Source organism: Anomaloglossus baeobatrachus, chromosome 3 (genome assembly GCF_048569485.1).
Source record: "Anomaloglossus baeobatrachus isolate aAnoBae1 chromosome 3, aAnoBae1.hap1, whole genome shotgun sequence".
In the NCBI taxonomy this organism is placed as follows: domain Eukaryota; kingdom Metazoa; phylum Chordata; class Amphibia; order Anura; family Aromobatidae; genus Anomaloglossus; species Anomaloglossus baeobatrachus.
Window position 1 is genome coordinate 389,827,903 of NC_134355.1, and position 288,358 is coordinate 390,116,260.

General features: G+C 47.0%; 1 long non-coding RNA gene across 1 annotated transcript; it reads right to left on the bottom strand.

The window, feature by feature from the left end:
* Nucleotides 1-39,729: 39,729 nt before the first annotated feature.
* LOC142295332 (uncharacterized) lies at nt 39,730-180,734 on the bottom strand. Its single transcript, XR_012751426.1, has 3 exons — nt 180,677-180,734; nt 161,621-161,738; nt 39,730-39,822 (listed from the first exon to the last, which is right to left on the bottom strand). It is a non-coding gene; the product is annotated as an uncharacterized LOC142295332 (long non-coding RNA).
* Nucleotides 180,735-288,358: the final 107,624 nt, after the last annotated feature.

Consider the following 288,358-nt stretch of genomic DNA (forward strand, 5'->3'; position numbering starts at 1 on the left):
TAGTTTGGGGGAGGTCCTGCTGACAAATTCCCTTTAATTAATTCAAGGCCTCTAACAGCTTTTTTTTCCACAATAAATAGATCCACACTCTCTGCTCATTATTACTAAAAATGGCAGCAGATAGGGCTTTTATCATATATGTAGATTATTTTTATATAATACTCATGTTTATATAGTGCCAACATATTCCGCAGCGCTTTATAATTAGGTGGGGACATATACAGACGATAAAGACATTACTGAGTAACACTTAGTTCAACAGTTATAGGAGGAGTTAGGGCCTTCCTCACAAACTTACAATCTATAAGGAAATAGGGGGTAAACAGCTGCAAAACGGAGAGCACAGGTAGGGTAATAGGGATGAGGGAGATGTTGGGTGGTGCAGAACTGTGGAGATTTTTGTGGGTAAGATAAGTTTCTATTGTACTCTGTAGCGTATGGGTAACTAGTGTAATAACTGGCACAGGGTGGAGGTATCAGTGTAGCAGCTGAACAGAAATATGACCCCAGCTGCTGCAGTCAGAATGTATTGGAGAGGAGAAAGTTTAGTAACAGAGTCAGATTAGTAGAGAGGTTCAGTAGTCCAGATGAGAATGAGTAAGAGCAACAGTAAACTATTTACAGTTTCAAAGATGAGAAAAGATTGGATTCTGCTTTTACTGTGCAGATAGCATGAGCAAGTGATTGAATATAGGGAATAAAGGAAGGTTGTGTGTAAATATGACTCCAAAACAGCAAGCGTGCTGCTTGAGAGTAATGGTTGAACCACCCAAGATAATTGCAATTTCAGGTATATGTAGGTTTGTAGGAGGCACTAGATGTTCAGTTTTTGAGAGATTCAGTTTCAGATAGAGGGAAGACAGGATGTTAGAGAGAGACAGGCAATCTCTAGTGCTTTGTATTAATTTTGGGGCATGTCAGGAGTAGAGATGAGTGACGTTCGAGTCGAATGGTTCGCCAATTTAATGTTCGAGTGATTTTGGGGGGTGTTCGAGTCGAACGTTTTGCTAAAAGTTCGGTAGTTCGAGTTACGTTTGAGAACGGTTCGATCACCAAAAAGCATAGCTAGTTACTAGCTGGCTTTTCACTGTACTAGTGTGAGTCAGGCCTAAAACACACGTCCTTGAAAACCACGTACATGTAAAACGGGCTGTTTTTCAGGTCCGTTTTCCGTTTTTTAGGTCCGTTTTTATGGTATGTGTGGCCTGCGTGTGTATCCCGTATGCTAGCCGTATGTGCATGTGGAATGTCCGTGTGTGCGTGAATGAAATAACTGACATGTGTGTGTGTTGTCCGTGTGAAATGTACGTGTGTGATGCAAAATGTCGTTACTACATGTCGGAAGACAGAGTAGCGGGATGAGAATGAACTCGGGTGAACTTCACCCGACTTCATTGTCATGCTGCGGCTCTGTCTGTGTGCCGTGTACTGATTAGCGGTCACCTGTGAAGGATTCACCGGTGACCGCTAATCCCCCGAGTGACTGAAGTGTCCCCCCCCTCTCTCATACGCACCGATCCCCGGCGCGGCGCTGCACGGCGTTCACACTGCTCCGGCGGCTTTTTCTAATTTGAAAAAGCCGGCCGCTCATTAAATAATCTCGTATTCCCTGCTTTCTCCCCCCACCGGCGCCTATGATTGGTTGCAGTAAGACACGCCCCCACGCTGAGTGACAGGTGTCTCACTGTACCCAATCACAGCAGCCGGTGGGCGTGTCACTATGGAGTATAGAAATAAATAAATAAATAATTAAAAAAACCGGCATGCGGTCCCCCCCCATTTTAATACCAGCCAGATAAAGCCATACGGCTGAAGGCTGGTATTCTCAGGATGGGGAGCTCCACGTTATGGGGAGTCCCCCAGCCTAAAAATATCAGTCAGCAGCCGCCCAGAATTGCCGCATACATTAGATGCGACAGTTCTGGAACTGTACCCGGCTCTTCCCGATTTGCCCTGGTGCGTTGGCAAATCGGGGTAATAAGGAGTGATTGGCAGCCCATAGCTGCCAATAAGTCCTAGATTAATCATGTCAGGCGTCTCCCCGAGAAACCTTCCATGATTAATCTGTAAGTAACAGTTAAAAAACACACACCCGAAAAAATAATTTATTAGAAATAAAAAACACTAACAAAGTCCCTCATCACCAATTTATTAACCCCGACAAAGCCCTCCATGCCCGGCGTAATCCACGGACCTCCAGCGTCGCATCCAGCTCTGCTGCATGCAGGTGACAGGAGCAGCAGAATACACAGCTGCTCCTGTCACCTCCACGCAACAAATGAGGTGAGTAGCGCGATCAGCTGAGCTATCACTGAGGGTACCCGCGGCCACCGCTGGATCCAGCGGTGGCCACGGGTTACCTGACTGACAGCAGCTGATCGCGCTACTCACCTCATTAGCTGCGTGGAGGTGACAGGAGCGGCGGTGTATTCTGCTGCTCCTGTCACCTGCATGCAGCAGAGCTGGAAGCGACGCTGGAGGTCCGTGGATTACACCGGACATGGAGGGCTTTGTCGGGGTTAATAAATTGGTGATGAGAGACTTTGTTAGTGTTTTTATTTCTAATAAATTATTTTTTCGGGTGCGTGTGTGTTTTTCAACTGTCACTTACAGATTAATCATGGAAGGTATCTCATAGACGCCTGACATGATTAATCTAGGACTTATTGACAGCTATGGGCTGCCAATAACTCCTTATTACCCCGATTTGCCAATGCACCAGGGCAAATCGGGAAGAGCCGGGTACAGTTCCAGAACTGTCGCATCTAATGTATGCGGCAATTCTGGATGGCTGCTGACTGATATTGTTAGGCTGGGGGGCTCCCCATAACGTGAAGCTCCCCATCCTGAGAATACCAGCCTTCAGCCGTATGGCTGTATCTGGCTGGTATTAAAATGGGGGGGGACCGCACGCCGTTTTTTTAAATTATTTATTTATTTATTTTACTGCACAGTATAGACACGCCCACCGGCTGCTGTGATTGGGTGCAGTGAGACACCTGTCACTCAGCGTGGTGGGCGTGTCTCACTGCAACCAATCACAGGCGCCGGTGGGCGGGTAAAGCAGGGAATACGAGATTGATTAATGGGCGGCCGGCTATTCAAAATAGTAAAAGCCGCCGGAGTTTTTATAACAGCCGTGCAGCGCCGCGCCGGAGATCGGGGAATGGTAAGTATGAGAGAGGGGGGGAAGTGACCGACAGACAGCGAGAGGGACAGATAAGACAGAGAGACCGAAAAGACAGACATAGAGACCGACCGACGGACTGAGGGAGAGAATGAAACAGAAAAAGAAAAAATACCGACATCACATGAAAAAAGCACAAAACGTACAGGGAGCAAACAGAGATGCGTCCGTGTCACTCGGACGTGCGCACAGACCCATTGACTTTCATTGGGTCCGTGCTGCGTGTTGCGTGCAGAAAACGGACATGCTTCCGTGCAAAACGCACACAGGTACGGATCACGGACACGGACAAACGGACATGCATCAAAAACGCACGTGGAGCTTTTATCATACAATAACATTGGTGCACGTTTGGCCGTGTCTCCTGTATACACGGAAACGGACCAAACACGCACGTGTTTCACGGATGTGTGTTTCAGGCCTCACTGTGAGTCACGCTATTATCAAAATTCATCGTATAGTGTGCAGGGGGGACAGGGTTTAGATCAGTGCTGCTGCTGAGTGCTGAAAGAATGGCGATCGCCATTTTTTTTTTCTTTTTCCTAACTGCGCGTACAGTGGGGCGGGCCAGGCTGTCAGCAAATCACAGACACACACACAGCAAAGTGGATTTTTGCCAGACAAGCAAGGGCATGTGTCATAGGCTGTGCATGTCACATGTCTTTGCTCTATAAGATCCGGCGATTTTCCCTGTCGCCATCATTATCTCTCTGCTGCGGGTGGGTGACAGTCACCGCTCCCGCTCCCGCTGCTGCTGCTGTGTGCACTATAGACATACAGTGCAATCTACACAGCGCTTTAGGGATTAGGGACTACTTGTAATTTCAGCCCTTTTCAGGGCAGCATTACAGCCATTCATAGCCATTGTTGCTGGGCAGGTCCGTGCCAATGCTGTGCAGAGGTTTATATCATAGCGTCTGACTACCTCAGCTCAAGCAATTCCTTGGTGCATTTTTTCATTGGCAGGGATAGAAAGTGAGGCTTCCTTTGCTGTCCAGCTACCTACAGCACCTGTGCATTCTACACACCTGCCCATTTTTGCTACGCAATTTTAATTGCAAACAGTGCTGACACTTTTAGTGGCATACTAAAATTGTCTGGGATACTAAGTTAGTGTTCCTTTGCTGTCCAGCTACCTACAGCACCTGTGCATTCCACACACCTGCCCATTTTTGCTACGCAATTTTAATTGCAAACAGTGCTGACACTTTTAGTGGCATACTAAAATTGTCTGGGATACTAACTTAGGGGCCCTTTGCACACTACGACATCACAGGTGCGATGTCGGTGGGGTCAAATCGAAAGTGACGCACTTCCGGAGTCGCTCTCGACATCGTAATGTGTAAATCGTTTTAACTACGATTACCGAGCGCAAAAGCGTCGGTATCGTATGATCAGTGTAGTGTCGGTCATTTTCATTATTTTGGCTGCTGCGACTGTACGATGTACTAAAATTGTCTGGGATACTAACTTAGTGTTCCTTTGCTGCCCAGCTACCTACAGCACCTGTGCATTCTACACACCTGCCTATTTTTGCTACACAATTTTAATTGCAAACAGTGCTGACACTTTTAGTGGCATACTAAAATTGTCTGGGATACTACGTTGGGGTTCCTCTGCTGACAATTTAGCTATACCACCTCTGCATTGTACAGCACCTGTCCATTTGTGCTACGCAATTTTAATTGCCAAAAGTGCTGCCATTTTTAGGGGCATACTTTCATTGTCTGGGATACTACGTTGGCGTTCCTCTGCTGACAATTTAGCTATACCACCTCTGCATTGAAAAGCACCTGTCCATTTGTGCGTCGCAATTTTAATTGCCAAAAGTGCTGACAGTTTTAGGGCCATAGTTGCATTGTCAGGGATAGTCAGTGTTGGTTTTTCAGCTGTCAATAAAGCTAGACCACCTCTGCATTGTACACCACCTCTCCATTTTTGCTACGACATTTTAAGTGTAAAATCTGGTCACAAACAAAATGAGTGGCAAAAGCACAGATGCTGGTGGAAAGGGGAACAGGTGTGTTGGAAAGGGAAAAAAAGTTTGTGTCCGTGGCTTAGGTGGTAAAGCTACAGTAACATCTGCTGAAGAAAGGCCATCTTCCAGAAAAAGTAAGATGTCTACTACTTTCCGTGGACAATCTGATGTGCTCCCTTTTTTACCTGTGCATTCTACACACCTGCGCATTTTTGCTACACAATTTTAATTGCAAACAGTGCTGACACTTTTAGTGGCATACTAAAATTGTCTGGGATACTACGTTGGGGTTCCTCTATTGACAATTTAGCTATACCATGTCTGCATTGTACAGCACCTGTCTATTTGTGCTACGCAATTTTAATTGCCAAAAGTGCTGCCATTTTTTGGGTCATACTTTCATTGTCTGAGATACTACGTTGGGGTTCCTCTGCTGACAATTTAGCTATACCACCTCTACATTGTACAGCACCTGTCCATTTATGCTACGCAATTTTAATTGCCAAAAGTGCTGCCATTTTTAGGGGCATACTTTCATTGTCTGGGATACTACGTTAGGGTTCCTCTGCTGACATTTTAGCTATACCACCTCTGCATTGAAAGGCACCTGTCCATTTGTGCTACGCAATTTTAATTGCCAAAAGTGCTGCCATTTTTAGGGGCATACTTTCATTGTCTGGGATACTACGTTAGGGTTCCTCTGCTGACAATTTAGCTATACCACCTCTGCATTGAAAAGCACCTGTCCATTTGTGCGTCGCAATTTTAATTGCCAAAAGTGTTGACAGTTTTAGGGCCATAGTTGCATTGTCAGGGATAGTCAGTGTTGGTTCTTCAGCTGTCAATAAAGCTAGACCACCTCTGCATTGTACACCACCTCTCCATTTTTGCTACGACGTTTTAAGTGTAAAATCTGGTCACAAACAAAATGAGTGGCAAAAGCACAGATGCTGGTGGAAAGGGGAACAGATGTGTTGGAAAGGGAAAAAAAGTTTGTGTCCGTGGGGTAGGTGGTAAAGCTACAGTAACATCTGCTGGAGAAAGGCCATCTTCCAGAAAAAGTAAGATGTCTACTACTTTCCGTGGACAATCTGATGTGCTCCCTTTTTTACGGAACCGAACAACTCTATCAAAGGTAGATGATGCACAAAAAAAGAACATGCTTGTATGGATCTCAAATGCTCCAACAATTGGCCTCTCCTCCACCTCAACTTCAACATCCAAAAAACAACAGTCCTCTGAGTTGTCACCCCTATCGCACTTGCTTTCTACCAGCTCTCAAGTCCCCACCCACCCTGCAGAGTATGTTGTAACAGAGATGGGTGAGTCTGCAGAGCTGTTCAGTCACGCTATAGCCTGTGAATCAGAGGTCTGCTCCCAAGCTACAGTGAGTACAGACCAGGAAATGATGCCCAGAAGCTTTGCGAGTCAGATTCAGGCCCTGATAACCAAGTTTCTGAGCATAATGTAGAACCTCATTCCCAAACTGTAACACCTCTTGGTGGAGACAATGAGGAACATACTGATGATGATGAGACTCAGATACCTGATTGGAATGACAATTTAACTATTCAGTCAGGTCAGGAAGAGGTTAGGTCTGAGGGCGAGGGGAGTGCAAACACACAGGATGATGATGAGGTTGTAGATCCCACTTACTGTCAACCCACAGTCAGGCACTCGAGGAGGTCAGCAGAGGTGGTGGAGGAAAATGCGACTAACGATGAGGTTAGCTCGCGCCTTCCTGGACAAAGACGGAGTACTGGAAGCACGTCAACAACTGCATCCTCAGCCACAACTCTGCCTATGAGCACAAGTCGGGGTGGCTCTGCAGGTCTCATGGGCTCTAATAGTTGCCTAGCCTGATCCTTTTTTGACATCGCAAAGGATCACCCAACTCATGTGATCTATAAGATTTGTCACCAATCTGTAAGTAGAGGCCAAAAACTCACTAGTTTGACTACTTCGTCCATGAACCGTCACATGAATAACAAGCATAAGTCCCAGTGGGAAGCTCACTGTGCTACAATGTGGCCTAGCGGAACGGGCCAACCACCGTCTGCCGCTTCAAGTGCATCCGCGCACTCTTCATCCTCTGACTGTGGGGACAGCTGTCACACATGTTTTTCGACACAGACCTTCCACCTCTTTCACCGCAACAGGCAGTTTGATTGGCAGGTCGTCAGTTGTTTTGGAAGGGGAAACAGGTGCTGGTGTAGAGCTCCCTCAGACATCGAGAGCACCAACTTTGGATGAAGGCAACATCATGTCTCCGCCTGCACTTTCCTCACAGACCAGCAGTTTTCCAGGGACATGCTACTCAATGCCGTCTCCGCACAGGAGCCAGATCTCGGTCCCTCAGATGTGGACAATTAAAAGACCATTTCCTCCTAGCCATGACAAAGCAAAGAGGTTTACTTTCACCCTCTGCAAGCTGTTGTCTTCTGCCTAGTAGACACAGAGGATTTTCAAGACCTTATGTCCATCGCTGTGCCTCAGTACCAGATGCCCAGTCGCCATTACTTCTCCAAGAAAGGCGTGCCTGCGCTACACCAGCATGTCGCACACAACATCACCGCTTCCTTGAGAAACTCTGTGTGTGACAGGGTGCATTTCACCACTGATACTTGGACCAGTAAGCATGGACAAGGGCGTTACATGTCGCTGACTGGGCACTGGGTAACTATGGTGAGAGATGGAGAAGGGTCTGCTGTATAAGTCTTGCCGTCCCCATGAGTTGTGCGTCAATCCTCTGTATGTCGAAGTTCCTCCACTGCTTCTGCCTCCTCAACCTTGTCTGGGTTCTCCACCTCAAAGCCTGTCTGGTCAGGCCACCCGCATTGTAACTGCGCACAAGGAATCCTGCACACCTCCTTACTATGCTGACAGCAGAGCTCAATGGCATCAGGCGGTCTTTACATTGAAATATCTGGGAAATAAGAGTCACACAGCTGAGAAGTTGTGGTCAGCTCTGGAGAGCGAGTTTAGTAAATGGTTGTCTCCACTCAATCTGCAGCCAGGGAAGGCCGTGTTCGACAATGCTGCAAACCTGGGTGCGGCCCTTCGCAAGGGCAAGGTGACACACGTGCCTTGTATGGCTCACGTGTTGAACCTTGTTGTCCAGTAATTTTTAACCCACTATCCCGGCCTAGATGGGCTTCTGCACAGGGCACAGTCACTCTCTGCTCACTTCCGCCGTTCAACCGGCGCAGCTGACCGACTTGCATCTCTCCAGAAGTCTTTCGGCCTGCCGGTTCACCGCCTGAAATGTGATGTGGCGACACGCTGGAATTCGACTCTCCACATGTTGCAGCGACTGTGGCAGCACCGCCGAGCCCTGGTGCAATACGTTATGACTTATAGCCTGGGCCAACGAGATGCAGAGGTGGGGAAGATTACCCTGCTGGAGTGGTCTCAGATCAAGGAGCTATGCACCCTTCTGCACAGTTTCGACATATCGACGAATATGTTTAGCGCTGACAATGCCATTATCAGCATGACAATTCCAGTCATTTACATGCTGGAGCACACTCTAAACACTATTTGGAGTCAGGGGGTGGGACAAGAGGAAGGGAATGAAGTACAGGAGGATTCATATGCGGAAGGGATACTAAGATCTACAAGGTCCAGACGTTTAGCATCACCAAGGCGGCAGGCATGGGACGGTGGGGGAGATGGATTAACAAGGGCGCATGGTAGCAGCCAAACTGTTGAGGAAGGTGCAGGAGCCCAGGAAGAAATGGAGGACAAACTGGCGATGGGCATGGAAGACTCAGCAGATGAGGGAGACCTTGGTCAAATTTCAGTTGTTCGAGGTTGGGGGGAGATGTCAGAGGAAGGAAGCACGGTTATCATCTCGCCGTTACAAACACAGCAAGGACTTGGTTCGCATGGATGTGCAAGGCACATGAGCGCCTTCTTTCTGCACTACCTACAACATGACCCTCGGATTCTCAGAATTAAAAGTAATGATGACTACTGGGTTACCACACTCTAAGGGGTACTTTGCACACTACGACATCGCAAGCCGACGCTTGCGATACCGAGCGCAATAGTCCCCGCCCCATCGCAGCTGCGATCACTTGTGATAGCTGCTGTAGCAAACATTATGGCTACGGCAGCTTCACATGGACTTACCTGCTCTGCGACGTCGCTCTGGCCGGTGACCCGCCTCCTTCCTAAGGGGGCGGGTCGTGCGGCGTCACAGCGACGTCACACGGCAGGCGGACAATAGAAGCGAAGGGGTGGAGATGAGCAGGACGTAAACATCTCACCCACCTCCTTCCTTCCACATAGCTGGCGTGAGCCGCAGGACGCAAGTAGGAGATGTTCCTCGCTCCTGGGGCTTCACACACAGCGATGTGTGCTGCCGCAGGAACTAGGAACAACATCGTAACATCTGTCCTTCCGAAATTATGGAAATGACCGATGCTACACCGATGATATGATTTCGACGCTTTTGCGCTCGTTAATCGCTTCAAAAACGATTTACACACTCCGATATCGACAGCGATGCCGGATGTGCGTCACTTTCGATTTGACCCCACCGACATCGCACCTGCGATGTCGTAGTGTGCAAAGTACCCCTTAGGGGTACTTTGCACGTTGCGACATCACTACTGCGATATCGTCGGGGTCAAATCGAAAGTGACGCACATCCGGTGCCCCTAACAACGTCGCAATGTGTAAAGCCTAGATGTGCCGATAAACGATCGCAAAAGCGTCGAAAATCGGTGATCTGTGTAGCATCGGTCATTTTCATAATGTCGCACCAATAGGAGATACGATGTTGTTCCTCGTTCCTGCGGCAGCAGACATCGCTGTGTGTGAAGCCGCAGGAGCGAGGAACATCTCCTTACCTGCCTCCACCGGCTATGCGGAAGGAAAGAGGTGGGCGGGATGTTTACGTCCCGCTCATCTCCGCCCCTCCGCTTCTATTGGCCGCCTGCCGTGTGACGTCGCTGTGACGCTGCACGACCCGCCTCCTTAGGAAGGAGGCGGGTCGCCGGCCAGAGTGACGTTGCAGGGAAGGTAAGTGCGTGTGAAGCTGCCGTAGCGATAAAGTTTGCTACGGCAGCTATCACAAGATATCGCATGTGCGACGGGGGCGGGTAATATTGCGCTCGGCATCACTAGCCGATGCTAGCGATGTCGCAATGTGCAACGTACCCCTTAGATCACCGGTACAAGTCCAAATTTGGCGAAATAATTCCAGCCATAGAAAGGGACGCCTATATGCAGGAGTATAAGCAGAAGCTGTTATGCAATCTTAGCTCGGCTTTTCCACCAAACACCAGTGGTGCACGGAGTGAATCTCCCAGTTGTAACTTGCCAAGCATGGGACTGTCTCATCATCATCAGTTAAACCATACCTGCAACACCGTATCTGGTGGTAACAGCAATTTTATGGAATCGCTTCATAATTTTTTTAGACCATCCTTTGCAAGGCCACAAGAGACAGGAAGTCTGACACATAGTCAACAGCTGGATAGGATGATGCAGGAGTATCTCCAAATGAACATCGATGCCATGACTTTGCAACTGGAGCCTTGCTCATTTTGGGCTTCCAATCTTGAAAAATTGCCTGAGCTTGCCACTTACGCCTTGAAGATCTTGTCGTGCCCCGCAGCCAGCGTTGTCTCTGAACGTGTCTTCAGTGCTGCTGGGTGTGTGCTGACAGATAAGTGCATGCATCTGTCCAGTGACAGACTAACATTCATCAAGATGAATAAGTCATGGATCAGCAAGGACTTTGCTACCCCGGTGTCATCCTGGGGACAGTTAAGGCTGGCGTATTTTTGAATGTGCTTGATGCAAATCAACATGTCCAGTTTGCAACTGTGGCACAAGTTATGCCACTGAAGTGGTGTGTGTGGCCCAATTTTTGGAAAAAAGGGAGACTCTGCTTGGAGTCCCCTTGCTGTATTTTACATGTTTTTAGAAGGGCATGGCATGCCTATATCTGTGTCTCCTCCTCTTTTTACTCGTCCAGCTCTTTTGTTTTCACATGAGTATATGTCCTTGTCACTTTCCCATGTGTTTGTGGTGTCTTGGGAGTTGTTTATCACCTTTTGGACACTGTTTGTCACCTTTTGGACACCTTTGAAGGTGTTTGCCTGCCATTGTTTTCAATGGGGTTCAAGTTGGTTCGTCGAACGTTCGTTGAACGTTCGACGAACTTATCCTCCATTCGATGAACCAAACCGAACTCGAACTCTAGGGGGATGGCTCATCTCTCAGGAGAAGAGTTGTATAATTGGGTGTCATCAGCATATAGAAACCCCAACATATATAGAAACCCCAACAGTAAAGGGAAGAGGAGTGGAAGAAGAGCTGGTACACTGAAGAAGCAGTCTGAAAGGCAGGAGGAGAACCAGGAGAGATCAGTATCTTTCTGGCAGAGAGAATGGAGCATAGTGAGGAGAAAATGGTCATCCACAGTGTCAAAAGCAGCAGCGGGATCCAGAAGAATCAGCAGGCAGTATTTTCCGATCTACTACATTTAGCTGTTAAGAGAAAGAGGAAAGAAAACACGATTAAATGTCCAAGTATGAAATGAGTTTTTATTGAACCAAAAAAGAAGAGGGAAAATGGTGACAAAATGTGGCGGATATAGCAAAGAACACCTGGGTTAAAAAGGTACATATAGGTGTGCCGCCCCCGTGCCAGCAGCCTGGCTGCTGCTGCTCGGATCCGGATCCGCGGTGGCTCGAGGGGTCTCCGAACCCGGGCGTTGCGTGGCAACTCGAACGGAAAAGGGGGGCTATATACAGGGGGGAATTTGGAAAGTTTGTGACGCTACCCACGGTGCGTGGTAAGTTGGTGTACCACCGCTGCTGTTGGTGGGAGGAAGGCCGGTGGCGGTGTTATAGCAGCAAGGTGTTTAACCCCTCCGTGGGTAGGATGGTTGTGCCCCGGGGCCCGTTGATGGTGAGATGGTAGTTGGGTGCCTTTGGTGATAGGAACAGGGCTTTTCAAGGCAATCATTCAGTCCTTGAATAACTACACCGACAGCTTGTAAACCAGAATTCTGAGCGTCACTGCAGCTTGTAGGGAGCATGCTTGGGTCCGTGCCCTTGGTGTTGCTGTTACCCTGTGGCCCTGTCCTTGGCACCTTTTTCTCTATTGGATCCGTTGGTATAAAACTCTTCGGGTCCCGCTCCCCCGTATGGCTAACGGAGTGAGCTTGCTCTCAGGTTCACGCGTAGGATTTCTTTGGACTGTAGTGGGAAAGTCCTATCCCATCGGTGCGCTAGTACCCCAATTTCGGCGCGGGTTGGGGATGACACTTGAAGTATTCAACCCCCGTCGGGTAAATTATCAGAACGCGTTAAGCTACTTTCCGGCCTGGGGTCCACATACCCCGTCGTGCCGTGGCCCCTGCCCGGTGATAGCTCAAGGCCGCTGGCCGCCCTCCTCGGCAATCCGTGCCCCTTGACACTGTCCCCTACGACCGGGGTTCCAGCTCCTACCAGGCTCAGACCAACATTTGCCACCTAGTACACAGGAGCTCTCCTCCGTGGCCTCTCCATACGAGAGTCACCACTACCTCCTTTTACTCCCACTGCTCGACTCAACTCAACTCAACTGTCACTTTCCTCACTTTCCACTCACCAACCCCCCATTGGGCGGCCCTATTCCCTTCAGGCCCCCCAATGGTGTGTCTGGTAGGTTAAAGTGGGACGTGTTCCTAGGATTTTGATTGGCTAAGCTGTTAGCAACACCAAAGGACCAGGATCCGTAACCAAGGAGGGTGGATACTGTGCAGAAGGGCAGATTGCACAATACCCTGTGACGACCTGATAGGCCAGGGCATCACATAGGCAATCCAAATACACAAATATGTGCAATAAATGGAAAAACATTAATATATTGCCAGACAAATATACAAAAAGAGGATGTATGCCTAGAGATGACTACCAAAAATAGCAAAATATAGCCAAAAGACTACCACAGAGCAAGGTAATGATTGATTACAAAATCAATAATAGACCAAAAATGTCCAAATAAGAAAAAATAGGCATACAAAGGTCCTACGGTAGATGGAAGATATAAACAGTACCTGCAGGATAAATTAGACCCAGGAGTGAGCATCTACCCAGGCATAGCAAGATGGAGAGCGGAGTTATATGTTTTGAGCAAGAAATTATAGTAGTTGAAATTATTTTCTCCACTGATGCTTGGCAGACCTAGAGCACCGCTGGAGAAAATGTATTTGCAGTGTGGGCCAGGGTTGCCATCATCTGTATTGGGTTGTTCTGCATATAGCAGGTGCTGCTTAGTCCAGGGCACCTTCCATTGTCTGATAATGCTGAGTCTGAAAAATAAAGGGGGGAGCTTGCAGCTCAAGATGACTGAAGATTGTTCATAAGCTGTTGGGTATTGATGACACATAGATTTTTGATCGTATGATAAGTAGGGGTGTCCAGAGTGTGGCGAAAGTTCTTGACAGAGAACGAAAGAAGGTTGTGGTCAGAAAGTGTAAGAGGGGAGCTAGTAAAGTTGTGCAATTGGGAAAATTAGAAGAAAACCAGGTCCAGTGTATTCCTGTCATCGTGTGTCAAGTACAATCAAAGCTATAAGTGGATTCAGCAGAAAGGAGAACTATAAATTAGAAATGGGAGAATCGATTTGCAAGTCCATCGGCCAGGTCAGTATTCTGTGGCCACTGGATGGGAGTCCTGAGATTCTATTTACTTCTCCAACATCATCATTGTGGACAAATCACGTCCTATGAACCTGGCTAATTAAAAGAGCTGGGAATGCCAGGAGATAAGGAGATTTGCAGGCCTCCCATTCAGTGGTCAGCGATTACTGACTCGGCCAATGGCCCTGTAAAACAATTCTCCCATCTCTAATATATGCCATTGACTTTGGCTTAAAAATACTTCATCAAAACTGACACAGTAACTACATGTGTGATTTCAGCCTATGGCTTGTATTGATGTTAGTTATGGAGCAACTACAGTAATTATAACTATATTGCGTTGTTGTTATTAGGGTGTTTCAATGTGTTGGTTGCTCCAGCATTTATTTTCGGTGGCTAGATAAAGTTTGTAGCAAACGCAAACATTAGAAAGAAAATCCACTTAAAACAACTATACCACTTAAGAAAAATCCACCTTTTTGGAATTCTAGAACAGTATTACCCAGCATGGGGCATGCATACACCAGAGGTTAAATTTCACACTTCTGTCTGAGCTGAATCAATCTGTTCCTGCTTACTTCTCCAGGTCATAGCGCTCTGAAATACTGAACTCTTGGGGAAGAATAAGGAGTTATCAGTGACTGCCCATAGGTAACGTCCTACTGGTAGCAGTGAACGACAGTTAACAGTGCTGACTGTTTGTATTAAGTCTCTTTGGAACTTAAAAAAGTGAATAATACAGATGTAAAAATCTCTGCCAATTTATCTGTGGCCACAGTCATTTTCAAAAGTTCAATAGCAGTACAAAGTACAGAGTGATGTGATGTCCATTAAGCAGTCTAATAGAAAAGCCTATCTAATTGGCCAGATCAACCTTTTAAGTAGGGTTAAACATTTATTAGAAAAGCTGAGTAGTAGTGATCTAGAACAATTTACTTTAATATTGGACTTGTATATTACACTAATACATGTGGAGTTTGGTAGTGTTCCTTCGTGCAATGAAAGGTCCAGACAACCCTTATGCAAGGTGTGGACCTTGACCTAGTGTACCAGAAGAAGGCCAGCAACTAATATTAGTATATACTATTGTTGAAAAACTAAAGCGGTGCAACTGACATTGGAATGGTTACTACAGTGCGTTGGTTCTTGGTCCAAAGTTGAATAGTTGTTTTATAGTTTGCTTCATTTTTAAGGGGTTATCCACTACTTGGATAGCCCCTCCTCAATTGCGATTTTCCACCATGTTCAATAACAACCTATACTCTCCTCCGATGCTGGCGTTTTCTGGGGCTCAGTGCTGTTGCTCGCTGACTTCCTCCAAATGTCAATTATGTCCAAAAGAAGTGGCCGCTGATTGGCTGCTGGGCTTCCATGACCTAACAACATCATAGGAGACCTGCCGCACCCTCACTAGGAAATTAAAGGAAAAATAAAGAAAACAAGAATTAAGCGAGCATTTCATACTTACGGAGACTCGGTGTCATGGTGGCAAACTGCTTCCGGGTCGCGCATTCACTTCCTATACTGTGCAATAAACTTATTGCAAACACACAGCTTTCCGTGCTTTCCCCGCCCACCGGCCGTCCTGTCGTCTGTTATTGGTTGCAGTCAGATGCGCCCCCAGCCTGTGACAGTGCCTGCCTGCAGTCATCGCTCATCGCGGCTCAGTCATTGTCTGCACTCCCAGCCGGCGGTCGTTCTCTATGGCCGCTCACTGTGAGATGTAGCAGAGCTGGAAGCGGCGTGGGACCTCATGTGGATTGAGCCGGACCTGGAGGGGTGTGTTGGGGTTAATAAAGTGGTGAAAGAGGGTGTGTTTTTCTATTTTATTCAAAATAAAGGATTTTTTCTCTATTTGTACTTATTTACTTTCATTTACAGGTTGTGATGCAGGTATCTCATAGACGCCTGTGCCATCACTAAAATGGGGTTTAGTAGCAGCTGTGCGCTGTTGTTAACCCCTTGCTATTACACCGATTGCCACTGCACCAGGGAAATTTGGGAAGAGCCGGTAAAGTACTGGGATTGTCACATCTAATGGATGCAGGAATTCTGGGCGGCTGAGAGCTGAGAATACCAGCCCCCAGCTGGCTTTATCTTAGCTGGATATCAAAATTGAAGGAGACGGCACGTCATTTTTTTTTAAGGTGCTTTTATGCGTATTTTTCACCTTATGGATCCCTTTGTAGATTCAAGATTTTAGATGTCCAATAAAGTTTTTTGAATTTTAAGATTTTGGATTTTCAGTACTGGGTCTATCTTCCTCAAATCCTTTTCAGCTTGATGGCTGAGAATACCAGCCCCCAGCTGGCTTTATCTTGGCTGAGTATCAAAATTGGGGTGGACCGCACGTCATTTTTAAAAAAATTTATTTATTTAAATTAAAAAAAAAGAAAAAAAGCCGCATGTGGTTTATCTTAAGGGTGCTTTACACACTGTGACATCGCTAACGATATATCGTCGGGGTCACGTCGTTAGTGACGCACATCCGGTGCCACTAGCGACATCGCAGCGTGTGACACAAAGGAGCAACGATCAACGAGCGCAAAAACGTGAAAAATCGTTGCTCGTTGACACGTCGCTCCTTTCCCAAATATCGTTGCTGCTGCAGGTACGATGTTGTTCGTCGTTCCTGCGGCAGCACACATTGCTGTGTGTGACACCGCAGGAACGACGAACATCTCCTTACCTGCCGTCCACCGGCAATGAGGAAGGAAGGAGGTGGGCGGCATGTTCCAGCTGATCATCTCCGCCCCTCCTCTGCTATTGGACGGCTGCCGTGTGACGCCGCACGAACCGCCCCCTTAGAAAGGAGGCGGTTCGCCGGCCAGAGCGAAGTCGCAGGGAAGTAAGTCCGTGTGACGAGTGTTAGCAATGTCGTGCACCACGGGCAGCGATTTGCTCGTGACGCACAACCGACGGGGGTGGGTACGCTCGCTAGCGATATCGGTACCAATATCGCAGCGTGTAAAGTACCCTTTAAGCCGGAGTCACACTTGTGAGGGACTCACACAAGTGTCGCATCGCATTACCCGGCACAGCCGCACACTCTCCTACCAGGAGTGAGCCGCATGTGTTTCTATGTACAGTACAGACCAAAAGTTTTGACACACCTTATTCAAAGAGTTTTCTTTATTTTCATGACTCTAAAAATTGTAGATTCACATTGAAGACATCAAAACTATGAATGAAAACACGTGGAATGAAATACCTAAAAAAGTGTGAAACAACTGAAAATATGTCATATTCTAGGTTCTTCAAAGTAGCCACCTTTTGCTTTGATTACTGCTTTGCACACTCTTGGCATTCTCTTGATCAACTTCAAGAGGTAGTCACCGGAAATGGTTTTCCAACAGTCTTGAAGGAGTTCCCAGAAATGCTTAGCACTTGTTGGCCCTTTTGCCTTCACTCTGCGGTCCAGCTCACCCCAAACCATCTCAATTGGGTTCAGGTCTGGTGACTGTGGAGGCCAGATCATCTGGCGTAGCATCCCATTACTCTCCTTCTTAGTCAAATAGACCTTACACAGCCTGGAGGTGTGTTTGGGGTCATTGTCCTGTTAAAAAATAAATGATGGTCCAACTAAACGCAAACCGGATGGAATAGCATGCCGCTGCAAGATGCTGTGGTAGCCATGCTGGTTTAGTATGCCTTCAATTTTGAATAAATCCCCAACAGTGTTGTGGCGCCCTGGACAAGCCAGGTCATCACAGAACGACACCAACACACCCCACACCCCGGTTAGGCACATCTAGGTCAAACACAAAATCCTTGTTGCCTTCCTCCAGGGGCTGATGTCCACACCAGGGGGTGGGCCAGGCGGTTGGTCCCGCCCACCGAGGACTTCACAGTCCTGGAGGCGGGAAAAGCAGAGCAGTTAGTGGGCAGTTGAGTTTTGAAGTGGAGGAGGGAAGTGGTAGTGGAGGAACAGTCTGAAGGCGTCCAGGTGTGTGGCCCGGACGGTACAGCAAGGTTGGCAGATGGTGGTGACCGTCTGCAGGAGAGGCTAATTTGAGCAAACCGTATGGACCGTGGACGGGCGGTGGCTCGGCGGTACCGGATCGGAGAGTAAAGAGAAGCCAGCACCATCTGGCAGGGCTTACGGACCCCGACCAGTCTAGGAGTCGCCGTTAAATTGGTCAAATCCGTTAGCGAAGGGAACCTCCGGGGTTTCCCAGCAGTCACGACCCGATTGAAGGCAACAGCTCACACTGTAGAGGGAAACACAGTCACCGCCAAGGCTACAGTTCCCAGGGCCAGAGCCTGCGGGCAAAAGGGGCTCCTTCGGCATCCATCCAAGCTGGGGAGCGGGTTACCGGTGGGAAGCTATTGCAACCGTAACACAACACAGGTGCAGGGAAAGGCAGTCACCATCAACCTACCGGGAGCAGAAACAACCGCAGCCGCCTGTGGGACCCGTCCATCCAGCCGTTTGTTTGACCAGAGACTCCGTGTGAATTACTGGCTGAGTGAGTACCACCGTGCTGTGCGGCACAGCGCTGCCCCCGCGACCCTGCACCTCACCAGGCCCCGTAGCCCGCCTGCCATCCCATCCATCCCCTACTCCTCACTGGGCCCTGGGACAACCAACCCCCCTACCCACGGAGGGGAGAACCAACATCCAAGCTGCTCCCTGTCATCGCTCCCGGGATCCCCGTCCAGAGCAGCGGTGGTGTCACAACCTCACCACAACCATGGGTGGCGTCACGGACAATATCCCTAAACCCAAACCACCCCCTTTCACTCACGGGCGAGGAACGCCGCTCGAGTCCCCGGGATCTGGCCCACCGCTCGAGCCACCACCGAGCAGCAGCAGCAGCCGGACCCGAGCAGTGGGTGAGCGCAGCGTCCCCTCCTCCGCCCGCGACAGTGTCACCAACAAAGCACCCCCACACCGTCACACCTCCTCCTCCATGCTTCATGGTGGGAACCAGGCTTGTAGAGTCCATCCGTTCACCTTTTCTACAAAGACACGGTGGTTGGATCCAAAGATCTCAAATTTGGACTCATCAGACCAAAGCACAGATTTCCATTGGTCTAATGTCCATTCATTCTGTTCTTTAGCCCAAACAAGTTTCTTCTGCTTGTTGCCTGGTCCTTAGCATTGGTTTCCTAGCAGCTATTTTACCATGAAGGCCTGCTGCACAAAGTCTCCTCTTAATAGTTGTTCTACAGATGAGAAGGTGTGTCCAAACTTTTGGTCTGTACTGTACATGCACGCTCATGTTCAGAGAGCGGCAGGCTGTGCCGGGTGCTGTCATGCTAGACTTGCACGAGTCTCGCATCGCATCACCCAGCACAGCCACACATTCTTCTGAGAGGAGTTAACCGCATGTGTTTGTATGTACATGCATGTTCATGTTCAGAGAACGGCAGGCCGTACCGGGTGATATTATGCCAGACTCGCACAAGTCCGACATTGCATCACCCGGCACAGCTGCACACTCTTCTGACAGGAGCGGGCAACATGTGTTTCTATGTACATGCACGCTCACCATACTAACCTGTAGACATTTGCACTGCTTTCCCCACGTACCGGCCGTCCTGGCGCCTGTGATTGGTAGCAGTCAGGTGACATGCTGCCACTCAGGGTGGGGGCGCGTCTAATTGCAACCAATTACATGCGCCAGTGGGCGGGCAAAGCAGGGCATGTTTAATTGTCGGCTCCGGAAGTGAAAGCGTGATCCGGAAGAGTGTGCCGCCATTACACAGCCTCGGTGAGTAGACCGCGCGCGATCCTACCAGCCTATCCCTTCCTCCAGTGTTTTTAATCTCCGGATTCTGGTCCCCATAGACTTATATGGGTACAAGATTCTAGAGTGTATTGTTTTTTTTTTTTTAGTTGAGCAGGGACCCACCGGAACCGTTTTTTTGCGAGTTTGACCAGCTCTAGTAGTTAGGAAAGCCAGGGTCTGGTAATAGAAGGTCACGTATAATCATAAGCGGTAATCAGTGGCATAGTTGGAGCATCCCACGGGGTCTTGAGAATACTTGTCACCGGGCCGGTGAGGGTCAGGGGATGTCACGGGTGGCACTGCCAAGTTTCGTGAACCCTAGGTGTCCACAAAAGGGGAATGGGTGAATGGGATGAAGGATGGATGGTGGGATGATGAGGATGAAGAGGTTGAGGATGTTGGAAGTAATAGTTATCTCGTGAAGCCACCTGCGGTATGCGGCCAGGGATTATCCAGCACTACGGACACTGTCCTCTGGGGCGGATGGTGTCGCAAATAGTATAGTTCAGTTTCCCGCAGGTGAATCTAGGCCCCAGGGAGGATAATAGAAGTGGTAGTGATGGCCGTTGGCGTCGAAGCGCGGGGCGCCGGCGCCAGCAATGATGGCCTAACACAGTGGTTGCGGTTCAAGGTCTTTACTCACTTCCTGTGGGTTGCCCGGAGGTGTCGGTCTCCGCCGCGATGGTAGTCTGTAGGCCCTTCCCCTTTGCACTTTTAGTGATGGATCCCCGTGTCCTGAAGCTACTTGGGGATCCCAGTTCTTTTAATTCGGCTCCCGTCCCATGTGCAGGTGGCGCAGATACACTGTGGGGCCTGACTGTAATCACGACTCCGGACCCTATGTGCCACTGTGCTCCGGCATCTTGTGGTGGCCAGAGGGACATGGAATCCTCCTGTCCGGCAGATTCTGGTGGTCCAATGTAGAGCATATTCCAGTCTAGGGCTCTGCACCCTGCACTGCACCGGTTCTGAGGGAGCAATGAAGCTCTCCCCTCAGCAACCATGTTTTCTCCTTCGTCCTACAGGAGCTACCAGTGATGAGTTCCTGTCCTGTCTTCTCCCAGAACTTGACTCCTCTCTCTCCCTCTGGTGGCTGCTCCTCCCTTGAGTCCCTGTCGCTAGCGGGTGGAAGCCCCAGTGTTTGGATAGCAACCTTAAGACCCGACCCTAGCCCGGTCCCCAGTGGGGAGGGCAAACTACGGTGTGTATCAAATGAAATGGATGTGAACCCTGCACTGACCTCCTCTGGACCCGGGATAAGTACCACACCCTACATGAGGTGCAGTACCCTGTGGTGAATGAAGCCTCAGGGGCGCCACATAGTCAGGTCACAATCCAAGGGTCAAAATACCAGGAAAGCACATAGTAAATAAATTGAACAAGCAAAGAAGTGATCAAGTAATGGTCCAGGTCAAAGGCAGGAGAACACTACAGGAATAGGGAGCGGGCAGAGAGAAGTCCAATAACAGTCCGAGGTCAGAATACTAAAATTAGAACAAAATCAGATGCACAAGCTACAGCAGCACAGCAGAGCCAGTCAATACTAGTGGCATAGAAGCCTGACCAGTTACGTGGAAGGTGGAACAGCTGAGTAACCAGCACCTCCCAGAACCAACTTGGACTACTGTGTAGTAACGCAGCTGCCAGTTTAGTATCAGGGGCTGCGCCACAGAGTATTTCCAAAGGAGAGATGCTCTGCACAAAGGAATAGAGACACTGCTATATCTGTAAGTGTTGCAGCGCATCTCCAAGTCTGTGAGATGCTCTGCACAGAGAATCATGATATTTACATTGGGGAAAATAGCAATTGAGAAGGGATTGTCTGAGAAATTGATAACCCTTTTAAAGCTTCAGTGTCTATGAAGTAAAGGGCACAAAGCTGTATAGTTGGTGTGCGGTGTCCTAAATAGAGTATTGGTATACGTAACTAAACAAACCTGTACGGTATAAAGCTCAGCTGTACTGGTGTTTCTCCTTGCTGTACATCCTTTATTACACTTTATCACCATGTCTGAGAATCCTCGGCACATGAATACAGGTCTACAACCCTATCTTCTTTGGCAGTAAACATCATTATATTAACAAGATTATGATCTATGGAAAAATTGATGCCATATGGCCTGACACTAGGAACAGATTTAATAGCATATGGAAAGCTTTGATATCATCCCTGGTAGAACTTAATTTACATTATTATATGACCCTATAAAACAAGATTATGTAGGAAGTCTAGTAAATAGAATAAGTACATGTGAGATCTGCTGCAGATATGATTGAGCACATGGATTGTGTTTTTTAACCAACCAAAGTTCTGTTAGGTCAGGTTCACAATGCATTTTGCTGCTTTTCTTTGCAGCATTTGGATTCCACAAACACTGAAATATGATCAGTAAAAATCTTCAAATTTTACATTTATTTGACTTTATTTTACTATTTTTTTAAGACGATGGGGCTAGTCACTACAATTTGTAATTTTTATTTTATTTATTTTTTACTTGTCAATTTTTACTTACATTTTTTTTTAAACATTAATGCCCCAATAGGGTTATGAAAGACTTTTTGGGGGCATTTCAATATTTAAATATTTGTATTTGTATCTGATTTCCATTGTAACTGGGGCTTGGTATATTAGCCCTAGTTACAAGGGAAATACAGCCTGCTGACTGCATAGTCTCTTGTGACCCTGCAGCTCCCGCTCCCTACATGACATGACCCCTGTTTATTGAGTAGGAATCTCATTCAGCGCTTCTTATTACTACATACAGAGCTTGCTTAGCATTGTGTGTACAGCAATAGAGAATGTCGAGAAGATAATAAAGAGTCTGTGCCTTCTCTATGCCGACTCCAGCTGTCTGTATCTGTGGCAGCGCGTAGTCGGCTGTCAATCACGTGGAGGTTCTTTACTATGCAGTAATGTTTTAGAACGTCACTGCAGAGTAGGAGCGGGACCGCCCAGACATTAAAAGGGTTAATAATAAAATAATATTTTATTTTTACTTTGTTTCCCAGTTCAATAGGTGTAATATGAATTAATATATTAAAACATTCTATATTAAAAATTGGTGTGAACTCCAAAGTCCTCCTCCCAATAATTATTCTGACAAATGTATTTAATTTTTTTTCTTCACTTAAATTTAAGTATTGATCTCCATACTTTTCAATATGAATCAATTTTACAAGTGTTGAGTTACTGTCCCCACACTGTGAAGCTGGTAATTGGTCTGGATAAAATCAACTGGTCGGACCTTTTTTTTTTTCTTTCAACACATTTCTCAGTAGAAAAAAATTGTTTTACTGCCCAGTTCATACAGCCATACTAAAACTCGGGCCAGTAATATCCAGAAATTAGCTCAGTGTGCCTCTACCTAGCAGATAAGTGCAGGAGCAGCCTGTTGGTTGCATGAACTATTCTAGTCCATAAATGAGACCAAAGCAGTGCCACTGGCTACAGGAATTTTGAATTTCATGCAGACTATTTCTGTAACGCCCCTGCAACCGGGTCATTACAGGGTATTAAATGTTACCCCATTTTTCCCGGGCAGGAGGAGAAGAGTCCACACACACACACACACACACACACACACACACACACACACACACACACACACACACACACACACACACACATCACACTGGCTGGAAGAAGTTAATAGCTTTTGCAGCATGAAGTTTTGAGTCCATGACTCATCCTGTGTCCTTAATGAGCAGGTGGCTGGACACAGGCAGGTCCTCATGACAACCAAGGGGAGGGGGGCCTGAATAGGAGTGAGTTTAGTGCAGAACACACAGAAAGCTTGTCAGAACATCAGACGCTGCAGCAGAGTGCAGACTTACACAGGACAGCTCCCTGCTGAGGAGATGCCACGAGACCAGGGCTGATAACACCTAGAGGAAGGGAATGGAGCTGAGGACTGGGGATCCCTGGAGAAAGTTGTACCCGGTGGCGGTTGGTGTGTGTCCGCTACTGAAAGAGAGACAGACAGAATGGCGGCGGGTCCCCAAGATGCTCCATGCCACGGGGATAGCATTATCGCACCAAAAGAGAGAGGGACCCCCAGATCACTCCACCGGCCCCTTCCTCCTACCTGCCCGGGACCGACCAAAGGCTACAGGCGGCGAGGACCAGCACCCGGGTGCGATGTGGAACGGACTTTAAATAAAGAACAACTGGAACCGCACTCCGTGACTGCTGTGAGTAATGCCGCCACCCTGTGCCCCCGGTGTCCCTGAGGACTGTTGCCCTGGGTCTCATAAACCTCCCGGGGCCACCCCGCTCCACCCATGGGGAGCGATTTCATCCGGCTGCCCGTAACACCTGCCCCGGAGAGAGACTGTGCAGTGGTGGCTGAACACCTGGCCGCAAACCACGGGTGGCGCTGCAAGCATCCCCCGTCCCCGTACCGTTTCCTGGGGGAGAGTGATGGCAAGCTCTCCAGGAACCCCGTTACCCTCCTTCCATCCCCCTTGTAACACCAAACTGACTGTCGGACTTTCCTTTTATTGAAACCCGCCGGGGGTCACGGAAGCCGGGTCGGGCCACTCACAGCCTGACCCCGAATACCACCGGCCCGGTGACCGTGCGAGCCCTGCAAGCCCCGGCGCGGGCATTTCATTTCCATCTGGAATAGAATCCACCTGAAAGAGACACTGTGTGCACAAAGCCTTAGGGCAGTGATGGCGAACCTATGGCACGCGTGCCAAACTGGGCATGTGTGGCGCCCTGGACTAGCCAGGTAGCCACAGACAAAACATACACACACCCCCACCCCCCAGACAGTTACATTAGTCAGACAAAAACCCTTGTTGCCTCCCTCCAGGGTCTGATGTCCACACCAGGTGGGGTGGAGCCAGGCGGTTTGCCCCGCCCACCGAGGAGTTCACAGGCCTGGAGGCGGGAAAGCAGACAGTTGAGTCGAGGAGGTGAAAGTGAGAGGTCATGTACTGCGAGTGTCTGGGTAGGAGCCCAGGCACTGACAGCAAGGTTGGCAGACGGTGGTGGCCATCTGCAGGAATTGGTGGAACTCTGCAAAGCCGTAAGGACCGGGGCTGGGCGGTGGCCCACCGGTACCGAACCGGGGAGCGGAGTGAAGCTAAGCACACACAGGCAGGGCCATCGGACCCCGACCAGGCTTGGAGCCGCCGTCAATAGTCAAATCCGAATGTGACAGGAACCCCAGGGGTTTCCTAACAACCAAGTCCGGATTGAAGGCACCGTGAGGATATACAGCCACCGCCACCGGCTAGAGATCCAAGGGCCAGCGCCTTCGGGCAAAACGGGCTCCTCCGGCACCTATACGCCGGGGAGCTGACTACCGTTGGGAAGCCAGTGGAGTCAACACAGTACACAAAGGTGCAGGGAAAGACAGCGCCATCACCTGTCCAGGGAGAGACACTGCAGCCGGCTGCGGGACCCGTCCATCCAGCCGTTTGGTTTACCGGAGACTTTGTGCATTTGTTGCTGAATGAGTACACCAGTGCCATCTGGCACCGCGCCGTGCTGTCCCTGCAACCCTGCACCTCACCAACCCTGCCTCCCCTCACACCACCGGGCCCCAGGACCACCGACCCCTACTCACGGAGGGGGAAAACAACATCCCAGCTGCTCCCTACCATCGCTCCCGGGATCCCCGTCACCAGCAGCGGTGGTGCCCATCTTCATCACAACCCGCGGGTGGCGTCACGGACTAAATCTCCAAACAAACCACCCCCCTTTTCACTCACGGTTGAGGAGCGCCGCTCGGGTCCCCGGGTCCGGCCCACCGCTTGAGCCACCGAGCAGCAGCCGCAGCGCCGGACCCGAGCGTTGGCGAGCGCAGCGCCCCGCCGCCCGTGACACATTCAGAGCCCTTTCTGCTAGCACGCGCGCTGTCGCCTCATCCTGCAGCTTTGAACTGCTGGCGCGGTCGCGCCGGCAGTTCAAAGTTGTGTTGGAGCGGAGGGATATTTCTCCTCGCTCTGACACTCCTCCTCTCCTGGGCCGCAGGTCTGTTGCCTAGGAGACGGAGGAGCGTCAGTAAGCAGCGCCGGTGTAATGATGTCTTCTGGCCACGCGGGAACTGAGAACCCAGCAGCGCGCAGCAAGGGGGACATTTACCAGGATGGGGGAAGATGCTAGGAAGGGGGACATTTACCTGGATGGGGGAACATTTACCAGGATGGGGGAACATTTACCAGGATGGGGGTACATTTACCAGGTTGGGGGAACATTTACCAGGAATGGGGTACGTTTACCAGGATGAGATACATGCCGGGATGGGGGAACATTTACCAGGATGAGGAATATTTACCAGGATGGTGAATATGCTGGGATGGGGTACATTTACCAGGATGGGGCCATAATGGGGACAAATATACCATAATGTAGGAAATATATATCAGGATGGGGGACATGTTTACCAGGAAGTGGCCCAGGAAGGGGGACATAACTACACAATGATAGGGGATGGGAGCAATTCCTACGTCTTTATGGGATTCCAAGATATTCAGACTTTAAAATGTAGATGTGGATTACAGGGTGACATCTGATTGCATTCCATGCTAAAATCTGTCTAATATGCTGCAAATTTTTCCAGAGGGATCAATCTAACTGCTCTGTATGGAAAAGGGCAGGGGCTCGGCTTCAATGTGTGGTAAGCATGCATGAGCATGATGCCCCCTGCTGAAGAGAAGACTTCAAAGATAAGGTTACAATCAATTATTTACATAATAGTATTGGTTGGCACTTCAGAAAAAAAATTGGGTTTAAGGGGTGCTTCACACACAGCGAGCTCGCTGCCGAGATCGCTGCTGAGTCACGCTTTTTGTGACGCAGCAGTGACCTCATTAGCGATCTCGCTGTGTGTGACACTGAGCAGCGATCTGGCCCCTGCTGCGAGATCGCTGCTCGTTACACACAGCCCTGGTTCGTTTTCTTCAAAGGCGCTCTCCCGCTGTGACACACAGATCGCTGTGTGTGACAGCGAGAGAGCGTCAAATGAAGCGAGCAGGGAGCAGGAGCCGGCGTCTGGCAGCTGCGGAGGCTGGTAACTAAGATAAACATCGGGTAACCAAGGTGGTTACCCGATATTTACCTTAGTTACCAGCCTCCGCAGCTCTCACGCTGCCTGTGCTGCCAGCTCCGGCTCACTGCACATGTAGCTGCTGTACACATCGGGTTAATTAACCCGATGTGTACTGTAGCTAGGAGAGCAAGGAGCCAGCGCTAAGCAGTGTGCGCGGCTCCCTGCTCTCTGCACATGTAGCTGCATTACACATCGGGTTAATTAACCCGATGTGTACTGTAGCTAGGAGAGCAAGGAGCCAGCGCTCAGTGTGCGCGGCTCCCTGCACACACAGCTAAGCGGTGTGCGCTGGTAACTAATGTAAACATCGGGTAACCATACCCGATGTTTACCTTAGTTACCAGTGTCCGCAGCTTCCAGACGCCGGCTCCGTGCAAGCGCAGCGTCGCTTGCACGTCGCTGCTGGCTGGGGGCTATTCACTGGTCGCTGGTGAGATCTGCCTGTTTGACAGCTCACCAGTGACCATGTAGCGATGCAGCAGCGATCCTGACCAAGTCAGATCGCTGGTCGGATCGCTGCTGCATCGCTAAAGTGTGAAGGTACCCTAAGGCTACAGTTTGGGCACTCGGCCTGTGAAAGGTTCACCATGACTGCCTTAGGGGGACTTACCTTTGAGTTTAAAGGGGTGGTCTGAAACTAAATATTTTAATCCTAAATAGTTAGATATTTAATGTCATAGTCAAATGCTGGGTGGTGCCACTATCTCCACCTTCCACCAATCGGCGTGAGGTACAGCAGACACAATGACGTTATCACTTGTGCTGTGCGGAGGATCAATACACTGGAGGCTGGAGCAGAGCGTTGTGGGAACGGGATCAAGGTATGTGGTTTTTTTTCATGTGTTTGGGATGTTTGCATGTATGTAGGAGGCTATGTGGGAGCTCAGAAATGTATATAAGAGACTATATGGTGGCTCAGAAATGTATATACACTGTGTGCATAATTATTAGGCAAATGAGTATTTTCATCACATGATAATTTTTATACATGTTGTCCTACTCCAAGCTGTATAGGCTTGAGAGCCAACTACCAATTAAGTAAATCAGGTGATGTGCATTTCTGCAATGAGGAGGGTGTGGTCTAATGACATCAACACCCTATATAAGGTGTGCTTAATTATTAGGCAACTTCCTTTCCTTTGGCAAAATGGGTGAGAAGAGAGATTTGACGGGCTCTGAAAAGTCCAAAATTGTGAGATGTCTTGCAGAGGGATGCAGCAGTCTTAAAATTGCCAAACTTTTGAAGCGTGATCAATAACTGCCCATGAATTGAGGAAAATCAAGCGTGAAGCTGCCAAGATACCATTTGCCACCAGTTTGGCCAGATTTCAGATCTGCAACGTTACTGGAGTATCAAAAAGCACAAGGTGTTCCATACTCAGGGACATGGCCAAGGTAAGGAAGGCTGAAAAACGACCACCTTTGAACAAGTAACATTAGATAAAACGTCAAGACTGGGCCAAGAAATATCTTAAGACTGATTTTTCAAAGGTTTTATGGACTGATGAAATGAGAGTGACTCTTGATGGGCCAGATGGATGGGCCAGAGGCTGGATCAGTAAAGGGTAGAGAGCTCCACTCCGACGCAGACGCCAGCATGTTGAAGGTGGGGTACTGGTATGGGCTGGTGTCATCAAAGATGAACTTGTGGGACCTTTTCGGGTTGAGGATGAAGTGAAGCTCAACTCCCAGACCTACTGCCAGTTTCTGGAAGACAACTTCTTGAAGCAGTGGTACAGGAAGAATTTGGTATCGTTCAAGAAAAGCATGATTTTCATGCAGGACAATGCTCCATCACATGCATCCAACTACTCCACAGTGTGGCTGGCCAGTAAAGGTCTAAAAGATGAAAAAATAATGACATGGCCCCCTTGTTCACCTGATCTGAACCCCATAGAGAACCTGTGGTCCCTCATAAAATGTAAGATCTACAGAGAGGGAAAACAGTACACCTCTCGGAACAGTGTCTGGGAGGCTGTGGTGGCTGCTGCACGCAATGTTGATCGTAAACAGATCAAGCAACAAATAAGTGAGATGGGAATATATTTGGTTTTTATTTAGTTGCCTAATAATTCTGCACAGTAATAGTTACCTGCACAAACAGATATCCTCCTAAGATAGCCAAATCTAAAAAACCCACTCTAACATCCAAAAATATTAAGCTTTCATATTTATGAGTCTTTTGGATTGATTTAGAACATAGTTGTTGATCAATAATAAAAAAAATCCTCTAAACTACAACTTGCCTAATAATTCTGCACACAGTGTAGGAGGCTATGTGAGGGCTCATGCTGTATATATGAGGCTAGGGGGGGGGGGGCTCATAATGTATACAGGAGGCTATGTGGGGCTCATAAAATATACAGGGAGCTATGTGAGGGCTCATATTGTATTTAGGAGGCTTCGTGGGGGTGGGGTTCGTAATATATATATGAGGCTATATGGAGCTCATAATGTATTTAGGAGGCGATATGGGGCTCATAATGTATATAGGAGGCTATATAGGACTCATTAAGGTATATAGGAGGCTATGTGGGGCTCTTAATGTATATAAGAGGCTATGGGCGGCACGGTGGCTCAGTGGTTAGCACTGCAGTCTTGCAGCGCTGGGGTCCTGGGTTCAAATCCCACCAAGGACACCATCTGCAAGGAGTTTGTATGTTCTCCCCGTGTTTGCGTGGGTTTCCTCCGGGTTCTCCGGTTTCCTCCCACACTCCAAAGACATACAGATAGGGACTTTAGATTGTGAGCCCCAATGGGGACAGTGTTGCAAATGTATGTAAAGCGCTGTGGAATTAATAGCGCTATATAAATGAATAAAATTATTATTATTATTATTATTATGTGGGGGCTCATGTATATAGGAGGCTATGTGAGGGCTCATACTGTATATATGAGGTTTTGGGGGGCTTATAATGTATATGTTATATGCGGGCACGTATTGTATTTTGGAGAGTATGGGTACTCATACTGTATATAGGGGCTCATAATGTATATAATAATATTTATTCATTTATACAGTACTGGCCAAAAGTATTGGCACCCCTGCAATTCTGTCAGATAATACTCAGTTTCTTCTTGAAAATGATTGCAATCACAAATTCTTTGGTATTATTATCTTCATTTAATTTGTCTTCAATGAAAAAAAAAAAATTGTCATAAAGCCAAATTGGATATAATGCCACACCAAACATAAAAAAGGGGGTGGACAAAAGTATTGGCACTGTTTGAAAAATCATGTGATTCTTCTCTAATTTGTGTAATTAACAGCACCTGTAACTTACCTGTGGCACCTAACAGGTGTTGGCAATAACTAAATCACACTTGCAGCCAGTTGACATGGATTAAAGTTGACTCAACCTCTGTCCTGTGTCCTTGTGTGTACCACATTGAGCATGGAGAAAAGAAAGAAGACCAAAGAACTGTCTGAGGACTTGAGAATCCAAATTGTGAGGAAGCATGAGCAATCTCAAGGCTACAAGTCCATCTCCAAAGATCTGAAAGTTCCTGTGTCTACGGTGCGCAGTGTCATCAAGAAGTTTAAAGCCCATGGCACTGTTGCTAACCTCCCTAGATGTGGAAGGAAAAGAAAAATTGACGAGAGATTTCAACGCAAGATTGTGCGGATGGTGGATAAAGAACCTCGATTAACATCCAAACAAGTTCAAGCTGCCCTGCAGTCCGAGGGTACAACAGTGTCAACCCGTACTATCCGTCGGCGTCTGAATGAAAAGGGACTGTATGGTAGGATACCCAGGAAGACCCCACTTCTTACCCCGAGACATAAAAAAGCCAGACTGGAGTTTGCCAAAACTTACCTGAAAAAGCCTAAAACGTTTTGGAAGAATGTTCTCTGGTCAGATGAGACAAAAGTAGAGCTTTTTGGGAAAAGCCATCAACATAGAGTTTACAGGAAAAAAAAGAGGCATTCAAAGAAAAGAACACGGTCCGTACAGTCAAACATAGCGGAGGTTCCCTGATGCTTTGGGGTTGCTTTGCTGCCTCTGGCTCTGGACTGCTTGACCGTGTGCATGGCATTATGAAGTCTGAAGACTACCAACAAATTTTGCCTAATAATGTAGGGCCCAGTGTGAGAAAGCTGGGTCTTCCTCAGAGGTCATGGGTCTTCCAGCAGGACAATGACCCAAAACACACTTCAAAAAGCACCAGAAAATGGTTTGATAGAAAGCACTGGAGACTACTAAAGTGTCCAGTAATGAGTCCAGACCTGAATCCCATAGAACACCTGTGGAGAGATCTCAAAATGGCAGTTTGGAGAAGGCACCCTTCAAATCTCAGGGACCTGGAGCAGTTTGCCAAAGAAGAATGGTCTAAAATTCCAGGAGAGCATTGTAAGAAACTCACTGATGCTTACCGGAAGCAGTTGTTCGCAGTTATTTTGGCTAAAGGTTGTGCAACCAAGTATTAGGCTAAGGGGTACTTTGCACACTACGACATCGCAGCTGCGATGTCGGTGGTGTCAAATCGAAAGTGACACACATCCGGCGTCGCTGTCGATATCGTAGTGTGTAAATCCTTTTTTATACGATTAACGAGCGCAAAAGCGTCGTAATCGTATCATCGGTGTAGTGTCCGACATTTTCATAATTTCGCTGCAGCGACGGTACGATGTTGTTCCTTGTTCCCCTGTGGCAGCACACATCGCTGTGTGAGAAGCCGCAGGAGCGAGGAACATCAGCTTACCTGCATCACCGCGGCTCACGCCGGCTATGCGGTAGGACGGAGGTGGGCGGGATGTTTAGGTCCCACTCATCTCCGCCCCTCCGCTTCTATTGGCCGCTTGCCGTGTGACGTCGCTGTGACGCCGCACGACCCGCCCCCTTAGTAAGGAGACAGGTCGCCAGCCAGAGCGACGTCGCAGGTCAGGTGAGTGCGTGTGAAGCTGCCGTAGCGATAATGTTCGCTACGGCAGCTATCACAAGATATCGCTGCTGCGACGGGGGCGGGGACTATCGCGCTCGGCATCGTAAGCATCGGCTTGCGATGTCGTAGTGTGCAAAGTATCCATAAGGGTGCCAATACTTTTGTCTGGCCCAAAGAATTTGTGATTACAATCATTTTCAAGAAGAAACTGAGTATTATCTAACAGAATTGCAGGGGTGCCAATTCTTTTGGCCAGCACTGCATAGTGCTGTTATTTCCACAGCGCTTTACATACATTGGCAACACTGTCCCCATTGGGGCTCACAATCAAGGTTCCCTATCTGTATGTTTTTGGAATGTGGGAGGAAACTGGAGTACCTGGAGGAAACCCACGCAAACATGGGGAGAACATACAAATTCCTTGCAGATGGTGTCCTTGGTGGGATTTGAATCCAGGACACCAGCGCTGCAAGACTGCAGTGCTAACCACTGAGCCACTGTGCTGCCCATATAGAAAGCTATGTGGGAACTAACATTGTGGATATAGAGGTGTTATGTGGGGGCTCATACTGTATATAGAGAAGAAAAGTATTTGTTCAGCAACATGCGTACAAGGTAAAACCAGTTTATTCCCCAACAAATTACACTTAATATGACAAAAAAGTGGATTAAAAAAATCCCTTGGGAAGTGCAAATTTACGCGGTTCAACCTGTGAAGGTCTTAGTCATGAAACGCGTAAATTTGCACTTCCCAAGGGATTTTTTTAATCCACTTTTTTATCATGTTCTGTGTAATATATTGGAATAAACTGATTTTACCTTGGACGCGTGTTACCGGACTAATATTTTTTTCTCAAGTTTGATGCCGGCTTTATGTACCGAGCAGCACTGCACAAGGATCCCTCAGGACTTTAAAGGCATGGTGAGCTGGGAATAGTATGGACTTTTTAATTGAAGTATATTAGAAAAGAGATTAGATTATGACATTAAATAGATAGGCATTTAGCATTACTCCCCCAAAATGGTAGTATTGGACATCACTTTAAATGGAAGGATAAAAATCTAAGTGTACTGAGCTCCCTCTAGTGGTTGCTTAAGGAAAATTCTGTGGATGGATGCGGTTCTTGTAGTTAAGCGCTGGGCCTCCCTTTCAGTACAGACCTGATAGCAGCAATATTATCTCTCTCTATACTGTATGTGTCACTATTAATACAAAGCTACACTATATGCTACGCATAAATTGTTAGGCTGATACATATACAGCCTGTTCAGATTTTTGCCATGGCTTATTTGGGTTAATTGATACTACTGTATTTCTTGGATTCACTGCAAACTAATATACTGAAAGGATATCAGTGTAGCAATAATTTAAAGCTGCACCTGAGAACTAAATATTTGAGATTTTAAGAGAAAATTAACATATAGTCACCAGGCAACAAACAAATAAGAATGCAAATAGCTCAGTCATGGCTGCACACTGCTATACACTGAGGTGTGTTAAGCTGGTGGCCTCGCTGTCATGGCTGTGTGACGCCATGGCCTATCAGGTCGTCACAGGGTATTGTGCAATTTACCCTTCAGCACAGTATCCACCCTCCTTGGTTATGGGTCCTGGTCCTTTGGTGTTGCTAACAGCTGAGCCAATCAAAACCCTAGGGACACTTTAGACTTTACCCACCAGACACACCATTGGGGGGCCTGAAGGGAATAGGGCCGCCCACATGGGGGGTTGGTAGGGGAGAGTGAGAAAGTGAGAAGAGAAAAGGGAGTGAAGTGAAGTGGTGGTGGAAGGAAGTGACTCTCGGGAGGAGAGGTCACGGAGCAGGGCTCCTTAGTACTAGGTGTCAGACGTTGGTCTGGGCCTGGTAGGAGCTGGAACCCCGGTCGCAGGGGATAGTGTCAGGGGGCACGGACTGCCGAGGAGGGCAGCCGGTGGCCTTGAGCTATCACTGGGCAGGAGACAATAGGGTACGTGGAACCTAGGCCAGGAAGTAGCTTCACGCATCCTGGCAATTTACCTGACGGCGGTGAAGACTTCAAGTGTCATCCCCAACCCGCTCCAAAATCGGGGTACTAGCACACCGATGGGATAGGACTTTCCCAATACAGTCCGAAGAAATCCTACTCGTGAACCCTGAGAGCAAGCTCTTTCCGTTAGCCATACGGGTGAGTGGGACCCGAAAAGTTTCAGGCTTGAGGGTCCAAAGAAGAAAGCACAGGTGCCGAGGAAAGGGTCACAGACTAACCACAACACCAAGGGCACGGACCCAAGCCTGCTCCCTCCCAACTGCAGTGGTGCTCAGAACTCTGGTTTACAAGCTGTCGGTGTGATTATTTCAGGACTGAGTGAGTACACTGAAAAATCCTTTTCCTACCCCAACGGCACCCTACATCACCATCAACGGGCTCCTTGGGCAAAAAAGCCCTACCCATGGAGGGGTTAAAAACACCTTGCTGCCATACCATCGCCACCGGGCGTCCCCAACAGCAGTGGTGGTACCTTAACTTACCACGCACCGTGGGTGGCGTCACGAACTTTCCTAATCCCGAGTATATACTCCCCCACTACTTTTAAATTCGAGTGTCCGCAAGGACTCCCCGGGTCCGGAGACCTCTCGAGCCACCGCAGCTCTGGATCCGAGCAGCTCGGCTACTGCTACGGGGGCGGTACAGCTGCACACTGCTATATACTGAGGTGTGCTAAGCTGGTGGCCTGGCTGTCATGGCTGCACATTGCTATACACTGAGGTGTGCTAAGCTGGTGGCCTGGCTGTTATGTGTGTGGGACGCCCTGGACTAGCCAGGTAGTCACAGGTAGACCCCCTGCGCAAACACAAGCCCCTAATAAGGTGACAACAGCCAACCTACAAAACCCTTGTCACCTCCCTTAGGGTTTGATGTTCACACCAGGGGGTGGAGCCAGGTGGTTGGCCACGCCCACCGAGGAGTACACAGGCTCTGAGGCAGGAAAAACAGTGTAGTTGGTAGATGAGTTTGGACAGTGAAGTGGAGTGGAGTTCAAGTGCAATAATGGGAGAGAAGCTCTGCGTCACTGATAAGTAGGTGCTCAAGGGTAAAAAATATATATATAGAGAAGATAACCCCGGCACACTACAACTCCCAAGAAAAGGCAAGATGAGGTGATTAAGTATGCAAATTTCTTTTTATTGATCAGGTTCTAAATGTCTTTAAGCGTATATGTATTTGGTCCAAAAAACACTTGACGTTTCGGCCTCCGGCCTTCATCACACTGGACTATTATATGACAGTTGTACAGAAAATGACAATCAATATCAAAATTACACGCGTGGACGAAAAAGCATATATAACATCCAACATCACTCTTTAACAAAAGACAAGGACATAATGATGAGGTAGAAACATCATGTATCATGTAATAAGAACCGGAATAATACATTCATAAATCAATAAATCTAGGTGAATAGATAGTGCACATTTAGGACCTGGATAAATAAACAGGGATTCCTTCTAGGAGTGAGGGCGTGAACCCAGCTGAGCCTATGGAAGACCGACCAAGGACAAGAAAAAAGAGGGAGAAAGAGAGGAAAAAAGGAAAAGAAAAGATGAAAAGAAAGAGGTGGGAGGAAGGAGGAAATAAAGAGCAGGAAAGCAAAGACATGGAAGGAACAGGTAAAGAGAAATTGTAGATGTCAAAATTCAAGGGACATCTAATGTAGGACTCACAATGCAATATCAAATGTACGTAGACACTCGGCTAAGAGGCTGATAATTACAAAAATGGATGGAGTCTCATATGTACTGCACTACAAGGAAAGACATGAATTAGCAAGACATGCTATATATACGTGTGATGTATATATGAGTAATAAATCACATACAAAGAAAATATATGTGGAAAACTATAGTACCTGTGATAACTTGCATATCATAAGGTAAGACGGTATAATGCGTCAGGGGCACTAGTGCAGGCTCAAGGGCTCTATGTTGGATATTATAGTCAAATGCACTATGGAAACCAGACCTCGATAAAGAAAACCATATCTTATGTTAGAGACCAAAGAAAGGATAAAAGTATATGTATAATATCATGAAAAGGATTACCTATGAGTATGGTGCCATATAGGGCCAGCGTATACTAGGTCACATTAACACAAAGGAATAGCCATAAGATGGCGCTTGTTATTGGGTCCTAGTTCCACATATAGAAGGAACTGAAAGTATATCGAATATGCAGATAAAATGAAGTCTGTATCCATGAGCAACAACTCCTAACAACTTATAGCATGAAAATATCACACATAACTAGGAAGATAAGGTTCAGTACCTGCTGGAAGGTAGTGGGATATGTGATCTGAAACAGCTGGTGAGCAAACCAGCATATGCTAAAGCAGAAAGACTATTCTATAATAGAAGTGAAGAGTTATCAAAGGGACAAGCCAAAGGAAAAGTTTACATTAAAAGTACTGCTGATATCCACATTACCTATGATGTCAGGCACAAGAGGAGGGATGAAACCGGTGTAACCGGAGGGGCATGCGGCCGGGACCTTGCATAGAAAAAGGCAGATGAGTCATGCAGGAGCCATGAGATAAGGAAAGAATGAAAAGGTCGGCTGCCATTACTTACCAAACCGCCGCTGGACGAGTGTTCTGTGTAAAGAATCCTGCACAGTGAGCTATGTCCAGCACGGAGGCGGTTTAAATGGGAAGTGTGGGCAGGTACACTATCATAACTTCCTGTGTTTGGAATGCAGGAAGTCGGGAGCGTGGAACGCACACCGCGCATGCGCAGTGCGCGCTCCAGGCCCGACTTCACTGGCAGACGTCATAGTGGCAAAGTCATGTGATGGGGAGGGACCAGCGCTGGGGAAACACATAAGATACATGCATAGATGTGGGTGGAAGCCGGAGTGACTTATCCAAGGTGCCTTATAAGGTACAGGAACGGTGCAAAAGTCCATGAAGGTGTAGATAAGTGTACATTGTCAGAATTAGCTAGCGTTTCTGTAAGACAGAGAAAGAAATATCAATATATGGATAATTCCAGTGCATCAATGGAAAATACATGTTTACAAACACGAAATCAAAGTGAAGCACGAGTGTAATTTTGATATTGATTGTCATTTTCTGTACAACTGTCAGATAATAGTCCAGTGTGACGAAGGCCGGAGGCCGAAACGTCAAGTGTTTTTTGGACCAAATACATATACGCTTAAAGACATTTAGAACCTGATCAATAAAAAGAAATTTGCATACTTAATCACCGCATCTTGCCTTTTCTTGGGAGTTGTAGTGTGCCGGGGTTATCTTCTCTATATGGAGTTCAAGTGCAGACCTGTGTCCAGGACTGCCACATTCTAACACCAGGTGTCTGGGTTGGAGCCCAGTCACCTCTGGCAGGGAGGCAGACGATGGTGGCCGCCTGCAGGAGCCGGGAAGATTGCTGGTGGAGATGTGGGGGACCGGGACAGGGTAGTGGCCCGTCGGAACCGAACCGGGGAGCCGACTGGAAACCGGAGCACCAGGAGGGGTGCTCAGGCCCAGAACGAGGTCCAGAGGCCACTGGACCACGTCAAATTTACTGATTGAGGTCTGGACCTTGGGTCCTTTCCCGCTCCAGGACCCAAGAGACGGCAGCGGCCCACCGAGGGGGATAGAGAGCCGCGGCCCAGGCGGAGAGATCCCATGGGCCAGCGCCTGCGGGCAAACGTGTTCCCCGACACGCATCAAGCCGGGGAGCGGACTACCGTTGCTGAAGCATAAGCAGTCAAATTCTACTAAAGGGGTGCAGGAGAAAGGCGGGAACCACCAACCTGAGAAAGGGGCACAGCGCAGCCGGCTGCGGGCACCAACCACCATCCTTTTTGGTTTACCAGAGACTCCGGTGTATCTGACATAGTGAGTACAACAGTGCCCTCGGGCCGCGCACCGCACCACACCATCTTGCCCGCACCTCACAAACCATCGGGCCCCGGGACCATCACCCCCTACCCACGGAGGGGTCAACACCAGGCTGCATAACACCGTCCTCGGTAGCCTAGTTAACGGCAGCGGTGGTGTCCACATTCACCACAACCCATGGGTGGCGTCACGAACTTTAATCCCTAAAACCACCACGGCCCCGGCTGTGAACCTCCCCACCGAAGTCCCTACACATAGCGCCAAACCACTTTCAGAGCGACGTGAACCCTGGGTCCGGAGGCGCTCGAGCCACCCACCAAACGAGCCCGGATCCGAGCAACTCAGCTGCGGCCGAGCGCGGGGCGGTACAGCTGCACACTGCTATATACTGAGGTGTGCTAAGCTGGTGGTCTGGCTGTCATGGCTTCACACTGCTATGCACTGAGGTGTGCTAAGCTGGTGGCCTGGCTCTCATGGCTGCACACTGCTATACACTGAGGTGTGCTAAGCTGGTGGCCTGGCTGTCATGGCTTCACACTGCTATGCACTAAGGTGTGCAAAGATGGTAGCCTGGCTGTCATGGCTTCACACTGCTATACACTGACGTGTGCCAAGCTGGTGGTCTGGCTGTCATGGCTTCACACTGCTATACACTGAGGTGTGCTAAGCTGGTGGCCTGGCTATCATGGCTTCACACTGCTATGCACTGAGGTGTGCTAAACTGGTGGCCTGGCTGTCATGGCTTCACACTGGTATGCACTGAGGTGTGCTAAGATGGTAGCCTGGCTGTCATGGCTTCACACTGCTATACACTGAGGTGTGCTAAGCTGGTGGCCTGGCTGTCATGGCTTCACACTGCTATACACTGAGGTGTGTTAAGCTGGTGGCCTGGCTGTCATAGCTTCACTCTGCTATGCACTGAGGTGTATTAAGCTGGTGGCCTGGCTATCATAGCTTCACACTGCTATATACTGAGGTGTGCTAAACTGGTGGCCTGGATGTCATGGCTTCACACTGCTATACACTGAGGTGTGTTAAGCTGGTGGCCTGGCTATCATAGCTTCACACTGCTATATACTGAGGTGTGCTAAACTGGTGGCCTGGCTGTCATGGCTTCACACTGGTATGCACTGAGGTGTGCTAAGATGGTAGCCTGGCTGTGATGGCTTCACACTGCTATACACTGAGGTGTGCTAAGCTGGTGGCCTGGCTGTCATGGCTTCACACTGCTATACACTGAGGTGTGCTAAGCTGGTGGCCTGGCTATCATGGCTTCACACTGCTATACACTGAGGTGTGCTAAGCTGGTTTCCTAGCTGTCATGGCTTCACACTGCTATGCACTGAGGTGTGCTTAGCTGGTGGCCTGGCTGTCATGGCTTCACACTGCTATACACTGAGGTATGCTAAGCTGGTGGCCTGGCTGTCATGGCTTTACACTGCTATACACTGAGGTATGCTAAGCTGGTGGCCTGGCTGTCATGGCTTCACACTGCAATACACTAAGGTGTGCTAAGATGGTGTGTCCCACTTGTTGTTGATTCTTCACCATAACATTAAAATTTATTATCTTTATGTTTGAAGCCTGAAATGTGGGAAAAGGTTGAAAAATTCAAGGGGGCCGAATACTTTGCAAAGCACTGTAGATAGAACTGATTAGATAATAGATAGACGATAGATAGATCTGATAAAATAGATAGTTGGATAGAACAGATAAAATTGATAGATAGACAGATAGATAGAACATATAAGATAGGGAGATACAAAGAAAAAACATAAAATAGACAGAAAGAAGAACAGATAGAATAACGCTATAGATATAGAGATAGCTAGCTTGTCCAGCTGTTTTACAGCATTTTTATTTTTTAATTAAAAAAATAAAATAAAATGACGTGGAGTCCCCCCAAATTTTATATCCAGCACAGGAACAGCAGCAGCTGCAGGCTACAACCCTCAGCTCTCTGCCGTACCTTGGCTGGTTATTAAAAAGAAAGGGGATCCCACGCTTATTTTTTAAATTTTTAGATTGAAAAAAATAAATTGACGTGGGGTCCTCTCCATTTTACTAAAACCAGCCATGGCACCACAGACAACTGGGGGCTGATATTATTTTCAGCCTAACAATAGCAGCCCACAGCCACCCCAGAAAAGGCGCATCCATTAGATGCGCCAATTCTGGCGCTGGACCTGGCTCTGCCCATTGCCCTAGTGTGGCGGCAAACAAAGTAATATTTATGGCCTTGGTATTAGTAATGGGTGACGTCTAGCAGACACCACCATTACTAATCTGGCAGTTGAAAGGAGAATAACAAAGTTTATTTGAACAACCCCCCCCCCCCGCCCCGACTCCAGACCTCGTTCAGCAATTTATTTGATTTTTATAAGTAAAAAAAAAGAGAAAAGGTCAGCGGTAATCCATGGTGAGATTCCACGACGTTCCCCAAAAGCAAACCTGAAAAGACATAAAAAGAGAAAATTATTCAATAAATAAAGACAAGGGACAACCTCTTTTCCAATTTATTTCCCTATCAAAGCCCTAATCCTTGTCTACCGTAATCCAATTATAGGCGCCAACGTCGACCCCATACTGCTGCCACTTTGAATGGAGAACTGAACATTCCCCATTGATTAAGAGAGCAGCCCCTGCAGACACACACACACACACACACACACACACACACACACACACACACTGCTGTGTCTGCTTCCCTGCGGTGACCTGGACCTTATAAGATCAGCCCAGGTCACCACAGGGGCGCCCTCAGCACTGTGTGTGTGCAGTGAGGTCATGATGTCATAGGAGTTCACTATGAACTCAGATGACATTCTGATGACACCCCCATCACATCCGCGCTACAGCGTGTGTCGCAGCAGTAATGTCACGGGTTCATCAGAGTTCACAATGAACTCTAATGAACCGGTGAAGTGTCAGCCGCTACACCCGCGATAGCGCGGGTGTCACGGGGGTGTCGTCAGGATGTTATCTAAGTTCATTGGGAACTCCCATGACTTCCTCACCTCATTGCACACACACACACACACACACACACACACACACATACATACATATTTACACACAGACACACACACACACACACACTCTGCTGGATACTTTCCTGTCCCCAGCAATGCGGTCCCTGTCACTGAAGTCTTCGGCGTTGCTGCAGTTTCCAGCTCATCAGTGCAGTGAATATTCTATGAGTATAATTAGCGGGGTTCAGAAGCGGGAGGCAGCAGAGCCGATGACAGCAGCGCTGGATACAGGTGAATATAGTGTGGCCACCCATATCCTGTCCACCGCCATTAACTTGAGAACGGCGGCAGCTATAGGCATAGAAGTGGTGTCTAGGTATAGTAAAGTAGCCATGTGCTACGCAATGAAACCACCTATAGCGCCACCTGGTGGAAAACAACGGAGTTAGCATTTTTATATTGAGAACGGAACCAGATAGAGAAAAAAAGTGAATTACAAAGTTGTAGGGCATCATCAATTCAATACGAATCGACACCTTGCATACAGAAATGCTATGATTAGAATGTGTAAAACTCACAAGGCTGTGGACGTGAAGCGATACCTCATGGAGACCTTCCTACAAGTCATTGGGTATGGTGGCTGCATGGAGTGGCATCCACGCTCACCTGACCTGACCCCATTGGACTTCTTTCTGTGAGGTCACATCAAACAGCAGGTGTATGCGTCCCCTCCACCAACATTGCAGGTCATACGACAACATATCACAGATGCTTGTGCAAACGTGTCACCTACCATATTGCACAACGTGCAGCAAGATACAGTATGCTGTTCAGAGTCCAGATGTGCATTGCAGCTGACGGTGGCCACTTTGAGCATCAAATTTAAATGAGCGCCATAGGCGTGACCAGCATTCAATGTTTTGGGGGGGGTCATGGGTTTCATATCATAGCATTTCTTTATGCAAGGTAATAAAATGAGATTCATTCACCCCAAAAAAACACAAAAACTTATCAGTTGTGTTTTTTCCACTTCCTCGTATGGTTGAAGAAATGCTACAAAAATGCTGGAATAATTGACATGCTGCAGTTTAAAAAAAGAAGCAATTTTCCAATTCAGTCAGGAAATAAATATGGGCATGAGATCTGAATTCTCATACTTTGCTGGTGCTGTAAAAAGCAGCTTTTAATTTGCATAGTAAAAAATGCATAAAAAGTTGCAAAAGCGCAGCATGTGAACACAGCCTTAGACATGAAAGACTCCAACACGTTAACATCTTATCTCCAATTTACTGATGAAATGTGATCAAATGGATTTAAGTAACAGCCACATATAGTACCATTGTAATCTACATCTGTGCCACTAGAGGGCACAGTAATCCAATACAGCATAAGTTTTTGATCACTGCTAAAAAAGAAACTATACTAGATTGCAAAATATCTATACATTGGCAAGCAGCTGGTCTACCTTTTTACCAGTGTCGATAATATACATACAAGAGGTGATTTTAGGAGTTTTTCTGCTCATTGTACAGTACTAGTTATTATTTAAGTTTTCAGTAATCAATTTTGACAATATATTCTTTTTAACTTCCACAATAGCACTTTCTGCTACTATGCAGGTGTTTATAGAAAGGAAAAGAGGCTCAGAATGAGGTAGCCAACTTCACCAACTTGTCAGCACTTTTTAGAAAAGCATGGCCTAAATTTATAACCTTGTCCAGTAGCATGCAGTACGCTCAGTGTCTACTGAATGGTGAGAGGTGCAGTTTGTTTCATGGTGAAGAATCCCACCGATCAGCAAATTATCACCTATTGTTTCGATAACTTGCAGTTACAATATTGGTTATAATTGGAGTTGGTCAAAATTATTTACAAGGCCCTGGTCCAGCGATCACGTTGGTAGACTGTGGCCTCAAAGATGACATTTAGCGAAGCCCACTCAGAAGAGACACCAGAGATGCCAGTAGATAGATTTGCTACCGGACTCTTGTCAAGCAACCATGGGCTAGCAATATGGCCATTAAAGTAAAAGCTGTCACCTGACTCATGCTTCCCAAACAGAAAGTAGCATGGTTCAAAGCTTGGCTGCATTATTACAGACATGCATATTTCTCTCTGAAATGTTTCGACGTTTCAGACAAAATAAATCTAAATGATGTGGCTGGGAACCATAGCCGAAGATCGAATATTGCTTCTACACTGATGAACTTTAAACGGTATACTGGCTATCCTTATGAACTATAACCACCACACTGCATACCCTTATGAACAATAACACCACTCTATTTCCCCTTTATGAACTTTAACCTCCACACTGTCCTCCCTTATGAACTATAACCACCTCACTGTCCTCCCTTTGGAGCTGAAACCACCACACTGCCCTCCAGTATGAACTATAATTGCTAAATTATCTGTCCTTGTTTTCTATAACAATTACTGTCCCCCTCTATCTCCACACTGCCCCCTCTCCAAGCTGTTTTAGTTTTTCACGCGGTTTACTTAAATTAACCTCCATCAATCTGTCCCCCCTCATTTTGTCCCTCTCCATTCTCTGCCACTTTTTCATGTCGTTTTATTGGTCGCTATGCCCACCTTCATACTTCCCTTACCTCTGCATAATATACGCATCATGATTTACCCTGAAACTAACCCTAATCCCCTTACAATAAAAGTTTCTGGTTTCCTCAGGTCCATTACAGAGCACTTACCTTCCCCCCATTTTTGCCATCTCTGCTGCATACTTGCCATCTCTGCTGATATCAGCAGCATGATCAGGTGATTTCATCACACTGGAATAGAAGAAGAAAGGAAGTGGCACTCACCAAGTAAAAAATATTTGTTTATTCTTTAAAAAATAGACATCAAAAAGCAGGGAGGGATGCAGGGGGCGACGGAGATGACTCGGCCATTTCGCGCTCATGGGTGCTTCAACGGGTCCAGACTTCCTGGAAGGAATGTCTATTTTTTAAAGAATAAACTAAGATTTTTACTTGGTGAGTGCCACCTCCTTTCTTCTTCTATTCCAGAGTTATTATATGTGTTCTAAGGGAGAGTGTTGCACCACAGATGCTTTTTTTCAGTTTCTGTCGTGACCTATTTGTTGCACTGCGTTACTTAAAAATGGATGAGGAGTAGTGAATGTGGTGTTAGTGCCGGACTTTCCTTTCTTTGGATGATTTCATCACACTGCTGTGTGTCACTGACCCCAAAAGTGCAGATGCTCCTATTTTTAATTGTATTTGCATCTGAAAGACTCAAATACATTTGAATGTAGAGAACCAAGGGAATGACTGAATCCCAATCCCTGGAAGCGGCAAAATGCTGGATATGGTTTATCTAAATGGGGCAAGCCCTCTAACTTTTAGGTTGAAAAGCAATTCGAGTTGAATTGCAATTCACACCATTTTGGATTAGGTTATGTGCTACACACTGAAGATTCTGAAATTGAGAATAATGTAAAATGTAAATTAAACTATGATGCAATTTGGGCCATGTGTTTGTTATATCTTGCTCTTAACATTTATATATATATACATATATACAAATATAAAATTGCATTTCTATTTTAAAAAAATACAGTATATCACAAAATTGAGTACATTCTTCATATTTTTGTATTTTTTTTATTATATCTTTTCATGGGACAGCACTAGATATGACACTTTTGATACAATGTAAAGTAGTCAGTGTACAGCTTGTATAATGGTATAAATTTGGTGTGCAGTCTAAATAACGTAACACACATCCATTAATGTGTAAACTGCAGATAACAAAAGTGAGTACACCCCTAAGTGAAAATGGCCAAATTGTGCCCAAAAGTGTCAATATTTTGTGTGACCATTATCAGGGGCGTACCACACACAGCAGAAGACCATGCGACCGCTATGGGACCTCTGAATCAAGGTGCCGGGGGCTGGGCCCCTCAGTCCTCCACCTGTCATCATATGGATACCCAGGGAGAGGGGTAGGCGATCTATGCAATTACCAGAAACAACAAGAAAGTATAGTGCAGGCATTGCAAAAGGGGGCATGTCAAGTAAGAAGAAATGAACGCTGACCTATGAACACTCCCCGCATCAGTATGATGAAAGCGCACTCTGACTGGTGTCTCTGTCCTTATGCACAGCATGTCCCAATGATGAGTACGCATTTTTAATGTTAGGGTGACCAGCCGCCCAGCACTCAAGGAAAGATACATTGGAGGATGCACAGTATTTCTTACAACGTGTCTCCTCTTGCCTCCACTGTCCCCCTATTTCTGGTGCAAGTCAGAGCAGAGGATGGGGGAGGAGGCTCACAGCATTGTAGCAGCAGGAAGCTGTTATCAGTCTTGTCTGTGCTGTGTCTCCCTTCTCCAAGTTTGTCTGCAGCCCCTTTTCAACTGATCGTTGAACAATGTGGTCAAACTCTACCGCTCACCTTTTATTGGGAGAAGGAGCTACATATAGGAAACTGCAGAGTAAGGAGACTGAATACTTAATATGTCTATCATAAAGTAGTATAGGAGTGTGTTTCTTTGTGTATGTGCATATATGATGCACCCACGGGGGCTGAGGGGCACTCGTTACCTGGCTGCAGTTTTGCTTCTGGGACCTGGACCCCGGCGGTGTCATTTAGGTTAAGATAAAGGGGATGATAATGGTTGACTCGTGAAGCCACCTGTGGTATATGGCAAGTTAGGTGCCGCCGCTGCGAGATGGGACCTCTTGGGCAGATTATGATGCAGCTGGGTTGGTATAGCTCTCAACAGGTAGAGATGGGCCCCCAGGGCGGATGTGAGTGGTAGTAGAAGTCTATGATGGCGGGAGTCACATGGCGGGAAGCGCGAGTGAAGAACGGAGCAACACAGGAATGCAGTCTCAAGGTCTTTACTCACTGTAGCTGGTTCCAAGGTTACACACATGCCAGTGACCGCCTTTGGAGTGTTGGGATTCTCCGTGATGAGCTACAGCCAATCCCGGGTAGTACGGAGGTCGAATCCGGCGCACCTTTCTAAAGTGTACCCTTTCCTGGCCGACTCCTGCGCTTGCTTCTCCCTCCTGCTTTGCGCCTTCCATGAACCCTGTATCAGTGCCTGTGAACCCTGTTGGGTGGCGTGAAACTCTATCTCTTGGTCCTTGAAGATCACGTTCCAGTGAATTTGTATGCTGATGTGGCTTCGGTGCGTGCAGTCACCTCAGCCGCTGGTTTTACTGGTGAAGTAAGTAGGTTTTTCTCCTCTAGACTAGGGACCAGTCCCCGTGTTGCAGCCAAGTCCTTCCACCCATAGATTATATGTAGAACAAGGTCACGAGAGGTTATGATGCTCCCGTGGTTTCTAGAACCCCTTCTGTCTGTGCCCGAGCCAAGCGGTACCTGCTCCAGGCCGCAGGTCTTAGCTCCTCTAATGCTCCTCCAACTCTCCCCACACTCCACATTGTGTTCCCACTTGTACTATGTTCCCACTCCTAAGACTCCACCCCCCCAGCCTGGCTTCGGGTACAATCACGTATGAAGTAGAGTTGTACATGCTTGGTTTCTGCTCAGTTCATAATTATCTATGGAAGTGCTGAGCACTATGCTCAGCTATTTCTATCAGTTCCAAAGACAATAAAGAGAGCAGAAGTCGAGCATGTGCACCTCTAATCCATTCATGGCTGAGCTGTAGAGTTGCATTCTCAGGATCAGTCGGTCTCCCAATGGTCAGACCCAACAATCACTAAGTTATCCCCTATAATCTTTTTCAGTGATAACTTGATTTTTTGGGAGGGAATAACCCTTTTATACTAAATGACTTCTGTTTAGTGTATACACCAGGATGCATATGTTAAATAGTTGCCTCCTATGGATGCCATACTGTAGTTTCCAACATACATAGTAAAAAAAGATGTAAATGTTCTATTCGTAGACGTGGCTGACACTCTAGCTGTCATATTACTACAAGTATGACTGCGCTGAAACCGAATACTAACAAATATGTATATATCTATCGCAGAGAAAAAAATTATTATTTTTATATACATATTTTTTTTATACGGGGGTATTAGAACTTTTGCTATGGGGTTCTGCGATTTCTATGTACACTCTTGACCTCCATTATTTTCAAACACATCCTTAACTCTTGGGCATGGAGTTCAGTAGAGCACAAGAAACAAAACAGTGGTCCTGCACCACCCGCGTGTTACCTGCGGTACCGTCCAGAGAAAAGGCTGCTGATGCGATCAATCCAGAGCGGGGGTGCCCGTCACCATAAGGAATCCAAGAAGAGCAGGTGAGACAAGAAAAGACCACACTCCATCCGCTGTGCTGGAAGACGTTTATTTCATAAGGTGCATGAATAAAAGGCTGGAGGCAACCTGCAAGCCGGCTCCTGAAGTGGGACGAAGGCTGTTTCGCCTACTGATTAGGCTTCCATAAGTAGGAGTGCTCAACAGGTTGCGTCACAAACCACATTAAAACAATAAAAATGAAGAATGTACATAAAAACAGCTTATTACAATAAGACAAAAATGTATCACCTGCGTAGAATATACAGGAAAAAACACCAAAAAGTGTACCATGATGGAATTTAGAGAATGATCGTTTACTCTATAAAAATACCGTAAGGTCAACCCGATCATTCATACCCAGGTTGCCCTGTGCCCCATAATTAATTATTAATTTTGCTTCTGCCTGTAGCAATAATTTATGTAAATCACCCCCTTTGGGAGGGAGGGTGACCCTCTTCAGGCCAGCAAAACGCAGGACATTAGGGTTACCCCTATGTTGTTCAAGAACATGAGTAATCAACCTGGGAGAACCCTTTCCAGAAGCAATGGAATTGTAGTGTTCTCTGAATCTTACATACAAACACCTAATGGTTTTGCCTATGTAGAACCTCCCGCAAACGCAGAGGACCACATAGACAAAAAATTTGGTTTTGCATGAAATGAATTGGCAAACCCTATGAACATGAGAACCCACCTGCACAGAATTACCAGTGATATGTAGGTTACAGAACTTACAGTTGCCACACCGGTAATTGCCCGGTGGGCAACATCTATCCAGCCACGTAGAAGTGCTGGTAAGCCTGTTCCTAATAAACATATCACGTAAGTTGTTACAGCATCTGAAAGTCACCAGGGGGTTAGACCCGATCATTTCAGTCAAGTCAGAATCTCTCTCCAAGATATGCCAATTCTTTCGTAAAATTCCCCTGATCACGTCATCCAAAGGTCCAAACTTGAAGCTGAAAATGAATCTTTTTGGATTACCCCTGCTATCATTGGTGCGACTACACTGGGCAGGAACCGTGTGACCAGATCTTACTCTCTCAAATGCTGTGTCAGTCAACCTATTGGGATAACCCCTCTGTTGCAACCTATATTTCAGGTCGACTGATTGCTGAAAAAATGATTCATCTGTATTGTTAACCCTACGAATCCTCAAAAATTGGCTGTAAGGTAAGGCCGTCTTAGTATAGAGTGGGTGGGCACTTTTAAAATGTAAGCGTGAATTAGAAGCCGTAGGCTAAAGAATGCTTTTATGCTTTTGGACCAATGGTACCTGCAGTGCGGGGGTACCGCTATGGGTACCCCCATCTCATGTGCCATGGCCAATATTTTTTTGGGCGCCTGCGAGTGCAAATATGTTTTTTCTGACACCAATCCTTATTTAAGGTATATTCGCCACTATCTGAGGTACGTGGACGACATTTTCATTGTATGGGATGGCTCGGAGATTTGTTCTCGAGTTTTGTTTACCATCTTAATTCCATTAATACAATGAATATGTCCTTCACTTCCTCATTTGGTGGCGACACCCTTAAGCTGGTGTCACACATAACGACGACAACAACGACGTCGCTGCTACGTCACCATTTTCTGTGACGTTGCAGCGACGTCCCGTCGCTGTCGCTGTGTGTGACATCCAGCAACGACCTGGCCCCTGCTGTGAGGTCGCCGGTCGTTGCTGAATGTCCAGCTTCATTTTTTGGTCGTCACTCTCCCGCTGTGACACACACATCGCTGTGTGTGACAGCGAGAGAGCGACGAAATGAAGCGATCAGGAGCCGGCACTGGCAGCTGCGGTAAGCTGTAACCAGCGTAAACATCGGGTAACCAAGGGAAGACCTTTCCCTGGTTACCCGATGTTTACGCTGGTTACCAGCCTCCGCTCTTGCTGCCAGTGCCGGCTCCTGCACTGTGACATGTGGCTGCAGTACGCATCGGGTAATTAACCCGATGTATACTGTAGCAAGGAGAGCAAGGAGCCAGCGCTAAGCAGTGCGCGCGGCTCCCTGCTCTCTGCACTGTGACATGTAGCTGCAGCACACATCGGGTTAATTAACCCGATGTGTGCTGCAGGAGAGCAAGGAGCCAGCGCTAAGCGCGGCTCCCTGCTCTCTGCACATGTAGCACAGCGACGTTATGATCGCTGCTTCTGCTGTGTTTGACAGCTAAGCAGCGATCATAACAGCGACTTACAAGGTCGCTGTTACGTCACCGAAAATGGTGACGTAACAGCGACGTCGTTGTCGCTGTCGTTTAGTGTGACACCAGCTTTAGTTTTCTGGATGTTGATGTTTCTATCAAGGGTGGTGAAATTCATACCCAGGTGTTCAGGAAGCCTACGGCTTCTAATTCACTCTTACATTTTAAAAGTGCCTACCCACTCTATACTAAGATGGCCTTACCTTACAGCCAATTTTTGAGGATTCGTAGGGTTAACAATACAGATGAATCATTTTTTCAGCAATCAGCCGACCTGAAATATAGGTTGCAACAGAGGGGTTATCCCAATAGGTTGAATGACACGGCGTTTGAGAGAGTAAGATCTGGTCACACGGTTCCTGCCCAGTGTAGTCGCACCAATGATAGCAGGGGTAATCCAAAAAGATTCATTTTCAGCTTCAAGTTTGGACCTTTGGATGACGTGATCAGGGGAATTTTATGAAAGAATTGGCATATCTGGGAGAGAGATTCTGACTTGACTGAAATGATCGGGTCTAACCCCCTGGTGACTTTCAGACGCTGTAACAACTTACGTGATATGTTTATTAGGAACAGGCTTACCAGCACTTCTACGTGGCTGGATAGATGTTGCCCACCGGGCAATTACCGGTGTGGCAACTGTAAGTTCTGTAACCTACATATCACTGGTAATTCTGTGCAGGTGGGTTCTCATGTTCATAGGGTTTGCCAATTCATTTCATGCAAAACCAAATTTGTTGTCTATGTGGTCCTTTGCATAGGCAAAACCATTAGGTGTTTGTATGTAGGATTCAGAGAACACTACAATTCCATTGCTTCTGGAAAGGGTTCTCCCAGGTTGATTACTCATGTTCTTGAACAACATGGGGGTAACCCTAATGTCCTGCGTTTTGCTGGCCTGAAGAGGGTCACCCTCCCTCACAAAGGGGGTGATTTACATAAATTATTGCTACAGGCTGAAGCAAAATTAATAATTAATTATGGGGCACAGAGCAACCTGGGTATGAATGATCGGGTTCACCTTACGGTATTTTTATAGAGTAAATGATCATTCTCTAAATTCCATCATGGTACACTTTTTGGTGTTTTTTCCTGTATATTCTACGCAGGTGATACATTTTTGTCTTATTGTAATAAGCTGTTTTTATGTACATTCTCCATTTTTATTGTTTTAATGGGGTTTGTGACGCAACCTGTTGAGCACTCCTACTTAAGGGGTGGCGTTTCTATTCCACATGTGGACCCATGGAAGCCTAATCAGTAGGCGAAACGGTCGTCGTCCCCCTTCAGGAGCCGGCTTGCAGGTTGCCTCCAGCCTTTTATTCATGCACCTTATAAAATAAACGTCTTCCAGCACAGCGGATGGAGTGCGGTCTTTTCTTGTCTCACCTGCTCCTCATGGAGTTCAGTAGAGCTTCACAGGTTGCAACTTGAATCCTCTTCCATGATGACATCATGAAGCTAGTGGATGTAAGAGACCTTGTGCACCTCAATGTCCCATTTGAGGATGTCCCACAGATGCTCCTAGAACAACCCCACATGTTTTCCTCTCACTCTCTCATATTGCTTTCAATTGTATTGGCATCTGCAACAGTGCTGGCACCGTGCCCCATAGAGGTCGCATGGCCTGCCACCATTGACGATGTGCCACTGAGGTCCTCAGGCACCGTGAACCCTCAGGCTCTGTCACGATTGTGACTGTGATGGTTCCGTTCCTGATCTCAGCCATGTTGCTAGGGTAAAACCTACTGCTCACAATAACAAGCACAAACTGCCAGGAAGGAATCAGGAATTCCAATGGCTCCTGTGAAGCTCTAGTGAGCTCCATGCTCAAGAGAGTTAAGGCACTGTTTGAAAATATTCCTGGCCACATTTTTGGTACAATTTGGCCATTTTCACTTAGGGCTGTACTCACTTTTGTTGCCAGTGGTTTATACATTAATATCTGTGTGTTGAATTATTTAGAGGGCACACCAAATTTATACTGTTATACAAGATGTATACTGACTACATTACATTGTATCACAGTGCCATACCTTCAGTGTTGTCCCATGAAATGATAGAATAAAATATTTACAAAAAGGTCAGGGGTGTACTCACTTTTCTAATTTACTGTATGTTCACAATTTTTAATTTGTTTGTGATATCTTAATTTTCTTCTTCAAACTTTGTATATAGAAATAAAACATGGAAACATCATAATCTTTTATCTGATAAACAACTCTTATTTTCATGTTTCAACAGCAGATGGCACACTTTACACAACATTTTTTAAGTGATTATTATGTAAAAAAACATTTTAAGAAACTGGTATGCAATGAAATGAATAATTATAATGGAAATTATTAAATAATCATAATGAAATATTACAAAAATAAGGATTTTTTTCGATTATCCACACATTTGGGATCTCAGTGCTTTTTAGCAATCGTTCAAAATTGTGTAGAAAACTTAAAATTGGTTGGAATAAATAAGTAGATTAGCTTTTACTTTTTCAAACCCAAGGAACATATTGGTGAAAAAGTATTTCTCGTCTGTCAGCTGTGCATGCATAAAAAGGACAGAACACAGACACATACAATTAGATCCAGAAATATTTGGACAGTGACTGAACCTTCATGATTTGGTTCCTGCATGCCAATATTTTTTTTATTTAAAATGAAACAACTGAAATGCAAATGCAATTGAAGGGGGGTTGAACAAAAGCAGTCTGCAAAATATTTTGAAATTGCAACCATTTTTCTACAGAGTCCTCAGTTTAAGGGCTCTAAAGTAATTAGACAAATTTACTTTACCATAAATAAAATGTTCATTTTCAATACTTTATAGAGAATCCTTTTCAGGCAATAACGGTCTGACGTCTGGAAGCCATGGGCGTCACCAAACGCTGGGGTTCCTCCTTTGTGATGCTTTTCAAGGCATTTACTGCAGCTGACTTCTGGGGTTGCTTGTTTATAGGTCTTTCCGCCTTAAGTTTTGTCTTCAGTATTATGTGAAATTCATGCTCGATGAGGTTGGGATCTGGTACGTGACTTGGCCATTGCAGAATATTCCACTTCTTTGCATTAAGAACCTCCTGGGTTCCTTTCGCAGTATATTATGGGCCATTGTCCATCTGTACTGTGAAGCGCCATAAACAATGTTGCTGCATTTGGTTGAATCTGAGCAGAGAGCATAGCCCTGTACATTTCAAATTTCATCCACCTGTTTCTGTCTTCAGTCACATCATCAATGAACACTAGTGATCCAGAGCCATTGGAAGCCATGCAAGCTCATAACATAACACTGTATCCACCATGTTTTACAGGGGTTGTCTTGTGCTGTGGATCATGAGCCATTCCAAGCCTTTTCCATACTTTCTTCTTGCTATTATTCTGGTACAGGTTGATTTTAGTTTCATCTGTCCAAAAAATTATTTTCCAGAAATGTACTGGCTTTGTTAGATGTTTTTGGCAAAGTTTAATCTGGTCCTTTTATTTTTAAGGCTGATTAATGGTTTGCACCTTGTAGTGAACCGGTAACTTCAAAGGATTAGCCTAAGGAAAGGTAACCACACAGGATGCGCGGTCTGCTAACGCTGCACCAGAGGCACATGCCTGGTATTTTCCCCAGACTTCACTAGCCACACTTCATGGACCTTTCCTTAGGCTAATCCTTTGAAGTTACCGCTCATTAAGCCACCTGGATTTACATGGATACTCTCCCAGGCTAGTTCCCTGCAGTCTCTGATTACCTGCTTTACCTTTGGACTACATAGCGTCCCCTCCAGTCTTTGTTTATGGAGCAACCTTAGCCGTATTTTCTACTGCGACCTATACAATTTATGCAGTGTTAGATTGTACTTGGACCGTACATGCTGTTCGAGTTATTACTATCCTGGGATCCCCCATCCACTTACCCACGGCCTGCAGTCACAGCGTACAGAAATTTACGTTTGATCTCATGTCCGGATACCCTTCCTCACAAGCCCAGAGCTTAATCCACTACATCCCCATATGAGGTGTTTCTACATGCTATCATTCACTCTGTCTGTGGCTGTATACTTTATGGTCGATAGCGCATACGGGTATCCTATATCTTCACCTATCAGTGTTTCCTGTTGATTCTAGTCTGTCCGACCTGAAGAAGGCCTTTGGCCGAAACGTTGCGACCTGTCGGATTTACTGTTTTGTACAGCACGTTTTTGCTCATCTTTTTGCACATTGAATAAAAGAAAAGGATTTGAAATCAACTACTTTTGTGTTTACTTTAACCCCCTTGGGAAACATATAGTGTGCCGGAGTTATCTTTCTTCATTGACTCTATTTTTCTCCTGAGCACCTATGCAAGGTGATGCAAGGTTTTTTCTCTTATTGTATTGGAGATTTAAACCCTTCACCCTCAAGCCTGTTTTCACCTTCATGACCAGGCCAATTTTTTCAATTCTGACCCTTGTCACTTTCTGAGGTAAAAACTCGTAGTGATTTTGAGATGTTTTGGGGGTACCAGGTCACATTGACAGAGCTGACATGCCAGAAAAACAGACTCCCCCACCAGTGACCCCATTTTACAAAGTATACTCCTCAATGCATTCATCTAGGGGTGCAGTGAGTATATTGATAATACAGGTGTCCCACTTAATTTTATACCATTGAGTGGTGAAGAAAGAATATATTTTTTTTTTTTTTACTAGAATGTTGTTTTAGCCTCAAGTTTTAAATTTTTATAATAAGAAAAAAATAGACCACACAGTTTGTTGTGTAATTTCTCCTGAGCCAATATATTTCATGTAATCAGGAACTACTTTTGAGGTACAGTGCAAAGCTGAGAAAGGTGTGGAAAGGAAGTGTCATATTGGATTTCAGAATTTGCTGGAATGGTTTGGGGGTGCCATGTTAGATTGGCACAGCCCCGAGGGGAGCAGAACATCAGAAATCCCCACAAGTCACCCCGTATTACAAACTAGACCCCTCAATTAATGAATTCAGGAGTGCAGTAAGTATATTGACCCCACAGGTGGGTCACAACATTTTATACTATTTGGCGTTGAAGAAAAAAAAATTAGATTTTTACCAATAAAATTTTTTTGAACACCAGATTTCTAATTTCACAAGGAGAAATGGCAAAACATTCCCCATAATGTGCTTCACAGTTGTTCCTTAATTCAGGTGTTAACATGTTGCAATTTTTGTGTTTTTAAAATGCTTTGAATAAAGGTTTTTTTTATTTTACTTATCGCTCCTTGGAAGATAACGTTCCTTCAGTCCTTCATTTCTATTTTTCTGGTCGACTCCTTACCAGAGAATCTGGCACCCATTTCCCATCCCATGGATTGAAACTGCTTCATACAGTGTGGTAAGCTTCCCCTTTTTTGTTTTTTTTTACATCATTGAATTTAGTGAGTAATGTGAGGGCTTGTTTTTTGGTTGGATGAGTTGGAGTTTTTATCGGTACTCGTTTGGGCTACATAATATTTTGGATCGCTTTCTATTCCACGTTTTGTGAGGTGCAATCAAGTAGAAACAGCAATTCAAGATTTTTTTTTATGCTGTTCACTGTATTGTAAAAGCTTTATTCTTCCAGTCGGTATGATTACAGAAATACCACATTTTTTGCCACTTTTACACCATAAAAACAATTTTATAGAAAAAAATATAGTTTTTGCATTGCTGTATTCTGAAATCTATACCTTCTTTATTTTTTCACTTACATAGCTGTGTTTTGCTTGTTTTTGCGGGGCAACATGATGTTTGCAGCCAAACCATTTTATTTACATGGGACTTTTTAATCACGTTTAATTCCACTTTTCCCAGGTAAACAATTGAAAACAATTAGTTGCATGTTAAGTTGAGGTCTATGTTACAGATTTTCCTCTTTGACCTAGGAACTTTTAGTAACACCTTTGCTTAAAGAAGTGGTTCACTAATATTTATTATTGGTTACAACGATATTATGTTGAAAAGCAAGGTTTTTCTCAAATACCTTGTGTTGCCAGTAGTGCCTCTGAGTGGCGCTATTGCAGTCTGCTATTCTCCATTGCCTGACCCCTGGGCTCCGTGACTTCGGGGATCATTGATGTTATGTCAGCTTCCTGCTCACCTGACATCACCGCGGCCGGCCCCAGTCTCTGTGATTGACTGGGCTGTGGGAGGAGTTTCACTCCTCATCACAGCCCAGCATCCCTCCTGCTTGCGCACTCTGCAGCAAAGAAGGAGTGAGCAGGGAGGTGCTGCACTGTGATGCTGGGTTGTAATAAGCAGGGAAAAGCCACCCACAGCCCAATGACTCGGAAGACTGGGGCCGGCATGGTGATGTCAGGTGAGCAGGAAGTTGACGTGACATCACTGGATCCCCGAGGTCACGTAGCCCGGGGGTCAGGCGATGGGGAAGAGCGGACTGCAATAGCGCCGCTCACATGCACTATTAGCAACACAAGGTATTTGAGAGAAACCTTGTTTCGCAACATAATATCATTGTGGCCAATAATGAATATGGGTGAACCACCCCTTTAATATACTCTGTAATAATCAGTGGGTGTTATATTTTGTCTTTGTTAGTTGCTTACCAGCCTCCACACCTAGCATAAAAAGCATGTTGAAAATATTTTGCCTTCTCTAATTTTAAAGTCAGTGTTCAGGCTTATGCACACATGCATATTACATTTTCTTTTTAAGTTGTAAGAGAGCAGCAATATGGAAACATGGGACCTTTAGAGTTTGTTCATACACATGTGGTCAAAATTGTTGGTACCCCTCGTTTAATGAAAGAAAAACCCACAATGGTCATAGAAATAACTTGAATCTGACAAAAGTAATAATAAATAAAAAAATCTATGAAAATGAACAAATGAAAGTCAGACATTGCTTTTCTGCGTCCACAGAATTTTAAAAAAATTAAAACTCATGAAATAGGCCTGGACAGAAATGATGGTACCCTTGAAAATAATATGGCAAAAGGGACATGTGAAATTAAGGTGTGTCCACAAATTAGCATCACAGGTGTCTACAATCTTGTAATCAGTCAGCTTGGCTATATAGGGATACAGACACTGTCTCTGCTGTTTTGTGACATGGTGTGTACCACACTCAACATGGACCAGAGGAAGCAAAGGAAAGAGTTGTCTCAGCCGTAGATAATCAAAAGGCTCATCAGGGATGCTAGAAAGTAAGACATTTGCGAGCCTCCCATCCAGCTGTCTGGTACCACTGACCTGCTTGATTCACTCATTTCTAGTCCCAACTGTCCTGAATACAGGGGAAAGTCCCTGATTTGCAGTCTTAGGTTACTTTCACACATCAGTTTTTTGGCATCAGGCACAATCCGGCGTGTACCTGATGCAACGGATCTGGCGCAGAATATGCAAAAATGGATGCGCTAGAACCTTTTTTTTACGGGTCCGGTATACCGGATCCGTCAAAAACCAGATCCGGTGCATCCATTTTTGCATCCGTTTCGTCCGTTTTTTTTTTTGCCGGACCCGTATTTTTACAATAAATTGGAGCACGCTCAGTTTAAAAAAACGGATCCAGCGGCTGCATCCGTTTTTTGTCGCATTACAGCGGCGTCCATAGTCTTCCATTGTAAATCACGCAGTATCGCGCCGGATCCGGCGCGATGCGGTTTTTTGTCACAGACAAAAAACGTTACAAGAGAAGTCCCATCCGGCCGCCGCATTAGCCTATTATGCCGGACCCGGCAAAAGTCGGATGCAACACAATGCCATCCAGCACAATCCGGCACTAATTCAAATCAATGGGGATAAAACGGATCCGGCGCCGGATCCGTTTTATCCGTTTTTTTCGGATTGTGCCTGATGGAAAAAAACTGATGTGTGAAAGTAACCTTATGCATCTATTGAATGCCCCTTACTGCCACCTCCCCTCTGACATCTCCTCCAGGCAGTGTACAAAGAAATGGCAAATGGGTGTGACTTGGGGTGTGGCTAGGAGCATGGTCAAAGTTTGCCTTGGTGTGTGCAGTTTTTTAGTAGCAGCGTTTTGGATGAAATTTCATTAAATAACATTTATGCTCTGTGTATAAAATCTGCAAAGTAAATTGACCAGATACGATACGATACGATACACTTTAGTGATCCAGTGGGAAATTATGGTATCACAGCAGCACAACTTAATAATAACATGAATTGCTTAATTGACAAGACAGTAGAGTTGACAGAAGAACATTATACATTAGATTAGGACATACACAGCGGGTGAACTGAAGAGTAGAAGAAATAAAGAAGTAAACATTCACCTTGATGATTTAACACTAATGTTATTGTTGTACATTCCCATAGCAGTTGGCACAAATGATTTCCTATATTTTTCCTTCTTACACCTCAGAAGGATTAGCCGGTTACTGAAGGTGCTCTTCTGTCTCATGAATAGCTCATATAATGGATGTGCATTATTATTCATAATCGCCAGATGTAGATATTCAACATAAAATTCACTGTTCGCAAGGCATAGAAACATTGTTTCTGGGACATAATAGAACGTTATATTCCACACAAAGAGTCTTGTGAATCTTCTGTGCTGTGTGCATATGGAATTCTTATTTCTGTTGTCTTCCAGGAAGCCCCTGATTAGGTTACAGGGAACACCAATGAGGGAATTTATCATTCTATGTATGCAGGGCTGGCTCCAGGTTTTTGTTGGACCCGGGTGAAAAAGTCTCAGTAGGCCCCATCCACACGTAGACATACACAGATACATACACATACAGGCATACATACACATACATATTTAAAGACAAATTCACAAAAAATATATATAGACAGACATAAACCTATACAGTCATATACACTGACATACATAGATACACATCATACATGCACACACAGACACAGTAGAGATATTATTAATATGGGGAAGCTGGCAGCAGCCTCACTCACCTCCTGCTAGTCTCCTGTCCAACTCCTCCTGGGCATGTGGCTGTGCTGCGCTGATTGGTGGCCACACACAGAACACACTGACACTGCTATATATACATCACAGGAGGGGCTGGGGGCTACAGAATATAAATGACAGGAGGGGCTGGGGGCATAGACATTACCGGGGGGGCCTAGATGTTACTGAGGTAGCATACAACTCTGTGGGGAATACACATTACTGGGGTGGGTGGCACAGAGCTCTGTGGGGCCACGCATACAGCTCTGGGGTGGCAGGGCATGCGTCTCTGGGGTGGCAGCACATATGGCTCTGGGGGTCCTATACAGCTCAAGGGGGGCAGCTACTGCTCTGTGAGGGCCGATACAGCTCAGGAGTAGGGTCCCATTCAGATCAGGAGGGGTGGAACATACAGCTCAGATTGGAGGGGAGGCCCCATACAGATCAGGGGGGTGGAACATACAGCTCAGGTGTAAGGGGGAGCCAGACGCTGTGCTCTGTGTGCTGGCTTGAACTGCACTGCTGCTCCTCTTCATTTGTGGGACTGTAGCACACTGCGCGGTAGCTCCGCCCACAGATGAACATCAATGCAAGAGGAGCACGGAGAATTCAGCAGTGAATGCTGTGTGCTAGTGTGAATTAAAGGGCCAGCAACCACACTATCCAGAATAGTGCGGTCAGGGGTGCCACCAGGATTTTCAGGGCCTCATACTGCTAATATTTCCGGGCTCCCTTCAAACTCCACCACAGCTCCACCTCTACCCCTCAAACCTTTGGCAATAGAAAAAAGTTTCCAGCATCCTGTCCAAGAAATAAGATTAAACACCAATTTTATTCCTTAAGGTTAAAACCAACACTAGGTTTAATGGACGTCCACGAAGTATAAAACAATGCTGACATGTTTCACACCTAAAAGAGGTTCTTAGGCGGGCTTTGCACGTTGCGACATCGCGAGCCGATGCTGCGATGTCGCACGCGATAGTCCTCGCCCCCGTCGCAGGTACGATATCTTGTGATAGCTGGCGTAGCGAAAATCATCGCTACACCAGCTTCCCATGCACTCACCTGCCCTGCGACCGTCGCTCTGGCCGGCGACCCACCTCCTTCCTAAGGGGGCGGGTCGTGCGGCGTCACAGCGACGTCACACGGCAGGCGGCCAATAGCGGCGGAGGGGCGGAGATGAGCAGGATGTAAACATCCCGCCCACCTCCTTCCTTCCGTATAGCTGCCGGCGGCAGGTAAGGAGATGTTCCTCGCTCCTGCGGCTTTACACACAGCAATATGTGCTGCCGCAGGAACGAGGAACAGCATCGTACCTGTCGCGGCAGCGTAATTATGAAAACGTCGGAGCCTGCACCGATGATACGATAATGACGCTTTTGCGCTCGTTAATCGTATCATCTAGGATTTACACACAATGATGTCGAAAGTGACGCTGGATGTGCGTCACTTTCGATTTGACCCCACCGACATCGCACGTGCGATGTTGCAACGTGCAAAGCCGCCCTTTGACATATCTTGCTAGATCTGCACAAGTTATGGAATAAAATTGTTTTTTACCCTCATTTCTTGAACGTGATGCTGGAAACAACTTTTTTCAATAGCCGGACTTTGCCTCTTTGAACACAGAGCTGACCTCCCTGCACCGTCCCCCAAAGGACCCAGGTGATTAATTTACAGAGGGAGCGGAGATCCTCCTTTGCATACTTACCTCCAACCTTCCACAGTCCACCGTCACTGGAAAATCTCCAATTCTGCAAACAGTCCTCACCAATAACACATTAACCGCTAGTCGTCATTTTGACAGCCCAAAAAAAGCTGCATGCACCGTTTTTTGGGTAATCAAAATGACTAGCCCCAGACAAAAATCGTCAGCCATATGCGTATATCTAATATATAAAGCTGAGTGTATGTGTGTATGTATGTGTGTGTTTTTCTGCTAAAGGATTCTGCACCGTCTCATTTACAATCACGATATTTTGCACAGACGCCTCATGTGACTCAGGGAACGTCATGGACTATGTTTTGAGGGGAAAATATAACCGTGCGCATTAGTTATTCACCAAAACACCTCCTTACATTAAGGTCAATGGAGCTTGAAGCTACAGGTCATTAATAGGAGCTGTGATTGGTTGCTATAGGCAACAAAGGACATTGTTAGTGTAAGAAGCTTCTCTGTGAGGTAATAGGCAGGGAATGAGAGAGACAAACTGACAGACAGAAAATGAGACAGAAAATGAGACAGACTGACAGGAAATAAGACAGACTGTCAGGGAATGAGAGAGACTGACAGGGAAAGAGACAGACAGGGAATGAGAAAGACAGACAAAGAATGAAACAGACGAGGAATGAGAGAGACTGACTGAAAGGGAAAGAGTGAGAGACTGACAGGGAATGAGAGAGAGACAGAGACTGACAGGGAATGAGAGAGACAGACAAACAGGGAATGGGAGAGACTGACAGGGAATGGGAGAGACTGACAGGGAATGGGAGAGACTGACAGGGAATGAGAGAGACTGACAGGGAATGAGAGAGACTGACAGGGAATGAGAGAGACTGACAGGGAATGAGAGAGACAGATGGGGAATGAGAGACAAGGAAGCCGCGGAGACACCATCACATGTTTCTCAACGCTGGCAGGTAGCTAGCTAGGTATTTCACCGGGAAGGAAAAACCACGGGAAGGGCAGTCTCCAGTCAAGGAAACAACCTATGCTAAAACATGGTATCCATCCACAGACAGCTGTTTCGGGGTATTTGCCCCTCATCAGTGTGGAGTAGGAAACTGGCTAGTGGGAGCAATGCCTAGTAGAAGACTATATAGGTAAGGATGGTTGACCTTAGGGAGAGCAACATCCAGCACCGCAGAGCACCATCACGTGTTTTCTCAATGCAGTTATTCTAGAGCAATGCCCCCTGGGAAATATGCAAAACAAGGAAGCCGCGGAGACACCATCACATATTTCTCAACGCTGGCAGGTAGCTATCCAGGTCTTTCACCGGGAAGGAAAAACCATGGGAAGGGCAGTCTCCAGTCAAGGAAACCACCTATGCCAAAACATGGTATCCACAGACAGCTGTTTCGGGATATTTTCCCTTCATCAGTGTGGAGTAGAAAACTGGCTAGTGGGAGCAATGCCTAGTAGAAGACTATATAGGTAAGGATGGTTGACCTTAGGGAGATCAACATCCAGCACTGCGTTGAGAAAACACATGATGGTGCTGCCAGCAGCCGGGCTGCTCGGATCCGGATCCGCGGTGGCTCGAGGGGTCTCCGGACCCGAGGGTCATGCGGCCACTCAAATGAAGGGGGGTATTTATGTTGCGGGCAGGGGACAGACCACGGCAGGGGGGATGCTCGAGACACTCGGATCCAGGGTCGTGGCGGTGGCTCAAGGGGAAGCTGGACCCGGTCCTGAGCACCCGTCCGTCGCCCGTAAGTGAAAAAGGGGAATTATTATATAGGGAAGGTTTTGTCAGTGACGCCACCCATGGTGTGCGGTGATTGTTGGTGACACCGCCGCTGCCACTGGAGGCGATGCCCGGGACCGATGGAGTGGGGCAGCTGGATGTTATCCCCTCCATGGGTAGGGGAGGTGTTGTCCCGGGGCCACAATACTGGTGGGATGGTGCTTCGGAGCGCAATCTGTAGGGTTGGACTGAATGGTGTTGGTGTACTCACAGTTCCTGAATAAATTCACACAGAGTCCAGATGGTAAACCAAGTTGCCAGTGACCGGTGACTTCCCACACCCTGGTACAGGAAACAGGGGTCCCTTCCTCCTTCACTTAGTGTTTGTGTCCGTTTTATTAACTACTCCTCTTGAAATGGGGAACTCCACTCCCGGTGTGTTTGTCAGTGGGAACTGTGGCTCGCGAGAACTGACCCGTGGGATCTTAGCAGGCAATTGCGGAGCCCTATCCCCCTCGTTGGGCTTCCGTCTCGCTCTATCTGGGCCTCCTGTGGGACAAGACCTGAAATCTTGTCCCCGGCTGGTCAATAAGTAAGGTGCGTGAAGCTATCCTTGCTCTAGGGTCCAGGTACCCTGTCGTGCACGGCCTCCGGACCGGATTCCCGCTGTCGATACCGGCGGGCTACAACCCTGCCCCGGTCCGCTTAAGATCTCCCGCGAACAGATCTCCATCGTCTGTGGCCCTGTCTGCCGACTGCCACCTAGTCAGTTTGTCAGTAGTCCGGTACTTCAGGAGCTCCAACCCCTGACTACCTTGTTACCTCACATTCCTCTCTTCCCTTCTGTCACTTTCTCTCCGTCTGGCTAACTGAACTCGCCCCTCCCATCACACCTCAGTACCCCTAGGTGGGCGTCGCCATCCGCTTGGCCCTGCCCACTGGTGTGTTCCTATTGTCATGGTGGGTGAATAGGCTTTGCTAGCTGATGTGTACCTGGATGTGGGGTTGTGATGGAGGGTCAAGACGGAAGGAATCCTGCACCTGGAAGAGGGGTGCAGTCATCTGTGACACCCTGATTTTGTCAGGGTGTCACATTTACAGGGGATTGTGATAAAGGTCGTGATGCCACTCGTGGTATGTGGTAATTTGGAGTACCACCGCTGCAGTTGGGAGTACCCGGGGGTGATGGAATAGGGCAGCCAGGTGTTTGAACCCTCCACGGGTAGGGGGGAATGCCCCGGGACTCAGTGATGGTGTTTGGGGTGCCGTGGGGAGCGAAGTGGTCACTTTCGTATTCACTCAGTCTATTAAGCTGACACCGACAACTGGATTAACCAAAGTTCTAGATACTGCTGCCACTGAGGGGAGCTAGTTCGGGTCCTGTCCCCATTGGTACTGCCTGGTGATCCGTGACCTTCATCCTGGCATTAAGTTTACTTCTCTGTTTGTCCCGGTAGTATGGAACTTGCCGGCTCCCACTCCCCACTGTGGCTAAGTGTGGGAGCTTGCTCTCAGGGTTCACGCTTGGGATTTTCTGGACCGATTGAGTGGAAAGTCGTATCCCCCTCGTTGTGCTAGTACCCCAATTTTGAAGCAGGTGGAGAGCGGATCTTGAAGGCTCTGTTCTCGTCGGGTAAATTGTCAGGTTGCCTGAAGCTACTCCCTGACCTAGGGTCCACGTACCCCGTCGTGCACTGGTTCCAGCCCGGTGATGGTGCAAGGCCGCCGGCTGTCCTCGACAGTTCTGTGCCCCCTGCCACGATCCCCTGCGACCGGGGGTCCAGCGCCTCTAGGCCCAGGCCACCGTCTGCCACCTAGATAGCTTCCTGGGAGCCCGGCTCCTGACCTTCTCTCTCCTTCTCCAACACACTTCTCTCCTTTCTCCTGACACCTCCCCTAACCAACCCCCCAAGTGGGCAACCCTATTCCACTCAGGCTGTCCACTGGTGTGTCTGGTGGGTGTGGTGCAGAATGTACCTAGGATTTTGATTAGCTGATGTAGGCAACACCATGTAGTTGGGGATCCATAACCAAGAAGGGGGTGGATACTGCACGGGAGGGCAGATTGTGCAATACCCTGTGACGACCTGATAGTCCAGGGGCGTCACAGCAACACACTGCAATCCCCAGTGAAAGTCCACAGAGAGGGCACAGGAGACCACGTGCCCCACAATGGCAACACACAGCAATCCCCAGTGAGCGTCCACAGAGAGGGCACAGGAGACCACATGCCCCACAATGGCAACACACAGCAATCCCCACAGAGAGTCCACAGAGAGGGCACAGGAGACCACATGCCCCACAATGGCAACACACAGCAATCCCCAGAGAGAGTCCACAGAGAAGGCACAGGAGACCACATGCCTCACAATGGCAACGCACAGCAATCCCCAGTGAGAGTCAACAGAGAGGGCACAGGAGACCACATGCCCCACAATGGCAACACACAGCAATCCCCAGTGAGAGTCAACAGAGAGGGCACAGGAGACCACATGCCCCACAATGGCAACACACAGCAATCCACAGTGAGAGTCCACAGAGAGGGCACAGAAAACCACATGCCCCACATTGGCAACACACAGCAATCCACAGTCAAAGACCACAGAGAGGGCACAGGAGACCACATACCCCACAATCACAATACAAAACAACAGTGAATAGTGACATGGCAGAAATAAGGACACTGCTCAACAACTGTGGAGCCAACTCATGGGACACCCTTAAAACATGCCACCCAAACCCTCTACCACAAGAACTTGTTATGTCCTATGAAAATCTTTCTTCATTATAAGGTACTAGCTATACTACCCGGCTTCGCCCGGGTTAATAACTGTTGTTAACAAAATAGAATGTATTAACATTCTCGGGATAGAATGTATAAATAGAATGTATTAACGCCCGGGATAGTAACTGTCTCTCTGTTTCTCTCCCATTCTCTGTCTGTCTCCCCCTCTGTATATATCTCTCTGTCTCTCTCTCTATCTCTTTGTCTGTCTGTCTCTTTCCCTATCTGTCTCTGACTGCCTCTGTCTCTTTCTCCGTCTGTCTCAATCTCTATCCCTGTCTATCTATCTCTTTCCCTGTCTGTCTATCTATCTCTGTCACTTTCCCTGTCTGTCTCTTTCCCTGTCTGTCTCTTTCCCTCTCTTTCCCTGTCTGTCTCTTACCCTCTTTCCCTCTGTCTCTTTCCCTGTGTCTGTCTCTTTGTCTGTTTCTTTACCTGTCTGTGTCTCTCTCTTAACCTGTCTCTCTCTTTCCCTCTCTTTCCCTGTCTGTCTCTTTCCCTGTCAGTCTGTCTCTCTGTCTGTGTCTGTCTCTTTGTGTCTGTCTCTTACCCTGTCTATGCCTGTTTCTTACCCTGTCTGTGTCTGCCTCTTTCCCAGTCTGTGTCTGTCTCTTTCCCTGGCTGCATTGTGACATGCCAACATTCCATTTAAGCGCGTGGCTGCGCATTCTTCAGAAGTTCTGGCTGCACTGTGGCTCCCAGCTCCATTCACTTTAATGGAGGCAGATTTTTTGGTGATTAACTGTAAAGCGCGGGGTTAAAATTTCCCCTCAAAACATAGCCTATGACGCTCTCAGGGTTCAGAAGTGTGAGTGTGCAAAATTTTGTGGCTGTAGCTGTGACGGTGCAGATGCCAATCCCGGACATACACACGCACACGCACACATATACATACATACATACATACATACATACACACATTCAGCTTTTTATATTAGATATCGACCAAATATGACATCCTTAGTTATCAGCAGCTGGAACATTCAAGGATTGAATGGCTCAGCTTTTGGGCCCAAGACAAATGACCCAGACTTCAAACAAAGGCTAAAGAACATTGACATCCAGATCCTTCTGTAGACATGGGCACGGACAGAGGAGGAATCCCTGGCACTCATGGGATATAGGGAATTTTCTGTCTCCGCCCAGAAAAACAAGAACGCCAAACAGGGCCGCTGCTCAGGGGGCATACTAATATGGTACAAGGAGGAGATCAAAGATCACATCAAGGCAGTAAAAAGAGGAGAAAGCCATATCTGGATGAGGATAAGCAGCTCCATCCTCACCTCTCAGCAGGACATCTAACTCTGCGCAGCCTACATTCCTCCATCAGAATGCCCATACTATAAGCCAGACATCTATGAGGACCTACAGAGGGAGGTAGCCCAATTCCAGTCCAAGGGCAGGGTTCTCATCTGCGGAGACCTCAATGCTAAGATGGGTACAGAGAAGGACTACCTGTCACCTGACGGAAATACATATGTAATGGGAGAGGGACCCTTCTACAGTGACTCAGTACAGACAGCAAGAAACAGCTATGACAGAGTGGTGAATAAAAGCGTCAGAACCCTGTTGAACCTGTGCCGGAGCTTGGGGTTGTATATAGTGAATGGGCGCATCAGGGGGGACTCATTAGGGAGATTTACACTAAACTCCCACATGGGCAGCAGTGTGGTGGATTGTGCAATAACGGACATGGACCCAGCAAAAATAATGCCTTCATAGTCACCCCCGAAACTCACCTGTCAGACCACAACCAGACACTGCTGTACATGAGATCCACGGACAAGCAACACACAGATAAGACCCACCTGACCGGTCTCCACAACCTGCCACCATCCTATAAATGGCCTAAACAGTTATCCACTGAATACACCAAAATGAGCAACAGAACCGAGATCCAAGAGCTACTTGTAAATTTCAACACAAGACGCTATACATCAAACCAGCAAGGAGTCAACCAGGCAGTGAATGACTTTAGCAACATGCTATATACCATGGCAGAGCTATCATGCATCAGAAAGACCAACCCTAAGAAATCTACAAATAAACAACACCAAAAATGGTTCGACAAAGAATACAAGTCACTACGCAACTCCCTAAGGAAAGCCTCAAACCAAAAACACAGAGACCCCAACAACAGGGACCTAAGAGTGGCCCATGACACCCTACACAGGCAATACAAGCGCATTTGTGGTGCCCTGGACAAGCCAGGACGTCACAGGTACTGCAACAACACACCCCACACCCCGGTTAGGAACACCAAAGTCAGACACAAATCCTTGTTGCCTCCCTCCAGGGGCTGATGTCCACACCAGGTGGGGTGGAGCCAGGCGGTTGGCTCCTCCCAATGAGGAGTTCACAGCCCTGGAGGTGGGTAAAGCAAGTTAGTTGAAGTTCCGTGAGGGAAAGTGAAGGGTGGAAGTAGTAGTTGAGGAGCTGGAGCAGACTGACCGTGTCCGGGTACGTGGCCCGAGCACCTGAGAGCAAGGTTGGCAGACGGTGGTGACCGTCTGCAGGAGAGGCCGATTGACGCACAACCGTAAGTATCGGGGATGGGCGGTGGCTCGCCAGTACCGGATCGGGGTGCGAAGAGAAGCCAGCACCATCCGGCAGGGCCTATGGACCCCGACCAGGCTTGGAGTCGCCGTTAAACCGGTCAAATCCATCAGCGACGGGAACCTCCGGGGTTTCCCAGCAGTAAAGACCCGACTGAAGGCAACCGCTCAACCGTGAAGTGAAATACAGATACTGCCACAGCTAGGGTTCCCAGGGCCAGCGCCTGCGGGCAAAAGAGGCTCCTCTGGCAAACACACCGCCGGGGAGCGGGCTACCGGTGGGAAGCCATCGGGGCCGAAAACACAACAGAGGTGCAGGGAGAGACAGTCACCGTCAACCTACCGGGAGTGATCACCGCAGCCACCTGTGGGACCCGTCCATCCAGCCGTCTGTTTTACCAGAGACTCCATGTACGTTACTGGCTGAGTGAGTACCACCGTGCCATCTGGCACCGCGCTGCCCCCGCGACCCTGCACCTCACCAAACCCAGCCATCTACCTTCCAGTCAACATCACCGGGCCCCGGGACCACCAAAATTCCCCCTACCCACGGAGGGGAGAGAACCATCCCAGCTGCTCCCTGTCAACGCTCCCGGGATCCCCGTACAGAGCAGCGGTGGTGTCCCAACCTCACCACATACCGTGGGTGGCGTCACAAACCGACATCCCAAACCCCACCAAACCATCCCTTTCACTCACGGGCGAGGAGCGCCGCTCGAGTCCCCGGATCCGGCCCACCACTCGAGCCACCGAGCAGCAGCAGCAGCGCCGGACCCGAGCGTGGTGAGCGCAGCGTCCCCTCCCCGCCCGCGACACATTCTCAAGGAGAAAAAAAAGAGGCACATCTCCCGAGAACTACAGAAGCTTGAGGACTCCCTCCAGGACAACTCATTCTGGAAAACCTGGAGTCATATCGGTACAAAGTTCAAGCATAGCACCCTCCACATCCAAAATGGCAACTACTGACACAGCTACTTCAAAGGCCTCTACAAGAATATACCAGAAGAATACTTAACCCCAGAACAGGAGCACTTAACCACTAAACTCAGGGACATGGAGGAGACAATCAAAGACTTCGAAAATCCTCTGGACATACCAATCAGTGTGCTGGAAATAAAAGGCAGAATCAAATTTATGAAATGCAAGAAGGCCGAGGGCAGTGACGGCATTCTGCCAGAAATAATCAAATACAGTTCCCCAGATATACATGCAGCACTGGCTAAATTATTCACCCACATCCTGAGTGCCGGCTACTTCCCAAAGAGCTGGAATCAAGGTCTCATAACGCCCATTTATAAGAATGGAGACCGATATGATCCAGCAAACTACAGAGGGATCTGTGTTAACAGTATTCTGGGAAAACTGTTTAACAGCATTATTAATAAAAGGATCATCACCTTCCTCACCCAGCGTGACACCCTCAGCAGAAGCCAAGCTGGCTTCATGCCAAACCATCGCACCACAGACCACATTTACACCCTGCAAAGCCTCATCAAGACCCACGTCCAGGGCACAAAACAGGGGAAAATATTTGCATGTTTTGTGGACTTGAGGAAGGCTTTAGACTCAGTGTGGCACCCAGGCCTGTTCCTTAAACTCCTGGAGAGTTGAATAGGTGGCAGAACGTACGACGTGATCAAGAGCTCATACACTGAGAACCGATGCAGTGTGAAGGTGAACGGAAAGAGGACAGCTTTCTTCTGGCAGAGCCACGCGGTAAGACAGGGCTGCAGCCTGAGCCCAGCTCTATTCAATATCCACATAAATGGACTGGCCTCAGCAGTGGAATCCTATCCTGCCCCATGTCTCAGCCTTAATGACCAAGAGGTGAAGATCCTGCAGTACGCAGATGACCTCCTGCTGCTTTTCCCAACCGAGAAAACCCTCCAAAATAGCCTGGCTGTGCTAGAAACATTCAGCACCACATGGGCTTTGCCCATCAACCAAAAGAAGACCAAAGTCATGGTGTTTCAGAAGAGGAATTATAATGAAACCTCCACTCCCTCCCTCACACTAAATGGCGCCATGCTGGAGAAGACCAGCAGCTATACCTACCTCGGTCTCGAGCTAAGCCAAACCGGAGCCTCAAGCAAGCAGCAGAGACCCTGAAAGGGAAAGCATGCAGAACCTTTTATGTCGTCAGAAGACAACTGTACTACCTCAAACCACCGGTGAGAGTCTGGCTCAAGATATTCGACAGTGTTATCACACCTATACTGCTGTATGGCAGCGATTTATGGGGCCCGGTGACCTATCCATACCAGACAAAGTGGGATTCCAGCCCAACCAAAGTCTTCCATCTGGAGTTCTGCAAATATCTCCTCCAAGTCCATCGCAGCACCTCAAACATAGCCTGTCGGGCAGAGTTGGGCCGATTCCTCTTATGGCTCGGTATACACAAGAGGGCGCTATCACACCAGACGTACATACAGAACAGCAACCCCAGCTCCTACCATCATAAAGCCCTGCTGAGCCAGAGCCCAGAGCAAGCCAGGAACCCCAGCAGCCAGTACAGCCAAACTCATCAACACACCCTGACAAAAGTCCAAATTAAAAAGATCTCAGAGAGCTGCAAGATGCAATACATAGAGGATTGGAAGAGTGAATTAGAGAACTCCCAGAAACTCACCATCAACCGGTCACTGCGGAGGGACTACACTCTGGCCCCATATCTGGAAAGGTTACGCCACCCCACAGACAGGCAGACCCTGAGCCTGTACAGACTGAGTGCCCACAGTGTAACAGGTGGAAACAGGGTGGCACCGACAGACATACAAGCCGTGGGAGAACAGACTGTGCCAGCACTGCCAGCAGGGGGCTCTGGAGGACGAGGCGCATTTCCTGCTGCACTGTAACAAATACTCAGCAGTGAGGGCCTCCTACTTCCAGAAACTTAATGCTCATACCCCGGACTTTCCATCCATGGACGAGGAGAGGAAACTCTGCATCCTACTCGGAGAAGAAGAATCAATGGTGGAGATCGCCGCCCAATATGTCACCACATGTCATAAGCTAAGGGGAATTTAAAGACCTCTAAATGGACCATCATTCCCCAAATTGTGGCCCCAACACCCCCTCCCCACAACCCTAACCCACTCCTTTGTCACACTTCTTTTCTTGCTTCACCAACACTAATTGTATTTTGGTCCTGCCAATAAAGCCTATTTGATTTGATTTGATTTGACAGGGAATGAGAGAGACAGACAGGGAATGAGAGAGACAGACAGGGAATGAGCGAGACAGACAGGGAATGAGCGAGACAGACAGGGAATGAGCGAGACAGACAGGGAATGAGCGAGACAGACAGGGAATGAGAGAGACACAGGGAATGAGAGAGACAGACAGGGAATGAGAGAGACAGACAGGAAATGAGAGAGACAGACAGGAAATGAGAGAGACAGAGACATCCAGACAGACAGACTACATGCACAGTTACACACACTATGCATTACCTCATCTTGCAGTTCCTGATCGGTTCAGAGCAAGAGAGGAGCCGCTGGGACCTGCACGGAGGCTGCAGCGGCTGAACAACAGGACCTGCCAGGTCACCCGTCATGTGATCAGGCAAGGTCCTTTACCTTCTCAGCCTCCGTTCTGCTCCAGTATATTGCCTGTCCTGCACCGATCCCATAGATTGGTGCAGGAAGAGAGAGGGCAGCTCTCTATGAGCGACTCAGGCCCCCTCATTGCCCTGATGGCGGCCCCGACCCTGAGGCCCGGTGAGCTAATGGATGAAAAGGGAGGGGACCAGGCTGTCAGCGGCCCCGCCCTTTCTGGCTTTTGCTCAAGGGAGGAATTATGTACAGGGGAGTTGGAAGTTCGTGATGCCACCCACAGTGCGTGGTAAGATGGAGTACCACCGCTGCTGTTGGGAGCGCCTGGTGGCGGTGGTATGGCAGCAAGGTGTTTAACCCCTCCATGGGTAGACGGTTTTGCCCCGGGGCCCGGTGATGGCGGTGAAGGGGTGCCATTGGAGGAAAGGGTTTTCTGCGTACTCACTCAGTCCAAGAATACTGACACCGACAGCTTGAAAACCAGAATTCTGAGCACCGCTGCAGCAAGGAGGGAGCACGCTTGGATCAGTGCCCTTGGTGTTTCTTGTTAGCCTGGGACCTTTTCTGTGGCACCTTCTTCACTGTTTAGACCCTGTAGTGTGGAACTAGTCGGGTTCCGCTCATCCGTATGGCTAACAGAGTGAGCTTGATCTCAGGGTTCACGCTTGGGATTTGATGGACTGTGTTTGGGAAAAGTCCAACTCCTCGTTGCGCTAGTACCCCAATTTTGAAGCAGGTGAGGGATGAATCTTGAAGATTTCACCCCCGTCGGGTAAATTACCAGGATGCGTGAAGCTACTTCCCGGCCTAGGGTCCGTGTACCCCGTCGTGCCCTGGCCCCTGCCCGGAGATGGCTCAAGGCCGCCAGCTGCCCTCCTCGGCAGATCCGTTCCCCTTGACACGATCCCCTGCGACCGGGGTTCCAGCGCCTACCAGGCCCAGACCACCGTCTGCCACTTAGCAGTCTCAAGGAGCCCTGCTCCACAACGGGGACCTCTCACTTTGAGAGACACCACTCCACACTCCTACTCCTTCACTTTCTCTCTCACTTCTCCTTCTACACTTCTCACTTTCCCCTACCAACCCCCCAAGTGGGTGGCCCTATTCCCTTCAGGCACCCCAATGGTGTGTCTGGTGGGTGTGGTGCAAAGTGTTCCTAGGATTTTGATTGGCTCTGATCTTAGCAACACCAAAGAACAGGGATCCGTGTTGTGAATGTCAGTTATGCTTTGGCTGCTGTGAGGCTCCCTCTTGTGGCCAGGAATGGTTTGGACAGAGACCAGGTGTGTTGAGCAATGGGCGTTTCCATTGCTAACTCTCTGCTTATTTAAACCCTGGTTTGATAGCAGGCTATGCCTGATGTCAGTTGTTCCTTGTTCACCAGCCTGCTTCATCCTGCTCCAGACCACATCTACCCCAGATAAGTGCTTTGCTCTTTATTTTGTTGCTTGGTTCTTTTGACTCTTATCTGAGTTTGTCATTTGCTGTGGTTGTTGTCAGTTTATTTGCATGCAGGGATCTTCCCTCTCAGTTGCTTAGCTGGGAAGCTCCCTACAGCTATGTTTGGAGTATTGCTCCTATAAGTCCATGTTGTTTGTTTCTTCTTGAATTTGTAATGATTCCTGCTTTCTGTTCATTGGTATGACAAGAGCGCCTGGTATAGGACGAAGTTCAGATCTAGTGATCTGAGGGCTTTTTTGTACTATCAGGTATTTGGATTTTTGAAGGATTTTTCTCTGGCCACCATCAGTCCCTTTCCTGTCCTGTCCTATTTAGTCAGTAGGGCTCCACCTTTTGCTAATCCTATCATCTATCTGTGTATTGTGTTTTCCTATATCCCCGCAGTCTTTGAATGTGGGGGGCTTGCTATTCTTTATCTATTTTCTGAGGCAGAGAGTAATTCATCTTTCCTTCCTTTAGGATAGCTAGCTTCTCCGGCTGGGTTTGCGGTGCACAGGATGTTAGTTCACCCCTCGGCTACTTCTAGTGTTGATGGTTAGTAAGGGGATGGCGACCAGATTAGTTGCCAATGCTCTTGTCACCTTTAACCAATGAATTATGGTGGTCTTCCATGGTTCCGGATCATAACAGATCCGTAACCAAGGAGGATGTGGATACTGTGCAAAAGGACAGATTGCACAATACCCTGTGATGACCTGATAGGCCAGGGAGTCACAGCCCCCCAGCTTTCCAGAGTCCCGGCATTTGCCTATGTGTGCCGGGTGCTGATGCCGGCCCTGTATGTATGGCAACCACTCCAGTTTTTGCCCTTTTGGTCAACTACAGTGCAATATACCATACTTTTCAGTATATAAGATGTGTGACGCCCTGGCAAAACCAGGTAGTCACACAGTGTAGCCCCCACACAACACCTTTCCCACACAGGGTTAAAACAGCCGACCTGAAACCCTAGTCACCCCCCACTGGGAAGGACAGACACACCAGTGGGCGGGACCAGGTGGCTGGAGAACTGGGTCTGGAGAGCCCGAGGCGAGAAAACAGTCAGATAAGTCTAGATAAGTCTAGAGTCGAGTTCAAGTTGAGAGCTCAAGTAGAGTGGAGGTGAAGCTGACAGGTGCCAGGGTCGGAGCCCTGACACCTTGGCTAGGTGGCAGACAGTAGCCAGTTCCGGCAGGAGACGGGAAAATGGCTGCCGGACATCCGAGGTGGACCGGGATAGGGTTGTAGCCCACCGGTGCCGACACTGGAGAATCGACCCGGAAACCATGCACAGAGGGGGTACTCGGACCCTGAAGTTAGGACCGGCACTGACGGCCTAGCTAATTAACCGATTGAGGGCAGGATTCCAGGTCCTGTCCCATCCTTAGTCCCGAAAAGTAGACAACCACCCACACAGAGGGATAGGGCATCCGCCAGGGTCCGGTAGACCCCACGGGTCTGCGTCTGACGTGCACGACTCCCACCCAAAGGACCGGGAGCGGACTCCCCGTGTTACACACCAGGAAGTCTATCTTAGAGCAACACAAAGTGCAGAGGAGAAAGGCATTGACTACTAGCCCGGGTGTGGGACCTGATACACCCGTCTGCGGAGGCCGGCCACCATCACCTTGGTTTACCAAAAGAACTGTGTGTTTACTGACTCCTCATATCATTGCAGCTTCGTCCAGCACCAGGACAACCGAACTGTAAGTGTGCTGATCCCTGCAACCCTGCACAACACTGGGCCCCGGGGAATCTATCCCTACCCACGGAGGGGTTAACATCCAGCTGCCAACACATCTCCCCCGGGTATCCCATAACCACAGTGGTGGTGCTACATCTCACCACACAACGTGGGTGGCGTCACAGACAGTTTACAACAAATCCCGTACAATTACGTCCCTTTTTTATTCGAAGTGTCTGCGCGATCCTCGGGTCCGGAGAACCCCTCGAGCCATACCATAGATCCGGATCCGAGCAGCAGCGGCTGCTGGTACGGGGGCGGCACAGATGCACTGGATTATAAGATGCACCTCAAATTTAGAGAAAAAAAAGTAAAAAACAGGGGTCTGTCTTACCAATTGTAGATGAAATCATTGCTAACAACTTCCATAGGTTTTGTTTTTGTTGCATGGACAGGTGATGAGTGAGCACTACCATGATCAGGTGCTCAGTATTCGTACGAGTAGTTGGATGCTCGAATGGGCACAAGTTGTGTGCCGAGTACAGTGGAAGTCAATGGGGAACTCAAGCATCCAACTGCTCTTAACGAGCACCTGAGCATGGCAGTACTCACTGATCACTAAAGACAGCTCAAAGACGCTTCAAAAGTATTAGTCATGTTCCTACTAATAACTGTGGCATAACTTCCTCTATTGAGCTGATGATTCAAGACTGGAGTAAGTCAGGCTTCATAAATTCATCTCCTAGTGTTGCAGAATCATGGTTGGAAAATAAACGGGCACAATGGCAACTTGTGCCATTGGTTTTCCTCTACTGAACTTTCTTTTTTTATTATAGAACCATTTGATTAATACACTAATTCAAAACATGTCAATAATCTTTCAAGTTCATTTTATCTGTTCAGAACTAGAAGCATTTGACATCATGTTAGGATTACTTAATGCTGAGTCCAGATTCAATGTGAAATAATACTCAGCACAAAAAATGGCAATTTATCACTCAGCTTCTAAACATGCTGAGCAGATTAACATCAGCATCTGCTGTGCACACAGACTAATTAAAACTGTTAACTAGTTAGTGGAATAACCACACAGCGCCTCCCCACTCACTCAACACCCCCTCTACCGCCAAACCCCTTAAACCTCATACTGCTTAATGAAAAATGTACTATATCTCGCATTACAAATGTGCAATAGGTTTTCATTGAAGAAAAAGTCTAATTGGGAGACCCGTTAACAATAAGGGTGGTCTAGCCTGAGCATGTCAGCACAATATAAAAGGCCTGTTCTCAGCATTATGAAGCCTCTGGGCAGGGCTGTATTTTGCCTTCGTGCTGCCCTAGGCACTTTAAGTGGTCGCGCCCCTTAGTGACAACGTAAAACTGAGTTTTCGCACACGACATCTGTTTAAGGCAGATCTACTCTGTAGCACACTTTAAAAAGTATCAATAAGAAACGAACCCCCCCCAATGGGAATCACCACAGGCACATCAAAACATAGCATGAGTATAAAATATTCCCACCACACCGTCCCCACTTATATACTGTGACTGTCACACTGCCCCTAATAAACTACACACTGCCCTCCCTTATAAACTACTGTATATCCACCACACCTTCCTCGATTATGAAATATGATCTGTACATTGTGAGGAGGGAGCAGCATGATGTGAGGACAATGTCCCATGCATGCTGCCCCCTCCTCACAATGTCCCATGCATGCTGCCCCCTCCTCACAATGTCCCATGCATGCTGCCCCCTCCTCACAATGTCCCATGCATGCTGCTCCCTCGTCACAATGTCCCATGCATGCTGCTCCCTCCTCACAATGTCCCATGCTTTCTGCCCCCTCCTCACAATGTCCCATGCATGCTGCCCCCTCCTCACAATGTCCCATGAATGCTGCCCCCTCCTCACAATGTCCCTTGCATGCTGCCCCCTCCTCACAATGTCCCATGCATGCTGCCCCCTCCTCACAATGTCCCATGCATGCTGCTCCCTCCTCACAATGTCCCATGCATGCTGCTCCCTCCTCACAATGTCCCTTGCATGCTGCCCCCTCCTCACAATGTCCCTTGCATGCTGCCCCCTCCTCACAATGTCCCATGCATGCTGCCCCCTCCTCACAATGTCCCATGCATGCTGCCCCCTCCTCACAATGTCCCATGCATGCTGCCCCCTCCTCACAATGTCCCATGCATGCTGCTCTCTCCTCACAATGTCCCATGCATGCTGCCCCCTCTTCACAATGTCCCATGCATGCTGCTCCCTCCTCACAATGTCCCATGCATGCTGCCCCTCCTCACAATGTCCCATGCATGCTGCTCCCTCCTCACAATGTCCCATGAATGCTGCTCCCTCCTCACAATGTCTCATGCATGCTGCCCCCTCCTCACAATGTCTCATGTATGCTGCTCCCGCCTCACAATGTCCCATGCATGCTGCTCCCTCCTCACAATGTCCCATGCATGCTGCTCCCTCCTCACAATGTCCCATGCATGCTGCTCCCTCCTCACAATATCTCATGCATGCTGCTCCCTCCGCACAATGTCTCATGCTTGATGCTCCCTCCTCACAATGTCCCATGCATGCTGCTCCTTCCTCACAATGTCCCATGCATGCTGCTCCCTCCTCACAATGTCTCATGCATGCTGCCCCCTCCTCAGTGTCCCATGCATGCTGCCCCCTTCTCACAATGTCCCATGCATGCTGCCCCCTCCTCACAATGTCTCATGCATGCTGCCCCCTCCTCAGTGTCCCATGCATGCTGCCCCCTTCTCACAATGTCCCATGCATGCTGTCCCTCTCCATGAGCTCCTAATGCTGCCTTCCTCTTTTCCATAATGAGACCTTCATGTTGCCCCACTCATGCTAAGACCACCACACTAACGCTTATGCTGAGACCCCCCACACACACACTACCCCACTCTTGATATTGACTCCCCTACATTGCTCCACTCCATACTGATCCCACACATGCTGCCCCTTCTTCACAATGAGCTCCCAATGCTGCCCCCTCTTATTCTGAGTCCTTACACTCCCCCCACCCAATCGATTTTGTCATTGCACTATCCCTCATCCATTGTCATTTGTCTCTAGCATTAGCCCCTCTCTCCCACTCCCCCAGCATCAGCCTCTCTCCCCCAGCATCAGCCTCTATCTTCCCTCAGCATCAGCCTCTCTTCCCCAGTCTCAGCCTTTGCCTCCCCCCAGCCTCAGCCTGCCCCAGTCTCCGCCTCAGCCTCCCTCCAGCCTCCCTCCAGTCTCAGCCTCAGCCTCCCTCAAGTCTCAGCCTCAGCCTCCCTCCAGTCTCAGCCTCAGCCTCCCTCCAGCCTCCCCCCAGTCTCTGCCTCTGCCTCCCTCCAGCCTCCCCCCAGTCTCTGCCTCTGCCTCCCTCCAGCCTCCCCCCAGTCTCAGCCTCAGCCTCCCTCCAGCCTCCCCCCAGTCTCTGCCTCTGCCTCCCTCCAGCCTCCCCCCAGTCTCAGCCTCTGCCTCTCTCCAGCCTCCCCCCAGTCTCAGCCTCTGCCTCCCTCCAGCCTCCCCCCAGTCTCAGCCTCTGCCTCCCTCCAGCCTCCCCCCAGTCTCTGCCTCTGCCTCCCTCCAGTCTCTGCCTCTGCCTCCCTCCAGCCTCCCCCAGTCTCAGCCTCTGCCTCCCTCCAGCCTCCCCACAGTCTCAGCCTCTGCCTCCCTCAGTCTCAGCCTCTGCCTCCCTCCAACCTCCCCCCAGTCTCAGCCTCTGCCTCCCTCCAGCCTCCCCCCAGTCTCTGCCTCTGCCTCCCTCCAGCCTCCCCCCAGTCTCTGCCTCTGCCTCCCTCCAGCCTCCCCCAGTCTCAGCCTCTGCCTCCCTCCAGCCTCCCCACAGTCTCAGCCTCTGCCTCCCTCCAGTCTCAGCCTCTGCCTCCCTCCAACCTCCCCCCAGTCTCAGCCTCTGCCTCTCTCCAGTCTCAGCCTCTGCCTCCCTCCAGCCTCCCCCCAGTCTCAGCCTCTGCCTCCCTCCAGTCTCAGCCTCTGCCTCCCTGCAGTCTCTGCCTCTGCCTCCCTCCAGCCTCCCCCCAGTCTCAGCCTCTGCCTCCCTCCAGCCTCCCCCCAGTCTCAGCCTTTGCCTCCCTCCAGCCTCTTCCCAGTCTCTGCCTCTGCCTCCCTCCAGCCTCCCCCCAGTCTCTGCCTCTGCCTCCCTCCAGCCTCCCCCAGTCTCAGCCTCTGCCTCCCTCCAGCCTCCCCACAGTCTCAGCCTCTGCCTCCCTCCAGTCTCAGCCTCTGCCTCCCTCCAACCTCCCCCCAGTCTCAGCCTCTGCCTCTCTCCAGTCTCAGCCTCTGCCTCCCTCCAGCCTCCCCCCAGTCTCAGCCTCTGCCTCCCTCCAGTCTCAGCCTCTGCCTCCCTCCAGTCTCAGCCTCCCTCCAGCCTCCCCCCAGTCTCTGCCTCAGCCTCCCTCCAGCCTCCCCCCAGTCTCTGCCTCTGCCTCCCTCCAGCCTCCCTCCAGTCTCAGCCTCTGCCTCCCTCCAACCTCCCCCCAGTCTCAGCCTCTGCCTCTCTCCAGTCTCAGCCTCTGCCTCCCTCCAGCCTCCCCCCAGTCTCAGCCTCTGCCTCCCTCCAGTCTCAGCCTCTGCCTCCCCCCAGTCTCTGCCTCTGCCTCCCTCCAGCCTCCCCCCAGTCTCTGCCTCTGCCTCCCTCCAGCCTCCCCCCAGTCTCTGCCTCTGCCTCCCTCCAGCCTCCCCCCAGTCTCTGCCTCTGCCTCCCTCCAGCCTCCCCACAGTCTCTCCCTCTGCCTCCCTCCAGTCTCCCCCCAGTCTCAGCCTCTGCCTCCCTCCAGCCTCCCCCCAGTCTCTGCCTCTGCCTCCCTCCAGCCTCCCCCCAGTCTCAGCTTCTGCCTCTCTCCAGCCTCCCCCAGTCTCAGCCTCTGCCTCCCTCCAGCCTCCCCCCAGTCTCTGCCTCCCTCCAGCCTCCCCCCCAGTCTCTGCCTCTGCCTCCCTCCAGCCTCCCCCAGTCTCAGCCTCTGCCTCCCTCCAGCCTCCCCACAGTCTCAGCCTCTGCCTCCCTCCAGTCTCAGCCTCTGCCTCCCTCCAGCCTCCCCCCAGTCTCAGCCTCTGCCTCTCTCCAGTCTCAGCCTCTGCCTCCCTCCAGCCTCCCCCCAGTCTCAGCCACTGCCTCCCTCCAGTCTCAGCCTCTGCCTACCTCCAGCCTCCCCCCAGTCTCAGCCTCTGCCTCCCTCCAGCCTCCCCCCAGTCTCAGCCTCTGCCTCCCTCCAGCCTCCCCCCAGTCTCAGCCTCTGCCTCCCTCCAGTATCTGCCTTTGCCGCCTCCCCCCCCCGCATGCGCAGATCTCTGGTCTGCATTAGAGACACTCCCACGCTCCTTATGAATCCACTTACCTGCTCCAGTGCCCGCCGCCATCTTCCTGGCTCACGTGAGTATCCTCTTCTGACACCGGCTTCCATCACGGCGTCCTCCGCGGCGTCCTGCTGCGAGCTCTGCATGTGACGTCCACACAGCAGTGGACGCAGCACAGAGGAAGGAGCTGATTGGCGCGCGCCTGTGACCCCGGAAGTGCAGGCGCCGGCAGTTCCGGGGTCAATCAGCTCCCTGTGCTCGGCGGCCACAAAAAAAAAATGTAAAAAAAAAAAAAAAAAAAAAAAAATTTTTTTTTTTTTTTTTTTTTGCTGCCAGAGGGTGCCGCCCCTCACAATCTGCCGCCCTAGGCACCGGACCACGGGTGCCTAGTGGTAAATACGGCCCTGCCTCTGGGTATTAAAAGTGTTGTCCTGCAAATACAGGAAAGTTGGAAACATGTAATTGGTTTCATATAGTTTGTAGCAGAACGGAGGGGAACTATTTTCACGTAGGGCTCATACCTATGGCTATTTTAGGCTTTGTGCCCATGATGATTTGGTGAGTTTTTGACACTGTGTATTTTTGCTACATCAAAAATGCATCATTCTAGTTTCAGCATCAGGAAAGTGGATTGGATTTATAGAAATCTCGTGCCCACTGTGCTTCTTTATTAGTTAGCATATGCTGACCTGCGGTGAGTGTTTCCAATCTGCAGCATATGAATGTCTCTTATGGGTACATTGAGTTGTACAGTATATGCAGATCTTTCCCATAGGATTGAATCTGTGTTTGTGTGTGTACGCTGCGGAAATGGAGACATGTCAGTGGTGTAAGCTGTGCAGCCACACAGGGGCTAGGATAGGGGGCTATTTTCACTTCAGAAACATGATGAATTGTGCATTATGATGAGATGCACTGTATTATAAGATGACCCCAAATTTAGAAAAAAAAAAAGAAAAAAAGGGGTCTGTTTTATAATCCAGCGGTATCTTACCAATTGTAGATTAAATCATTGCTAACAGCTTCCATAGGTTTTGTTTTTGTTGCATGGACAGGTGATGAGCGAGCACTACCATGATCAGGTGCTCGGTACTCGTACAGTTGGATGCTTGAATGGGCGCAAGTTATGTGCCGAGTATAGTGTAAGTCAATGGGGAACTCGAGCATCCAACTGCTCTTAACGAGTACCAAGCACCCGAGCGTGGCAGTACTCACTCATCACTACGGACAGCTCAAAAATGCTTTGAATTTCTCTTAGGCCTGTTTCACACATCAGTGATTCTGGGACGTTTGTGCTTTTTTTTTAACGTACCAGAATCACTGACATACGCAGACCCATTCTAATGAATGGGTCTGCTCACACATAAGTGATTTTTCACTGCACGTGTCTCCGTGCGGCATACCCGCGTGTCCGTGATTGCCGCACGGAGACATGTCCATTTTTTTCTGGCATCACTGATGTCCCACGGACCACGCAGTGGTGTGGTCCGTGAAACAGGTGCCAGAAAAAAACGTGCTTTTAAATTAAAAAACATTTTTACTCACCCGGCTTCAGCCGCGTTCTCTGCAGCCCGTGCAGTCTGCTGCTTCTGAGCTGGCTCATTACTGTCATGCATATTCATGATGCACGACACAGCCGACCCGGAAGCAGCTGCTGCGGGGGTCAGCGCCGGCCGGATGCTGCACCGCGGGAGCGATCAGCACCATGAAGAGCGGGAGCGGGCACAGGTGAGTTGATTTCTAAGTGCATTCACGGGCCACGGAGAACGGAGCCCGGATTGCACTTAGACAACCCACGTGTGCCGTGATTCCCAAGAGATAGGGGGCTATTTTCACCTCAGAAACATGATGAATTGTGCATTATGATGAACTATAGGACTGCAAATGGGGCCCTTTTCTGTCAGTGTCTGCTAGAGGATCTGCGGACCTGTTAAACTTCGGGTTCCATGAACTTTATTTAAAAGTTTGGTTCGGGACCTGGACTTGACTCGAACTTGACCCAAACTTGACCTTGGCTCCCGAACCCCATACAAGTCAATGGGGACCCGTACTTGTGTGCTGTAAAATGCTCATAGTAAGGGATAGGGGCCTGCAAAAGATAGCAAAATGGGGGCAATTGCCCTGCAAACATCTGGAATAAATAATAATAAAAAAAGTTGTGGGCTCCCTCCTATTTTTGATAATCAGCACAGATAAAACCGATAACAGCGGGCTGCAACCCTCAGCTGTCTGCTTTATCTTGGCTGGTTATAAAAAAATTGAAAATTTTCTAAACTTGTTTAGAAAATATATATTCAAATAATAAAAAAATACCAGCATAGGCTTTGCCCTATTTTTTGATAAAGGTAAAGTAGACAGCTGGGGACTGTTATCACGGTTTGAAGGCTTATGGTTATTTGTCCCTTATTAGCCTAAAAACAACAGCCTGCAGCTGCTCCACAAGTGGCGGGTCTATTAGATGCACCAATTCTGGCACTTGATCCGGCTCTTACTAATTACCCTAGTACACTTGTGAGAAATTCCTGGGATGCCGCTCACCTGCACTGAACTATGGAGCCTCATTCTGAGAAAGTTCTAGACAAAGCTCCATAGGAATCGATGGATGACGTGGGACATTACTCTTTGGATTACGTCGGAACTTGCAAGATTTATTTTGAAGTAATAAATTGGTGAAAGAGGGAATGTGGGCGAATTTTTATTCAAATAAATGTTTTTGTTCCATGGGTCATGTGTTTTATTTACTCTATACTTGCTGGGTTAGTAATGGAGGTATCTGAAAGATGCCTATACATTACTAACCCCAGAGCTTGTTGTCAGATGTCTGTGAGACAATCCTCACCTCTGCTACATCCAGAACCTGCAGAAAGAAAACATGTCAGGGATGTCCTGATGAAGAGGTGAAACGTACGTTGGGGCAAGGGGTACACACATGGCACAGCTCTTTAGGTAAGCAATATCATTGAGATCCTAATATGGGCTACATTAGCAATACTGGATTATAATTAAAACATATGCTTTACCATTAGGATTCCAGTATGAGCTATATTGGATTAAATTAATGAATTAGCACAGTTATTTATTGTTAGCACAAGCACTTTTATTTAAGGCTTATTGATAAAATTTAATATATTTTACCCCCCCCCCCCGATGTTTTTATACTTTTATGTGGCACCGGCTATAAATTGATTAAATTGAATATATTTATAATTTTTTTTACATACCTGTTGGTTACTTTAAATCTTTTCAACAAATAAATAATATTTTATTGGGCAGAATACTCATTTTTGGTTTATTCTATATAACCAGATTTTTTTTGTTGTGAAACTTTTATCTGGCTTGGCAATTGATTAAAGCAAATTTTATTTTCTGCAGTGTGCTACAGCGCAGGCAAAGTAGGCAACTTAAAAAATTGTACCAACCCCTATATAGTGGAGGAGGAGAGTGAATTTATGAAAAGAATTGGGTGTAAAATGTACCAGCCTCCCTTCCCCCTTACATCATCTTTCGAGGACAGTCAGGAGACTCCTGTAAACATTAGATGGTCGACTTGTTCTGCTGAAGTTGGTGAATTCAATCAATTTTAATGTGTATGGCTCTTTCACTTCATGTGAGCATGACATGGAGGAGAGGAATATTTGGATTAACTGCAGGCATATTGGAAATGTTAGGTTTTGAGTGTGTTTTAGACTGTACATTTCCTAAAAAAATGGCAACTGTCCTATTTTGTTTTAAGTACAATTGTACTTAGTGACCCCTTTCACACATCAGTTTTTTCCCATCAGTCACAATTTGTTGGCTCAACGGATCCGTCACAGATTGTGGAAAAACTGATGCGAAAGATCCGTCTAAAAAACGGATCCATCGCATCAGTTTTTTCAGCCCAACAGTGCTTTTAGACCCCATTTGAGCATGCTCAGTTAATAAAAACAGACTCCATCGCTGGATTCCATTATTTGATGGATTACGACGGATTGTGACTGATGGCAAAAAACTGATGTGTTAAAGGGGCCTAACTAGAAATAAAAATACACTGATGAGCAAAAGGGTAACAATGTTTTGAACTTTTGACCTTCAGGCTCCATATCTCATCGTCCATTACAGCTTTGAGCATAAGACTACCTTCATTTTATAGACAGTCACTTTAGCTATCTTATACATAAATTTGACTTGCAACTATTTAGCATATGATTAGTTATGCACATTCTTGTAATGTCACTGCATTGTTACTGTTTTGCTACTAAAAATATAAATGTAAATTTTTGTTAGTTTGTTAGTATTTTGTAAATCCATCTTTAGCTTTCAACACTGCCTGAATCCTTCTGGGCACACTCGCTATCTTGATTGAAATCTGATCCCAGGTCTCTACTACATGGTCCCAATGTTGCTGCATACTGGTCGACTCACTTGGGTATGTATACAGGTTTTTCTTCAACTACCTACAAGTGTTCAATTGGGTTGAGGTCTGGGGACTGTGAGGGCCAATCCAGCACCTCTACTTCATTGTCATTGAACCATTTCTTCACTATTCGCAACCTATGGTTCAAATTGTTGTTAAGTATCTAATGCCTTTGGCTATGAAACAACCCCAGGCTTCCTCTCTGAACTTGATGGTTCCTTCAATTACTTGATCTGTAAACCACTTTTTCCCTTGTTTCTTTGAGACCCATTTGCACCCATAAGAGCCTAATGTATTGACTTTCGTCTCATCTCTCCAAATCACCCATTTCTAATCTTCAAGTGTCCACTTTTTTGGGACTCTTTTGCAAACTCAAGACAATGCTTCTTATGACGAAATTGATGTTGAGGCTATTTCACCTTTTTTGGGCCACCATTCCAGACTTCTATAATATGTGGCGGCACAGTGCTTACATGAACGTCTGTGATCTCACTATTACAAAGCTACTGAGCCACATCCATTGCCATACTTATTGCGCCAGAACTGATAGACCATGTGATGAGCTGTTGACTCCAATATTTTGCCTGTATGTCCACCTCTTGGCTTTGGAATAGATGGACAGACTTTATTTTGTATTCTTCCCACTGTCAAGGCACTCACATGATTGAGGTTGGCTGAGCGACCACTATCAATGAGCTGGATGATGCTGTTTCTTTTTTCTTGGAATAGCTTCTTCATAGCTGCTCCTTGATTCAAACCAGTGACCTTTTTCTTTGGAATCAACCTAATAACACTCTGATCTATTAGGAAATGTGAGAACAGGTTGTAATTTGTAGAATACAGGAATAAAAAGATTGTGACAATGCAGTGACATGGCAAAAATGTAAATAACTAATTATATGCTAAATAGTTGCAAGTCAAATTTATATATGAAATAGCCAAGATGATTGTCTATCAAATGAAGGTAGTCTAATCCTTAAAGCTGTAGTTTATGGTGAGATATGGAGTGTGAAAGTCAAAAGTACGTGACATTGTTTTGCTCGTCAGTGTTTATAAAATGTTCATGTAGAATACTTGTGTTCACTTGTAGATAATTGTGCATCTATAGGATTCTAAAAACCTCCCAATATGATATTAAAGCCCTAAATTGTACACAGTCAGTAGGTAGCTGATGGCCACAGTTACATATTTGCTGTTCTTGGTACATTGTTTTAATGGAGCCCTATGGGACAGAAGAGAGTGTGTTCTCTAATATTTCATATGGAATGGATACGTCAGCTATTTATGGTGAATGGCACAAACCTTACATCTAACAATAACAGCAGATTATCATTTTATGAAACAATTCTCCAGCCAAAAAGTTAGTTAGGACTAATCACCTGCAGCACCAGTGAACTATCTTGTATTATTGTATAATCATGACCATGTGACTGGACATGCATCATTGTCAACTAAAAATTAGTGATGAGCGAGTACTAAAAAGCTCGGGTGCTCGAAGCTTGGGCCGAGCCTCCCAAGATACTCGTGTACTCGGCCCGAGCAACGAGCCCAATGTTATCCTATGGGAGACCCGAGTATTTTTGTGAAATGACCCCCCGGCAGCATGGAGAAACCCTAAAAATGTCACAAAAGTCTCAGAAGAGTGCTCAAATGACATGGCAACAGCATGGGGAAGACCCCTTGAAGCATTTATCACTGAAAAGTCACAGCTGTGAACAATTTTGTCCGCGTTTTACGCCATTTTTACGGACTCACCAGAAAACCTTCCAAAATGACCCCAAAATGATTTTTCATGGCGGAAATGTTAAGGGCACATACCCAATAGTGAGATAGAGCTGGTGTATGTTACTTTTTGAGATTAATACATGAAAGATTTTACGTGAAAACATTGTGTGGCACTCCGATGTCCCTGAGAAGAGACGTACATGAAGGCCTCTTGAGTCTAATGTGCCCATTTTGAGGAAGTGAGTCTTTGTAGTATTTTCCTTTGCCAGGGCAGTCCAAAATTGTGAGGTTCACCAATGCCCCTGCATACAGACGTGCATGAGGGCCTGTAAACCTGAAGTGCCCATTGTAAGGAAGTGGGTCTATTGTAGTATAGCCCTTAGGCAGGGCAGCCAAAAATTGGGAGGCTCCACATTGTCCCTGGATAGAGACGTGCATGATGGCCTGTAAACCTGAAGTGCCCATGGTAAGGAAGTGGGTCTATTGTAGTATAGCCCTTAGGCAGGGCAGCCAAAAATTGGGAGGCTCCACGTTGTCCCTGGATAGAGACGTGCATGATGGCCTGTAAACCTGAAGTGCCCATTGTAAGGAAGTGGGTCTATTGTAGTATAGCCCTTAGGCAGGGCAGCCAAAATTTGGGAGGCTCCACGTTGTCCCTGGATAGAGACGTGCATGAGGGCCTGTAAACCTGAAGTGCCCATTGGAAGTAAGTGGGTCTATTGTAGTATAGCCCTTAGGCAGGGCAGCCAAAAATTGGGAGGCTCCACGTTGTCCCTGGGTAGAGACGTGCATGAGGGCCTCAAAACATTAAGTGTCCATTGTCAGGAAGTGGGTGTATTATAGTATAGCCCTTTGGCAGGGCAGCCAAAAATTGGGAGGCTCCACGTTGTCCCTGGGTAGAGACGTGCATGAGGGCCTCAAAACATTAAGTGTCCATTGTCAGGAAGTGGGTGTATTATAGTATAGCCCTTTGGCAGGGCAGCCAAAAATTGGGAGGCTCCACGTTGTCCCTGGGTAGAGATGTGCATGAGGGCCTCAAAACATTAAGTGTCCATTGTCAGGAAGTGGGTGTATTATAGTATAGCCCTTTGGCAGGGCAGCCAAAAATTGGGAGGCTCCACGTTGTCCCTGGGTAGAGACGTGCATGAGGGCCTCAAAACATTGTTCCCATTGCAAAGGAGCGGGTCTCCTGTCGTTGTAATGTCCATTCTGCAAAGAATGGGCGAAAAAATTTACCACTGGGGGTATACCTGAAACAAAGGCCTAAGTATTGCAATTTGTAACGGTCATCATCATGGTGGCGCATGAGGAGAAGGAGGAGCAGTCCAGCGATTATCCAAAGTCCAGAAGTGTGTACCCATGGGTGAGTGGAGGTACATGGCAAACTTTAAATTCCGCTCTCATTTGCTGGTGGTGTGGTGAAGTCTGGCCCAATCCAACCCTTGTTCATCTTGATCAGAGTCAGCCTGTCAGCATTTTCAGTTGACAGGCGGGTGCGTTTATCTGTAATGATTCCACCTGCGGCACTAAAAACACGCTCTGACAAAACGCTAGCAGCAGGGCAGGCCAGGACTTCCAAGGCGTAGAGAGCCAATTCATGCCACGTGTCCAGCTTGGATACCCAATAATTGTAAGGCACAGAGGAATGTCGGAGTACAGTTGTTCGATCTGCAAGGTACTCCTTCAGCATCTGGGCAAACTTAGGATTTCTTGTGGCACTACCCCGCACCTCAGGGGCTGTGGTACGTGAGGGGCTGAGAAAACTGTCCCACATCTTAAAGACTGTTCCCCTACCTCTGGCGGATTGGACTTGTGCCTCTCTCGGCTGTACGCCTCGGTTGTCCACTGATTCCTGACCTATGCCGCTAGCGTTTTGTGAGGGGAATGCTTTGCCTACTTCCGTGACTATGGCCTTCCGGAACTGCTGCATTTTGGTTGACCTCTCCTCCACGGGAATAAGAGACAAAAAGTTCTCCTTGTAGCGTGGGTCTAACAGTGTTACCAACCAGTAATGATTGTCGGCCAAGATGTTCTTAACGCGAGGGTCACGAGACAGGCAGCTTACCATAAAGTCAGCCATGTGCGCCAGACTCTTAACAGCCAGGACTTCAGTAGCCTGACCAACAAGATGACTGAACATGCTGTCCTCCTCCTCCTCCTCCTCCTCCTCTACCCTGTCCTCTGGCCAGCCACGCTGAACCGAGGATATGACTGGTGTGCATGTCATATCCTCAATTTGGCCGGAGAGTTGCTCCATGTCTTCATCCTCCTCCTCGTCATAGTCCTCCACTGCACGTTGTGATGAGACGAGGCTGGGCTGTGTGTTATCATCACCCACACCCACTACTGTTTCTTGCTGCAACTCATCGCGCTCCGCCTGCAATGCATCATGTTTGTTTTTCAGCAGAGACCGTTTTAGAAGGCAGAGTAGCGGTATGGTGACGCTAATAATGGCGTCATCACCACTCACCATCTTGGTGGAGTCCTCAAAGTTTTGGAGGATGGTACATAGGTCTGACATCCATCTCCACTCCTCAGGTGTTATGTGTGGAGTTTGACCCATTTCCCGACGGCTTAGGTGATGCAGGTACTCAACAACTGCCCTCTTCTGCTCACATATCCTGACCAACATGTGCAGAGTTGAATTCCAACGCGTGGGGACATCACACACCAGTCTGTGAGCCGGAAGATGCAAACTGCGCTGAAAGCCGGCAAGGCCGGCTGAAGCAGTAGGTGACTTTCGAAAATGTGCAGACAGGCGGCGAACTTTTACCAGCAGATCAGACAGCTCTGGGTATGACTTTAGAAACCGCTGAACCACGAGGTTGAGCACATGGGCCACGCATGGAACATGTGTCAGCTGGCCTCGCCTCAAAGCCGCCACCAGGTTCCGGCCATTGTCACACACGACCTTTCCTGGCTTTAGGTTCAGAGGTGTGAGCCAGTGATCTGCCTGCTGTTTCAGAGCTGTCCACAGCTCTTCTGCATTGTGGGGTTTGTCACCTATGCAGATTAGCTTCAGCACAGCCTGTTGCCGCTTCGCCGAGGCAGTGCTGCAGTGCTTCCAGCTTGTGACTGGTGTGGAGGGTACAGTGGATGAGGATGCGCAGGAGGAGGAGGAGGCTGAAGAGCATGACATTCCGGAGCTGTAGAGTGTGGGTGAAACACTGACTGAGGTAGGGCCTGCAAACCTTGGTGTGGGAAGGACGTGTTCCGTCCCTCGCTCAGACTGGGTCCCAGCTTCCACAATATTAACCCAGTGTGCCGTCAACGAGATGTAGCGGCCTTGCCCACAAGCACTTGTCCACGTGTCTGTGGTTAGGTGGACCTTGGGTGAAACAGCGTTGTTCAGGGCACGTGTGATGTTTTGTGACACGTGGTTATGCAACGCGGGGACGGCACACCGGGAGAAATAGTGGCGGCTGGGGACCGAGTAACGTGGGACAGCTGCCGCCATCAGGTCGCGGAATGCTTCTGTCTCCACCAGCCTAAAAGGCAACATTTCCAGCGCAAGCAGTCGCGAAATGTTAGCATTTAGAACTGTGGCATGTGGGGTGTTGGCAGTGTATTTGCGCCTGCGTTCAAAGGTTTGCTGAATGGATAACTGAATGCTGCGCTGGGACAAGGACGTGCTTGATGATGGTGTTCTTTCTGCGTAGGCAACTGCAGGTGCAGGAGTGGAGGAGGCTTGTTCGCAGGCAGCATGGACAGGGGATTGGCTCGCATGCACAACCAGCGAAGACGTAGCAGTGACATCAGCAAGCACTGCTCCTCGACTCTGTTGTACTTCCCACAAAGTCGGGTGCTTGGCTGACATGTGCCTGATCATGCTGGTGGTGGTCAGGCTGCTAGTTTTGGTACCCCTGCTGATGCTGGCACGGCAGGTGTTGCAAATGGCCTTTTTTGAATCATCTGGATCCAACTTAAAAAACTGCCAGACTCGGGAAGACCTAACATTTGTACAGGCACCTTGTGTCGTCGTGTTGTTCCGGGGAACGGTTGCCTGACTTCTGCCTGGGGCCACCACCCTGCTTCTTACTGCCTGTTGTGATGCTACGCCTCCCTCCCCCTGTGCACTGCTGTCCTCGCTCTGCATATCCTCCTGCCAGGTTGGGTCAGTTACTGGATCATCCACCACGTCGTCTTCCTCTTCCGCACCCTGCTCCTCCTCCTGACTTCCTGACAATTGTGTCTCATCATCGTCCACCACTTGTTGAGACACGTTGCCAACTTCGTGAGAACGTGGCTGCTCAAATATTTGGCCATCTGTACAGACGATCTCCTCATGACCCACTTCAATATGAGCTGGCGAGAGGCCAGAATGTGTGAATGGAAACGTGAACAGCTCTTCCGAGTGTCCAAGTGTGGGATCATTAATGTCCGAGGAGGACGTGTACTCAGCCTGGTGGTAGGAAGGAGGATCAGGTTCAGAAATGTGCGGTGCAGTATCACGGCTACTGACACTTGACCGTGTGGAAGACAGAGTGTTTGTGGTGGTGCCAATCTGACTGGAAGCATTATCTGCTTTCCAACTAACAACCTGTTGACACTGGTCTTGGTTCAAGAGCGGTGTACTGCTGCGGTCCCCAAGAATTTGGGACAGGACGTGCGAGCGACTAGATGTGGCCCTTTGTTGTGGCGAAATTAGAGCTTGCCCACGACCTCGGCCTCTGCCTGCACCACCATCACGTCCACTTCCTTGTTCCTTGCCAATGCCCTTGCACATTTTGCAATGCTGTGCACTGCTGACGTGTATATTCACTACTTGTGCGTTATATCAAAGTTTGTGGAAATTGCACACAAGTGCACCTGTACGCTGCCACCGACAGGCACACACGTGCGGTTTTAAAAACCAAGCACGGACGCAATAAGAACCTAACAGGTTTTTTTGGGGAGCGACAATTACAGACAAGTCAGACACTATCTGGACTGTTTTACACTGTGTACACCAGCCCCAGATATGATGAAGGCTGGTATACGGTCACCACTACCCTGCCTGCCTGCCTGCCTGCCTGTATACTGGTACAATAGTCCTGACAAGGACTCTTCTGGTCACTAGCCTGTATTCAGACCTGGCTATACCCTGCCTGTATATAGCAACAATAGTCCTGAGAAGGACTCTGCTACTGTACTCCGACCTGGCTACACCCTGCCTGCCTGTATACAACTAGAATAGTCCTGAGAAGGACTTTTGGTCACACTGTTTGGAGCCCTGCAACTGAAAAAGCTATAAAGGGCCGCAAAGCTTTCCCTGAATCAGCGACACTCTCCCTGCACTGACTGTCTGGATAGCTGTGAGCAGAGCACAGCGCGCCGGCCGGTATAAAGGCTCGGTCACGCTGTGCAGGCCGGCCAATCACTGCAATTCCACAACTAACAGGGCTGTGGCATTGCAGTGGTCTGCCAGCCAATCCCTGCATGAGGAAACAACAAAGAGCCAGCACCAATGTGCACTAAGGCATCAAATATTCCAAACTGCATTATAAAAAATTTTTTTTTTTTTTTTGAGATTTTTGGCAAAAAATTGCAATTTCTTGAGCTGCTTCGCCACGTCACGGCAAATCTCATTTGAAGCAGTCCTACACTAAAATATTTTTATAAAATGTGCCATGCGGCCTCACATATAAATAGCAGAACTGCTCTCAGCAGCACTCACCTGGTCTATTGCAGTCCCGTACCCATGACTGAGTCATGGCTGTGGGCGGGACAGGTCCAAGCAAATGCTGCATGAAGTATATATATAGCCTGTGGACAAAGCCTGATGACCCAATGTGAACAGTCACCAAACGCCAAAATCTATACAGATGGAATACATCCCAAATTGGGGTGCATAGCAAGGTGGAGGTCAACCACCGACCAATTCAACAAAGAAACAACAAAGAGCCAGCACCAATGTGCACTAAGGCATCAAATATTCCAAACTGCATTATAAAAATTTTTTTTTTTTGAGATTTTTGGCAAAAAATTGCAATTTCTTGAGCTGCTTCGCCACGTCACGGCAAATCTCATTTGAAGCAGTCCTACACTAAAATATTTTTATAAAATGTGCCATGCGGCCTCACATATAAATAGCAGAACTGCTCTCAGCAGCACTCACCTGGTCTATTGCAGTCCCGTACCCATGACTGAGTCATGGCTGTGGGCGGGACAGGTCCAAGCAAATGCTGCATGAAGTATATATATAGCCTGTGGACAAAGCCTGATGACCCAATGTGAACAGTCACCAAACGCCAAAATCTATACAGATGGAATACATCCCAAATTGGGGTGCATAGCAAGGTGGAGGTCAACCACCGACCAATTCAACAAAGAAACAACAAAGAGCCAGCACCAATGTGCACTAAGGCATCAAATATTCCAAACTGCATTATAAAAAATTTTTTTTTTTTTTTGAGATTTTTGGCAAAAAATTGCAATTTCTTGAGCTGCTTCGCCACGTCACGGCAAATCTCATTTGAAGCAGTCCTACACTAAAATATTTTTATAAAATGTGCCATGCGGCCTCACATATAAATAGCAGAACTGCTCTCAGCAGCACTCACCTGGTCTATTGCAGTCCCGTACCCATGACTGAGTCATGGCTGTGGGCGGGACAGGTCCAAGCAAATGCTGCATGAAGTATATATATAGCCTGTGGACAAAGCCTGATGACCCAATGTGAACAGTCACCAAACGCCAAAATCTATACAGATGGAATACATCCCAAATTGGGGTGCATAGCAAGGTGGAGGTCAACCACCGACCAATTCAACAAAGAAACAACAAAGAGCCAGCACCAATGTGCACTAAGGCATCAAATATTCCAAACTGCATTATAAAAAATTTTTTTTTGAGATTTTTGGCAAAAAATTGCAATTTCTTGAGCTGCTTCGCCACGTCACGGCAAATCTCATTTGAAGCAGTCCTACACTAAAATATTTTTATAAAATGTGCCATGCGGCCTCACATATAAATAGCAGAACTGCTCTCAGCAGCACTCACCTGGTCTATTGCAGTCCCGTACCCATGACTGAGTCATGGCTGTGGGCGGGACAGGTCCAAGCAAATGCTGCATGAAGTATATATATAGCCTGTGGACAAAGCCTGATGACCCAATGTGAACAGTCACCAAACGCCAAAATCTATACAGATGGAATACATCCCAAATTGGGGTGCATAGCAAGGTGGAGGTCAACCACCGACCAATTCAACAAAGAAACAACAAAGAGCCAGCACCAATGTGCACTAAGGCATCAAATATTCCAAACTGCATTATAAAAAATTTTTTTTTTTTGAGATTTTTGGCAAAAAATTGCAATTTCTTGAGCTGCTTCGCCACGTCACGGCAAATCTCATTTGAAGCAGTCCTACACTAAAATATTTTTATAAAATGTGCCATGCGGCCTCACATATAAATAGCAGAACTGCTCTCAGCAGCACTCACCTGGTCTATTGCAGTCCCGTACCCATGACTGAGTCATGGCTGTGGGCGGGACAGGTCCAAGCAAATGCTGCATGAAGTATATATATAGCCTGTGGACAAAGCCTGATGACCCAATGTGAACAGTCACCAAACGCCAAAATCTATACAGATGGAATACATCCCAAATTGGGGTGCATAGCAAGGTGGAGGTCAACCACCGACCAATTCAACAAAGAAACAACAAAGAGCCAGCACCAATGTGCACTAAGGCATCAAATATTCCAAACTGCATTATAAAAAATTTTTTTTTTGAGATTTTTGGCAAAAAATTGCAATTTCTGGAGCTGCTTCGCCACGTCACGGCAAATCTCATTTGAAGCAGTCCTACACTAAAATATTTTTATAAAATGTGCCATGCGGCCTCACATATAAATAGCAGAACTGCTCTCAGCAGCACTCACCTGGTCTATTGCAGTCCCGTACCCATGACTGAGTCATGGCTGTGGGCGGGACAGGTCCAAGCAAATGCTGCATGAAGTATATATATAGCCTGTGGACAAAGCCTGATGACCCAATGTGAACAGTCACCAAACGCCAAAATCTATACAGATGGAATACATCCCAAATTGGGGTGCATAGCAAGGTGGAGGTCAACCACCGACCAATTCAACAAAGAAACAACAAAGAGCCAGCACCAATGTGCACTAAGGCATCAAATATTCCAAACTGCATTATAAAAAATTTTTTTTTGAGATTTTTGGCAAAAAAATGCAATTTCTTGAGCTGCTTCGCCACGTCACGGCAAATCTCATTTGAAGCAGTCCTACACTAAAATATTTTTATAAAATGTGCCATGCGGCCTCACATATAAATAGCAGAACTGCTCTCAGCAGCACTCACCTGGTCTATTGCAGTCCCGTACCCATGACTGAGTCATGGCTGTGGGCGGGACAGGTCCAAGCAAATGCTGCATGAAGTATATATATAGCCTGTGGACAAAGCCTGATGACATATTCATATGTGAGGCCGTATGGCACATTTTATAAAAATATTTTAGTGTAGGACTGCTTCAAATGAGATTTGCCGTGACGTGGCGAAGCAGCTCAAGAAATTGCAATTTTTTGCCAAAAATCTCAAAATTTTTAAAATAAGTACAGTTTGGAATGTTTAGTGCCGCAGTGCACATTTGGTGCTGGCTTTTTGTTTTTTCTTCATTGAATTGGTCGGTGGTTGACCTCCACCTTGCTATGCACCCCAATTTGGGATGTATTCCATCTGTCTGGATTTTGGCGGTTGGTGACTGTTCACATTAAGTCATCAGGCTTTGTCCACAGGCTATTTACTTCATGCAGCATTTGCTTGGACCTGTCCCGCCCACAGCCATGACTCAGTCATGGGTACGGGATTGAAATAGACCAGGTGAGTGCTGCTAAGAGCAGTTCTACTATTCATATGTGAGGCCGTATGGCACATTTTATAAAAATATTTTAGTGTAGGACTGCTTCAAATGAGATTTGCCGTGACGTGGCGAAGCAGCTCAAGAAATTGCAATTTTTTGCCAAAAATCTCAAAATTTTTAAAATAAGTACAGTTTGGAATGTTTAGTGCCGCAGTGCACATTTGGTGCTGGCTTTTTGTTTTTTCTTCATTGAATTGGTCGGTGGTTGACCTCCACCTTGCTATGCAACCCAATTTGGGATGTATTCCATCTGTCTGGATTTTGGCGGTTGGTGACTGTTCACATTAAGTCATCAGGCTTTGTCCACAGGCTATTTACTTCATGCAGCATTTGCTTGGACCTGTCCCGCCCACAGCCATGACTCAGTCATGGGTACGGGATTGAAATAGACCAGGTGAGTGCTGCTAAGAGCAGTTCTACTATTCATATGTGAGGCCGTATGGCACATTTTATAAAAATATTTTAGTGTAGGACTGCTTCAAATGAGATTTGCCGTGACGTGGCGAAGCAGCTCAAGAAATTGCAATTTTTTGCCAAAAATCTCAAAATTTTTAAAATAAGTACAGTTTGGAATGTTTAGTGCCGCAGTGCACATTTGGTGCTGGCTTTTTGTTTTTTCTTCATTGAATTGGTCGGTGGTTGACCTCCACCTTGCTATGCACCCCAATTTGGGATGTATTCCATCTGTCTGGATTTTGGCGGTTGGTGACTGTTCACATTAAGTCATCAGGCTTTGTCCACAGGCTATTTACTTCATGCAGCATTTGCTTGGACCTGTCCCGCCCACAGCCATGACTCAGTCATGGGTACGGGATTGAAATAGACCAGGTGAGTGCTGCTAAGAGCAGTTCTACTATTCATATGTGAGGCCGTATGGCACATTTTATAAAAATATTTTAGTGTAGGACTGCTTCAAATGAGATTTGCCGTGACGTGGCGAAGCAGCTCAAGAAATTGCAATTTTTTGCCAAAAATCTCAAAATTTTTAAAATAAGTACAGTTTGGAATGTTTAGTGCCGCAGTGCACATTTGGTGCTGGCTTTTTGTTTTTTCTTCATTGAATTGGTCGGTGGTTGACCTCCACCTTGCTATGCACCCCAATTTGGGATGTATTCCATCTGTCTGGATTTTGGCGGTTGGTGACTGTTCACATTAAGTCATCAGGCTTTGTCCACAGGCTATTTACTTCATGCAGCATTTGCTTGGACCTGTCCCGCCCACAGCCATGACTCAGTCATGGGTACGGGATTGAAATAGACCAGGTGAGTGCTGCTAAGAGCAGTTCTACTATTCATATGTGAGGCCGTATGGCACATTTTATAAAAATATTTTAGTGTAGGACTGCTTCAAATGAGATTTGCCGTGACGTGGCGAAGCAGCTCAAGAAATTGCAATTTTTTGCCAAAAATCTCAAAATTTTTAAAATAAGTACAGTTTGGAATGTTTAGTGCCGCAGTGCACATTTGGTGCTGGCTTTTTGTTTTTTCTTCATTGAATTGGTCGGTGGTTGACCTCCACCTTGCTATGCACCCCAATTTGGGATGTATTCCATCTGTCTGGATTTTGGCGGTTGGTGACTGTTCACATTAAGTCATCAGGCTTTGTCCACAGGCTATTTACTTCATGCAGCATTTGCTTGGACCTGTCCCGCCCACAGCCATGACTCAGTCATGGGTACGGGATTGAAATAGACCAGGTGAGTGCTGCTAAGAGCAGTTCTACTATTCATATGTGAGGCCGTATGGCACATTTTATAAAAATATTTTAGTGTAGGACTGCTTCAAATGAGATTTGCCGTGACGTGGCGAAGCAGCTCAAGAAATTGCAATTTTTTGCCAAAAATCTCAAAATTTTTAAAATAAGTACAGTTTGGAATGTTTAGTGCCGCAGTGCACATTTGGTGCTGGCTTTTTGTTTTTTCTTCATTGAATTGGTCGGTGGTTGACCTCCACCTTGCTATGCACCCCAATTTGGGATGTATTCCATCTGTCTGGATTTTGGCGGTTGGTGACTGTTCACATTAAGTCATCAGGCTTTGTCCACAGGCTATTTACTTCATGCAGCATTTGCTTGGACCTGTCCCGCCCACAGCCATGACTCAGTCATGGGTACGGGATTGAAATAGACCAGGTGAGTGCTGCTAAGAGCAGTTCTACTATTCATATGTGAGGCCGTATGGCACATTTTATAAAAATATTTTAGTGTAGGACTGCTTCAAATGAGATTTGCCGTGACGTGGCGAAGCAGCTCAAGAAATTGCAATTTTTTGCCAAAAATCTCAAAATTTTTAAAATAAGTACAGTTTGGAATGTTTAGTGCCGCAGTGCACATTTGGTGCTGGCTTTTTGTTTTTTCTTCATTGAATTGGTCGGTGGTTGACCTCCACCTTGCTATGCACCCCAATTTGGGATGTATTCCATCTGTCTGGATTTTGGCGGTTGGTGACTGTTCACATTAAGTCATCAGGCTTTGTCCACAGGCTATTTACTTCATGCAGCATTTGCTTGGACCTGTCCCGCCCACAGCCATGACTCAGTCATGGGTACGGGATTGAAATAGACCAGGTGAGTGCTGCTAAGAGCAGTTCTACTATTCATATGTGAGGCCGTATGGCACATTTTATAAAAATATTTTAGTGTAGGACTGCTTCAAATGAGATTTGCCGTGACGTGGCGAAGCAGCTCAAGAAATTGCAATTTTTTGCCAAAAATCTCAAAATTTTTAAAATAAGTACAGTTTGGAATGTTTAGTGCCGCAGTGCACATTTGGTGCTGGCTTTTTGTTTTTTCTTCATTGAATTGGTCGGTGGTTGACCTCCACCTTGCTATGCACCCCAATTTGGGATGTATTCCATCTGTCTGGATTTTGGCGGTTGGTGACTGTTCACATTAAGTCATCAGGCTTTGTCCACAGGCTATTTACTTCATGCAGCATTTGCTTGGACCTGTCCCGCCCACAGCCATGACTCAGTCATGGGTACGGGATTGAAATAGACCAGGTGAGTGCTGCTAAGAGCAGTTCTACTATTCATATGTGAGGCCGTATGGCACATTTTATAAAAATATTTTAGTGTAGGACTGCTTCAAATGAGATTTGCCGTGACGTGGCGAAGCAGCTCAAGAAATTGCAATTTTTTGCCAAAAATCTCAAAATTTTTAAAATAAGTACAGTTTGGAATGTTTAGTGCCGCAGTGCACATTTGGTGCTGGCTTTTTGTTTTTTCTTCATTGAATTGGTCGGTGGTTGACCTCCACCTTGCTATGCACCCCAATTTGGGATGTATTCCATCTGTCTGGATTTTGGCGGTTGGTGACTGTTCACATTAAGTCATCAGGCTTTGTCCACAGGCTATTTACTTCATGCAGCATTTGCTTGGACCTGTCCCGCCCACAGCCATGACTCAGTCATGGGTACGGGATTGAAATAGACCAGGTGAGTGCTGCTAAGAGCAGTTCTACTATTCATATGTGAGGCCGTATGGCACATTTTATAAAAATATTTTAGTGTAGGACTGCTTCAAATGAGATTTGCCGTGACGTGGCGAAGCAGCTCAAGAAATTGCAATTTTTTGCCAAAAATCTCAAAATTTTTAAAATAAGTACAGTTTGGAATGTTTAGTGCCGCAGTGCACATTTGGTGCTGGCTTTTTGTTTTTTCTTCATTGAATTGGTCGGTGGTTGACCTCCACCTTGCTATGCACCCCAATTTGGGATGTATTCCATCTGTCTGGATTTTGGCGGTTGGTGACTGTTCACATTAAGTCATCAGGCTTTGTCCACAGGCTATTTACTTCATGCAGCATTTGCTTGGACCTGTCCCGCCCACAGCCATGACTCAGTCATGGGTACGGGATTGAAATAGACCAGGTGAGTGCTGCTAAGAGCAGTTCTACTATTCATATGTGAGGCCGTATGGCACATTTTATAAAAATATTTTAGTGTAGGACTGCTTCAAATGAGATTTGCCGTGACGTGGCGAAGCAGCTCAAGAAATTGCAATTTTTTGCCAAAAATCTCAAAATTTTTAAAATAAGTACAGTTTGGAATGTTTAGTGCCGCAGTGCACATTTGGTGCTGGCTTTTTGTTTTTTCTTCATTGAATTGGTCGGTGGTTGACCTCCACCTTGCTATGCACCCCAATTTGGGATGTATTCCATCTGTCTGGATTTTGGCGGTTGGTGACTGTTCACATTAAGTCATCAGGCTTTGTCCACAGGCTATTTACTTCATGCAGCATTTGCTTGGACCTGTCCCGCCCACAGCCATGACTCAGTCATGGGTACGGGATTGAAATAGACCAGGTGAGTGCTGCTAAGAGCAGTTCTACTATTCATATGTGAGGCCGTATGGCACATTTTATAAAAATATTTTAGTGTAGGACTGCTTCAAATGAGATTTGCCGTGACGTGGCGAAGCAGCTCAAGAAATTGCAATTTTTTGCCAAAAATCTCAAAATTTTTAAAATAAGTACAGTTTGGAATGTTTAGTGCCGCAGTGCACATTTGGTGCTGGCTTTTTGTTTTTTCTTCATTGAATTGGTCGGTGGTTGACCTCCACCTTGCTATGCACCCCAATTTGGGATGTATTCCATCTGTCTGGATTTTGGCGGTTGGTGACTGTTCACATTAAGTCATCAGGCTTTGTCCACAGGCTATTTACTTCATGCAGCATTTGCTTGGACCTGTCCCGCCCACAGCCATGACTCAGTCATGGGTACGGGATTGAAATAGACCAGGTGAGTGCTGCTAAGAGCAGTTCTACTATTCATATGTGAGGCCGTATGGCACATTTTATAAAAATATTTTAGTGTAGGACTGCTTCAAATGAGATTTGCCGTGACGTGGCGAAGCAGCTCAAGAAATTGCAATTTTTTGCCAAAAATCTCAAAATTTTTAAAATAAGTACAGTTTGGAATGTTTAGTGCCGCAGTGCACATTTGGTGCTGGCTTTTTGTTTTTTCTTCATTGAATTGGTCGGTGGTTGACCTCCACCTTGCTATGCACCCCAATTTGGGATGTATTCCATCTGTCTGGATTTTGGCGGTTGGTGACTGTTCACATTAAGTCATCAGGCTTTGTCCACAGGCTATTTACTTCATGCAGCATTTGCTTGGACCTGTCCCGCCCACAGCCATGACTCAGTCATGGGTACGGGATTGAAATAGACCAGGTGAGTGCTGCTAAGAGCAGTTCTACTATTCATATGTGAGGCCGTATGGCACATTTTATAAAAATATTTTAGTGTAGGACTGCTTCAAATGAGATTTGCCGTGACGTGGCGAAGCAGCTCAAGAAATTGCAATTTTTTGCCAAAAATCTCAAAATTTTTAAAATAAGTACAGTTTGGAATGTTTAGTGCCGCAGTGCACATTTGGTGCTGGCTTTTTGTTTTTTCTTCATTGAATTGGTCGGTGGTTGACCTCCACCTTGCTATGCACCCCAATTTGGGATGTATTCCATCTGTCTGGATTTTGGCGGTTGGTGACTGTTCACATTAAGTCATCAGGCTTTGTCCACAGGCTATTTACTTCATGCAGCATTTGCTTGGACCTGTCCCGCCCACAGCCATGACTCAGTCATGGGTACGGGATTGAAATAGACCAGGTGAGTGCTGCTAAGAGCAGTTCTACTATTCATATGTGAGGCCGTATGGCACATTTTATAAAAATATTTTAGTGTAGGACTGCTTCAAATGAGATTTGCCGTGACGTGGCGAAGCAGCTCAAGAAATTGCAATTTTTTGCCAAAAATCTCAAAATTTTTAAAATAAGTACAGTTTGGAATGTTTAGTGCCGCAGTGCACATTTGGTGCTGGCTTTTTGTTTTTTCTTCATTGAATTGGTCGGTGGTTGACCTCCACCTTGCTATGCACCCCAATTTGGGATGTATTCCATCTGTCTGGATTTTGGCGGTTGGTGACTGTTCACATTAAGTCATCAGGCTTTGTCCACAGGCTATTTACTTCATGCAGCATTTGCTTGGACCTGTCCCGCCCACAGCCATGACTCAGTCATGGGTACGGGATTGAAATAGACCAGGTGAGTGCTGCTAAGAGCAGTTCTACTATTCATATGTGAGGCCGTATGGCACATTTTATAAAAATATTTTAGTGTAGGACTGCTTCAAATGAGATTTGCCGTGACGTGGCGAAGCAGCTCAAGAAATTGCAATTTTTTGCCAAAAATCTCAAAATTTTTAAAATAAGTACAGTTTGGAATGTTTAGTGCCGCAGTGCACATTTGGTGCTGGCTTTTTGTTTTTTCTTCATTGAATTGGTCGGTGGTTGACCTCCACCTTGCTATGCACCCCAATTTGGGATGTATTCCATCTGTCTGGATTTTGGCGGTTGGTGACTGTTCACATTAAGTCATCAGGCTTTGTCCACAGGCTATTTCTTCATGCAGCATTTGCTTGGACCTGTCCCGCCCACAGCCATGACTCAGTCATGGGTACGGGATTGAAATAGACCAGGTGAGTGCTGCTAAGAGCAGTTCTACTATTCATATGTGAGGCCGTATGGCACATTTTATAAAAATATTTTAGTGTAGGACTGCTTCAAATGAGATTTGCCGTGACGTGGCGAAGCAGCTCAAGAAATTGCAATTTTTTGCCAAAAATCTCAAAATTTTTAAAATAAGTTACAGTTTGGAATGTTTAGTGCCGCAGTGCACATTTGGTGCTGGCTTTTTGTTTTTTCTTCATTGAATTGGTCGGTGGTTGACCTCCACCTTGCTATGCACCCCAATTTGGGATGTATTCCATCTGTCTGGATTTTGGCGGTTGGTGACTGTTCACATTAAGTCATCAGGCTTTGTCCACAGGCTATTTACTTCATGCAGCATTTGCTTGGACCTGTCCCGCCCACAGCCATGACTCAGTCATGGGTACGGGATTGAAATAGACCAGGTGAGTGCTGCTAAGAGCAGTTCTACTATTCATATGTGAGGCCGTATGGCACATTTTATAAAAATATTTTAGTGTAGGACTGCTTCAAATGAGATTTGCCGTGACGTGGCGAAGCAGCTCAAGAAATTGCAATTTTTTGCCAAAAATCTCAAAATTTTTAAAATAAGTACAGTTTGGAATGTTTAGTGCCGCAGTGCACATTTGGTGCTGGCTTTTTGTTTTTTCTTCATTGAATTGGTCGGTGGTTGACCTCCACCTTGCTATGCACCCCAATTTGGGATGTATTCCATCTGTCTGGATTTTGGCGGTTGGTGACTGTTCACATTAAGTCATCAGGCTTTGTCCACAGGCTATTTACTTCATGCAGCATTTGCTTGGACCTGTCCCGCCCACAGCCATGACTCAGTCATGGGTACGGGATTGAAATAGACCAGGTGAGTGCTGCTAAGAGCAGTTCTACTATTCATATGTGAGGCCGTATGGCACATTTTATAAAAATATTTTAGTGTAGGACTGCTTCAAATGAGATTTGCCGTGACGTGGCGAAGCAGCTCAAGAAATTGCAATTTTTTGCCAAAAATCTCAAAATTTTTAAAATAAGTACAGTTTGGAATGTTTAGTGCCGCAGTGCACATTTGGTGCTGGCTTTTTGTTTTTTCTTCATTGAATTGGTCGGTGGTTGACCTCCACCTTGCTATGCACCCCAATTTGGGATGTATTCCATCTGTCTGGATTTTGGCGGTTGGTGACTGTTCACATTAAGTCATCAGGCTTTGTCCACAGGCTATTTACTTCATGCAGCATTTGCTTGGACCTGTCCCGCCCACAGCCATGACTCAGTCATGGGTACGGGATTGAAATAGACCAGGTGAGTGCTGCTAAGAGCAGTTCTACTATTCATATGTGAGGCCGTATGGCACATTTTATAAAAATATTTTAGTGTAGGACTGCTTCAAATGAGATTTGCCGTGACGTGGCGAAGCAGCTCAAGAAATTGCAATTTTTTGCCAAAAATCTCAAAATTTATTAAAATAAGTACAGTTTGGAATGTTTAGTGCCGCAGTGCACATTTGGTGCTGGCTTTTTGTTTTTTCTTCATTGAATTGGTCGGTGGTTGACCTCCACCTTGCTATGCACCCCAATTTGGGATGTATTCCATCTGTCTGGATTTTGGCGGTTGGTGACTGTTCACATTAAGTCATCAGGCTTTGTCCACAGGCTATTTACTTCATGCAGCATTTGCTTGGACCTGTCCCGCCCACAGCCATGACTCAGTCATGGGTACGGGATTGAAATAGACCAGGTGAGTGCTGCTAAAGCAGTTCTACTATTCATATGTGAGGCCGTATGGCACATTTTATAAAAATATTTTAGTGTAGGACTGCTTCAAATGAGATTTGCCGTGACGTGGCGAAGCAGCTCAAGAAATTGCAATTTTTTGCCAAAAATCTCAAAATTTTTAAAATAAGTACAGTTTGGAATGTTTAGTGCCGCAGTGCACATTTGGTGCTGGCTTTTTGTTTTTTTTGTTTTTTAATCCCTGCATGAGGGCTGGCTCTCAAAAGAGCGCCAACATGCAGAAATGAAGACCACGAGTACAGCACGAGTATCGCGAGATTACTCGGTCCCCGCCGAGCAGCCCGAGTACAGCGATACTCGTGCGAGTACCGAGTAGTTACAAGCATGCTCGCTCATCACTACTAAAAATCCATTTACTAAAGGGATTGCCTGGTTTCATTCAAAATATTGCTTGTGCTATTAGATAACAAAGTGATTAATACATTCCTATAGTTCAACAGGTTGCACAAGAAACATCACTTGTGAACAAACATCATAATATTCAAGGAACGGCAAGGGCAACAATAGGTAAGTATTGCTTGGTTTGTTAACCACTTTCTTTACACTTCCACTTCTATTTTATTTGCAAAATACTCCTCACATTTACTAAGTAGAAAATTGTTAGAAATCTTTAAGAACTTTATCCCTTGCTGAGTGACTCTAGAGCCCATCCTGCATTACTATCTGTTCAACATAATTTATTATCTTGGTGAGGCTAGGTGTGTGGGGCCCCGAGGTTCAGTGTCGGTGCAGCGGTGCATTACCTTCAGGGACTCCACTCGGCTGTATCTTGTCACAGGTAGGAAATCTTCTATTTTGATTGTCGTGACGCCACTCTCAGAATTGCGGTCAGTGGAGACCGCCACTGCAGGTTAGGGGTGCCTGGGGCTGATGGTAGGTGCAGTCAGTTGTAATAGCCTCCTGAGAGTGAGGCATGCCCCAGGGTCCCGTGTAGGTGTGTGGAACTACAAGTCGCAGAATGACTCACACACACAAGCAGGATGTCTTTCATGGATTTTACTCACTGATGATGGCAGGGTGAGTAACCCGGGCGTAGCTGGGATGAACCAGGTTGGAACCAGGTGTCCTTCAGGCTGACTGATGAGGGTGACTACCAACTCGCCTTCCTTAGCCCGTTGTGTTTTGAGGTAACCCCTGCTTGAAGCCCTGCTGGGGTCGCCCAGGGAAGTTGCTGGTGCCTCTCTCCCCTTCTGTTTGGCCCGTTTGCTTGTAGCCTGGACCAGATCACTCCGGCTGCTTGCCTCCTGTGAACTATGGGCCCTAACTTTGGCTACGTGGCTGCGGACTCTGTGGTGTTGTCTTGGGGGTGTAAAGTGCCCCCTCATGCAGGTTTGGCAAAGGAAAGGTGAATCTATCCCTGCACTGGGACCTGCTACCCGTTTGGGCCTGGTTCTCCCTGACAGTCTCCTTACTTTCCACTCCGTTGCTCTCTCTTTAGCTGTGTGTGGATTTCGGGCAGCACTCCCAGGTGACCATTCTCCCCCGTCGGTAGTCACTGCGCGGACGCTGTTAGACTGCCACAGCTCCAGGGTCTGCTCCTCACGTCTGCTTTCCCTGAGCTGCACACTAAACTGGCTCACTGCTCCTCCTCTCCTATTCTTGCCTACGTCACCTAGCAACCAGGCTCTCTACCACACCCCTCGAGTGGAGATGGAGGCTTCGCCCCTTCCACCCCTCGGGTGGAGGTGGAGGCTTCGCCCCCTCCTGGGATCCCCAGGGGTCCTCTCAAAGGTAAATGTGTGAGACCTGATCACTATGCGCCTGTGTAGTCACACCTCGGTCAGCCTTCTGGATTACCTGTATTGTACTGTCCCCAGCATGGGTGCAGTACTCAGTGGTGCCTGACCAGGTCAGGGGCGCCACATTCCCCCTTAGTTATCACCAGCACGTCCTCGGGCTGCAAGACAACATTTTAAAATGCGTAAAACAGTAAAACATGGTAAAACGTTTTAAAACCATCAGGTACCATACATCACCACCCTCCACCCACAAGTCCGTTAACCCACCCTAAACCCTCTCTCGTTGGCCGCGCCTTCAGCCACTTCTGGCAGGATGTAGAGGCGGCTTTCATGGTCTGGTGGTTTCAGGGTATACCTGGCCTGGTGGAGCCGCGCCTTCAGCCTCTTCTGGCAGGATGCAGAGGCGGCCTCCACAGTTGGTGCTGACCAGGTACCCTCTTTGTGGTGGAGAGCCAGGCCCCATAAACAGGCGTGCTCCCTGGTTGCAGGCGAGCCAGGCCCCTAAACAGGCTGGCTCTGGTGGTGGTACCTCTGGGGTAACTATAAACACTGCGAGAGTTTGTGGCTATAGCCAGTTCATAGCCTTAAGGTTCATGGGTTTCTCACATTAGTTCATGTGGGCACATTTCTTGAACATGTAAACGTTGCAAAACTTCAAACTTTAACTTCTGTACTTTACTTTACTTTACATGCTTTACACAGATTCCTCCTCACCAGGGCTTGGGCCTGTAGGGCTGCGGCACCTGTTGCTTTCTCCATCTCTGTCATCATCTGTAGTGGTCTCATCAATGGGTTCTTTGTCTTTTCTTTCCTCTTCTTCTGTGTCTGTTTCTTGTTCTCTTTCTTTATCTTGTAGTGTTGAGACAGCAGGTTTACTGTAGGGATTGCTGGTACATGGTCTGACATCTAGTGCGTACCATCCGCGTTCTCCTTGGTGTTTGGTGAATTCTACTGAGTCTCCTACCCGTAGGTTTCTTCCTGGATGTCCTCTGGGTAAATGTGCTCTAACATCCCTTCTATTCATAAAGATGCCTTCTTTCATTCCAGGTACAACTATAAAGCCATATCCTGATTTTAAACTAAAGTCTTCCACTACTCCACGACAAAGTGGGCCTCTGACCTGGGATTTGGCTCTCCTTAAAGACCGTTTCTCTTCCAAGTCTCTGGCTGTTACTTCATCCTTCCTATTCGGAGATTGCTGTGCAGGTGGATCCCTTGTCCTGCTGCGGCGCCGTGTCTTGCGGGCTGGATTCTGCTGGGCTGCTACTTCACTGCTTGCAGGCTCCCAGGTGAGGTATCTGGACAAATCTTCCTCAGCGGAGGATGTCGGGCTCTCTTCATCCCAGCGGGAGTACGGCAGCATCTCTGGCTCCTGGACTGGTGCTGCATCCACTGCTGATGGCTCTGGGGTCAGCTTCTCAACTTCCTGGCCTCCCCTCCCCCTTAGTTCTTCTGGGCACTCCTCTTGTGGCAGCGCTAGGGATGGATTTTCATCAGCAGGCCAGGGCGGGGGACCCTTTGGCATGAATGTCGCAGGAGTCTTCCTGTGAGTATGCGGAGGGAGCAGATACCGGTCCACCATCTCCTTTGGGAAGTGGGCCTCCAGATCAGCCTTCAGCTTCCAGTATTCGGGGTCCTCCCCCAGCAGGGACTTCCTAGCAGGGACTTCCTTGGGCTGGGGAGCGTTGTCTGCCCTGGCCTTGCAGGCCGGGGTAAATAATGGTACAGTCTTGTCTTGGCGGGCCGAGCCTGGCAGCGGCCTGGTCTTGGCGGGCCGAGCCTGGCGTGGCAGCGGCCTGGTCGTGGCGGGCCGAGACTGGCGTGGCAGCGGCCTGGTCTTGGCGGGCCGAGCCTGGCGTGGCAGCGGCCTGGTCTTGGCGGGCCGAGCCTGGCGTGGCAGCGGCCTGGTCTTGGCGGGCCGAGCCTGGCGTGGCAGCGGCCTGGTCTTGGCGGGCCGAGCAGGGCATCGCTGCGGCGGCCTGGGCTCGGCGGGCCGCACCTGGCGTGGCTGCGGCCTGATTCAGCGTTGCAGTGCCGGGCGCCTCTTCAGGGACCGCGGGCATGGCAGCAAGGGTCGGGGCACTCGCGCTGACAGGGGCAACACAGGACTCACCCATCGGTAACATCGTCGGGGCCTGAGTCGTCGCCGCTCGGTCTGGCACTCGTCGTGCGGTTCCCCTCTCATAGGCCTGAACTGCTTCAGCGATTTCCTGCAGCTCCGCACGTCCCTCTCGGATCTGCTGCACGATCCTCGCTTCCAGTCGGTCACTGAACTGGGCAAGCTCCCAGGACCACCAGGCAGCGGAACCCGGCTCTGGGCTCCTATCTTCAGACGCCATCTTCACCACGTCGTCGCCGCTCTGCAGATCTTTTCTCAGCAGCAGACCTCCGACTCTTCCTTGCAGTCTCAGTGCCAGTTCCTTCACTGCCTTGAACTCTTCTCCCAACAGCAGGCTTATCAGTTTCTGCTCTGCCTTTTCCAGCAGCAGGCTTCTGGCTCCCTTTCCTTCCCGACGTCTCTGAACGCCTCCGCTCTCATCACTTGCGAGGACAGGACTCTTCAGGGGATCTCTGGGTAGCCACACCTCTTCGTGGGCGGTAACTTCTCCCAGCGCGGGCTGCTGTTGTTTTTCAGCGCGCTTTTCATGGTGGCAATATGGCGGCGCTTCCAATTTTCCAAGCGGACCGCCCAGGCACATGGTCACCTGTCTGAACAGGTCTAGTCCTTATCCTGTTCGTGACGCCAGATGTGTGGGGCCCCGAGGTTCGGTGTCGGTGCAGCGGTGCATTACCTTCAGGGACTCCACTCGGCTGGATCTTGTCACAGGTAGGAAATCTTCTATTTTGATTGTCGTGACGCCACTCTCAGAATTGCGGTCAGTGGAGACCGCCACTGCAGGTTAGGGGTGCCTGGGGCTGATGGTAGGTGCAGTCAGTTGTAATAGCCTCCTGAGAGTGAGGCATGCCCCAGGGTCCCGTGTAGGTGTGTGGAACTACAAGTCGCAGAATGACTCACACACACAAGCAGGATGTCTTTCATGGATTTTACTCACTGATGATGGCAGGGTGAGTAACCCGGGCGTAGCTGGGATGAACCAGGTTGGAACCAGGTGTCCTTCAGGCTGACTGATGAGGGTGACTACCAACTCGCCTTCCTTAGCCCGTTGTGTTTTGAGGTAACCCCTGCTTGAAGCCCTGCTGGGGTCGCCCAGGGAAGTTGCTGGTGCCTCTCTCCCCTTCTGTTTGGCCCGTTTGCTTGTAGCCTGGACCAGATCACTCCGGCTGCTTGCCTCCTGTGAACTATGGGCCCTAACTTTGGCTACGTGGCTGCGGACTCTGTGGTGTTGTCTTGGGGGTGTAAAGTGCCCCCTCATGCAGGTTTGGCAAAGGAAAGGTGAATCTATCCCTGCACTGGGACCTACTACCCGTTTGGGCCTGGTTCTCCCTGACAGTCTCCTTACTTTCCACTCCGTTGCTCTCTCTTTAGCTGTGTGTGGATTTCGGGCAGCACTCCCAGGTGACCGTTCTCCCCCGTCGGTAGTCACTGTGCGGACGCTGTTAGACTGCCACAGCTCCAGGGTCTGCTCCTCACGTCTGCTTTCCCTGAGCTGCACACTAAACTGGCTCACTGCTCCTCCTCTCCTATTCTTGCCTACGTCACCTAGCAACCAGGCTCTCTACCACACCCCTCGAGTGGAGATGGAGGCTTCGCCCCTTCCACCCCTCGGGTGGAGGTGGAGGCTTCGCCCCCTCCTGGGATCCCCAGGGGTCCTCTCAAAGGTAAATGTGTGAGACCTGATCACTATGCGCCTGTGTAGTCACACCTCGGTCAGCCTTCTGGATTACCTGTATTGTACTGTCCCCAGCATGGGTGCAGTACTCAGTGGTGCCTGACCAGGTCAGGGGCGCCACAGGTGCACACTGCATCTCTGCACCTAGCCTACAGTATATGTCAGGAGCTTTTGTTGGGTCGCTAGGCATAGGTGAAAGTATGTTTTTTCAGCCTACATCTGACTGGTATGTAAATGCTTATTGCTTTTTTAGCTGTATAGAAAAAGCTTTCCTTTACAGGGGAGCCCTGTAACAAAACATGTACCGTGCTATGGTGTATAGATGCCTCGGCAACCATTCAGACTGTGCCCATTGTTGGGTGCATATTTCCTGAGGTCACAGATGCAGTGTTTACCGAGTCTTGCAACCACACAGACGTCCTAGTGACTGGTTACATTGCATATGTAGCACCCATGGGGCAGGCGTAAACTGCACTCGTCGCCAAGCCGATGAGGTCGGGTCAGGAGGATGTAGCGGGTGGCCCTTGCCTGGTTTTGTGGCCCTGAGGTGTACAATAAAAGGGAGGAGGATAGAGGATGGGATGATGGGAGTTGTCTTGTGACGCCACCTGCGGTATATGGCCATAGATTAGCCGCTGCTACGATCGCAGTCTTCTGGGGCGGATGGTGTCACAGCTAGGGTAGTTGAGCTTCCCGCAGACAAAGCTAGGCCCCTGGGAGGATGGTGGTTTTAGTACTGGCCATTGGCGCCGAAGCGCAGGGTGGCAGCAATGAAGGATGGACAAGGCAGTTGCGGTTCATCGTCTTTACTCACTGTCCTTTGCTTGCCCAGGGGTACTGGTCTCTGCTGTGATGGGCTCCAGCCGATCCCGGATAAGTTAGAGGTAGCCACCGGTATTTGAAAGTGTCCTTTCCCAAGGGATGCCCCTCCAGAAGTGAGGAACCTGGGCTGAGCTTCCCGCTCCATGCCTCAGGCTCCGTGAAGAAAAAGAGGGAAGAAAATGGTGTTGTGCTGCCAGAACTGAAGTCCCGACTTGACTAAAGATTGTGTCCAGGTTGCTCCTAGTTCTACCCCAAGTGATGCCTGCCCCCCAGGTGGTTGTCCTAGTGACCAGGAAAGTCCCATGCATCATGATGGCCACCCCCCAGCCTACCCTAGTCCTGTACCCAGTGAGAAGGTACCTAAGCTGTATGTAAGGTAAAATGTGGAAACACCGGTGGTTAACCCCCTTCTTACCTGAGATGAATACTGCACCTTAAGTGAGGTGCAGTACTCTGTGGCGACTGAAGCCTCAGTGGTGCCACACATACATGTACTGAATGACATACTGTTCATATTGCGCAGTAGTCTGCTGTACTTATTCATGTAAGTGTGCTCAGGGCGGTAGCCATGGACGAGGGACTTGGTTTTCTTACCCTGACACGATACAGACATGAGTAATTGAGTGTGTATGGAAGCTTTACCTTGTCACACTGGTACTTCTCGGCCAGAGGCCTTCTCCTTATCATCTGATCCACACTGTGTTGTACCGTGTTCAAAGTCATCTTTTCTCTCTCTCTAAAAGGGTCCCTGTCCAAACTGCTCTGCTATTGTTTGCACCTTTGTACACTGTCTCTCTTGTCCCTCAATATGCCTCCAGGGAGCTTAGTCTATCATCTGATTCCAGTCACCTCTACTTCCTGCACGGGATTTCTGCCTTAGCTTCACCTACACAACACTGCTAAAACCAGGAAATACCCTTTACTATATTCCACTCACTATGGACCGGCCCTTTAGTTAACCCTGCCAACCCCATCTCTGTACCTGAAGTCCAATCTTTTCCCTTTAATCAGGGAATCCAGAAGCGGTGACACCTAGTGGTGGTAGGTAGCACTGCACCCATACACAGGGAATTAAAAGGTTACCACAATTATGGATATAAACTAGCTGTAGTACCCGGAGTTGCGCGTGATAGTGACTGTCTCCATGTCTCTCGCTCACTAGCCCTCTTTCCCAGTTTCTGTCCTTCTCTCTCTCCATCTGTCTCTGTCTGTATCTTTCCTTGTCTGTATCTTTCCTTGTCTTTCTCTTTCCCTGTCTGTCTGTCTCTGTCTGTCTCTTTTCCTGTCTACCTCTCTGTCTTTGTCTGCCTCTGTCTGTCTCTTTCCTTGCCTGTGTCTTTCCATGTCTGCCTCTGTCTGTCTCTTTGTTTGTCCCTGTCTGTCTGTATCTTTCCCTGACTCTTTCCTTTTCTATCTCTTTACTTGTCTGCCTCTGTCTTTCCCTGTCTGTCTCTTTCCTTGTCTGTCTGTCTCTTTCCCTGTCTGTCTTTGTCTGTCTGTCTCTGTCTGTCTCTCTGTCTGTGGCTATGTCTGTCTATGTCTGTGTCTGTCTATCTGTGTCTGTCTGTCTGTCTGCGTCTGTCTGTCTCTGTCTCTACCGATATCATATTACCTCACACATAAGCTTATACTGTTACTTGAGTATCAAAAAGCACAAGGAGTGCCATATTCAGGGATATGGCCAAGGTAAGGAAGGCTGAAAAACTGACTACCTTTGAACAAGAAACATAAGATAATACGTCAAGACTGGGCCAAGAAATATCTTAAGACTGATTTTTCAAAGGTTTTATGGACTGTTGAAATGAGAGTGACTCTTGATGGGCCAGATGGATGGGTCAGAGGCTGGATCAGTAAAGGGCAGAGAGCTCCACTCCGACTCAGACGCCAGCAAGGTGGAGGTGGGGTACTTGTATGGGCTGGTATCACCAAAGATGAACTAGTGGGACCTTTTCGGATTGAGGATGGAGTGAAGCTCGACTCCCAGACCTACTGACAGTTTCTGGAAGACAACTTCTTCAAGCAGTGGTACAGGAAGATGTCGGTATCGTTCAAGAAAAACAGGATTTTCATGCAGGACAATGCTCCATCACATGCATCCAACTACTCCACAGCGTGGCTGGCCAGTAAAGGTCTAAAAGATGAAAAAATAATGACATGGCCCCCTTGTTCATCTGATCTGAACCCCATAGAGAACCTGTGGTCCCTCATAAAATGTGAGAGCTACAGGGAGGGAAAACAGTACACCTCTCGGAACAGTGTCTGGGAGGCTGTGGTGGCTTCTGCACGCAATGTTGATCGTAAACAGATCAAGCAACTGACAGAATCTATGGATGGTAGGCTGTTGAGTGTCATCATAAAGAAAGGTGGCTATATTGGTCACTAATTTTTGGGGGTTTTGTTTTTGCATGTCAGAAATGTTTATTTCTAAATTTTGTGCAGTTATATTGGTTTACCTGGTGAAAATAAACAAGTGAGATGGGAATATATTTGGTTTTTATTAAGTTGCCTAATAATTCTGCACATTAATAGTTACCTGTACAAACATAAAATACAACTTGCCTAATAATACTGCGCACGGTGTATATATTAGATATACATCACACATAAAAGCAATGACGTCTTCAGAGGGTGCGATTTATTATTATTAATTATTATTATTATTATTATTTATTTATTTATTAGATCACCCTCCTACATCCACACTTCCCCTTCCCCATACACATAGATCACTATTGCTGTTTTTCTCTCTTGTCTGTCATCTACAAAGATCTGTCATTCATTTGATAAAGTTTACAATGTTCAGTGCTTGTCACTCTTGCAATAACTGGATTTATAGAGAAAGCATTGAAATGCACAATGAACGAACCAGACACAGAGACGTTGAATTCTAGACATATAGTTGTTATATAAATTAGCCCTTCTATATGATGTGCAGCTGAAAACATGGATAAAATAAATCTTATTTTTAAATTCTAAAATGGTTTATTATTATTAATAATAGTAATAATAATAATAAAAAATAATAATAATATATTATTATTATTACTACAACTATTATCAATGCATTATTAAAAAATACAGTATCAAGATTGTAATCAATACTCCATTAAACAGTACAGGGTTCTGAAAATGGTCACATATGTACCTGTACTGGAGTAGCTCCTTGGGGCACTGTATAATGGGAGCATTTGTTACGCAGGAATATACTGTAATATAAGCACTGACACCAGCAGCCTTATTTTTATGAAGGCTTATGTCAGCACATCTCTCCCACAACTCCAAATATTGGCATCAGCACTCACACTGTAAATAGGTTATTGTCAGCAAATGTTATCCTTTCTTGCAAAATGGTAATAAATATGAACAACTAAGGAAAATGCTGTAGTGCAGAGTGAGTTAATGAATATGTCATCAGAGAGCTCCTGTAGGAAGTGATCCCAGAAGGACCTTTTAGAGAGCTGTGGAAAGTTATGGATGCTATTTTCTAAGTGCAGATACCTATTAAAAAGGTGTGAAACCGGCTAAATGATGTGCGTGTAGGGCTATAACCCTGCTCATTATTACCAAAATTTGTTAGAATCACAGTAGAGCTCTATATTACTGGACATTGATCCTTTCATAGACTCAAGACGAAAAAAAAACTCTTATCAGGTAAATAAAAGTGGCCAGTGTCTGCTCTTATTTTATTCCTATTGCTCCCCTGAGATTTTATTTTAAATCCACAGTACGGATCCAGAGATAATGGCCTTATATTTCTTGTGCCCAATATGAAAATATTATGGTCTTTACCGCAAGTGATGCCATTAGTCTCTGCATATTGGGTATTCGCCTGATGCGCACTGACAGTGCTCTCTGCTCTCTTGCTGGCACGTAAACCCACTTATGAACTTTTGAAACCCACTTGATTCTGGTGGACTAAATCGGGGATTATTAACTTTAGTCTATGGCCTTTGCGTAGATTTTTAGATCAAAGTTCAAAAGGAAAATTGGCTGATAGTTTTTGACAGAGTTTGGATCAACCTTGTCTTTTGGGATGGCTATAATGTTGACTTGCACCATTTCCGCTGGAATATTACCCGATATTGATACTAGAAAGTTGTTAAAAAGGCTTGTTGATGAGGGTTGAGATGATTTAAAAAGGTTGTATTAAAAAACAAAATGGACCTGGTGATTTACCTTTTTTCTTTTAAACAAAAAAAAAGCTAAGAGGTACTTTGAGGGATGAAAAAGGATAAAGTGGCCAGTCCCACAATTAAAATCTTCATGTTTATTCAGCAAACTTTATTTTTTTTGAGACTATAATTCAACCATCATGTTTTTAACCCCTTCAGCCCCGGGGCACTTTCCGTTTTTGCGTTTTTGTTTTTTTACTCCCCTTCTTCCGAGAGCCGTAACGTTTTTATTTTTCCGTCAATCTTGCCATATGAGGGCTTGTTTTTTGCGGGACAAGTTGTACTTTTAAATGAAACCATAAGTTTTACCATATGGTGTACTGGAAAACAGCAAAAAAATTCCAAATGCAGAAAAATTGCAAAAAAAGTGTGATGGCACAATAGTTTTTGGGATGTTTTATTCACGATGTTCACTATATGGTAAAACTGATGTGTGGGTATGATGCCTGAGGTCGGTGCAAGTTTGTAGACACCAAACATGTATAAGTTTACTTGTATCTAAGGGGTTAAAAAAAATTCTTAAGTTTGTCCAATAAAAGTGGCGCACGTTTTGCACCATTTTCCGAAACACTTAGCTTTCTTATTTTTTGGGATCTATGGCTCAGTGATGGCTTATTTTTTGCGGCCCGAGCTGACGTTTCTAATAGTACCATTTTTGCGCAGATGCTACCTTTTGATCACCTGTTATTGCATTTTGCGTAAAACGTGCGGCGACCAAAGAACGTAATTTTGGCGTTTGGAATTTTTTTGCCACTACGCTGTTTACCAATCAGATTAATTGATTTTATATTTTGATAGATCGGGTATTTATGAACGCGGTGATACCAAATATGTGTATATTTATTTATTTTTTAAATGGGGGGATTTGAACTTTTAGGTTTGTTTTTTTTTTTGTTTTTTTAAACTTTTTTTTTTACTTTCTTTTTTATTTTACTAGTCCCCCTAGGGGGCTATAGCGATCAGCAATCCGATCGCTATTATCTATCTGCTGATCACAGCTATACAGCTGTAAACAGCAGATACAGTCACTTTCTTTTTCCCTCTGCTTTCGGCCGAGGGAAAACGAAAGTGAAACATCATAGCTGTAGGCGTCATCACATGACCCTGTGCTACGATGGCAACCACGATAGTCACGTGATCACGCACGTGACTTCCGGTGGGTGCGGCGGTAAGTAAAAAACATGGCCGCGCGCATTAAGATCTTGCTGCCAGACTTTGGCAGCAAGATTTAAGGGGTTAATGGCCGCGGGTGGAAGTGATTCCACCCGCAGCTAGCAGGCACACATGTCAGCTGTTGAAAACAGTACATCTACAGCTACAGTTCATCGTTCCCGGGGTGTCACACAGAGCGATGTGTGCTGCCTCGGGAACATTGAACAACTGGACATTCGATTTTTAGAAAATGAGCGACGTGTCAACAATGAACGAGAAGGTGAGTATTTCTGCTCGTTCATAGCTGTCACATGCTACGATATCACTAACGATGCCGAATGTGCGTCACTTACGACGTGACCCCGCCGACATCTCGTTAGATATATTTTAGCGTGTAAAGCCCGCTTCAGACACGGTGAGGCATGGTTATCTATATATAATTTCTGTGTACTTTGAGGGATGTGTGGGGATCTTGGGACACAGACATGCACTAATCTGCTCAGAATTAAAGGGTCTAACAACATAAGATATCTTCCAACAGTTTAGTTGCCATTGCCTGCTTTCAAATAGTACTATTAAAGGGAATCTGTCACCAGGCTTTTGCTACCTCATTTGAGAGCAGCGTAATTTAGGAGACGAGACCCTGATTCTAATTATGTAAAACTTAGTTTACTGGGTGAATCAGTTATGACACAATCAGAGTTCTTAGATGTAGCAAAGCTCAGAAAGCTAACCCTGCTCACACCACAGCTTTCTATATACATATTGTATTGACACTGAGCTGCTTATCACAGGAGTGGGCCTGATTGGCCCAGGGCTCCTGTGCATTGTAGATATGGCAGTGATTATCTCCTGGTGATAAAACCTTCATTGTACGTAATCAACAGCACACAGCCTAATAAGTGACACATTGCTAAAATGTGTGTTTTTACCCCTACATAATACTGTACTCATATTACATAGCAAAAACCTGGAGACAGAGTTCCTTTAAACATTTAAGCAGCACTGTGAATCCTGCATGGTTCACAGTATGATGATGGCTTTTAATAACTCTTAGCTAGTCTTTACCTTGATAACCCTTTCACGACCTGTGAGGTATCAGTATGTCATAGGTCATGTCTATCCCTTTAATGTGGACTTGCGCAGTGAGCCTGCATGTTTACCCAGACATGTTGGCTGATCTGATCATATAACATGTGCAGCTAAAAGGTGCAGGTGGATCGGAGATTCTCCCGCAACTGCTATCTAGTTAAATACCTCTGTCAATCTCTGACAGCGGGTTTCAATGCATATCTTCGGGGAGCACTTAATTTCCGCCCCCATCGGCGGTCCTGTGAAGTGATCACAAGGTGCTGATGGGTTGTCATAAAAGCTGAGGGTCAAATGATGACTCCTGTCACTGTCATAGCGTAGTTCCTGTGAATGCCGGTTAAGTGCCCGCATTCACAGGAGATCAGCACTGCTCTGTACAGCAGAAGTGATTGTAGTATATCAGCTTCAAGTCCCCTAGTGAAACCAATTAAAAGTGTTAAACACAGTTTTAAAAAATATGAAAAAATGAAAAAACACAAGTTCAAATCACCCTTCTTTTGCCCATTTGAAAATAAAATAATAATATTAAAAAAATACACATACAGTTTAGTTCAAAAATATTTGGACAGTGACAGAATATTCGTGATTTCAGCTCTGCATACCGCTATTTTTGGTTTAAAATGAAACAACTGAGATACAATTGAAGTGTAGACTTTCAGATTTAAATAAAGGTGTTGAATAAAAATATCCTGTGAAACGTTTAGGAATTGCAACCATTTTTCAACAAAGCCTCCTCATTTCAGAGACTCAAAAGTAATTGAGTAAATTTACTTTACCATAAAATAAAATATTAAATTTTAATACTTCATAGAGAATTCTTTACAGCCAATGACTGCCTGAAGTCTGGAAGCCATGGACATTACCAAATGCTGGGTTTACACCTTTATGATGCTTTGCCAGCTCTTTACTGCCGTGACTTCAGTTGTTGTTTGTTAGTGGGTCTTTCTGCCTTATGTTTTGTGTTAAGTATGTGAAATGCAGCTCAATATAGTTGAGATCTGGTGATTGACTTGGCCATTGAAGAATATTCCACTTCTTTGCCTGGATTGCTTTCGCAGTATACTTTAGATGCTGGAGAGTAGAAGCGGTCAACGCTGCGCTGTCGCCAAAGGATGATAAAAAAATTGTTGATTTAATGAAAGATTATTTTATTCCATAGGTCTACACATTTAGAGGTGACGACCTCTTCTTCAGGACCACAAAAATCAGAACAATCAACAATAATTAGGTATTGTTTATTTTTCTGATTTTCCTGGTCCAGAAGAAGAGGTCCTTGAAATGCGTAGACCTATGGAATAAAATAATCTTTCATTAAATCGACAATTTTTTTTTATCATCCATTGGCGACAGTGCGGCGTTAACCCCTTTTACTCTCCAGCGTTGAAAATATCTACATGTGAGCCTGCGGCAGCCACCTATTATCTGTGTGCTTTTTGTGTTGGTTGTGACATTCACAACCATGCTAGGTGAGTGTACAGTAACATACTTTATTTTGATATCTTTTAAGACACTATTTAGCGCTCTTTTTCTTAGTTTTGCAGTATATTTTGGGTTATTGTGTTGAGGAGGGCCATTGGATCAATTACTTAATTAACCTCTGGAAATTAGGGGACTGTGAGAAGTGTGTTCAATGAAATCAATTCTCTATACAAAAGCCAGATTTCAGATCATACACGTGACACAGATCTAAAGAGCCATTTCCTGTTCTCCACACCCTGCCCTGGAATGTAAGAAATGTCCAGATGTAAGAGGATCACCATGTAAGGAAAGGACTCACCAGTGTCACCATGGATCCGCCCCAATGACATCATAGACTCACCCACCAGCATCACAGATTTGCCCATTAGTGAACCCATGGACCAACCCACTGACCAATGAACACATCCGGCCTTGCCCACTGTAGAGCCGACCATGCCCGTCTTCCTAGTTTATATAAGTGCGTGTTCCTGCTGGAATAAATCTCTCTCTCTCGGTGCCAATACTATGATTAAACAGAGATTTCACATCTGACTCTGTTCAGTGTTAATTCTTTTATGCATGCACTTGGTCCACATCAATTGGAATCAGGAGCAGGCGACTCGTAAACCCTTGTTAAGAGTTCTCCCTAACAATTGTCCATCTGTCCTGTGAAGCGATGTCCAATTAACCTTGCTGCATTTGGTTGAATCTGATCAGAAGGTATAGCCCTGTACACTTCCGAATTCATCCGACTGCTTCTGTTCTCAGTCACCTCATCAATAAACACTAGTGACCCACAGCTATTGTAAGTGATACATGCCTGGCCATCACACTGCCTCCACCATGTTTTGCAGAGGAAGTGGTGTGCTTTGGATCATGAGACTCTCCAAGCTTTTCCCATACTTTCTTCTTCCCATCATTCTGGTACAGGTTGATTTTAGTGTAATCTATCTATAGAATGCTTTTCCAGAGCTGGGCGGCTTCTTTAGATGCTTTTTGACAAAGTTAATCTGGCCTTTCTATTTTTAAGGCTGATTAATGGTTTACACCTTGTGGTGAACCCTTTGCATTTACACTTATGAAGTCTGCTCCTTATGGTAGATTTAGATACTTTCTTGAGAGTGTTTGTTTTTCACTTGGGTGGATGTTGTGAAGGGGTTTTTCTTCACTAAGGAAAGGATTCTGTGATCATCCACCACTATTATCTTCCTTGGACATGCAGGCCTCTTTGAGTTCCCAAGCTCTCCAGTGTGCTCATTTTTTTCCAGAATGTACCAAACAGTTGATTTGGCCACCCCTAACATTTCTGCTATCTCTCTGATGGATTTATTTTTGTTTTCAGCCCATTGATGTTCTGTTTCTCCTCCATTGAGAACGCTTTTGACTGTATGTTGTGGGTTTACAACCGCTTTAAATGCAAATGCCACATCTGGAATCAGCTGCAGACCTTTTAACTGCTCAATTGATGATGTATTAATGAGGGAATAGCCTATGCAGCCCATTAAAGAGCTTTGGAGGTAATTGTCCAATTACATTTGGTACCTTTTAAAAAGACGCAGCTACATGCTAAAGAGCTGTAATTCCTAAACCCTTATTCCAATTAGGATGTGAATACACTCAAATTAAAGCTCAGAATATGCACGTAAAAACACATATTGATTACATAACTGTATATTGAAAATGCTCTGGTAAAAAGGTAAAATGTCAAAATGCGTGTTATTGTCCAAATATTTGTGGACCTAACTGTATTTGGTATTGTCAAGTTCAGAAATTCCCTATGAAAATATAAAATAAATTCATCTGATCGGTAAAGGGTGAAATGAGAAAAAAAATAGCAAAATTACTTTTTTTGGTTGCTGCAACATTCCAATAAAATGCAATAATAGGCAATCAAAACATCGCATCTACCCAAAAATGGTATAATTAAAAGTGTCAATGCAGGACACAAAAAAAGCCATTATACAGCCCCAGATCCTGAAATATGAGAACGTTACAGGCCTCAAAAAATGGAGACGAATACGCAATTCTTTTATTTCATAAACTTCTGTTTTTTTTTTCACCATTTAATAAAAAATATTTACCATATAGTGAACATGGGGAATAAAAAAAAACAACATTTGTAAAAGTGCACTAGTTTTGCAGTTTCACTGAACTTGTATTTTCTTTTTCCATTTTTCAATACAATGAGGCAGAATGTCATTCAAAGTACAAATTAAAAAGTTATGATTCTTGGAAGACAGGGAGGAAATCCGAAAGCGAAAAACAGAAAATCACTGTGTGATGAAGGGGTTAAACAATTTCTGTGAGTTGCACGTTCATGTGATGCAATTCTATATGCTGGGGCTGACCTGATATTACAATTGACTGCTGTACTAAGCTTGGTGCTGTTTTCATGTACTAATGGTAGTTCTGTCAATGCATTCATGTACTAAGGATGATTCTGGGGATGTAGTCATGTACAGATGATCATTCTACTACTGAATTGTGACGCCCTGGCAAAACCAGGTGGTCACACAGTTTAGTCCCCCGCACAGCACCTTTCCCACACAGGGTTAAAACAGCTGATCTGAAACCCTAGTCACCCCCCTCAAGGAAGGACAGACACACTAGTGGGCGGGACCAGGCGAATGGAGAACGCCCACATAGGGGTCTGTAGAGCCCAGGGTGGGAAAACAGTGGAGTGAAGTCTAGATAAATCTAGAGTCAAGTTGAGTGGAAAGGAGATGAAGCTGACAGGTGCCAGGGTCAGAGCCCTGACACCTTGGCTAGGTGGCAGACAGTAGCCAGTGCTGGCAGGAGACTGTAAGACGGCTGCCGGAGATCCGAGGTGGACCGGGACAGGGTTGTAGCCCGCCGGTGCCGACACCGGAGAAGTGACCCGGAAACCGTGCACAGACGGGGTACTTGGACCCTGAAGCCAGGACCGGCACTGACGGCCTAGCTAATTAATCGATTGAGGGCAGGATTCCAGGTCCTGTCCTAACCTAAGTCCCGAAAAGTAGACAACCACCCACAGTGAGGGATAGGGCATCCGCCAGGGCCCGGTAAATCCCACGGGTCAGCGTCTTATGGGCACAGCTCCCAACCAAAGGACCTGGAGCGGACTCCCCGTGTTTCACACCGGGAAGTCTATCTTAGAGCAACACGAAGTGCAGAGGAGAAAGGCATTGACTACTAGCCCGGGTGTGGGATCTGATACACCCGTCTGCGGAGACCGGCCACCATCACCTTGGTTTACCAAAAGAACTGTGTGTTTACTGACTCCACACCTCAGCGCAGCTTCGTCCAGCACCAGGACAACCGAACTGTAAGTGTGCTGATCCCTGCAACTCTGCACAACACTGGGCCCCAGGGCATCCATCCCTACCTACGGAGGGGTTAATATCCAGCTGTCAACACCTCTCCCCCAGGTATCCCATAACCGCAGCGGTGGTACTACATCTCACCACACACCGTGGGTGGCGTCAGAGATAGCTTACAACAAATCCAGTACAATTACGCCCCCTTTTTATTCGAAGTGTCCGCGCGACCCCCGGGTGCGCAGAACCCCTCGAGCCATTCCGTAGGTCCGGATCCGAGCAGCACCGGCTGCTGGCATGGGGGCGGCACACCTCGAAACTTGGCATCACGAACAGGATTCCTACCCATCCACCTACCCAGTGAAAGTGCGCCTTGTTCTGGACAGTCAGCGGTGCTCCGCTGCCAAAATTTTGAGAAACCGCCATTTTGCCGCCATTTTTAGGTGCGAAAAACAACAACCCAGCGTCTTCTTCCCCGAGAAAGGGCGCGAAGACGAAGCCCTGCCCCCTGGGAACAAGGCCGGAAGGAAGACCCTGAGGCCGAAATCAAAACTAGCAAGCCGCATCAGAGGACTGCTCCCGAAAAACTAGGGGGGCGGACGAGAATAGCAGCATGTGATCCGAGGAAATAAGAGGCAGGGACACCAGGACTCTGCCATCTTCCATTCCTGGACACCACCTCGAGAAGATGTCTGACCGGTCCGGCAACCTGAAGATGGAAGGATTTGCCCCCGGGACTGCCGACTGGGTGGAAGCCCAGACAGAACGGATGTGCCGAAGAATCCAGGTCCAGGCCAACTTTCTACTAAAGAGATGGACGGCCGAGATGCAGGAACTGGCTGCAGCTGTCCGGGCCCGCGAAGTGGAGACGACCTCAGAGGAGCGGGTAAGCGACCCACTCCCCTATGTCCCACCGGGACCGGCCCAACAGGCTGAGGAGCTCGGTCTGACCCCGTCTGCCACGTCGCCTCCCTCGCTGCCCGTACCTGTAGCTGGTGCCCAGCTCGGTCTGCTGCCACAAGCAACGGCAGCGGTACTCGTTCCATCTGCCTGCGAGGACCCGGTAACGGAGTCCTCGGGGCCGCGAGCATGCCACCGCTCCGACACCCGCAGCAGTCCCCTGAAAGACCAAAGCCCGGAAGACATCCCCTCCGGCCCTGAACCCGGCTGCACCAGAGATGACATCATCCCCAATCCCGGAGAAGGCAGTGCACTTGATGACGTCGGCCCCAGCAATCCGCCAGGCGCAGCAGAGGCGACGCCCAACTGATGGTGATGTACTGTACTGTACTGTACTGTATGGCAACTACAGATGGATTTGAGTACATTGGAGAATTGGGCTGAAAAATGGCAAATGAGGTTTAACACTGATAAATGTAAGGTTATGCACATGGGAAGGAGAAACAGATGCTACGATTACTTACTAAATGGGAAACTGCTGGGGAAATCAGACATGGAAAAAGACTTAGGCATCTTAGTCAATAAGAAGCTAAATTGGAGTGCCCAGTGTCAGGCAGCTGCCACCAAAGCAAATAGGGTGATGGGATGCATTAGAAGAGGTCTGGGGCCACGAGATGATAACATCATTCTCCCTCTGTACAAATCACTAGTCAGACCACACTTGGAGTATTGTGCGCAATTTTGGGCGCCAGTGCTCAAGAAAGACATTACTGAACTTGAAAGGGTTCAGAGGCGGGCAACTAAAATATTAAGTGGAGTGGGTGCATTACAATACCCAGAAAGGTTATCAAAATTAGGTCTATTTACTCTAGAAAATAGAAGACATAGGGGAGACGTAATAAATATGTACACGTATATCAGAGGGCCATACAGAGATCTCTCCCATGATCTGTTTGTACCAAGGACTGTGACAAGAACAAGGGGGCATTCTCTTCGATTGGAGGAAAGAAAATTTCTACATCAGCATTAGAAGAGGGTTCTTCACGGTAAGAGCAGTGAGGCTCTGGAAATCTCTTCCTGGGGAAGTGGTGATGGCCAACTCACTGAATGAATTTAAGAGAGGAATGGATGCTTTTCTTGAAAGCAACAGTATAGAAGGTTATGAATAACATAATATTACAGGTAGATAGTTGACCCAGATTAGGAGTCGGGAAAGAATATTTTTCCCTATGAAGAAAATTGTCTACTACTCTGTGGGTTTTACCTTCCCCTGGTTCAACACTAGCTGCACTAAAAATAGGCTGAACTAGATGGACATAATGTCTTCCTTCCGCCTTACAAACTATGTTACAAACTATGTATGTTACTGATGGTGATTCTGATTGTATGGTAATGAAGATTTAATAATTTTTAAATTATGGGGGCAAAATAAAGTCTGAAAACGTAACCATCTGAACGAGGCCATATATGTCAGCAGAGCAAGTTTTGACTAAAGCCCCAAAGCTTTATAGATAACTATTTGCTAAATGATGGTTTAACCAATAATTTCCTACAACTAGCTCACCCAACTTTCCAATACACTGAAGCACTTGTTCTTTCAAGTGATCATGTATTCTGTTATGAACTTGTAACCACGGATGATAACAAAAAATCCCATTAATCAGGAAAAAACAAAACCACGAGTGGTTGTAAACTAAGCTGACCGCAATCCCCTATCTATCAGACAACACTAGAAGTAGCAGTGGGATGTTCCTAACAAACCTAGACACCTCGATACTGCCGGAGAAACTTGCTACACCTCAAAGATAGAAATGAGGAATCCTAACTTGCCTCGGAGCAGTCCTCAAAGAAATAGCAAGCCCCCAACATGTAAACGACGGTGATGTAAGAAAACACAATACACAGAAAATATAGATTAGCAAAGGTGAGGCCTGACTTACTAGATAGAACAGGACAGGAAAGATAACTAATTGCGGTCAGCAAAAAACCCTACAAAAACTACCAAACTCCTGATAGAAAAGAAAGATTTAAGACCACACGGTCTCTCCCCCACTATATCAGGTACTCTTGTGCCAGACTCTTAAACAGAACTGTAGATATAATGGGAAGAAACAAAATCACAGAACAAATATTCTAAAGTGCAAATAATCCAAACATGAACAGGGAGCAAGCTCCCTTTGTTGCTGGAGGAACTGCCCTGCTCATAAAAGCAGAGACAGATCCTCACAAACAAGAAGCCAAAACACAGAACAAAATGGAATAAGCAGAAACACCCTTAAGTGCAATTCCAGCAATTAAGCACATAAACTAGTAAACTTATCTAGAGTAGATTCAGGCACAGAATATATGGGAGAAACTTAAGGGAAAACTCCCAGCCATCTTCAGAAGCAGTAGGGAACATTTATCACCGGCGGCAGCCAGGCAGAAACTGCTCTCTTAAATACACTGTGACTAGGCTGATCTGCAATAGGACTTCCTGGATTCCTAATTAATTCCATCACCTGTTTGAGTCACAGATTCAAACTCAGCTTCATTACCATTCCTGGCCACCAGAGGGAGCTCCAAACCAGCACCCACTCGGATGACATTCACAACAGTTTTCCCTATTTGGGAACTGCTGCCAGACAACTCTTATATGTTTAGACAACAAAAGATTCTAAAAGCCAATATCATACCTACCCGATCATTACCTCCCTGATAATCATGTCAGGGGCCCCCATGCACATTAGACTATCATCCTAGCCTATTGATATTATCTGGTTCAGATCACATTACTCTAATCTGTATGGGGGCCTTAACAACTATCTAAATGGTATGGGCACTTTTAATATGACTTACTATTAGGGGCTGTAACCACAAGTGCATGGGTCAGCTTGAAAGACAAATATGGTTCTGGCTGGGTTAAGATTTGGAGATTGAATACACCTGGACTCATGAGCTCACAAACTCGTTGACTGGACTCATAATATGCTTAATTTAATTTTAGTATTATACAGCCATTCATGCACCAGCCTCATCAGGCCTAAGAGACCTATTTGCAGTTTGTATTGGGAAATATAGTGACAGATTTTAAGTTTATATATTCTTAGCTTCATGCACATATACAGTATACATACACACAAAGTATCTACAGACTTAAATGATAGGTACATTTCACAATTATACATAATATATCATCTAAAACCCTATGGGCTACTGTAGTAACAATTTACAGATTTCTCAGACATGAATTCCATGAAATACGGGGATAAAAATAGTATTGGAAATGTTTACGCTATCACTGTTTTTAATGCACGCTTCATGCTGTGTAATGAGAGTACGTTTGAGAACATTTGCGATTAATGCAGTACATGCAGCTCTACAGTGGGATATGCTCACATCAGTAGGCTTAATATCTGTTATTATGTAAACAAAAGTCTAGGCACAGCCAGGCACACAAACTCATTAGGATGAACACAATGCACGTCTGGGCGCTCTCATACAGGTGGCAAATTATACATTAGTGTATTAGTCAGAACAGGGTCTCTCCAGTGAGGCTGCTAAGTAACAGTATGGTTATTTTACCTCTAGGTCACAAATCTAATGATTACTGGCTCAACATGAAATGGAAGAAATAGAAGATGTGAAGAACAGTAGTAGGTAATGGAAAAGTGTATTTGCATTTCTATAATAGATGTTAAAGTTCACAGGAAGCAAAGAAAGGAAATATAGCACAATGGTGCATTCAGGAAAGGGCATTCTGCAGTGTATATGTGGCCTTTTACCTGAACATCCCAACAAATCCTATTTAATTATGTGCTTGGGCTATATTACCTTCACTACTGCATTAATCCCATTACTTTTTTCAAGGTAAAGTAAATAAAATAGGTTTAATGCTAAAATCAAGGGGATATATTTTCATTTATATCTAGGACAATTACTGATAGCGCAGATAGTGACTATAAGTAATGAAAGGGATGGTAGCATAGAGGAAGGGGTTAGATCCATTTAATAGTGAGCAGAGGAATAGAAGAACAGGAAAATATATAACATGCAGGTATACTAATGCCAAAACCTTCACCAACAAGATTGATGACTTAGAATTAATAATGTTGGAAGAAAAATATGATAAAGTGGGGATAACAGAGATCTGGCTGAATGAAAGCTATGATTAGGTTGTTAATTTACAGGTCTATAGTCTGTTCAGGAATGACCATACAAATAAGCAATGGGGAAGGGGTTTGTTTATATGTAAAGTCGTCCCTAAAGCTGCGTTCACACTAAACGACAGCGACAACGACGTCGCTGTTACGTCACCATTTTCGGTGACGTAACAGCGACCTTGTAAGTCGCTGTTATGATCGCTGCTTAGCTGTCAAACACAGCAGACGCAGCGATCATAACGTCGCTGTGCTACATGTGCAGAGAGCAGGGAGCTGCGCTTAGCGCTGGCTCCTTGCTCTCCTAGGTACAGTACACATCGGTTTAATTAACCCGATGTGTGCTGCAGCTACATGTCACAGTGCAGAGAGCAGGGAGCCGCGCGCACTGCTTAGCGCTGGCTCCTTGCTCTCCTTGCTACAGTACACATCGGGTTAATTACCCGATGCGTACTGCAGCCACATGTAAACAAAGCAGGAGCCGGCGCTGGCAGCAAGAGCGGAGGCTGGTAACGAAGGTAAATATCGGGTAACCAGGGAAAGGTCTTCCCTTGGTTACCCGATGTTTACGCTGGTTACAGCTTACCGCAGCTGCCAGTGCCGGCTCCTGCTCGCTTCATTTCGTCGCTCTCTCGCTGTCACACACAGCGATGTGTGTGTCACAGCGGGAGAGTGACGACCAAAAAATGAAGCTGGACATTCAGCAACGACCGGCGACCTCACAGCAGGGGCCAGGTCGTTGCTGGATGTCACACACAGCGACAGCGACGGGACGTCGCTGCAACGTCACAGAAAATGGTGACGTAGCAGCGACGTCGTTGTCGTTGTCGCTGTGTGTGACACCAGCTTAAAACTCATCCTGCGTTTCATTGTCATGCCAAAGAATTTGTAGATACCCTGTGAGTGGAGATAAGGGGAGTGAGAAAGAATAATAAAATATTGATATTTATTTGTTATAAGTCTCCAAGTATAATGGAAGCAGAAGAAACTACCATAATAAAGCAAATCGATGCTTTTTAGAGTAAGGAAAGGGATAATATCTTAAAGGGAACCTGTCAGATACAATATGCACCCAGAACCAGGAGTAGTTCTGGGTGCATATTGCTAATCCCTGCGTAACAGTCCCTATATACACTCGCATAGATAAAGAGATCTTTAGAAAAAGTATTTTTAAAGATCTTTTACCGTATGTTAATGAGCGAGGGCATTAGTCCTCTGGGCGTTAGTTCCCTGGCCAGTCGCCTCTCATTAGCATTTTAGCACGCCCACAGGGGCGTACTGTCATGCTAATGAATACCAATTGTCACAGGATGATCTCACTCACCTCTCTACTGCCATCGCTGGATTTCGGCTTAGTACGCACTACTTCTGTTTGACGCGTACACCTGGCTTCATAGTGCGCATGACCCAAACTCCAGGATCATTCACACTTAGCCGAAATCCCGCATCGGACGCGATGGCGGTGGAAAGGTGAGTGAGATTATCCTGTGACGATGCGTATTCATTAGCATGATAGCACACCCACAGGGGCGTGCTATCATGCTAATGAGGGGCGACTAGCCAGGGAAGGAACACCCAGGGGGCTAGTGCCCTCCCTCATTAGCATAAGATAAAAGATCTTTAGAAATACTTTTTTCTAAACATCTCTTTATCTATGCTAGTTTATACAGGGACTGTTAGCAGGAATCTCTAATATGCACCCAGAACTGCTTGTGGTTCTGGGTGCATATTGCACCTGACAGGTTCCCTTTAAGGCTAGAGATGGGCGATCCTGATCGGCATAGATCGGAAAATGTTAAAATCGTACAATCTTTGGCCTGATCAGATCGGGATCGGACATCCGAACATTTACAGCAAAAGTTGTTGATTTTTGCCAAGGATCAGTAAATAAATGTTTGGATGGCAAAAAACATCCTTTCCCTGCCCATCACACCCATGTCAAGTATTGGCGTGGCTGTGATTGACCACCTGTAAAAAAAAAGGAAGCAAAAGTGTTAAAGCAGTACATACTGAGTCTCCCCACTGCTGCAGCACTACTTCCAGGGCCAATAATTATCCCTCATACATGTTAACTGCTTTCCCACTAGCGTCTTTGATTGGCTGCAGTCAGACCACGTCTCCACCCTCTCTGACAGCATTATACTGCTGGTGTAAAATAAATAAATGAATAAATACAAAAAATGCCATGTGGTCTCCCTATATATAATCAGCACAGATAAAGCATATGGCTACAGGCTGCAGCCCCCAGCCATGTGCTTATCTTGTCTATGTATCAAAATAAGAGGAACTGCATGTGTTGTTTTATTATTATTTAATAATAAATAGTACAAACTAGTGCAAAATAGTACAAATAGTAGGGGATATCTACCCATAGCCTTGGATCGAGGAGTCCCTTTCTGTTCTGGGTCGAACTAAATATTTTTCTTTGTTGGATCTGGCCAGCAGCTACTGGCAGGTACCCATGGCAGAGAAGAACAAAGGTAAGACAACGTTCATCCTACCGACCAGCGACTGATAGAACATTGCCTGGGGGACCCAAACTTTGAGCCCGTTCTGATATATCTGTATGACATAGTGGTGTTTAAGTCATCGTTTAGCAAGTTCTGCAATGGCTCAGAAACAATGGACTGAAGGTCAAGCCCAAGAAGTGACATCTTTTCCGGTGTTGAATAGATTATCTGGGCCATGGGTTGACACCAGAGGGTGTGCTACCAGAGGCTAGAGAGAAGATCGAGGCCGTCCAGAGGTGGCCCCAACCATGCATAATGCGGGAGGTATAAGCTTTTCTAGGTTTGGCAGAGCATTATAGGTGAATTGTACTAAGGTTCTCACAGTTTGTCAAGTCCCTGAATGAGGAGCAGGAATGAAAAGAGACGGCCGGACACTGCAGACTCAGGTGCGTACTCACAGGTTTATGGTTCACATAGATGTCGGATCTCCAGCATACTCCAATGGTGCTCAGCCAGAACGCAGAAATCCAGTAAAGTCTTTACTTGACTGTACCTGTGAGTATGCACCGAAGTCTGCGGTGCCCTGCCGTCTCTTTTCATTCCTGCTTGCATTGACTTTGTCTGGCTGGGGAGCATGCGACTTGCTTTTGCAAAACAAACAGGTGTTTTGACAAAACACAATGGAAGTTGTGGACACAGATATTGTGACGCTCTGGCCTATCAGGACGTCACAGGGTATTGTGCAACCTGCCCTTCTGCACAGTATCCACTCTTCCTTGGTTACGGATCCTGGCCCTTTGGTGTTGCTACCAGCTTAGCCAATCAAAATCCTAGGAACACTTTACACCAAACCCACCAGACACACCATTTGGGGGCCTGAAGGAAATCGGGCCGCCCAGATGGGGGGTTGGTAGGGGAAGGTGAGAGAAGTGAAATAGGAGTGGAAGGAGAAGGAGGTAGAAAGTGACTCTCTGGGAGAGAGAGGTCACTGGGCTGGAGCAGGGCTCCTGGAGACTATTAGGTGGCAGACGTTGGTCTGGGCCTGGTAGGAGCTGGAACCCCGGTCACAGGGGATCACGTCAAGGGGCATGGTTTGCAGAGGAAGGCCGCCGGCGGCCTTGAGCCATCACTGGGCAGGGGCCAGGGCACGACGGGGTACGTGGACCCTAGGCCGAGAAGTAGCTTCACGCGTCCTGGTAATTTACCCAACGGGGGTGAAGACTTCAAGATTCATCCCCAGCCCACTCCAAAATCTGGGTACTAGCGCACCGATGGGATAGGACTTTCTCACATACAGTCCAAAGAAATCCTACGCGTGAATCCTGAGAGCAAGCTCACTCCGTTAGCCATACGGGTGGGTGGGACCCAAAAAGTTTCAAGCTTGAGGGTCCAACTAGTGAGAAGGTGCCATTGAAAAGGCCACAGGCTAACAGCAACACCAAGGGCACGGATCCCAGCGTGCTCCCACTATGCTGCAGTGGTGCTCAGAATTCTGGTTTACAAGCTGTCGGTGTGATTCTTCCTGGACTGAGTGAGTACACTGAAAAGCCCTTTTCCTCTACCCAACGGCACCCCCATCACTAACATCCCAATGGGCCCTGGGGCACAAACCCCCTACCCATGGAGGGGTTAAACATCCTGCTGCCACACCATTGCCATCGAGCTTCCTCCCCAACAGCAGCGGTGGTCTCCGACATTACCACACACCGTGGGTGGCGTCATGAACTTTCCAAATCCCCTCTACATACTCCTGTTCTTCTTTTGATTTGAGTGTCCACGCGGACCCCCCGGGTCCGGAGACCCCTCGAGCCACCACGGCTCTGGATCCGAGCGGCTCGGCCGCTGACGTGTGCGGGGTACACCTTAACAGACTTAGATAATATTAATATACTTACGGGGAGGGGGGACGCAGCTACGTTTTTTACTTGTTGCAATAGCGCTAAGGATACAGAGATTTTAGGCAATAAAAGCCTGGAAATGAAAATAGGAAATCTGGCAGAAAAAGAGATGGTACTGTTTTGGACAGTACAGTCTTTAAAGGCTTATAGAGATTGTCATAGAGTACCCAGGGGTCTGCGTGTATTAAAGAACATCTCGTTTTATCAAGATGACCCAATGTTTAAATCTGAATGGGAGCAAGTCCAACAGGAGTGTTCATTATGCTTTTTGGATCTGGTATTGAAAAAGAATGAACCTGAACACATGCTTATTACAGATGAGCTCCTGAGATTACGCAGAGAGCTAGAAAATAGATTGTCCAAGGAAGAATGGACATCTTTTCTGAAAAAATTGGACAAAAAACTAATACCATTACAAACTCAGATAAAAGAGGAAGTAAGAAAAATTTTTACGTGATAAATCCGATTACGAATTGCAACGGATTTTTTTTTGGAAAAAAATGCCAAGAAATTTTTCATCTTTGTTTTAATTACAGTCTTTTGATATTTGTGTGTACTATGTCCTTTTGTCTTTTCTCTAAGTTTGATGAACAGTCTTCTATGTATTCAATCCTGACACGCTATTGTAATCTGTTATCAGCTATTTAGCTTTTTAGATTCACTTCGTTAGCACACTTTAAAAGAAGGAGGTTAGCTGATGTCACTAATTCAGACCTGTGGAAGCACTTGTTACGATGCGAAACGGCCGTCGTCTGGCGTACCTGCACCCCTCCCTCCCCATCAAATGTTGTAATTGTACTTACTATTGCGCAATAAAAATATTGCAAATGCTCCACTGTGAAGTGCCACTTTTCCTGACTTAAAGACTTTACAAGTCCCTGAATGAGCTATTGAAGAGGGTCACTCCAGGGTCTCGGAATCGTCCCTGTCCCATGGGGGTTTCCGCAACAAGAAGCATTCAAGGGCGTGAAGGCTGCTTTGATCAGTGCCCCGCTCATGGCTTATACCTGGTTTGACTCCCCGTTCCTGCTATTTTCCAAAGTTAGCCTCCACTGGCTAGGGGTAGTATTAGCACGATGACTGGGAGCGAGTGATTGTATAGAAGAGTTGGTTATTAAGGGAGACGGAATGCAACCCAGAAAATTACAGCTCGTTCCATTTAGATCTCCTGGCCTTGGTTTGAGCTATGACTGAACACTTTGCGGTGTACTTAACTGGAGCCAAGGTGGTGGTAATGATGGACAACAACCCGCTGGCCCACCTGGAGAACGCTAAACTGGCAACGTTGGAGCAAAGATGGATGGCCCACTTTGCAAAATTCAATCACCATACAAAGGTCTGCGAGAAAATGGGAATGCGGACACCCTGTTGCGGGTGCCTGTAGGGGCACCAGGTGGAAGTGTTGATGATTAGACAAAAACACTGAGACTCCCGACCTACACTGGTTGCCTATTTTCCAGAGTATGGTATATTTATGTGTGGTGGTCTCCGGGATGGCCACTGTTCTAGATAGGACTCCCAGTGACTGGGAAAAGTTTCAAAACGATTGCTAGGACCTAACACTAGTGAAGCGTAGGGTCCAGAATGGAATCTGGCCCCTGCCAGAACACCAAGCAAAATTGTTGCTGGAGGGTAAAAAAGTGCTGCGAAAATAGGACAAGTTGTGTATAGAGCAGGGACTTTTGTATTGGAATGTGTATATGCAGACTAAGCTACAAAACAGACAACATCTTGTGGTTCCTATGTCCCTTGGTCCTGTGGTGTCCCGAGAGGTTCACAAGAAGGGGGCTTATTTCGGAAGTGAGAAGACCCACCTATGGCTGCAAATAATCATGTACTGTTCTGATCTAGAAAAGATAGTAAATGAGGTGTGCCAGCCGTCTTGAGTGTGTGGGTTGAGTAGGAATCAAAACCATCAAGACTTTCGACTCTGTTAGACATACTCATGATTGACTATGTTCAGATAGGGTGATCTACTTCAGGATACTCTTACTTTCTTGTGATGACCGACCAATTCATGAAGTATGTGGTGGCAGTGCCGACTAGGGACCAAACAGCGGAGTCTGCTGCTGAGGTGGTGTTTCGACACTTCAGCCAAGTGTTTGGGGGCCCACAGCAGATGCACTGAGACCAAGGGCATGCTTTCAGGGTGTCCTTATACTGTAAAGGAGCTTTACTAACTGTATGACATCAAAAAGTTGAGACGCTCTATCACTTGCAGAGTAATGGTGCTTGTGAGCGTTTCAACTGCACCCTCCTTCACATGCTGAGGACCCTGGAAGATGACCTATAAGTATACATGACCGCTACAGACTGAACTCTTCTCTCCTGGGGTCAGAGTACTAGTAAGTAGAGTTGAGCGCGGTTCGCGGTTCGAGGTTCTCCAGTTCGCGGCTCGAGTGATTTTGGGGGCTGTTCTAGATCGAACTAGAACTCGAGCTTTTTGCTATAGCTCGATAGTTCTAGATACGTTCAAGAATGGTTCTAGCAGCAAAAAGACAAGCTAATTACTAGCTGGCTTTCCGCTGTTATAGTGTAAGTCACTCTGTGACTCACACTATTATGAAATTTCAGCGTATAGTGTGCGGGAACAGCGCATTCAGATAACTGGTGTTTGGATAATGGCCATTTTTTTTTCCCCTTATCTTCCTTCCCTAAGCGCGCGCGTGTAGTAGGGCGGGCCAGCATGTCAGCCAATCCCAGACACACACACAGCTAAGTGGACTTTTAGCCAGAGAAGCAACGGCATGTGTGATAGGATGTCCATGTCACATGTCCCTGCATTATAAAAACGGACATTTTCCTCCAGCACGCCATTATCTGCCTTCTGCGTCTTGGTGTCAGTCACCGCTGGCGTAGCTCCTGTCTCCGATACTTCTGTGTATGCTCTATAAACAGCGCTATACAGAATAGGGATAGAAGTTTCTTTCAGCCCTTGTAAGGGCTAATACCGGCAGGGTCAGAGCCATAGGTGACAGTCAGGTCCGTGAAAACAGATTTTAACAGCTACACAAGATGACAGCGTCTGTGTAGCTAAGGTCAGGGATTTCCTCGCTGCATTTCCCCATTAGGAGGGATAGAAAGTGAGGCTTCCTTTCCTCTACCCAGACCCACAACCCTGCCACTGTAACCTCCTGCCCTTTTCACACTCAAACTCATTGTTACTAAGCCATTATACTAGCAAACACTGAGGAAACTTAGTGGCATCCTAAAAGTGGCTGTTGGACTTCATTATTGTCCCACTGGTGCAAAGCTATTTGCAGCACCACTGCATTGCACACTCAAACTCATTGTTACTAAGTCATTATACTAGCAAACTATGCTGCCAGTTTAAGGGCCGTAGTTGCATTGTCAGGTATAATTATTGTTGTTTATTCTGCTGTTAATAAAGCTAGACCACCGCTGAAATCTACACCACCTCTCAATTTTTACTACCACATTTTAAGTGCACAATCTTGTCGCAATCAAAATGAGTGGCAAAAGGACAGATGCTGGTGGAAAGGGGAAGAGGCGTGTTGGAAAAGGAAAAAAAGGGTTTGTCCGTGGGGAAGGTGGCAAAGTTCCATTAACATCTGCTGAAGATAGACCATCTTCCAGCAAAAGTAAGATGTCTACTACTTACCGTGGACAATCCGATGTGCTCCCTTTTTTACGGACACAAACAACTGGAACAAAGGTAGATGATGGCCAAAAAAGGAAAATGCTTGAATGGATCTCAAGTGGTCCAACAAGTGCCCTCTTCGCCACCTCAACTACCGCATCCAAAAAACACCAGTCCTCTGAGTTGTCAGCCCAATCACACTTGCTTTCTCCCAGCTCTGAAGTCTCCATCCGCCCTGCACAGTATGGTGGAACTGAGATGGCTGAGTCTGCAGAGCTGTTCAGTCACACTATAGCCTGGGAATCAAAGTCTGCTCCCAAGCTACAGTGAGTACAGACCAGGAAATGGTCTGCAGTGATGCCCAGAACCTTTGTGACTCTGATTCAGGCCATGAGGACCAAGTTTCTGAGCATAATGTTGACCCTTTTTCACTAACTGTAACACCTGTTGTTATAGACAATGAGGAACATACTGATGATGATGAGACGCAGATACCAGATTGGGATGACAACTTAAATATTCGGTCAGGGCAAGAAGAGGCTCGGTCTGAGGGTGAGGGGAGTGCAAACACAACAATTGATGATGACGTTCTAGATCCCACCTACTGTCAACCCACAGTCAGGCACTCGAGGAGGTCAACAGAGGCGGTGGAGGAGGATGCAACCGACGATGAAGTTACCTTGCGCCTTCCTGGACAGAGTCGGAGCACTGGTAGCACGTCTACAACTGCATCCTCAGCCACCACTCTGCCTCTGAGCACTAGACGGGGTGGATCAGCAGGTCGCATGCCATCTAAGCCTTGCATAGCCTGGTCCTTTTTTGACATAGCAAAAGATCGCCCAAATTATGTGATCTGTAAAATTTGTCGTGATTCTGTTAGTAGAGGGCAAAACCTCAGCAGTTTGACAACTTCTTCCATGAATCGTCACATGAATAAATATCATATGTCCCAGTGGGAAGCTCACTGTGCTGCAATGCGGCCTAGCGGAGAGAACCATCCACCGCCTGCCCCTTCCAGTGCATCCGCACGCTCTTCATCTTCTAGGACTGTGGGGACAGCTGTCACACCTGGTTTTCCACGCACAACTTCCACCACTGTAACCGCAACAGGCAGTTTGCTTGGTAGGTCGTCAGTTGGTTTGGAAGGGGAAACAAGTGTGTGTGTACAGCTCTCTCAGACATCGATACCACCAACGTTGGATGAGGCAACATCATGTCTATGCCTGCACTTTCCTCACAAACCTGCATTTTTCCAGGGACACCCTACTCAACACCGTCTACACACAGCAGCCAGATCTCTGTCCCTCAGATGTGGACAAATAAAAGGCCATTTCCTGCGACCCATGACAAAGCTAAGAGGTTGACTTTATCCCTCTGTAATCTCTTGGCTACGGAAATGCTGCCTTTCCGCCTGGTGGACACACAGGATTTTAGAGACCTTATGTCTGTCGCTGTGCCCCAGTACCAGATGCCCTGTCGCCACTACTTCTCTAAGAAAGGTGTGCCCGCGCTACACCAACATGTCGCACACAACATCACCGCTTCCTTGAGAAACTCTGTGTGTGAACGGGTTCATTTCACCACCGATACTTGGACCAGTAAGCATGGACAGGGACGTTACATGTCGCTGACTGGGCACTGGGTAACTATGGTGATAGATGGTGAAGGGTCTGCTGCATAAGTCTTGCCGTCCCCACGACTTGTGTGTCAATCCTCTGTCTGTCCAAGTTCCGCCACTGCTTCTGCCTCCTCCACCTCATCTGGGTCCTCCACCTCCGCCCCAAGCCTGCCTGGTCAGGCCACCAGCGTTCTCACTGCGCAGAAGGAATCACGCACCCCTCATTACTATGCTGGCAGCAGAGCGCAACGGCATCAGGCGGTATTTAGCTTGAAATGTCTTGGAAATAAGAGTCACACAGCGGCTGAGTTGTGGGCAGCTCTGGAGACTGAGTTTAATAAATGGTTGTCTCCACTCAACCTCCAGCCTGGTAAGGCCATGTGTGACAATGGTGCAAACCTGGGTGCGGCCCTTCGCCTGGGCAAGGTGACACACGTGCCATGTATGGCTCACGTGTTGAACCTTGTTGTCCAGCAATTTTTAACACACTATCCCGGCATAGATGGCCTTCTGAACAGGGCACAAAAACTGTCTGCTCACTTCCGCCGTTCAACCACCGCTGCTGAGCGACTTGCATCGCTCCAGAAGTCTTTCGGCCTGCCGGTTCATCGCCTGAAATGCGATATGCCGACATGCTGGAATTCGACTCTCCACATGTTACGGCGACTGTGGCAGCACCGCTGAGCCCTGGTGCAATACATCATGACGTATAGCCTGGGCCAACGAGATGCAGAGGTGGGGCAGATCACCCTGATGGAGTGGTCTCAGATCAAGGACCTATGCACCCTTCTGCACAGTTTCGACATGGTGACGAATATGTTTAGCGCTGACAATGCCATTATCAGCATGACAATTCCAGTCATTTACATGCTGGAGCACACGCTAAACACTATTCGGAGTCAGGGGGTGGGACAACAGGAAGGGGAGGAACTACAGGAGGATTTATATGCGCAAGACACAACAACATCACCAAGGTCCAGACGTTCATCATCACCAACGCGGCAGGCATGGGACCATGGGGGACAGGGATCAACAAGGGCGCATGGTAGCAGGCGAAATGTTGAGGAAGGTGCAGGAGAACATGAAGAAATGGAGGACGAACTGTCCATGGACATGGAAGACTCAGCTGATGAGGGAGACCTTGGCCAAATTTCAGTTGAAAGAGGTTGGGGGGAGATGTCAGAGGAAGAAAGAACGGTTAGCACCTCTATGCCACAAACACAGCGTGGACTTGGTCCGCATGGCTGCGCAAGACACATGAGTGCCTTCTTGCTGCACTACCTCCAACATGACCCTCGTATTGTCAAAATTAGAAGTGATGATGACTACTGGCTTGCCACACTATTAGATCCCCGGTACAAGTCCAAATTTTGTGACATAATTCCTTCCATAGAAAGGGACGCACGTATGCAGGAGTATCAGCAGAAGCTGTTACTCGATCTTAGCTCGGCTTTTCCACCAAACAACCGTGGTGCAGGGAGTGAATCTTCCAGTTGTAACTTGACAAACATGGGACGGTCTCGTCATCTTCAACAGTCTACCCATACCAGTAGCACCGTAACTAGTGCTGGTAACAGCAATTTTATTGAATCTTTTCATAATTTTTTTAGACCCTCCTTTGCAAGGCCACCAGAGACAACAAGTCTGACACATAGTCAACGGCTGGAGAGGATGATACAGGAGTATCTCCAAATGAACATTGATGCCATGACTTTGCAAATGGAGCCTTGCTCATTTTGGGCTTCAAATCTTGAAAAATGGCCAGAGCTCTCCACTTACGCCTTGGAGATTTTGTCGTGTCCAGCTGCCAGCGTTGTCTCTGAACGTGTCTTCAGTGCTGCTGGGTGTGTGCTGACAGATAAGCGCATGCGTCTGTCCAGTGACAATGTGGACAGACTAACGTTCATCAAAATGAACAAGTCATGGATCCACAAGGAATTTACTACCCCTGTGTCATCCTGGGGAGAGTAAATGCTTGTGGATTTGGAATGTGCTTGATGCAAATCAAAACATCCTGTTTGCAACAAGGGCACAAGTGCTGACACTGAAGGGGTGAGTGTCTGTGTGGCCCAATTTTTGGAAAAAAGGGAGACTCCGCTTGGAGTAACCCTTGCTTGCTGTGTTTTTTAAAAGGAGCTAAGATGAACAAGTCATGGTTCAGCAAAGACTTTGCTACCTACCCCAGGGTCATCCTGGGAACGGTTAAGTATGGCGTAGTTTTGATTGTGCTTGATGCAAATCTACCTGTGAAGTGTACAACTAGGGCATAAGTGCAGCCACTGAAGGGGTGAGTGTCTGTGTGGCCCAATTTTTGGAAAAAAGGGAGACTCCGCTTGGAGTAACCCTTGCTTGCTGTGTTTTTTAAAAGGAGCCAAGATGAACAAGTCATGGTTCAGCAAAGACTTTGCTACCTACCCCAGGGTCATCCTGGGAACGGTTAAGTATGGCGTATTTTTGAATGTGCTTGATGCAAATCTAGCTGTGAAGTGTACAACTGGGGCACAAGTGCTGTCACTGAAGGGGTGGGTGTGTGTGTGGCCCAATTTTTGGAAAAAAGGGAGAACTCCGCTTGGAGTCACCTTGCGGTGTTTTACATGATTTTAGAAGGGCGGGCCATGCCTATATCTGTGTCTCCCCCTCTTTTTCCTTGTCCTGCTCTTTTGTTTTCGCATGAGTATATGTCCTTGTCACTTTCCCATGTGTTTGTGTTGTGTTGTGAGTTGTTTGTCACCTTTTGGACACCTTTGAGGGTGTTTTCTAGGTGTTTTTATGTGTTTGTGATTGCCTGCCATTGTTTCCTATGCGGTTCGAGTGGTTCGTCGAACGTTCGCCGAACCGAACTCGAACGGGACCTCCGTTCGACGAACCGAACTCGAGCCGAACCACGGCTGGTTCGCTCATCTCTACTAGTAAGGGTTAAACATTCGTTTGGCAAGCTAGATGACGGATGGGAAGCAACACTGTATTTGGTAAAAGGAAGAGTTGGCCCAGAGTTCCCTGTTTGAGGTGGAACTTGTGGGGAATAGGGGACTGACTCAAAACCTTCACCACAATATGCTATGATGGTGTCAGTTTGAGTATCCTGTGCCAAATCTCAAGGTGTCTGAGCCTGTACCCTGATAGCAGATATTTCTGATGAAGTAGTATGGTGGGCTGTACCTGCTCCCTTGTCAGCTAATCATCCCCCTGTTGTGATATTTCCCTTTGAGGAAGAGTCTTGTGCTTCCTGTGCTTTCTCCTAGGGATGAGGTACAGGAGCAGGTATTCATTGTGCCCTTGGGTTTGGATGCTCAAGAGGGTGCTTCAACATTAGCTTCTCCTGATGTTACTCTCAGTGAGGAGCCTGACACCGGGGAACTAGTGATAGGCCCCAGAAAGATCACTTGAGCCACTGTGGGCATACCTCCTGCAACGTTATGCACAAGATGACTTTATCCAGAAAGGTGTGTCGGGGACGCCAACCTCAAGTAGGGTGACATGCGAGTGTAGATATGACATATGCAGTGTCTCCTCCTGTCCACCAGAGGGTTCCCTACTCAGGCTGGCAAAAGGACCCTGGAAGGGGAAGTGAAAGCAAGAGTGAGCAGAGTGAAGAAGGTGCCTGCAATGTGCAGACTTGTAGAGAGCTTCTCTCAGCCCATTTATTGAGAGTAGTGGACCTGATAGAGACTGACTGAGCATGGGAGAGGTGTTAGTTCCACATCGGGAAAGCAGGCATTTGCTGCTGTACTGAGAACTGTGTTCCATAAGACATCCTGGGGTGTTGCTGGCATGATACCCTTTTGATGAACCTGCTTCCTTGGTGACTGTCCAAATGGACAGGCCTCGCATGAATATTCTTGACAAGAAGTGTGTACACATCCATTAGTTTTGGTGCCAAACTAGGTCAAATAGGCTGCAGCTATTTAGTCAGGAACTGAATTTGTTCTCTTGTAAATCTGTAGTTACTAGTGATGAGCGAGTACTAAAAAGCTCGGGTGCTCGAAGCTCGGGCCGAGCCTCCCAAGATACTCGTGTACTCGGGCCGAGCAACGAGCCCAATGTTATCCTATGGGAGACCCGAGTATTTTTGTGAAATGACCCCCCGGCAGCATGGAGAAACCCTAAAAATGTCACAAAAGTCTCAGAAGAGTGCTCAAATGACATGGCAACAGCATGGGGAAGACCCCTTGAAGCATTTATCACTGAAAAGTCACAGCTGTGAACAATTTTGTCCGCGTTTTACGCCATTTTTACGGACTCACCAGAAAACCTTCCAAAATGACCCCAAAATGATTTTTCATGGCGGAAATGTTAAGGGCACATACCCAATAGTGAGATAGAGCTGGTGTATGTTACTTTTTGAGATTAATACATGAAAGATTTTACGTGAAAACATTGTGTGGCACTCCGATGTCCCTGAGAAGAGACGTACATGAAGGCCTCTTGAGTCTAATGTGCCCATTTTGAGGAAGTGAGTCTTTGTAGTATTTTCCTTTGCCAGGGCAGTCCAAAATTGTGAGGTTCACCAATGCCCCTGCATACAGACGTGCATGATGGCCTGTAAACCTGAAGTGCCCATTGTAAGGAAGTGGGTCTATTGTAGTATAGCCCTTAGGCAGGGCAGCCAAAAATTGGGAGGCTCCACATTGTCCCTGGATAGAGACGTGCATGATGGCCTGTAAACCTGAAGTGCCCATTGTAAGGAAGTGGGTCTATTGTAGTATAGCCCTTAGGCAGGGCAGCCAAAAATTGGGAGGCTCCACATTGTCCCTGGATAGAGACGTGCATGATGGCCTGTAAACCTGAAGTGCCCATTGTAAGGAAGTGGGTCTATTGTAGTATAGCCCTTAGGCAGGGCAGCCAAAAATTGGGAGGCTCCACATTGTCCCTGGATAGAGACGTGCATGATGGCCTGTAAACCTGAAGTGCCCATTGTAAGGAAGTGGGTCTATTGTAGTATAGCCCTTAGGCAGGGCAGCCAAAAATTGGGAGGCTCCACGTTGTCCCTGGGTAGAGACGTGCATGAGGGCCTCAAAACATTAAGTGTCCATTGTCAGGAAGTGGGTGTATTATAGTATAGCCCTTAAGCAGGGCAGCCAAAAATTGGGAGGCTCCACGTTGTCCCTGGGTAGAGACGTGCATGAGGGCCTCAAAACATTAAGTGTCCATTGTCAGGAAGTGGGTGTATTATAGTATAGCCCTTAGGCAGGGCAGCCAAAAATTGGGAGGCTCCACATTGTCCCTGGATAGAGACGTGCATGATGGCCTGTAAACCTGAAGTGCCCATTGTAAGGAAGTGGGTCTATTGTAGTATAGCCCTTAGGCAGGGCAGCCAAAAATTGGGAGGCTCCACGTTGTCCCTGGGTAGAGACGTGCATGAGGGCCTCAAAACATTAAGTGTCCATTGTCAGGAAGTGGGTGTATTATAGTATAGCCCTTAAGCAGGGCAGCCAAAAATTGGGAGGCTCCACATTGTCCCTGGATAGAGACGTGCATGATGGCCTGTAAACCTGAAGTGCCCATTGTAAGGAAGTGGGTCTATTGTAGTATAGCCCTTAGGCAGGGCAGCCAAAAATTGGGAGGCTCCACATTGTCCCTGGATAGAGACGTGCATGATGGCCTGTAAACCTGAAGTGCCCATTGTAAGGAAGTGGGTCTATTTTAGTATAGCCCTTTGCCAGGGCAGCCAAAAATTGGGAGGCTCCACGTTGTCCCTGGATAGAGACGTGCATGATGGCCTGTAAACCTGAAGTGCCCATTGTAAGGAAGTGGGTCTATTGTAGTATAGCCCTTAGGCAGGGCAGCCAAAAATTGGGAGGCTCCACATTGTCCCTGGATAGAGACGTGCATGATGGCCTGTAAACCTGAAGTGCCCATTGTAAGGAAGTGGGTCTATTGTAGTATAGCCCTTAGGCAGGGCAGCCAAAAATTGGGAGGCTCCACATTGTCCCTGGATAGAGACGTGCATGATGGCCTGTAAACCTGAAGTGCCCATTGTAAGGAAGTGGGTCTATTGTAGTATAGCCCTTAGGCAGGGCAGCCAAAAATTGGGAGGCTCCACGTTGTCCCTGGGTAGAGACGTGCATGAGGGCCTCAAAACATTAAGTGTCCATTGTCAGGAAGTGGGTGTATTATAGTATAGCCCTTAAGCAGGGCAGCCAAAAATTGGGAGGCTCCACGTTGTCCCTGGGTAGAGACGTGCATGAGGGCCTCAAAACATTAAGTGTCCATTGTCAGGAAGTGGGTGTATTATAGTATAGCCCTTAGGCAGGGCAGCCAAAAATTGGGAGGCTCCACATTGTCCCTGGATAGAGACGTGCATGATGGCCTGTAAACCTGAAGTGCCCATTGTAAGGAAGTGGGTCTATTGTAGTATAGCCCTTAGGCAGGGCAGCCAAAAATTGGGAGGCTCCACGTTGTCCCTGGGTAGAGACGTGCATGAGGGCCTCAAAACATTAAGTGTCCATTGTCAGGAAGTGGGTGTATTATAGTATAGCCCTTAAGCAGGGCAGCCAAAAATTGGGAGGCTCCACGTTGTCCCTGGGTAGAGACGTGCATGAGGGCCTCAAAACATTAAGTGTCCATTGTCAGGAAGTGGGTGTATTATAGTATAGCCCTTAGGCAGGGCAGCCAAAAATTGGGAGGCTCCACATTGTCCCTGGATAGAGACGTGCATGATGGCCTGTAAACCTGAAGTGCCCATTGTAAGGAAGTGGGTCTATTGTAGTATAGCCCTTAGGCAGGGCAGCCAAAAATTGGGAGGCTCCACGTTGTCCCTGGGTAGAGACGTGCATGAGGGCCTCAAAACATTAAGTGTCCATTGTCAGGAAGTGGGTGTATTATAGTATAGCCCTTAAGCAGGGCAGCCAAAAATTGGGAGGCTCCACATTGTCCCTGGATAGAGACGTGCATGATGGCCTGTAAACCTGAAGTGCCCATTGTAAGGAAGTGGGTCTATTGTAGTATAGCCCTTAGGCAGGGCAGCCAAAAATTGGGAGGCTCCACATTGTCCCTGGATAGAGACGTGCATGATGGCCTGTAAACCTGAAGTGCCCATTGTAAGGAAGTGGGTCTATTTTAGTATAGCCCTTTGCCAGGGCAGCCAAAAATTGGGAGGCTCCACGTTGTCCCTGGATAGAGACGTGCATGATGGCCTGTAAACCTGAAGTGCCCATTGTAAGGAAGTGGGTCTATTGTAGTATAGCCCTTAGGCAGGGCAGCCAAAAATTGGGAGGCTCCACATTGTCCCTGGATAGAGACGTGCATGATGGCCTGTAAACCTGAAGTGCCCATTGTAAGGAAGTGGGTCTATTGTAGTATAGCCCTTAGGCAGGGCAGCCAAAAATTGGGAGGCTCCACATTGTCCCTGGATAGAGACGTGCATGATGGCCTGTAAACCTGAAGTGCCCATTGTAAGGAAGTGGGTCTATTGTAGTATAGCCCTTAGGCAGGGCAGCCAAAAATTGGGAGGCTCCACGTTGTCCCTGGGTAGAGACGTGCATGAGGGCCTCAAAACATTAAGTGTCCATTGTCAGGAAGTGGGTGTATTATAGTATAGCCCTTAGGCAGGGCAGCCAAAAATTGGGAGGCTCCACATTGTCCCTGGATAGAGACGTGCATGATGGCCTGTAAACCTGAAGTGCCCATTGTAAGGAAGTGGGTCTATTGTAGTATAGCCCTTAGGCAGGGCAGCCAAAAATTGGGAGGCTCCACGTTGTCCCTGGGTAGAGACGTGCATGATGGCCTCAAAACATTAAGTGTCCATTGTCAGGAAGTGGGTGTATTATAGTATAGCCCTTAGGCAGGGCAGCCAAAAATTGGGAGGCTCCACGTTGTCCCTGGGTAGAGACGTGCATGAGGGCCTCAAAACATTGTTCCCATTGCAAAGGAGCGGGTCTCCTGTCGTTGTAATGTCCATTCTGCAAAGAATGGGCGAAAAAAATTACCACTGGGGGTATACCTGAAACAAAGGCCTAAGTATTGCAATTTGTAACGGTCATCATCATGGTGGCGCATGAGGAGAAGGAGGAGCAGTCCAGCGATTATCCAAAGTCCAGAAGTGTGTACCCATGTGTGAGTGGAGGTACATGGCAAACTTTAAATTCCGCTCTCATTTGCTGGTGGTGTGGTGAAGTCTGGCCCAATCCAACCCTTGTTCATCTTGATCAGAGTCAGCCTGTCAGCATTTTCAGTTGACAGGCGGGTGCGTTTATCTGTAATGATTCCACCTGCGGCACTAAAAACACGCTCTGACAAAACGCTAGCAGCAGGGCAGGCCAGGACTTCCAAGGCGTAGAGAGCCAATTCATGCCACGTGTCCAGCTTGGATACCCAATAATTGTAAGGCACAGAGGAATGTCGGAGTACAGTTGTTCGATCTGCAAGGTACTCCTTCAGCATCTGGGCAAACTTAGGATTTCTTGTGGCACTACCCCGCACCTCAGGGGCTGTGGTACGTGAGGGGCTGAGAAAACTGTCCCACATCTTAAAGACTGTTCCCCTACCTCTGGCGGATTGGACTTGTGCCTCTCTCGGCTGTACGCCTCGGTTGTCCACTGATTCCTGACCTATGCCGCTAGCGTTTTGTGAGGGGAATGCTTTGCCTACTTCCGTGACTATGGCCTTCCGGAACTGCTGCATTTTGGTTGACCTCTCCTCTACGGGAATAAGAGACAAAAAGTTCTCCTTGTAGCGTGGGTCTAACAGTGTTACCAACCAGTAATGATTGTCGGCCAAGATGTTCTTAACGCGAGGGTCACGAGACAGGCAGCTTACCATAAAGTCAGCCATGTGCGCCAGACTCTTAACAGCCAGGACTTCAGTAGCCTGACCAACAAGATGACTGAACATGCTGTCCTCCTCCTCCTCCTCCTCATCTACCCTGTCCTCTGGCCAGCCACGCTGAACCGAGGATATGACTGGTGTGCATGTCATATCCTCAATTTGGCCGGAGAGTTGCTCCATGTCTTCATCCTCCTCCTCGTCATAGTCCTCCACTGCACGTTGTGATGAGACGAGGCTGGGCTGTGTGTTATCATCACCCACATCCACTACTGTTTCTTGCTGTAACTCATCGCGCTCCGCCTGCAATGCATCATGTTTGTTTTTCAGCAGAGACCGTTTTAGAAGGCAGAGTAGCGGTATGGTGACGCTAATAATGGCGTCATCACCACTCACCATCTTGGTGGAGTCCTCAAAGTTTTGGAGGATGGTACATAGGTCTGACATCCATCTCCACTCCTCAGGTGTTATGTGTGGAGTTTGACCCATTTCCCGACGGCTTAGGTGATGCAGGTACTCAACAACTGCCCTCTTCTGCTCACATATCCTGACCAACATGTGCAGAGTTGAATTCCAACGCGTGGGGACATCACACACCAGTCTGTGAGCCGGAAGATGCAAACTGCGCTGAAAGCCGGCAAGGCCGGCTGAAGCAGTAGGTGACTTTCGAAAATGTGCAGACAGGCGGCGAACTTTTACCAGCAGATCAGACAGCTCTGGGTATGACTTTAGAAACCGCTGAACCACGAGGTTGAGCACATGGGCCACGCATGGAACATGTGTCAGCTGGCCTCGCCTCAAAGCCGCCACCAGGTTCCGGCCATTGTCACACACGACCTTTCCTGGCTTTAGGTTCAGAGGTGTGAGCCAGTGATCTGCCTGCTGTTTCAGAGCTGTCCACAGCTCTTCTGCATTGTGGGGTTTGTCACCTATGCAGATTAGCTTCAGCACAGCCTGTTGCCGCTTCGCCGAGGCAGTGCTGCAGTGCTTCCAGCTTGTGACTGGTGTGGAGGGTACAGTGGATGAGGATGTGCAGGAGGAGGAGGAGGCTGAAGAGCATGACATTCCGGAGCTGTAGAGTGTGGGTGAAACACTGACTGAGGTAGGGCCTGCAAACCTTGGTGTGGGAAGGACGTGTTCCGTCCCTCGCTCAGACTGGGTCCCAGCTTCCACAATATTAACCCAGTGTGCCGTCAACGAGATGTAGCGGCCTTGCCCACAAGCACTTGTCCACGTGTCTGTGGTTAGGTGGACCTTGGGTGAAACAGCGTTGTTCAGGTCACGTGTGATGTTTTGTGACACGTGGTTATGCAACGCGGGGACGGCACACCGGGAGAAATAGTGGCGGCTGGGGACCGAGTAACGTGGGACAGCTGCCGCCATCAGGTCACGGAATGCTTCTGTCTCCACCAGCCTAAAAGGCAACATTTCCAGCGCAAGCAGTCGCGAAATGTTAGCATTTAGAACTGTGGCATGTGGGGTGTTGGCAGTGTATTTGCGCCTGCGTTCAAAGGTTTGCTGAATGGATAACTGAACGCTGCGCTGGGACAAGGACGTGCTTGATGATGGTGTTCTTTCTGCGTAGGCAACTGCAGGTGCAGGAGTGGAGGAGGCTTGTTCGCAGGCAGCATGGACAGGGGATTGGCTCGCATGCACAACCAGCGAAGACGTAGCAGTGACATCAGCAAGCACTGCTCCTCGACTCTGTTGTACTTCTCACAAAGTTGGGTGCTTGGCTGACATGTGCCTGATCATGCTGGTGGTGGTCAGGCTGCTAGTTTTGGTACCCCTGCTGATGCTGGCACGGCAGGTGTTGCAAATGGCCTTTTTTGAATCATCTGGATCCAACTTAAAAAACTGCCAGACTCGGGAAGACCTAACATTTGTACAGGCACCTTGTGTCGTCGTGTTGTTCCGGGGAACGGTTGCCTGACTTCTGCCTGGGGCCACCACCCTGCTTCTTACTGCCTGTTGTGATGCTACGCCTCCCTCCCCCTGTGCACTGCTGTCCTCGCTCTGCATATCCTCCTGCCAGGTTGGGTCAGTTACTGGATCATCCACCACGTCGTCTTCCTCTTCCGCACCCTGCTCCTCCTCCTGACTTCTTGACAATTGTGTCTCATCATCGTCCACCACTTGTTGAGACACGTTGCCAACTTCGTGAGAACGTGGCTGCTCAAATATTTGGCCATCTGTACAGACGATCTCCTCATGACCCACTTCAATATGAGCTGGCGAGAGGCCAGAATGTGTGAATGGAAACGTGAACAGCTCTTCCGAGTGTCCAAGTGTGGGATCATTAATGTCCGAGGAGGACGTGTACTCAGCCTGGTGGTAGGAAGGAGGATCAGGTTCAGAAATGTGCGGTGCAGTATCACGGCTACTGACACTTGACCGTGTGGAAGACAGAGTGTTTGTGGTGGTGCCAATCTGACTGGAAGCATTATCTGCTATCCATCTAACAACCTGTTGACACTGGTCTTGGTTCAAGAGCGGTGTACTGCTGCGGTCCCCAAGAATTTGGGACAGGACGTGCGAGCGACTAGATGTGGCCCTTTGTTGTGGCGAAATTAGAGCTTGCCCACGACCTCGGCCTCTGCCTGCACCACCATCACGTCCACTTCCTTGTTCCTTGCCAATGCCCTTGCGCATTTTGCAATGCTGTGCACTGCTGACGTGTATATTCACTACTTGTGCGTTATATCAAAGTTTGTGGAAATTGCACACAAGTGCACCTGTACGCTGCCACCAACAGGCACACACGTGCGGTTTTAAAAACCAAGCACGGACGCAATAAGAACCTAACAGGTTTTTTTGGGGAGCGACAATTACAGACAAGTCAGACACTATCTGGACTGTTTTACACTGTGTACACCAGCCCCAGATATGATGAAGGCTGGTATACGGTCACCACTACCCTGCCTGCCTGCCTGCCTGTATACTGGTACAATAATCCTGACAAGGACTCTTCTGGTCACTAGCCTGTATTCAGACCTGGCTATACCCTGCCTGTATATAGCAACAATAGTCCTGAGAAGGACTCTGCTACTGTACTCCGACCTGGCTATACCCTGCCTGCCTGTATACAACTAGAATAGTCCTGAGAAGGACTTTTGGTCACACTGTTTGCAGCCCTGCAACTGAAAAAGCTATAAAGGGCCGCAAAGCTTTCCCTGAATCAGCGACACTCTCCCTGCACTGACTGTCTGGATAGCTGTGAGCAGAGCACAGCGCGCCGGCCGGTATAAAGGCTCAGTCACGCTGTGCAGGCCGGCCAATCACTGCAATTCCACAACTAACAGGGCTGTGGCATTGCAGTGGTCTGCCAGCCAATCCCTGCATGAGGGCTGGCTCTCAAAAGAGCGCCAACATGCAGAAATGAAGACCACGAGTACAGCACGAGTATCGCGAGATTACTCGGTCCCCGCTGAGCAGCCCGAGTACAGCGATACTCGTGCGAGTACCGAGTAGTTACAAGCATGCTCGCTCATCACTAGTAGTTACTATTAAACCTTGCACCCGGGTAGCCTGCTGCTGTGTGTGTGTGGTACAGGGGAAAGGAAGGTTAGAATTCGTAATTAATTTTGTAAGCCATTGTGCTGACCCAGTGACAGTTCCTTTAGAACACTCAGTGATCCTCACTGCACACATAAGGTAGTACTGCACTCTTGTACTAGGCAGAGCACAGTTTTGTATATTTATCCTGATATCTCCAGATAAATCACAGTGTCGCTGGGTAAGCACTGTGGTCCCAGTTGTTTGCGGCCAGTTGTGTTATTATTTTTGTGATAATTTCTACAAATTACTTTTCGTTACTTATCCCAATCCAATTTGGACATAAAAGCCTAGTTACCCCACATTGTCTGGTCTCGTTTCTGATCTGCAACCTGCTGTATTCTGAAGGTAACCTCCCTGGTTTACACCTACACATGAATTTCACAGAATATGTGAAGTCAGTACAGTACAACAGACACTGCCATAAATGTATTACCTTATTTTTTTCAACATACCAGACTTGGATTGACTAGAGGAGTAAAACATGTAGCCTGTGTTATAGTGAAGAATCATTCTAAGGAAAAGTTGTAAACCTATATTTGAAGGTGAATTCAAAGTCCAATTAACGACCCCAACTACAGTTAAATTGTACACAAAGAACTCTTGTACACACACCTCTTATTGTAAAAAGGTTTTAATAACAGTCAATATGAGTCAAACTATACCGCCCTGCTCTCAGCAGCCGAGCTGCTCGGATTCGGACCTTCTGTGGGTGGCTCGAGGGTCTCCGGACCCGGGGGTCTCGCGGTCACTTCAATCAAAAAGGGGGTTATAGTGGTGGATGTAGATGTGTATATATACAGGCTGAGCTGTATTAAGTTCATGACGCCACCCACGGTATGTGGTGAGGTTGGACACCACCGCTGCAGTTACGGGGCACCCGGGGGAGATGTTATGAAGCAAGTTGTTAACCTCTCCGTGGGCAGGGATGGTGGTTCCGGGACCCGTTGGGGGTTTTGGTGCAGGGAGATGGGCGACCGAAGGGTGCTGGTGTACTCACTATTGAAGGAAACACACGAGTCTCTGGTAAACCAAGGTGATGGTGGTCGGTGCCCGCAGCCGGCTGCGTTCTGGTACCCCACCCGGCTGGTGGTCTCTGTCTTTCTCCTGCACCTTTGTAAAATGGTGGACTGCCTGTGCTTGCAACTTCAGGAGTCCGCTCCCGGCTGGATGTGGCCTAAGGAGCCGTTGTCCGCAGACGCTGGCCCGTGGGATTTCTGAGCCCTGGCGGTGGCCTTTTATCCCCCTCAGTGGGCTGTTGTCTTCTAATAGGGACTTGGGGTGGGACAGGACCTCTAGTCCTGGCCTCAATCGGTTAATTAACCAGTTCCAGTACCTTCTGGACTTGGCTTCAGGGTCCCAGTACCCCCCTGTGTGCTCCAGTTTCCAAGTCGGTTCCCAGGGTCAGTACCGGCGGGCCACTACCCTGTCCTGGTCCACCACGGTTCCACCGAGCCGTCTTCCCGGCTCCTGCAGACGGAGACCGCCGTCTGCCTCCTAGCCAATGGCACCAGAGCTCCTACCCTGGCGCCGTTCAATTTGGGTTTTTCTCCTCTGCTGGAGCTGCACCCAGCTCCAGCCCACACTCCTCTCCAACTTGAACTCTAACAGGAATCTGTCTTGATTCAACTCAACTGACTACTTTCCTGCCCAGGGCTGTCTAGACTCCTCGGTGGGCGTCTTCTGTCGCGGGCTGAGGGGACGCATTCGCCACGCTCGAGTCCGGGGCTTCTGCTGCTGCTGCTCGGTGGCTCGAGCGGTGAGCCGGACCCGGGGACTCGAGCAGCGCTCCTCACCCATGAGTGAAAGGGGATGGTTGGTTTGGGGAGAGAGTTCGTGACGCCACCCACGGGACGGGGTGATGATGGCACCACCGCTTCTGGTGACGGGGATCCCGGGAGAGATGGTAGGGAGCAGCGAGGATGTTGTCCCCTCCGTGGGTAGGGGGTTGGTGATCCCGGGGCCTGGTGGTGTAACGGGGAGGCTGGATGGCTGGGGTGCAGGGTTGCAGGGACAGCGCGGCGTGGTGCCGGATGGCACTGGTGTACTCACTCAATCAATGACAGAGTCTCTTGTAAACCAAACGGCCAGATGGACGGGTCCCGCAGCCGGCTGCAGTGTTGTTGTGCTCTCCCCGGACGGCTGATGGTGGCTGTCTTTCTCTGCACCTTTTAGAATGTTCTGACTCCTGTGGTTGCCCACCGGTAGTCCGCTCCCCAGCGTATAGGTGCCTTAGGAGCCCATTTTGCCCGCAGGCGCTGGCCCTTGGATCTCTAGCCTGTAGCGGTGGCTGTATATCCTCTCGGTGTGGACTGTTGCCTTCTGTCGCGTCTTGGTTGTTGGGAAACCCCTGGGGTTCCTGTCACACTTTGATTTGACTATTGTCGGCGGCTCCAAGGGTTTTTGGTTGACTGTTGTAACTGTCTAGGGTAGGGGGTGTGTATGTTGGTATGTATGTGACTACCTGGCTAGTCCAGGGCGTCACACTCCCCCTTGGTAAAATGCAGACCGTCCGCGGGCTGTCCGTCCATCACCGGTTTTATTTTTGTTTCTGCAAAAGATAAATTAACATATAAACATTCGACATTAGTATATTTTAGTTCTTCCCTTACGGGAGGCACGGTACTTTAACGTTGCAAACGTTAAACATTTTTATTACTGATGGACGGGTTCATGGTCATCCGCTCTCCCACCCAAGCAACCTAGCCCTTGATGCTGCCCCTAAGAAACGGGCAGCACCCCTCTTCCCCAATCCTGGTCCAGGTTACCCGAGCGGGAACGGGTACGGTGTCTCGCTCCCGGCTGTGACTTCAGGGGACCCCACGTCCAGGGGGACCCCTGACCCCCGAAGGATGGCCACCGGTCCAGGTGGTGGCCGGGCCTCAGCCTGCTCTGCTGTGGGCCCTTACTCCAATCTGCCTCTCCGGAGGCGGCACGGAACGGAAAACGGCCCACAAACTATTTACAAGCTCACAAGTTCGTGGGTGGCCTGCCAGTTCTCGGCCATGTTCATGAGCAGTTTCTCATGTGGGCGGTAAAACACCCTCTGGGGACAAGTTGCCGGCAACGGCCGGGATAATCAACTGGTTGCTGATCAGGTGAGACTTCGGATTGATTTACGTTCATTCATTCAGCTATTTACACAATTAACATACTGCGCCCCTAGATGGTAGTCTCCCTATACTTAAGCGGGGGCCTACCTAGGTTAGGGCGTGTGGACCTTCGGAGGACAGGGTCGCTAGTAGCGGACAAGGGGATAGAGGAGATGACCATTTCCTCTTCCCTTATGGCAGGTATGGCAAGTGGAGACCCAAGGGAAGGGGGTATAGGTGCATCCCTGGGCGCTTGATCGAGTGGTTCACTGGCGGATGTTTCCGTTTCCATTTCTTAAACGTGTTGTGGGAACATTATCACCGGGACAATCACCGCACTGTTTTGCATAGGCCAGTCTGCTGGAAAATCACCCATCACTGTGTGGATCACCTCCTTCTCCCCGCTCGGCATGGGCATCGGAACCTCCTTTGTCACTCTCAAGGGGTGAGGGCATTTCTTCAGGTGGTCCCTGGAAACTGTAGTGGCGGTCCTCCCCTGGTCGCGACTGATCAGATAAGCCTTCTCATTCTCCCATTCAGTGGGCTGTATGACATACGGGGTCTTTTCCCATTGGTCATCAAGCTTATGGGTCCTTCTTTTCAGCTTCAGCACTACATCTCCCGGCTCAAAGGGGACGGCTGACGCTCGTTTGTTGAAGCGTTGTGCTTGTTTCTCTCGGTTCCGACCGGGATTCTTCTCCACGTACTCCTGGACCTGTCGGTATTGGATTTGTCGCCGGGTATCCCAGCCAGCAGTTGAAGGAAGAGCCTCTGGAGCTTCCAAGTCCATTTCTAAGTCCACCGGCAGCCGGCCCGGTCGGGCTCTCATCGGATACGCCGGGGTGCATTTGGTAGAACTACTAGGGATGTTATTGTACATGTCTATCAGGTCAGGCAGCTTTTCTGGCCACAGGTTCCGCTCCTCCAACGGTATCACCTTGAGGAGATCCAGGACCAGGTGGTTCATCTTCTCACACATCCCATTAGTCTGGGCATGGTATGGCGTGGTCCTGATCTTCTTACAACCGTACAATTGGCAGAATTCTTGAAACACCTCTGCTTCAAAGGCTGAACCCTGGTCTGTAAGCACCCTCTCCGGGTATCCGTGTGGTCGACAGAAGTAGGCCTGGAATGCCCTGGCTGTGGTACGGCCGGTCAAATCTTTGACTGGAACAACCACCATGAATCTGGAGTAGTGGTCCACAATGGTCAAGGCATAGGTATATCCATTCCGGCTGGGTGTGAGCTTGACGTGGTCCAAGGCAACCAACTCCAGCGGCTGATGGGTGATGATCGGCTGTAGAGGGGCTCTTTTGGCTGACTTCATCCTTTCTTCTCAGCGCACAGGGGCTGCACTCTTGGCACCAAGCCTCCACAGATTCTCGCATCCCACTCCAATAGAATCACTTTCTCAGCAACATCTCCAGCTTTTTCCAGCCGAAATGCCCGGCGCAATCGTGATATGCCCGTAGGACTTTGGGCACGCTAGTCTGAGGGACCACCAGCTGACAAACCTTCTCGTGAGTCTTCGGGTTGATCAGCCCTCGATACAGCTTCCCCTCGTGCAGGTACAGCCGGGCTCGTTCTTTCCACAGCCGCTGGGCCTCAGGTGGCGCCGCCGGATCCATTCCGGAGGAGCCTTGCTTAATCATGGTCTTGACCAATTGGACAGCAGGCACTTGGTCTTGGGCTTCTTGCCATCCCTGACTGGGTAGCGGGTCCAGGTTCGCCTGTGGTTGTTTGACATGTAATTTCTCGACTGGTGGCCGATGGAACGCGGGCAACTCAATTTCTTTGAGGTCATCGTCTTCCGACCCCCCATCTGGAAGGTGGGGCATCCGGGATAAGGCATCCGCATTGGTGTTCTTGCGGCCGGCTCTGTATTTGATAGCGAAGTCATAATTAGACAGCCTGGCCACCCACCGCTGTTCCAGAACGCCCAGTTTGGCCGTGTCCAGATGGGTCAACGGATTATTGTCCGTGTAAGCCGTGAATTTTTTCCGCTGCGAGGTAATGTCGGAACCTCTCGGTGATTGCCCACACCAGGGCCAGGAACTCAAGCTTGAAGGAACTGTAATTTTCGGGGTTCCTTTCCGTGGGTCGGAGTTTTCTGCTGGCATAGGCGATCACCTTTTATCGCCCGTCCTGGACCTGGGACAGGACTGCTCCCAAGCCCACATTGCTGGCATCGGTGTAGAGGACGAACGGGAGGCCATAGTCGGGGTACGCCAGGATCTCCTCTCCCGTCAAGGCCGTCTTCAGCTGGTGAAAGGACTCCTCATGCTTCTTCTCCCACACAAACGGAGATCCGGGGGACCTGCCACCCTTGGTCTGTCCCACGAGGAGGTCTTGCATGGGGTCGGCCATCTTCGTGTACCCCTTGATGAAGCGACGGTAGTAGCCCATCAGGCCCAGGAACTGTCTCACCTCTCTCACTGTGGTCGGTCTCGGCCAGTCCTGGATAGCAGTAATCTTCTCGGGATCCGTGGCGAATGCAGTCTTCTAACTGTCCTCTGGTGCGACCGCCACCTGCCAGTATCCGCTGGTAAGGTCAAGGGTAGAAAAGAAGTTAGCAGTTCTCAGCGCAGCTAGCGACTCTTCGATACGGGGGAGAGGATAGGCATCTTTATGCGTTATCTGGTTGATCTTCCGGTAATCCACACACATTCTCATGGTGCCATCCTTCTTCTTCACCAGCACCAGTGGGGCTGCCCAGGGACTACAACTATCCCGAATGACCCCTGCCTCTTTCATGTTCCTCAACATGTCTTTGGCGCATTGATAATGTGCTGGCGGGATGAGCCTATATCTTTCTTTGATGGGTGGATGTATGCCTGTAGGGATATGGTGTTGAACCCCTTTAATCCTCCTGAAATCTAATGAGTGCTTGCTGAAAACCTGTTCATACTCTTGCACTACCCTGTATACCCCCTCTTTGTGATGCGTGGGTGTGGCTTCAGTGCCTACATGTAGTTCCTGGCACCACTCCCCTAGCTGTTCTGGGGGTATATGGTCACTGGAAGGGGATGCTGAGGTAGGAGGGGCGGCTTCGTGAATGGTGTGAGGGTCTAGGGTAAGCAACTTGGCAAGGGTAGCGTAACGGGGAAGCCTAACTTCCTCCTCTCAACAATTCAGCACTCTTAAGGCCCTGTCACACACAGAGATAAATCTGCGGCAGATCTATGGTTGCAGTGAAATTGTGGACAATCAGTGCCAGGTTTGTGGCTGTGTACAAATGGAACAATATGTCCATGATTTTACTGCAACCACAGATCTGCCAAAGATTTATCTCTGTGTGTGACGGGGCCTTTACAGGCACTCTCCCCTTTTTGACGTCAACCACCCCTCTGGCCGCCATCACCATGGGCCAATGTTCAGAAGGCGTGGGTTCCACCATCGCCGGGTAGTCGCGCCCCTGGGGGCCTACTGCTGCCCTGCACCAAATCATCATCTCGCTTCGGGGTGGCACTACCAAGGAGGCCACATCCATCACCCTTACTCCACCAATCTCTCCACCAGTTGAATTCACTTGTTGCCGATACAGGAGGGCCCGGATCTCACGCTGCACAGCCCTCTGTCGGCCTCCCCCTGCTGTGGCAGCCAACTGCTGCAACAGACTCAGGACCTCACTCATACAATGCTCCATCACATTGGTCCCTAGGATTACTTTTGGGTTATGGTCACTGGGTTCATTCATCACGACAATCATCCCTTGGTTCTTTAACTCCACACGTCCCACGGTCAGGGTCACTTGTTTGTATCCCACTTGGGTTAGAGGGAGTCCATTGGCTGCGACAAGGGTCAGGCTATCATCAGAGGGGGCAAGTTCATCAGTACCCCAATACTGCTGGTACAGTGTATATGGTATAGTGGTTACCTGTGATCCTGTGTCCAATAGGGCCATAAGCGGGATGCCGTCCACTGCCAGAGGGATGATGGGGCGAGCTCCGACGTACCGGTCTCGCCAGTCGGGGGGCCATTGGTGTCTACTCCTGAGGATTGGCCCTTGGCCCCAGGGGTTGCTCGTTTAACGGGCATCGCCTAGAGTAGTAGCCAGGCTTGCTGCACCTGTAACAAATAGGAGGCCCATACCGCAAGTCATTGGTCCTTCTCCGCTGCATCCAGGGGACGTCCTCCGGGCTGTTGGCAAGCTGGATCCTCCCTGGGGCTTGACTCTCGTCGGAAGCTAGAGTGCGGCGAGGCTCTTGGCTAGGTCTCCATCCATGCGGCGGACCTGGGCGGCTAGATCCTCCATCATCCCGACAGGCGCTGCAGGGGCCGGTAGAGCCGGGAGAGGTGGTGCCACCGTGATGGGAGCAGTTTCTGCCGGCCATAGGGCCGCCTCAGGAGCGTCTGGCGTTGGGGCCTGCAGGGCCTTGATGGCCTGCTCCTTCAACATTGCAAAGTCCAGATTGGGGTGTTCCAGGGCCCACAGCCGTAGCTGCTTGTGGTCTTCCGCAGACCCCAGCCCTTGCAGGAATTATTCCATTAGCATCTTATTGCTGTCCCTGGGGTTCCTGTCACACTCGGATTTGACTATTGTCAGCGGCTCCAAGCCTGGTCAGGGTCCGATGGCCCTGCCTGTGGGTTTAGCTTCACTCCACTCCCTGGTTCGGTACCGGCGGGCCAACGCCCGACCCCGGTCCTACGACTCTGCAGAGTTCCGCTAACTCCTGCAGACGGCCACCACCGTCTGCCAACCTTGCTGTCAGTACCTGGGCTCCTTCCCAGGCACACGCAGACGCTTCACTCCTCTCACTTTCAACTCCTAAACTTCTCTCTCAACTCCTCTGAACTCACTGCTTTTCCCGCCTTCAGGCCTGTGAACTCCTCAGTGGGTGGGGCCAACCGCCTGGCTCCGCCCCACCTGGTGTGGACATCAGACCCTGGAGGGAGGCAACAAGGGTTTTTGGTTGACTGTTGTAACTGTCTAGGGTAGGGGGTGTGTATGTTGGTATGTATGTGACTGCGTGGCTAGTCCAGGGCGTCACACTTCCAACCACCTGGTTCCACCCCCTGGTGTGTCTACCCAGCCCTGAGGGGGGTGACTAGGGTTTTAAAGGTTGGCTGATGTCACCTGTGAGGGAAAGGTGTTGTGCAGGGGCCTATTTGTGACTACCTGGCCCGGCCAGGGCGTCACAAAACCACATCAGGCATATGAAATGAATAAACCAATCTCCATATAACCATGTTAAACATAGTTGCAGATGAGTGCCACTCTAGGGCACCCTACTGCAAACACAAACTCCATATGAGACACATGACAACAGGAGGAAGGAGTTGTAATCAGTTTTTTATTAAGCAAAAAAAAGGGGGGGAGGAGTTCTGGTGAACACACATGTAAAAAAAGTTAAAAACATACAAAAAGTGGGGGACACCGGTATAGGCACATAACACACAAGTGTAAAAATTGGAAGCAATGTATATATGAAGGGTACAGTCACATCACAATATATGAGTTGTATAATGAAATGTGTAATGGACTGAATACAAGCATAAATGATCTTAAAGTGGCAAGTATATGTAGGAAAAAACCAATAGGAGGATATATTGATGGAAAGATGTTTTGTAAGAAACTAATTCTTAAAGCAGGAGATGGCAAAAGAAAATTGAGTAAACATGAAACAATTTCCCCATATGTAATGACCTACACATATTTTTACTCCTCTAAAGCGGGCTTTACATGCTGCGACATCGCTAGCCGATGCTAGCGATGGCGAGCGTGATAGCACCCGCCCCTATCGTTATGCCGATATTTGATGATCGCTGCCGCAGCGAAGATTATCGTTACGGCAGCGTCAAACGCACTTACCTGGTTGTCGTTGTCGCTGTGACTGCCGAACAATCCCTCCTTCAATGGGGAGGGACGTTCGGCATCACAGCAACGTCACCGCGACGTCACTAAGTGGCCGGCCAATCAAAGCGGAGGGGCGGAGATGAGCGGGACGAACATCCTGCCCACCTCCTTCCTTCCTCATTGCTGGCGTGTGGCAGGTAAGGAGAGGTTCCTCGTTCCTGTGGCGTCACACGTAGCGATGTGTGCTGCCGCAGGGACGAGGATCAACTTCGCCCACGCGACAACAGCGATATTTGAGAATGGACCCCCATGTCAACGAGGAGCAATTTTGGACGTTTTTGCAACGATCCAAAATCACTCCTAGGAGTCACACACAACGAGATCGCTACAGCGGCCGGATGTGCGTCACAAAATCCCTGACCCCAACGGGATCGCTGTAGCGATCTCGTAGCGTGTAAAGCCCGCTTAAGGCAAAGTGCCAAATACGTAGAAACGTCAGCATATCCCCACACGAAAGTAAAGTAACCTACATCTATTCAATCATCTACAGCAAAGAGCCATGTGCATAAAGAGGTCATAAGAAAGTCATTGTTTTTTCTAATAGGATCATGTACCCACTGTAAAGTGTAAGTGCCAATATTAGCTGCTAAAGAGCTGGATCCCAAACCAGAAGCTTCCCCCAGCCCACCGACACTTGTTTCGCCGGGAGTCAAGTGTGTCCCGTCTGTAGCTTCATCTTTTAAATTGACGGCCCCAAACCACTTCCGCCGACGTCATCCCCCATAGTGATGCATGCGCTATCCATCCACTGCGATGCTGCAGCTGGGGAGGCCGTCAGCCAGACACCATGCATGTGCAGGAGTAAGGATGCATCATCCGGCTCCCGCGCACGCGCTGCTGCCATGGAGACAGCGAATCCACCGGCGGCGAGGCAGAGCCGACAACGCATGTGTGTCGCCCTGGGCAAGCCAGGGGACACAGGTCACACACCACCACACCCCACACTCCAGGTAGGCACATCACAGCTAACCAGAAATCCTTGTTGCCTTCCTCCAGGAGTCTGATGATGCACACCAGGGGGTGGGCCAGGCGGTTGGCTCCGCCCACCGAGGAGCTCACAACTCTGGAGGCGGGGAAAACCAGGCAGTCAGCTCAGGGACGAGCTTGAGTAAACAACGGAGTTCTGTCAGGGAGGAGGAAGTGGAAGGAGTGAAGTGAAGCCCAGGCAGGGCAAGTGTGAGGAGTTAAGGAAGGAAAGTAGTAAAGGAGAAAAGCAAGTAAAGTGACAGAAGAGAAAGACAGCCTGAAGGGTCCAGCTTTGTGAGGGCCAGAACAGCAAGGTCAGCAACGGCGGTGACTGTCTGGAGGGGGACAGTTTGGAAGTTCCTGGAAGGACCCCGTTGGCTGTGTGCCCGGTGGTCTGGAGCAGTGTTCCGAAGGACAGTCAGCACCAGGGCAGGGGCCTCTCAGACCCCGGCAAGGCTAGGAGTCGCCAGATTTGCCAAATCCGTCAGTGACGGGGACGCAGATCCCCCAACAACCAAGTCCCGATTGAAGGCAACAGCCCAACCCGTATTGGAGAGACACCGCCACCGCCACGGCACCAGTTTCTCAGGGCCAGCGCCTGCGGGCAAAGTGTAGAGCTCCTCCGGCCCAGATTGCAGCCGGGGAGCGGGTAACCGGAGGGAATCCACCGCTACCATCAGTCAACACAGGTGCAAGGAAGAGGGACATCACCGTCACCTACCGGGAGTGCAGGTGCAGCCGTCTGTGGGACCGTCCTACCAGCCGTTGGTTTACCGTACAAACTGTGTCCGTGTGTCAGGCTGAGTGAGTACCATAGTGCCGCAAGGCACAGCGCTGCCCCCGCGTCCCTGCGCCCTCCAGGCCCTACACTTTACATCTCATCACCGGGCCCCGGGATCACCAACCCCTACCCACGGAGGGGCAACACAACACCTGGCTGCTCCGCATCACCATCACCCAGCACCCCCATACTGAGCAGCGGTGGTGCAATCACCACAACCGTGGGTGGCGTCACGAACTATAACAATCCCCACATCCAACAACCCCCTTTCACTCACGGGCGAGGAGTGTCGCTCGAGAAACCCCGGGATCCGGCCCACCGCTCGAGCCACCACTGAGCAGCTGCCGGTCCCGAGCAGAAGGGGTGAGCGCGGTGTGCTGACACCCTCCTCCCCGCCCGCGACACATGCATGCAGAGGGTGGCGCTATCAGTGGCTATAAACACATGTATCAATAACAGTGTAAATAAATGTTCGTTCCATATACAATATCAAACAATATAAATAATTACATAATTGGCGGAAATAATACTAGGAAAATGACACGATCTGAAAAAAAAACCCCTAAATGTATAGAATTGTGAGGGAATCCCAATAGAATATATAAATAGATTATATTATTGCATAAAAAGAAGGGGATTCCTCCATCTTGGTATGGGAAGATGAAGTAATCAGATTGAGATTTTTCTTATGATGATTTCTTATGACAGAGGAAGTGATGTGTGATCCAGGTCTAAATATAGTAGGACAAAAATGACAGAAATAAGTTTCAATTTAAGGCAAATCAGTAACAAAACACTTATAAAGAAGAGGAAAAACACCAACAGAGAGAAAATAAAAATAAGAAAAAATAAATTATGTACATGTAATGAAATATTGGTGGTGATAAGTAACTCCTATAAAAATGATGCAAAGCTAATAGCTTCATTCAATCCCTTGGGGGCCAGTGTGTCTAGGGTGCTGATCCATCAGACCTCACATTGGGTCAATTTTATTTTTAAGGCACCATCCCCTAGACCCACCGCTTATGACATCAATGCCCTATTCCTCCAATTTGGAGGACTCACAGCAATGTGACGCTTTCAAGTGCCGAGTTATAGTTATCAACAAGTGTTATCCTCGATTTTCCTGGCTGCCTCAATGTCACGCACGTGCTCCCTGACCCTCATGCAAAGCTCTTGGGAGGTTATCCCCACATAGATCAGGGAGCACAGACTCGTGGCATAATACACCATGTGTGTAGTACCACATGTGATGTATCTCCTAATGTCAAAGCATCTCATTCCATCAGAGGAAGAGAAGGTCTTAGGCGGGCTTTGCACGTTGCGACATTGCAAGCCGATGCTGCGATGTCGCACGCGATAGTCCCCGCCCCCGTCGCAGGTACGATATCTTGTGATAGCTGGCGTAGCGAAAATTATCGCTACGCCAGCTTCACATGCACTCACCTGCCCTGCGACCGTCGTTCTGGCCGGCGACCCACCTTCTTCCTAAGGGGGCGGGTCGTGCGGCATCATAGCAACGTCACACAGCAGGCGGCCAATAGCGGCGGAGGGGCGGAGATGAGCAGGATGTAAACATCCCGCCCACCTCCTTCCTTCCGTATAGCCGCCGGCGGCAGGTAAGGAGATGTTCCTCGCTCCTGCGGCTTTACACACAGCAATGTGTGCTGCCGCAGGAACAAGGAACAGCATCGTACCTGTCGCGGCAGCGTAATTATGAAAAAGTCGGAGCCTTCAACGATGATACGATAACGACGCTTTTGCGCTCGTTAATCGTATCATCTAGGATTTACACACAACGATGTCGAAAGTGATGCCGGATGTGCGTCACTTTTGATTTGACCCCACCGACATCGCACGTGCGATGTTGCAACGTGCAAAGCCACCCTTAGTCCGGACTATGTTCTTACAAGTTAGGCAATGGCCACATTTATAACAACCTACAAGGGGGCCTCAAGTACTAATTGGATTCTGGACAGGCGGGATGTAGTGACTGTTAACTAGGATGTCTTTTAAATTTCAGGCACGCCGTACTGTCATGAGTGGAATGTTAAGCCTGCTTTACACACTTCAATAGATCTTTCAATCCGTCGTCGGGGTCAAGTTGTAAGTGACGCACATCCGGCATCGTTCGTGATGTATTTGCGTGTGAAACCTACATGCGATCGATATTGAACGAAAATACGGTGATCGCATACACGTCGTTTATTCCTCATACATTGGACGTTTTGTTGTACGAAACTAGTGAATTGTAACGTGTGACATCCCTCATACGATTGTGATGTCTGAGGCTATGTGCGCAGGTGTGCGCTCTGCACCGCAGCTTAAAAAAGGTCTGCTTCAGAGCGCAGCTGAAAAGCTGCGTTCTGAAGCGCCTCACAATGTCTGTCATGCACTAATCTCTGTCAGTCCGTCACTATCTCTGTCCCTCACTCTCTGTCCATGTCAGTCTATCCCCCTCTCTCATATACTCACCGATCCCCGATCCCCGGCGCTGCACGGCATTCACACTGCTCCGGCGGCTTTTACTGTTTTGAAAAAGCCGGCCGCCCATTAAACAATCTCGTATTCCCTGCTTACCCCGCCCACCGGTGCCTATGATTGGTTACAGTGAGACACGCCCCCACGCTGAGTGACAGGTGTCACACTGCACCCAATCACAGCAGCCGGTGGGCGTGTCTATACTGTGTAGTGAAATAAATAATTAAATAATTAAAAAAAACGGCGTGCGGTTCCCCCCAATTTTAAAACCAGCCAGATAAAGCCATACGGCTGAAGGCTGGTATTCTCAGGATGGGGAGCTCCACGTTATGGGGAGCCCCCCAGCCTAACAATATCAGCCAACAGCCGCCCAGAATTGCCGCATACATTAGATGCGACAGTTCTGGCGCTGTACCCGGCTCTTCCCGATTTACCCTGGTGCGTTGGCAAATCGGGGTAATAAGGAGTTATTGGCAGCCCATAGCTGCCAATAAGTCCTAGATTAATCATGTCAGGCGTCTATGAGACACCTTCCATGATTAATCTGTAAATTACAGTAAATAAACACACGCCCGAAAAAATCCTTTATTGGAAATAAAAAACACACACACATTCCCTGGTTCACCACTTTAATCAGCCCCAAAAAGCCCTCCATGCCCGGCGTACTCCAGGATGGTCCAGTGTCGCATCCAGCGCTGCTGCATGGAGGTGACCGGAGCTGCAGCAGACACAGCCGCTCCGGTCACCTCCACGCAGGTAATGAAGACAGCCGCGCGATCAGCTGATCTGTCACTGAGGTTACCCGCTGTCACTGGATCCAGCGGTGGCCGCGGGTAACCTCAGTGACAGATCAGCTGATCGCGCTACTCACCGCCTCTCCGGTCAGCTCCAGTCAGCAACTGAGGTGAGTAGCGCGATCAGCTGATCTGTCACTGAGGTTACCCGCGGCCACCGCTGCATCCACCGCTGGATCCAGTGACAGCGGGTAACCTCAGTGACAGATCAGCTGAGTTCATGCTCCATAGTTTCCTTTTTAGGAATATAAGAGAGAAGCTGAGGTCTGGGTGTCCTTTTAGCTCTCACATATCCCTTTTTAATAACTTTATTACTATAACCACGATCCTGAAACACGACACCTGAGATCCAAGGATTGGGCTTAAAATTTTTGGTCCTATGAGCAGATTCGCCTCGTCCTCAGAAATTGTCCTGTCGGTATGGCTCGGATAGTGGAGAGGGTATGGGCAGATGAGGCAGGCAGCAGAGCATTGACGGAGGTGTCCTTACATAATACATCTGTTGGTATGAGACAATCTGGACCCGCCTCAATTTTGAAGTCAACACAACTGCTGCTATGTCTATAAGTGAGTTTGATATAAAAGTCATTACAATCAAGTTCTCCCATAAAAAACTCGAGTTGCTCCGCTGTGCCCTGCCAACAAATCAAAATGTCATCAATTTATCTTAGCCAGCACTGCACATGGGAGATTGCCCTAGCGCCCCGTCACCAAAAACCAACCTCTCCCAGAAATCCAGGAAGAGGTTGGTGTACGAGAGCACACAGGCCACGCCAATTGCAGTGCCCCACCTCTGAAGATAATACGGATCATTAAAAAGAAAAAAAAATGTGGGTAAGGGCAAAGCGGAGCAACTCAAGGATTAAATCCCCCATCCCGCCACACTGACTGTCCATCCCTAGGAAAAAGCGGACCGCTACAAGACAATCCTCATGTCCAATGGTGGTGTATAGGCTCTCAACATCCGCTGTGACTATGAGGACATCCTCCTCCACAAAGATGCTGTCAATCCTATTCAGGACGTCTGTAGTGTCCTTGACATAAGAGGGGAGTGTCTCCCTCTATGCCGAACACAATCTGATGCTCCCGAGGATTGACATTATCTTTGTGGATTTTGGGTAGAAAATATAGTGCAGGTATTCTTGAGGATGTATTAATGAGGCCTTCCAGCATCTTCTTATTAATAATACCCTCCTCAAGCGCCATCTCAACTCTTTGGTGAAAATAGGTAAAGGGCTATGTAAGCATTTAGTATAGGTATCCCTGTCCCTCAGCTGTCTCAAAGCCTCCCTCTCATAATATTCAGTGTACCAGATCACCACATTGCCTCCCTTGTCCGTTGCTTTGATGACAACATCCTTATATGATTGTAATTCCACCAGAGCTTGTAGTTGTCTATGAGTAAGGTTGTCCAACTTCCTCCTCATAGAGATCATACTGAAGTCATTTACGACAAGTCTGGTGAAGATATCTATCGCCGGGCAGAGGGACAAGGGGGGCGAATCTGGTTGATGTGGGTAAAAGTACTTTCCGAAACACACCTGAATTAGTTGTCTCTTGCTCCTGTAGGAGATCCTCCAGAGCCTGCTTCCATGGTATTCCTATGGTAAAGCTTTCTCAACATCACCTTCCTTGCAAACAGAAAAATATCTTTTTGTGCTGAAAAGAAATTGAAATTATTGGTTAGTGAGAAGGATAAACCAAGGGACAGCACCTCCATCTGGGCACCTGTAAGGACATGAGTAGATAAATTCACAACCTGAAGCTGGTTAGAAACATACTGTACTTTATTTCCTTTTTCCAAGACGACTGTTGTCTATTACAGCCATTCTTAACTCTAGCTTCAACACTTTGGTCCAGATCAAGTCTCCCGCCAGATGCCCCGGAGAAGTCGTCTCCGGAAGTGTGAGAGTGGGTGGATGATGATCTTTCACATGAATTGATGCCAGTGCCAGTCTTACCATGTCCCCTATACTGTCCAGAATGCCACCTGTAGGCCCGTTAGGTTGAATACCGTGTTTTTCCAAAAAATAAGCCCTCCCCCAAAAGTAAGCCCCAGCAGGGATTTTCAGCATTTTCGGAGCAAGGCTTAAATATAAGCCCTCCTCCGAAAATAAGCCCTAGTCGCAGATCAATAATGAAGTGTCCATGCAGCGGTAAAAAAGTTAGATACTGCAGGACACTTCATTATAGGCAGCGGGCACCCCACAATCATACTCACCGGACACCGAGCAGAGGCCCTGACGTGATCTCACACCCACACAGATCCGATCTCACACACACACATCCGATCTCACATCCATACAATCAGATCCCACACACAACCATCCGTTCTCACACACACACATCCGATCTCACACACACACAATCAGATCGCACACAAAACATCCGATCTCACGCACAAACATCCGATCTCACACACAAATAATCAGATCGCACACACAAACATCGCATCACACACACATAGGATCGCACACATACTCACCACATCCAGCGACACCGATCTCTTCTCGCCGGCAGAATCCTGAGAGGCTGTGCAGTGGAGCACAAGGACCTACCGCAACAGGACCTGTGGCCACATGTGACTTTTTCCCATCATTCCCTGCGGGCGGAAGCATTCTTTAATGCTGGATGTGGTGTGTGTGTGTGTGTGTGATCAGCGATCTGCTGTGTCAGTGATCTGCTGTGTGTCAGCTTGCAGCAGGGGAGGATGGCATGCAGCACCCACCGGAGATCACAGGGAGGACCTGGGAGCCACACAGATGTCCGGGTCTGGTAAGTATGAGTCTCCTGGGAAGTGGGGGGGGTCTGCTTTTTTGGGGGGTAAACTTACCCCCCCAACCGTGTTTTTCCAAGAATAAGACCTCATCCAAAAATAAGCCCTAGAGCTTTTTGGGGGGAGCAAAAAAAGTATAAGACAGTGTTAGACAGTTAGTTTTTGGAAAAACACGGTAGTTCGTGGTGTCTCTACTAAATTTTCTTAGTTTATAGTCTTTAATATCCTTCTCAATTTTTGAGAGCTCTTGTTCTATTTCATCATTAAGTTTAGAGACAAACTCAGGGGAACATTTTTCTCTAATCAATTTCTCGATATCTTCCAACTTAAGGGTGCTTTACACGCTGTGATCTCGCTAGTGAAATCGCTAGCTTGCGTACTCGTCCCCGTCTGTTGTGCGTCACAGGCAAATCACTGCCTGTGGCGCACAACATCGCTTACACCTGTCACACGTACTTACCTTCCCTGAGACGTCGCTGTGACCGGAGAACCACGTCCTTTATAAAGGGTCGGTTCATGCGGCGTCACAGCGACGTCACACGGCAGCTGTCAAATAGAAGTGGAGGGGCGGAGATGAGCGTAACGAATATCCCGCCCACCTCTTTCCTTCCTCATTGCGATTGCGGGCGGCCACAGGTACGAGGTTGTTCCTCGTTCCTGCGGTGTCACACATAGCGATTTGTGCTGCCGCAGGAACGACAAACAACCTCGCTACTGACCAGACAACGATTTTTGGTAAATGAACGACGTTTCACAGACCAACGATTTTTGCCTCTTTTGCGATTGTTTAAGGTCGCACATAGGTGCTACACGCTGCAATGTTGCTAACGACGCCGGATGTGCGTCACAAACACCGTGACCCCGACGATATATCGTTAGCGATGTCGCAGCGTGTAAATGGCCCTTAAGTCTCCATTTTAGCTAAAGACTGAGTGTTATGATCTCTAAGTAAAGACAGCAATCCTAAATTTGAAGGTGCATTCCAAGTCCAATTAACGACCCCAACTTTAGTTAAATTGTACACAAAGAACTCTTGTACACACACCTCTTATTTTAATAAGGCTACTTTCACACTTGCATTGGACGGCTTCCGTTACTATCCGCAGCCTTGAGGAATTACGGTAACCGTTGCAGAAAACCGTTATATTCCTCATATACTTTTATTAGCTATGGATAGCAACAGATGGTTTTGCATTGCATCCGCTGCACGACGCAGCGTTGTTATTTTGACGCTGCGTCGGGTGGAGGGAACGCTGCATGTAGTGTTTTTTGAGCAGCTCTGTAGTGTTTTCGCTGCGCATGCTCTCTCTGGCTCCCTGCACACGTAACCAGGGTAAACATCGGGTTACTAAGCAATGCGCTTTGCCTAGTTACCGATATTTACCCTGGCTACGGGTGAAAGGAGCCAGCTCTAAGCGGTGTACGCTGGTAACCAAGGTAAATATCGGGTAACCAAGCAAAGTGCTTTGCCTAGTTACCCGATATTTACCCTGGCTACGTGTGCAGGGAGCCCGACACTTTCCCACTCGGCTCCGCCCCCTCCCGCACTCCACTCCACATGTACACACGCACGCGCACACACACACTCACACTCACCTGTCCCCAGCCTTGCATTCCTCGCTGCACGTCCTCAGCGCCATGGTCCCGCTCGGCTCCACCCACCCAGCACTCCACCCCCTGCCCCCCCACACATTCCCGGTGGCCGAACGATCAGCTGATCACCCGGCGACCGGCTGCTGTGAGCGAACAGCTGATCAACCGGCGACCGGCTGCTGTGAGCCATCAGCTGATCACCCGGTGACCGGCTGCTATGAGCAATTAGCTAATCACCCAGCGACCGGCTGCTGTGAGCGATCAGCTGATCGTTCACAATAGTCTGCCGCAGGTAAAACGAAAGAAGAAGAAAAAAGATTCCGTTGTTTTGTACGATCCGTTGCATCCGTTGTGCCACTAAATGCAACACATCTGTTGCATCCGTCACACAATGCAATGCAACGGATGCCGTTCAACGCAAGTGTGAAAGTAGCCTAACAGTCAATATGAGTCAAACCACATCAGGCATATGTTTCAGAAAAGTGATTTTGTATTAGTTATTATTAACACAATTTAGGAGAAACGCAAGTATCTCCAAGATTTGTGTAATAAAAAAATCATAAAACATTATCAGGCTATAGTTGGGCTGACTAATATTAGAAACTTTTGGTTTCATACTTATTCTCTTATATTACAAAAGTCAATGCCCTACTTAGCTAGCTCTTTGTTGGAAGGGGAGTTGTTGATAAATACCAGATCTTAATTGAGAATTTCAGAAACATATTATTAGCACTGAAAGTGGTGGTGTGGGTCTAGAACTATCCTGTCTAAATTCAAACAACTAGTTCAAGGGTCAATGTGGTTTATTTTCAGAAATATTATTACTTGGTAATAGAAGTGTTCACTACAGAGTTATGTATGTAATGATATGTATAATAATGATCTGTGTAACAGCTTTTGAATAAAGGGTAACCTAACCACTTGTTCCAATAAATCCAATGGTGTATGTTATGATCCAGCCAAGAAAGAAAACACTCCTGTTCTTCTTAAATCCAATACACACATTGAATATTTGGTGAGCTTTTACTTCAGTATTTGTAGCCAAACACATGAGTGGATAAAAAATGCAGAAAATGTGCCCAGGTTTCTGTTATACTTTTCCTCTGATTGGTCCCGCTCCCTATATTTTGATAGAGGAGCTGTGCTCTCGATGGCTGACACTTGGGATATCAGTGGGCCGCATGGGTTGGAAAGCCCTATCCCCCTCGTTGTGTTGGTGCCTTCGATCTCTGAGCTCTTGGGGAAAGTTCACAAAGAGACTATCCTCCACAGGTTAATTATTAGGTTGCATGAAGCTACTCCCTGATCTAGGGTCCAGTACCCCGCCGTGCCCGGTAGCAGTACGGTTACTAGATATTCCGGTGCCGACCGTTCTCCAAAACTAAGTCTGGCACCTTTCTCCAATACCCTACAACTGGGTCTCCGACTCCTCTGGTCCCAGACCACCGTCTGCGACCTGGCCAAAGTCTCCAAGGGAGCTACAACTCCCCTAGCTCCTCACGCTCTGAGGGCTACCACTCAACTAAGTCCCTCCCGCCAGTCTGCCTGACTCCTAGGCGGGTGTGGTGTGAGGTGACTAGGATTTGAATGCTGATGGAAGAAATACCAATAGTTAGGATCCCAGAACCATGGAGGATGGGTTCTGTACCATAAGAAAAAGGAGTGCAGTCCCCTTTGACACCCTGACTGGTTCAGGGGCGACACATTCCCCCTTGGTTAAACGTAGCTTGTGCCTGAGCTACAGGACACCCAGAGGTTTTATTTTTGTTGTAAATTGTAAAAAGAATAACAAGATTATTGTATAAATATTCATCCCGCACAGGGGAGGCAATACACTTGAACGTTGCAAAACCTCTGAGTTCATTTATTAGAACAACGGGGAACACTACCGGTTGTAGCGGTAGTCGGTGGCTCAGCCTACTCCGCAGCAGCCTGCTCCTGCCACAGTCCGTTCCCATCATCCCTCTCCCTTCAACCCACCACCCAAACAACCTGGATCCCTGATGCCACCTCTAGTGCTGGTGGACACCCCTTTTCCAGGAACCTTAGCAGTCCCTGGTGACAGTGTTGAAGTCCTGGAGGTGTAAAAGACGACTCTGGTCCGGCAGCCATGGTCCATTTTTAATACTAAGGAAGGGATAAAACAGGGTCCATGCACCAGGTGGAAACATTTTAGAATCAGTTGAAGTATTCAAGTAATTAGCAATTAATCAGCATTTTGCAACAATTCACATTAACACATAACATTAAACATTAGAGTAGCCGGGTTCCACTACCATCATTCTCTATATCTCAGTAGGGGCTGAACAATACTACGGGTCAACCTCCTCAATTCTGGACTCTCTTCTAACCCCGGTGGTGTGGCAATATCTGCTGCGAGTTCCTCATCATTAGTGACAGGTGTTGCTGGAAGGACTCTACGTGTTCGTGGCAAGGGTATGGGTGCTATTCTAGGCACTGGGATGAGTGCAGTGTCAGTAAGCCTTTCCTGATCTGGTTCCTCCACGGGTTGTGGGAATGTTAACACAGGAACTATCACTGTTCCATTTTGCATAGGCCAATCTGCTGGTAAATCACCTAGGATAGTACGGATGGTCTTCTTTTTCTTCTCCACCACTTGAGGTTGGGGCTGGGGTTCATCTGGGACTCTTAGCTGTTCTGGACACTTCTTTAAGTGGTCTCTGGAGATGACAGACATGGTTCTTCCTTGATCCTTGCTAATAAGGCAAGTCTTCTGATTGTCAAAATTAGAGGGCTGCACCACGTAGGGTTCCTTCTCCTATTGGTCATCCCGTTTGTGTAGTTTCCTCTTCCTCTTTAATACCATTCGCCTGGCGAGAAAGGAGTAGATCTTGCCTGCTTGTTGAAGTTCTTTTCCTGCTTCCCCCTACAGTGATTCAAATTTTCTTCAATATATTCTTGGATTTGCTCATACTGGATCTGGCGACATAAGTCCCAATCCGCATCGTGCGAGTAATCTTACGGTTGTTCAACTTCCATTTTCAAGTCCACTAGGAGTCTCCCAGGTCTGGCTCTCATCAGTTAAGAGGGTGTACATTTGGTGGAGTCCACATGAATATTATTGTAGATGTCAACGAGGTCTGGCAGTTTTTCAGGCCACTGGTTCCGCTCCTCAAGTGGAAGAGTCTTTAGCAGGTTGATAACTAGATGGTTCATCTTTTCACACATCCCATTTGTTTGGGCATGGTAGGGTGTAGTGCATATCTTCTTACATCCGTACAGGCTACAGAATTTCTTGGAAGATTTTAGCCTCAAAACCTGGACCTTTGTCGGTGAGGACTTGGTCTGGATACTCATGCGGCCTGCAAAAGTGTGCTTGGAACGCCTTCAAAGCTGTGCTGGCAGTTAAATCTTTAACAGGTCCTACCACCAGGAATCTTGAATAGTGATCCACCATCGTGAGCGCTTAGGTGTAACCACTTTTGCTTGGGGTGAGCTTGATGCGATCCAAAGCTACAATTTCCAAGGGCTGTTTAGTGACTATTGGTTGGAGTGGTGCTGGCTGGTGCTATCTTTTCTCCTCAAGGCGCAAGGACCACTGTTTCTGCACTAAGCCTCTATGGTGTCTCTTATTCCAATCCAATAGACGCGGCTTCTCAGCAACATTTCCAACTTCTTCCACCCAAAGTGCCCAGCTCAATCGTGATACGCCTCTAGGACCACTGGGACGTATGCCTTGGGTATCACTATCTGGCATATTCTCTCATGCGTTTTGGCATTCGTGAGACTTCTGCACAATTTGCCTCTATGGAGATACAGTCGACTCCTGTCCTACCGCAACTTCTTAGCTTCTTCGGGGGCATCTGGCTCAAGGTGGGATTCAGCCTGGGATATCATTGTCTTGATTAACTTATTGGCAGGGTCATTATCCTGTGCTTCTTGCCAACCATGGTGGGGTAATGGATTGAAGGTTGCTTCTTGTCGATTGCTGATAGATCAGGATGGTGCCATGCTAACAGGGCGATGGAAAGCAGGCAACTCCATCTCCTCCAAGTCGTCTTCATCCTTCCCATCATTAGATAAGTGGGGCATTCTGGATAACACACCTGCGTTGGCATTCTTGCGGCCAGCCCTGTATTTTTGGTGAAGTCATAATTTGCAAATCGTGCAACCCAATGTTGTTCCAGTGCTTCCAGCTTTGCCGTGTCCAGGTGGGTCTAGGGATTGTTGTCCGTGTACATGGTAATTTTGCAGAGGTCAGATAGTACTTGAATCTCTTGGTTACGGCCCAGACGAGTGCCAAGAACTCCAGCTTGAAGGAACTGTAGTTCTCAGGGTTTCTTTCCGTGGGGCGTAGCTTCCTACTGGCATATGCAATCACCTTCTCTTTGCCATTCTGCACTTGGATAAAACAGCTCCTAGTCCCATGTTGCTGGCATCAGTGTACAGGACAAAAGGGAGGTTGTAGTCGGGGTAGGCCAGAATTTCTTCTCCTGTTAAGGCAGACTTCATCTGGCTGAAAGAATCCTCTTGTTCCTCACCCCAGGTGAATTGAGATCCAGAAGCCTGGCCATGCTTGGGTTGGCCAACTAGGAGATCCTGCAAGGGAGCTGCCATCTTGGTGTAGCCTTTCACAAACCTTCTGTAGTAACCCATCAGTCCTAGAAACTGGCGCACTTGTCTGATGTTCTTGGGCCTCGGCCAGTGCTGAATGGCAGTAATTTTCTCAGGGTCTGGAGCCACACCTTCAGCACTAATCACATGTCTCAGGTATTGAACTTTAGGTTTTAGTAGATGACATTTGGATGGTTTTAATTTCATCCCATACTTGGAAAGAGCTTCAAATACTTCCGCCAGATGTTCCAGATGTGCTTCATACATTTTGGAATACACAATGACGTCATCCAGGTAAAGCAGGACAGTTTTGTAGTTGCAGTGACCCAAGCAGCACTCCACAAGTCTCTGAAATTTTACGGGTGGCATTGCACAGCCCGAATGGCATGCTGTTGAATTCGCATAATCCCATCGGGATGGCAAAGGCAGTTTTCTCACGGTCTTCTTCAGCAACAGCCACTTGCCAGTATCCACTAGTAAGATCAAGAGTAGAGAAGTAATTTGCAGATTTCAAAGCAGCTAAGGATTCTTCAATTCGGGGTAGGGGGTAAGCATCTTTATGGGTAATCTTGTTGATTTGTCTGTAATCCACGTACATCCTCCTAGTGCCGTCCTTTTTCCTCACCAATACCAGGGGAGCTGCCCAGGGGCTGCAACTATCATGGATGACCCAAGCCTCCTTCATGTTTTTCAGCATGTCCTTTGCACATTGGTAATGGGCAGGTGGTATGGGCCTGTACCTCTCCTTAATGGGTGGATGAGCATCTGGGGGTATGTGATTTTGTACCCCTTTTATTCTCCCAAAATCTAGTGGGTGCTTGCTAAAGACTTGTTCGTACACCTGTACTACCCTGTAGACCCCCTGTTTGTGATGTGGGGGTGTTGAGTCTGTGCCTACATGTAGCTCCTGGCACCACTTTTCTAACTGTCCCTGGGAACTGTCACTGGAGGACTGGTCTGATGTGTTTGGGGAATTTGCTGTATGGATGAAATCTGTGTTCACTGTGAATAGCTTGGCAATCGTGGCATACCTGGGCAATCTAACCTCCTCCTCACCACAATTCAAAACTCGCACGAGCACCCTCCCGTTCTGGACATCGACTACCCCTCTGGCCGTTAATACTGTGGGCCAATGCTCTGAGGGCAGGGGCTCTACCACTGCCTGGTAACCTTTTCCACAGGAGCCTACAGCTGCCCCACACCATATAATCATCTCACTCCGCGGGGGTACTACAAGAGGGGCTACATCCATTACCCGTACACCACCAATTTCTCCTCCAGATAGATTTACCTGTTGTCGCTGCAGGAGGGTTCAGATCTCCCGCTGCAGGATCCTCTGTCGCCCTGCTCCTGCACCTTAATGGTCACCTCCTTGAACACAATTTGAGTTCACGGTAAACCGTTGACGGCGTAGATGGTAATCTGGCGGGGTGAGTTCATCATCTGACTAAAACTTCTTATACAGCACATAAGGGATAGTCATTACCTGGGAGCCGGTATCAAGGAGTCTAGAGGTCGGGATCCCATCCAGGGTGATGGACACGATGGGCCATCCTCCCACGTACCGCTCCCGCCAGTCCGCTGGACCTTGCGAGCCTATTCCTGGGGATTGGCCCTTGGCCCCAGGGGTTGCTCATTTAAAGAACAGAACCGGATAAATGACCAGTCTTATTACATTTATAACAGATAAGCTGTCCATACCGGTCACTGTTTCTTCCTCTGTGTGTCGAGGTTCTCCCTTTCATCCAGGGGACATCCTCCGAGCAGTCGGTTAGCTGAATCTTCCCGACTGGTTGGGCATTTGGCTTGAGCTGCATTGCCTCTAGTATTCTTGCAATGTCACTACTCAGCTGCTGCACCTGTAAAGATAAGTCAGTGGTTCCACCTATGGGCACTGCCAGGGGTGTTGGCTCTGGCAATGCTAAGGCAATGCTAAGGCTAAGGCAGTGCTAAGATTTCACATGTAGAGGGGAGGTATCAGCTTGCCAGGACTGAAGGAGAGAGTCAGTAACCTCTTGGGGCTGCAACGCTTTGATAGCCCGTTCTTTCAGAGTAGCAAAGTACAGTGTAGGGTGCTCCAGGGCCCACAGCCATAGCTGCTTGCGGTCTTCCATCTACCCCAGGCCCTGCAGGAACTGCTCCACAAGCATCTTGTTCCCCTCCTGTTCACTGATGTTGTTGACAAATTTCAAGGTCCGCAGTGCCGCTTGCAGTTTCAGGGCGTAGTCTCTAATGTTATCTTGCGGACGCTGTTTGCAGCTGTAGAATCTCATCCTCAGCTCAGCCTCAGTGCGGGTCTCGAATGTAGCACCCAGACGTTCAAAGATGACGGCCACCGAGGCGCGATTCTCATCAGTCCAGGTTTCCACCTCCAAATCGGCTGCGCCCGTCAGCTGACTGAGTACCACAGATGCTCACTGCCGGCCGATCAGGGCGTACATGTCCAAGACTGTGCAGATCTTCCGCTTGAATCCCTGCAAGGCGTCAGGCCATCCATCATACTGGGGCAGCCAGGCTGCGCCTGGCACGTAGGGTAAGGTGATCGGCATGATCGGCGCGACCACCTCAACCCAGGGTGCCCGCTGCATCCGCATCACCTTGATCTGGAGGGGTTAGCGCTCCTGCGCTCCCATCATCCAGCGCGGACATCTTCCCTTTCCCCCTTGGTTGTTGTTTGCTAACACTCTCACGCCAGGCATCACTGGGAACTTCCGGGTCTGGACGCTACCAGTTCCAGCCACGCTCTCTGGATGAGGGGCGGAGCTTCAGTTTTGCGCTCTTTTGGTTAGGAAGATGGCGTTTAGGTGCCAAAAATGGCGGAAAATGGCGGAAACTCAATTTTGACACCGCAGCTCGGATTCTCCAAGGCGCACGTCACCCAGGTTAGTGGGCCCAGTCCAAATCGTGTTCGTGACGCCAAAGTTGCCGTGGCTCGAGGATCTCTGGACCCCGGGGGCTCACGGACACTCAAAAATAAGAAGGGGGGCTGTTTACAGGGGATTAGTGTTCGTGACGCCACCCGTGGTTCGCGGTAAGGGGAGTACAGACGCTGCTGATGGGAGTACCCGGGGAAGATGGAGTGGGGCAGCCAGATGACGTTCCCTCCATGGGTAGGGGAAGGCCCCGGGACTCTGGATGGTTGGAGGCGCAGGGAAACATGGTACAGACCGCATAGCAGGCAGGACGCACGGGGGGAGCAGCGTGTGGATGTTGGTGCGACCATTAAGTAGACTGTGACACATGAGTAAACCAAGTCTCAGGATGCCGCTGCCTCTATAGGGAGCTCGTCTGGGAATCCGTTCCCGTTGGTATTGCTGGTGGTCCTGACCTGCCTCCTTACACTGATGTTTAGATGTTTCTGAGTGACTCCTCGGCCTGAAGCTTTCGGGGTCCCACTCCCTAAATTTTGATAGAGGAGCTGTGCTCTCGATGGCTGATACTTGGGATTTCAGTGGGCCGCATGGGTTGGAAAGCCCTATCCCCCTCGTTGTGTTGGTGCCTTCGACCTCTGAGCTCTTGGGGAAAGTTCATAAAGAGACTATCCTCCACAGGTTAATTATTAGGTTGCATGAAGCTACTCCCTGATCTAGGGTCCAGAACCCCGCCGTGCTTGGTACCAGTCTGGTTACTAGATATTCCGTTGCCGACCGTTCTCCAAAACTAAGTCTGGCACCTTTATCCAATACCCTGCGACCGGGTCTCCGACTCCTCAGGTCCCGTCCACTGCGAGTGCATTGCGATCTTTCTTTCACCCCATAGACTTGAATGGGTGTGAGAGAAAGAGTCTCGCATTACAATCGCAGCATGCTGTGATTGTTTTCTCGGTCCGATTGGGGCCGAGAAATCAATTGCTCATGGGTGCTGACACATACGTTAATATCGGTCCGAGTGGAATGCGATGTTTTATCGCATTCCACTCGGTCCGATTTTCATGCCGTATGTCTTAGGCCTTAGTGTAACTAAAGACAAAAGGTATGTGCAAATGATCCGTAGACATTGCATCCTAGACGCTGGGTCAACCCTCCTATGGAACACAGTAGTCCTTGCTCACTATTACGGCTCACGGTGAGCATCTAATATGCTGCAAACACTGATCATGTGTGCATACCCTTAATGTCTTAAGTCCTGCCAAAATCTCATAGTGTGTGGTAATTCTCATGAACTGAAGCAAATAATATTTTTTTATATACAGTATATAGCACCAAATATTTCCTGCAGCACTTTACAATTCAGAGGGGACATGTACAGACAACATGAGACATTACAGAATAACAAATTCAATAGATACCAAGAGGAGTGAGGGCCCTTCTCACAAGCTTACAATTTATGAGAAGCAAAGAACTGCTGAGGGTATGTGGCAAAACTGGGTGGATGCAGGGAGTGTCTTTATTTACTATGCAGCAGTGTATACTATTTTCTATAATGCAAGAAATGCTTAAATGTATACTCTCTACACTCATATTCATAAATTGCATAAACAAAGGAGATCTTTATTTCTTTGATGGCGAGCTTCTGCATTTTCTTGATAATCAGTGCCAAATGAATCCCAGAAACTTTTAAACTGGCGTTAGAACTATTCAAAGAACGAGGCAGCAAATGAAGAATAATTATTGGGAAGAACTTCAACTACCTCTCACAACTAGTGTAGGACCTAACAAGAGTGGAGGGAGGACACTTTTAGACCTAATTTTAGCCAATTGGTCAGACAAGGTACGAAATGTCCGATTTGAGTTGTGTCACCCAGGTAAGGGGGTACTCTGTCCCAGGCAGTACTTGTAATTGGGGATGTCACTTTGGTGGTCATTGCCCGGTTCCGTGAGCTATAACTTTTTTATTTTCCCATCTACATAGCCCTATTATGGCTGCTTTTTAATGGACAAGTTTTACTTTTGAATGACATCATTCATTTTATGATGTGATGCACTAGAAAGCAGGAAAAAAATGTACCGTAAGTGCATTGAAATAGTAAAAAAGTACAATTCCACTAGGGTTTTTCAGGTTTTTAATTTGCCATGTTATATCTCGTAGTAAAATTGACATGGCAATATAGTTTTCCAGGTCAGTACAATTGCACAGATACGAAACGTATAGTGTTTTATTTATGTGGTAAAAAGTAATATGTATATTTGTAAAAATATATATATTTTTTTCTTGTTTCACAAATTTACAAAACCCGTAACTCTTTCAATTTTTGGAATATGGGGCTATGTAAGGACTTGTTCTTTGCACCGTGAGCTGACATTTTTTTATTAATGCTATTTTGGGGTAGATGCAATATTTTGATCACCTCTTATTGCATTAATGTTGCAGCAGCCATGAAAACATAATTCTGGAGTTTCTATTTTTTTTTCTCATTACCCTGTTTACCAATCAGGTTAATTTATGTTATATTTGATAATCAGACTTTTACAATTGAAGCAAGACCAAATATGGTTTTTTTTTTTTTTTTTAAATTGTTTTATTTTTAATGAGGCAAAAGGGGCGTGATTTGAAATTTTGTGTATTTAATAGTTTCCTTAGTGGACTTAGTTACATAGTTACTTAGGTTGAAAAAAGACCTACAGTGCTGGTCAAAAGTATTGGCACCCATGCAATTCTGTCAGATAATAGTCAGTTTCTTCTTGAAAATGATTGCAATCACAAATTCTTTGGTATTATCTTCATTTAATTTGTCTTCAATGAAAAAATAAAAAAAAAAATTGTCATAAAGCCAAATTGGATATAATTCCACACCAAACATAAAAAAGGGGGTGGACAAAAGTATTGGCACTGTTTGAAAAATCATGTGATGCTTCTCTAATTTGTGCAATTAACAGCACCTGTAACTTACCTGTGGCACCTAACAGGTGTTGGCAATAACTAAATCACACTTGCAGCCAGATGACATGGATTAAAGATGACTCAACCTCTGTCCTATGTCCTTGTGTGTACCACATTGAGCATGGAGAAAAGAAAGAAGACCAAAGAACTGTCTGAGGACTTGAGAATCCAAATTGTGAGGAAGCATGAGCAATCTCAAGGCTACAAGTCCATCTCCAAAGACCTGAAAGTTCCTGTGTCTACGGTGTGCAGTGTTATTAAGAAGTTTAAAGCCCATGGCACTGTGGCTAACCTCCCTAGATGTTGAAGGAAAAGAAAAATTGACGAGAGATTTCAACGCAAGATTGTGCGGATGGTGGATAAAGAACCTCGACTAACATCCAAACAAGTTCAAGCTGCCCTGCAGTCCGAGGGTACAACAGTGTCAACTCGTACTATCCATCGGCGTCTGAATGAAAAGGGACTGTATGGTAGGATACCCAGGAAGACCCCACTTCTTACCCCGAGACATAAAAAAGCCAGGCTGGAGTTTGCCAAAACTTACCTGAGAAAGCCTAAAACGTTTTGGAAGAATGTCCTCTGGTCAGATGAGACAAAAGTAGAGCTTTTTGGGAAAAACCATCAACATATAGTTTACAGGAAAAAAAAAGAGGCATTTAAAGAAAAGAACACGGTCCCTACAGTCAAACATGGCGGAGGTTCCCTGATGTGTTGGGGTTGCTTTGTTGCCTCTGGCACTGGACTGCTTGACCGTGTGCATGGCATTATGAAGTCTGAAGACTACCAACAAATTTTGCAGCATAATGTATGGCCCAGTGTGAGAAAGCTGGGTCTTCCTCAGAGGTCATGGGTCTTTCAGCAGGACAATGACCCAAAACACACTTCAAAAAGCACTAGAAAATGGTTTGATAGAAAGCACTGGAGACTACTAAAGTGGTCAGCAATGAGTCCAAACCTGAATCCCATAGAACACCTTTGAAGAGATCTCAAAATGGCAGTTTGGAGAAGGCACCCTTCAAATCTCAGGGACCTGGAGCAGTTTTGCCAAAGAAGAATGGTCTAAAATTCTAGCAGAGCATTGTAAGAAACTCATTGATGGTTACCGGAAGCGGTTGTTAGCAGTTATTTTGGCTAAAGGTTGTGCAACCAAGTATTAGGCTAAGGGTGCCAATACTTTTGTCTGGCCCATTTTTGGAGTTTTGTGTGAAATGATCAATGATTTCATTTTTGTTTCATTCTCTTTTGTGTTTTTTTTATTGCAAGCAAAATAAATCAAGATAATAATACCAAAGAATTTGTGATTGCAATCATTTTCAAGAAGAAATTGAGTATTATCTGACAGAATTGCAGGGATGCCAATACTTTTGGCCAGCACTGTAGGTCCATCTAGTTCAACCTTCCTCCACCAGTTCTACATTTTGTCACTAAAGGTCCAGTCACACTAAGCAACTTACCAGCGATCCCAACAACGATAGGGATCGCTGGTAAGTTGTTAGGAGGTTGCTGGTGAGATGTCACACTGCGACGCTCCAGCGATCCCACCAGCAACCTGACCTGGCAGGGATCTCTGGAGCGTCGCTACACGAGTTGCTGGTGAGCTCACCAGCAACCAGTGTCCAGCCCCCAGCGCCGCGTGGAAGATGCTGCGCTTGGTAACTAAGGTAAATATCAGGTAACCAACCCGATATTTACCTTGGTTACCAGCGCAAGGAGCTACACGTGCAGAAAGCAGGGAGCAGCGCACACTGAGCGCTGGCTCCCTGCTCTCCTAGTTACAGCACACATCAGGTTAATTACCCGATGTGTGCTGCAGCTAAATGTGCACAGAGCAGGGAGCAGCGCACACCGCTTAGCGCTGGCTCCTTGCTCTCCTAGTTACAGCACACATCGGGTTAATTACCCGATGTGTCCTGCAGCTACATGTGCACAGAGCAGGGAGCAGCGCACACTGCTTAGCGCTGGCTCCCTGCTCTCCTAGTTACAGCACACATGGGGTTAATTAACCCGATGTGTCCTGCAGCTACATGTGCACAGAGCAGGAGCCGGCACTGACAGTGAGAGCGGCGGAGGCTGGTAACAAAGGTAAATATCGGGTAACCAAGGACAGGGCTTCTTGGTTACCCGATGTTTACATTGGTTACCAGCCTCCGCAGAAGCCGGCTCCTGCTGCCTGCACATTTAGTTGTTGCTGTCTCGCTGTCACACACAGCGATCTGTGCTTCACAGCAGGACAGCAACAACTAAAAAATGGCCCAGGACATTCAGCAACAACCAACGACCTCACAGCAGGGGCCAGGTTGTTGCTGGATGTCACACACAGCAACATCGCTAGCAACGTCACAAAAGTTGTTCGTTAGCAGCGATGTTGCTAGCGATGTTGCTTAGTGTGACGGGGCCTTAAGTCATTTATAACCGACAATGTTATGTTTACTGAGGAAATCATCCAGCCCTTTTTTAAAAGCTGTTATAGTGTCTGCCATTACTACCTCTTGTGGTAGGGCATTCCCAATCTGACTGCTCTAACTGTAAAGAACCCTTTCCTATTTAATTGCCGGAATCACTTTTCTTCCACTCGGCAGTGTATGCCCCCTGGTCCTTAGTATTGTCTTTGGAAGAAATAAGGCATGTGCCAGTCATTTATATTGACCACACATGTATTTATACATATAAATTAGATCTCCTCTGAGAGGTATTTATAAGCTAAACATATCTAACTTTTTCAACCTCTCATCATATGGGAGGCCTTCCATTCCTTGTAGTAGTCTAGTTACCCGTATTTGAACTGACTCTGGCTTCTGAATGTCCTTTTTAAAATTTGGAGCCCAAAACTGAATCCCATATTCTAGATGTAGCCTTTCAAGTGATTTATAGAGGGGTAACAATACGTTGGGATCACGGGATCTAATCTCTCTTTTTATACACCCTAAAATCTAGTTTGCTTTAGCAGCTGCTGCCTGACATTGAGTACTGCTGCTCAGCCTATTTGTTATGAGAATACACAAGTCCTTCTCCTGTTCTGTAGTCCGAGTTTACTTCCATTTTAGTGTACATGCAGCTATAGGATTACTCCGTCCTAGGTGCATTTCTTTACATTTATCAACATTTAGGTTATGTGCGAACGTTGCGTTCTATTCCGCAGCATGTAAGTCACTGCATGTGCGTCTCAGAACGCAACCGAAAAGCTGCGTTCTGAGACGCATTGTTACTGTAGAATTCCTGCTGAATTCATGCGTTCTGGATGCTTTCAGAACGCACATTTATGACAGTGCGGTCCCACTCTGCTCTGCAGCATCCCCATAGACTTGCAGCAGAGCCGAGTGGGACTGCACTGTCAAAAAGATCATGGCTGGCTGCGAGACAGAGCCGCATGATCAGAATGAACTCGGATGAACTTCACCAGACTTCATTGTGATCGCGCGGCTCTGTGCGTGTGCTTGATTTGCGATCACAGGTGAAGGACTCACCTGTGATCGCAAATCCCCTGAGTGACTGCAGTGAGCCGCACGATCAGCTGTGCTTTCACTCAGGTTACTCGCGGCCACGGCTGCAGTCCTGAGAGTGGTGGCCGCGAGTAACCTCTGTGACAGCACAGCTTATCGCGTGACTCAATTCAGTTGCTGCATGGAGCTCACAGGAGCGGCGGTGTTCTACTGCCGCGCCTGTCAGCTTCCAATGTAGCAGAGCTGAAAGCTTCATGGGACCTTGCGTGGATTACTTCGGACCTGGAGGTGTTTTTGAGGGGTTAATAAAGAGGTGAAAGAGGGTTTTTTTTTTTCTTTCATTACAAATATAGGATTTTTTGGATGTGTGTGTTTATTTTCTTTAACTTACAGGTTAATCATGGAAGGTATCTCGGGGAGACGACTACCATGATTAACCTTGGACTTAATGGTAGCAGCCCATAGCTGCCACTAACTCCATATTACCCCGTTTGCCACCGCACCAGGGCAATTCGGGATGAGCCGGGTAGAGTCCCGGGACTGTCGCATCTAATGGATGCGGCAATTCCGGGCGGCTGCTTGCTAATATTGTTAGGTTGGGGGGCACCCCATAACGTAAAGCTCCCCATCTTGAGAATACCATCCTTCAGCTGTGTGGCTTTTCCCTGGCTCGTATTCAAATTAGGGGGAACTGCACGTCTTTTTTTAAAAATTATTTATTTCTTTTACTGCTCGATATAGACACGCCCACCGGCGGCTGTGATTGGTTGCAGTGAGACAGCTGTCATGCAGCGTGGGGGCGTGTCTGACTGCAACCAATCATAGTTGCAGTGGGCAGGGAAAGCAGGAATACGAGATGGATTAATGAGCGGACGGCATTTTCAAAAGAGGAGAAGCCGCTACAGTGTGAACGCCATGTAGCGCCGCGCCAGTGATCGGTGAGTATGAGAGAGGGGGTGAGAGGGAGAGACCAACATGGACAGAGAGAGAGAGACAGACCGACCGACAGAGAGAGAGAGAGACCGAAAGACCTGCCTTTTTGACAATCAAAACGCTGCATTTCAAAAAGCATCGTGCACACAGATTTTGCATGATTCTCCTAGACTTTGCAGGGGAACCAGAACGCATGCATTTTGACAATGTGACGTTGCTGCTCAAAACGCTCCAGAAACGCAAAACAAAACGCAATGTGTGCATGAGCCCTAAATCTCATTTGCCAAGTATTTGCCCATACTGACATCTTATCGAGATCTTTTTTTAACATTGTACTATCAAGGTCAGTTTTTAATATATAGTTTTGTGTCATCAGCAAAGACTAAAGGCCGCTTTACATGCTGCGACATCGCTCAAGCGATCTCGTTGGGGTCACGGAATTTGTGACACACATCCAGTCGCTTTAGCGATGCCGTTGCGTGTAACATCTTTGAGCGATTTTGCATCGTTGCAAAAACATGCAAAATCGCTCATCGGTGACATGGGGATCCATTCTCTAATATCATTGCTGCAGCAGTAACGAAGTTGTTCCTCATTCCTGCGGCAACACACATCAGTACGTGTGACACCGCAGGAACGAGGAACCTCTACTTACCTGCCTCCAGCCAGCAATGCGGACGGAAGGAGGTGGGCGAGATGTTCGTCCCGCTCATCTCCGCCCCTCTGCTTCTATTGGGCGGCGTTTCAGTGACGCAGCTGTGACGTCGCTGTGACGCTAAACAAACCGCCCCCTTAGAAAGGAGGCGGTTCGCCGGTCACAGCGATGTCGTAGGGCAGGTAAGTAGTGTGACGGGTCTGTTGATGTTGTGTGCCACGGGCAGCGATTTGCCCATGTCGCACAACCGATGGGGGCGGGTACCCACGCTAGCGATATCGGTCTTGATATCGCAGCATGTAAAGCGGCCTTAACACTTTACTATCAATCCCATCCACAAGGTTATTAATAAAGAGATTAAAAAGAATCGGTCCTAGCACAGATCCCTGCGGCACCCTACTTCTCCCTACTTCTGACTATAGCCCATTTAGAGTATGTACCATTTTATGACTACTCTTTGTTTCCTATCTTTTAGCCAATTCCTTACCCAGTTGCATATAGTTTCCCCTAGTCCTTGCTTCTGGAACTTTAGTATAAGGCTATTATGTGGTACAGTATCAAATGCCTTTGCAAAGTCCAAATAAATCACATCCTCTGCATTATCAATATCCAGATTTGCACTTACCCCCTCATAGAACCCCAACAGGTTGGTTAGACACGACTTATCTTTCATGAATCCATGCTGTCTGTCAGTTATTATATTATTTTCTGCAATATATTTTTGAAAGTCATCCCTGAAAATGCCCTCAAAAACTTTGCATACTACTGATGTCAGGCTTACTGGAAGGTAGATCCACCTTCTTACCTTTCTTTAATATCGGAACAACATCAGCAATCCTCCAATCCCGAGGCACCAACCCTGTTACAAGCGAGTCTAAAAAGATGAGATACAGCGGTCTGTCGATTACTACACTTAATTCCCTCAATATTTGTGAATGAATGCCATCTGGCCCGGGGGATTTGTTAATATTTAATTCACTCAGACGCAGGCATACTTCTTCTTGTGTTAAATTAATTATATCGGGTGGTGAACTTTGATTTTTCACTTGTTGAATGATTCCTGGAACAGTCAGTTCCTTGGTGAACACGGATAAGAAGTGCCTGTTTAATATCTCACTGCAAATATTTCAAAAGACTGACCCGCACATCCTACAAGTGTGTATAGGTGCCAGCTGAAAAAACCTAGCAAATACAAAATGGATACAGCCGCACACTAAATGCCATCAATGTATAAGGGAACTCTGGTACTGCATTACTGCTATATGAAAAAATGAGATTTTTAGTTTATGAATTGGCCAATGCATGTAATCCCGGAAACCAAACGGCAAGGTAAATCTCAATATTCCGGGTCCCTAACTAAAATGCCACTATCTAGGTTAAAAACATCCATGTCTGGGCAGCTAGACAAAAAATCTAACTTGAAATGCCACTATCTGGACTAACCTCCATGTCTGGGCAGCTAGGACTCCTGGTATAAGGATTATGAACACAGCCTGGTTTATAGGGCGGAGTGCTCAGTCAGAAAAAAACTCACTTCAAATATTTCAAAAGACTGACCCGTACATCCTACAAGTGTGTATAGGTGCCAGCTGAAAAAACCTAGCAAATACAAAATGGATGCATGTAAGCCCGGAAACCAAACGGCAAGTTAGATTTTTAGTCTAGCTGCCCAGACATGGATGTTTTTAACCTAGATAGTGGCATTTTAGTTAGGAACCTGGAATATTGAAATTTACCTTGCCGTTTGGTTTCCGGGCTTACATGCATTGGCCAATTCATAAACTAAAAATCTCATTTTTTCATATAGCAGTAATGCAGTACCAGAGTTCCCTTATACATTGATGGCATTTAGTGTGCGGCTGTATCCATTTTGTGTTTAATATCTCAGTCTTTTGTTTGTCCTCTATAACTAACTTGTTATTATATTTTAAGGGCCCGATACTATCTTTTGTTGTCCTTTTGACATTAATGTATTTATAAAAGATGTTGGGATTTATTTTAATATCCTTGACGATTTTTGTTTCAGTAGCTAATTTTGCTTGGTTGATTTTTTTTTTTACATTTCCTATTGATCTATTTTATACTTCTGAAATGCTATTTCTGTATTCTCAGTCTTTAACCCCTTCAGCCCCCGGGCACTTTCCGTTTTTGCGTTTTTGTTTTTTGCTCCCCTTCTTCCGAGAGGCGTAACTTTTTTATTTTCCATCAATCTTGCCATATGAGGGCTTGTTTTTTGCGGGACGAGTTGTACTTTTAAATGAAACCATAAGTTTTACCATATAGTGTACTGGAAAACGGCAAAAAAATTCCAAGTGTGGAAAAATTGCAAAAAAAGTGGGATTGTACAATAGTTTTTGGGATATTTTATTCACCGTGTTCACTATATGGTAAAACTGATGTGTGGGTATGATGCCTCAGGTCGGTGCGAGTTTATAGACACCAAACATGTATAGGTTTACTTGTATCTAAGGGGTTAAAAAAAATTCACAAGCTTGTCCGAAAAACGTGGCGCACATTTTGCGCCATTTTCCAAAACCCGTAGCGTTCTCATTTTTCAGGATCTGAGGCTCAGTGATGGCTTATTTTTTGCGTCTCGACCTGACGTTCTTAACGGTACCATTTTTGCACAGATGCTACGTTTTGATCGCCTGTTATTGCATTTTGCGCAAAATTTGCGGCGACCAAAAAACGTAATTTTGGCGTTTGGAATTTTTTTGCCGCTACGCCGTTTACTGATCAGATTCATTGATTTTATATTTTGATAGATCGGGCATTTCTGAACGTGGCGATACCAAATATGTGTGTATTTTTTATTTTTTTAACCCTTTAATTTTCAATGGGGTGAAAGGGGGGTGATTTGAACTTTTAGGTTTTTTTATTTTTTTTTAATTTTTTAAAACTTTTTTTTTTACTTTTTTTTTTTATTTTACTAGTCCCCCTAGGGGGCTATTGCGATCAGCAATCCGATCGCTCTGCACTATCTGCAGATCTCAGCTACAGAGCTGAGAACTGCAGATTTGCTGCTTCACTTTCAATGCCGGCTGTATTCCGGCATTGAGAGGAAGTGACTCATGTTAGCCACAGGCGTCATCACATGACCCTGTGCTACCATGGCAACTGCCGAAAGTCACGTGATCATGTCACGTGACTTCCGGCGGGGGCGGGGTAAGTCACTGTCATGGCGGCGCCCATATACATATCGCTGCCAAGACTTTGGCAGCGAAATGTAAGGGGTTAATGGCCGCGGGTGGAAGCGATTCCACCCGCGGCTAGCAGGCACACATATCAGCTGTTGATAACAGCTGATATGTGCGCGTCTCGCCGCCGCCGACCGGCGGCAGGGGGCGGGGCTTACCGGCACACGATCCATGACGTATTCAGTACGTCATGGGTCGTTAAGGGGTTAATATTTTAATCTTGAATCTGCGCTCATCTGATCTCTTGTGCTATAGATAGTAGTGTATCAGCACTGATGTATCCTATGAATATAAATCCTTTAAAAAGTTCTACTTTTTTCACATCTGACCAGAGCACTTTTTTCTGTATGCTAGTGTTATCCCATAGATAGCTTTTTGCAAATGTAAATGGGTTTTCTTATGGCTTGCATTCAAAAACGGGTTTCTACTTGCCACTCTGCCAGTAAGACCAGATTTATGGAGTATTTCCCTAATAGTTGTCCTTGACACTTGAGCTGTGGATCTCTGCAGCTCCTCCAGAGGGAATCATGGGCCTCTTGACTGCTTCTCTATTGTTTTCCTTGCTTGGGATGTAAAGGTGGTCGGGAATGTCTTGGTTGATTTGCAGTTGTGCCATATGCCATCCATATTTTTGAATGTTGCATTGAACAATGTGAGATGTTCAGTGCTTCGGCTATTTTTGTTTTATAATCTAATTCTACTTTACTCTTCTCTACGACTTTATCTCTGACCTTTCTGGTGTGTTTCTTGATTTTCATGATGCTGTTTGATCCCTAGTATTCTAAAACAAACCTCTGAGACCTTCACAGAACTGCTGTAGTTATACTGAGAGTAAATTACACACAAGTGGACTCAATTTACTAATTAAGTAAGCTTCAGGAGGCAGGATTTTATTAGGGGTATCAGACTACAGGGGGCTAAAAACAAATGCACGTCACAATTTACAAATTCCATGTATCATTTCCTTTACACTTTTTAAATATTTGCTTCTCTGTGTTAGTATATTACCGAAAATCCCAATAAAATACATTTGAGTTTGTGGGATTTGAAAAAATGTGGAAAAGTTCAAAGTGTATGAACACTTTTTCAACGCTCTATAAGTTACTTGAAAAGTTAGAAATATAGAAGATATTAAGCAAAAAGAAAATATGTGGCCAGGAGCTATAGTATATACAGAGACAGTTACATTGTCCAATTCTGTACAGTCCAGTAGTAAATATGACTTTATACAACATTATAGAAAGCAGTTCCAAACAAGTAAAAGTGTATTGATATGGATAACTATAAAGTGCATGATGGCTGGTAGTGTTGTGTAATGACTGGCTGCAAATACATGTGCAAACTTAATGTATGGTAGGATTCATGGAAATTGGAATTTGGACCACGCAAAGTGGTTTCCCCTTGGGTTTTTTCATTGCTATTTTCTTTATCTGATGAAGCCACATAATTTAAGCTTGAATTAATCTGTCATGGTCGACCAAATTTTCTACATATTAAAAGGAGTCTGCTCACTGCATGGAAGCTGTAGCTTTTCCCCTGATATTACTTTGGATTCTTATTTTTAAATTACTACCTCCTTACAGTACATTATTTCAATAAGAAGCTTCAGAATACAAATTTGCACTCCTGTGTAATGGTATGCTAACATAACAAGGCGGGCAATAAACACAGCCAAGTTCACCATTATGAGACAAGAGGAATATACTTTTAGGTAGCCCTGCAGGAAATGGTGTTTTGTCCACAGTTAGGCTACGTTCACACACTGCATCTTTTTGACGCTGCGTTTTTGTGCGTTTTTTGCAGGAAAAAAGAATGCGGGAAAAACACATGCGTTTTTACCGCGTTTTGGTGCGTTTTTTGCTGCGTTTTGCTGCTTTTTTGCTCACTGCGTTTTTATGTGTTTTTTATCAGTGAACATTGCCATTAAAGATTGTTGAAAAAAAAAAGGTCTGATATCATTTCCGTCTTCATTCTTCACTAGTGTATGCAGGAGAGCAGACAGCTGCAGAACTACAAGGCTCAGCATGCTCCATCCAGCACTGTATGCTGGAGGGAGAGTCAGGGGGAGCAGACCTACAAGGCTCAGCATACTCCATCCACTAGTGGATGCAGGAGAGCAGACAGCAGCTGCAGCACTATAAGGCTCAGCATCCTCCATCCAATAGTGTATGCAGGAGAGCATACAGCAGCTGCCGAACCTTAAGGCTCAGCATCCTCCTTCCAGGACTGTATGCAGGATTTCTTTGCCCCCCAAACAAAAAAAATGACGTGGGCTTCGCCATATTTTTGTATGCTAGCCGGGTACAGCAGGCAGGTATGGGCTGCCCCCAACCCCCAGCTGCCTATTTGCACCCGGCTGGGAACCAAAAATATAGGGCAGCCCTTTTTTTAATTATTTAATGAATTTCATGAAATAATTAAAAAAAAAAATGACGTGGGCTTCGCCCAATTTTTGTGTCCAGCTAGGTATAACTAGGCAGCTGGGGATTGGAATCCGCAATGCAGGGTGCCCAAGCTTTCTGGGCACCCCCGCTGCGAATTGCAGTCCGCAGCCACCCCAGAAAATGGCGCTTTCATAGAAGCGCTATCTTCTGGCGCTGTATCCAACTCTTCCAGCTGCCCTGATGCCGGGTGGCTAGCTGGGTAATAATGGAGTTAGGGCTAGCTGTGTATTATCAGCTGGCCCTAAGCCCGAAATTCATGGTGTCATGCCAATATTAGACATGGCCACCATGAATTTCTTTTAAAGATAAAAAAAAACACAACACACAGAAAATTTTTTTTATTAGAAATAAAACACAACACAATTAGAGACGCCATCTTTATTGAATTAAAGAACCCCCCTCCACAGTAATCCTGGGTCAAGGGTCCCGCGCCATCCAATCCGGATCCAATATCATCTGATCGGTTTGCTGGAAGGCAAAGCGATCAGATGATGTGTCAGGTTCAAGGGCCTGAATCACATGACAAAGCAGCTGATTGTATAAACGGCTTTTATACAATCACCTGATGCATCAGTGCAAAAAAAAAAACATACACTTCTGTGCAGCGTCGGACTGGCTACCGGAGGAAACTCCAGTAATGCCAGGCCTGGATTCAGGTACCTGCACTGTACTCCGGAGCTCTCACCTGAGCTCCAGTGTGCAGCCGAGACTGTACAGCGAGCGCCGATTGACTGATTCCCCGGCACTTGCGGTGCAGTTCATGACAGCTGCAGACATCCCGGGCTAATCTCCAGTGCTCTCACCTGAACTCCGGAGATCACCCCGGCCTGTCTGCAGCTGTTATGAACTGACTGCAAGTGCAGGGGAATCAGTCACTCGGCACTCGCTCGCTGTACAGTCTAGGCTGATGCATCAGTGCAAAAAAAAAACAAAAAACAAAAAAACAACTACACACATCCGTCCTGATTCCCGTCCGACCACTGCAGGTGCTGCCAGTAATCAGTGATGAAGCCTCCTGACGGCATCAGCTGATAGCCGGCCGGGTGGTAAAATCCGGCGTCACCGCGTGACTTACGATCAGCTGATGCGTCAGGTGACCGCATCAGGTGATCCCCGCCAGGTCCTGCAGCTATCGTACGTGCCTGGGAGCCGGCACACAGCCGGAGCGGGGGTGGCGGTACCGGGAGAGGAGCTGGGAGCGGACATGGCACCGGGAGTCTGCAGACAGGTGAGTATGACATTTTTCTACTGTTCACTTTTGACTTAGCAGCCGCTTCCACCTCCTGCACGGGAGCAGACATGGCACCGGGCGGGAAATGGAAGCAGCGGTGGCGGTACTGGGAGGATTCATACTTCTGTGTTTACTGACAGAAGGAATCCTCTTCTTGTACATGTCACTGTACTACCCACCCCTTGCATTTATAGCTGCGTTTTTAGTGATAAAAACGCACTAAAACGCAGCTGTATTTGCAATTTGTGGTTTTCATTGCATTTTTGAACATCTCATTGAACTCAATGGGTGGAAAACGCGGTGAAAAATGCAAAAATAATTGCCATGCTGCGTTTTTGTGGTGCCCACAAAAACGCAGCTAAAAAAAAATGCTGTGTGCAGACAGCAAACATGAAAACTCATAGACTTTACTGGGGAAGCAAATTCATGCAGTTTTCTGAGCAAAAACGCACCCGAAAAACACGCAAAAACTTGTGTGAACTTACCCTTAGAATTAACATTGGTCATGTACTGGGACTCAATGCTAGAGTTTCCATTCATTTTAATTATTTCTGTAAACTATATGGCCTACAAATGATTAAGCTTAGATATTTGAGCCTCTGTCATTACAAACGGATACAGAAAATGAAACACACAGTGATGGAATCTTAATACACAAATATTGTTAGTAATATGTGGCTTCAAATGAGGCACTGCTGTAGAATATTACCTTTGCCACAAAACATGCTAAAGTGGTATTATTGTGAAGTGAATGAGCTAAATTGTATCGCTAGTGGGTGTAGGTCCACTGCATCACAGATCAGGCTTACCCTGGAGGGACACTACAAAGTGCCTACTGGGTTTTCACCAGAGCCTCTGATGGTGAGAATGGGCTGGGCTCCTTTTCTTGGTCGGATGGTAAGAAGGACCTAGACAGGGCATCTGCTTTGATGTTTTTGTCAACAAAATGGAAATGAAGAATGAAGTTGAAGTGGACAAAAAATAGGGACCATCTATCTTGATGCAGATTCAGCCTCTGTGCGGACTTCAGGTATGCTAAGTTCTTATGATCAGTATAAATAATAACTGGGTGAATAGCCCCCTTGAGGAGATAACTCCACTCCTCTAAAGCAATTTTAATTGCCAAAAACTCTCAATCTCTGACCAAATAGTTGCACTTTGGAGAAGAGGAGGCTTTAGGAAAAAGCCACAGGTTACCATGTGACCGGACAAAGACTTATGAGTGATTACCGCCCCTGCCTCAGAAGATGAAACATCCACTTCAAGGAAGAACTGTTTATTATCCTTGGGCTTATGAAGCATGGGAGCACAGGAAAAAATCTTGTTTTAGGGAGATTTGCGCCCTTGCGGAACATTGTAGAAATTGGAGCGATCCAAGACAAGAAATGAGGAATGAGCTAGCGTTAGTAGTTAGAAAATCTGAAAACAATCGCTTAATTGCTTTAACGCCAACAGGAAGAGGCCATTTGAGAATTGAGTCCAATTTGTCAGGATCCATTTTTAGTCCAGTGTCCAAGATGATGTTACTAAGGAAGAGAAAAAAAGGACTATTCAAAGATGCATTTCTCAAACTTGGCATATAGTTAACTTTCTCTAAGTCATTGCAAGAGCCAGCAAACGTGCTTCCTATGAAAAGACAAATCTGGAGAGAAAACCAAAATATAATCTAAATATACCACCACGCCAAAACAGAGAAGAGATCTCTGAAGATATTGTTTACGAATTTTTGGAAGACAGGTGGGGCTTTACTGAACCCAAACAGCATAACAGGATTTTCTTAGTGACCGTCCCTGGTGTTGAAAGTGGTCGTCCATTCATCAAGTTATAGGCCCCTCTTACATCAAGCTTGGCAAAGATCCTAGAGTCTCTAAGATGATCAAACCATTCCGGAATTAGTAGCAACGGAAATTTGTTCTTACTCGTGATCTGGTTGAGACCCCTATAATCAATACAAGGCTGGAGTGTTTCATCTTTTTTCTTCACCAAGAAGAAGCCAGCTCCTGCTGGAGAGCCAGACGTCTGGAGGAACCCTCTTGCCAGATTCTCTTTGATGTAATTTGACATAGCTTCGGGCTTTATCTGAGAAAGAGGGTAGATACAGACTTGGGAAGGTGAGGATCTTGGAAGCAAGTCTATGGGACAATAGTACAGCCTATGTGGAGGCAACATCTTTGCTTCCTTTGTGTTGAATACATTAGTGTATGACTGGTAAGCTGGAGGCAAGTTTGATGGTGTCACTGGTGGCTAGATTAATCGTACAGGGATGAGACAACTCTCATGGCAAGATTGACCCTAATGATTAGAGATGAGCGAACCGGTCGCGGTTCGGCTCAAGGTCGGTTCGCCAAACGGAGCTCCCGTTCGAGTTCGGTTCGTCGAACGTTCGACGAACCGAACTCGAACCAATAGGCTATAATGGGAGGCAATCACAAACACATAAAAATGCATTATAAATGTACACATACAGTTAATAAACATTGCCATAACACTTACCGGTCCCCGCGATCCCTCCTGCACTCTGTCTCCTGCCGCTATTCCATCCGATCGCTGAATCCTCCCGGTGACCGGCACTGCCAGCAGAGATGCAGGACCTATCGTGACGTCAAAATAGCCATGTGACCAGTCACGTGGCTATTATCTCATTGGCTACAGACTGGTCACATGACTATGACGCGTCATGTAGGACCTGCGAGTGCATCTCTCCGGTACACGGTGCACATTTGTGTATCGCCGTGTACCGGCGACATGCTCTAGCACACGGTCGACTCCCCGCGGTGACGTCACCGCTAACCGCGGCTCCGGGAGCACCGTTGCTATGGTAACGCGTCTGTCAGCGTTACCGCTGTTACTGCTAGCAGCACTGATCACTCACGGAGTGAAGGCTGCACGCTGCTTCTCGTGCAGATTTCACGGAGTGAATGCTCCACGGGAAGCAGCGTCTTCCCCCATGCAGCAGTGATGTAGCAGAGCTGCATTTGTTGAATGAGAAAGACAGAAGACCATGGATCGTGGAGGGCTGACAGGGGGTAATAAAGATGGAGTCTCTAATGTGTCTGTGTATTTATTTCTATTAAAGTATTTTTTCTGTGTGGTGTCTTTTTTTTAACCCTTTATTGGAGATTCTTAATGGCCGGGTCAAACGTGCCTGACATTAAGAATCTCTGGCTTAATACTGGCTAGTAAAACAAACTCATAAACTCATTATTAACTCATGATTACCCAACAAGCCACCCGGCTCCAGGGCTGTTGGAAGAGTTGGATACAGTGCCAGATGATGGCGCTTCTATGAGAGTGCCATTTTCTGGGATGGCTGCGGACTGAAATTCGCAGCAGAGGCGCCCAGAAACCTTGGGCTAACCTGTGCTGCGGATTCCAATCCCCAGCTGCCTAGTTGTACCTGGCTGGACACAAATATGGGGCGAAGCCCACGTCATTTGTTTTTTAATTATTTCATGAAATAAGTGAAATAATTAAAAAAAACGGGATTCCCTATATTTTTGGTTCCCAGCTGGGTACAAATAGGCAACTGGGGGTTGGAGGCAGCCCGTGGCTGCCTGCTGTACCTGGCTAGCATACAAAAATATGGCGAAGCCCACGTCATTTTTTTGGTGGGCAAAAAACTTCTGCATACAGTCCTGGATGGAGTATGCTATGCCTTCTAGTTCTGCAGCTGCTGTCTGCTCTTCTCCATACAGACAGACAGCAGCTGCAGAACTACAAGGCTCAGCATACTCCATCCAGGACTGTATGCAGAAGTTTTTTGCCCCCTGAAAAAATTATGTGGGCTTCGCCATATTTTTGTATGCTACCCAGGTACAGCAGGCAGGTACGGCTGCCCCCAACCCCCAGTTGCCTATTTGTACCCGGCTGGGAACCAAAAATAAAGGGAAGCCCTTTTTTTATTATTTCATGAATTTCATGAAATAATTAGAAAACAAATGACGTAGGCTTCGCCCCATTTTTGTGTCCAGCCAGGTACAACTAGGCAGCTGGGGATTTTAATCCGCAGCACAGGTTGGCCTGAGCTTTCTGGGCCCCACTGCTGCGAATTGCAGATGGCAGCCGCCTCAGAAAATGGCATTTTCATAGAAGCGCCATCTTCTGGCGCTGTACCAACTCTTCCAGCACCTGCCTGGTATACCTGGCTAGCATACAAAAATATGGCGAAGCTCACGTCCTTTTTTTGTAGTTTTTTGGCAAAAAAAATAAAAAATGCTTCCCTGGATTTTCCATTGCCAGTGAAGGTAACACCAAGCAGTGGGGGTTAGCAGCCAGTAGCTGCTTGGATTACCCTTAGCTAGCAATACAAAAATGCAGCGGGAGCCCATATATATATTTTTTAATTATTTATTTAAATAACTAAAAACAAAATGGGCTTCCCTGTATTTTGATTGCTGGACATCACAGTGCTGTAAAAATAAATTTTTAAAAAAATGACGTAGCGCTCCGCGGTATTTTTGATTCTCAGCGCAGATAAAGCAGACAGCTATGGGTTGCCACCCCCATCTGCCTGCCGTTACCTTGGTTGGCAATCAAAATACAGGAAAGCCCATTAATTTTTTCTATTTAAAAAATAGTTAAAAAAAAAAATTACGTTGGGTCCCCCCATTTTTGATAGCCAGCTAGGGTAAAGCAGACGGCTGTAGCCTGAAAACCACAGCTGGCAGCTTTACCGTGGTTGGGGATCCAATGTGGAGGTCCCCTCAGGCTCTTTTTTATAATTATTTTATAAATATTAATAATTACACAATAAAAGAAGGGTCCCCCCCAAATTGGATCACCAGCCAAGGTAAAGCGGACAGCTGTGGTCTGGTATTCTCAGGGTGGGAAGGTCCATAGTTATTGGGCCTTCACAGCCTAAAAATAGCAGGCCGCAGGTACCCCAGACGTGGCGCATCCACTAGATGCGCCAATCCTGGCGCTTCACCCCAGCTCATCCCGTGCCCTGGTGCAGTGGCAAACGGGGTAATAAATCGGGTTGATACTAGCTGTAAAGTCACCTGAGATCAAGCCCAGCAGTTTGTGATGTCATGGCGTCTATTAGATACCCAACATCATAAACTGTCAGTACTAACAAAAAAAAAAAATCGACAAAAGAAATTTATTTGAAAAAACAGTCCCCAAAACATTTCCTCTTTCACCAATTTATTGTAAGAAAAAAAATAAAGGGGTCCCACGACGACTGGACCATCTAGAATATGGGGGGGAGACACTCAGGGAAGGTATCCCCCATTTTCTAGGAGTGCGGACCCTTCATGTGAGGAGTGTGGGTGCAATGAATCTACACTCACTCTCCCCGGGTCCACAGCAGCAGAGTCCATGTCGTAATGGTTGCTACCAAAGCTGCAATGCCCTGCTCATGAGGTAAGGGCATGCCTAATCAGGAGAACTACTGTAGAGGAAGCTCTGCTCACTGGTATATAGGTGCTCAGAGATAATAATAGATAAAATTAGTGGGTAACCTCGGCACTCTAAATCTCCTAGACTAAGTCAGTAAGTCACAACGGATAGTAATGCAAAATCACTCTTTATTGGTCCGTATGGAGAAAAAGTGGAGAAAAAATATAGAAAAAGTGGAGAAGAAGTGGAGAAGAAGTGTTTGCTCATGCCAGATGGGAGATAAATAATTTTTTACCGGCGCTGTCATTTACTGTAACGTGATCATCGGTGTACGGTGTATACCTGTGATCACGTGAGCGGGGACCGGAAAAACCGTCCTGAATCATGATCTCCAGGGTCTCAGCTAGCCCTGAAACCCCGGAGATTTTCTGACGCCGGGGGGCGTTATTCACTTATTTCTGCCTGCTGTTTATAAACGGCAGATCAGAATAAGGCTACATTGACACGACCGATCCATTTTTGCGGTCTGCAAAAAACAGTCCGTTTTTTTTCACGGGTGCATCCGTGTGGCATCCGTTTCCGTTCCGTAGACGGTCCGTATGTCATCTGTTTGTCATCCGTGTGCCTTCCGTTTTTCTTGTGTACTGCAAAAAAACTGAAGGAGGGTAAATGCATAAATTTACCCAGGATCCATAGCTTCATCCTACATGAGGCGGTCACATGTTCACTCCAGTGCCATTTTCTACTGCTTTTCACAGCGTAGAGCGCTCTGGTGATTTTCTTGTGCTTGTACACTTCATATCAGTCTTTTCTGTCATTATAATGGCAGAAAGACACATAATGTCCCACTCTCCTGCATTTTGTAATTTTGCACCTTTTGGTGCCTTTCATGTGGCACTAAGGGGTGCTTAGCTTTGTATTTAGCCAAAAAAATGAAAAAAAAAAAATGACGTAGGGTTCCCCCTAGTTTTGTAGCCAGCTAGGGTAAAGCAGACGGCTGCAGCCTGCAGACCACAACTGGCAACCTCACCTTGGCTGGTAATCCAAAACTGAGGGCACCCCACGCTGTTATTTTAAATTAAATAAATAATTAAAAAAAAAACCACGTAGGGGTCCCCCCAAAATTGGATCACCAGCCAAGGTAAAGCAGACAGCTGGGGTCTGATATTCTCAGACTAGGGAGGTCCATGGTATTGGATTCTCTCCAGCCTAAAAATAGCAGGCCGCAGCCACCCCAGAAGTGGCGCATCCATTAGATGCGCCAATCCTGGTGCTTCACCCCAGCTCATCCCGCGCCCTGGTGCGGTGGCAAACGGGGTAATATATGGGGTTAATACCAGATGTGTAATGTCACCTGGCATCAAGCCCTGGGGTTGGTGAGGTCAGGCGTCTATCAGATACCCGACATCACCAACCCAGTCAGTAATAAAAAAAAATAGACGACAAACACATTTTTATTTGAAAAAACACTCCCCAAAACATTCCCTCTTTAACCAATTTATTAGAAAGAAAAACAAATCCAGGTCTGGTGTAATCCAAGGGGTTGCCATGACGATCCACACTGTCCCAGTCAATGAAGAGCAGGATGTTCCCCATTGGCTGGGAGAGCAATGCAGTGACCTGAGCTAACATCAATGGGTCAGCCCAGGTCACAGCAGGGGATGACAAGTGCTGCTGTCAGCGAGGTACATTACCTGCGCTCATCTCCAGCACACTGACAGCACCTGTCACTGAGTTCAATGACCGCTGCCTTCACAGCCAAGTATCGCGAGAGGCCTGTGACGTCACCGCTAGTCAGTCTCGGGTCGGAAGCGAGAGAAGGTGATGTGACAAGCGGCGGCCATGGAGGACAGTGACAGCACTGAGGTCGAGATGGCGGGACTTCATCACCGCAGGTAAGCCGAGCGGGACCATGTGTGCAGAGTGTGTGTGCAGAGTGTGTGTGTGTGTGTACGTGTATGTGTGTACATGCTGCGGGCAGGAGGGGGCGGAGCGAGCTGAGCGGGGAAGTGTGGGCTTCCTGTACGTAACTAGGATAAACATCGGGTTACTAACCAAAGCGCTTTGCTTGGATACCCGATGTTTATCTTGGTTACCAGCTTCTGGCAGGCTGCCAGCGATGGCTCCTGCACACTGTAGCTGTAAAAAGCCCTGCTTTTTGCTGCTAGAACCGTTCTCGAATGTATCTAGAACTATCGAGCTTTTAGCAAAAAGCTCGAGTTCTAGTTCGATCTAGAACAGCCCCCAAAAACACTCGAACCGCGAACTGGAGAACCGCGAACCGCACTCAACTCTACTAATGATGCACTTCTCCGGTCTAGAATGGGTTCATGAGTACAGAGCAAAAGTAGACCTGGGAGTTGAGGAGACAGATTAGGAAGCACAAAAAAGATCTTAGCATGCAGAATTCCTACCCGAAGCTCCACCTGCTCCATAACATAATGTACAGCCTGAAATAAGGTGCTTCTGTGTCCCCCAGGGATAAGGGGTACTCAGATCCGGGTCAAGGGGTCACTTCTTTAGGTATCACAGTGGCGTGACCCGGTCTGTGATCCCAGGCTCCATAGCAAAAAGGGGATTAGGTAAGGGAGATTGTCCGTGACACCACCCGTGGGTTGCGGTGATGAGATGGTGGCACCGCCGCTGCCCCTGGGGACCGTGCCCGGGACTGGTGGTGTGGGGCAGCAAGGTGGAATCCCCTTCACGGGTAGGGGAGGTGTAGTCCCGGGGCCCAATTGGGAGTTGTGGTGGTGGCAGGAATTGCTGGGGGCAGGAAACTCACAGTTCGGTTGTCTTGGTGTTAGATGAAGCTAGGCTGATGTGTGTGGTCAGGAAACACAGAGTCCTTTGTAAACCAACTTGCCGGTGACCGGGAGCCTTTTGGATGGGTGTGCTGGTCCCACATACGGTGCAATGAGCAGGAGCCCTCTTTTGTTGCACTGCACCTTGTCGTCTGCTTAGTTCCTCTGGTTGAAACGAGGGAAGTCCACTTCCCTGCATTATTCCGGGTTCCCGTTCACAATGCCGAAGGGCCACTACCCTACCACGGTCCACTTTGGGTCCCCTCCTAGTGCCTGACTTGTTCCCGCAGGCCAGGGGTTCCAACCCCTGACTGCTCTGCTCCTTTCTCTGCAGCCCAGGAGACACACTCCTGACTGCTCTGCTGCTCTCCTCCGACTGACTGAACTCTTCCCCTGCTGCTCTTGTCAGCTCCTGACTGGGGGGGAGAGGCGGCTGCTCATATGCACCATGTGGGTGTGTGTGTGTAATCCCAAGGAGGAAGTGATTCCTGCACCCTTGTTCGGGGGTACAGTCATCTGTGACTACCTGGTTTTGCCAGGGCATCACATTTCCATCAACAAATGACATGACACCACCAAAGGCTGGAAATGTTGAACCAGAATGTGATACCAATCCACCATGGCTTGCTGCACGAAATTCCCTGCCAATCCAGAATCCAGTAAAGCCATCTCAATGAACAGAGTATTTCCATACGACATGGACACAGACAGAGTCAATGAAAGAGAGGAATTACTTTCGACTAAGGGTAGCCTCTCCAACAGGTTCTAGGCTTGGGATTTTCTCCACTACATGGGGCATGAATGGATTAGATGTCCCATGCTACCACAGTAGAAACACACTTCCATGGCAAAACAGTGTTGCTGTTGTTCTTCTGAGAGCTTAACATGGCTGATGTCTATTGGTTTAGGAGTGGTATTTGATGTGGGAGGCTGTAAAGTGAGTGGTCTCTGAAAGGATGGAGCCAGATGCACTGGTCTGTTTTTGCGCATTACCACCTTTGGCCCATTCCTGGAATCTGAGATTGATCCAAGTAGTCAAGTAGATTAGGTCATCTAGGGTAGCCAGAATGTCATAATCAGCCAGTTCGTCCTTGATCCTCCCGAACAGATGCTCCTAGAAGGTAGCTACCAATGACTCACTGCTCCAACCTGATTCTGAGGAAAGGGTGCAGCACTGAACTGCATGTTGTCTTACAATCTGACTACCATGTTGCGGTATGATAAGGGATTATGCTGCAAAGGCAACATGACCCGGCTCATCAAATAAGCTGCAAAAAGCCCCAGGAAGGCCTGCCAGTCCGAGACGATGGGATCCCCTCTTGTAATAGGTTGTTGAGTCAGGCAAGAGCCTCTTCTCCCAAGTGGGGCATTAAGAAAGCTACTTTGGCCCGGTAAGAGGTGAACCTTTGGGACAGCAGTTCAAAGTGCAGTGTGCACTGATTGATGAATCCTTGGCATAGTTTAGGGTCACGCTAAAATTGTGATGGGCAGACAGATGTCGACCAACTCAGGATGCAAGGGTTGCAGGTTGGACATTCAGTGCTGACGTTGCTGCAGCATTGGCTGAGGAAGGTGAAACAGAGCATTCATCTGGATATTCACCGATCTCAGGAAGCTCAGTATTTGATCCTGCTTTTTATATTGATGGGTTATCTCTAAAATAAAAAAGGGTCCTGCAGACCCGCTATCTCCCAGTAAGCAACACTGCCTAAAGGACCTTGCATGATGTCATAGCCATGTGACCAGTCTGGTGTGAATGTTGTACAGACATTGGCTTACAGACTGGTCACATGACTATGACATCTTCGAAGGTCCTGGAATCAGGAAGGTGGAATCATACCCTCACTGTCAGCCTTCTTTGACAATGCTCTCCCTGATTTTCTCTCTGTAGAGCCGTTTGTCTTTACAGAGTGATGAAGCAGAGTTGACATTGCTGTCCCTGTGGATTATGTCGGACTAAGGATTTTTTTATAATAAAGATGGAGTCTCTAAATGTTTTTTTGATTTATTTCTAATACATTTTTTTCTCTGTGTTGTTTTTTTTTTACTGTTTACTAGAAATTCATGGTCACCATGTCTAATTTGTCGTGACACCATGAATTTCGGCATTCGTACTCGCTGAGAATACAAAGCTGGTATTAACCCCTTTATTACCCAGCATGCCACCACCACCAGGCCACTGGACGAGCCGGGTAAAATGCCTGGAAATGGCGCTAAGAAACAATGCGCCATTTCAGGGGGGCTGGGAGCTGTAGAGAATTCCAACCCTCAGCTGCCTGGCTTTACCTGACTGGCGATCAAAATACAGCGGGAGCCCACGCATTTTATTTTTTAATTATTTTTTTAAATAATTAAAAAAAATGAATGGGCTTCCCTGTATATTGATTGCCAGTCAAGGTAACCCCAGGCAGATGGGGGTGAAAGCCCGTAGCCATCTGCTTTATCTGCTCTGTGAATCAAAAATACTGCAAAGCACTACATCATTTTTTTTATTTATTTTTATACAACTACTGTATATGGAGCTGACCGCTCCTGTCGGGAGATTGTGCGCCGTGTTGCGATGCAACACTCCACAGTGACAATCAAAGTTGAGTTAACAGAAGGACATTTGATGACGTCATAGTCATGTGACCTGTCTGTAACCAACGAGGTAATACAACATTCCCACCTGACTGGTCACATGGCCATGACATCATGGAAGGTCCTTTAACCCGGGGGCACAGCAATGATCAGACTCAGAAGCAGAAGTGGCCAAGAGACAGAGTCTGCAGGACGCGTCGCGGGACATGTAAGTATAATGACAATGTTTATTATTAACTATATTCTTTACTTTACAACCCCCCTGCTCCATTCCATAACTGTAAAGCCCAAGATCGGTGATCGGACACAAGATTGTGTTATCTCCCGATCTTTACAAAACGATTGGGCGAGGCTCCCAATCTTGACCATCGGGAGGATCGCCCATCACTAGTTATTTCCTGAAACATTTCCAAGAATGCAGGGCTATTGGAGTCAGCGACATCTATGACCTGAGTAAATGGTAAAGCTAGAGGGTGTGGACCTATTGTACCACTGACCAGGTTTACCCTGGAGGGATGTTACTAAGTTCCTACTGGGTTGTCACCAGAGCCTCTGAGGTGAGGATGGGCTGGGCTGCTGGTAGACACCAGGTACCACTCTAGGGCAGTCCCCGATACTGCAGCAGCTAATCCAAGGGTCAGGGATGCAGGTATGAAAGGCAGGCAGGACAGAGCAGGTAGTGGAGGCTGACTGGAGGGAGTGCATTCAGGCAACAGGTTGGACAGGCAGTTACAGGAGACAAGCAAGATGGGTTCAGATACAAGGACAGACAGGATGTCCTGGCACAGCAAACAGACAGGACAGGTAATGGTACTAGAAACAGGCAGGACAGAACTGGGCAGATAGTAGACTGGTGTACTGATGGGATCAAGCTCATCAGGAGCCTAATTGCTCAAGCACCTCCCTACAGGCCTACTGGGGAAGGTGCTTTAAATGCTCAAGGTCCCCCAGCCTTAGGCTGTGGAACACTTTTAGATTGCATGTGCTCCCCCTTTAAGAGGCAAGGATGAGCATGCATACACCCCCTAAGGATATTGCCAAGAGACCTGGATGTGCGCAAGCCCTGGAGCATGGAAATCAGTGCAGGAGCAAGAGAACATGCAGAGCTGCAGTGGTGAGTATGTCGGTGTCCCTGCCGGGTGGAGGAAGCAGGGCAGTGCAGGATCACCGTTGTTACACTAAAGAGAAATAACAGCTCAAACATAAAGTGGTAAAGCATGCAAACTCGCAGGGTAGAGTCTGTCAGATGCTAAACCTGATTGCAAAACACAATTGCTGATTTTCCGCTGTGTCACTCACTATAGGGTACCAAACTGACTCTGATATTGGCACAAGAACATCCATTTCTGTGTATTGGGTCAGAACTAAACACTGTCAAGTATGCTAAAATTGGAGGATCTCTAATTCCCAATCTTCAGTCACATGGGTCAAAACCCACCTTTATTATCACTAAATTAGCATACATTTTAGCAAAGCTTAGATACGTTGCAAAACTTCTTCGTTTAGTGTTTAGCATTTTTTCACAGATCTAAAAGTCATCATTGTCAGCAGCACATCTTAAACTGTACGAGAGCTGAATATTCATTTTTTACAATAAATTATGTACTAAGTTGCGATCACTGCTCACTTAGAAAGAAAATCTGCCTGTGTTGTGGTATGTGCACACATTGAGTTTTTTCATTTTTTTCTGTAGTTTTGTCACAAAATCTGAAGGATTTTCTAATACCAGCAAAGTGAATAAGATTCCAAAATCTCAGGCACATGTTGCTTTTTTTCCTTGCAGATTTTCAACAGATTCAAATTTGTATCATGTTGATTCTCAAAGCCTTTTTACTGCCAATTTCATCCATGCTAATGTGTGGGGATAAATCCGCAACAAAAACAGTTGTAAAAATTCAACAGGCACAAAAAATGGGCATATTTTATAGTTTTTCCTGCCAACATATTAGGGTTTGCAAATCTTGAATTTGTGCACATACCTATAATCTGTTTTTTGAGTCAATGTTTATGGTAGGAAACATGGCTGTAGTCTATTAGCTATCTTATGTGTATCGCTAGCTTTAGATAGAAAATGACTTTGTGGCGCATATTTGGATTTCTTTTGATTTCTGTTATTTTTCAGTTTATGGTGATTCATTTATATTTACTGATATTAATCTATGCAGCAAAGAACTGTATGCTCAAGGCGTGTATCACTTACTGGGCTTAAATGAAGCTCAGCTTTTATTTATACAGCACAAGCAAATTAAGAATAGATCTTACTTTGTTTAATTAAAGTTGGATTACCAGTTATTAGGAAAATGAAAACTAATGTTTGCAGGGAGAATACTAAATCCCTATAAAGATTTCTAAACACAGTAACAACAGTTTGAGAAGCTTTCAATTTAATAACAGACAACAGTGTCTATGGTTTTTTTAATTACATTGAATTTTTTTTTTAATTGTGTTTTATTGATTTTTTTTTTCTTGAAGAGATAATACATTTTTTTATTTCAGTACATTAACCCTTTTTGTTTATTTTATAAAAGTGATAAATTTCAGAGGTCACAGTAGCGTTTGGGTTCCTAACATAGAAATATCAAAAAACTGACCCGCACATCCACCAAATGTGAACAGGTGCTAACTGACAAAACATAGTAACGATAAATGCATACAGTTGCACACTGAAAAAAAACAAAAATGTACAAGGGAAAATATGGTACTGCATTACTGCAAAAGAGAGATATTTAGTTTATGTATTGGCTAATGCATGTAAGCCCGGAAACGAACGGCAAGGTATAGCTCTGTAATCCGGGAACCTAACTTAAATGCCACTATCTAGGGTAATGGAGGTTTGTAGTCCAAATAGTGGCATTTTGCCCAGATACGGATGTTTTTAACCTAGATAGTGGCATTTAAGTTAGGTTCCCGGATTACAGAGATATACCTTGCTGTTGGTTTCCGGACTTACATGCATTGGCCAATACATAAACTAAATATGTCTCTTTTGCAGTAATGCAGTGCCATATTTTCTCTTGTACATTTTTGGCTTTTTTCAGTGTGCAACTGTATGCATTTATGGATTCATAACATGACTGGAGCCAGATGATCCCCGGTTCACATAAATTAATTCAAGTGTTTATTATTATTACTTCACATATCTGTGCAAAAAACGAACGTGTTGCACAGTCCATGGTGTAGGTACATATGTCCGTCCGTGTGTCCTTGTGTGTGTGTGCTAAGTGTGCTGTTCGTGTGACATCCGGATAACACACGGACAGCATGAACTTAAATACTTACCTGTATCTGGTGCTGCTGTCACACTTGCTTCCAGGACTGCAGTGAATATTCATGAACAAAATGAGCAGGCCCAGAAGCAAGTGATACAGCAGCGAAGATGGACAAGTATAATTTTTTTTTTTTAAGTGATGTGTTTTCTTCGGTACGTTTTACACTGATGTCACATGGATCACATCAGTGTGCGATGCGTGTGACACCCATCAGAAAACGGACAAGTGACCGTGTCACATCGTGAACACACGTGTGCTATACTTGGACACATGGTCCTTGTGAAAACACAGACATGTCCGCAAACCCATTTAATTTAATAGGTCTGCATGTATCCATGTCTCCGGTAACGGACACCACACGTATCCGAAACACGGATGTGGGAAGGAGGCCTAATATGGTAATACATCATCCTTGTATTATGATACTGTGATTCTTAGTTTTTATCTTGACTTCTCCTTGTTTTTATATCAGTTTCATTAAATCACAGCTATGCTGTGACATCACTGTGTGCATTATTTCCATATTATTATATCTTTAGGATTTCGTAATATTTATTATCCATGTATTGTGTAGCTATTGTGCACTGCTATTATTACATTATTGTATGATGTGTAGAAGCATCTGGTGTCTAAGATAATACAAATATTGCTAAGCCACACAATAGTTTAGGCAGCTTTGTTACAGATTTTGCTTAGAGATCTCATAATAGAAGTTGCAATAGTTGTCCTCATTGAATTAGCTTCCAAGAAACTAACCAATTTTAATTTTTAAGCATATTAAACTTACACCAAAGTTCTCAAGAAAACCATAAATCTACTCTGCTTCTTTTGATAAAATTGACCACCACAAGAAACTAGAAAATGCCCTCTTTGTTTTTAGGATAAAAGCTTGTAATGTTTTTTTTTAGCTATTTGCATCAGCTTTACAATTTCATTGAGCTTGATGATTAAAAAGGGGACTCATGATTAGAGATCAGCAAACCTGAGGTTTGGTTTTCAAACCGAACACCAAATTTAAAAATCAAGGTCTGGGTTCGGAGTTTGGATGCTTTACGTGCACACAAAACTTCTGTGAGCAAAGCTGTGCTCAGGTACACTTGGTGTTCAACCTTGTGCGAGCCACTTGCAGTGTTTGAGCAGCCCACACTGGTGGTTACAACAATGTGATTACATGTAGTGTGCAACAAAAAAAAGTTTGAAAAAGCCTGACCACCTCCCCCAGAAGGGATCTGCTTATGGCTGACTGTATGTGGGTGGAGGCTCAAACTGCCAGTGAGTGACTGGATCTGGGGTTCGGGTCAAGCTTGAGCCTGTGGAGCTAGGCTTGTTTGCTGCTGGCAAACCGAGCCTTGACGGATCCTCTCATCTCTACTCGTGATGGACCCTGTTACTGATCATAATGGAACTGATGAGTTCAATACAACTGAATAATTAATTAAAGCATAAATGTGAATGTGTCCAGACTTAATTATTATTGGATTTTTCAAGTCAGTATTCACACAGCAGTTTCTGCTATTTCATGTATTCCCCTTACATAGTCACTGGTGGGCATACCTTATCTCCCCATAGTGATGTTTTTTTAGGTTTTTGCACCCAGTTCAGATTTAGAATGGTGTTCCAAATGTTATTCCTTATTTCCTTATTTGTTAGTAGTTTTTCGTTTGTGAACCCTCCCCAACCACACCTATTGCCAATCCATATCATACGCATAAATAGCCTGGGTCTCAGCTATCCATACACGGTAAGTTTTTTAACTGCATGAGAGGACACACACAAGCTAGGGACCCCAACGTAGAGAAATACTTTGGCGTAGTGTTGGGGCTCTATTGCATTGATCAATTCAGTAGCTAAATTTCTCTTGATTCATATGTTCATGGCAGTAATGCAGATTCCATTTTTCACATTTTCACTCTTACATATAGCTATTGGATTTTTCAAGTCAGTATTCACACAGCAGTTTCTGCTATTTCATGTATTCCCCTTACATAGTCACTGGTGTGCATACCTTATCTCCCCATATTAATTATTATTTAGGTCCTGCCTTGAAAGTTGACATTCTGGTGGTCAGGTACCAAAACATTTTCTAGTCATTAGTTTCTCTAAAGACAGACATGTTCAGTAATCTTCTTTTTTCATAAATAAAATTAAAATTACAATTGCACTTTAAATCCTACAGCATTTGGGGATGCCGTCGCTTCAATAAAGTAAACAAAGGCCAGCGGGGAGAGGATGAGTGGCAGTGCTGGAACAGCGGAGGATTGATCAGATAAATTATAGGTCTTTTAATACGTTATGACTTTTTAGTCCCATTGGCTTAATTTATTTTTAGATCAGCAAACCCTTAAGGGCTCATGCTCAGTGACATGGATCTGGCATTGAAGTGTATGGAGACTCTGCGGCTGCTTTAGCAACGAGTCATGCAGCTTCCACGCACTGCCCTTAAGATCTGACTTCATGTATATAGAGATTTTCTCTCATTGCTGTTTACAAATGGCACCAGAGTTTCATACAGAATTCAACAGAAAAATCTTTGTATTTTACTGTATAAAACGAGATACATACAAAGGTCCAATGAAATTTCATGCATCTCTATAAAAGCCCTTTTACAGCTTTTTGCAGAAGAGAGCAATAATATATCTCTCTGAGCAAGAGCTCTTATCTTTTCCTGTGTACAGAGAATACTGGCAATATTCCTCTCTATGAAACTCAATTTTCTACCTCCGTTAGGCTAAGTTCGCACACTGCGTTTTCTTGACGCTGCGTTTTTGTGCGTTTTTGGCCGCTAAAAACGCACAAAAACGCACCTGCGTCGAAAAAACGCATCAAAAAACGCATGCGTTTTTATCGCGATTTGGTGCATTTTTGGCTGCGTTTTGCTGCATTTTTGATCTCTGCGTTTTGCTGCGTTTTTCCAATGCATTGCATGGGGGGAAAACGCAGAAAAGCGCAGGAAAGAATTGACATGTCCATTTTTTTTTTCAAGCTCAAAAACGCAGCTTAAAAAAACCGATGTGTGCGGACAGCAAAATTGAAAACTCATAGACTTTGCTGTGGAAGCAAAGTCATGCAGTTTTGAGGCCAAAAACGCACCCAAAAAAACGCGCAAAAGTGCCGCTGTGCGCACATAGCCTTACCTTATGAAAATACTGCAGTTTGTTTCTCTCTTGCTCTGAGGTTTAAGTCCATCAAATGGTTTTATCTTGAGAAAAGACAAGAGCTGATAAACGAGAACAATGTGGTGATGATGAGATACGATTCTCTTCCAGAACTGTCACAATGACAATACTACTGTAAAATGAGTGGCAGATCTCAATGGATCACATAAAATTATAAGCCAGCTTTATGCTCAAGGATGCTAATTATTTTGTTTGTGGATTAGTCTCCCTTCCAGAAAATTCTCAGAAATCAACCTTTTGAACATCATCTATATTTGATGTACCATCCATATTTCATTTACAGAATATTAATCTTGTCTAGATCCCCCTTAAAGGTAAAAAACTAAGAAAACAAATCATTTGACAAATAAACTCAGTTGCAAAAACAGGTTAAAATAATTCTTTTTAATAACAGATGTAACTTCCACATGTAAAGAATGGATATTCAGACTGAAGATGTCCACCCATTCATTATAATAGCACATTCCTGAATACAGATGTTATATATAGAGAATAAGGAAAGATCATGACTCCTCTCTCACATCCCCTTCACTCATTAGGATATTTTTCGATGTGTGATATCAGGTACATGTGATGTAATAAGTCATGCAAGTAGAGAATATATTTTTAGCTTTAGTACAGGCACATAACCTATACTTAGCAGGGTTATACCTATAATTGCATGATCGCATTGAAATTTCTTTATATGTTAGGATGTGAAATGGGTTTTATGATAAAGTATTAAATAGCTATCTTATAATAAAGGAAACAGCCAAAGCATTCTCACGTGACTTCATTAATCTGTTAACAGTTGAGATGTAAATGGAACTATAGCCATCCAACCTAAGCTAAAGGCTGTTTGTTCACCTGCTGTGACATATGACATAGCTATATACATGTCAGAAAACAGATTTTGAGCAGGATTTGATCATGCCGCTACACTGGGTTGCCAACCGTCCAGAACAGCTCATAAAAATGTCCCACTTTTTTGCCTTGTGCCCTAAAATTTGTTTTAAGTTGTCTGTGATTTTTTTAAGATGTAGAAACTTATATGGATTATTTGTACTGTAATTATCATTACTCTACAGTTTACTGTGAATGCAGCTAATGTCTTCATATCACCTTTATGGACTGTGGACATGTATCATTTATAGTCATAATGATTTATTATGGTTTTATATTGTGTCAGTAAAAAATATTGTCTGTCCATGATTTTTTGATAAACTGTCAAGGAAAAATAAAAAGTGAAGTTGTGAATCCTGCCACTATAGCAACCCATCCCGACCTTGGACATACTGGCACGGCGTATTTTACAGTGACTTCTCGAGTTTGGATGTAACGTCCTGACAAACATGAGTCCACAGGAGTTGTGCCCACACGATCACCCCCAAGAGCTTGGCTTACATAACAGCTATGTCCCGGCTCTCTAGGAGTGGTGGCTTCACAGCCCCAAGCTGTATAACCCGCTAAATGCTGTGATCAATATCGAGAAAAACATTTAAGAGGCTGGGAGCGGGAGGGAGTCCCTTCTTCCTTCCAATCAGCGCCACCGCAACATATTCGCAAGTGCCCAATTGTTGGCATGGCAACCCGAGGTCATCATGGGTCATCCAGCTACGGCAAGCCTGTTAGACCAAGCCAGGAGCATGGCTCAAACGGCTTCTGTCACTGCATTATTGATAGGTGTAATGCATTGCCATGCTGGTTCATGACAATACATACTATCAGCGAACAGAGTAATGGAAGTTAAAGTGCCATAAAGGAAAAATAAAAAAACAAACATTTTTTTTTTATTTTTTTTTTAAATTCGAAAATAAAGAAAAAAAATTATAAAACTAATATTATAATAAACATATATATATATATATTTATGTAAAAAGAAAAAATATATATTTGATATCACAGCATCCAGAACAACCAGATGTATAAAACTGTCACACTATTTAACCCCTTCAGTGAACACCATAATAATAATAAAATGAAAAATCTATTCTCAAACTATGCTTTTTCATAAAACCGCTGAACAATAATGTTGCTTCCTGGTATCAGCTATGTTGGCTGAGGCACCACCCCTTCTCGTCACTTGGGTATGACATCAGCACAGGTCCTTCTAGTCAGTTAGTAAAACAATTCTATAATTGAATTTAGCATAAATACCAGATAGGGGGAGGATGGATGACAGGGGGGCAGGAATCACTATGAATACCCACCCCAGCTATCAGCTGATCGGCAGCTGCTGTCATTCACAAAGCTGTTCATTTCACAAACTTTACTTGCTTGTGTTTCAAATCCTACACATCCGAGCTGACAACTAAAGGTATATATAGAATCAGCATGATAGTGCCAGTATAGCACTGACTTTGATTATATAGGAAAATCTTGGTGATTGGTGCGCTTTAAGGTGATCACGCACATCTTGTTAAATTCCTTAAATGGTCTAGTTTACAAAATGGTGAGGGCATTTCCACTGTTTATGAACATCAGGCTTCTGCAAATGTAACATGGTGTCCGCTATCGATTCCAGATGTTCTTTCTTTCCAAAAGTCAAATGATGCCTCTTTTTTTGCAAGCCCTGCTGTGCACCCAAACAGTAGTTTTGCACCACATAGTGTATTGGCATCCTAGAAATTGCACAACAAATAGTATGGTATATTTTCTCCTGTTATCTTTGTGAAAATGCTAAATGTGGGGCTAAAGCAATATATTTGTGGGAAAAAGTAATATATTAGAAGGCATGCTTTAGAGACATGTGAATGTGTAGGCTTTAGGGACATGAGTAAATACAGGTGCGTCTCAATAAATTAGAATATCATCAAAAAGTTAATAATTCAATACAAAAAGGGAAACACATATATTATATAAAGTCATTACAAACCGAGTGATCTATTTCAAGTGTTTATTTCTGTTAATGTTGATGATTATGGCTTACAGCCAATGAAAACCCAAAAGTCATCTCAGAAAATGAAAATTATAAGACCAACAGAAAAAAATATTTGAAACTCAGAATTGTTGGCCTACTGAAATGCACTAATAATAAATGCACTCAATACTTTGTCAGGGCTTCTTTTGCATGAATTACTGCATCATTGCGGTGTGGCATGGAGGCGAACAGCCTGTAGTACTGTTGAGGTGTTATGGAAGTGCAGGTTGCTTCAGCTCGTCTGCATTGTTGGGTCTGGTGTCTCTCATCTTCTTCTTGACAATACCCCATAGATTCTCTATGGGGTTTAGGTCAGATGAGTTGGCAGACCAATCAACCACAGTGATACTGTGGTTATTAAACCAGGTATTGGTACTTCTGGCAGTGTGGACAGGTGCCAAGTCCTGCTGGAAAATGAAATTTCCATCTACAAAAAGCTTGTGAGCAGAGGGAAGCATGAAGTGCTCTAAAATTTCCGCTGCACATACTTTGGTCTTGATAAAACACAATGGATCTACACTAGCAGATGACATGGCTCCCCAAACCATCACTGATTGTGGAAACTTTACAATAGACCTCAAGCAGCTTGGATTGTGTGCCTCTCCACTCTTCCTCCAGACTCTGGTACCTTGATTTCCAAATGAAATGCTAAATTTACTTTCTTCTGAAAACAACACCTTGGACCACAGAGCAACAGTCAAGTTCTTTTTCTCCTTGGCCCAGGTAAGACGCTTCTGGCGTTGTCTATTGGTCATGAGTGGCTTGAAATAAGGAATGTGACAGTTGTAGCCGATGTCCTGGATATGTCTGTGTGTGGTAGCTCTTGAAGCACTGACTCCAGCAGCAGTCCACTCCTTGTGAATCTCCCCCAAATTTTTGAATGGCCTTTCCTTAACAATCCTATTAAGGCTGCGGTTATCCCATGTTGCTTGTGCACCTTTTTCTACCATACTTTTTCCTTCCACTCAACTCTCCATTAATATGCTTGGATGTAGCACTCTGTGAACAGCCAGATTCTTTAGTAATGACTAGGGCTGAGCGGACCTGTAAAAGTCCGGATCCGCGCGGTTTCAAAGATGCCCGGGATTCCGGGTACACGATCCGGATCCGGCATTTGGGGAAAATAATTGAAAAATAAAGAAAAACAGAGATAAAACAGCGTTTCATTCTTACCGAGACTCATTGTCATGGCGACACACTGCTTCCGGGTCGCGCATTCACTTTCTGTACTGTGCATAGTATACACATAGCTTTCCATGTTTTCCCCGCCCACCAGCCGTCCTCTCTTCTGTGATTGGTTGCAGGCAGACGCGCGCCCAACCTGTAGCAATATCTGCCTGCCGTGCAGTCATCACGGCTCAGTCATTGTCTGCACAGCCTGCAGACGTGCTCTATGGCTGCTGGCTGTGTTATGCAGCAGAGCTGAAGCAGCGTGGGACCTCATGTGGATTACGCTGGAGTTGCAGGGTGTTGGGGGTTAATAAAGAGGGGAAGGAGGGTGTGTTTTGTACTTTATTCCAAATAAAGGATTTTTCTCTGTGTCTGTGTTTATTTACTTTCATTTACAGGTTGGTGTGATGCACGTGTGGCGCCCTGGCCTAGCCAGGTCATCACAGATAACACACAAACACCCCCACCCCCATTAGACAGGGACACCAGCCAAACAAAAACCCTTGTTGCCTTCCTCCAGGGTCTGATGTCCACACCAGGTGGGGCGGAGCCAAGCGGTTGGCCCCACCCACCGAGGAGTTCACAGGCCTGGAGGCGGGAAAAGTGTCAGTTAGAAGTGAGGAGTGGAGAGATAGAGTTGGGAGTTTGAAGTGAGCACTTGGGTGTCTGGGTTTGTGGCCCAGGCAGGTGGTGGCCGTCTGCAGGAGTGGTGAAGCAATGCGGAACCGTAGGACCGGGGTCGGGCGTTGGCCCTACCGGTACCGACCGGGGAGCGAAGTGAAGCCAGCACACCCAGGCAGGGCCATCAGACCCTGACCAGGCTTGGAGCCGCCGACAATAGTCAAATCCGAATGTGACCGGAACCCCAGGGGTTTCCTAACAGCAAAAGTCCCGATTGAAGGCAACCGCCCACACCGTAAGGGTATACAGCTACCGCCTAAGGCTAGAGACCCAAGGGCCAACGCCTGCGGGCAAATGGGCTCTTCCGGTACCCATACACCGGGGAGCGGACTACCGTTAGGAATCCATAGTAGTCAGAAGGAGAACATCAAGGTGCAGGGAAAGACAGCCGCCATCACCTGTCCAGGGAGAGACACTGCAGCTGGCTGCGGGACCCGTCCATCCAGCCGTTTGGTTTACCAAGGACTTTGTACCTTTCTTGCTGAGTGAGTACACCCGTGCCATCCGGCACCACGCCGCGCTGTCCCTGTAACCCTGCACCTCACCAACCCTACCTCCCCGTCACATCATCGGGCCCCGGGACCACTGACTCCTACCCACGGAGGGGGAAAACAATATCCCAGCTGCTCCCTACCATCGCTCCCGGGATCCCCGTCACCAGCAGAGGTGGTGTCCATCTTCACCACAACCCGTGGGTGGCGTCACGGACTAAATTCCCTAAAACAACCACCTTTTTCACTCACGGGCGAGGAGCACCGCTCGAATGCCCGGATCCGGCCCACCGCTCGAGCCACCGAGCAGCAGCAGCAGCCACAGCAGCGCCGGACCCAAACATTAGCGAGAGCGCAGCAGTGACGGCGTCCTCCCTGCCCGCAACAAACGTATCTCATAGATGCCTGTGCCATTACTAACCTAGGCTTTAATAGCAGCTGTGTGCTGCTATTAACTCCTTATTACCCCGATTGGCACTGCTCCAGGCCAATGGGAAGAGGCGTTAAAGTACCGGTATTGTCCCATCTAATAGATTCGGGCTGCTGCGGGCTGAAAATACCAGCCCCCAGCCGGCGTTATCTTGGCTGGGGATGAAAATTAGGAGGGACTGCACGTCATTTTTTAAAAAATTTATTTTAATAAAAGAGAAAAAAGCCACATCACCGGCACAGCTGCGCACACTTGTGACAGGAACGTGCATGTGCTTTTGAAACACATGCACGTTCACCATACTGACCCATAGACACTTGCACTGATTTCCCTGCCCACGGCCGTCCTACCGCCTCTGATTAGTTGCAGTCAGCTGCCACGCTGCCGCTCAGGGTGGGGGCGCGTATAACTGCAACCAATTACACGCGCCGGTGGGCGGGCAAAACAATGAATATTGAATTGTTGGCTCCGGAAGGGAAAAGCGTGACCCAGAAGGAGTTTGCTGTCATGACACATTCTCGGGTGAGTATACTGGACACGCTCCTACCGCCTTTCCCCTCCACAAATGTTTTTAATCTCCGGATTCTGCTCCCCATACACTTATATGAGCACTGGAATCCGGAGCGGATCCGGATTTTTTTTTCAATCTGGCAGTGATCCGCCGGTCCCGGATTTTGGCGAGTTCGATCAATTCTAGCAATGACCTTTTATGGCTTACTCTTCTTGTGAAGTGTGTCAATGACTGCCTTCTGGACAACTGTCAAGTCAGCAGTCTTCCCAATGATACTGTAGGCTAATGAACCAGACTAAGGGACCATTTTGAATGCTTAGGAAGCCTCTGCAGGTGTTTTGTATTAATTATTCTAATTTTCTGATATAATGAATTTTGGGTTTTCTTTGGCTGTAAGCCATAATCATTAACAGAAATAAACACTTGAAATAGATCACTCTGTGTGTAATGACTCCTATAATATATGCGTTTCAATTTTTGTATTGAATTATTGAAATAAATTAACTTTTTGATGATATTTTAATTTATTGAGATGCACCTGTACAGTATATACAGTACATTACAAATTCATGATAAAGACTACCTGACAAATTGATGGACAGATATTGCACAGATTAGTCATATTTGATATTTATTCACAGACTACATAAAAATAGTAAATAGGATTGTGCTGAGTAATAAATCTACTTTACTTCTCCAAAAACTAGTCATTTTAAAAATATCTGAAAATAAAGCTGTCCGATTCTATTTTTATGCTTGCTGTGATGTCCTGGATGACTTTGCCGTGTTGTATTATTACCAGTGGAACAGGGAGAGGATACTGAAGCCCACACAAACCGCAATTGGCAGAACAAAAGGTTGGATATGATGAGAAGGCAATCCTAAAAGCTCACATTGAAAAATGACTTTAATTTCTGTTGTGTGCTCGTACGGATTTTGCAGAAGTAAACCATGTTAGGTACCTGCAGAATTCAAGCGTCAGCAATGCATTTAATGATAATACAATTAATCATTTCCTGTTTGAATGCAAGGGATCATGACATCTCATAACACAAGAGTGGTCTGGATATTGCAATTTTAAATTACATCCCAGAAGTAAGAAGTTTTATTGTGTTTAGTAACTGACTTTACTGTTGTTCAAATACAGTACGTGTTAATTCACTGCTGTCATATCCCAGAAACCCTACCTATGGTTACTTCTACTATAGTTGGTATATAGATTAGTTGTCCCCAAAAAAATAGAAAAAATGAATTGCTATGCCATTGTTTTCGCTCATCTCCCTGCATTTACCTGGGAAACATTTTTCTAAGGTCTAACCCAGCTGTATTTGCCATCAGTGTGCTGTCCGTGTGTGTAAGAGCACTCAGACAGCATACTGATCCAACAATATCAGATGTGCATGTGCCGTGCATATAAGCAATTTGCCACATAAACTGTTTTATAAATACGTGTAAGAGAAGACAGCTCCTGCTCCCATCCATGCTGTCAAGCACCTGCCTACTCTTAAGGGTGCTTTACACGCTGCGACATCGCTAACGATATATCGTCGGGGTCACGTCGTTAGTGCCGCACATCCGGCGTCATTAGCGACATCGCAGCATGTGACATTAAGTAGCGACGTTCAACGATCGCAAAAGCATCAAAAATCGTTGATCGTTTACACGTCGCTCCTTTTCATAATATCATTGGAGGTGCATGGCGCTGGTTGTTCATCGTTCCTGCGGTATCACACATCGCTACGTGTGATATCGCAGGAACGACAAACATCTCCTTACCTGCGTCCACCAGCAATGAGGAGGGAAGGAGGTGGGCGGGATATTCCGCCCGCTCATCTCCACCCCTCCACTTCAATTGGACGGCTGCCGTGTGACGTCGCTGTGACGCCGCACAAACTGCCACCTTAGAGAGGAGGCAGTTCGCCGGCCACAGCGATGTTGCAGGGAAGGTAAGTTCGTGTGATGGGTGTAAGCGATGTTGTGCGCCACGGGCAGTGATTTACCCATGACGCACAACCGACGGGGGCAGGTACGCTCGCTAGCGATCTCGCTAGCGAAATCGCAGTGTTTAAAGTGCCCTTTAGGGCAGGCACCGAAGAACCCTCACAATGTTCACTGTGCACACTGTGAGGATTCACAAGTCTGTAATCACACAGAGTGACTGCAGACCTTACCTAAACCTGGACAGCCCCTTTGATGAGAAAGGGAAACTGTGCTCTCTAATTTATTGACAGTTTGGGCCAGTGACATAGTCAGGTTGCTGGTCTGAATGGAGCACTTTCTGATGTTACCAGAAGTGACACTGAAGCTGGTTGGATCCAGTGATCCAAGAGGCTTTGGAAAAATATACAATGGGTACAGAAAGTATTCAGACCCCTTTATATTTTTCACTCTTTGTTTCTCATTGCAGCCATTTGGTAAATTCAAAAAAGTTCCGTTATTTTCTCATGAATGTACACTCTGCACCCCATCTTGACAGAAAAAAACAAACAAACTTAGAAATCTTTGCAAATATATTAAACAAGAAAAACTGAAATATCACACGGTCATAAGTATTCAGACCATTTGCTCAGTATTGAGTAGAAGCACCCTTTTGAGCTAGTACAGCCATGAGTCTTGTTGGGATCCTGGATTTGGAGATGCCATTCTTTTATGCAGATCCTCTCCAGTTTAGTCAGGTTGGATGGTGAATGTTGGTGGACAGCCATTTTAAGGTCTCTCCAAAGATACTCCTTTGGGTTTAAATCAGGGCTCTGGCTCGGCCTGTCAAAAGTGGTCACAGAGTTGTTCTGAAGCCACTCCTTTATTATTTTAGCTGTGTGCTTAGGGTCATTGTCTTGTTAGAAGGTGAACCTTCGGCCAAGTCTAAAGTCCAGAGCCCTCTGGAAGAGATTTTCTTCCAGGATATCTTTTTTCTTTACTTACGCATTCATCTTCCCTTCATTTGCAACCAGTCGTCCTGTTCCTGCAGCTGGAAAACACCCCCATAGCATGATGCTGCCACCACCATGTTTCACTGTTGGGATTGTATTGGTCAAGTGATAAGCAGTGCCTGGTTTTCTCCAGACATAGCACTTAGAGTTATCATCAAAAAGTTGTGTCTTTGTCTAATCCTACCAGAGAATCTTATTTCTCATAGTCTAGAAGTCCTTCATGTGTTTTTTTTGCAAACTCTATGCAGGTTTTCATATGTCTTGCACTGAGGAAAGGCTTCCGTTGTGCCACTCTGCCATAAAAGGCCGACTGGTGGACTGCTTTGTGGAACTTTCTCCCATCACCCTACTGCATCTCTGGAGCTCAGCCACAGTGATCCTCTCAACAAGGCTATTCTCCCACGATTGCTCAGTTTGGCTGGACGGCCAAGTCTAGGTGGTCCCAAACTTCTTCCATTTAAGAATTATGGAGGCCACTGTGCTCTTAGGAACCTTGAGTACTTCAGAAATTATTTTGTAACCTTGGGCAGATGTGTGCCTTGCCACAGTTTTGTCTCTGAGCTTCTTGGGTAGTTCCTTTGACCTCATGATTCTCATTTGGTCTGAGATGCACTGTGAGCTGTGAGGTCTCATATTGACAGGTGTGTGTGTGTGTCGCACCCAGGCATATGGGGTACTCGGTCCCGGGCAGTGCCTCTCTTGGGAATGTCATGATGGGGGCCATTGCCCGGTTCCATGCCCTGGACACTTTTTGTAATGGAGATATTTACAGAGGAGAATAAAATAATGTTCACTTGTGATGCCACTTGTGGTGTTGCGGCTAAGTGTAGGGAGCCGCTGATACAGAATGTCTCAACTGGGGCTGGTGGTATTGGCAGCTAGAATGGATGACCCTCCGCAAGTAGGATTTTGCCCCAGACGGTGTATGGTGCAGTGGGTGTCTGAAGAAGGTAGTCCACACGGGTGTTCAGTTCAACTTGTTTACTCACTGCTGGTAGATGTTGACTGGTTGCCCAAGGCCGGCTGGTTTTGCCTCCAGGTCCCCTTCGCCCCAGTGCCAGTTTGGTTCTCTGGTACCTTCTTCCCCTGCACCTGTCTCTGGTAAGTAGGTCCCCGTGGTATAGAACATATGGGGGTCCCCGTTCTGTGGTTTGTCCACTTCTATCAGCCTGATGGTAGCGTGAACCCTGTGGGGTTGGAGTCTCTGGTCCTGTCCCCAGTTCTCCCTTGGCTACTGAGACTTCGGATTCTTTAGGGTCAGCAAGGTTCTTGATGGTCTCCTTGCTGTGCATGTGGTAATAGGTCGGCTTGAAGCTGTTTCCTGTTCTAGGGTCCTGTACCCCGTCGGTGCGTAGTTCTGAGAGTACTTCACCGTACTGCACTGGTGACCACTTCTCCTGGGTACCAGGTCATCGTTAACCCGAGTTAGGACGTCACTTTGATTCCACCTTCACTCCTTGCCTGTCTGACACTTGTCTGACTACTCTCCACAGTCTCCCCCTACCACCTGGTCAACTAGTGGACTGGATTGGCTCCACCTCTAGGCAGCCTTCCATTGGTCCCACCCTAGCTAGGTACCATTGTATGGGGGATTGTTGGGGAAAAACTGGGATTACCTGGGTTTTTGTTGGTAGCGGCACTGGGGTTCTGGGTCTCTAAGGGGGTAGGCCCTGCATCCTTGTGGGGATGCAGAACCTTGTAGCACCCTGATGGTTTCAGGGGCGCTACATGTGCCTTTCCAAATCAAGTCCTATCGATTTAATTAAACACAGCTGTACTCCAATGCAAGAGTAGAACCATCTCAAGGAGAATCACAAGGAATTAGCATGTGACTTAAATATCGGTGTCTGAGCAAAGGGTCTGCATATTTATGACCATGGGATATTTCAGTTTTTCTTGTTTAATAAATTTGTAAAAATGTCTACATTCCCCTTGGTTAATTCCAGCACGTCATCGGGCTGCAAGGTAAAACTGGTTACACTTTTTTTTTATTTTTCAACAGGTAAACTTTAACAGGTCTTCCCACGCAGGGGAGGTTCATCACTTTAAACGTTTCAATAACTGGAGTACCCTTCCCTGCACCCACCACCCAAAGTCCTGGTCCCAAAACCCTCTAAGGAGGCAGGTCACAGTTCCGTTAGTGACTAGGTCCAGGCCATCTCTGTCCCGGACCTTTCCTGCACCTGACCTCTCCTTGGTGGTGGTGCTTAACAGGGTCCACTGGTGGGTGTACTCTGGTGGCGTACACCTGGTGCAACTTTTTACAAAAACACAAGTTTGTGTTGGCTGCTGCCAGTCCTGCAGCCTGGGTTCATTTACAACATAAATAGTGAGGCCCGAGTCCGGGCGGTAAGTTCAGCATCTGACCAAATCCTTTTGTACAGTACGTATGGTATGGTGGTTACCTGGGAACCGGTATCCAGCAATGCTGAAGTGGGGATCCCATCCAAGGTGATGGACAGAATCGGGTGTCCTCCTACATACCGGTCTTGCCAGTCAGCTGGACCTTGTCTCCTTAATCCTGGGTGTTGGCCCTTGGCCCCAGGGTTTGCCGGTTTAAAGGACACCTGCGTGAAAAATGGCCGGCCTTGTTGCAATGACGGCAGATGGGTTATCTAGCTGGGTCGTAGCGGTCGCTGCTCCAACTCTGGATGATGGGATTCTCCTATCTCGCATCCAGGGGACGTCCTCAGGGCAATCAGCTAACTGGAACTTTTCCAACGGCTTTGATTCCGGCTGGATCTGCATCACTTTCAGGATCCTAGCAATGTCCTTGCTCAGCTGCTGTACCTGAGAACACAAGTCAGTTGGAGCACCAGGGGGCGCAGCCTGCTCATTAGCTGCTGCCACGGTTGAGGAAGAGGGCTCCATCATACAGGCGGGGTACTGGTTTGTCAGGACTGGGAAACAGAGTCTGTGGTTGCAGGGGATTGCAGCACTTTTATAGCTCGGTCTTTTAAGACATCAAAGTTCAGGTTTGGGTGTTTTAGGGCCCACAGGTACAATTGTTTGCGGTCCTCTATGGATTGTAACCCCTGCAAGAATTGTTCAACCATCATTTTGTTTCCTGCCTGGTCATCAATGAGGTCTATGTGTTTCAGAGCCCGTAGTGCAGCTTGCAATCTTTACGCATAGTCTCTCATGTTATCCTGGGGCCGCTGCCTACAATTATAAAAGTCCATCCGTAGCTCTGCTTCGGTGGGGGTTCCAAAAGCAGTCTTTAATTTTTCAAAGATGGTGGGCACAGATTCCCAATCTATATTGGACCAGGTTTCCACCTCCAGTTCAACTGTCCTAGCACAACAGATGCCCGCTGCTTACTGGTCATTGCATACATGTCCAACATGGTGCATATTTTCTTTTTAAACCTGGGTAAGGCTTCCGGTTTTCCATCATATTGAGGCAGCCATGCCTCTCCCTGGACATACAGCAGGGTGGCATGATCGGTACCACCCCTTCAGCTTCGGGTGCTGCCGCTTGATCTACCGGAGCTGACCCCGCGGCACTCCCGCTATCCGGTGCCTGCATTTTCTGTTTCCCCTTGGTATTTCTCTCCACTCTCTACATCACATGAAAGCCTTTTGTGTCTCATATATGTTTTAAAAATGTTGTGTTTGTTGCTTATGGTAACAGTGTTCTACTCATGCAGGAAAATAAAATGGCAGCGTCTAATGCGATATTCACAGCAACTGAGAGGAGAGGAGTGATAAAACTCTTGTTTCTGCATGGAAAGTCAACAAAGGATATTTATGACGATATGTCGGAGACATTGGGGGATTAATGCCCTTCATATTCCACAGTTAAGAACTCTGTTGCCAAATTTAAAACGGGCCACTTTAGCACCAATGATGAGGAACATCCTGGATGACCGAGAGTGGTTGTTGTTCCGGAGATCGTCGATGCTGTGCACAACTTCATACTGGAGAATCGACGAATTTCAGCTAAAACAATAGCAGACATCATTAACGTCGTGAACGTGTTTTTGTCATTATCCATGAACATTTGTACATGAGGAAGCTATTTACAAAGTGGGTCCCCAAATGATTGACAACAGATCAGAGGAGCATGTGAGTGAAAACTACCCAGTCCATTTGTCAGTGTTTCCGGACTGATAAATTCTTGGATCGACTGGTCACTCTGGATGAGACCTGGATTTATTTGTATGACCCTGAAAACAAGGAGCAGTCAAAAGAGTGGAGGCACAGGGGTTCTCCTCGTCCAATGAAGTTCAGGGTGCAAAAATCAGCCACTAAGGTGATGGCGTCTGTGTTCTGGGATAAGGAGGGCGTGCTGCTAGTGGACTACCTTCAAAAGGATTCCACCATCAATTGAAGGCAGTTCTGAAGGCCAAAAGGCGAGGCAATTTGTCCAAAGGAATCTTGTTCCTGCAAGAACACGCCTCAGCTCACACTGCACAAGCAACCACGGCAAAACTGGCAGAGCTGGGCTTCCAGCTGGTTGAACCCACCTTATTCATCAGATCTAGCTCCCTCAGACTATAATCTGTTTCCAAACCAGAAGATACACCTCAAGTGTACCAAATTTCACACTATTTCTGATGCCATGGCTGCTACGGATGCCTGGTTTGAGGCACAACCTAAATCCTTCTTTTTGCTAGGCCTACAGAATTGAATAAATGTAAAGTTTCATCATCCTGTCTCATTTTTTTCTGGGTAAAGCCAAAGACTTATCAGCAGTCCCTCATATATTGGGGTATATACAGTTAGGTCCAGAAATATTTGGACAGTGACACAATTTTCGCGAGTTGGGCTCTGCATGCCACCACATTGGATTTGAAATGAAATCTCTATAACAGAATTCAAGTGCAGACTGTAACGTTTAATTTGAAGGTTTGAACAAAAATATCTGATAGAAATTGTAGGAATTGTACACATTTCTTTACAAACACTCCACATTTTAGGAGGTCAAAAGTAATTGGACAAATAAACCAAACCCAAACAAAATATTTTTATTTTCAATATTTTGTTGCGAATCCTTTGGAGGCAATCACTGCCTTAAGTCTGGAACCCATAGACATCACCAAACGCTGGGTTTCCTCCTTCTTAATGCTTTGCCAGGCCTTTACAGCCGCAGCCTTCAGGTCTTGCTTGTTTGTGGGTCTTTCCGTCTTAAGTCTGGATTTGAGCAAGTGAAATGCATGCTCAATTGGGTTAAGATCTGGTGATTGACTTGGCCATTGCAGAATGTTCCACTTTTTTGCACTCATGAACTCCTGGGTAGCTTTGGCTTTATGCTTGGGGTCATTGTCCATCTGTACTATGAAGCGCCGTCCGATCAACTTTGCGGCATTTGGCTGAATCTGGGCTGAAAGTATATCCCGGTACACTTCAGAATTCATCCGGCTACTCTTGTCTGCTGTTATGTCATCAATAAACACAAGTGACCCAGTGCCATTGAAAGCCATGCATGCCCATGCCATCACGTTGCCTCCACCATGTTTTACAGAGGATGTGGTGTGCCTTGGATCATGTGCCGTTCCCTTTCTTCTCCAAACTTTTTTCTTCCCATCATTCTGGTACAGGTTGATCTTGGTCTCATCTGTCCATAGAATACTTTTCCAGAACTGAGCTGGCTTCATGAGGTGTTTTTCAGCAAATTTAACTCTGGCCTGTCTATTTTTGGAATTGATGAATGGTTTGCATCTAGATGTGAACCCTTTGTATTTACTTTCATGGAGTCTTCTCTTTACTGTTGACTTAGAGACAGATACACCTACTTCACTGAGAGTGTTCTGGACTTCAGTTGATGTTGTGAACGGGTTCTTCTTCGCCAAAGAAAGTATGCGGCGATCATCCACCAATGTTGTCATCTGTGGACGCCCAGGCCTTTTTGAGTTCCCAAGCTCACCAGTCAATTCCTTTTTTTCTCAGAATGTACCCGACTGTTGATTTTGCTACTCCAAGCATGTCTGCTATCTCTCTGATGGATTTTTTCTTTTTTTTTCAGCCTCAGGATGTTCTGCTTCACCTCAATTGAGAGTTCCTTAGACCGCATGTTGTCTGGTCACAGCAACAGCTTCCAAATGCAAAACCACACACCTGTAATCAACCCCAGACCTTTTAACTACTGCATTGATTACAGGTTAACGAGGGAGACGCCTTCAGAATTAATTGCAGCCCTTAGAGTCCCTTGTCCAATTACTTTTGGTCCCTTGAAAAAGAGGAGGCTATGCATTACAGAGCTATGATTCCTAAACCCTTTCTCCGATTTGGATGTGAAAACTCTCATATTGCAGCTGGGAGTGTGCACTTTCAGCCCATATTATATATATAATTGTATTTCTGAACATGTTTTTGTAAACAGCTAAAATAACAAAACTTGTGTCACTGTCCAAATATTTCTGGACCTAACTGTATGATGTTTTGATCGCCTGGTATTACATTTTTTTCTGTTGTTGACGCAGCCAAAAAACTGCAATTCTGGTGTTTTGACTGCTTTTATTTTTATACTGATCAGCCGACTCGTGCAGGGAAAGATGCTGGCTTGGAATTCGAGCCCTTATCAAAGGCAAAGAGCCAACCCATGGTGGACATAGTACGTCATGGGTCATTGAGGTGTTAAAATTAAAAATCTCTCTGATCTTGAGAACAGAGAGGATTTTTAATAACAGGGGATTGTTTTTTCATTGTTTTATAAGCAGATTACAATTAATTTTACCAATTTAATATAATGAGATAACCTTTTTAAAAAGTACAGTCATTTGAAAAAGTTTGGGCACCCCTATTAATGTTAACCTTTTTTCTTTATAACAATTTGGGTTTTTGCAACAGCTATTTCAGTTTCATATATCTAATAACTGATGGACTGAGTAATATTTCTGAATTGAAATGAGGTTTATTGTACTAACAGAAAATGTGCAATCTGCATTTAAACAAAATTTGACCAGTGCAAAAGTATGGGCACCTCAACATAAAAGTGACATTAATATTTTGTAGATCCTCCTTTTGCAAAAATCACAGCCTCTAGTCGCTTCCTGTAGCTTTTAATGAGTTCCTGGATCCTGGATGAAGGTATATTTGACCATTCCTGTTTACAAAACAATTCCAGTTCAGGTAAGTTTGATGGTCGCCGAGCATGGACAGCACGCTTCAAATCATCCCACAGATGTTCAATAATATTCAGGTCTGGGGACCGGGATGGCCATTCCAGAACATTGTAATTGTTCCTCTGCATGAATGCCTGAGTAGATTTGGAGCGGTGTTTTGATTCATTGTCTTGCTGAAATATCCATCCCCTGCGTAACTTCAACTTCGTCACTGATTCTTGCACATTATTGTCAAGAATCTGCTGCTACTGAGTTGAATCCATGCAACCCTCAACTTTAACAAGATTCCAGGTGCCAGCATTGGCCACACAGCCCCAAAGCATGATGGAACCTCCACCAAATTTTACTGTGGGTAGCAAGTGCTTTTCTTGAAATGCCATGTTTTTTTGCCTCCATGCATAACACCTTTTTGTATGACCAAATAACTCAATCTTTGTTTCATCAGTCCACAGGACCATCTTCCAAAATGTAACTGGCTTGTCCAAATGTGCTTTTGCATACCTCAGGCAACTCTGTTTGTGGCGTGCTTGCAGAAACAGCTTCTTTTGCATTACTCTCCCATACAGTTTCTCCTTGTGCAACGTGCGCTGTATTGTTGACTGATGCACAGTGACACCATCTGCAGCAAGATGATGCTGCAGGTCTTTGGAGGTGGTCTGTGGATTGTCCTTGACTGTTCTCACCATTCTTCTTCTCTGCCTTTCTGATATTTTTCTTGGCCTGCCACTTCTGGGCTTAACAAGAACTGCACCTGTGTTCTTCCATTTCCTTACTATGTTCCTCACAGTGGAAACTGACAGTTTAAATCTCTGAGACAACTTTTTGTATCCATCCCCTGAACAACTATGTTGAATAATCTTTGTTTTCAGATCATTTGAGAGTTGTTTTGAGGAGCCCATGATGCCACTCTTCATAGGAGATTCAAATAGGAGAACAACTTGCAAGTGGCCACCTTAAATACCTTTTCTCATGATTGGATACACCTGCCTATGAAGTTCAAAGCTCAATGAGGTTACAAAACCAATACAGTGCTTTAGTAAGTCAGTAAAAAGTAGTTAGGAGTGTTCAAATCAAGAAATTGATAAGGGTGCCCATACTTTTGCACCGGTCAAATTTTGTTTAAATGTGAATTGCACATTTTCTGTTAGTACAATAAACCTCATTTCAATCCAGAAATATTAGTCAGTCCTTCAGTTATTAGATATATGAAACTGAAATAGCTGTTGCAAAAAACTCAATTGTTATAAAGAAAAAAGGTTAACATTAATTGGGGTGCCCAAACTTTTTCATATGACTGTATGTAGGCGAGAACTCTGGAAAAAAAATGTTTTCATGATAATGTTTGGAAATATTAAGATAAATAATACTGGCATGGCCTTAAAAGAATGCCAGGAGGACACTTTGATAAATGAACTGTGTTTGTCATGTCTCTCAAACCACCTTACATTTTCTAACACATAAAATTAGCATAAATACATTGCTAAATACAGTATACCAAACTGTTCAAAATCATGATATTTGTGTTGACACCTGTGGTGCAAACAGTCATACTTTAGCTAGTAAATAAAAGTGTTTAAAGTATTTAATTACTGTTTGTAATGAAAAAACAAAAAACTGACCAGCATCTTCAAGTAGAACATAGCAAGTGTGAACAAGTGCTAGATGCTATGTCTACGCAAAACACAAAAGAATACATCAGCGCTCTATAAGCGCTAAGATATATGTTACACTGCACTAGTTGACCCTCTTTCCATGTTATCACGCTCCTGGAAATCTCACGCATGCGCACAGCTCATTTTGGCAGCGTCACTGCAATTCCAACGCCTGGTGTACAGATTGTGCATGATCAGAAGTGCAGAAGCTGTTCTTCCGATCAGGGCCGCCATCAGGGCATTACTAGTGTGACTCCTGTATCGGGCCCGGTGAAAAGAGGGGGCCTGGCTGACAGCCCGGGCTCCTCCCCTTTCATTCCAATGCTCACCGGGCCCCATGGGCAGGGGGCGGGAATGTTGCACTGGCAGAAATATCATGGTGCAGCACCTGCAGTCGCACTTGGCCCCAAGCGGGAGCGAGCCCCTAGAGCCTGAAAACGTGTTAACCCCGTAACGACCTATGATCTATTGGGTACGTCATAGCTCCCTGGTATTTAAGGACCCATGATGTACCCAGTATGTCATGGCGAGATTGCAGCACCGGAGCCCCGGTGGCTGCGATTGCTTTGCAAATATCTTAGATTCGGGGAGGAGGGGTCCTCTGCCTGACCTCAGGAGGGGTGGTGTCCCCCCCCAGGCCTAAGGAGGCTGTGATTGGCTGCCGAACGCCGCTCAGCCAATCACAGCCATTGTAATGTTTCAGCCATTGAAAATGGTTGAAACATTGAAATCTAGCCATGATCAGTGCAGCTATAGCACTGATCATTGGCTGGAGCTGGGTAACCTCAGTTTCACCCGCCCGCAGCTCTTATTGGAGAGACCGGCCTTGTGACCGATCTCTCCAATCACTGTGGATCTGGGGCCGGAGACCGCACCCCTCAGCTTTACTTTATCTGTGGAAGCCGAGGAGAGCAACCAGTAAGTTATAGACACTGTCTCCTTTCAGCCACTGCCATTGCCCCAGCCCCCACCCTTGAGCCGCCGGCTGCAGCAGTCACTGCCCCGATCCACTGCCACTGAACCCATCTGCTGCCTCCCCCCATCTGCCACCGCTCTCCCCCATCAGCCGCTGTCCCCTCCCTCATCTGCTGCCCCCTCTCCCACCTCTCACCTTCCTCCATCTGCTGTGAGCCCCCCACCTACTATGATCCCCCACCTGCTGTGATCCCCCACCTGCTGTGATCCCCCCACCTGCTGTGATCCCCCCACCTGCTGTGATCCCCCCACCTGCTGTGATCTCCCCACCTGCTATGATCCCCCACCTGCTGTGATCCCCCCCACCTGCTGTGAGCCCCCGCTATCTATCTATCTATCCCTCTATCTATCTATCTATCTATCTATCTATCCCTCTATCTATCTATTCCTCTATCTATCTATCTATCTGTCTATTTATCTCCTATCTATCTGTAGCACCCACGTGGCAGAGGTTAAGTGTTACTCGTCGCCAGGCTGGTGATATCGGGTCAGGGATGTCACAAGTGGCCTTGCCCGGCTTCGTGGCCCTGAGGTGTACAATAAAAGGGGATTTGGATGATGGTGAGAGAATGATGAGGATGATAGTCTCGTGAAGCCACCTGTGGTATGTGGCCAGGGATTAGCCACCGTTCCTGTCCCTGTCCTCCATGGTGGATGGTGTTGCAGCAAGGATGGTTCTGCTCCCCACAGGTGGAGCGGGGCCCCAGGGAGGATGATGAGGAGAGTAGTGGTCGTTGGCGCCGAAGCGCGGGGCGACGGCAATCAATAGGCTGAATCAGCTGCTGTGGTTCCAGCCATGATGGGCCCCAGCCGATCCCGGATACGTTGGAGGTTAGAACCGGTACGATGGTCGATGGGCCCTTCCTTCTTGTGCCTTTAAAGATGGAACCCCATGGCCTGAAGCTGCTTGGGGACCCCGGTTTGTGTAGTGTTAGCTCCTGTCGTGTGTGTAGGTGACGCGGGGCTGCTGTGGGGCTTGACTGTAATCACGACTCCGGACCCTATGTGGCACTGTGCTCCGGGTTCTCATGGTGGTCAGAGGGACATGCAATCCCCCTGTCCTGCAGACTCTGGTGATACAACGTGAAGTCTGTTCCACCCTAAGGCTCTGCACCCTGAACCACACCGGTCCCGCTCCTGTTCTATCCTGCTGGAGAACACTCTAAAGAGTACTTTACACACAACGATATCGCTAACAATATATTGTCGGGGTCACGGTGTTCGTGACGCACATCTAGCGACGTTAGCGATATTGTTGTGTGTGACTAAAATTAGCGACGATCAACAATCGCAAAAACGTCAAAAATCGTTGATCGTTGACACACCGCTGGTTGTTCGTCGTTCCTGCGGCACCACACATCGCTGTGTGTGACACCACAGGAACGACGAACATCATCCTACCTGCGTCCACCGGAAAAGAGGAAGGAAGGAAGTGGGCGGCATGTTCCGGCCGCTCATCCCCTCCCCTCCTCTTCTATTGGGCGGCTGCTTTGGGATGCCGCTGTGATGTCGCTGTGACGCTGAACGCACCTCCCCCTTGAAGGAGGGATTGTTCGGCAGCAACAGCGACGTCACTGAACAGGTATGTGCGTGTGACGCTGCCGTAGTGATATTGTTCGCTACGGCAGCGATCACCACATATCGCACGAATGACGGGGGCAGGTGCTATCGCTAGCGACATCACTAGAAATCGCTAGTGATGTCGCAGCGTGTAAAGCACCCTTAACTGTTGTGTAAGCTAATAACTCCCCCTGGTGGCTGCTCCTGCCCTAAATACCGGTCACTAGTGGGTGGCTGCCCCCTATGTTTGGTGACTACCTTAAGACCTGACCCTAGCCCAGTCCCCAATAGGGAGGGCAAGCTGGTTGTGTATATGAGTTTGTGCTGTGGAACTGGTACCGACCTCCTCTAGATCCAGGATGAGTACTGCACCTTAAGTGAGGTGCAGTACCCTGTGGTGACTGAAGCCACAAGGGCGCCACATATCCATCTATCTATCTATCTATGATTCTATCTATCTATCTGTTGAAAGAGCCTTAAAGTGAATCTGTCAGCAGGTTTATGCTCCCCCATCTGAGAGCAGCATAAAGTAGAAGCAGAGCCCGTGATTCCAGCGATATGTCACTTACTGGGCTGTTTGCTTTCATTGTGATAAAATCAATTTTTTCTCTGCTGTAGAGCTAGCAATTATACAGAGCTCATGAATATGCTGGACTACCTGCAGCATGACAAGTAGCCCTGTAATGATAATCTCCTGCTGATTAACCAGTGATGTTATTAAAACTATACTAAGCAGCTCAATAAGTGACAGTCACTGGAATCAGGATCTCTTCCCCTACGTTATGCTGCACTCAGATTAGGTGTTAAAAACCTGGTGACAGATTCCCTTTGAAGGGGTTGTTAGGTCTAAATCCACAAGTCAGCATTATCACAATTTGGTTTAAATCAGTTTAAAAACTATATGTGACACATTCCCTTAAAGAAAAAAGAATAGATATACCAAAGATAAATATATACGAAAAAAGTTAGATTTAAAAAAAAAAAAGAAAAAAGTTAGAGTAGGACCCTGCCAAAAAAGTCTACCTTGTTGTGGTGGCAGGCTTAAAAAAATCTTTTGGCCAAAACAAAATCTGATGGCTGTGTGTGTGATACGGTGTTTAATGTGAAGGGTTAATGTGTGATTGGTGAGGTTGTAGTGCAGAAGTGAAGTTTTTCCAAGAGTGGCGATGGGACTGTGGAAGATTCGTGGGGTGGAGGCGGAGCTGGGGTGGAGCCTCAAGGGAGCCCCGAACGTTTGCAAGTATGGGGCCCTGAAATTATTAGTGGCAGCTCTGCTTCCGATCATGCACAGCACGCCTCTCTGAAACTGGGATGCATATGTTGCTGTAACAAAGGGACCACCGTTGTGCAGAGTTCAATTATGGTACACAAGACGAGAAGGGAGATCACACTGCAGAATCTAGCCAGAGCGCCCCAACTATACGTCGCCCTAGCTATTACAAAGATAAATTCAACAATACAAACCGGCAAGTACAAACTATTCAAAAGCTGTACTGCGCTAACAACTTAGCTGGGCTCTGCTACTAGGGCCACACAGTTATGGTGATCTGGCTACTGAGGCCTACACTACACCCTATTAAGTAAGCAGACCAGTAAAGACTCACGGTACAGTCAAGGGGGAGCTCAGTACTTTGATGCTTGTCAGTGCACACTTCTCCCTGCAGGGACGGGGGGGGAACTTTTCTTCTCTCATGTGCTAGGGATCTGCCATCTCCTCTATGTGACATCTTCTTCTTCTGTTCGGATTCCTCAACCTAGGAGCGTCTCAGTCCGCTACTCTCTCGATGGTGACCAGGACTCTCTCATGGTCCGGCTTGTTGTATATCTTGCAGCTGGAACAGTACCTTTTCCCAAACCGTTGTTCTCAAACAGACCACAGGCAGCATCTCCTCTCTCTCTTAAAGGGAACCTGTCATCAGAAATTTAGCTATAAAGCTAAAAGTTTCCCCCTCTGCAGCTCCTGGGCTGCATTCTAGGAAGCTTCCTATAGTTCTTGTGGCCCCTTTTATACCAAAATAAACACTTTATAAACTTGTACCTTTTCTTATGCAAATTTCGTAAATCTTCCATGGGGGCGGGCTGCCTGGGGTCCGTTGCTGTCCTCCTGCCGATTTACGCCGCCCTCGAACACTGAATTTCAAAGCTCAGGATGCCGCCCCTGGGTGCCCGTGGTCCCGCGCATGCGCTGTTCCACTGTAGTGGTGCCGTGCACTGTGTGCACGTGCGACCGCTGGTGACGCTTTGCGCGAGCACGAGGTTATGGGCGGCGCTGTGAGTGTCATGCTCTCCTGCTCCGTCCGCTCCTCCCATCTATTTCCTGCTGCTGAGCAGGATGGGAAGGAGGTGACGTCCGGTCATCGGGCTAGCGAGCGCTTGCGCGTAACGCTGGAGTAATAGGGGAAAGTGCGGTCACGAGGTTATGGGCGGCACTTGCTGATGACACTCACAGCGCCGCCCATAACCTCGTGATCGCGCAAAGCGTCACCAGCGGTCACACGTGCACACAGTGCACGGCACCGCTACAGTGGAACAGCGCATGCGCGGGACCACGGGCACCCAGGGGCGGCGTCCTGAACTTTAAAATTCAGCGTTCGGGGGCGGCGTAAATCGGCAGGAGGACAGCAACGGACCCCATGCAGCCCGCCCCCATGGAAGATTTACGAAATTTGCATAAGAAAAGGTACAAGTTTATAAAGTGTTTATTTTGGTATAAAAGGGCCCACAAGAACTATAGGAAGCTTCCTAGAATGCAGCCCAGGAGCTGCAGAGGGGGAAACTTTTAGCTTTATAGCTAAATTTCTGATGACAGGTTCACTTTAAGGCAACCTGATTTCTACTGTTCCCGCCCAATTCATCACCTGCTCTTTCTCTTCTCCCACACTTTTGCATGAATTACTGCATCAATGTGGTGTGGCATGGAGGAAATCAGCCTGTGGCACTGCTGAAATGTTATGGAAGCCCAGGATGCTTTGATAGCAGCCTTCAGCTCGTCTGCATTGTTGTATCTGGTGTCTCTCATCTTCCTCTTGACAATACCACATGGATTCTCTATGGGATTTAGGCCAGGCGAGTTTGCTGGCCAATTAAGCACAGTGATACTGTGGTTATTAAACCAGGTTTTGGTACTTTTGGCAGTGTGGACAGGTGCCAAGTCCTGCTGGAATATGAAATTTCCATCTCCAAAAGCTTGTCAGCAGAGGAAAGCATGAAGTGCTCTAAAATGTCCTGGTAGATGGCTCCGCTGACTTTGGTCTTGATAAACCACAGTGGACCTACACCAGCAGATGACATGGCTCCCCAAACTATCACTGATAATGGAAGCTTCACACTAGACCTCAAGCAGCTTGGATTGTGTCCTCTCCACTCTTCCTCCAGACTCTGGGACCTTTATTTCCAAATGAAATGCAAAATTTACTTTCATCTGAAAACAACACCTTGGTCCACTGAGCAACAATCCAGTTCTTTTTCTCCTTGACCCAGGTAAGATGCTTCTGGTGTTGTCTAGTGCTCATGAGTGGCTTGACACAAGGAATGTGACACTTGTAGCCCATGTCCTGGATACGTCTGTGTGTGGTGGCTTTTGAAACACTGACTCCAGGAGCAGTCCACTCCTTGTGAATCTCCCCCATATTTTTGAATGGCCTTTTCTTAACAATCCTATCAAGGCTGAGGTAAACCCAGTTGCTTGTGCACCTTTTTCTATGACACTTTTTCCTTCCACTTAACTTTCCATTAATATGCTTGGATACAGCCTTCTGTGAACAGCCAGCTTCTTTAGCAATGACCTTTTGTGGCTTACCCTCCTTGTGGAGTGTGTCAATGACTGACTTCTGGACATCTGTCAAGTCAGCAGTCTTCACCATGATTGTTTCGCCTACTGAACCAGACTAAGGGACCATTTTAAATGCTTAGGAAGCCTTTGCAGTTGTTTTTGGTAATTATTCTAATTTTCTGAGATAATGACTTGGGTTTTCATTGGCTGTAAGCCATAATCATCAACATTAACAGAAATAAACACTTCAAATAGATCACTCTGCTTGTAATGACTGTAATATAATATATAATATATGTGTTTTACTTTTGTATTGAATTACTGAAATAAATTAACTTTTTGATGATATTCTAATTTATTGAGATGCACCTGTCTATGCACACTAAATATGTAGCGCCCCTGAACCCATCAGGGCACTACAAGGTACTGCATCCAGCCAAAGATGCAGGGCCTACCCACAGGGACCTGGAAGACCAGTGCCGGTGTGACGCCCTGGACCACAGGGGTCACAGGTAACAACACCTACCACATTACACACACCCCCCATCCCTTGTGAGGACACACCCGTCACCCGAAGGGGAGATCTGATGCCTCCCTCAGGGCCAGTAGGGCACACCAGGTGGGCGGAGTCAGGCGGAAAGACATGCCCACCGAGGAGACTACTGTCCTGAGGCAGGAAATACAAACAGAACAGAGTGTACAGTGACAGGAGGTGTAGAGGAGCAGAGCTGTCTGGGACCCGGGTTAGAGCCTGGGATCCCCGTAACGTCAGGAAGGCAGACGGTGGTGACCGCCTACAGGAGTACTGGTACAGCAACCGGCTGAACCGTAGGGACCGGGCCAGGGTTGGAGCCCGCCGGCCCTGAACCGGGGAGTCAACCGATTACCGGAGCACCAGAAACCGGGTACTCAGACCCCGTCCTAGCTTAAAAGCCACTGAGTATAGGCAAATTAACTGATTGCAGTCTGGACCTCATGGGTTCATCCTCACCCAAAGTCCTGAAAGAAGGCAAAAGCCCACCGATACCGGGTGAGAGCCACCGCCAAGAGCCAAACATCCGATGGGCCAGCGCCTGCGGGCACCCGAGGGCTCCTCCGGAAGCTCAACGCCAGGGAGTGGGCTACCCTGTCCAGGCAGGGGAACCAACAGCCAAACAACAGGTGCAAGGGAAAGGGGTCACTATCAGCCTCACAAGGGACACAAGCAGCCGGCTGCAGGACCCGACCAGACCCGAACTTTGGTTTACCAGTGACTCTGGTTTAATTGTGAGTACACCAGTGCCATCCGGGCACGACACTGCACCGCAGCACGGCACCCTGCACCCCGGTAACAACACTGTCGCCAGTCCCTACCAACCGGGCCCCGTGACACACCGCCCCTACCCACGGAGGGGCTAACATCTAGGCTGCGGCCGCAACACCGATCCCGGGAATACCCTCCACCTCCAGCCGCAGCGGTGGTGCATCCCGTCACCAAGACCTGTGAGTGGCGTCACGACCCGTCCGACGACAACGCGTCCCTTCCGGCTGCGGACCTCGTCCCACACCACCACCACCACCCCACTTCCTCCCCTTAACAGAGCGACGTGGCCCCGGTCCGGAGGCGCTCGTGCCACCGACAACCCGAGCCCGGACCTCAAGCGGCTCGGCCCGAGCTGCGGAGAAGCGGCCGGGCCCCTCTCAGGGCGGTAAACATCGACTCTTCTGGCGTCACGAACAGGATTCGGACAGTCCACTTACCTGTGGAAGTGCGCCTTAGAAGTATCCGTCAGTGGCGTCCAGCCGAAAAAGTTGAAGTTCCGCCATCTTGGCGTGAATGTTTCCCGCTCGAGTCCTCTTCCCCGAGCAGTGAAGGCGTGAAAGTGAAGCCCCGTCCCCGAAGGAGGAGTGCTGAGAGAAAACCAGGGGGGAAGCGGGTGAAGAATGGCGGCATTTAACTAGCGCTGCATCGTGCAGGGATGCCAGGACTCTGCCGAAACACGTTCCTGGATCCAGCAGCAAGATGTGCCAGGAGCTCCAGGCCAAGGTCCACTCCATGATGGCAGAGTGGACGTCGGAGAAGAAGGTCCTGGTCGCAACCGTGCGGGCATGCGAAGTGGAGGTGGTCTCAGAGGAGCGGGTAAGCGACCCACGCCCCTATGTCCCCGAGGGAACGGCCGCTGCGGCTGAGGGGCCCGGCCTGCTGCCATCGACCACGCCACCTTCCTCACTGCCTGCGCCCGCGGCCACCACCCTGACCGACCCGTTACCCCTATCACCGGTAGCGGAGCCTGCAGTGTCTGTGGGAGAGGGCCCATACCTGGGACCCCCGGGCCTTACCTTTGTCACCGCCCTGGCACCCGTCCTGGCTTCCATCCTGGCTGCAACGGAGATGACGACGGCCTTGACAGTCCACCCGGCCGCAACGGAGGCGATTCCCGATCATTCGCCAGCACCGCAAGTCACGCTGACCGCTCCCAGACACCTGGCCTTGGCGGAGGCACAGCGGGGATGTAGCTGCCAAGCGGCAGAGCAGGCCACGTCACAGCGGGGCCCCTCACTACTGAAGGTGCCGGTCGTAGCCGGCACGGAGGGACTCTGGCTGGGCCCGTCCCCCACATCGGCTGACCAGAAGCAGGCAGCTGACGCTCCAGACTGGGAGCGGCAGCCACGGCAGCTGTGCCACGAGACTGCTGCTTAAGGAAGAAGGATGCTGATGTGGTAGCGGATCCCGGCTACCATGTTAAAGTCACCATTGGGACTTATGTTAATTCCCATTTAACCCCCGTTGCGTGAGTGACTGCTCATGGACAAGGCCGTGGACTTGCTGGCCACCCAAAAACTATTGGGCTTGTAAATATTGCCCTATCTGCCCCTTAACATGCCTTCCCGTTCCGTTAGCCTCCGGAGAGGCAGATTGGAGGTAGGACCCGCAGCAGAGCAGGCTGGAGTCCGGTCACCACCGGGACCGGTGACCGTCCTCCGGGGAGCCCTTTGACAACTGCCGGGTGCACCGCACCGTACCCGTTCCCGCCTGGGTGATCTGGCCATGTTCCTGTTTCCGGACTGAGGAAAAGAGGTGCTGCCCATTTCTTAGGGGCAGTATCAAGGCTAGGTTGTTTGGGTGGGAAAGGCGGACGGACATGAACCCATTCCGTTAAATAAAGTTATGCAACGTTAAAGTAAAATGCCTCCTGTTATGGGAAGACCTGCAGAAATCATATAATGTAAAAATGTTATTATAATTGTGTTTCCCGTTTATCATTTTTACAGTTAAAATAAAAATAAAAAAAAACCGGAGTTGGTCGGGCAGCCCGCGGACGGTCTGCATTAAACCAAGGGGGAATGTGACACCCTGGACCCCAGGGGTCACAGGTAACAACACCTACCACATTACACACACCCCCCATCCCTTGTGAAGATACACCCGTCACCCGAAGGGGAGACCTGATGCCTCCCTCAGGGCCAGTAGGGCACACCAGGTGGGCGGAGTCAGACGGAAAGACACGCCCACCGAGGAGACTACTGTCTTGAGACAGGAAATACAAACAGAACAGAGTGTACAGTGACAATGACTGTACACAATGGTGTAGAGGAGCAGAGCTGTCAAGGACCCGGGTTGGAGCCTGTGATCCCCGTAACGTCAGGCAGGCAGACAGTGGTGACCACCTGCAGGAGTACCGATACAGCAACTGGCGGAACCGTAGGGACCGGGCCAGGGTTGTAGCCCGCCGGCCCTGAACCGGGGAGTAAACCACTTACCGGAGCACCAGAAACTGGGTACTCAGACCCCGTCCTAGCTTAAAAGCCACTGAGTATAGGCAAATTAACTGATTGCAGTCGGGACCTCACGGGTTCATCCTCACCCAAAGTCCCAAAAGAAGGCAAAAGCCCACTGATACCGGGTGAGAGCTACCACCAAGGACCAAACATCCGACGGGCCAGCGCCTGCGGGCAACCGAGGGCTCCTCCGGCAGCTCAATGCCAGGGAGCGGGCTACCACTGTCCAGGCAGAGGAACCAACAGCCAAACAACAGGTGAAAGGGAAAGGGGTCACCATCAGCCTCACAAGGGACACAAGCAGCCGGCTGCGGGACCCGACCAGACCCGAACTTTGGTTTACCAGTGACTCTGTGTGGTTTAATTGTGAGTACACCAGTGCCATCCGGGCACGACACTGCACCGCAGCATGGCACCCTGCACCCCGACAACAACACTGTCGCCAGTCCCTACCAACCGGGCCCCGTGACACACCGCCCCTACACACGGAAGGGCTAACATCTGGGCTGCGGCCACAACACTGATCCCGGGAATACCCTCCACCTCCAGCCGCAGCGGTGGTGCATCCCGTCACCACGAACCGTGGGTGGGGTCACAACCCGTCCGACGACAACACGGCCCTCCCGGCTGCGGATCTCGACCCACACCACCACCACCACCCCACTGCCTCCCCTTAACAGAGTGACGTGGCCCCGGTCCGGAGGCGCTCGTGCCACCGACAACCCGAGCCCGGACCTCGAGCTACTCGGCCCGAGCAGCGGAGAAGCGGCCGGGTCCCTCTCAGGGCGGTACACCAGTAACAGCAAAACACATTGTAATCCCAGTTTTCCCCCATCCACACAGACTGGTGACAGACTAGACTTCGACCCAGGGGTGGAGCCAATTCAGTCCACTAGACAACGACCAGGTGGGAGGGGACAAACAGACAGACAGTTAGTAAGTGGAAGTGAGAGGAGACGGATGCAACTGCTCTGACACGGGAGTGTAACCGAGACCTGAGGGCCCAGGCGTGTGGTTGCCGGAGGGGTACGGCGAAGTACTCCCGGAACCATAGCACCGACGGGGCACAGAGCCCTAGGTCAGGCAAACGCCCCAGGCAGACCTGATAAAAATCTGCAGTGTGAGGGGACCATCCAGGACCTTATTGTCCTTAGAAGTCCGGGGGCACCAGCAGTAATGGGAGAACCAGGGACCGGAACTGAACCCTGACCCTACAGGGTTCACACTGCCCGCCGTATGGACCAGAGACTGAGAGACAAACAGGAGGGGATCCCAAGATGCTCTAAGCCACGGGGACCCACCAACTTGAGAAAGGTTCAGGGGAAAGAAGCCACCAGGTCACCAACCGGCACTGGGACTAAGGGAACCAGAGGTGAATACCAGCCTTCCTTCGGGTACCAGTTACCATGTACAGAGAGTAAAGAGAACCAGCTAAAACAGCAACCCCTCGTGTGGCCTACCCTTCTTTCTGCGCCTAACTCCATCACCTAACCCCCTGGGGCCCCAGCCCTACTTTCGGAGGGCCCAACACCCAGGCTGCTATCACATCGGCCTCAGCGGAACGACTGTGCAGCGGCGGTTCCACCACCATAACCGCAACCCGCAAGTGGTGTCATGACAAACTTTATTGAACATTCCCTTGTATATAAACCCCTTTTTAAAAGCGACTCCAGGGTCATTGAACCAGGCAACGGCCACCCAGTGACACATCCCAGTAGTACACTGCCCGGGACCGAGTACCCCATAGCCCTGGGCGGCACAAATTCAATTCTCTTTACAGTAACACAAAAAAAATTAAAGGAACATATTTCAAGTAAAAATGAGACCCCACCAATTCCTTTCCAAACCCTGGTTGAGTTTTATGGACATATGTCTTTTTTCAACTTCTCTAACCATGTAACCATATTTTGCCTTATCCAGGACCTCAGGTGTCCGTGCATGACTCAGAAAATCAAAAAGAGCTAGATAGAGAAGTTTGTCACCTCCCCTTCAGGCCGTTCACTATGCATAGCAAAATATATCAGTGTGTCTGGTGTGTTCTTAAAAGAAGTCTATCACTTCCCTTCTGATCATACAGTATTGGTTAGGGAACTGGAACAGAAGTGGAAAAATACCTTTGTAGCTTTTGAAAGAGGTATAATAGACCAGAAATCAAATGTTTAATTAACATGTAGATGATGTTGCAAATGTCAAGTGGGTTGTCAAGAGTCAAGCAAGTGTACAGGCCCATAAACACAATAAAGCATTTGTCTTGTTTGACGCTTGCAGTGTGTTGCTAAGTGTGTTGCTATGTTACTCTCTTAAAGGGATTGTACCATCAAAATATTTTTTAAACAATTGAAAAAATGTAATGTGTGATCCTGTGACAGGCCCGAGATACACGGTCTTGGTCTCATGGGCTGGGCTTGGGGTCCTGATAGGCGGTGTCAAACTTGGTCTCGCAGGCTGGACTCGGGGTTCTCTTCTGGCAAATTACCTGTCCCGGGTTGCTTAGGAGTAGTGACCAAACCACTTGACTCTTCTGCAGGGGAGGCCACCTTCCTGACCACTGCGTGCATGTCTCTCCGCTTCCTCCTTTTTATGCCAGAATTCTCCTTCCAGACACCTTCCGGGCGCTTATATCCTGTCTCTGCATCACTGCTCTCTTCTGAACTCATCCTTCCCTGAATTCCCCAGGACACTCATGGCTTTTCTTTCCTAGATGTTTTCTTTTGCATGCTATTCTTCGTTCAGCCAACAGAGGGCAGTGTCCCACCACTAGTCCTAATAGGTTGTTCCAATTCAACAGACTGTTGTGTCCAACTTCCTACAATCCCACTCCATATACTTCTACGGGAACAGTAGTGTAATTTGACACCTACTCCATCCACTTCTTTGGGAGCAGAAGTGTAATGTGTGACCCGGCTCTGTCCGCATCCATTGCAGATGTAGATTACTGTGACCCCAGCTCCGTCCACATATATGGGAACACTACTGTTTGACCCTGATCTTTCCCCTTTTATGGGATCAGTAGTATAATGTGTGACACCGCTCTGTCCACTTCTATGGGGAAGTATAATGTGTCCTCCCACTCTGCCCACTTTCATTGGAGCAGTAGTGTAATGTGTGACTGTGGTGCCCTGGACAAGCCAGGGGCCACAGAGAACAACACCTACACACCCCACACTCCCGGTCAGGCACACCGAAGTCAGACACAAAACCCTTGTTGCCTTCCTCCAGGGGCTGATGTCCACACCAGGGGGTGGGCCAGGCGGTTGGTCCCGCCCACCGAGGAGTTCACAGTCCTGGAAGCGGGAAAAACAGACAGTTTAGTTTGGAGAGTGAAAGTGGAAGGAGGAAAGTAGCAGTTGAGCAGACTGAAGTTGGTCCGGGTGTGTGGCCCGGACGGATCAGCAAGGTTGGCAGACGGTGGTGACCGTCTGCAGGAGTGGCCTATCGGAGTTACCGTAAGGACCGTGGACGGGCGGTGGCCCGGCGGTACTGGACCGGTACGCGAAGAGAAGCCAGCACCATCTGGCAGGGGCTTACGGACCCCGGCAAGGCTAGGAGTCGCCGTGAATTTGCTGAATTCGTTAGTGAAGGGAACCTCCTGGGTTTCCCAACAGCCAAGTCCCGACAGAAGGCAACGGTCCAACCAAGAGAGGGAGACACCGCCACCGCCAAGGCAACCGTTTCTCAGGGCCAGAGCCTGCGGGCAAAAGGGGGCTCCTCCAGCCCATATCCAAGCTGGGGAGCGGGTTACCGGTGGGAACCCATCGGAACCATCTACCGTACATAGGTGCAGGGAAAGGCAGTCACCATCAACCTGCCGGGAGAATCAACACCGCAGCCATCTGTGGGACCCGTCCATCCAGCCGTGTGTTTTACTGAGAACTGTGTCCTCATCATTGGGCTGAGTGAGCACCACAGTGCTGTACGGCACAGCGCTGCCCCCATGATCCTGCACCTCACCAGGCCCCGTAACCCGCCTGCCATCCATCCCTACCCCTCACTGGGCCCCGGGACAACCAGCCCCCTACCCACGGAGGGGAGAACTAACAACAAAGCTGCTCTCTGTCACCGCTCCCGGGATCCCCGTCCAGAGCAGCGGTGGTGTCACTATTATCACCACAACCGTGGGTGGCGTCACGGACAATAAATCTCCACAATCAATCCCCTTTTCACTCACGGGCGAGGAGCGCCGCTCGAGTCCCCGGGATCCGGCCCACCGCTCGAGCCACCACCGAGCAGTGGGAGAGCGCAGCGTCCCCTCCTCCGCCCGCGACATGACCTTGTTACATCCATTTCTATGGGAGCAGTAGTGTATTGTAACCACTTCTTCCTTCACATCCATACAAATCAGAGTGAAGAGGGGGTTAATGCCGCGCATCAGCCAAAATGAAGATGTAGCACGTTGATGTTATAAACGTATTCTTTTATTCCATCGGTCTACGCGTTTCGAGGATATACCTCTTCTTCAGGACCAGTGCATCAACATAGTATCTGATGAAAAGAATACGTTTATAACATCAACGTGCTACATCTTCATTTTGGCTGATGCGCGGCATTACCCCCCTTTTCACTCTGATTTGTATGCACATCCACGTGGGGCTGCAGCAGACGCCATCATCCTATGCTTTATCAGTGGTTGTGACTATCACAACCTTTTCAGGTGAGTGTATTTTTCCTGATCTACCTCACTGATCTGTTGGTATTACACTATCAGCGCTCCTTATTTTTCAGTTTATTCCTTCACATCCATGGGAGCAGTAGTGTAATGTGTAATATGCGGACGCTATCAGGTACTGTGATTGGCTGCGCAGAGACAGTGTATCATGCACTGGGATTGGATGGGCAGTGTGTATAACACGCTGGGATTAGATGCACAGAGTGTATCATTCCCTGGGATTGGATGCACAGAGTATATCACATGCCAGTATTAGATACTCATCTCTGCAGGCTGTATCACATGATGGGGATTAGGGTGGCTTGGTTGCTCATGGGTTAAAACTGTTGCTTTGCACACTGGGGTCTTGTGTTCAAATCCCAACAAGGACAACATCTGCAAGGCGTTTTTATCAAAGCTCTAAATCAGTGGGGTGCCGTGTTTACGTGAGTTTCCTCCCACACTCCAAAGACATATGGATAGGGGATTTAGATTGTGAGCCCCAATAGGGACAGGGCTACTGATGTATGTAAAGTGCTGCAGAGCATGTTGGCGCTATATAAAAATAAAGATTATTATTATAAAGATTATTAGATACGCAGCACTGAAGGCTGTATTACACAAGATGCAGAAAACTTATTTCCAGCTCACCACTCTTGGTTCAAAGCTTAAAGGAGTATACCACTTGATCCTGCACGGACGTCCCAGGTATAAAGATCTAAATTAGAAGCAGCAAATTTCCAGCGGCTCACAGGCAAAAGGTAGATTAAAATTTCCTCTTTATTTTCAGATTAAAAATGACAGACGGTATCCACAGAGATACATAAACATCCAACGCGTTTCGACATAACGCAGTGTCATAGATTCTTATTCATGTCGAAACGCGTTGGATGAAGTTATGTATCTCTATGGATACCGTCTGTCATTTTTAATCTGAAAATAAAGAGGAAATTTTAATCTACCTTTTGCCTGTGATCCGCTGGAAATTTACTGCTTATAACACAAGATAGGATGAAATACATGGCACAGCTGGTGCAATCGCACATTTAATTTTGAATTAAAAATAATTGATTATACAATCAACAATTAATATAAAAATATAAATTAATCACATCTATAGAACTAAAAGATCTTCTGAAGCTTCAGATATTTTGTTATACCATTTAATCACACCTTGTCCAAAACTTTATATTCACAACTTTCAACTACAACTACCACAACTTGGCATCAGAGTACCTGGCCAAGAAAGAAGTGATTCAATACGAATTATTAATAATTCATAGAAAATATTTTATTCATAATAATTGCATAACAGAATGGTATAAGCAAAAGAGCCACCTGGGGGGCACATGGTTCAAAAAAATATATATACTGGAATATCAATTACAATCCAACAATCTATATATGAAAAAAGGGAATTTCAATGTTAGGCCATAACAAAATTATACATCAGATGGGGACACAATATTACACTATGATAATTAAGCCCAAGTCACCATATCCATTAATCGACCATGAAAATAGACTGTAAATTTTAGCCATCACAGCATGTGTCACCCTCCTAGTATATAAGTGATATAAGCAAATAATTTTTGCCACCAGGCATCACCATGCATATATATATATATCACCTGGCCATATGCCTTATTAGCTTGAATGTCCAGAGACGTGACACACTACTGTGATGGCCCCAAATTCAAACCATCTTCTCATAATGATCAACCATCAAGATCAATTCTAGATACAGACTGTAACACAGGCCATTATGGTGTATACAGAAAGGCCCCATAAACATGCATATAATGCAGGCATATAATTTGATTTAAATCTTCTCCCTGTGCATATATATCACTATGGACACCTGGCACTCAGGCTATGTGCCTTGTTAATCACTCCTCCCATACCATATGTCCACCTATGCATCAACTATCATTAATATATGGCGTTCCAGGCTTTCCAGCTAACATTAAGCTCGATGCAGCATGGTGGACATATTGTGATAGGGAAACGGCATATTAACCAGTGCAGTATGCATCAAACATCCATTACTCCGTACCCATTTTCAATATCAATCCATTGCAAGACACATTCACCTGTATAAAGTGGCAGATGTCCATATTCCTTAATTGTGGATAAAGTACTTACATTATAAGATGACCATCAAACCATGCGTCCCACCTCCCCTGACGTACGTTTCGCCGCTGCTTTATCAAAGGGGGCGTGTCAGGGTGGGGAAACGTCTGTGCTTAAATAGTTTTACCCAGCCAATGGAGAACCGTTCACGTTGATTCAATCCTATCTTACATGACATCACTTCCGGTATCGTGTAGGCGCATGACCGTGTTGCCGCCTCCCTCCATAAGGGACTTCTGGACTGCGCGCGTCGACCCGCAAGCGTGTCACGCTCTGGATCACATAATGCTCGCAGATCCGGAAGTCCAAGGAGCGGACAACCACGCATACGCACAACCGGACCAGCTGTCATACAATGCATACAATATCAATTTTGGGACCGATCGCGATTAATTACAAACTCAGGTTTATAGAATAAATACTGCAGCATAAATACTGCATTACTAATCCTAATCCATACCTTATAAAACGGCCCTACTAATTGTAGGGCAGTGAAGTAATATGATGCAATTTTTGTGGTGGTGTCGGTTCGTTCCAGATATGTAGAATTGGATTATTTATAATCAGGGTAGTGAGATCACTGTATATTTGACATCTTAATGTTGAGTGAAATTAGTCAATTTGGTAGGGAGGTAGGATGTTGACATTTGAGTAAGATCGGAGGTGCTCTTTGTCTTGTGGTTTGTTTTTATGGGTGGGATATGTTTTTAGTGTGGGTTTTTTTTGGATTAATAATTCTATTTAACTTTTCTCAGCCATAGGACCATAAACGACATGTAAAAATTACATATGAACATACCAACTGATGAGACCATGTTTGTGATCATGCAGACGGAAATAAAGTGAAGATACCAACGCAAGAAAGGAGAAGAATAAATATGAACAAGAGTGGATATATTATTTATGGATGAATGCATGTTTTACAACTTTGTGCATATAATAGTATTGGTATTCTTTATTCACTCTTGCGGACGTGTTTGAATATGTTCATTGACATGATAAATGTTATATGATTTTGGTATGTCTTTGTCATTTAAACATTTTCTATATAAACAAGTTATTAAGCATATATAATTGGCAGATGTGTATAAATAGGTTGAATATTAGTAGGGCCGTTTTATAAGGTATGGATTAGGATTAGTAATGCAGTATTTATGCTGCAGTATTTATTCTATAAACTTGAGTTTGTAATTAATCGCGATCGGTCCCAAAATTGATATTGTATGCATTGTATGACAGCTGGTCCGGTTGTGCGCATGCGTGGTTGTCCGCTCCTCGGACTTCCGGATCTGCGAGCATTATGTGACCCAGAGCGTGATACGCTTGCGGGTCGGCGCGCGCAGTCCGGAAGTCCCTTATGGAGGGAGGTGGCAACACGGTCATGCGCCTACACGATACCGGAAGTGATGTCATGTAAGATAGGATTGAATCAACGTGAACGGTTCTCCATTGGCTGGGTAAAACTATTTAAGCACAGACGTTTCCCCACCCTGACACGCCCCCTTTGATAAAGCAGCGGCGAAACGTACGTCAGGGGAGGTGGGACGCATGGTTTGATGGTCATCTTATAATGTAAGTACTTTATCCACAATTAAGGAATATGGACATCTTCCACTTTATACAGGTGAATGTGTCTTGCAATGGATTGATATTGAAAATGGGTACGGAGTAATGAATGTTTGATGCATACTGCACTGGTTAATATGCCGTTTCCCTATCACAATATGTCCACCATGCTGCATCGAGCTTAATGTTAGCTGGAAAGCCTGGAACGCCATATATTAATGATAGTTGATGCATAGGTGGACATATGGTATGGGAGGAGTGATTAACAAGGCACATAGCCTGAGTGCCAGGTGTCCATAGTGATATATATGCACAGGGAGAAGATTTAAATCAAATTATATGCCTGCATTATATGCATGTTTATGGGGCCTTTCTGTATACACCATAATGGCCTGTGTTACAGTCTGTATCTAGAATTGATCTTGATGGTTGATCATTATGAGAAGATGGTTTGAATTTGGGGCCATCACAGTAGTGTGTCACGTCTCTGGACATTCAAGCTAATAAGGCATATGGCCAGGTGATATATATATATATGCATGGTGATGCCTGGTGGCAAAAATTATTTGCTTATATCACTTATATACTAGGAGGGTGACACATGCTGTGATGGCTAAAATTTACAGTCTATTTTCATGGTCGATTAATGGATATGGTGACTTGGGCTTAATTATCATAGTGTAATATTGTGTCCCCATCTGATGTATAATTTTGTTATGGCCTAACATTGAAATTCCCTTTTTTCATATATAGATTGTTGGATTGTAATTGATATTCCAGTATATATATTTTTTTGAACCATGTGCCCCCCAGGTGGCTCTTTTGCTTATACCATTCTGTTATGCAATTATTATGAATAAAATATTTTCTATGAATTATTAATAATTCGTATTGAATCACTTCTTTCTTGGCCAGGTACTCTGATGCCAAGTTGTGGTAGTTGTATTTTGTTATACCATGCCTGATGAAGAAGAACTAAGGAGTCTCGAAAGCTTGCTCTGTAAGTGTCGCGGGCAGGGAGGACGCTGCTGCGCTCTCGCTAATGCTCGGGTCCGGCGCTGCTGCGGCTGCTGCTGCTCGGTGGCTCGAGCGGTGGGCCAGATCCGGGGACTCAAGCGGCACTCCTCGCCCGTGAGTGAAAGGGGTGGTTGGTTTGGGGGATTTAGTCCGTGACGCCACCCACGGGTCATGGTGAAGATAGGCACCACCGCTGCTGATGACGGGGATCCCGGGAGCGATGGTAAGGAGCAGCTGGGATGTTGTTTTCCCCCTCTGTGGGTAGGGGTCGGTGGTCCCGGGGCCCGGTGATGTTGTGACAGGGAGGCAGGGTCGGTGAGGTGCAGGGTTGCAGGGACAGCGCGGCGCGGTGCTGGATGGCACGGGTGTACTCACTCAGCAAGAAAGGTACAAAGTCCTCGGTAAACTAAACGGCTGGATGGACGGGTCCCGCAGCCGGCTGCAGTGTTTCTCCCAGGACAGGTGATGGCGGCTGTCTTTCCCTGCACCTTGATTTTCTCCTTCTGACTACTATGGATTCCCAACGGTAGTCCGCTCCCCGGCGTATGGGTACCGGAGGAGCCCGGTTGCCCGCAGGCGCTGGCCCTTCGGTCTCTAGCCTTAGGCGGTAGCTGTATACCCTCACAGTGTGGGCGGTTGCCTTCAATCGGGACTTTTGCTGTTGTGAAACCCCTCGGGTTCCAGTCACATTCGGATCTGACTATTGTCGGCGGCTCCAAGCCTGGTCGGGGTCCGATGGCCCTGCCTGTGTGTGCTGGCTTCACTTCGCTCCCCGGTCGGTACCGGTGGGCCATCGCCCGACCCCGGTCCTACGGTTCTGCGTTGCTCCACTACTCCTGCAGACGGCCACCACCGTCTGCCAACCTTGCTGTCAGTGCCTGGGCCACAAACCCAGACACCCAAGTGCTTGCTCCTCTCACTTCAAACTCCTACACTCAACTGTCACTTTTCCCGCCTCCAGGTCTGTGAACTTCTCGGTGGGTGGGGCCAACCGCTTGGCTCCGCCCCACCTGGTGTGGACATCAGACACTGGAGGGAGGCAACAAGGGTTTTTGTTTGGCTGGTGTCCCTGTCTAATGGGGGTGGGGGTGTTTGAGTGTTATCTGTGACGACCTGGCTAGGCCAGGGCGCCACATAAGAACATTTAATTTATTTTAGTTAGCCATTAAAAGGTATCAAAATTACAAGATTATAATTTTGTTTTTCTAACTGAGAGCAATCAAACAATATAAATCATAGCACCCTCCATTTAAGGGCTAAGGGGTACTTTGCACGCTGCAACATCGCTAGCCGATGGTAGCGATGCCGAGCGCGATAGTACTCGTCCCCGTCGCACATGCGATATCTTGTGATAGCTGCCATAGCGAATATTATCGCTACGGTAGCTTCACATGCACTCACCTGCCCTGCGACGTCGCTCTGGCCGGCGACCCGTCTCCTTCCTAAGGGGGGCGGGTCGTGCGGCGTCACAGCGACGTCACACGGTAGGCGGCCACCTTCTCCCTTCCGCATTGCCGGTGGACGGCGGGCGCAGGTAAGGAGATGTTTGTCGGTCCTGCGGCTTCACACACAGCGATGTGTGGAGCTGCAGGAACGACAAACAACATCTTACCTGCCGACGCACCGACATTATGAAAATGAATGACGTGACACAGATCACCGATTTGTGACTGTTTCACGCTCGTTCATCTTCTCTCCTAGGCTTTACACATTGCGACGTTGTTACCGGCGCCGGATGTGCGTCACTTTGACCCCGACGATATCGCAGTAGCGATGTCGCAACGTGCAAAGTACCCCTAAAGGTTTCCACAAGCCTTGTACAAGATTTCAGGGCCAAAATAAACTGTAATAAAAATGCCTTAAAACATTCTCTCCCTCTCATTCATTATTCTGGCATCGTACAAATATAAATAATGTTGGTTCCTAATTGACCTAAAATGAAAAAGGTTTATTCTGATTTCATATTAGATAATGAGAAAAACATGCAGATGTGTCTTTTAAGATAGTGTATGTAAACTTCTGGCTTCAACTGTATGTTTACACTTCAGTTCCCTACTCAGCCCTGTTATTCAATGGCTTAATGGGCAGAAATTAGCTAATTAACATCCCATTAATAGGAACAAAGATCTAAAGCTAGGCAGGTTATTTTAAAGCATTCAGTATTTTTCATTATTGCAACATTCATAGAATATAAATGGAGAAGAATAAATGATTGCTGAATAGAAGTAACAATCATTCCCAGATACATGAAATATTCCCAATAAATGTTCCACTAGCTAGAAGGATTATTTGATTTCCATAGACACCCAGACTATCCTCATAAATGCACATTATTGGCTTCATCTTTTGAACTTTTTCACATTTATGGCCCTCTGTAAATGTTAAGTGGCTAGCATGCTGGTGAATATTTCTAAGAAGAGTTGCTATGCCAATACTTGTTCAGTCAACTATAAAATATTTTTGCAGAATTGCTGAACTTGTCTTCAGCAACACTTTGGTAATTGCTTAGTATTGTCCATAGCTACCGTAATACAAAGCTTTTAATCACATTATTCTTTTTCCGATCATTATCCTGTGCTGTTCCTTGTGTAACAGCACATTAAACTAAATAACATTTCATTAAAATGGGATTAAAGGACCTACAGTCCAGTGGGATAATATTGTGTGTGCAACTGACTTTTAACTACAAAACCTATTTTAAGTTGTGCCTTTCTTTTTCATGCAGGCTTATAGCAGGGGTGCATCAAACCCTTTTGATGACCAAGGAAAGGGTTTACTCAGGGGTTTACTCAGGTGCAGACGTAGCGCTGTTGCGACCTGTACCCTACAGGGACCCAAGAGATAAATGGCGAAGTTCTATCTCCAAAGGATCAAGCAGCTTCTGTCACAGACCAATAAAGGCACCCTAGTGTTGTCCTTGCAGAGGGGCCCTCTACAGGCTGTCTGCCATTGAGTATCATTCCTGGTGTTCTGCAGCCTCAAGTTTCCATCATTCCTCATTTCTCTTCTTCACCTTATATATAATGTTCAACTACAAATCATACACTTAGGATATATTAATGGAATAAGGATCACCTCTTTATTTCTAATTCTTTTTACTTAGATCATTTTACATATTTCTAAATAGTTCTATATGAAAAAAAATTCCTGAAAAAAATAATATGCAAAGCATGAAGAAATCAGACTTTACATAAGCAGTGATAGGCAGACTCGCAGGTAACCGGGACCTGCTGATTCCGGTCCCCATATAAGTCTATGGGGACGAGAATCCAGTGATTAAAAGAATAGGTAGAAGGGATAGGGGGATGGAAGGAATTGCGCTGTACTTACTGAGGCTTCAGCACAGCTGTATGCTGCTCCCAGGTCTCTCATTCACTTCCTGGGTCGCTAATTACTGCTCATCCATATGCACTGCTTTCCCTGCCGACCAGCGCCTGTGATTGGTTGCAGTCAGATGTGCCCCCACCCTGAGTGGCAGCATGTCATCTGACTGCAACCAATCACAGGCACCAGGATGGCCGGTGGGCGGGGAAAGTAGAGCAACTGTCTGCAGGTCAGTATCTTGGTGGTAGATGCTAGAATGTATGGGCTCCATCCCGGTATGACATAATTTGTCACGTGATGGGGCAGTGTTCAAATGCAGCCCAATGTTTTCCAGACGAAAGAAAAATTATTTTTCTAAGTCCAAGTGGGCATGCAGTTGTTTATAATAGAAGCGAGTTTCTGGGGGTAAGAAGAGGGGAACGAAGGCCTCCCTTGCATAATTATAGTGGGCAGGAGAAAACATCAACACGCCATCCAACCTAGCTGGTCATGCCCATTAACAAAGCCGGTCACGCCCACTAACCTGGAAAGAGCCTGTACATTCTATGCTCAACCGTATCATGGTATAAAAATAAATAAATAAAAAAAATTGGTGGAGGGTCCCCCGTATGATAAAGCCCAGCACAGATAAAGCCTACAGCTACAGGCTGCAGATCCCAGCCTTGTTCCTATCTTGGCTGTGTATCAAAATAAAAGGAGCCACATGCGACCTTTTAAAAAAATGATTTAAATAAATAATTTTAAAAAACAGCATGCTGTCCACCCACAATTTTTTTAAACACCAAATTTTATTCCAAATTTTCATATGCATTACATCTTGTTAAACAATATAGCAAGTATGGATTCACCATGTCCATTAACAGGTTATTGGCAATTAACTATTCCTCCTGTTTCCCTTGTTTCCCCCACCCTTCTATTCTAAAATACCCCCCCCCCAACAACTTAGCACACTTTTTTCCTCCTGTCTAGCCCACCCAAAGAATGCCCAACCACACCACATTTTGTCATTTTTTATTTTTTTTTCCACCCCATGCCTCTACATGAATCATTTGCCTTCTTATCACACCTTCACATTATGGATGTTTTAATGTTCCCTTAATGTCTTCTAGTAGATACCACTCTGTGTACGTGAAACCCCCCAATTTTGATACTGAGCCATGATACAGCCCAACAGCTGGGGACTGGTATTCTCCGCCTGGGGTGTCCCTAGGTTATTGGGATCTTCTCAGGCTAATAATAGCAGCCTGCAGCCGCCCCAAAATTGTCACATCCATTAGATGCGACAAGATCAGCTCTTTACCCAGCTCTTCCCGATTGCCCTGATGTGGTGGCAGTCGGGGTAATATAAGAGGTGTATAACAGCCCACAGCTGCCACTAAGCTCTAGATTAGGAATGGCAGGTGTCCCCTATCACTAATCTGTAAGTTAAAGTAAACACAAACACCGAAAAATCCTTTATTTGAAATGAAAGATAAAAAAACACCCTATTTCACTTTACAAACCCCCAAATCACCCCTGCAGGACCGATGTAATCCACACAAGGTTCCACGATGATTCAGCTCTGCTGCACCTGAACCTCACAGCGCACAATCATGGAACATGACTGCCCGTAGTGAGTTCTAGAGAATTAATGAGCTGCAGCGATAAGCCGTGATTTCACTTGGTGTTTGCTGAGAGTTGGCACTGTCAATGTTAAAGGGCTGGTGGGATGCGGGGCTAGGCCCCACACTTTAACAGTGACAGTGCTGGTTGGATTTGTAGGGCTGCCTCGCAGTACTGGACCCCTGGCCGACACTGCCACTGTTAAAAGGTTAGCGAGGTGCGGGGCATGTCCCCGTACTTTAACAGTGATGGTGCCGGCAGGAGGTGCAGGGCAGCCTGCATTCCCCAACCCCCTGCTGGCACTGTCAGTGTTAAAAAACTGGCAGAGTGCGGGGCACTCTCTGTACTTTAAGCCAGAGTGCTTCAGGTCACCAGGGGTTATACCGTGGGAATAACCTCTGGTGAATTGAATGACGTCACTGCTGCCAGACGGGTTCCCCTTTGTCAGGGTTTCCCAGAGCCTGGAGAGATCTGACATGTTTTTGGTCTTTCCATTATCAGATGTAGCAGACCCAGGACCGTCATGGGACATCAAGTGGATTATGGTGGAATTTCAAGGGTCTTTTTGGGGTTAATAAAGAGGGGAAAGAGAGTGCTGTATTTTCTTTCAAATAAAAGAATTTTCTTGGTGTTTGTGTTTATTTCTTTTCACTTATAGGATTAGTGATAGGGGGGTCTTACAGACCTCTACCCATCTCTAATTCTGGACTTGCTGACATTTGTGCACTGTTATCAACCCCTAATTATCCTGATTTGCACCGCACCAGGGTAATCGGGAAGAGCCAGGTAAAGCGCTGAGCTTGTCGCATCTAATGGTTGCGACAATCCCAGGCTGCTGCAGGTTGCTATTTTTAGACTGGGTGGGGCCTAATAACCATAGGCCTCCACAGTCTGAGGATACCAGCCCCCAGCTGTTGGGTTTTATCATGGCTGGGTATCAAAAGTAGGGGGGGGGGACACAGGCCAGTTTTTTTTATTTTTTTTATTTCTTTAAATAATTAAAAAAAAATAAAGAAATAAAGAAAAGCCACATGTGGTTCCTCTTATTTGATACACAACCAAGATAGGCACAGTGTTGAGGACTGCAGCCTGTAGCTGTGGGTTTTATCTGTGCTGAGTATAACAATATGGGGGGACCCTATGTCAATTGTATTATTTAGGTTTATACCACGATACTGACCCATAGACAGCGCCTGTTATTGGTTGCAGTCAAACACTGTCTGTGTCAAATCCCCACCAGAGTCTACTCCTGCGACTTCTGCTTTGATCACCATGCAACACAGTGTTCCTGCCGTAGACTATGCTGGTGATAGGAGAGAAGTCAATGCCAGTGGCTCTGGTGGGTGCAGGCTCCGCTCATCCACTAAGCTGGGTTTCCCTGGGACCTGCAGTACCACTGGCTGACTGTAGGTGGCATGTGTCTTCCAGCTGAAGTTACCACATTCAGCTGCAGCCAATGGGAAGACATCACACCCTTCTAATTCACCATCCTGTCTGCTGGTCACTGTCAGAGATAGTTTTGTATTAATGCTTTCTGGTTCCCACTCTGTTCTGAATAGTAATCTCTGTGGTTTGACCTCTGCCTGTTTTGTGACAACCCTTCTGCCTGCTATTTTTGTACCTTGCTGCCAGATCCAGATTTGACCTCTGCCTGGTTTCCTGACTATGTCCTTGTCTGCCGATTTTGTCCCTGTTCTGCATCTTCTGGTTTAACCCTGCCTGACTAACCCCATATAGGGGTTAAAGGGTTTTGGGGTTCTCGTGGTCCTGCTTTGTGTGAGGCTTTTCTCTAGCCTGTCCATGACAGCCAATCTGAGCCTGTGGTTCCAGGCAGATGTTACAGGTTGGAGGCGCATCTGACTGCAACGAATCACAGGCACCAGGCGAGCTGGTGGGCGGGAAAGCAGTAAATATGAATGAACAATAATGAGCAGCCCAGGAAGTGAAGGAGAAGCCGCCAGAGCAGTGTGACAGTTGTGTGGTAGCAGTATACAGCCGAGCTGGATCGTTCGTAAGTACGGAGCGCTTTCTTCATTCTTATTTCTTTATTTTTCCTTTATTTTTATAAATTTCTTGAGTGATCAAATACACGGGATCTCAGGCCTGGGCATGGTACCCGGGCACGACACCCGGGCACCTTTAAAACCGTGTGGATTTGGACTTTTGCAGTCCGGGTCCACCCATCACTATACATAAGTTTTACAGTTAGGACTCCGTTCCTAGTCGACGAGGATAACACTCATGTAAGACCAATAAAAGAGGTTCACTACACACTACAAAGCCAATAATCACTATATTACAAAAAGGAAAAAATATGAAACACACTGTGCAACAAATACATTTATAATATGACAAATACATACAGTATATACTGTTAGGTCCAGAAATATTTGGACAGTGAGAGAATCGTTGTGATTTTGCATCTGCATTAAAATATCTTTGACTTTAAATTAAACAACTGAGATGTAACTGAAGTGGAGACTTTCATATTTAATTAAAAAGGTGGAACAAAAAAACAAAAATATCCTGTGAAACGTTGGCAAGTGCAATCATTTTTCTACAAAGCCTCATTTCAGGGGCTCAAAAGTAATTGGACAAAATTACTCAAAGCGTTACTGTAGTTTACATTTTTATTTCAGAAATCAATAGTACACACAAAAATTAGCAACTTTGTAACCTATCTGATCAGACAAGTTTACTTCTTTTTCTGTCAGAATTGATCAGTCATTATCAAAATTCTCAAGTAAAATCTGTATTCAATGAAGTTTCCCATTACTGAGATAGGAGATGGCAGTTGTTAATGATGAGATTATATGATGACAAGAGGAAGGAGCAGCTGGAGAGAGAGGGAGAATATAAAGCAGAGTGAGGAGCTAGAGGAAAAGGGAAGAGCTAGATGCAGAACTCGGCCCCCTCCCCCCTCTTCTATCTGCATAGAATCTCATCATTGATGAAGGCACCAAGCCGAAACGTGCGCCAGGGTGGATATAATCCTATTCTGTGGACACTTACAAACCAGTAAGTTAACATTGCATATATTGTCTACGTTCGGTTTCACTCTTCAAATTATATACATGTTTTTTTACCATCATATTTATGATACATCCCGTGATATACTTAGGCTGCTGTGTTGGCTTAATTGTACAGCCCATCCACTACTTGACACATTGTCACATGAACATAGATGCCTACATTTTGCCGATTCTATAGGACACATTACATTATTTATACACTGATACACTCATTCTGTCAAGAACACTTATGTGAAGTGTGCACATAAGCTGATATTTCTATCATATTTTCTTTTTTTCTGGCAAAATATATCCCTATTGTCCTTTTGGCTTTTGCACTTTATTGATAATAGTTTTTCTTTTACAGATAATTACGAGCATTGTATTATAGGTCTCTGACATCTCTTTATGCAAACTGTATTACTCTGTAATTTCATATGAGTGTAACATATCTTAGTACTATTCATTATACCTGTCCCTCACAGGATTAGCATCCCTTTTTTTTTTTTTACATTTATTTTGTTTTTCTGTTTGTGGATTTATTTTATTCCTCCAATTGTCATAATATAACATATTATTTTATCCAATATTTGGACTTTTGTGTCAGCTCTTCTTTACTTTCCTGTTATTTACTTTAGTATACCAATGTGTCCGTTATGGCCACAATTGTCCTCATCCATCCTGTCCACCCACCAGATTAGATTTATGTATAAACCACAATTGATACTCTTTTGTATTGATAATTAACTTTTTTTAATGTTTGATAAATTGATACAATGTAAAGAAGTAAAGCCAGCTTTACACCTTACAAATAGGTATGCGATCTCGTATGCGACGTGACACGCCCAGGTCGCATATGCGATTGAATGAGATCGCACGTTGGTCGTTTATTTGCTGTCACACGTGCGTTAGTAGTATGTGTTAAATTGGCCAATATTGTGTGCGATATGTCAGATCATGTGTTCTGTGACGTTTTTTGTTTTTTTTTTCCCCATTTAGAATGCAAATCTTACAAATTGATGACACCCTTTTTTTTCATTTAATTAACAAATCCTTCAATCAACGCACGTACGGTCGTAATTTCTGTTAGAAACTACACCTGACCGATGTGCGATGTATTCGTGACTATAAAAGGCTTTCAATGCATGTTTAATGTGGCATACCACATATACGCTACCGCACGTGCGTTCTGAAAGGGATTTTTTTTTCCTTGGTTTGTCCTTCTTGCATTACAAACTTGCAAGGTAATTATTTATACATTTTGATATTGTATGGTTTTTTTTTCTAAATAATTTAGTCATATCTCAAAGGTATGCTTTAACTATCTTAAGTTTTTTTTTTTTTTTTTGGTTTTTCCTTTTTATATTAATTTGTGTTTTAACATGTTCACTGAAAATTCCTTTTCATCTCCTATCCAGATGTGTACAACTCATAATGAAGCGTTTATTAGACAGTTCATCGAGAAATATCAAGATTTGCCATGTTTATGGCAAGTTAAATCTACAGACTACAGCAACAGGATAGTTAAACGTAGAGCATATCTTCAGTTGGTGGAAATAGTGAAAATCCATTACCCAACAGAACAAGTTGATATAAATGTTGTTAAAAAAAAAATACAAGGTCTACGGACTGTATTTAAAAAAGAACTTAAAAAAATTGAAGAATCCAAGCGGTCTGGCGCTGGAACAGATGATATTTATGTTCCACGTCTATGGTATTTTGATTTGTTATTATTTATACGTGATCAAGAAATTGCAAGAACAAGTTCAAGCCTACTCCCATTGCAGGAGGATGACACTGTGCTTTTTCAATCCGAGGTATTTTTTTTTTTTTAACATTATTTCCAAAAAATTTTTTTTTTTTTTTTTTTTTTAAAAAAAAGTTGATTTTTACATGATTTTATGAGGTATTAAATGTTTAATGTTAACTACAAAGGAAAAAGTATACATAATTATTTGAACTTTGCTAACAAATATATTTATTTTTTCAGAACCATAGTAACGCAAGCCAGCCAAACACAGAAGAAGCCATAACAACCCAGAATAATGTTGAAGAGCCGTTTGAAGACGTACAGGAAAGCTCAACTCCAACATCAAGTATGAGATTATTGTCCCGTCGCAAAAGAAAGCTGCCACAACCTCCAAAATCAACTGATTTAGTTAGCTTGTGCCACAATATCATTGAAAAATTTAATAAAAAACCAGTCAGCGGTTTTGCACAATATCTTGATGAAAAAATGCAACATATGGATAAAGATCAAAAAAAACATGGCGAAAGAGTGATTTTGGAAGTGGTACGGGGTGGAGAAGATGGGGAATTAAATGCTTCTTCAACATACAATAATGCTATTCAGGCTGGGCCATCATGTTTTTTTTACTGAGGCTTCATCCCAAACGATGGAGGTGGAGGAAACACCTTCCAAGATTATATCCAGACCTCTAAAAAGCCGACCAGGTCGCAGAAAATTTTGATTTAGGCCAAAACATTATATTTCCATATTTGCCAGATGGTGAAATATTGTTTGTAATATGTGAATTTAACATAAATAAAATTTATTTCAAGCCTTATCTTGTTTTTTTTTACAAAAATGTATTTAAATCATAATGAATTAACAATTTTTTATTAAAAAAAAAAGAAAGATCCAACAATTTTTTTGGTTTATAAGAAAAAACCCCCCCATCTTTTTCAACACAGAATCGAGACAAAAATATTATATTATTGCATGTAATAAAATGTTGATGTTTATAACTCACACCTTTCTTCAACACAAAAAAACATTCTATGTAAGCCATAAAAGGTTAACTGAAAAAAAAAAAAATGTATTCACACACGAAAAAATTACATTTCCTCTTGCCAACTTACAGCACCAGTACTATTGAAGTAACTACAATAATGGTCTCTATTGGCAACGGCTTCCATTCTCCTACTACCAGTAGAACGTGGAATTTGCAAGGAGGCTAGATTGGCATCATGTTCTCACCATGCTCCTAGTGTAATATTGCCATTTAAATTATTATCTGCATCTGCATAGCCTGATGGCATATAGCTTGCCGAATCCCTTTTACGGAGGAAATTATGCAGTATGCAGCACGCTAATACTACACTATCAATTGATGTTAACTTCAAATTAATAGGCGTATATAAAATTCGAAAATGGCTAGCCATAATTCCAAAGGCGTTTTCAACAACGCGTCGAGCACGTGAAAGCCTGTAATTATATATTCTACGTGCTCTATTCAATGTTGCCATAGGATATGGTTTAATTAAATTTTTGTGCAGTGGGAAGGCCTCGTCGCCAATTATTACAAAATTTAAATTTTCTACGGTTTGTCTGTTATTAGGAAATGGAATTTGAGAATTAAATAGCCGTTGGCCAAACAATGTTCTTTGTAATACTCCACCATCAGAGACTCTACCATTAATTCCGACATCAACAGTTACAAACTCATAGTGTGCGTTCACAAGGGCCATGAGAATAACACTGAAATAACCTTTATAATTAAAAAAAAAAGAACCACTGTTGTGGGGCTGAGTGATGCGGATGTGTTTCCCATCTATTGCGCCTGCGCAATTAGGAAACTGCCAAAGATGTAGGAAATCCTCTGAAATTTTGGAACAATCATTTGCATTTTTTGGAAAAGGCATATATTCTCTTAAGCCATTTATCATAGCAACACAAGTTTCGGGGATAAGCCTACTGAGAAGGGACCGTGATATTGCAGAGGAGAACTGTAGGTCTGTTAATGAGCGTCCAGTTGCCAGGAAACGCAGGGTGACAGCTACACGCTCTTCAACTGGTACCGCAGGTCTCATAACTGTGTCTTGCCTTTGTATGAATGGTTTAACTTTTGAAACAATGTACAAAAAAGAATCCTCCGACATCCTCAAATAATTCCGATAATCGTGTGGATGGGTGTCTTGCAATTCCCTTAGGAGGTGCATATGGGTTATTACTGGTCGTCGAATTAGCCATTCTCGTGACCAAAGTCGCCGGACTTGTGGGTTTTCTACCCTAGTTTCTTCCTCCTCCTCTATGGACGCTGTGTGTACCAAACCAATGGCTAAAACAGCATATTCTTGTTCTGACAACATGATCAACCTAATGGAAATGATATTGGTAAATTTAATTGAATGCTATGTGTGGCTTTCTCATTTTTCTATTGATTTTTTAAATTTAACTTTTGTAAAAATTTATAACAAAAATTTAAAAAGAAAAAAAGTTAAATTTTAAATAAAACAACAAAAAATAAAAAAATAAAATTAAACTTACCTCAAATAAAAAAAAAAGGGAAAAAACAATGTATGCAATGGAGAAAGATCGCAATAAGGACACCGATGCGCTCCCACGAAAGACAGCAGTATAAACACACACATACATCATTGCAGTTTAACAAAGCAGTGGAAAACCTATTTAAGGAGTCATTACGCTGTAACGCATGTGCGATTAATTACCTTGATGGCGCTGGGCATACAAAATTGACATGCAAAGACACACCCCCACAGCTTATGACGTTTCAAAGTTGAAATAAAAAAATCGTATGATGGATGTCACACGTTACAATTGACTAGTTTCGTACTACCAAACGTCCAATGTATGAGGAATAAACGACGTGTATGCGATCACCGTATTTGCGTTCAATATCGATCGCACGTAGGTTTCACACGCAAATACGTCACGAACGATGCCGGATGTACGTCACTTACAACTTGACCCCGACGACGGATTGAAAGATCTATTGAAGCGTGTAAACCAGGCATTAGTGTACAGTGTATATAACAGTTTAAATTCAGTGTGCCCTTTAAATAACTCAACACACAGCCATTAATGTCTAAACCGCTGGCAAAAAAGTGAGTACACCCCATAAGTGAAAATTGTCAAATTGTGCCCAATTAGACATTTTCTCTCCCCAGTGTTAAGTGACTCATTTGTGTTACAATGTCTCAGGGGCAGGTGTGTTAAATTTGCTCAAACACGCTCTCATACTGGTAACTGAAAGTTCAACATGGCACTTCATTGAAAAGAATTCTCTGAGGATCTGAAAAAAAAGAATTATTGCTCAACATAAAGATGGCCTAGTTGCCAACACCCTGAAACTGAGCTGCAGCATTTACCAAGACAGGTTCCACTCAGAACAGGCCTCTCAATGGTCGACCAAAGAAGTTATTTAGCTTGCTTAGCGTCATATCGAGAGGTTGTCTTTTCAAAATAGAAGTATAAATGATTCCAGCATTACTACAGACATTAAGGCCGGTTTCACACATCCGGCTTTTTGCCGTTTTACCGGATGCGGCGCTCTCCAGTACAGTATATACAGTACAATGACAGCGCAACAAGCGCCGGTCACATGCTGTCATGTGACCGGCGCATGTGACCCGGAAGTTACAGCGCTGTCATTGTACTGTATTAACTGTACGGGAGAGCGCCGCATCCGGCAAAACGGCAAAAAGCCGGATGTGTGAAACCGGCCTAAGGAGGTGGGGAGTCAGGCTGTCAGTGCTCAGAGCAGTATGCAATGAAACCACCTATAGCGTCACCTGGTGGAAAACAACGGAGTTAGCATTTTTATCTCAAAAACGGAACGAGATAGAGAAAAAAAGTGAATTACAAAGTTGTAGGGCATCATCAATTCAATACTAATCTACACCTTGCATACAGAAATGCTCTGATATGAAACCCATGACCCCCCCAAAACATTGACTGCTGGTCGCGCATATGGCGCTCATTCAACTTTGATGCTCAAAGGGGCCACTGTCAGCTGCAATGCACATCTGGACTCTGGACAGCATACTGTATCTTGCTGCACGTTGTGCAATATGGTAGGTGACATGTTTGCACAAGCATCTGTGATACGTCGTCGTAGGTCCTGCAATGTTGGGGGAGGGGTCGCATACACCTGCTGTTCGATGTGACCTCACAGAAAGAAGTCTAATGGGTTCAGGTCACGTGAGCGTAGAGGTCACTCCACGCAGCCACCATATCCAATCACTTGTAGGAAGGTCTCCATGAGGTATCTCTTCACGTACGCAGCCTTGTGAGTTTTACACGTTCTAATCATAGCATTTCTGTATGCAAGCTGTTGATTCGTATTGAATTGATGATACCCTACAACTTTGTAATTCACTTTTTTTCTCTATCTCGTTCCGTTTTCGAGATAAAAATGCTAACTCCGTTGTTTTCCTCCAGGTGGTGCTATAGGTGGTTTCATTACGTAGCGCATGGTTACTTTACTGTGCCTAGACACCACTTCTATGCCTATAGCTGCCGCCGTTCTCAAGTTAATGGCAGTGGACAGGATATGTGTGGACACACTGTATATAAAGTGTAGGTACGATATGTTTCACTAGGGCATGTTGTTTTAATACTGCTTGAAGAGTAGGGATGCATAAAATGCATGTAGTATTAATTGTATCTTACTGAGTCATTTACCTTGTTCAGCCTTAAAGGGAAGGTGCCAGCAAAAAAAATATTTTTTTCAATAACTGAAAAAAATGTGAAGTATTAATGTTTTCATGTTTTGTTTAAATATTATCATTTGTTTTTAGTTGATCAAAATAAAAAAAAATGAAAGTTTGATATTTTCCACTCTTAAACACTAGGGGGAGCAGCTGCTGAAAACCTAGTGTACAACTAGCCTAGTGTACAACTGCAGTAAAAGTGGCCAGAATATGCTCTCGTGTGTGACGTCACATCTCCCCCTCCACTTCTGGGTGCTTCCAAAAGGATAAGAGAGGATGAAGTTTAGCATCACACAGCGGAACCATTTTGTTGGTGACCACAAAGTGGTCCTGAACTGTGGAAAGTGTCACTGAGGACGGCTGGCATAGTACTCCAGTGTATAATGTGCCCCACTGTTTACTGTGCCCCATTTATTCTGCCATAATATTACTGTGCCCCGATATACTGTGCCCCAAAATTCTTGTTTCCCAAAATTCATGTGTCCCCATATTCCTGTGCCCTGAAATACTGTGCCCCATATTTTTGTGCCCCCATACTCCTGTGGCCAAATATTCCTGTGTCCTTCATATTCCTGTGCCCCAATATACTGTACCCCCATATCCCAGTGCCCCCTTTTACTGTGCCTAATATTCCTGTGCCCAAATATTCCTGTGCCTCGATATACTGGGCCCGATATTCCTGTGCCCTCATCTTTGTGTCCCCATATTCCTGTGCCACCTCTGCAGAGTGCTGATAGGAGGAGCTGCTGGAAGCAAAGGTGTGAGGTGAGTACATGCGCTTGTATCAGGGATCTGCAGCGTGAGCCTCGTATTGAACTATAGATGTCACGCTGCGATCATCGCTTCCTGCTGCTATGCTCACCTCGGACATCCGTTCTCGGCTACTGATGCGAGGAACTGCTGAGACATCAGGCTGACAGGAGAAGCTGCTGGGAGCGGAAGTCTGAGGTAAGCACTAGAGATGAGCGATGTTCGAGGTTCACTAATTTCACGTTCGAGTGATTTTGGGGGGTGTTCGAGACGTTCGACGAACTCGAGTGTTTTGCTAAAAGTTCGGCAGTTCGAGTTACATTCGAGAACGGTTCGAGCACGAAAAACGTGGCTTTTCACAGTAAGTCTATGTGCACACGTTGCTGTCTGCATGCGCCCTGCATCCCCAGCACAATCCCTCTCTCTTTCCTACTCACCGATCATGGGCATCTCGCTGCACGGCTGTCACAAATCTGCGGCGTCTTTTCCTCTTTTGAAAATGGCTGCCGCTTCATTATTCAATCAGTTATTCCGTGCTCTCCTCGCACACCGGCGCCCATGATTAGTTGCAGTAAGACACGCCCCCACGCTGAGTGACAGCTGTCTCACTGCAACCAATCACAGCCGCCGGCGGGTGGGTCTATATCGTGCAGTAAAATAAATAAATAAATAAATAAATAATAATAAAAAAAAAAATGTGGTTCCCATAATATTTGATACCAGCCAGGATAAAGCCACATGGCTGGAGGCTGGTATTGTCAGGATGGAGAGTACCACATTATTGGGAGCCCACCACCCTAACAATATCACCCAGCAGCCACCCGGAATTGCCGCATCCATTAGATGCGACAATCCTGGGACTCTACCCAGGTCATCCCGAATTGCCCTGGTGCGGTGGCAATCGGGGTAATATTGAGTTAATCATGCCAGGCGTCTCCCCGAGATACCTTCCATGATTAAACTGTAAGTGAAAGTAAAGAAACACACACAGCGAAAAATCCTTTATTTGGAATAAAAGACAAAAAAACATCCTATTTCACCATTTTATTAAAATTCTCAAATACCCTTCCAGGTTCGACGTAATCCACACGACACTGTCAGCTCTGCTACAGAACACAAGTGCTCTGTGTCCTCTCCACATAGCTCATGAAGAGAATCGCGCTGTCACCTCAGACTTCAATCTGCTTTGCAGACCTCAAGATAACGAAATCTGCCTATGTTCCTCATTGGAGCCAGTGGCTGAATGGATAGAGCGCTCCTCTCTCTCTCTCGTAGTTCTGCAGCTGCTGTCTGTCTGTATGGAGGAGAGCAGACAGCAGCTGCAGAACGACAAGGCTCAGCATACTCCATCCAGGACTGTATGCAGGTGTTTTTTGGCCACCAAAAAAATTACGTGGGCTTCGCCATATTTTTGGATGCTAGCCAGGTACAGCAGGCAGGTACGGCTGCCCCCAACCCCCAGCTGCCTATTTGTACCTGTCTGGGAACAAAAAAAATAGGGAAGCCCTTTTTTAATTATTTCATAAATTTCATGAAATAATAAAATAAAAATCGACATGAGCTTCGCCACCTTTTTGTGTCTAGCCAGGTACAACTAGGCAGCTGGGAATTGGAATCCTCAGCAAGGGTTAGCCCGAGCTTTCTGGGCCCCTCTGCTGCGAATTGCAGTCCGCAGCCGCCCCAGAAAATGGCGCTTTCATAGAAGCACCATCATCTGGCGCAGCATCCAACTCTTCCAGCAGCCCTGAAGCCAGGTGGCTTGCTGTGTAATAATGAGTTAATACTTTGTGGTTTACTAGCTAGTATTAAGTCAGAGATTAATGTCAGGAAAGTTTGACCCGGCCATTAAGAATCTCCAATAAAGAGTTAAAAAAAAGACACCACACAGAGAAAAAATACTTTAACAGAAATAAATACACAGACACACTTAGAGACTCCATGTTTATCACTCCCTGTCAGCCCTCCACGATCCTGGTCTTCTGTCTTCTTTCTCCTTCAACCCATGCAGCTCTGCTACATCAGACAGCACTGCATGGGAGGAAGACGCTGCTGCTCCCCGTGCAGTCTATTCACTCAGTGAGTGAGCAGACGCTGCAGGCTGTAAGCGGGGACGTCACCGCTGACAGGCGGATTGCTATAGCAACGGTGATCTCCGTTATTGATTGGCTGTGGCAGCCGGTGAATAACGGAATGGGGAAGCAGAACGGGGAAGCCAACCATGTGCCAGAGCATTTCGCCGGTACACGGAGATGCTGGAACGATCACCGCGTACCGGAGAGATGCAATGACAGGACCTAGCAATGACATCTAGCCATGTGACCAGTCTGTAGCCAATGAGATAATAGACACGTGACTGGTCACATGCTTTTTTGACGACACAGAAGGTCCTATCATCAGTGCTGGTTACCAGGAGGACGCAGCGATTATCGGAAGGAAAAGTGTCAGAAGACAGAGTGCAGGACGCGTTGCGGGGACCTGTAAGTGTAATGGCTATGTTTATTAACTGTATGTGTACATTTATAATGTGTTTTTATGTGTTTGTGTTTGCCTGCCATTGGTTTCAATGGGGTTCGAGAGGTTCGTCGAACGGTTCGTCATCGGTGAGGAGCGATGATGACAATGTGATATCTATAGTGCAACTAGCTGTACTACTCGGCTTCGCCCGGGTTAATAACTGCTGTTAACAAAATAGAATGTTATTTCTTTTGTTGCACCAAATGATGTCATTTGGAAGCAGGAGTTGTACTTCCTAATGTTGTCCAAGAAATGCTTTGATGTTGTTCTGGTACCTGTCATCAGAGACTTTAGGGGATCTGGTGGTGACAGGAGAGGTGGAAGTTTTATCTTGCCATTTGTACAGCATAAACCTGGCAGTTCATCTTTCCATTTCAGGTCACTGCAGTACATGCAGACCACATCCATTTTTGCTATCTGAACTTTAGGATGATCCTGATAGTTTATGTCTGACTGGTAACAAAAGCCAGCATGTTTCAAATCTCCAACCATTTCCTGTGCCCTGGTGGAAGAAATAGCAATTCTCTTAGTGGCAAGTCGGCCTTCTCTCTGCTGCGATGACTCAATGGCCCTTGTGGAGGCAGTTCTTGTCTTATCTGCAAGCCTCACTTCCATCTCCTCCGAAAATTCATTGGCTCTTGATGAAGCAGTCCTTGTTCTCTTGTCTGCAAGCCTCACTTTTATCTCCTCAGAAAGTTTGTTGGCTCTTGAGGAAGCAGCTCTTGTTCTCTTGTCTGCAAGCCTCACTTCCCTCTCCTCAGAAAGTTCATTGGCCCTTGACAAAGGAGCTCTTGTTTTCATATCTGAAAGTCTCACTACCCTCTCCTCAGAAAGTTCATTAGCCCTTCAGGAAGCAGCTCTTGTTCTCTTGTCTGCAAGCCTCACTAACCTCTCCTCCAAGGTCATTGGCCCTCCAGGAAGCAGCTCTTGTTCTCTTGTCTGCAAGCCTCGCTTCCCTCTCCTCAGAACGTTCATTGGCTCTTGAGGAAGCAGCTGCTGTTCTCATGTGTGTCAGCCTTGTTTCTCCGTCTTCACATTTTTCATTGGCCCGTAAAGCAGCTTTTCTTTTTGCATCAGCTGACATTCGTGCCAAGGAATTCCTTTCCTTATGAGGCATTATTGTGGTAAAAATAGTCTGTAACTGACAGTTTCTATATCCTCTCACATAGAGGTAATGTGACTAACATCAGCCTTTCCACCAACACACCCTAACTGACATTACCTCACACAAGCTTTGTTATACTGAGAATGGCCTTTGTTGCCTAAATTAACCAATCAGAACTCAGATTAATTAACTGCAGCAAAATAGAAGCTGAGCTGTGATTAGTTGCTATTGTCAGACTGATAAATCCCCAGGCAACAGAAAGCCCTCCCCCCTGACAGTATATATTAGCTCACACATACACATAATAGGTCATGTGACTGACAGCTGACATATTTCCTATATGGTACATTTTTGTTCTTGTAGTTTGGCTGCTTATTAATCAGATTTTTATTTTTGAAGGATGATACCAGACTTGTGTGTGTTTTAGGGCGATTATGTGGCGAGGTTGGTGTATGTGTGGTGAAATGTGTGCTGAGGGTGGTATATATGTTCAAGCACGTGGTAGTGTGTGGCGTATTTTGTGTGTGTGTTCATATCCCCGAGTGTGGTGAGTATCCCATGTCGGGGCCCCACCTTAGCAACTGTACGGTATATACTCTTTGGCGCCATCACTCTCATTCTTTAAGTCCCCCTTGTTCACATCTGGCAGCTGTCAATTTGTCTCCAACACTTTCCGTTTCACTTGTTCCCCATTATGTAGATAGGGGCAAAATCGATTGGTAAATTGGAACGCGTGGGGTTAAAATTTCACCTCACAACATGGCCTATGACACTCTCGGGTTCCAGACGTGTGAGTGTGCAAAATTTTGTGGCTGTAGCTGCGACGGTGCAGACTCATGCTGCAGATGTCGCTCGCCGCTTCCACTGTGCTCAGGGGGAAAGTGGAGAGCACAGTATGCGCTGTGGGCTCCACACAGATGGCAGCAGTCTCCTCCCAGAGCTGTGATTTGTACAGCCCAGGAGGCATGTCCAAGTCCCAGCAGGGAGCAGCCACAGTGCTGAAAATAGGGTCAGAAGCCATCTACTATCTCTTATCCACAGGTACTGCAGATTTTGAGGTGAATAACTGTCCTTACACACAGAAAATCCAAGATGGCAGCCCCCAGTGTTTGAGTAAAAAAAGAATTAAATAGAAACTAAATAAACAATTTAATTTAGTACTAAAACTGATAATCAGTAATTATTAATACAAAATTACAAATTGCGGTACCTTCCCTTTAATGCAATTAGTGGGCAGGTAGACACTTCCTGCTTGTAAAGAAACCTAGAGCAAGGTGGAAGAAGTGACAGATGGCCAGTGGGTTGGGTTTTGAGAGATGGGCCTGGTGAGGTGGCAGTTTTGCAGTGGGTTTCCTGGAGACAGGACGTGGCCCTGTAACTTGGGCCATTCGGGGAACACAGAGGTATCCTTCAAGGGTCTGTAGCCTATGACTCACCTTGGGACAGGCTTAGAACAATCTAGTGACTAGATGGCCATCGGGACAGAGAACCTTGGATGGGAAAAAGGAAGTAAAGTAACTAGAAGCTGTTAGGGGCAGTGAGAGGACCATGGGTAGCTGAAAAGAGAAGGTGGAAGCAGAAGTACAGGCCCCGCAGCTGGAAGACTAAGTCCCAGATAGTGGGGTAGACCAGACAGAGTACTCCAGGAGAAAGCAGCAGCAGAACTGTAAAAGTGTGGCCATGTTTGTTACGATGGTGGAAGGTGAAATTAACTGTTCTACATTGTTTTGACAAGAAAACCTCAGTGTCACGTGTTTATCTGCTATGTTTACGATGGTGACCGGCTGTGGGTGGTGGACGCTGTAGAGAACCGTAAGTGTTGCACACTCCACCAGAAGCGATTTACAAACACTGATTCTCTCTGGCGAAGGAGTGCGGAGCCCTCACACCCCAGCGTCTGCTCCTTCCATCATCTAGGGCTTACAAATCCTACATGTTTTGAAACGCTATGGGCTTCTTCATCAGGGAATAATGATGTGCGAACCCCCTGGTGTTCCGGATCGTGTGCACGAACATTATGTGTTCGGTACGAACCTTGAACTTCACAGTTCGGGTTCGCCCATCACTATCAGGGAATCTTCTTAAGCATAGGGTTTATCCTACTACCTACTCTCTCCTGATACAGTCATATGAAAAAGTTTGGGCACCCCTATTAATGTTAACCTTTTTTCTTTATAACAATTTGGGTTTTTGCAACAGCTATTTCAGTTTCATATATCTAATAACTGATGGGCTGAGTAATATTTCTGGATTGAAATGAGGTTTATTGTACTAACAGAAAATGTGCTATCCGCATTTAAACAAAATTTGACTGGTGCAAAAGTATGGGCACCTCAACATAAAAGTGACATTAATATTTTGTAGATCCTCCTTTTGTAAAAATAACAGCCTCTAGTCGCTTCTTGTAGCTTTTAATGACTTCGTCACTGATTTTTGCACATTATTGTCAAGAATCTGCTGATACTGAGTTGAATCCATGCGACCCTCAACTTTAACAAGATTCCCGTTGCTGGCATTGGCCACACAGCCCCAAAGCATGATGGAACCTCCACCAAATATTACTATGGGTAGCAAGTGCTTTTCTTGGAATGCCGTGTTTTTTTGCCTCCATGCATAACGCCTTTTTGTATGACCAAACAACTCAATCTTTGTTTCATCAGTCCACAGGACCTTCTATCAAAATTTAACTGGCTTGTCCAAATGTGTTTTTGCATACCTCAGGCGACTCTGTTTGTGGCGTGCTTGCAGAAATGGCTTCTTTCACATCACTCTCCCATACAGCTTCTCCCTGTGCAACGTGCGCTGTATTGTTGACCAATGCACATTGACACCATCTGCAGCAAGATGATGCTGCAGGTCTTTGGAGGTGGTCTGTGGATTGTCCTTGACTATTCTCACCATTCTTCTTCTCTGCCTTTCTGATATTTTTCTTGGCCTGCCACTTCTGGGCTTAACAAGAACTGTACCTGTGTTCTTCCATTTCCTTACTATGTTCCTCACAGTGGAAACTGACAGTTTAAATCTCTGAGACAATTTTTTGTATCCTTCCCCTGAACAACTATGTTGAATAATCTTTGTTTTCAGATCATTTGAGAGTTGTTTTGAGGACCCCATGATGCCACTCTTCATAGGAGATTCAAATAGGAGAACTACTTGCAAGTGGCCACCTTAAATACCTTTTCTCATGATTGGATACACCTGCCTATGAAGTTCAAAGCTCAATGAGGTTACAAAACCAATTTAGTGTTTTAGTAAGTCTGTAAAAAGTAGTTAGGAGTGTTCAAATCAAGAAATTGATAAGGGTGCCCATACTTTTGCACCGGTCAAATTTTGTTTAAATGCGGATTGCACATTTTCTGTTAGTACAATAAACCTCATTTCAATCCAGAAATATTACTCAGTCCATCAGTTATTAGATATATGAAACTGAAATAGCTGTTGCAAAAACCCAAATTGTTATAAAGAAAAAAGGTTAACATTAATAAGGGTGCCCAAACTTTTTCATATGACTGTATCTACCACACAGACAATGTGCAATTTATCATCCAGAAACACCATTTTTCATTTTCACATACACCACATTATTCTATTGTAACATTTTTCAAGCTTCATATACATCATGTTACTCTTTATTGTGACATCTCTTTATTCCCATATACACCACGTTATTCTTTATCATTTTATTTCCTCTTACAATCTTGTAATCTGTGAACATTCAATCTGCATTGCATCCTGCATGCTCTCACGTGGCATTCATTTACAGGTATTGATTGTTATTCGACCTTGCCTCAGCATGTTGTGTTTGTTCATTTATATAATTATTCTTTATATACTTTATATATGCATTTTATAGTTACTATGTTTTTTCGGCTAGCACCTGTTCATATTTGTTGGTGTGCTTGTCAGTTTTTTGGATATTTGTAGTGAGTCTCTTTCTGACTGAGCACTCTGCCCTAAGACCTGGCTGTTCATAACCATTATAGCAGGAGCCTAGCTGCCCATACATGGAGGTTTGTAGTCCAAATAGTGGCATTTTACCCAGACACGGATGTTTTTAACCTAGATAGTGGCATTTAAGTTAGGTTCCCGGATTACAGAGATATACCTTGCCGTTGGTGTCCGGGCTTACATGCATTGGCCAATATATAAACTAAATATCTCTCTTTTGCAGTAATGCAGTGCCATATTTACCCTTGTACATTTTCGGCTTTTCAGTGAGCAACTGTATGCATTTTATAGTTACTATGTTTTTTCGGCTAGCACCTGTTCACATTAATAGCTGTGTGTTGAGTTATTTAACCCCTTCACAACCGGCCGATTTTTCGCTTTCCGGATTTTTTTCGCCATTCTTCTTCCGAGAGATGTAACTTTTTTATTTTTCAGTCAATATGGTCATGTGAGGGTTCATTTTATGTGGAATGAGCTTTACTTTTAAATGAAAACATAAGTTTTACCATATAGTGTACTGGAAAATGGCAAAAAATTCCAAATGCGGAAAAATTGCAAAAAAGTGCAACAGCACTATTGTTTTTGAGATATTTAATTCCCTATGTTCACTATATGGTAAAACTGATGTGTGGGTGTGATGCATCAGGTCAGTGCGAGTTCGTAGACACCAAACATGTATAGGTTTACTTTTATATAAGGGGTTAAAAAAAAATCTGAAGTTTGTCCGAAAAAAATGGCGCACGTTTTATACCATATTCCGTGACCCCTAGCGTTCTCATTTTTCAGGATTTATAGCTCAGTGATGGTTTATTTTTTGCGTCTTAGGCTGCCAATTTTTACTGTACATTTTTGCGCAGAAGCTACATTTTGTTTGCCTGTTATTGCATTTTGCGCAAAATTTGTGGCGACCAAAAAACATAATTTTGGCATTTGGAGTTTTTTTGCCGCTACGCTATTTACTGATCAGATAAATTGATTTTATATTTTGATAGATCGGGTGTTTCTGAATGCGGCGATACTACCGTAAATGTGTGTATATATATATTTTTTTAACCCTTTAATTTTCAATGGGGCGAAAGGGGGGTGATTTGAACTTTTAGGTTTTTTTTTTTTTATTTTTTACAAATTATTTTAAACTTTTTTTTTATTTTACTAGTCCCCCTAGGGGGCCATATGGATCAACAATCCGATCGCTCTGCCATATCTGCTGATCACAGCTACACAGCTGTAAACAGCAGATATGCTCATTTTCTCCCTCACCCATCTCCGGGCCGGGTGAAACCAAAAGTAATTCATATGAGCTACAGGAGTCATCACATGACACATGACAGTAGGGCAGATCAAAGTATTCTAATGCGCATGTGCGGGACCGGCGAGTGTGTATGACATAGACACGTCATGCACACAGGCTTCAGAAGGAGGATGAAGATGGTTGAAAGAGGGGGCACCGCCACAAGAGAACGGAGATGCCCATCTGAGCCACATCCACCACAGTGACCGGTTTAGGTGAGTATTATAAAGTGTTTTTTATGTTCTATGACTGCACTTATTTTCCTGGGGGTAACCATAGTTAACTGAAAAAGAAAAAAATCTCAAGCACTAACCCTCTTTTTAAACAATAATTCTACTATTCTAAACATATCAGTATAACAAAGGAATATCTTCTTCCTTGTCCTTCTTAAAAATTACCTCTTAACAAAAAGGTGATGAAAATTAGTAAATCAGGTAATTTCATGGTAGGGCTGAAATTTGGAGCATCTGTCACTGTCTTGGCCAAAGTGGACTTCTTGGAAGATAACCGAGGAGAAAACCATTGATGAAAATGCATATAATGACAAGTCACAAAACATCTGAGAGATCTTTTGGACAGATGAGACAAAACTGTAACTTTTTGTGTGGCGCCCTGGCTTAGCCAGGTCATCACAGATAACATCCAAACACCCCCACCCCCATTAGACAGGGACACCAGCCAAACACAAAATCCTTGTTGCCTCCCTCCAGTGTCTGATGTCCACACCAGATGGGGCGGAGCTAAGCGGTAGGCTCCACCCACCGATGAATTCACAGGCCTGGAGGCGGGAAAAGTGACAGTAGAACAGTGTAGGTGTTTGAAGAGTGAGGAGTGAGCACTTGGGTGTCTGGGTTTGTGGCCCAGGCACTGACAGCAAGGTTGGCAGATGGTGGTGGCCGTCTGCAGGAGTGGTAGAGCAACGCGGAACCGTAGGACTGGGGAGCGAAGTGAAGCCAGCACACACAGGCAGGGCCATCGGACCACGTCCAGGCTTGTAGCCGCCGACAATAGTCAGATCCGAATGTGACTGGAACCCCAGGGGTTTCACAACAGCAAAAGTCCTGATTGAAGGCAACAGCCAACACTGTGAGGGTATACAGCTACCGCCTAAGGCTAGAGACCCAAGGGCCAGCGTCTGTGGGCAAACGGGCTCCTCCGGTACCCATACACCGGGGAGCGGACTACCATTGGGAATCCATAGTAGTCAGAAAGAGAACATCAAGGTGCAGAGAAAGACAGCCGCCATCACCTGTCCGGGGAGAAGTACTGCAGCCGGCTGCGGGACCCGTCCATCCAGCCGTTTGGTTTACCGAGGACTTTGTACCTTTCTTGCTGAGTGAGTACACCCGTGCCATCCGGCACAACATCACCGGGCCCCGGGACTACCAACCCCTACCCACAGAGGGGGAAAACAACATCCCAGCTGTTCCCTACCATCGCTCCCAGGATCCCCGTCACCAGCACCGCTGGTGCCCATCTTCACCATGACCCGTGGGTGGCGTCACGGACTAAATCCCCCAAACCAACCACCCCTTTCACTCACGGGTGAGGAGCGCCGCTTGAGTCCCCGGATCCGGCCCACCGCTCGAGCCACCGAGCAGCAGCAGCAGCCACAGCAGCGCCGGACCCGAGCGTTAGCGAGAGCGCAGCAGCGACTGCGTCCTTCCCGCCCGCAACACTTGGCAAGACATATGATATACGTCCAGGGTACCACAGTGTAGGTCATATGATAACAGCTAACCCCTTTCTTTTCATAATTAATTGAGAGAAGCTTTTAAACATTAATCTGGAGGAATTGACCAGAGGTGGTCACCAAGAATAGGGTGGAACTACTCTAAAGCAAGATCACCTAGAATAGGGTGGAACTACTCTAAAGCAAGATCACCTAGAATAGGGTGGAACTACTCTAAAGCAAAATCACCTAGAATAGGATGGAACTACTCTAAAGCAAGATCACCTAGAATAGGGTGGAACTACTATAGAGCAAGATCACCTAGAATAGGGTGGAACTACTTTAGAGCAAGATCACCTAGAATAGGGTGGAACTACTTTAGAGCAAGATCACCTAGAATAGGGTGGAACTACTCTAAAGCAAGAATGACAAGGAAGTAATTTTTACAAATGTACAATAGTAAAACTAATTTATTTAAATTACACATGACTTTATTTAAATTACATCTGACTTCAGACATGTGAATAGTCAAATCGCAGACACTATGTGCTGTGAGCATTCTACGGCGTCAGAGCTGGGAAATGCCGGTCATGTTGCCACAACTATGAAATATGCATACTCCCGGCCAGAATCCGACTAGATGGGCTCGGCCGCACTCAATGCATGCTTTCATTGTTCATATACAAATCACTCCTGGATCATTGAGAGAAGTTGCTCTTGAAGAATATTTATATTCTATTTTTTTATTCATGGTAGTGTTTTTAGGCATCCCATGGATGTAAAGTAATTCCACACATCAATAGTCTCATGATGCTTCACTGTTGGTATGTGACACATGATTTATAGTGTTGTTCACCTTTTCTTCTCCGAACAATAATTCTTCTAGATGTCCGAAACAATCCAATCTCTGTATTTCCTGCAACATTTTTCAGTAAACAGTGAGGTTTGAGGGCTTGTTTTTTAGATAATGTGCTGATGTTTTTATTGATACCATTTTGGGGTACAAATAATGTTTTGATCGCTTGTGTCTCAAAAAAGCAAAATTCTGGAGTTTTCACTTTTAGATCATTACTCTGTTTACCAATCAGTTTAATACTATACTTTGATCATTTTAAAAATAAATTTTTTACCTTTAGGCCCTGTGTGCGCACTTGCCGTTTTTTGCTGCGGATTTCCTGCGGTTTTGCTGCATGTTTCGCTGCAGAATATGTTCATAACATCTCTGCAGTGAATCACCAGCAAACCCTATGGGAAAAAAAAATGCTCTGCGCACTATGCGGATTTTGACAGCTGCATGTTTTGCTGCGGGATTCCCGCAGCAAAAACAATTGCATGTCACTTCTTTTCCGAACGTCGCTGCGGGATTTCACTCCATTGACTGCGATGTAATCGTGAAATCCCGCAGGGAATAACGCAGGCAGCAAATTCTGTGCGGTTCATTGCGTTTTCCTGCGTTATTCCCTCCGGTATTTCGCGGTTTACCTGCGGTAATGTACATCGCTGCATGCGGTTTGCAGGGAAGTGATGTCATTATGACAGGAAGAGGAAGCGGAGCAGAGAGTAAATACACACACATCACAGACACAGACATAGTATACACACACATCACACTCACACACAGACATATAGAATACACATAGAATACACATACAAATCAAACGGAAATATAGAAAAAAAAAAAACATGGGCTCCTCTGTATTTGTACCTTCCAGCCGAGGTAAGCACACAGCGGCGGCCCGGTATTCTCAGGCTGGGGAGGGCGAGGAGCAGGGTTAATGCCCTCCCCTCCCGCAGCTGAGAATATCAGCCCGCCGCTGCCCCGGGACTGTCGCATCCATTATGCGACAGTACCGGAGTGTCCCCGGCTCTTCCTGTTGCCGTGATGCGGTGCCAGACAGGGTAATAAGGAGTTAATGGTGGCGGATCACCGCCACTAAGTCCAGGCTTGATCATGGCAGCGTCTATGGGACAGCTGACATGATCAACCCGTAAGTAAAGTGAAAAAAAACACACACCGAAAAATCCTTTATTTTAAATAAAACACAAACAAGCCTCCTCGTTCACCCTTTTATTAACCCCCCCCGAAACACACAGCTCCGGCGTAATCCACGTCCTGCGATGCTTGCATCTAGCCGCGACTGACACAGCGCTGAATGAATGCAGCCTCGCAGCGAGACAGCAGAGGTAACCACAGGGCATTTCCCACGGCCGGTAATGTGAACACACATTACCGCTCGAGAGAAATGCAGCGATCTGTCCTCTATCTTGTCTATCCCTCTATCTATCCCTCTATCTATTCTTCTATCTGTCTATCTATCTATCTCAGAAGGAAATGATTTTGTTTTTTTTCTTCAATGTGCTTTATTGCATTGAATGCAATAAAACACATGTACCATCCCGCACGCGGCAAAACCGCGGCAGTACCGTGAGCAATACCGCGGTAAAGTCGCAGCAAACCGCGGCAAACCGAATGTGGTTTTCGGGTGCGGTTTGCCGTGTTTTTTTACCGCAAGTGCGGTAATCTTTCAGACCCTGCATAATTTTCTTAGAAAATTTTGTTTTCCAGTGCGCACAGGGCCTTAATAGGGAACAAGAGAGGGTGATAACATTTTTTGTATTTTTTTTTTCATATTTTTAATTTTTACTGTATGCTCGCTTAAGGGTCTTGAACCCTTGTTCAGTCAGTCACTAGTACTAAATACAATAATTTCACAATATTAAGACAGTACAGACCAAAAGTTTGGACACACCTCATTCAAAGAGTTTTCTTTATTTTCATGACTCTGAAAATTGTAGATTCACATTGAAGGCATCAAAACTATGAATTAACACATGTGGAATGAAATACTTAACAAAAAAGTGTGAAGCAACTGAAAATGTGTCTTATATTCCAGGTTCTTCAAAGTAGCCACCTTTTGCTTTGATTACTGCTTTGCACACTCTTGGCATTCTCTTGATGAGCTTCAAGAGGTGGTCACCGGAAATGGTTTTCACTTCACAGGTGTGCCCTGTCAGGTTTAATAAGTGGGATTTCTTGCCTTATAAATGGTGTTGGGACCATCAGCTGTGTTGTGGAGAAGTCTGGTGGATACTCAGCTGATAGTCCTACTGAATAGACTGTTAGAATTTCTATTATGGCAAGAAAAAAGCAGCTAAGTAAAGAAAAACGAGTGGCCATCATTACTTTAAGAAATGAAGGTCAGTCAGTCCGAAAAATTGGGAAACATTTGAAAGTGTCCCCAAGTGCAGTGGCAAAAACCATCAAACGCTACAAAGAAACTGGCTCACATGAGGACCGCCCCAGGAAAGGAAGACCAAGAGTCCCCTCTGCTGCGGAGGATAAGTTTATCAGAGTCACCAGCCTCAGAAATCGCAGGTTAACAGCAGCTCAGATTAGAGACCAGGACAATGCCACACAGAGTTCTAGCAGCAGACACATCTCTAGAACAACTGTTAAGAGGAGACTTTGTGCAGCAGACCTTCATGGTAAAATAGCTACTAGGAAACCACTGCTAAGGACCGGCAACAAGCAGAAGAGACTTGTTTGGGCTACAAAACATAAGGAATAGACATTAGACCAGTGGAAATCTGTGCTTTGGTCTGATGAGTCCAAATTTTAGATCTTTGGATCCAACCCTCGTGTCTTTGTAGAAAATGTGAACGGATGGACTCTACATGCCTGGTTCTCACCGTGAAGCATGGAGGAGGAGGTGTGATGGAGTGGGGGTGCTTTGCTGGTGACACTGTTGGGCATTTATTCAAAATTGAAGGCACACTGAACCAGCATAGCTACCACAGCATCTTGCAACGGCATGCTATTCCATCCAGTTTGCGTTTAGTTGGACCATCATTTATTTTTCAACACGACAATGACTCCAAACACACTTCCAGGCTGTGTAAGGGCTATTTGACTAAGAAGGAGAGTGATGGGGTGCTATGCCAGATGACCTGGCCTCCACAGTCACCAGACCTGAACCCAGTCGAGATGGTTTGGGGTGAGCTGGACCGCAGAGTGAAGGCAAAAGGGTCAACAAGTGCTAAGCATCTCTGGGAACTCCTTCAAGACTGTTGGAAAACCATTTTCGGTGACTACCTGTTAAAATACATCAAGAGAATGCCAAGAGTGTGCAAAGCAGCAATCAAAGCAAAAGGTGGCTACTTTGAAGAACCTATATTATAAGACATATTTTCAGTTGTTTCACACTTTTTTGTTAAGTATTTCATTCCACATGTGTTAATTCATAGTTTTGATGCCTTCAATGTGAATCTACAATTTTCAGAGTCATGAAAGTAAAGAAAACTCTTTGAATGAGAAGGTGTGTCCAACCTTTTGGTCTGTAATGTATATTGCAAAAATCATGGGTTGGCTTTCATAGGAGTACTCTCATGACAGGCACAGAGGTCTTCATCAGGCCCCAAATTTACATAGCAATGCATTTGAGCATTGCAATTGCATTGTTGTGATCAAGAAGGGGGTGGCAGTGGACGATTAGAACATTGCACACCCCCAGGTTACACACTGTAGATGCTAAATCAGTACTACCGCGTTACTGTTTTATTAGCTTCACCACTCCAAAAATCAGGAGGTGTGGACTTCACCGACAAAGGGACCAATATAAAATATGTTGTCACACTTGTGCTGCCCCTGCAGCGGATCGAGCCGCTCGGATATAGGGGTGGTGATTACTCATGGCTCAATGGTATCCGGACCCGGGGGCTAGGGGCCACACTCAAATGTGAAAAGGGGCTATTTACAAGGGATAGGTATAGTTCGTGACGACACCCGTGGTGTGCGGTCATTGGGAGTACCGCCGCTGCCGTACCCGGGGTGATGGAGTGGGGCAGCAAGATGACGCTACCATCTACGGGTAGGTGTAGGCCCCGGGACTCTGGATGGTGATGAGGGTAGTGCAGTACAGGGGTCAGTCGGGTACTCACTCAGCAATGAAGCAGACGCTGAGAACAGGGTAAACCAAGTCTCTGACTTTAAATTGTCCATTGTGGCCTGGTAGCTTGGAGCTTTCCGGGTCCCTCTCCCCACTTTGGCTAAGTGAAGGAGCCTGCTCTCAGGAGCTCATGCTTGGGATTTCAGTGGGCCGCTTGTGAGGAAAGCCCTATCCCCCTCATTGTGCTAGTGCCCCCGATCTCTGAGCTGTAGGGAACAGGTTAATTGCCGGGTTGCCTGAAGCTTCTCCCCGACCTAGGTTCCGTGTACCCCGACATGCCTTCAGTCCCACACTGGTGATAGGACCAGGCTGCTGACCGTTCTCCTTGACGGGTTCCAGGCACCTAGCCTCAATCACCTGCGACCGGGGGTTCGACTCCTCTAGGTCCAGACCACCGTCTGCGACATAGTCTGCTTCTCCCCTGGAAGCTACAACTCCCAGCTTCCTCAGAGCTCCTCATGGCTCGAGGGTTCCTACTCGACTACTCTAACAGCTCCCACCTCACTGCCTGACCCCTAGGTGGGCGGCCTTATTCCTGCTTAAGCAGCCCACTGGTGTGCCGGACAGGTATGGTGCAAAATGTATCTAGGATTTGTGAATGCTGGTGGAGACAGTACTGCAGGTTAGGTTCCCAGAACCATGGGGGGTTGAGTCCTCTATGGGAAGGGCAGATTGTGCAAAACCCTGTGATGACCTGAATAGTCCAGGGCGTCACACACCTGCCTTGCGATATGTAGGCTATGTGTTCACATTTAGTGGAACGTATGCTTGATCATCAGAAGGCAAGTGTCGCGGGCAGAGGGGACACGCTCGCCACGCTCGGGTCCGCGGCTGCTGCTGCTCGGTGGCTCGAGCGGTGGGCCGGACCCGGGGACTCGAGCAGTGCTCCTCGCCCACGAGTGAAAAGGGGGTGGTTTGTTTTGGGAGATAGTTCGTGACGCCACCCATGGGTCGTGGTGATTATAGGCACCACCGCTGCTGGTGACGGGGATCCCGGGAGAGATGGTAGGGAGCAGCTAGGATGTTGTCCCCTCCGTGGGTAGGGGTTGGTGATCCCGGGGCCCGGTGGTGTAACGGGGAGGCTGGATGGCTGGGGTGCAGGGTTGCAGGGGCAGCGCGGCGCGGTGCTGGATGGCACTGTTGTACTCACTCAAAAACAGATGCACAGAGTCTCTGGTAAACCAAACGGCTGGATGGACAGGTCCCACAGCCTGCTGCAGTGTTTGTGCTCTCCCCGGACATTGTGATGGTGGCTGTCTTTCCCTGCACCTTGTTAGAATGTTCTGACTCCTGTGGTTGCCCACCGGTAGTCCGCTCCCCGGCGTATAGGTACCGAAGGAGCCCGTTTTGCCCGCAGGCGCTGGCCCTTGGATCTCTAGCCTATGGCGGTGGTTGAATATCCTCACGGTGTGGACTGTTGCCTTCTGTTGGGTCTTGGTTGTTGGGAAACCCCTGGGGTTCCGGTCACACTCGGATTTGACCGTTGTCGGCAGCTCCAAACCTAGTCGGGGTCCGAGGGCCCTGCCTGTGTGCGTCACTTCACTCCGCTCCCCGGTTCGGTACCGGCGGGCCACCACCCGACCCCGGTCCTACGGTTCCACAGAGATCCACTAACTCCTGCAGACGTCCACCACCGTCTGCCAACCTTGCTGTTTGTGTCTGGGCACACCGACAGTTTCTGACCTCTCACTTCCCACTCCAAACTCAATCTGTCTCTTTTTCCGCCTCTAGACCTGTGAACTCCTTGGTGGGTGGGGCCAACTGCCTGGCTCCGCCCCACCTGGTGTGGGCATCAGACCCTGGAGGGAGGCAACAAGGGTTTTTGTCTGACTGGTGTGACTATCCAGGGGAGGGGGACCCCACGTCCAGGGGGACCCCTGACCCCCGGAGGATGGCCACCGGTCCTGGTGGTGGCCAGACCCCAGCCTGCTCTGCTGCGGGCTCTTCCTCCAATCTGCTTCTCCGGAGGCGGTAACGGAAAACATCCCACGACTTATTTACAAAGCCACAAGTTCGTGGTTGGCCTGCAAGTTCTCAGCCTTTTTCTCTTAAAGGGCTAGCGGAAAACACACAGAGTCCCTACGTGGACAACTTGTTGGCAACGGCCAGTATAATCAACTTGTTGATAATCAGGTGACAAACTCGGATGATTGGTGTTCATTCATTCAGCTATTTAGAAACAGGAACAAAGTACTGAGGGTCCCAACGGGGACAACTGGGTTGCAACGGAGGACCGCTGCCACTATTGCTCATTTCCGTACTCCTCGCCCTGATCCAGGCGAAGAACTACAGGCTCCAGCCCCTCCAGCGCATGGTAGGCGCAACGGGAGAGGGCTGCCCGGCATCCATTGTTTCCGCTCCGAGGGATGTAAGTGGCCTCCATATCATACAAGCCGAAGACCCCTTCCTCCTCCAAGACAGACTCCGTGTCAGCCCTTGAGCCGCTGTCATCTGACTCCGGGGGACTGAAGGCGGGATCCGGCAGGACAGATACGGTTTCTCACTAAGCCCAGACCTGTGGCTCCTCAGTGGCAGGCGATTCGTCATCCGTCGGTGTACGGAGGCCCGCCATCAGTTCTTCTGAGTCAACCGCTCCAGCATCTGGTTGGCCGGCGTCCTCTCGGGCTGCCGGGCCCTGGCGGGGCATCAGTGCGGACTCCGCCATCCCCATCTGGAACGGCGGGTTGAGCGGGGCTGTAAGGGCAGCTAGCATGGGCGATGGAGCGTGCCCTGCAGGGGCTGGGGGTAGATTGGGTCCTTCAGCCGCAGAGGTCGATCCCTCGGGGACATAAGGGCGTGGGTCACTCACCAGCTCCTCTAGCATGGCCTCTATTTCATGCGCCCGCACAACCGCAGCCAGCTCCTCCAGTTCAGCGGTCCAGCGATCCAGCAGGTCACGCACCTTGGCCCTGTTGCGACAGCACAGCACCATCACTTGGGCACTCAGCCACGCCGCTGTCCCGGGCGCAGGCTCTGGGGACTCGGGGCTTTCAGATGGGGTGGACATACTGACGCTTGTGCTTCCAGGAACCGGATATGTTTCAGGGTACTGGCATCCCTGCTCTTTATGTCCTCTGTTACATGAGGCAGGCCCTCACCCGCCCCCCCCTTGGTTCTTTCTAGCACCTCCTCTTTGGGGGCGGGGCTTCACTTTCGCACCTTCCCTGCTCGGGGAAGACGCTTGAGCGGGAAATCTTCGCGCCAAAGATGGCGGCACTTCAAATTTTTCGGCCGGACGCCGCCGGCGGGGACTGCAAGGCGAACCTCTACCGGTAGGTAGATCGGTTCTATCCTGCTCGTGACACCAAGTTGTCGCGGACAGAGGGGACGCGCTCGCCACGCTCAGGTCCGCGGCTGCTGCTGCTGCTCGGTGGCTCGAGCGGTGGGCTGGACCCGGGGACTCGAGCAGCGCTCTCCGCCCACGAGTGAAAAGGTGGTGGTTTGTTTTGGGAGATAGTTTGTGACGCCACCCACGGGTCGTGGTGATTATAGGCACCACCGCTGCTGGTAACGGGGATCCCGGGAGAGATGGTAGGGAGTAGCTAGGATGTTGTCCCCTCCGTGGGTAGGGGTTGGTGATCCCGGGGCCCGGTGGTGTAACGGGGAGGCTGGATGGCTGGGGTGCAGGGTTGCAGGGGCAGTGCGACGCCGGATGGCACTCTTGTACTCACTCAGACACAGATGCACAGAGTCTCTGGTAAACCAAACGGCTGGATGGACGGGTCCCACAGCCGGCTGCAGTGTTTGTGCTCTCTCCGGACAGTGTGATGGTGGCTGTCTTTCCCTGCACCTTGTTAGAATGTTCTGACTCCTGTGGTTGCCCACCGGTAGTCCGCTCCCCGGTGTATAGGTACTGAAGGAGCCCGTTTTGCCCGCAGGCGCTGGCCCTTGGATCTCTAGCATATGGCAGTGGCTGTATATCTTCACGGTTTGGACTGTTGCCTTCTGTCGGGTCTTGGTTGTTGGGAAACCCCTGGGGTTCCGGTCACACTCGGATTAGACCGGTGTCAGCGGCTCCAAGCCTAGCAGGGGTCCGATGGCCCTGCCTGTGTGCTTAGCTTCACTCCGCTCCCCGGTTCGGTACCGGCGGGCCACCGCCCGACCCCGGTCCTACGGTTCCGCAGAGATCCACTAACTCCTGCAGATGGCCACCACTGTCTGCCAACCTTGCTGTTTGTGTCTGGGCATACCGACAGTTTCTGACCTCTCACTTTCCACTCCAAACTCAATCTGTCTCTTTTCCCGCCTCCAGACCTGTGAACTCCTCGGTGGGTGGGGACAACCGCCTTGCTCTGCCCCACCTGGTGTGGACATCAGACCCTGGAGGGAGGCAACAAGGGTTTTTGTCTGACTGGTGTGACTATCCAGGGGAGGGGGTGTGTGTGGTGTTATGTCTGTGACTACCTGGCTAGTCCAGGGCTTCACATTCCCCCTTGGTGAAATGCAGACCGTCCGCGGGCTGCCCGTCCATCACTGGTTTTATTTTTCTGAAAAAGATAAATTAACATGGAAAACATTTAACACAAGCATATTTTTAGTTCTTCCCTTACGTGAGGAATGGCACTTTAACGTTTCAAAACATATGTAAAAACACTTTTAATAATAACGGACGGGTTCATGTTCATCCGCTTCCCCACCCACGCAACCTAAACGTTGATGCTGCCCCTAAGAAATGGGCAGCACCCCTCTTCCCCAGTCTGGAAGCAGGAACTTGGTTCCAGGTCACCCAAGCGGGAACGGGTACGGTGTCTCGCACCCGTCTGTCACTTCAGGGGACCCCACGTCCAGGGTGACCCCTGACCCCCGGAGGATGGGTGATGTGTGACATCAGACCCTGGAGGGAGGCAACAAGGTATTTTTGTCTGACTGGTGTGACTATCCAGGGGAGGGGGTATGTGTGGTTTTATGTCTGTGACAACCTGGCTAGTCCAGGGCGTCACACAAGCAGGTACTGGCTTCTAAGTAATAAAATAATTAAGAAAATAAATATATCAATTTAAACCAGAAACTGTTAATCCCTAATAATCTCACTTAATAGTGCTCACAGATGTCTGTCTACCCTATTTGATGCCTGGTGCAAACTGAATGGATGCCCTTCAGGAAATGTTGCAACTAGTGATGAGCGAGTACGCTTTTCACTACTCGGTACTCGCACGAGTATCACTGTACTCGGGCTACTCGGCGGGTACCGAGTAATTTTGCGATACTCGTGCTGTACTCGTGGTCTTCATCCCTGCATGTTGGCGCTCTTTTGAGAGCCAGCCCTCATGCAGGGATTGGCTGGCAGACCACTGCAATTCCACAGCCCTGTTAGTTGTGTAATTGCAGTGATTGGCCGGTCCGCACAGCGTGACCGAGCCTTTATACCGGTGGGCGCACTGTTCTCTGCACACAGCCATCCAGACAGTCAGTGCAGGGAGAGTGTTGCTGCTTCAGGGAAAGGTTTGCGGCCCTTTATAGTTATTTCCATAGCAGGGCTGCAAACAGTGTGACCAGAAGTCCTTCTCAGGACTATTGTAGTTGTATACAGGCAGGCAGGGTATAGCCAGGTCGGAGTACAGGAGAAGAGTCCTTCTCAGGACTATTGTTGCTGTATACAGGCAGAGTATAGCCAGGTCGGAATACAGGCTAGTGACCAGAAGAGTCCTTCTCAGGACTATTGTTGCTGTATACAGGCAGGCAGGGTATATAGCCATTTCTAGTGGTGACCGTATACCAGCCTTCATAATATCTGGGGCTGGTGTACACAGTCTAAAACAGTCCTGATAGTGTCAGACTTCTCAGTAATTGTCGCTCCTAAAAACCTGTTAGGTTCTTAGTGCGTCCGTGCTTGCATTTAAAAACCGCACGTGTGTGGCAGTCGGTGGCAGCGTACAGGTGCACTTGTGTGCGTTTTGCACAAACTAGTATATAACGCACAAGTCTAGTGAATACACGTCAGCACAGCATTGCAAAATGCGCAAGGGCGTTGGCAACGAACAAGGAAGTGGACGTGATGGTGGTGCAGGCAGAGACCGAGGTCGTGTGCAATCTCTAATTTCGCCACAACAAAGGGCCACATCTACTCGCTCGCACGTCCTGTCCCAAATTCTTGGGGACCGCAGCAGTACACCGCTCTTGAACCAAGACCAGTGTCAACAGGTTGTTAGTTGGATAGCGGAAAATGCTTCCAGTCAGATTGGCACCACCACAAACACTCTGTCTTCCACACGGTCAAGTGTCAGTAGCCGTGATACTGCACCGCACATTTCAGAACCTGATCCTCCTTCCTACCACCAGGCCGAGTACACGTCCACGGACATTACTGATCCCACACTTGGACACTCGGAAGAGCTGTTCAAGTTTCCATTCACACAAGTCTCGCCAGCTCCTGTTGAAGTGGGCCATGACGAGATTGTATGTACAGATGCCCAAATATTTGAACAGCCACGTTCTCACGAAGTTAGCAACGTGTCTCAACAAGGGGTGGACGATGATGAGACACAATTGTCAGGAAGTCAGGAGGAGGAGCAGGGTGCGGAAGAGGAAGACGATGTGGTGGATGATCCAGTAACTGACCCAACCTGGCAGGAGGATATGCAGAGCGAGGACAGCAGTGCACAGGGGGAGGGAGGCGTAGCATCCCAACAGGCAGTAAGAAGCAGGGTGGTGGCCCCAGGCAGACGTCAGGCAACCGTTCCCCGGAACAACAACACGACACAAGGTGCCTGTACAAATGTTAGGTCTTCCCGAGTCTGGCAGTTTTTTAAGTTGGCTCCAGATGATTCTAAAAAGGCCATTTGCAACACCTGCCATGCCAGCATCAGCAGGGGTACCAAAACTAGCAGCCTGACCACCACCAGCATGATCAGGCACATGTCAGCCAAGCACCCGACTTTGTGGGATGTACAACAGAGTCGAGGAGCAGTGCTTGCTGATGTCACTGCTACGTCTTCGCTTGTTGTGCATGCGAGCCAATCCCCTGTCCATGCTGTCCGCGAACAAGCCTCCTCCGGCCCTGCACCTGCAGTTGCCCACGCAGAAATATTACAATCATCAAGCATGTCCTTGTCCCAGCGCAGCGTTCAGTTATCCATTCAGCAAACCTTTGAACGCAGGCGCAAATACACAGCCAACGCCCCACATGCCACACTTCTAAATGCTAACATTTCGCGACTGCTTGCGCTGGAAATGTTGCCTTTTAGGCTGGTGGAGACAGAAGCATTCCGCGACCTGATGGCGGCAGCTGTCCCACGTTACTCGGTCCCCAGCCGCCACTATTTCTCCCGGTGTGCCGTCCCCGCATTGCATAACCACGTGTCACAAAACATCACACGTGCCCTGAACAACGCTGTTTCAGCCAAAGTCCACCTAACCACAGACACGTGGACAACTGCTTGTGGGCAAGGCCGCTACATCACGTTGACGGCACACTGGGTTAATATTGTGGAAGCTGGGACCCAGTCTGAGCGAGGGACGGAACACGTCCTTCCCACACCAAGGTTTGCAGGCCCTACCTCAGTCAGGGTTTCACCCACACTCTACAGCTCCGGAATGTCATGCTCCTCAGCCTCCTCCTCCTCCTGCGCATCCTCATCCACTTTACCCTCCACACCAGTCCCAAGCTGGAAGCACTGCAGCACTGCCTCGGTGAAGCGGCAACAGGCTGTGCTGAAGCTAATCTGCATAGGTGACAAACCCCACAATGCAGAAGAGGTGTGGACAGCTCTGAAACAGCAGGCAGATCACTGGCTCACACCTCTGAACCTAAAGCCAGGAAAGGTCGTGTGTGACAATGGCCGGAACCTGGTGGCGGCTTTGAGGCGAGGCCAGCTGACACATGTTCCATGCGTGGCACATGTGCTCAACCTCATGGTTCAGCGGTTTCTAAAGTCATACCCAGAGCTGTCTGATCTGCTGGTAAAAGTTCTCCGCCTGTCTGCACATTTTCGAAAGTCACCTACTGCTTCAGCCGGCCTTGCCGGCTTTCAGCGTCGTTTGCATCTTCCGGCTCACAGACTGGTGTGTGATGTCCCCACGCGTTGGAATTCAACTCTGCACATGTTGGTCAGGATATGTGAGCAGAAGAGGGCAGTTGTTGAGTACCTGCATCACCTAAGCCGTCGGGAAATGGGTCAAACTCCACACATAACACCTGAGGAGTGGAGATGGATGTCCGACCTATGTACCATCCTCCAAAACTTTGAGGACTCCACCAAGATAGTGAGCGGCGATGACACCATTATTAGCGTCACCATACCGCTTCTCTGCCTTCTAAAACGGTCTCTGCTCAAAAACAAACATGATGCATTGCAGGCGGAGCGCGATGAGTTGGAGCAAGAAACAGTAGTGGGTGTGGGTAATAACACACAGCCCAGCCTCATCTCATCACAACGTGCAGTGGAGGACTATGACGAGGAGGAGGATGAAGACATGGAGCAACTCTCCGGCCAAATTGAGGATATGACATGCACACCAGTTATATCCTCAGTTCAGCGTGGCTGGCCAGAGGACAGGGTAGATGAGGAGGAGGAGGAGGAGGACAGCATGTTCAGTCATCGTGTTGGTCAGGCTACTGAAGTCCTGGCTTTTAAGAGTCTGGCGCACATGGCTGACTTTATGGTAAGCTGCCTGTCTCGTGACCCTCGCGTTAAGAACATCTTGGTCGACAATTATTACTGGTTGGTAACACTGTTAGACCCACGCTACAAGGAGAACTTTATGTCTCTTATTTCCGAGGTGGAGAGGTCAGCCAAAATGCAGCAGTTCTGGAAGGCCATAGTCACGGAAGTAGGCAAAGCATTCCCCTCACAAAACGCTAGCGGCATAGGTCAGGAATCAGTGGACAACCAAGGCGTACAGCCGAGAGGGGCACAAGTTCAATCCGCCAGAGGTAGGGGAACAGTCTTTAAGATGTGGGACAGTTTTCTCAGCCCCTCACGTACCACAGCCCCTGAGGTGCGGGGTAGTGCCACAAGAAATCCTAAGTTTGCCCAGATGCTCAAGGAGTACCTTGCAGATCGAACAACTGTTCTCCGACATTCCTCTGTGCCTTACAATTATTGGGTATCCAAGCTGGACACGTGGCATGACTTGGCTCTCTACGCCTTGGAAGTCCTGGCCTGCCCTGCCGCTAGCGTTTTGTCAGAGCGTGTTTTTAGTGCCGCAGGTGGAATCATTACAGATAAACGCACCCGCCTGTCAACTGAAAATGCTGACAGGCTGACTCTGATCAAGATGAACAAGGGTTGGATTGGGCCCGACTTCACCACACCACCAGCAAATGAGAGCGGAATTTAAATTTTGTAACTGGAATTTGCCATGTACCTCCACTCACCCATGGGTACACACTTCTGGACTTTGCATAATCGCTGGACTGCTCCTCCTTCTCCTCATGCGCCACCATGATGACCGTTACAATAGTTAGGCCGTTGTTTCAGGTATACCCCCAGTGGTAAATTTTTTGCCCATTCTTTCAGAATGGACATTACAACGACAGGAGACCCGCTCCTTTGCAATGGGAACAATGTTTTGAGGCCCTCATGCACGTCTCTATCCAGGGACAATGTGGAGCCTCCCAATTTTTGGCTGCCCTGCCAAAGGGCTATACTACAATAGACCCACTTCCTTACAATGGGCACTTCAGGTTTACAGGCCATCATGCACGTCTCTATCCAGGGACAATGTGGAGCCTCCCAATTTTTGGCTGCCCTGCCAAAGGGCTATACTACAATAGACCCACTTCCTTACAATGGGCACTTCAGGTTTACAGGCCATCATGCACGTCTCTATCCAGGGACAATGTGGAGCCTCCCAATTTTTGGCTGCCCTGCCAAAGGGCTATACTACAATAGACCCACTTCCTTACAATGGGCACTTGAGGTTTACAGGCCATCATGCACGTCTCTATCCAGGGACAATGTGGAGCCTCCCAATTTTTGGCTGCCCTGCCAAAGGGCTATACTACAATAGACCCACTTCCTTACAATGGGCACTTCAGGTTTACAGGCCATCATGCACGTCTGTATGCAGGGGCATTGGTGAACCTCACAATTTTGGACTGCCCTGGCAAAGGAAAATACTACAAAGACTCACTTCCTCAAAATGGGCACATTAGACTCAAGAGGCCTTCATGTACATCTCTTCTCAGGGACATCGGAGTGCCACACAATGTTTTCACGTAAAATCTTTCATGTAATCTCAAAAAGTAACATACACCAACCAGCTCTATCTCACTATTGGGTATGTGCCCTTAACATTTCCGCCATGAACATTCCTTTTGGTGTCATTTTGGAAGGTTTTCTGGCGAGTCCGTAAAAATGGCGTAAAACTCGGATAAAATTGTTCACAGCTGTGACTTTTGAGTGATAAATGCTTCAAGGGGTCTTCCCCATGCTGTTGCCATGTCATTTGAGCACTCTTCTGAGACTTTTGTGACATTTTTAGGGTTTCTACATGCTGCCGGGGGGTCATTTCATAAAAATACTCGGGTCTCCCATAGGATAACATTGGGCTCGGTGCTCGGGCCGAGTACACGAGTATCTTGGGATGCTCGGCCCGAGCCTCGAGCACCCGAGCTTTTTAGTACTCTCTCATCACTAGTTGCAACCCAATGTGCTGACACAGATTAAAAAATGGGTTTACACAAAGTGGTTATATCCAGTGCAATTTACAATAGGATAAAACATCTGTAAGTAATATGTGATAAAATAGATTTGGCTCAGAGACACTTGCCTTATGCTGTACTATATGTGAAGATCACAATCTGAAGATGGTGTAGGGTGGTGCAGCAGCTATACGCTGGAGACTGAAGGCAGGACGCTATGGGCGGCAAGTTAGACAGCTATAGGTTGCTTGCTGTATGCAGAGGTATCAATCTGTTGGTGGCATAGATAATGGAATGCAAGTTACAGTAGGGAACATATAAAAATAGATTTGGCTCAGAGCCACTTGCCTTATACTGTATTAGGCCTGCAACACACATCCGTGCCTCCGGTATGTGTTTGGTACGTTTTTGCACGTACCGGAGACACGTTGACCAATGTTACCCTATGGTAGATGGCACACACCCGTAAAATCACATGGAACGTGTGTCTGTGTGGTTAGTACGTGTGTGCGTTTTTCGACACGGTCGACATGTCCATTTTTGGCCGTCAACATGCAGGCACGGACCCGCTAAAGTCAATGGGTCCGTGACTGCACGGACGGCACACGTAGCATGTCCGTGTTCAGCACATACCATCCGTGTGCGTTTTTAAACGAACGATGTCGGGGTTTTTTTTTTTTTGTTAAATGTCAGTCTACTTACCTTTTTTTTCTGTTGTTCTCAGTCATCATCCCTTTGGCGCTCGGTCTGTAACTTCCCCTGTCGCATACTTACCGATCCCCGATCATCAGCGCGGCGAAGAACAGCTGTTCCAAAGATACGCGGCTTCAATTAATTTGAAAATGTCGGCCGCTCATTAATAAATCTACTATTCCCTGCTTCCCCCGCCCACAGATGCCTATGATTGGTTGCAGTTAGACACGCCCACACACTGAGTGACAGCTGTCTCACTGCAACCAATCACAGCCGCCGGTGGGCGGGTATATACTGTGCAGTAAAATAAATAATTAATTAATTAAAAAAAACGACGTGCGGTCCCCCCCAATTTTGATACCAACCAGGGTAAAGCCATACGGCTGAAGGCTGGTATTCTCAGGATGGGGAGCTCCACGTTATGGGGAGCCCTGCAGCCTAGTTTCACTAGTAATAGGGTATTCAACACTTTAACATAAATCCCCTTAAAACTTAACATTTAATATTGATGTTTAAAATATATATATAAAATATACCACACTATGTGATCAAAGTGAAATGGTGCACAGGAGAGAGAGGGAAAAATATCCCTACAATATCCACTCCCTCCTGTACTCTACCTAACCGTGGAGGTTGGCACCCTAAAGATACGTAGTGGCGCCCCCACTCCTCGACGGCTGTCCCTACTAATAACCCTATGAGCCCCTAGCCAAAGGATAATGTGCAGTGCAAGCAATTAAAGTGCAGTGCCAACATATATATAAAGTGACTTGTGCAAAAACTGGAGCTCATAAAAAGCCTCAATTAATAAGAGGCCACAATCCTATCTCAAATGAGACCCTCGATAGTAGCAGGGACAGCCAGACTTAGCTTTTTATGCCTCAACGCGTTTCACCATCTCATGGTTCATCAGGAGGCCGATGTCCATATACAGTGGTATGATAGACCAGTGGCAGTAACCGTGCTGCCAGATTCACATGATACTAAGGGGCCACCAGGTGAATAATCAACCTTATAACCCCTCATTGGTCCTCCAGTCCAGGTGTTAATCAATGAGCTAGATCGTTACCTTAGTTATTGTCCGAAGGAGGCCCCTTTTCCCCTCCTCCACATGCTCTGGCCATGGTGCCCGTGCTCACTTCCGCGTTCCTCAGTGGAACGCACGCGTGCACCGCCCCCATACACGTGGGGCCGCGTCAATGCGCGTGCCCCAGGGGGCGGAGACCTGATCGCACATGGGTACACCCACAACTATGGTGTATGGTGTACTGCTCACTTCCGCGTTCCAATGTGGAACGCACATGCGACCCGCCCCCACATACCCTGTGGGGCCGTGTCTATGCGCACGATCCAGGGGGCGGATCGCATTCGCATATAAGCACATAACAGCTTATACTCACTTCCGCGTTCCAAGGTGGAACGCACGTGCGACCCGCCCCCACATGTCTGGTAGGGCCGTGTCTATGCGCACGCTCCAGGGGGCGGATCGCAAATCGCATCAAAGCACAGCACAGTGCACAGGGGCAGATTAATATGGTACCTTCATCACTTCCGCGTTCCACAGTGGAACGCATGCCTATGACACTCCTGTATTACATTCTCAGCAAACAGAATATTCGATCCTAAAACATCAGTATCAACAATGCAATGGATAGTAGTGCAATAAAGGGGATGCCCAAACTGCTTATATCCCATCACAAAAATATATAAGGAGGGAATAACAATTCCCATGTTAAGGAAGGAGGAGGGGTGGTTTGAGGAGATTATTCCAGCCGGGCCTCCTGTGGAGTACATTAACCAAGGGTATCGCAAAATATAGATATTTCCCCCAACACACTCTGGGTATGGAGGACCCCCGATTTGATATTTAAATAAGAAAATATACGCTGTCCTGACCCAGACAGCCACCGCCCAACTTCCCTTCTTAAGACCCCTTATAGTATCACCTTGTTACAAAAAACACGTATAGGATATCTGCTCATTAATCCCCCCAGGGGTAAGGGAGTCCAGTCTAAAGGTCCATTCGCTCTCCTTCTGCAATATACACCTATCGAAATCCCCCCCTCTTGCATTGGGCTTGACAACTTCCATGACACAGAAGGAAAGTTGGTGTGGATTTCCCCCATGTTTCTCAATCATGTGCCTAGCCAGGGGGGTATCCCGCTTGTTGCGGATGTCCCCCAAGTGCTCCCCCACCCGCCTCCTGAACTCCCTCCTCGTCTTCCCCACATAGTCCAGGGGGCAGGTGCAGGTGGCCACATAGACGACACCCGCAGTTTTGCAATTGGCAAAATCCCTGATAAAAAACTCCTTTCCGTTCCCTGAACTCCTAACAACCTTAGACGGTCTCATGTATCCACAATAGGAGCAGTTTCCGCAGCGGAAAAAACCACACACCTTTCTGTCCAGCCACGTTCCTGATGGTATCGGCTTCCTATAAAAGCTGTGTACAAGGTGATCCCTCAATGAGCGACCTCTCTTATAGGTAATACTTGGCTTCTGGGATATGAATTTATTGATGTCTGGGTCCGCCAACAGAACCCCCCAATGTCTCTTAAGAATCTCAAAGACACGGCTGTTCTGACAGTCAAAGGTCCCTATCAGTCTGGTCAGGGCGTCCCCATCCTCATTTGATCTCCGAGGGTTCAACAGACTTTCCCTGTTTTGCCCCTCTGCAAATTGTCGTGCTGGATACAGCACCTCCCCCGGGTACCCCCTAGCCCGAAATCTTCTGGTCATGTCATCTGCCTGATTTCTAAAGTCATCGAGCTTGGAGCAATTCCTACGTAGTCTAAGATACTGGCCCCTTGGGATGCCTTTCTTTAAAGGGGGGGGATGGTGACTTTCCCAATTAAGTAAATTGTTTGTGGCTGTCGGTTTACGGAACGTTTTCGTTTCAAGGTTCCCATCAGTCCCCCGTGTAATCAGAATATCCAAAAAGGGGAGACAAGTCCAATCATGCTCTGATGTGAACCTAAGTCCCAGATTATTCACATTGAGGACCTCCACAAAACCCAAAAATTCCTGCTCAGACCCGGACCATAATACAAGCACATCATCTATATACCTGGACCAAAGCATGATCCTAGAGTGCCACCAGGCCTCCTCGTCACCAAAGACAGTGGTTTCCTCCCACCAGCCCAGGAAGAGGTTAGCATACGAGGGAGCACATGGGCTCCCCATAGCTGTTCCCCTGAGCTGGTGGAAGTACTTCCTGTTGAAAATAAAAAAATTGTGCCGCAGGATGAAGTTCATTAGGTCAACCATGAAGCAATTGTGTCTAGCGCACTCACTATTGCGGCTATCAAGATAATGTCGCATTGCCTCTAGACCTTTCTCGTGTGGGATGCTACTGTATAAAGCCTCCACATCAATGGAGGCTAACAGTACACCCCTATCCACAGATACCCCATCCAACTTTCTCAACAGGTCCATCGTGTCTCTGGTGAATGATGGTAAGGCATCAACAAAGGGGCGTAAAACACGGTCCACATATATACCACAGTTCTGGGTCAAGGATCCTATCCCAGATACAATTGGTCGCCCCTTAAGGGTCTCCAACCCCTTATGTACCTTGGGTAAGGAATAAAAAGTGGGGGTTGTTGGATAGGTAGGTTTGAGGAATTTATATTCGTTAGATGACAATATCCCCTCATCCCTAGCTGCTTCAAGAATATGAGACAGAACTTCCAGGTACTCTCGAGTGGGGTCTCCCGGGATAATTTCATATGCGTGTTTAAAGGGGATTTATGTTAAAGAGCCCTGCAGCCTAAAAATATCAGCCAGCAGCCGCCCAGAATTGTCGCATCCATTAGATGCGATAGTTCTGGAACTCTACCCGGCTCTTCCCGATATGTCCTGGTGCGTTGGCAATCGGGGTAATAAGGAGTTAAAGGCAGCAACCCATAGCTGCCACTAAGTCCTAGATTAATCATTGCAGGCGTCTATGAGACACCCCCAATGATTAACCTGTAATTTAAAGGTAATAAACACACTACGAGAAATCATTTATTTGCAAAAAAACACTAACAAATACCCTCGTTCACCACTTTATTAAGCCCCAAAAACCCATCCATGTCCGGCGTAATCCACGGAGGTCCCGCATCGCTTCCAGCTCTGCTACATGAAGGTGACAGTAGCTGCAGAAGAACACCGCCGCTCCTGTCAGCTCCTCGCAGCAACTGAGGTGAGTAGCGCGATCAGCGATGATGTCACTCAGGTAACTCGCGGCCACCACTGGATCCTCCAACTGTGAAAGCAAGTCACCCGAGTGACAGCGATGAAGTCACAGGTGAGTTGCGGTCTCGGGGGGAGGACTCCATCTGGCCACGGGTAGCCTGAGTGATGGCAGCGCAAATCGCGCTGCTCACTTCAGTCACTCAGGGGATTAGCGGTCACCGGTGAGCTCTTCACGGGTGACCGCTAATCAGTACGCGACACCCAGACAGAGCCGCTGTATAACAATGAAGTCGGGTGAAGTTCACCCGAGTTCATTCTCATCGCGCAACTCTGTCTGCTGTCAGCCGACATGTATCAACAACATTGAGCATCACACACGGATCATTTCACACGGACATTACATGTTCGCATACACAGCCATTCCACACGCACACACGGCAAGCATACGCCATCACACGGATGTCATACGTACTGGAGAAACGCCCATAAAAAATGGAACACAGACCCGAAAAACGGAACGTGAGACACGTATGTTTTTTATGCAGAAGTGTGTTTTAGGCCTTATAGGTAGCGGTTTCATGCTCAAAGCTGAAGGTATGACGCTGCGAGCGGTAAGCTAGGCAGCTGTAGGCTGCCTGCCTTCCGCCATGCTGGATAAGGAGGTGTCGCTCTGTAAGTAGCATGAGGCTGCGGTGGCTGCACACTGCTAGCTAGATACCAAGAGCTGTAGCCAACAAGCATGATAGCTGGAAGTGCTTGGTTGTAAGGGGCCTTGGTCAAAGGCATACTCGGCAACCTCGCGCGTGAAGCAAGGGGAGTGAGGAAATGAGATCACACAACTCGGCTACGGAAGCCCTTGCTGGAAAAAAGAGAAGGATAGTCTTTTCCTATGCGTTTCGAAGACAGAAACGGCCTTCTTCCTCAGGGAATGGCTTTTCCTATCTGTAGGGTTTTTTATAGCCACAGTTAATTGCATCATTACCTAATTTAAAATAACGATCCATGCCAACAGCTTAGTGCTCGCAATTAGAGGGACTACACAGACAAATAGATAAATAAAGGAATGCATGTAGTGTGTACATACAGATAAGCAAATAGTTCTTTGTGTGTAAATAA